Genomic DNA, 243,699 nt, shown 5'->3' on the forward strand with positions numbered 1-243,699 from the left:
CACAGCTTCTCTGGGCACCCTGTGCCAGGGCCTCCCACCCTTACAGTCAGGATTCCTTCCCAATGTCCCATCTAACCCAGATGGAGCCATTCCCTGGCTCCTGTCCCTCCATCCCTTGTCCCCAGTCCCTCTGCAGCTCTCCTGGAGCCCCTTCAGGCCCTGCCAGGGGCACTGAGCTCTCCCTGGAGCTTTCTGTTCTCCAGCTCTCACAGCCTGGCTCCAGAGCAGAGGGCCTCCAGCCCTGTGGCCTCCTCTGAACTTTCTCCAGCATCTCCACATCCTTCTCCTGTTGGGGGCCCCAGAGCTGGGGGCAGCACTGCAGGTGGGGTGTGTCACAAAAGCAGAGTAGAGGGGAATGATCCCCTCCCTCAGCCTCCTCCTGCCCACCCTGCTGGGCTGCAGCCCATGCTGTGTTTGGCTTTCTGGGCCCACTCCCACCCACTCCATGTGCACCAGCATGGGAGTGCACACTCTTGTCCTCAGCTACTGTTTGCCCACGCTCTTGATGCCAACAAGCTGCTGGAACCAACCTGACTCTGAAGCCAGAGCCCAGTGCTCTTTGGAAGACACGTGGCACAGCGCTCAAAGATCAGCTGATCAAACTGTGGAAATGTGGTGGTCACCAGAGGGACAAAATCTGTCAGGATGGGAAGGGAGCTGAGCCCCAGATTGTATCTGCAAGAGGAGATTTTGGGCGAGTGCTGATCATTTCTGCACCCTGGCCCACAGCAGCCAGGGAAAGCCAATGGCCATCCAGCTTTGTTGGATTCACAGGAGCCAGCAGGATCTGCTCTTCACTCCTGACAGCAGGAAGAACACTCAAAACCAAACCAATCTTCAGTTCCAGGCGTCTGATGGGTACCAAAGCCATGTGTGGTTGTGCTCCCATTGATATGCTGATACTTCATTCCTGAGTGCCTCCTCCAACCCTGTGTGACTGCCTCTCGTTAGCCTCTTCCCCGTGCTTACAGCATCAGAAGCAAACGTAATTTTGGCTCTCTCACGTGGCAGACAGCTGAATCCTGCCCACCCCTGCCGGGCCCTGCGACCACGAGGAGCTCCCTGGGCTTTGCAGAAGCTGCATTAGGGTTTGTAGGAATAATCCCTGAGATTGCCCCTGCCTGTTGCTGCTTCAGTGCAGCAGAGGGGAGACAGGTGTTGTCAGGAGGGATTTATCACACTGGACACTCTCAGAGGGGTTCAGATAGGTTGAAAGAGGAGATTAAAAGAAAAGCAGCTGGGAAATGGACAGGGGAGGGGGGAAAATAGAGGATGGAAAAGGAAATGTGTTAATCTGAAAGTCTAATTAAACTGAGATGGGCTCAGGTCCTATTTTCCTCATTCCTTTGAGAATTGCTGCTAAGGTCAAGCTTGTACTGCCCCATTTACTGGCATTTTCTCCTTTTCTCTTATGGTATCCATTATGGTATCCCAGTCAAGGAGAAGTAGAGAGGTTTGATCCTGTGCTGTGCTGTGGGGATTGTCTGCACGAACTCCCAAGGCCTTTTCCTGCATTATTTCCTATGATCACAAGTCATGGGGGTGATCTTTTTTCCAAAGAGTGACTCAGCATTTGTTCATTTTCATCCCCCCCTCCTCTCCACCAATTCATCTTTCCTTTATTTCCCAGTTGCAACCAGCCCTTCCTAAGAAGCATCTTTGCATTCTTGCTGCCCAAGTCGCCAGCTCACAAAGAGCTGATTTCACAGCAGATGTGCTGGATGGTCATGGACTGGAAGAATTCTTGAGCAAAAACGATGCCAAATGGAGAAAAGGCAAAAAGAGAAAACACCCCACAGCTGGAGTTCAACACCGCGAGATCCAGCGCAGAAAAGGCCCCGGAATTTGGAGAAAACCTGGATTTAAATCCATCCTGCATTCCGGTGGCAGGAGCTGTTTCATAATTTACCTTGATTTGATGTCCCACTTACTCAGGCAGCATTTCCAGTTGCTTTTCATATCCCCAGCCCTGTGCAAACAGAGCCCGGGCGTTGTGCAACGCTTATGTAAGAGGTGCCAGAGGGACGCTGCCAAGGCTCTGCTCTTGCTCAGGTGCCACCCCGGGCTCCCTGGGACCTGCTGCTGAGGAAAACGCTGCCATCCCCACCAGTCTGCCTTGGACAAGGCGGTGCCTGAGCCCCTGGGGGACAGATCTGTTCTTGCAGTGGTTAACTGAGGGTCTGGGGTGTGTTAGTTTAGTTTTTATTGTCACTTCTGCCTTCTCGGGGTTTGCTCTTTCACCGCTTCTGCTGAATTGTGTGGGAAAGTCAAAGGGATCTAGATGTCAAATGTGTCTGAAGAGCATTGCAGGGGGATGTCTCTCTGCTGGTTACACTGCCTGGCAGGGATTCCTCATCACTGCTCTCATTTCTGTACCCTTATTCTAGGGTTAGGAGGCCTCAATTCCTTGGAAATACCAAAAAAGGATAAAACTGAATCAGCTTTTCCCTGGTCCTGAAGCTAAAACCTTCCTGACATCTTTCTGTTGTTTGATTTTTCTTTTTTTTTTCTTTTCTTCCTGAAATATTTTAAGTGAAGCAGATCTTTGTTGCTTAGGAAATCCTGCTATTCCTGCAGCTTCCATTTCTCACCCCAAATTGTGCTGTGACCGCCCACATTTACATGGGCTGTACAGCCAAAGGAATTATCTTTGCTGCTTCTGTAAACACCATTGCACACCGGGGCTGCACTGAGGGATTTCACTGTGCAGGAGACAGAATTCCAGCAGTTAATTAAATGACTTGTTTAATCAATCACTGTGGAGGTTCTTCCTTCTGGAAGATGCTCCATAAACCAAAGGAGCTACTTAAGGATAAAATAAACATGGAGATAAAGAGTCATCAGCCCAGGCCTGGTTTTACCTCGGTGGCTGCCTTTGCACCATCTGATCCTTTTATTTCTCTTTATCAGTTCTTTCTGCAGAGCGTGGTGGGGCTCCCCAGGGAATGGTCATGTTCCCAAGGCTGCCAGAGCTCCAGGAAAGCTCTCAGGATTTTTGGGGTGTCTGTGCATGGCCAGGAGTTGAACTGGATGATCCTCAGGGTAATTCCATGATTCTGCAATTTAGAGGCCAGCAAGGCAGAGAGAGGATCTCTCCTAAGCCAAACTTCCTGTCCATTTCCGACCCTGTTTTCAATTTGTCCCCTGTCTCTGCTCTGACAGGCAGATGGACACTATTGAAAACATCCTTCCTCACCAGCCTCCTTTTGGTTTGCAACGTGGCTTTAGTGAGCCCAAGCCAAAATCTGTGTGTGCCAAGTTTGTTTCTAGGATTTCCCCTTGAAGACACACCTCAGCCAGAAAAAAAAGCTTCCAGCTCCTCTTGGCAGAACCAACCAAATCCACCTGCCTGGATGATTCAGCAGGACACTTGCAAAATGTTCCAGCCAGGTTGGTGCACCTGGAAGCAGGGGAAGCAGCCGGGTTTCCAGGCAGTGCTCTGATTTTCCCTTTTCAATGCTGTTTTTCATGGAAATGGCCACATTTTCCTGCATCCTTGTGCTGAGCAGTTGCTGTCTGGTGTCACCTCTGCCCTCCTGTGCGTGCTGCTGGGAGGGAAGGGCATCCAGCTGGTTTCCTTCCTTTGAATGCAAAGAGCACAATCAGCTGCAAAGTCTCCTGAGATGCATGGACGTGAACGGGGTGACACAAATATAATGTATAGCCACAGTGCCCCTCTTCCTTCCGTGAAAAACAAACCCTTGCACACAGGGCTGGGCTGTGTCTCCTTCAATTCTCCTGCTCCTGCAAGGGACAAAAGGCTTTTTTCTCTTCTCCTTCCCACAGCCTCTCAGCACAACCCCTGGAGAGATCCTCAGTCTATGGCAGACTGATGTTTCCTTGAGCAAGCGAATTCCCAAGCTGGACATAAGAAATATCCTGGATGTCTCCTCCTTCTCTTGCCCTTGGCTGTGTTCTCTCCATCCACCTTGCCAGGACTTCTGTCTTTTTCTGCTCTTTAATTTTTCTAAGCATTTTTTGTCCTTGTCATCACGTGCCTGCATCTGCTGCCATCCCAGTTGTCCCCCAAAGGGCCATTCCAGCAGCAAGAAACCATTCAGGATCCCACAAAATCCTCCCTATCCCTCTTATTTTGAATTCTGATAGCAGATTAGATGAAGCAGCATGAACAGCACTGAAAGCTGCCCAAGGGATGCCAAGAAGCTGTAGGAGGTTCAGCATCCTGAACTGGACTCAGGGGTGGAAAATTTTCCCACAGAAAGCCTGGGAATGGGTCCATTGCAGCCCCTTCACTTGTGGCCACGGGTGAAGCAAGTGTGTGTTCCACTGGGGAGGAAAACCAGCCTGAAAAACACAAACCACAATCTTAAAAAAAAAAAAAAATTCAAGTAATAGGAAAGGTGCTGCAGCAGTTATGAATGCCTTCCATGTGAGTTTGCTAGACTGTGTAAAAATTAAAGATATTTTAGTAGTCAAAAAACCCACCAGGACTGAAGTATTTTCACTGCTTTTAAAACCACCTTTATTATCTTGTTCATTTAGAAATTCCTCCAGCTCTGCAGCCACCGTTACCTGGTGCTCCTGGGTGTCTCGTGGCTGCTCTTCCTCCTCAGGCTGCAGCACAAACAGATCACATTCTCCAAAGCCACGGAATGCCTTATGTAAAACCACTTAACATTCCTTTTAGGGCTGCGACCTGTTCACATGGAAGATGCTGCATAAAAGCACATTCCTGAACACGCTTGACCAGAAAAGCAGCGTGGTCTGGGGTGGAAAATGCAGTGTGTGCTCAGGAGCAGGGGCCTGCCAGGGCACAGGGGCCATATCTTGCACTGAAAACTCTGCACAACTCATTAGAATCATTAATTAAATCATTAAGGTTGGAAAAGCCCTCTGAGACCACTGAGCCCAAGCCTTAACTCAGCACTGCATGGTTATCACTGACTCATGTCCCCAAGTGCCGCCTTCACACTGCTCTTGTCACCCTCCAGGGATGGTCTCCACCACTGCTCTGGGCAAACAATGCCTGACCACCCTTTCCCTGAAGAGATTTTCCCTAATATCCAACCTCAGCCTCTCCTGGCACAATTTCAGGCAGTTTGCTCATTTTCCTCCATTTTCCTAATCATGAAATGGTGACAATAATCCAGTCCCAGTGCTGCTTTTATCTATGGACACCTCCCAGATGTTCTTCCAGCAGGGAACTGAGCTGGGAAAGGTGAATTAAAGCTCAGAACACGAGATGGGCTCTGAGAGCTCCACTCTCCACAAGATGGGATGAGAAACTGCACCTCCAGGTGGGAAGTGAAACTTAACGCAGCAAGGACTAAGTAAAGCAGCTTTTGCAGTGAATTGCAGCCCCTCAGATCTGAGAGGTGTTATAGGAGGCCAAGCCTTAATGCACCATCTGCCACTGGAAAATGAAATGTCCTTTTTGCTGTGCTGTCATCCCATGGCTTGTCAGGAGCAGCAAGTCAGCAGAGTGAAAAGCATCAGCTGAGGAAGGGGAAAGAAAAAGGACACAAACAGCTCCCTATGGGGAGCACAGGAAGCTGATTTATGAGGGGAAAGGTAATTGCTTTGTTAAAAATCACTTGAGGAAATACAGCTCTCTAAAGGGTAAATAGGGCCTTGTTTGTTGGGGGCTCAGGAAAACTTAGGTATTTATGTTGGAAAGGACGTACAGGATGCAGAAGGCTTGGAGAGCACAAGGGGAAATGAAATGGGAATCTCTTTAAGTGAGCAGCCCTCAGCTCTCCTGGTTCTGGGAGGTGGGGCAGGTTACATTTTGCAGCCCAAACGAGCCCATAAATAAATCCCCATAAACCCAAAGGCCACTGCAATTCCCAGGAGTCTGCACACAATGCCTTTGAGTTCAACCCAAAACACCACAGATCCTAAAGAAGTCTGCCATGGAGCCTGTGGTCTGAAGGAAAAATCTTATGCAATCCACAGCACCCTGTCAGGTACTACTTGTGGGATTTCTAAATGTAAGAGCAAGTTCAAAGCCCAGGCTCCATTTTAAACCCAAGATCAGTGCTTGGCTACGTTGTCATTAGACTACATTGGGCCTGCCTGGGCTGTGTGGCTGCCAAAGCAGCAGAATCTGTTCTGAAATAAGCAATCCTGGACGCCAGACACTCCTACATCTGGCATCTATTTGAATTTTTTCTACCTAACTTCTGCAGACGTATTTCCTGCCCTGAGAATGTGGTAGTTTTTACGCCTAGAAAATCACACCTCCTTTCAGGCCCTAATGATTCTCCTTGCAGCCAGTGCTACTGCAAATTCCAGCATTCCTCTACTCCCTATCCCCACCTTTGGGCTTCTTAAATTGTTCAGCATTTGTTTCAGAGACCATGGGTGAGCTTTGTCCAGAATTTCATCTGCTTTGCTGAAAATAATTGGGAAAGGCAGCTATAAATGATTTCCACTTTGCAGGTTCACAGAAACTTTTTTTTGACTTATGGAGCCCAGGCAGACAAGTTCCAACAGGTCTGAGGTAATTCTGGTGTGACTTTCATTGCACTGGTTACCCACAAAGCTAAATGCCACCTGATTAGCCCATGAGAAGGATTACACGATGTGGCTGCAAGGCTGCAAGGCAGATCAGTCCTACATCCTCCACATGTTCCTCCTCCTTTTCCTTCTCGAGTCTCTCGGGAAGTATCCCAGCCTCTGGCGTGAACGATGGAAAGCTCAGCCTGGTGTTTGGTATAAGCAGATATATGGACTGAGATATATATAAAATATAGGTGGTGTAACCAACCTGGGGGCTTCCTTCCAGCCTCAAACCAAGGGGTACAGGCTCAAAGCCCTGTCTGTACCTGCACTTCTCCCTCCACAATGAGGAGCAGGGTCAGAAGAGGCACAAAGATGCTCCAAGGGCTGGAAATCCTCTGCTCCAGGCTGGAGAGCTGGGGGTGCTCACCTGGAGAGGAGAAGGCTCCAGGGAGAGCTCAGAGCCCCTGGCAGGGCCTGAAGGGGCTCCAGGAGAGCTGGAGAGGGACTGGGGACAAGGCATGGAGGGACAGGACACAGGGAACAGCTTTAAGCTGGGAAAGGGAAGATTTTAGTTGGATTTGGGAAGAAATTCTTGGCTGTGAGAGTGAGGGTGACACCCTGGCACAGAGCAGCTGTGGCTGCCCCTGGATCCTTGGAAGTGTCCCAGGCCAGGTTGGACATAGGGGCTTAGAGCACCCTGGGATACTGAAAGGTGTCCCTGCAATGGCAGGGGATGGAATGGGATGGCATTTCAGCTCCCTCCCAACCAAAACCACGCTGGATTCCATCAGCCGTCGGGCCGCGGGGCGGGCAGCGCCCTGTAACAGCCTCACGGCAGCGGTTCCCGGAGCGGCGCCGGGCAGCAGCGGAGCGGGGCCGAGCCTGCACCGGGGCTGGGCCGGGCTCGGAGCGGGGCCGGGCTCGGAGCGGGGCCCGCGTTGGCCGCGCCGGGGCGCTGCGGCGGCGCGGAGGCGCTGCCGGCCCGTCCCGTCCCGAGCCGAGCGAACCCAGCCCGGCTCGGCCGCGGAAGGAGAACGAGAAGGAGGAGGAAAAGGAGGAGGAGGCGGAAAAGGAGGAGGAGGCGGCGGTGGCGGTGCTCCCCCTCCGTCCGTCCCTCCCTCCCCGGCGGGACAAAGGGCTGCGGCGCGCAGGTAGGAGCCGGCCCGGCCTGGCCGCCCCGGCGGACGGGCCGCAGCGCCGGCGGCACCGGAGCTCCCTCCCCGCCCGGCCTCGCTCCCCGCCCGGCCCGGCTCTTCCTGGTTGCCCCGAGGAGCCCCGGGAGCCGCGGAGGGCGCGGCCGCCCGCCCGCCTTTGTCTGGGCCGCCCGGAGCCCCCCTGAGCCGCCGTTGCCGCCGCAGGAGCCATGGGCCGGGGGCCGCCGCGGTAGGAGCATCCCGGGGCCGGCGGGGACGCGGCGGGGCCATGGAGCCGGCGGCGCGGGCCAGCGGCGATATCCTGAGGCGGAACCCGCAGCAGGACTACGAGCTGATCCAGCGGGTGGGGAGCGGCACCTACGGCGACGTGTACAAGGTGAGCGGCGGGGGGGCGGCTCTGGCCAAGCCGGAGGATTCCCAGTTGCGAGAGAAAGGATTGAGTGTGAGGGAGGTGAGGCCCTGGCACGGGGTGCCCAGAGAGGCTGCGGCCATCCCTGCAAGTGTCCGGGGCCGGGCTGCACCGGGCATGGAACACCCTGGGATGGTGAAAGGTGTCCCTGCACATGGCTAAGGTGTTTGGCTGAATGAGATATTTAAGGTTCCTCCCAGCCCAAACCATCCTGGGATTCTGTGCTTGCAGCACCACAGAAGGTTCTCTCTCTGCTGCCCTTCTTGGAGGTTTTATTGGTGAATATCGCAGGCGATTCTTCCTTCCCACGTTACTGCCCCAGGAGGTAGAGGATATCTCTTGGCTGTACCTGCTTGCAGAACGCATCCAGTTAAAGCACCTGATTAAAAGGGTGCCACTTTATCCCCGAGGTTAATAATAGCCCGTGAAAGGCAGAAGCAGATTAAAGCTCTTCAGAAGCTGGAACGGAGCTGCAGCACAAGGTAGAGTTAGTGCAGCAGAGCAAGTAGATGCTCTTGGAATGGTGCATACAAAAAGTGATCCTGTCCATGGCAGGGAGTTGGAACTGGGTGATCTTTTAGGTCCCTTCCAAGCCAAACCATTCTGGGATTCTGTAATTCATATTATTGCTCACATCAGCAGAACCACGTGTGGGGGACAGGAGGTGCAGGCAGTGGTGTGTTCTTCTCATAGGAGCCCTGTCCTCATCCTTCAGAGATGTTCCTCACACCTCAGGGATGTTCCTCACACCTCAGGGATGTTCAGCAGCTTTTAGGGCTGGGTGAATGATAAAGAAAGCCTCAAAGTTTTCAACCTGTGCGTGTTCAGCTGCACGGGGAGGGAGGGAGCTGTGGGGTGTTTTCCTCTGTAGTGCTGTTGAGTGTGTTTAAAATAGACCTGACACAGCCAAGCGTGCAAGGGAAGGTGTGTTGCTGTGCCACATGAAAGGCAGCAGTAATTGCTCCTGCTGGGGGAGGCTCTTTGCTAATGCTCAAATTGAAGTTTTATGGATGGATCCTGTTCCCACCACCCCTTTGAAATGGTTACTTATGACCTCAGGGAGTTATTTTTAAAAGTTTTCATGGTGCATGAAAACTTTTACCTTCCTCTTTTGTTTTTTTTTAATCCTATAGTGCCGTGCACAGATCAGTCAGCTTGTTTCCTAGGGATTCTAGCGCTAAATCCTTTAAAAGAACATTTCAGCTGTCATAAATCTGGAACTCTGCCTACCTTGAGCTGCTTTGTTTGTGTGTGCCTGCCCAGTGCAGGGCAGCGTGACAAGAAATAACCAGGCAGCAGGACAAGAAATAACTAGTTGCATTGCAGGGAAGTGTTTTTTTTTTTTTTTTTTTTTGTGTCATCTCTTTATGTGGAAAAAGAAACATTCTGCTTCTCATTATCCTGGTAATTAGTGGAGAGCTGTGCTGACATGTCATCCAGCTTCCGCTTCCGGAGCCGGGCTGGATGCACAGCTCTGCTCCGTGCCGTGTAAACACATCCATCCCCTGGAAACACAGAAACCGCAGCCCTCTGCCCCCTCCTGCGCCTCTCCCTGCCTCCTGCAAAATCCTCCTGAAACGCTTTCAGATAAGGAGCAAACCCAAACTTGCTCCTCGTGCAGCCTGGCAAGCTCCAATCCAGGTTCTTGGCAGGAGTTTCTGAGTCCGGACCGAGTATAAAGTTAATGAGTTTAAAGGAGTTTGAGAGGCTCCCTTTGTTTCTAGGTCATTGGTTTGCTCTTTGTTTTGGTAAAGGCCTGCAGCAGGAGCTGTATCGAGGGAATACTGAATCAGATGGCACTGCCTCTTATGACAAATATGCACAGCAAACTTCTATTTTAGAGTCATTGATGTTATGATAATTTTAAAAGCAAGGTAAACCTTTTTTTCTTGAAGGGACTTAATGTATAAACATTGTGCTTTTATTTTTCTTATCCCCTGGTGAGTCTCAGTGCAGATGGCACATCTTGGCTGTCGGAAGTGTTTATAAAATGAATTTATTAGTGAATATCCAAGTGTTTTTATGTTGCAGAGCTCGGGAAGGGTTTGCTGGAGAGGGCTCTTAAATTAAAATGGAATTTTCCCCTCACCTCTTCAAGTGGTTTCTCTGCTCCTTCACTAATAGTGAGTCACCAGTGTCTCCAGCACAGTTGTTTTTGGGATGTCTAAGCCAGGAGCCTCTCTAATTGTGGGACATCTGCCTCTTCCTCTGATGCTTTTTGGTGCTTGTGGTTAATGCTTTAAATTCCTCTTGGGGCATTTGGTAGCTTTTAGAGTAATTGGCTCTTTTTTGGATGGTGAAGGTAGAGGTTAAACAAATATTTATCTTCACTATTAGGTTACAGAAGAATATTTAAAGGCTGTTCAAAAAATTCTCCTGCCCACTTTGCTTTTCATTACTACCATGAAAGCTTTAAACAGAGATGTGTTTTCTTAGTGTTTGTGGGGTTTATTTCACTTGTCTGTCACATGGCACACAATGGCTGATTGTAGGATTGCTCCTAAGTGCTGGATTGTTGATGTTGTTTTAATATCTTTTTTCCCCAAAATGCATTTCAGGGCTGGGGAGAAACCATCTGTAAATAAACTCTTGTCTATTCACAGCCTGTGTAAATAGATCCAAGTTTGTGTCTAGCAGTCTTGGAAGTAATTTCCATTACAATCCTGACTTGTTAGTTGTCTCAATGGTAGTGGGAAAGCTTTTTTTCCTTTTTAATAGAAGATATTAGTATTAAACCATTGGAATAATTTATCCCTCACGGCATTGCACCAAAATATCTTGAATTATTGACTCGTAGAAAAGGTTGTAATAACAAAGATGAGAACTGGAACTTAATAATTTGCTGTTTAAAAAATAATATTTTTATGTCTCCAGTGTCACTCTAATCTGGCTTTCCTGGAAAGGTCTTCCCACCGTAGTCATAAAAATTAAAATCTCAAGGCAGTGTTTAAAGATGACATCAGTTTGTTCTGTTTGCATTCAGAAATTCTGAAATGCATCTGTTTCATGCTGAAATAGTTGTTATGTATGGTTAATGAAGAAACACACATTTAACTGGCGTCTTGGAGCAGAAAATTGAAAAAAGCTGCTGGAGACTGTAAATGGAATGCAACCCTCAGCAGTGGGAAGTGGCTGCTCAGATCCCATCCCAGGTAAATTCCCAGAGTGGTCAGATGTTTCCCAGGATGGGTTCTCACACCACCATGACCTGGGGGTGAACCTGCAGCTTCTCAGCAGGGCTTTGCAGCCTCATTTGTTTAAGGCTGGCTTGGTACCAAGGTCACACCATCAGCTGCATCATCACCAGTTCCTGCACTCCGTGGTATTTTCTGGAAGTACTTGGAATAGCAGGAGACTGGGCTGTTTTGCTTAACTTGTGGAATTTGGTTGCATCACAACATTGCTTGTGTGTAATTGTGGATCTTGGTGTCCTCAGGAGACTTTGGAAAACAGGACTTGAATTCAGGGGGTAATTTCCTGCTGCTCATCCTTCCTGATGTTCCTGTATGGATTTGTTATTGGAGTGTTTATAATGGCTCTGAAGAGGTTTGCTGGAGAGATTTAGGGGAAATATTCAGGTGTCCAGGCCAGGTTGGGTGAGGCTTGGAGCAGCCTGGGATGGTGGAAGTGTCCATGGCAGGGCTGGGATGGGATTTAGGATCCCTCCCACCCCAAACCCTTCCCAGGGCTCAGCTTTTTGTATTTTTCATTTCAAGTGCCCCAAAGAGAGTTCAACTGCTCCCTGCTCTGCAGAGGGGAACAAAGGGGTGCTTGATGTGTCTGGGTGTAAATCCATCCTTGTTGGAGGCTGTTGTTTGGCACTGAGCTGGGATGAACAGGGCATGTCTGTGCTCCCCGATGATCAAACATGACCTTGTGCAGCAGTTCTAAAGCTGGCTTGTTTGGGCTTCTCCAAGCAGGATTGTGAGCAGTGCCACAGTGCCTTTCTTGAAGAGTAAGCACAAGGGACAAGGAATGCACCAAATTCATGGCAGAAACTGTAAACAAGGGGCGTGTTTTTATTGAATAGCATCATATTTTATTTCATGATACTCATCATGACAATTTCATTCTTTCTGGAGTCACCTGCTCAGTCTCTCTTCTCTTGAGATTATTGTCATTATTTTTTAATCTCCTGCACCAAATAAAAACATTAACTCAGAAGAAACCTGCAGTGTTTTCAATTTAGCAGAAACCTGCAGTGCTTTGCCACCTATTGTTGCTGGAAAATAGTGAGCAATGAAATTGGATTGTTGCGCACACAGACTTTTTGCTCGAATGCAATTTAAAACAAACAACAAAAAGGATTTGTTTTACTTTCTTGGTGTTTTCTTTTTTTCAAGGTTGCCATAAAAGTGTGACTCTGTCCAGTTTGAGTCAGGTTTCAGCTCTGCTTGTGTGGTCACTGCCTTGTTCTCAGAGCTCTGGATTCTCATTCCTGGTGCAGCCAAAGGCTGCTGAGAACCTGGATTTGATGTTTAGAAAACAATTCTCAATGTCATTCTAATCTCTCAGATAATGAAAATTTATCAGTTTTTTATCAGTGTTTTACTGCTTAAGTCAACAGGTTAAGAGCAGAGTATTAAAGCTTTTTTTGATACCAGAGAACAGTTATGGCTGTGACAGCTTTTAATCTCATATTCCCAACTTTCATACCAGCGTGTTTTGGCAGCTGCAGACCAATTGGATTTGGCCATCCCTGACTCAGCACTCTGTCCCTGGTGAATTTCTGTAGCTTCCCCGTAGAAATGGCCATAAAACATCTGTCATGTGGGGGATTCCACTCCTGCCCTGCAGATCAAAGCCCTCTGCTCAGCAGTGTTTGCTGTAGCCATGCTGAACTCCGCGTGCTCTTTTTTTCCATGGAAATGCTGTTTGGAATGACATCAAACCAGGGCTCTTGAGTCTTTCTTCTTTCTCTTTCTTCCTCTTCTGGGGAATGGCATGCTTTTCTTTTAGGAGGCAGTCAGTAGGATTTCTGCTTTGAGAACTGAGATGTTCTGTGGCTTGTTGACACCCTCTGTGAGGATGTTCAGCAGTGCAAGGTGAAACCTTTGCGTTTCCATTTGATATGTTTGTAATAGGTTTTCTAATTAAGGATTTGGTCTTTGATGTGGGATGTTCCAAGCTGTTTGGCTTTAAATATTATGTCCTGTCACTCATGTTTGTGTTTAGCAGGAGCTGTAGTGACAGGACAAGGAGTAATGGGTTCAGAGTGAAAGAAGGGAAATGAAGGTTGGATATTAGGAATAAATTCTTGGCTGTGGAGGTGGTGAGGCCCTGGGTGCCCAGAGAAGCTGTGGCTGCCCCTGTCAGTGCCCAAGGCCAGGTTGGACAGGGTTTGGAGCACCCTGGGACAGTGGAAGGTGTCCCTGTCATGGCAAGGATGGAACTGGATGATTTTTAATGCCCTTTCCAACCCAAACCATTCTGGAATTCTTGGTGTTAATGGGAAGTTACATGGTGGGAGTGGTGTTTCCCCTGTGGTTATTTCTCCCTGGCTCTTTCTTTGATATAGTAGGAGTCCTAGTAAAATCTATGTATTGTATAAGTGGCCTTGCCCCAATCCTAGTTGTTCTAGATGGGCTGCAGCTGTGATGTCCTTCACTGGGTGGCAGCTGTGGCTAATGAAGATAACTGGGATAAAAGGGGGTGGGGTGTGTTGGGAGAGCTTTGGAGGAGCCCTGATGAAGCAGGAGTAGCTCTGCTGTGAAGAGCTGTGTGTGAGAAAACCACCCAGAAGGTGTGGGACTCTAGAAATATGAAATACAACAAGATAAAAACACTTTGAGGAGCCAGGCACTCTCTAAAATATTAAGAATAGAGGACGTGGTGGAGTCCCCATCCCTGGGTGTGTTTAACAAAGCCTGGGTGTGGCACTGGGTGCCAGGGCTGAGCTGAGCTGTTGGGGCTGGGTTGGATTCCATGATCTTGAAGGTCTCTCCCAACCCAGTGATTCTGTGAATTCTGTGAATAAAATCTAATTTATTCTCCATGTGAGATGTCCATGAAGAGGAAGCAAACGGTGCAGGTCACACAGCACCCACCCCCTACAGCAGAGACCTGAGAGGGAAGAACAGATCAAAGCTGAGAGCATTTGCTGCCAGGATCTCCTGCCTTCCTCTCTGTCTCCAGGAGATGCAGTGGGTCAGGTTCGTTGCCAGCATTTGGATACCCTGGAAAGGCTCCAGGGTTTCTGGGCTGATGCTGAGCCCCAGTTCTGTCAGAGGTGTGTGCTGGGAGCTCACAGATCATCCCTGTCTGAGGGAGCAGCTCTTCCTGTCAGCGAGGCCGTGACGGAGTTTGGCAGCACGTCCTGCTGACACCAGCAGCAGTCCCTGCTCGTTGCAGCTGGAAAAACATCCTTCCCTGGCACCTTGAGCTGGGCTTGGCACCTGCTGCCTGCCTGCAGCTGGGAGGGAAGGGGAGAGCAGCAGCAGCCCAAGGTGATTGCAGTCCACAGGGACATCTCCGTGTTCATGAAGTTGTTCTGCAGCTCAAGGCAATCTCCGTGCCTGGTGGGTGAGGTTGCCAAGGCTTTTCACAAGGATGGGCAGTGATAAGGTAAAAGGGAATGGCTTCAGAGGGCAGGGTTAGATGGGATATTGGGATTAAATTCTTGGCTGGGAGGGTGGGAGGCCCTGGCCCAGGGTGCCCAGAGAAGCTCTGGCTGCCCCTGGATCCCTGGAAGGCTGGGGCTGGATGGGGCTTGGAGCAAGCTGAGACAGTGGAAGGTGTCCCTGTCGTGGCAGGGGGTGGAATTCCTTCCTAAACTCTCTCCCATCCCAAGCCATTCTGGGACTTTCTCACATTTTGCCATTTCACTGAGCATTCAGAATTTAGATTTTCCAAAGAAGCCAGAAGAGTTCTTTCCCAGTTTCTGAAGGATTTCTGTCAGTAAAACACTCAGCAAGGTTTGGTGGACACAGCCACCTTGGATTTGGGGAGTTATGCTGCTCCAGAACCCATTCTGGATTTCCAATAAAATAATCACATATGGAGGCTGGATAAACTCTTCCTTCCTAGATGCACAAAAATTCATGAGTTTGGCACAGAGAGATTTCTGTTCTGCTCCTCAGCTTTCAAATTCTTTCACCCAAGTGCTGGAGTGATTAATTTCATCCAGCACAGTGGATAGATAATGTCTGCAAGCTCCTCCTCAGCCAAAATTCACCTTTTTCCATGATGGATGGAAAACTCTGTGAGTTTCCATCTCTGCAGCTTCACCTTGTCTTTGAAGTTCTTGCGTGAAAGAGCACATGGGAGGCTGAGCCACAAAATTTCTTCCAGGATTGTCCTTTTCCAACACTTTTCCTAATCCTTTTGTGTTCCTCTATGTGTTTCCACTGACTTTATTCTCCTAAAAATAGCAAAAATATTGTACAAATATAGTCATGGATACCCTCAGAGCAAACAGTCCTGGTGTCCAAAACTGCAGCATTTATTGATCCTTCAAAATGGCATCTTTAGTGCCAGATTTAATATCTTGGCACATTGGGATTACTCCTCCCCCAAGTGTATTTTTGTGTCTCCTGCATGAATGTCTAGGAAATTCATGTTTTCATAGGGATGAGGAAGATTTGGCTGGAGAAAGCATGTCTGCAAAAAGAAAGCTGAATGAACCATATTTTCAGCTCAGTGGGAAAAAGCTGCATTTGTAGTGTGTTTGAAATGTGAATTTTGAGGTGTTCCAGAAAGCCAAGTGCTGGTTTTCTTCTGACTGAAGAGGTTATTGCAGGGGGATTCTCTTGTCTTGTTGATAAGAAATCATTCTTAAGGGTTTTTTTAAATAGCTTTGTCTTGTGCAGCATTAAAGGCATAACTTCTTATATTAGAGGGGATGATCCACCCAAAAAGCTGTATTTGTGCTTATTCACCCTAAAAAACCCAGTATTTGTGAGGATCCACCCCAAAAAGCTGCATTTGTGGTTATTCACCTCAAAAAAGCTGCATTTGTGATTATTCACCCCTAAAAAGCTGCATTTGTGATGATCCACCCCAAAAAAGCTGCATTTGTGATGATCCACCCCAAAAAGCTGCATTTGTGGTTATTCACCTCAAAAAAGCAGTATTTGTGATTATTCACCCCAAAAAGCTGTATTTGTGATTATTCACCCAAAAAAAGCTGCATTTTTACCCTGTTCTCAGCAATGTGGGTGATTTTTTGCTGATCATTGCTGTTGAAGCAATAAAGAATTAAATTTGTGTGCCTTAACTTGCTGTTTAATGTACAGACATGCAAGATCAGAGCTGAATTATAAACACCAGGCTCCCAAAAAATGTTTGGGGGATTCAGTCATGAATCCCAAGGGAAGATAAATGGTCAAGTCTCTTGTACAGGCACAGGGATGTAAAAGAATAAAGATGGGGCAATACCATCTTTTATGGATGTATTTTCTCTTGATAGAGCTAAAAGAATTAATATTTGGCAGAAAGCAGTGCCTGAGGGGTGCTCATTGCTCTCAGGGATGGAACAGCTTCAGGTATTTGTGTTTTATTTATGAGGGGATGGGAAACAACAGCAGCTGAAATTTTGAAGCATTTGGTCTGCAGTGAGTAAAGGGAGAGACTTTGATGTGTTCCTTGTAAATATTCACAGCCCTGACCCCAGCCAGTCCCCAGGATGAGCAGCTTCTGATAAAACCATTTTGTTTTCTCTGGCATGTGTGTGATTAAACTTAAAGCACTGGTTGAGCTCTGATCCTTTGCTTCTTGGTTAATTATGAAGAGGTAGGAATAACTTCTGGATTAACACAGAGCCTTCTAAACTTTGCCAGACAGTTCCTGTCCTGAGAATCTTGTTTTGAAATTTGGCTCACAGTATCAAACAGGACAGAGGGATTTCTGGAGGAGGAGGTGGAGAAGGAAGGAAGGAAGGAGGAAGAGATGGGGAAGGAAGGAAGGAGATGGAGATGGGGAAGGAAGGAGATGGAGATGGAGATGGGGAAGGAAGGAGATGGGGAAGGAAGGAAGGAGATGGAGATGGAGAAGGAAGGAGAGATGGAGATGGGGAAGGAAGGAAGGAGATGGGGAAGGAAGGAAGGAAGGATGGAGATGGAGAAGGAAGGAAGGAAGGAGATGGAGATGGGGAAGGAAGGAAGGAGATGGAGGAGGAAGGAAGGAAGGAAGGAAGGAGATGGAGATGGGGAAGGAAGGAAGGAGATGGAGAAGGAAGGAAGGAGATGAGGAAGGAAGGAAGGAAGGAAGGAAGGAAGGAAGGAAGGAAGGAAGGAAGGAAGGAAGGAAGGAAGGAAGGAAGGAAGGAAGGAAGGAAGGAAGGAAGGAAGGAAGGAAGGAAGGAAGGAAGGAAGGAAGGAAGGAAGGAGAAGGAAGGAAGGAGAAGGAAGGAAGGAGAAGGAAGGAAGGAGAAGGAAGGAAGGAGAAGGAAGGAAGGAGAAGGAAGGAAGGAGAAGGAAGGAAGGAGAAGGAAGGAAGGAGATCTCCAGTTTTGGTTCCATCATCCATCAGGCCTGCCCAGGGCACGTGAACATGGATTTTTCCTTTTTCTCATGCCGTGGGTGTTGAGGTTTGTGTAACTCTGCAGTGGGATGTCTGGAGCACAGGCTGACTGTGCTGGCTGCAGGAGGAGGAGGAGGATGAGGATGTGCCTTTGCTCCACGACAGCATCCTGTGAGATTCCCCATCCCGGGAGCGTCCAGGGCCGGGTTTGTCAGAGTTTGGAGCAGCCTTGCAGGAAGTCCCAGCTCGCAGCGCGCGGTGCTGTTTGGTGATCCAGCCCAAACCATGCCTTGGCTTTTGGAATAACTTTCCCTGAGAGCTTTGCTGTGCTCCTGCAGGGGAGCTGAGGCAGTCTGGGAGCAGGGAGGCGCCGGGCTGTGCAGAGCCCGCACCTCCATTTCCCCTGGCTCTCCCCAGCACCTTCTCCTGTCTGCTTGGGGGAGGCTGGGCCATGGAGATCGCGCACAGCTGCTGCAGGGACACTCAAAACTTTCATCTTCTTTCATATATAGTACCATAGTCTAAGACCTTACACTCAAAGTTTTCTACTATGTGATTTTTAAAATTAATTTTTATATCATTTTTATGCAATTATATTTTTTATTTTAAAATATTTTTATTTTAAAATTTAATTTATTTTATTATTTGATTGTTCTATTATTATTTTATTGTTATATTATTTTATATATTTACATATTAATTTTATATATTTCCATCTTATATTTATAAACAAACTGAATATATTTATATATTTATTTAATATATTTATATATATGTATATTAATTATTACATTATTATATTACTTTATATATTGATACATTATTTATATACAATATATTCTTATTTATAAATTTGATATCTTATATATTTTATAGATTTATATATATTGTATGTATAATTTTTTATATTTAATATATTTATATATGTATATTATTATTACATTATATTACTTTATATATTTATCTATTATTTATATACAATATATTCTTATTTATAAATTTGATATCTTATATATTTTATATATTTTATATAAAAGTTAATATATATCATTTTATATATTTAATGTATTTATTTCATATATTTTACATGTGTATATTATTACATTATTATATTACTTTATATATTTATATACAATATATTCTTACTTATAAATTTGATATCATATATTTTATATATTTATATAAAAGTTAATATATATAATTTTATATATTGAATGTATTTATTTCATATATTTTATATGTGTATATTATTAATTATTATGTTATTATATTACTTTATATAAATATATATTATTTATATACAATATATTCTTATTTATAAATTTGATATCTTATATTTTACATATTTATATACAATTTAATATATATAATTTAATATATTTAATATATTTATATATGTATATTATTAATTGTTACATTATTATATTACTTTATATATTTATCTATTATTTATATACAATATATTCTTATTTATAAATTTGATATCTCATATATTTTATATATTTATATACAATTTAATATATATAATTTAATATATTTAATATATTTATTTTGTATATATAATATATTTATATATATTATACGATTATATATCTATATATTTATTATTTATTTGATTATTTTATTATGTAGTTTTATTCAAACTCCACACCCATAATCCCAGTTCTGTCATCCCATTTTGGAACATTTTTCCACAGTCTCAGCTCCGTGCAGTGTTCTGTTGGGGGCAGTGCCTGTCGGCACAGAAATCTGAATTTCTCAGGAATTTTGGAGAGGATTCCGTTCCCTGGGGATGGCAGCAGGGGCAGAGCCTGGCGTGGAGGGGAGGCCTTGGGGGCTCCCCACCTCTTGGAATTCTCACAACTGTGGGCCTGTAAACCAAAATTTAGAATTAAACACAAGATTTGATCTTAGAAAAACTTCCAAACCAAAGTACTAAAAGCAAGAATATAGATTTATAGTTTAAAACAGAAACATGTTAAATTCAGTTTAAAGTTTTAGAGTTTAAAATAAGATAGTTAGAAAGGCAAACAAGGGGTTTAGAATACAGTTCTATAAGTTTGTGTCATAACATGATTGACTAAGAAAACTCACATAACAACATAAATCCATAAAATGAAATATTTAAAGATTAAATCAAAACATAAATATTCTTATTTACAGTGTTTTATTAATCAATAAATCCTTTTAAAATCTTATGACTAGGAATCTTATAAAGCCTTCTAAACCATACTATAAAGATGTAAACCAACCTCACCCTTCCTATGTAGAAAATAAGAAAATAAAGCATATCATCATAAACAACTCAGAAATCCCATCTTGAACTCCTTCAAAATTCCTTCCAAAATCCCCATACCCAGGGATGCAGCAAATGGGAATTTAAAACCCTACAGAAATGCAATAAAGAAAATAAAATCTGTGTAGACAAGAGAAATGAGGCAGGATGGAAAATGTTTTCCAGCGTGTTAAAATTTAAAAATTCTTTTAAAATTCCACTTAAATCATTGGGCCAAATTTACCAGAATTTTCTAATTATTTAATAACACATTTTACTTGAGCAGCACAGTTTTGGTTCATCTTTCAATGCAAAGTGAGGAAGTCTCTGGCCAAGTGCTTGAAATCAGGTGACTGAAGTGAAACTGGGGCTCCATCACTGTGCATGAAATTGCAGAAAAATATTCTGATTTTCGTGTGACATCTTGAAAGGGTCTTGCTTCCAGGTGACATCATATGCATGAGTTAATTGGTTAAAATTAACAAAAAATAATAATAATAAAAAATCAGAGCAGTTTTTTTTCTTCTGTTCTGGCTAAAAATAAAGTGAGAGGATGCGATAACTTGCACGATTTTCAGTTATCATCTGCAGTGAAATGGCAGCAGATTTCCTCTCTGCTTCATCAGCACAAGTGCAAAACATATTTTATCTGTAACCTTTCTCACGTACCAGCACATTCAGAACTTCCATTTTTCCTCACTAAAAACTACTGAAATGTCATTGCTGTTTATTCCAGCAGAATTCCAGCTTCTGATTTTTTCTCCTGCATTAGAAACATTGCTGATCGCTATTTCATCCTTATTAAATGAAGACTGGAAATAAATTCTGGGGTTTATTTTAGTGCAAACAGCTGTTCCAATATCAGAAAGAAGCATCAAATCTCACCCATCTCCCACCCCAAGAAGGTGACAGTTGATCCGCTCCAGATGCAAACCAAAGCTCAATTGTAGAACAGAAAAAGAATCTTCCAACTCCTATTTTTAGCTAATTTTCCTTTAACTTCTTCAATTACAAAAATTCTTTATTAATTCTGTTCTGGCCACTGGCTTATTTAACAATAAAGAGCAAAACACTGACCTGTTTTCTTCATCAAGGCAAATTTATGGCTTGTTAGTTGAAATTTTATTTTTTAATTAATTAAATTAAAATAATTATTTTAAATTTCATTTTAGTTTTGTAATTGTGAGTTCATCTCTGAAGAACAGAAATTTTAAGGAGGTGAATACTGAACAGCTTTGGTGGAGGTAGATTTTGTTACTTAAATCTACATTTCCCACCTGAATCTCTCTCTAGATTCTAACAGATAAGTTATGATAAAGAAAGGAGTTGATGTGGATTTTTGTTTGGTTTGGAGGATTTGAGATAACATTTGCAATCTCAAAACTCCATTTTTTCCCCTTTAAAATGCCAGTGGAGGCTCCTCGGTTTTGCCTTTCTTATGAGAAACATCTCACTGTGTGCTAGGTCATATTTACAAAGCAGTAAAAAATAACTTTTTTTAGGGTAAAGAAGTAAATGATGGTCTGAAATTCTTGAGTTTTTAATTATAAAAAAAGCAACCCATCTTTTCCTTCAGAAATTTGTTTTCTCCCTGCCTGGAAAGCCAGATTTTTATTTTTTAGTAGGTTTTTTTTGTTTGGTTTGGGTCTTTTTTGTTTGTTTAGGTTTATTTCGTTTTTTCTTTTTTTAGTTTTTTTTGTCAGTAAAAGAAGACACATAAATATTTTCTTTCAAATATTTTGGTTGTCACATCTCTTAGTTCTTTCATCTCTAAGGAATAAATAAATTCCCCTGCAGCTGATGAAATGTATAATCTTTTAATGTTTCTTGGGTTTGTACTCCATAATACTGTGAGGGGTTTTTTGCTGTCATGGTCTATGCATTCAACAGAGAAATACAATAAAATTGTTCTACATTTATTCTCCCTATCTTCTGGTGAATAAATCCTTTTAAAATCCATCTTAGTTTGTAGTTTAATGTATTTCAAGCATATTTTCTTTTTTTTTTTTCTCTTTTCTTTCCCTATTTTATACCCTGGCCTGTAAAGCTGTTGGGCATCTGTTCATTTTTGAGTCCATCAGCAGCTCCATGAGCATTCTTTGATTTTCATTATCTTATGTTCAAAAATGTTTATTATTCCCCAGGAAAGTGAGTTATTTCTAGTAGCTTTTCTAACCACTGCAATGCACACAGTTGTAACTTGAAAATGTTCTTTTCTGGTTTGTTTTCTTCTCCAGCTGAGTCAAAATTGGGGCCTTTTAAATTTTTTTTTTCCCTCATGTGGTATTTGTTTGTATCTTTTGTGCTGCATTAGTTGCTAAATAATACTTTTGTGGTCAGGGTCTGTTTCTAGCTTTAGCTTTTCAGTTTTAGAAGGATGATGCCAAATATTTTGCAAAGCAGGATCTGCCAAGAAAATTTCATAGGAGAATAACCAACCTCTGCTGGGAAGCACAGAGTGACTTCTTTTGTTGTTTTTTTTTTCCCCCTCTAAATAAATGTTAAGTTGTGCATTGATCTTTGCTTTATTATTGTTATCTTTATTATTGTTATCTTTATTGCCCCAGGTCCTTCAGTAATTATTACAGGGATGAGAATTAAATGTTTTTAGTGGCTACTGAACCCTACAAAACCTCTGTGCTTATACAAATCCTCAGCTGGTTTTCTGGGGAATAAAGGGAGTTGGCCTCACATCATTAATGAGCTGGTAATCCCTTGCTGCTTGAGTTAATTGGCCTTGGGTAAGAAAGTGTCAGAAGTCTCTCAGTGAAAGGTAGATTTCCCTGCCACAGATAAACTATCTCAATTTCACCAAAATTAACTCCATTTAAGCCTTATTTGCACTATAGGGTCAGTGGTGGGTTTGGGATTCAGGTTTTGATGTGGAATTTATTGAAATCCTGGCACTTGTGCGTGTTCTGAGTTCTGTCCTTTAGCAGGAAGTGTGGAAATGTGGAAACAGGGAGTGCCAGCTGGGAATTTTTCATCCAGCCTCGTGCTGCTGCTTGTTCTGAGGGATGAGGGCTGGCAGTGCCCATCTGGAGAGCGCCCACAAAATCAATATTTGTCCTCCTACAGTACCCAGCTCAGAGATCCAAATGATGGCTCTGTTGCAACTACAGAATAATAAACTAGTAAAATTAGCGTGGAAATCTTCGTTTTGGGTTTATCCCAAAAAGCTGTGACTGCTGGTTTTAAGGGACCAGTCTTTTTTAGTGTCTTGAGTCTATAAAGTCTCTGTGCCTTCCACTACAGAGGAGTGTGGTACTGCTCTCCACCTCCAAAAATCCAGCTGGAAGATTTCAGGGGGAACAATTTCCTCTGGATCTTTCTGCTTCCTAGAAGACAAACAGCCCTGAAAATCCAGAATGGTGTTCAGGTTTCTTTTTCCAGGAGCACAGAGCAGCCAGATGTGCCCCAGGTGTGAGCACAGCTGCAGGGAGGAGTGCAGAGTCCCCGTGGGCAGGGACAGCTCCACTCTGGCAGGAAAGGCTCAGAAATTTGGGGTTTTCAGCCTGGAGAAGAGAAGCTTTGGGGTGAATGAATTGTGACCTTTCAGGACCTGAAGGAGCCCAAAAAAAAGGATGGAGAGACTTTGAGAGAGGGCCTGGAGTGTCAGGACACAGGGAATGGCTTCCCACAGCCACAGGGCAGGGCTGGGTGGGATGTTGGGAGGGAATTGTTCCCTGGGAGGATGTGGAACAGCTCTGCCCGAGCAGCTGTGGCTGTCCCTGGATCCCTGCGAGTGTCCAAGGCCAGCTTGGAGTAACCTTGGATGGTGGAAAATGTCCTTGCAGGGATGGAACTGAACAATCCTTAATGTCCCTTCCAACTCAAACCATGCTGGGATTTTGTGGTTCTATGGCATTGGTTCTGTCTGGCACAAATCAGCCTTAACATTTGCCAGAGTTGTCCATTTTTGGGGGTTTTTAAAGCTTTCCTTCTTTGTTCCAATTACATTTTTAATCCATGCCCAGACCTTCGGAGGTGAAAGGATATGTTCAGTGTCTGTTACAGAAAACCTCTCAGCACCAAGCAGGAGGGATTTACCCAGTCTCACACTCTCCTTAGGTTTTCTTGGCATGGGGCTGTGGGGAATTGTGGCTTGATTTTGCTTATTTTCTTTTATATAAAAGAGGGGTTAAAGCCCCAAACCAAGAGCTGCAGCTGTGGGGGTGGAATGTGAGGATTGAATCCACTCCTGGGAGTGTTCTGAGGGTGCTTTGGGGTGTGCTGGTCTTGGGAGAGGAACCAGCACACTGCGCTCACTCCAAACCTGGAAACAGTGGTGGGAGCTGCTGTTTTGGGCTGGAGCCAGGGCAGGGTGATTGTTCCCCCTGACACCAAGGTTTGGATCTGCTCTGAGCAGTTCTGCCTTGCTCTGGCCTCTCTGCTTGGGTTAACACGCAGATTTTCAAGGATTATTTATTTTTTAGAGCTTTCAGAGTGTTTGGTTTCTTTTACAAAAGTTCTTTCTGAATGTACAGCGCTGTGATGTCCTCTAGTGAAGGAAGGCAACTTTAAGCTCACACAGTGCAGATAAACTCTTGTTGCTGTTAATTTGGGTTTGGGAGAGTTAATCTTAACCTGCAGATTTTTCAAGATTTTTATTTTTTAGAGCTTTCAGATAGTTTGGATTATTTTACAAAAGTTCCTTCCGAATGTACAGCACTGCAGAAAATTGCTGTGTCCTCCAGTGAAGGAAGGCAATATTAGCTCACAAAGTGCAGATTAACTCTTGGTGCTGTTAATTTGGGCTTTCTGAGTCATTTTCTGGCTTCAGCTGACATTTTAAGAATCTTCAGTTCTGCATTTGAGGTGTTAAACTGAGCTGCTAAAGAGATTGTGTTTGAGAAGAGCAAACATCTCCTTTCCAGTCATTAAGAGTATGTTGCTGATATTTGTTTTTTCCAGCTTTAGTTACAAAGCATTTTTTAAATCTGCCAGATTTATGTAAGTCACAAGTGTAAGCAGAATTGTATAATTAATTGTAATAAACACTAGGAACATTTATTTAAACTTCTTCATTAGGATATAATTAAAATTCTGTTAGAGTCCAGCAGATCACCATCCACCAAGAATTCCATTTTCATGGTTTTAGGGCAGCCCATAAAATGAGAGACATTTCTTTGTGTCACTTCAGCTCTTGGCACTGCTGGATGTGAATTCAGAGATGCAGAAAGGTGAATTCAAGGCTCTGTTTGAGGATGCTGTGAGATATGAAAAGGAAAACAGAGCATAATGGGAATTTCCTACCCACACAGAGCAGGTGAGGAATTAGAAAGTGTCAGAGGTCAGGAACTGGAAAGCAGAGGAAGCTTGAGCTTCATTCCCAGGGCATGAGGTCAGGTACAGTTAATTGTAATTGTAAGCAGAATTGTACAGTTAATTGTAATAAACACTAGGAACATTTATTTAAACTTTGCATTGGGACATAATTAAAATTCTGTTAGAGTCCAGCAGATCACCATCCACCAAAATTCCATTTTCATGGTTTTAGGGCAGCCCATAAAATGAGAGACATTTCTTTGTTCACTTCAGCTGGGTGAGAGCTCTTGACATGGTAGATGTGAATTCAGAGATACAGGAAGGCGAATTTGTCTGTTTGATGATGCTGTGAGATATGAAAAGGAAACCACAGCAAAATGGGAATTTCCAAACCCCACAGAGCAGGTTAGGAATTAGAAAGTGTCAGAGGTCAAGAACTGGGAAGGAGAGGAGCTTGAGTTTCACTCCCAGGGCACGAGGTCAGGTACAGTTAATTGTAATAAATACTAGGAACATTGTTTAAACTTTACATTGGAACATAATTAATATTCTGTTAAGAGTGCAGCAGATCACCATCCACCAAGAATTCCCTGTTTTTTAGGGCAGCCCATAAAATGAGAGACATTTCTTTGTGTCACTTCAGCTCTCGGCACTGCTGGATGTGAATTCAGAGATGCAGAAAGGTGAATTTAAGTCTGTTTGAGGATGCTGTGAGATACGAAAATGAAAACAGAGCATAATGGGAATTTCCTACCCACACAGAGCAGGTTAGGAATTAGAAAGTGTCAGAGGTCAGGAACTGGGAAGGAGAAGGTTGAGTTTCACTGTCAGGGCACGAGGTCAGGCACTCTTGAGGGGATGTTCAGTGGCTGGGACAAGCAGGCAGCACTTGAGGCAGCAGAACCTCGTGGTCAGGGGTGAGTGAAGCTTGGCAAGGGGTGAATAAGCTGGGCAGGGAGGGAAGGAGGCAGGGCTGCCACAGGAGCTCAGTCAGGATTCAATTAATGCAGGCACGCTCCAGCAAACAGCTCCTCTCTGAATGGGGCCCTTGATCCAAGGCTGGAGATGGGACAGCGACCGTGGGGAGAGGAGAGCGTTTCACCACGGACATTGAAAATACTAATTTGGAGCCTGCCAGAGGGATGTTGCTGCATGAATCTTCTCTTTCTCTGTGCTTAGGAACAGGACACTGAGCAGATCCCAATGTCCAAGATTTCCCCCATTTTTGAGCACCTCCCGTGGCTCAGCACTGGGGACCCCCTGGGCTGGAGCTGTTTGGCTTGCACTGTTGCAAACAAATAAAACACAAGTGCAGAGTGAATATCTGGTTGTGAAACCAGTTCTGTGTGTTATTTCTGGTCACTGGCTGCAGAATGCCCTCGCCAGCTGTGTTTCCTCAGGTGTGGTGGTCGGGTGTGCGGTGGGAAGCGTCGCACACTGGGATTGCCACGGGCCCCACCTCGGGTCCCACTGTCCCACAGCAGCTGTTGGGGAGGAAAGTCAAGTGTCAGTGGGAAAACCCAATTGTTTTTGTGTGTGTGATCCTACAGAACTCTCCCAGCTCCCCAAAACACTCCTACTAACAGTGCTGTCCCAGTGGGGTGGGATGTGCTCGATCACTACAGCCATGCAATAGGATATCTGCAAAAAAAAAAAAAGAGTACTTGTGTTTGTACTTTTGTTTTGTTTTATTTTTATTTTGAACACAGATTCCATGTGATGTTCTGCAGTGTTAGTATTCAGCTGCTAAAATATTCTGGAAGAGCTGTGCTCAGTGGGATGCTGTCACTCATCCCCTGTCAGGATGGGGGACAGCTGAAGAGGTGACCAAAAGGCTGCTGCCAAACTCTCCTTTCTCAGTAAATAAACTCTGTAAATGGCATTGAGCAAATGAAAATTTGGCTGTGGTTCACCTCATTCTTGTTCTGATCCCATTCTTGTGTGGCACATGTTGGAGCTTTGCAATCCTTCTGCCAAAATCCTGTAGTTTTAATTTTCATCCTATAGGGAACATGATCTTCAGCTTTGAGTCTTATGAAATAAAATTAGGATCAATACTACCGAAGGGCAAAAGCTCTGTCTTCCTCTTGGAGAAAGTCTTCCAGCAAATATCTTGGGAATTTGGGATGTGCTTCTGTCCTGGAACTGGACCACGTTGCTGATGGAGATGTGGACACCAGCCCTGAGTCTTTCAGCCTTTAGTGTCAAATAAATTCTTAGGAGATTTTCTTATATATTGAAGGGATCAAGGCCAAAAGAATTAAAGACAATAAGACATCTAACAAATCTTGTCTTCCTTAAAAGTGAAATATATCACCAAGGTTCATTTTATATATGTCATCTTTATGGGATAAATGCATAGAAATTATTATTTCCTATGTCAGTAATGGCTCATGAGATACTGAACAGGTCTGCATTGCTTGGCATGGAGTAACAGCTTCCCTGGCCTCTGGCTAATTTCAAAAATTTCAGCTGATTTTAAATTGAAATTGAAATACAGAGGAAATTTCAAAGGATGAGGAGGAGGCAGATATTAAGGAAATGTCAATAACATGAGTTGAAGAACTGTAATTTCTTAGTCTGTAGTTCCCCTCTGCAGTGCAGAATTATATCAATAAGACAGACTGATAGATCATTAATTAATTTTTCCCATTAGGGACTTACATTTTTGTCAGATATCATTTCTAGTCAGATTTCAGGTTTGAATCACAAGCCAGTGACATTGGCTTTGGCGCCTTCCTGTCTGTGGCTTCCTTGGTAACTGCACAGTTCTTTAAAAACAAAAAATAAAATGATGCAAACTGCAGTGAGTCGTGGGAAATGAAGATTTCTTTGACTAACACATCCCAGAGTGATCTGAGGAATCCTGATCTGACACTTTTCACATCTAGGTGTGTACAGGGAGAACCAGTTTTTAGGCCTGGCCTTGTTGCATTTGTAATGAGAGCAGTAATTCATTATTGATGGAGTGGCAGGTGGCACAGGGAAGGTGGAGCTGCTGCCAGCCAAGAGCGGGGAACAAAAGCCTCTGGTGACATCTGGGTGACGTCCCTTGGGGAGCATTTTGGGTGATTTGCTGTGTGCTCACAGTGCCGGTGTCTAGACTGGAGAGCTAAAACCGTTCCTTGTCTGGGAGCACCCACACAGGGATTTTAAGGATCAGGGAATATTTGGGATGTTGCCTTTGGTTCTGGCATGGACAGGAGTTAATGATCACGTGTGGTCTCGGTGTCATCAACTCAAGAATGTGTCTGGTGGAAGAGGAAAGCTGTGGGACCAGAAAACACAGACAACTTGATAGCTTTAGGTCATAAATATCAACCCAGTGGGGACTTCTGTGTTCCAGCAGGCAGAGTCTGATGGTTGCAACCCAGAATAGTCCAAGCTATAGATTAAATATGAGCTTAGTGGTGCTGTTGGAAAGCAGCAGGACAGGATTTAGTGGAGCTGTGTCGTGTGAGAGAGCTGGGAGCCAGGAGCTGCAGTGTTCCCCTGCCTGAACCTTCAGATCCCAGCCAAGCAGACTTTGGCAGGCTCCATCCATTCCTGCAGGCTTCAGCACGACAGTGGCAGTCACTGCTGGTGTGGAAAAAGAATATTTGTGAGGAATGTGATCCTTTTGGTGCTCCAGAGGTGAAGCTGATCTCTGGAAATGGTGCAGGCAACTTCACCTGAACATCTGAGCTGCTCCTGGACAAAAGGCACAGTGTGTGTCCCTGCTGGGAACGTCCCTGCTTCACACTGATCTAACAGGACCAGAGCAATCCTTTATCCTTTATCCTAACCCTTTATCCCACTGGCATCCACCTGCTCCTTCTGCATTTTGAAGGACACCGAAGATTTTGCTGTGGTCTAAAGCAAAAAACACCTCGGTGGGAAGGTGCTTTCAGAAGTGGTGAATGTTTCCTTTGTGGTTTGCAGATGACTCTGAGTGATTTGGTCTGCAAATGTTTGGGTCCTTTGTAGAATTGTTCAGATTCTCTTTGAGATCAGCTTGAGTCATATTTGTGTCCTTGGCCTGAGTTTGAAACCCATCCCGTGTCTTAGCACTGCAGGACTTAGAAAGGCCAATCATTGGGTTTGGTTTGGTTTGGTTTGGTTTGGTTTGGTTTGGTTTGGTTTGGTTTGGTTTGCTTGGTTGGGTTTTTTTCCTGACTGGAAAGCCTTTCCCTAATTTGAAGCTTGAGTAAGTATTGATAAAACTCAGGGGTTAATCCTTCAGGCTCTTGATTTTCCTGTTTTTAAGACTTCTTGTCCATGCACAGGAGAAGTGTTCTGTAATGACTCCCTTCTCAGGGTCAAATTTCCTTTACATCCTCATCTCAAGTCCAAACTGATTTAACTTAACCCAGTTTTCTCTCCATTTTCCATAACCCACCTCTTCACCAGATTTCAGCTGTTCAGAAGACCCTACATATTTGTTAGGGTAAAAATGAAACAACTGGGGTTAAACTCCTGTAACTCTTGGATGTTCAGCCTAATTAAATCAGGTTGTGTGTCCTGAATAATAGTTTAGCCTGAGTGATTTAGTTACTAGAAAGTGTTCACAAAATCCCCTCTTAAAACTTTCTGTATCTGAGGTTCCTGTGACACCTTCCAGCCCTGAATTCTCAGCTGAAATTTGGAGCACATCCAGAGAGGACAGTTCTGTAAAGGCTTAACTGGAGCTGCTGCTGCTTCTGAGGAGGAGGAGGAGGGAGCAAGGAAGGAGTGTGCAGAGTGCAGCTGTTGCAGGGAGCTGTGACTCATCCCTGGTGCCTCTGCAGTGCCTCTCCTGCCCCTCTCAGTTCCACTTTGGGGCACACCATGAGATGGGTGAGCCCCTGCTGCATCCTTGAGTGCCAGGAACTTCCCTTAAAATGGTCTTTGAGAGGGGTGAGCTCTCATTTCCACGCCCAGGTTGGACATGAGGAGGAATTCCTTCCTCAGAGGATGCTCAGGGGTTGGAAGGGGCTGCCCAGGGAGGTTTGGAGTGTCCATCCCTGGGGACAAGGTGGTGACAGTCACAGATGGGATGACCTTGGAGAGCTTTTCCAGCCTCAGTGATTCTGTGATTTGATGTTCTAAAGTCTGCAAAAGAACTGTCAGGAACACTTCACAATTCCAGACAGGCTGGTGCTGAGCTAATTCCAAACCCAAATTATCCTCACCCACGTTGGTCTCAGCTTTGCATTGTATTTGTATCAGACAACATCTTATTTTTGCACAATCTGTAAGACTGTGAGGTGCCTTGATTTCTGATTAAATATATCTTAACTATAGCTAAATATCAAAATATCCATCTTAACTATATCTAAATACATCTTAACTCTCTTGTTTCAGGCTAGAAATCTTCACACAGGAGAACTGGCTGCTGTAAAAATAATCAAGTTAGAGCCTGGTAAGTTTTACATTCTTTCCTGTATTTTTGAATCACATTTTCATTTTTTCCATGTGTTTATTTTCACCCACTGTGAAGTTCTAGACAAAAGAAGTGTTTGGGGTTGTTGTTTTTTTTTGTAGTTAGACGACAGGAAGCCCTGCAGGATGTACCACTGCTCTTGGCTGTGTCATGCTCACTATTTCCTTGTTTGTTCTTATCTGCCTGATCAATTGCTGCATGAGGAGATGTTGCAATTACAGCGTGTTGTGGGTACAAAGAGGAGATCAGGGACAGATGGTGGATTGTGAGCTCTGAGGCAGCGAGGAGCTGTGGGAGTTGTAGGGGGAAGGGATCAGGCAGGGATCCCAACTCCCACCAAAGGTGCGCTGGGAAAAGCAGAGCCCTGCTTGGGATGTGTCATCTTTGCTTTCTGTGCTGAGGGAGGGGGATGGCTCCTACTGCCCTTGGAGTTTCTGCCTCTCCTCCTAAAAGCAGGAGGCCCAAGGGATCTCCTTTGCTGCCCAGGAGATTTCCTGAGCTGGAGTTTAACCTGAGTCCTGCACAGAGGGCTGAAATCTGGAATTGTGTCCTGAGTGGAAGTCAGAGAATCACAAAATCCCAGCATGATTTGAGTTGGAAGAGAACTTAAAGACCATGTGGGGCTGAAGAGCTGAGGGGAGGGTTCATTTTAATTCTGGTTGGTTCTGTGCAGAAAAAGAAATGGGTTTGAAGGCAGAAGGTAGGAACAGCAGGGGATGCTCAGGGGAGAAGTGAAAATCTCTGCCTTTGGGTGCCTGGGATGCTCAGCCCCCTTGGCAGAGCGGGCTGGGTTTATTAATTGGCTGCAGTGCCAGGGTTAATTAGGCACTGGGGACACAGGGGGATCCCTCACACCCTGTGTGAGCTGCTGTGGCCAGTTTGGGGCAGTGGGGCTGTGGTGGGGCAGAGTGATGCTTCAGTGACAGAAAAAGGACAATAATAATGCACTGCCACCTTGGTGAGCAGCCTCCTCCAGCCCGGTGTCACTGCAGCCAATCCAAATGAAGTGGATCTGGTTTTATTCTGAATTTGAGGAACTGTTTTGGAAGCTGAGTGAAGCAGGGCCAAATCCTCTGTTGATAGAGCTGAGGGAGGAGCAGGATTCTGCCTTTCCTTGATGCTGCTTAACCATTGCAGTGATAAATGCAAGAATCTGGCCCCAGTTTTAATTAGCACTGATGACCATTTCTTGTGTTTAATTATATTGGTCTGATCACCACAGGAAGCCATTTTGTCTGGTTTGTTTTGTTTTAGTTTTTTAATCCATCTTCTTTTGAACATTGCCAACCTGATCTCCATCCACCTCATGTACACCCACAGCCTCCTGGCAGGGATCTTGTTGGGTGTTTGGTTTTTGAGGAGGATTCACGGCATTTATTTACTTACTTACTCCTTTTTCCATTCTCATGTTTGAAATATGCCAGATTTTAAAAGAAATTAATAATTGGCTGCTACACACTTCAATTTTCTGACTAATTTTAAGGGTTTTGAGTAGTTTTTGAAGACTGTAAATTACAGGGCATTTATCAATTCCTGGACCAGGTCAGGAGCTGTTGGAATTCCCTGTGGTGGTTTCCTGGGAAGGGCAGCCCCTCCAAACAGCAGCACAAGTTCCTTTCACACAGTAGGACACAGCTGGAATAAAATTAATAATAAATTTCCTAAATTAGAGAGTGGAGAAATAGGCTTGGGAGTTACATACAGCATCTTCTGGAGAGGAGGAGGAGAAGGCTCATCAATGGAAATTAATTAGCTGATGGAAAAATAAGAGCTCCAAATTCAACACTTGATTAATCAACAAGAGGGGAATTGGGAGCAAAGACAAAAGGCTCTGAAGCAGAGAGTGCTCCAGAGGAGGTGAGGAGTGTGCTGAATGAAGGCTGCAGGAACTGCACTCAGTAAAATGGCAGGATTTTAGGAGATTCAGATTGAGGAGAATGGCAGGGGTGAGTCCTGGTTTGTTCCTGTTCCTCCCTTATCTCCTGCAGGTACTGAGTGAGTACCCAGAGAGAGCTGGAAGCAGATCCCAGCATGGATCTGTATTTTATTTCATCACTCTTACCTTTGTCTCTTCTCCAGACAAAGAAAACAATCCCAGCTTGGAAGGTTGCTGTCACTAATTTATTTAAATTTGGGGCAGTTCTCTAGGTCTGCTCCCACACTCACCTGGAGTCAAAATAGTGTTTTTCCCTTTTTTTTTTTGTTTTTAAATTTTTTTGGCACAGGCTTTGGAGAGCATTAGGCAAAAGTATTATGGCACGCTAATGACATTTCCCAGCATTCCCTGAGCACAAATGCTTCAAATAATTTGGGAGCCAATTCTATTCCAGAAACGAATCCAACTGTACTCAGCAGCACAGCAGCCAAAACTGTCTGAAACACTAAAGCCTCTTCCTTCTATGGGTTTAGCAGATGAATCTAGAGGGGACTCAATACAAAGAGGGAACTATTTGCCAGTGGAGTTTGCAGCCACAGAACTTTCTCCCTGGGAGAATATCATAAAAAGTATTTTTAAATATGCTAATGTCTGTTTTAAGTGCTGCTGTCATGATAACTGATGCCCTCTGTCGTGTTCAGAGCCTTCTGCAAGGTTACAGAAGAATCTCACTGCTGGGTTTTTGGGTTTTTTTGGTCCAATGATTGCATTTTCCATTTGAGATCCCAGAAATGGCAGTTCCCTGTTTCGGGCTGGATCCTAAGCTGGACAGGGAGCAGGGTCAGGGTCACAGGGGGGTCTGGCCCCTCTGCACAGCAGAGCTGCCCTGGCAGCCCAGGACTGTGGGGACTGAGGCAAGGCAGCCTCATTTCCTATGCCATGAATTCCCCAAATGAACTGTAGAGAAGAACCAGCCTGAGGCTGATTTAAACTGAGCCTGAGGCTGGTTTAAACTGAGCCTGAGGCTGGTTTAAACTGAGCCTGAGGCTGGTTTAAACTGAGCCTGCTGGGCTTGAACTGTTGTTGGCAGCACCTGGGGTTGAGGAAATATGAAAATAACTCCTCATTAGCACACACACACCTTCCATGCCTTGTGCTGTGCAGCCTGGTTTGGTTTGGGATCGTGTCTGGGGCCAAATTCCTGAGGTTCCAGGAGTTCCAGAGCCATTAAAGGCTGGACATGGCCTGTGTGTGCTATCCCATGTCCCACATGGTGCTGCCACAGCCTCAACCCAACACAGAACAAAGCAAAGGCAGCCTGGACTTGGAATCCAGAGTGCCCAGAATTTTAATCACATCCAGCTTGTTGAAATGGGGTCAGATTTTACTTCGTGTCCTTATAATGAATTTATAATTCACTGTTCTTCTTAAGAAATGTGTGGATCCGGAGGAGGATCCAGGTACTGCAAGTTTTCACTTAAAGCAGAGTTTTTGGGATGGGGAAAGTCAACAGAAGGGGTTGTGGTGGGAGAAGGGAGTGCTACCAGTAGGGAAGAAGCTGCAAAGTCCATTTGAGTTGGAAAGGAGTGCAGAGTGTGACACTTGGGGTAAATTAGGAGAACACATCATTTGGCAAAATACATCAGGAAAAACAGCAACAGAGAAGAGGGAGAGTGAAGATCAAAGACTGAGCTGCACAAGAGTGGGTAGGTGAGGCAAGGAGAGAGGAGAAGAAACTGCTAAGAGAGAGGAATCCCAGAATCCCTGAATGGTTTGGGTTGGAAGGAACCTTAAAGATCATCCCAATCCACCCCTGCCATGGCAGGGACACCTCCCACCATCCCAGCCCTGTCCAACCTGGCCTTGGGCACTCCAGGGGACAGCCACAGCTTCTCTGAGCAATACCAATTATATCTTTTTAATTACCAATTCTGTATTTTTAATTACCAATTATATGCTGAGAGGCTGCTCATAACCAGGACCCAGGCAGGGCAGAAGAGAAAATCCACAGGGAAATTATTTTGGTGTTGGACCACTCACTCCAAACTCTGGTGTGCCCCTTGCTGTGGAGCTCGTGGCAGCACATCACCATCAGAAATATTTAGAATCAGCAGAGAGATAATGAGGAGCATCAGTGGTTAGCATCTGGCAGCTCCATGCCCAGCAGGAAAATCTGCTGCTGGAAACATCACTGTTTCCAAATAGCTGCTCCTGCTTGGAATCAAGTTACTTGAGTTTCAAGTTTGGGGAATTGAAATTCTTTCTGCCAGACTGCAGGTTTCCATGAGTCCTGTGAAAAGCAGTCCTGGATAAAACAGCATATAAAAAATTTCTATAGAAGATAGGGATAAAACAGGATGAAAGATCTGCATTTTGGGAAAGCCATCCCTTTCCTCAGCCCAGCCTGAACCTTCCTGAGCTTCAGGAGAGTGGTTTGGAGTGAGTGCCTGGGATCTGTTGGAGCACAGGGGTGTTGGGGAGTCAGCACAGAGCTCACCTGTGTGGGGAGAGCTGGGGGTGCTCCCTGGGGAGGAGAAGGCTCCAGGGAGAGCTCAGAGCCCCCAAAGGGGCTCCAGGAGAGCTGCAGAGGAGCTGTGGATGTTGCTGGGCTGTGGAGTTTGTGGGATGGGGCAGATTGTTGTCATTCCCATAGGGGTTCCTCTCCTTGTTTGGGAACTCAGGTTGTTGAAATAAGAAATGTTTGAGGAGTGGTCCCAGCAGAGGCTGCAGTGGTGTGACCCTGATCTTCATCCTTCAGTGTCCCTTACAAGTGTTCCTCCAATCCTGTTGTTAAATATAGTCTAATTTTTAAATTACAAATGGTAATTATAGTGTTGAAAATCCCAAATCTTCATTATAGTATTAAAAATCCCAGGCCAGACTGCCTGGAGAGGTTTGGGAGTGCCATCTCCATGTCCATCAGGAGAGGTCCATGATGTCCATGTCCATGGCAGGGACTGGAGGGATTGGACAGGAGTGCTGCACCTTGAAGGGCTGGTCTCTTCACACGTGCCTCTGTCCCACCCTCTGGTGACACTGGGGGGTCTCTGAGTGCCATCACTTCCCTCCTCCCTCCTCCCCATGGTGCAGCTGTGAAGTGATGAAGAATAAACCAGTTTAAAACAAACCCCAGGAGTTTCTTCCCCAAGAAGTCACCTTTAGGACACCCAAAGGATTCACAGCTCTTCCCAGGGCTGGTTGTGACAAGTGACCTGGGGTCTTCCTGCAGGATGGGACCACTCAGAGCAGTGGAGCGGGTGAAAATGGGTGCAGGAGTAAACTTGGCTAAAAGCCATGAGGATGAGGAATGCCCAGAGAGCAGCAGTGCTGGGTGTGGAGCCAGCAGGGCCTTCCTGTGCTGCAGCACCCAGGGAACAGCTGCTCTGCATCCAGGAAACCTGGCAGGGTCTCTCTACATTCCAGCTGTGCACAGAATCATGGAATCATGGAATGGTTTGGGTTTGAAGGGACCTAAAGCTCACCCTGTGCCACCCCAGCCATGGCAGGGACACCTCCCACTGTCCCAGGGTGCCCCAGTGCCCAGCCTGGCCTTGGGCACTGCCAGGGATCCAGGGGCAGCCACAGCTGCTCTGGCAATTCCAGCCCAGCCAGGAATTCCCAATTCCCAATCTCCCACCCATCCCTGCCCTCTGGCACTGGGAGCCATTCCCTGGCTCCTGTCCCTCCATCCCTTGTCCCCAGTCCCTCTGCAGCTCTCCTGGAGCCCCTTCAGGCCCTGCCAGGGACTCTGAGCTCTCCCTGGAGCCTTCTCCTCTCCAGGGGAACATTCCCAGCTCTCCCATCTCTCACACAGGTGAGCTCTGCAAGTAGAATAATTCACAGCTGTTGATGTGCCACCAGTTTCCTCCATGATCTCCCATTTAAATTCAGATTTATCATGAATTTATCAGCCCTAACCTTGCTCAGCTTCTGGGATGGGCTCAGATCCCACCCCATGGCAGGGGCTGGGTCCCTGGCACCTGGGGACAAACAGCCTCATGTGCTGTCCAGGGAGAAAATTCCACTGTGGGGCTCTCTGCTAAAACCCCTCAGCAGAGGAGGCTGCAGTGCCTCAGCCCCCGCTCAGGATCTGCAGCCTTCCCCTGATGGATGTTCCCACCCAGAAACTGCCCCACATCCAAACTGCCCCACATCCCACAATGCCCCACATCCAAACTGCCCCACATCCCAAACCCCAAACTGCCCCACATCCCACACTGCCCCACATCCCACACTGCCCCACATCCAAACTGCCCCACATCCAAAACTGCCACACCAACCAAACCTGCACCACATCCCAAACTGCCCCACATCCAAACTGCCCCACATCCCAAACTGCCCCACATCCAAACTGCCCCACATCCCAAACCTGCCCCACATCCCAAAACTGCTCCACATCCCAAACCTGCCCCACATCCCAAACTGCCCCACATCCAAACTGCCCCACATCCCAAACTGCCACACATCCCAAAACTGCTCCACATCCCAAACCTGCCCCACATCCCAAACTGCCCCACATCCAAACTGCCCCACATCCCAAACTGCCACACATACCAAACCTGCCCCACATCCCAAACTGCCCCACATCCAAAACTGCCACACATCCCAAAACTGCTCCACATCCCAAACTGCCCCACATCCAAACTGCCCCACATCCCAAACTGCCCCACATCCCACACTGCCCCACATCCCAAACTGCCCCACATCCCACATTGCCCCACATCCCACACTGCCCCACATCCAAACTGCCCCACATCCCAAACTGCCCCACATCCAAACTGCCCCACATCCCACACTGCCCCACATCCAAAACTGCCCCACATCCCAAACTGCCCCACATCCCACACTGCCCCACATCCCAAACCTGCCCCACATCCCACACTGCCCCACATCCCGAACTGCCTCACATCCCAAACTGCCCCACATCCCACACTGCCCCACATCCCAAACTGCCCCACATCCAAACTGCCCCACATCCCACACTGCCCCACATCCAAACTGCCCCACATCCAAAACTGCCCCACATCCCACACTGCCCCACATCCAAACTGCCCCACATCCCAAACCCCAAACTGCCCCACATCCCACACTGCCCCACATCCCACACTGCCCCACATCCAAACTGCCCCACATCCAAAACTGCCACACCAACCAAACCTGCACCACATCCCAAACTGCCCCACATCCAAACTGCCCCACATCCAAACTGCCCCACATCCCAAACTGCCCCACATCCAAACTGCCCCACATCCAAAACTGCCACACATCCCAAAACTGCTCCACATCCCAAACCTGCCCCACATCCCAAACTGCCCCACATCCCAAACTGCCCCACATCCAAACTGCCCCACATCCAAAACTGCCACACATCCCAAAACTGCCCCACATCCAAACTGCCCCACATCCCAAACTGCCACACATACCAAACCTGCCCCACATCCCACACTGCCCCACATCCCAAACCTGCCCCACATCCCAAACCTGCCCCACATCCCACACTGCCCCACATCCCACACTGCCCCACATCCCAAACTGCCCCACATCCCACACTGCCCCACATCCAAACTGCCCCACATCCCAAACTGCCCCACATCCCACACTGCCCCACATCCCAAACCTGCCCCACATCCCACACTGCCCCACATCCCGAACTGCCTCACATCCCAAACCTGCCCCACATCCCACACTGCCCCACATCCCAAAATTGCCCCACATCCCAAAATTGCCAACACATGAGCAGGCAAACCCCAGTATTCCCAATTCCCTGTTGTTCACCATCAAATCCCTGACTGCTAAACCAGATTATTTTGTATGGGTGTTCTGTCACCTTTGGTCTAATTCTTTTTATCTTGCTGTCTCCCTCTCAGTGAAGTATTTTCTACAAATGGTGTCTGGTTTTTTTTCCTGCTATCCAAGGATATTTAATTTTTGCCCTATTCCAGTGCCTCCTGCCAAGATTAATACTGCAGCTGCCTGGAAACTCTGAATTGGTTTGTTTTGTATTCATTCTTGTCATCTTTGAGCAGCTATACATCTTCTCCCCTATCTCTGTGTCTCATCTTGCAGAAAAATTTCCTCCATATTTTAGCCAAACTTTTCTCATGGATAACTTCTCTTCTTTCCATCTGTTTGCTACTTCTCTATCAGCTCCCTGTCTTCTTTCTTCTTTCTCTTCCAAATCCTTTATTTCCCCCCTTTCTCTATAAGTAACCCCCATTTCTTGGATGAATTCTTCATTTATAAATAGCAGATCACAAGATCATCTTTGCTGTCTCCCTCTACTACAGGCAGCATCATTCCAAGTCATTCCTGGTGGGTTTTGTTGAGTGTTTTCTTCTTTTCATTTTTTTTTCATTTGATGGAAATTTCAACCAAAAAAAAAGTTGGAAATTTTACACAAAAGTAAACATCCCTAATATTTCTCCAGTTAGGAAAACCTTTACATCTGCCCAGGCAATGCAGATGAAGGCAATTTAATCCCATTGCAAATTATCTATTATGAAACTGGACACAGATTATCCCTTCTCCCCACTTCCCTGCCATCTTTTATGTGCATGAAGGTTGTTATCTTCTCACTCTCAGTCCTTTTCTAGCCCAAAATCTGCATTTCTTTAATTTCCCCTGTTAGTCACAGTTCCTGGAACTGCCCTGGCGCTCCCTGCACAGCTCCAGCTGCTGCCTGGGAGGTTTTCCTGTTCTGGGGGTGTTCCCAACAGGATTTTCACATGGGGCAGTGTGGAGCCTTTGCTTCTTTGTGCCAGAATTGGGATTAAATGCACAAGACAGTATTTCTTGTTGGGATTCAGATGTTTATTAGTTCTTACTTATGTTTGTCTTGGTTTGAAAAGCCAGGTTTGAAAAGCAGGAGCCTTCCTTGCAATGGAAAATGCAAACCTCCTCTCTCTGAATTATTATGATTTTTAAATTAAGGGGCTCTCAGGCAAAGATAAGGGAATAGGAATAACAGTTCTTTAGTAGGAAAATTTAAAATACAAATGCAATAGTACAAAAAAACCGGAAAACAAACCCCATCCAGAGCCACAACAGGCCCTGACACCCTATGGGTCAGCAGTTCCATCCAATGGTGGCTGCAGCCCTCCTGCAGAATAGGAATATCAGTTCTTTATTGGGAAAATTTAAAATACAAATGAAATAGCATTAAAAAAGAAAACAAACCCCATCCAGAGCCAGACCATGCCCTGCCCCCTGTGTGTCAGGGGGTGTCCCAGCCCCATGCCAGGGGGGCTCAGCCCTCCTGCAGTGCCAGCTGTGGCTCTGCTGCAGCAGGGATCCTGCACAAGGGGGGAGTTTTCCTCTGCAGCTCCAGGGCTGCTGCAGATGGGCCTGGGCTCCCTCTGGCCATGCAGGGCAGCAGAAAGCTGCTCCTCTGGCAGTGCAGGGGGCAAAGGCTGCCGTGCTGTGCCAGGCTCAGATTGTGCCCAGGTAGGAATGCTTGGCTCCTCCCCTGGGCGGAGCATCTCCCCATGGGATGCTGGCATTGGATCAGCCCTGCAGGGACACTCAGTGGCCATGGACAGCAGAGATCTCCTGCAGGGAGGGTTGGCTGGGGGAGAGATAAAGAAACAACTGCCCCAGGAACAGCAGAGAGCTGCCCCAGCTCTGACAGATGGGGATGGAGCACACACATATCCTACAAACCAGGGCAATGTCACAGTCTCACAAACCCCGAGTTCTGCAGCACTTCACTCTAAAATACTAAAAATGGAGCCTCAGCTCTCTCTCCAAGGCCTTTTAAGGATAAACTGCCCAATTAAGAAATGACACCTCAATTATTTTCACTTTTATCCAATAACCAACCAATGCAATGTAGACTTTTTCTCCAATTACACAAAACCACCCAAACCCATGGAGAAGAAGGTGAAGAAGAAGGAGCAGCCTCACCCTAAAACCTCCATCTTGCTTTGTATATATTTCTATATTCTAAATCCTTAAACTCTTAAGTTTCCCACTCTGTGATATCACACACTTCTATCCAAACCCCACACCCACAATCCCAGTTCTGCCATTCCATTCTGGAAGCTTCTCCAGGGCCTCAGGTCAGTGCAGTGTTCTCCTGGGGGTCAGAGCCTGGCAGCACAGAAAGTCTGAAATTCTCAGCAATTCCCAGGGTTCCAGCAGTCAGGATTCAGCTGTGCTGAAAGCTGCAGCTGACATTTCAAGGATTCTTTGGTCTGAAGAGGCCACTGGCATTTGGCATTGGATCCTCTGAGCTCATGGACAAGGGGTTGTGGAGAAAGATGGAATTTTTTCAGTGTGGGGTGAGAGGATTTTGCTTTCAATCTTGTTTAGATCTGACTTTCTTGAAAACACTTGAGTAGTTTGAAAATTCTCCAGTTGTCATCTGTGAGAATTCAACAATTTCCTTTAGGAAGTTTGTTGGAGAAATGGGAGGAATGAATCCATGAGATTTAAGCTTGAATTAAAGAATCTTACAGAAATTAATGAGAGGGGCTTTAAACAAGGGGTGGAGGGACAGGACAGGGGGAATAGCTTTAAACTGGGTAGATTTAAGTTGGATATTGGGGTGGAATTCCTGGCTGTGAAGGTGGGCAGGCCCTGGTGTAGAATTGCCAGAGCAGCTGTGGCTGCCCCTGGGTCCCTGGCAGTGCCAAGCCCAGGCTGGACATTGGGTTTGGAGCAGCCTGGGACAGTGGAGGTGTCCCTGCCATGGCAGGGCTGGGCTGGGATTGGATTTAATTTCCCTTCCAACCCAACCCAATCCAAGATTCTCTAAACTCAGGAATCTTCACTCACGGTGATCATTTATCAGCAGGATGTGTGAATCCAAGCAAAGCTGTAGCTGCAAGGAATCCCTAAACCAAGCCCAGTGTGAAATCTGTGCTAATTTTATGAAAATTGTGTTGCCTTTTCTCTTTTTCATTGGTTAAAAAAATACTACTGATGTTTATAAAAAGCCTCTTGACATTTGAAACTTCTCTACTACTGTTTTCCTGCCCCAGTGAAGTGTTTCTTCACATGATTCAACATCAAGAAGCCCTTGAGGATTTACTTAAATCAGTCAGAGGTGGATTCCTGGAAGTTGGTTCCCTTTTTCCTTTGTATTTTGTAGTTATTTTCTGAAATGAAAGCCTGGCAGTCCCTGAGACATAAAGGTTGTGATAATTTCTTTTATAACACATCGGTTCTTCTTTTGCCAGTGACACTGTTCTTAGGGAAGCTGCCTCACAGCTCAGCAAATATAAACATCTGTTTTAAAAGAGGTTATTAAAAATATTAGCTGTGCTGCTACTTAAATAAACACATGAAGAATTCAATTTACACCAGTGCTTGAGTCCTCTTGGACTTGTCAAAATCATCTAAATTAAAGGGAGCAGGAGAAAGCTCTTCATGTTTGCTGGGTTGGACATCCCTGACTTTAATATAGGAGGGAATTTTACTGGGGAAACTTGAAACAAAAGTAAACATCCCAGAATAATTTGGGTTGCAAGGGACATTAAAGCTCATCGCATTCCATCCCTTCCACCATCCCAGGCTGCTCCCAGCCCTGTCCAGCCCGGCCTTGGGCCCTGCCAGGGATCCAGGGGCAGCCACAGCTGCTCTGGGCACCCTGTGCCAGGGCCTGCCCACCCTCACTGATGGGAATTTCTTCCTCATATCCCATCTAAATATCCCTTTCTTCAGCTTAAAGCCATCCCCCTTTGTCCTTCCATGTCACAGGATGAAAAAGTTAATAATATATAAAATAATGAAAGCAGAGCTGCAGGGTTTGAGTTCAGGATTCTGAGGAGAGCATCCTCTGCTTGGAAATTCTCTCAAGGGGATTCATCAAATACAAACAGATAAATACAAACAGAAATTGCATCCCTGAAATTATTGCTTTTTAAATTTATAAAAATTTATCCTTTTATTTTAAAGTGGCAGAACATGCCCTGCTCATAATGGATTTTTTAGTAGATCCTTTTTTTTTCCCACCAAAAAAAAATATATTCAGGATGTACCAACATGCACAACCACCCAACCCGCCCTCCTGAGCTCTGAGTCAGCTGAGTGGGTGTGCAGGCTCATATGCTCCATCCAGGTCCCTTGGGAATGAAATATTCCTCACAACCAGCCTGGGGAACGTGGGCTCCACTCCTTCCAGGCTCTGCAGTTCAGCAGTCCTCACTCCTGTTGGGAGCCTTGTGCTGGGAGCAGCTGGATGGAAACAAAGCTTGAAAAGTAAATTTTGAATTTACTCCCTGGATCCCTGTGCTGCTTTCCTGGAGCTCTCTGAACTCATGGATCACATCCTCAGGCCACCAGCTCTGGTGGCCTTCAAGAAATATCTGTGCAAGCCCTGCTCTCTTGGTCTTCAAGAAATACCTGTGCAAGCTCTGCTCTCTTGGTCTTCAAAAAGTATCTGTGCCTCACTGTTGGAGCTCTGGGTGCTGAGAATTTCAGACTTTCTGTGCTGCCAGGCTCTGACCCCCAGGAGAACACTGCACTGACCTGAGGCCCTGGAGAAGCTTCCAGAATGGAATGACAGAACTGGGATTGTGAGTGGGGAGTTTGGATAGAAGTGTGTGATATCACAGAGTTTGGGGTTTTAGAATATAGCAATATATTAAAAGCAAGATGGAGGTTTTAGGGTGGCTTCTCCTCCTTCTTCACCTTCTTCACCTTCTTCTCCATGGGTTTGGGTGGTTCTGTGTAATTGGATTAAAAAGTCCCCATTGCAGCCATGGGTGGTTGGTTATTGGGTTAAAAGTGAAAATAATTGAGGTGTCGTTTCTTAATTGGACAGTTAAGGATAAACTGTCCAATTAAGAAACGACACCTCCATTATTTTCACTTTTAACCCAATAACTCTGCTCCCCAGCTCCCATCTTCATTTACTCACCTCCAGCTTTGCCCCTTCCCTGGGCTTTCCATCATCACTTTTCCAGCTCCTGGTGCTTCCTGGGCCTCTCCAGATGGAGCAACACCCCAGGGACAGATGGAAACCTATTGGAACCCCGGATATTGAGAGTTTGGGGCTTTCTGTGCTGAAAGGCACTGACCCCCAGGAGAACACTGCGCTGACCTGAGGCTGTGGAGAAGCTTCCAGAATGGAATGACAGAACTGGGATTGTGGGTGTGGGGTTTGGATAGAAGTGTGTGATATCACAGGGTGGGAAACTTGGAGTTTAGAATATAGCAATAGATACAAAGCAAGGTGGAGGTCTGAGGGTTGAGGCTCCTTCTTCTTCACCTTCTTCTCCATGGGTTTGGGTGGTTTTGTGTAATTGGATTAAAAAAGTCTACATTGCAGCCATGGGTGGTTGGTTATTGGGTTAAAAGTGAAAATAATTGAGGTGTCATTTCTTAATTGGACAGTTTATCCTTTAAAGGCCTTATAGAGAGAGATGGGGCTCCATTTTTAGTTTGTTAGAGTGAAGTGCTGCAGAACTCAGGGTTTGTGAGACTGTGACAGAGATAAGAACTATCAAACATCTGAGCCTGAGCCTAAACCATCATCTGGAGTGCCTTCAGTCCTGACTTTGACAGAGGTGGGAAAAAGAATCCAGACCCAGCACCTGAGCAAAGCTGAGCACAGGGAATCCAGCTGGGGGGAAGGGCTGGGACCCCGACCCTGGGAATGTTTCCCCAAATTCTGTGCATCCCTCCAGAGCTCTCTGAATGTTCCTCATGTAACCCTGGCTGCTTCCTGTTTTTCAGGAGATGACTTCTCCCTGATCCAGCAGGAGATATATATGGTTAAGGAATGCAAACATTGCAACATAGTCGCCTATTTTGGGAGTTATCTCAGGTAAATCCCAGTTTTTATGTCAGTATTCCTGCTGGTTCTTTCCTAAAACAATCCCAGTCTGGTTTAGTCCTGTATCCTCATTAAATCTTCCTCCAGAAGTTGAATTCCCCTTGGGTTTTTTGTTGGTTTTTTTTTTTTTAAGCCAACCCAATAGGCTTTAAAAACCAAAAGTGACTAATATTTTGTTTTCTCTGCTGGCCAAAAGGCTGGAATATTTTTATCACTAGGAACAGAAAGAAACATTTCCCTTGGAGACTCTTGCAACATATCCAGTCCTACTCACACATTTATCAGTTCTAATATAAGAGCAGCTCATTATTTCTCTAGAGCAGAATTGCCTTTGGATATTTTATTTAATTATAGTTGTCTGGGCTATGAAACCATGGCTGGGGAGTTAAAAATCTGAGCTGCTGGAAATAACATTTCTCACTGTTCTGGTGTAACAGAGGCAGAACCAGGGTGGTGTCAGCTCCCTGCACCTTCCATTAGATACTATACAGGAAAATATTAAATATTATACAATAAATTTTATAAATTTATTTATATTTATACATTAAATATCATGCAGGAAATCAGGGAATAGTCTCCATTTCTGTGCAACTCTGCCATTTATCAATTGGCTCTGTGGGAATGTAAATCTGCACTTTGTCTGCTTGTCTTTTTTCTGTGAGACTTCATCTTTTTCTTGGAGGGCTGCATTTAAATAATCCCTGCAGCCCAAATGGACTCAGTTGGAACTAAATTTCTAATTTCTAATTCTGAATTTAGGAGAGTTTTTTATATATAATGAAGTAATTTCAATTTAAGATTGAAACACTGAGTTTAGTGTGATATTTAATGTAATTTTGCTGATAGCAGATAAGCCTCAGGTGCTTTATTGTACAGTTAAAGCACCACTTTTTATATTTAATCATGTTTAAATATTTCTCAGAGACTTTGGCATAACACTTATGTTTTGATTGGTGAAAATTATATTTTTATATTTTAATATCAATATTTTTATATTGATAACATGAGAATTTATATTCATAACAGGAGAATTTGGATTAATAACAGTGTAACTGCTGGTCATGTATCAGAATGTGTATTTTTAACAGAGAGTGGTAAAGAATAATAGAAAATAATTTAAATTATGCTGTTCTGCATCCAGATCAATCAGTTTCTGATGCCTGTGTTTGAATTTTGCTTTGCAGCCGTGAGAAGCTGTGGATATGCATGGAATACTGTGGTGGGGGATCCCTCCAGGACATCTACCACGGTACTTGGCCAATTATTTTCACTTTTTTTACTTTGGGAACCTTTCTGCAAAAAGAAAAATAAATAATAAACTTACAGGGAACAGTTGGCACTGGAAGTGGGGGTTTTTGGGGGGCAGAAAGTGTTTTTTGGCTACAGTCAGTAGATTTTGAGAGCACTTTCCAGATATGGTGAGCAGCATTGTTAATATTTACAATATTGACATAATATTTGACATTTACTAAATATTTGACATTTAATATTTGACATTTAATGGCAGAACAGTTGGATATGGACACTGTGCATGGGATGAGGAAGGAGTTATCGTTGGGAAATCTCCAAATTTGATCTTTAAAGGGGAAAAATGACTTCTATTCCTCCCCCTGTGAAATACCATATTTTCCTTCCTGAAGTTTCATCTGGAGTTGTTGATGCTGTAGAATAATTTATTTGAGTTGTTGGAAAAACAGTTGGGGACTTGCTGTGCCTTTAAATGATAACACTGAGTTTTTGGATGTCTGAGCTCTTTCTGCTTTATTTTTCAGCTGTTTAGACAAAAAAACCCAATTAAAAACAATTTTAAAAGAATTAAAACAATTTAAAACAATTCCAAGCCCCTGATATGAAACATTCTAATTTCTAATATTTAAATATTAGCAGATGTCACTTTTAGTTTCCTGCTAACAGCAGAGTGCTACAAAATCACTCATAAAATAATAATTAGATGCAGTGAAAGCAGGTTTTCTTCTCACTGTGAGTATTGTTTTCTGTTTGGGGTTTTTTTACAGAAAGCCTTTCTGTAAAACAAGCAAACAAACCCCTCTTTTCAGCTCAGGGCACAATGCAGATTATGTAAAACCAGCCTTTAGCTTTGGCATGGCCAAATCCCTCTTTGGCTGCTTCTCAGTGTTATTTATGTGCTCTGTGTGTAAAGTTAATTTTTGAATCTTTATTTCCAGTAACAGGACCTCTGTCAGAGCTGCAAATTGCTTATGTGTGCAGAGAAACTCTACAGGTACTGTACTTGTGCAGGTGCACAGTAAAGTGTTTATTCCTTGGAAATAAAGCAGGTACAGAAAATTGGTGCAGTTTCTGTTGCGAATCAAGCAGACACCAATTAACCAGGGGTAGCCTGTTCTTTTCCATAATATAAATAAATAAAGATGACCAAGAAATTCTAGTGGGATGTACTGCAAATATTTGCTTAAATTTTGAACTGCCTGCCCACCCTGTGGTGGTAAATTTAATGATGTGTGGGGGTAAAATACAGCAGCCAGATAAATAAAATTCTCTTTCATTTCTTTGCTGATAGCAAAGAAATACAAGATGAAGCATCTCTTATCTGCAAATCTCAAATGTCTCCATTTCCAAATCAAACAGATTGAGAAAATTAAATTTTTTAAACAGAATTGGCTTTGTGGGATGTTAACAAATGGCAGAATAATTCATTGTGTCTTTTATTTCCAGGGTCTTGCTTATTTACACATGAAGGGCAAAATGCACAGAGATATAAAGGTAACTTGGAACCTTGACAAATTTATCTTACAGCTCCAAATGCAGGGAAAATATTCCTGATAAAGATTCTGAATTTATTTTGTTTTAGGGTGCAAACATTCTCCTAACAGACCACGGAGATGTAAAATTGGGTGAGTTGCCTGAGTTCTGTGATCTGGATTTGAATAATGTCATTTATGGAGCCACGTGGAGGGGGCACCTGGGGACGTGGGGCAGTGCTGGGGGAGGGCTGGACTCCATCATTCAAAGGTTTTTTCCAAAATAAATGATTCCATGATTATTTGGGGCAATAGATGGTGCTGGAAGGTGATGACAAAGTGTGTATCCATGGCTAGGCTGTGGAGGAGATGAGAAATTTTGTATTTTATCAATAAATTGTAGATAATTTCATTATTCAACCACTGAGCCTTTAAGCCTCCCAGATTTTCTTGGAATTTGCCAGGCTGGCATTGCCTGGATGTCAGTTTTTATCCCTCAGAGCCTTTGAGGAATCCCCTGTTTGGGGCAGCCTCTGCAAAAGTGGGATCTGCTCCTGGCTCTGAGTGTGGTGTTGGGCAATTCCACAAAGGTGGAGGAGAGGGAAACTCCCAGGTCTGCAGGGAGAAGCTGCCATGGGGTGTCACCATCCCATGGATGTCACCATCCCATAGATGTCATCATCCCATGGATGTCACCATCCCATGGATGCTACCATCCCATAGATGTCACCATCCCATGGATGTCACCATCCCATGGATGTCACCATCCCATAGATGCCACCATCCCATGGATGTCACCATCCCATAGATGCTACCATCCCATGGATGTCATCATCCCATGGATGCCACCATCCCATGGATGTCATCATCCCATGGATGTCATCATCCCATGGATGCCACCATCCCATGGGTGTCACCATCCCTACCATGGATGCCACCATTCCATGGGTGCCACCATCCCATGGATGCCACCATCCTTGCCATGGGTGCCACTATCCCATGGATGTCACCATCCCTACCATGGTGTGTCACCATCCCTGCCATGAGATGCCCCCATCCCATGTGTGTCACCATGCCATAGATGCCACCATCCCATGGATGCCACCATCCCATAGATGTCACCATCCTGTGGATATCACCATCTCATGGATTCCACCATCCCATGGATCCCACCATCCCATAGATGCCACCATCCCATGGATGTCACCATCCCGTCGGTGTCACCATCCCGTGGATGCCACCATCCCTACCATGGATGTCAACATCCCATGGATGCCACCATCCCATGGATGTCACCATCCCATGGATGGCACCATCCCGTGGATGCCACATCCCATCAGTGTCACCATCCTATGGATGTCACCATGCCATAGATGTCACCATCCCATGGATCCCACCATCCCATGGATGCCACCATCCCATCAGTGTCACCATCCCATGGATGCCACCATCCATGCCATGAGATGTCACCATCCCATGGATGTCACCATCCCCTAGGTGTCACCATCCCATGGATGCCACCATCCCATGGATGTCACCATGCCATAGATGTCACCATCCTGTGGATGTCACCATCCCATCGGTGTCACCATCCCATGGATGTCACCATCCCATAGATGTCATCATCCCATGGATGTCATCATCCCATGGATGCCACCATCCCATGGGTGTCACCATCCCTACCATGGATGCCACCATTCCATGGGTGCCACCATCCCATGGATGTCACCATCCCATGGATGCCGCCATCCCATCGATGCCACCATGCCATAGATGTCACCATCCCCTGGATGTCACCATCCCATCGGTGTCACCATCCCATGGATGTCACCATCCCTGGATTCAGGGCAGTTGTGCCGTAATTCAACCTCCAGCCCCCTGTGGGGAAGCAGGAATGCTGTGTTGGCAAAGGAGAGCTTTGGAAGCAGGAATGTTGGGAAAGAAGAGCCTTTAAAAAGGAAAAAAATTGAGTAAAACCTGAAAAATTTGAGTACAACCCCAACACTGAGAGGAGCTTGTGCTCCCTGCTTTAACCTTGGCATGCACAGGGGCACCTCCTTTTGCCTGCTTGCATTTCCCCAAGTTATCCTCCAGCTTTCATGCCACCAATCAATCCAAATAAAATGGATTTAAATGTTTTTTGGCTCTGCAGGACCACCTGATGTTTGGGATTTCTGGGGGCAAGGGATGATTGGCCCCTAGACTGAGTGTCCAGGGCAGGGAGCAGCTGCCCCATCAGTTCCTCCATAAATAACACACCAAAAGTGCCTTTTCCAAGGCATGATGCTGTTTTTCCTCTTAAATTGAACATCCAAAAATTCTGGTGGATGTAATGTGAGGTGGAAAAAATGATCTAAGAGAGGAACTGTGTGTAGAAAGAAAACTCTTTGATTTGAAGTCCTGTCTTTGAAGACATTAATGATCCTATTATCAATCTTCAGCTGTTTCCCTAATGAATTTTTAATTTGCATGCGACACATGATTGTTCTTTCTTATCACACTGTAAGATTGGGGTCTTCAGCTGTGATTTCTGAGGCTCTGATGGTTTGATTTTATTTTCCAGCTGACTTTGGGGTAGCAGCAAAAATAACAGCCACTATTGCAAAGAGGAAATCCTTTATTGGCACCCCTTACTGGTAAGAAACCACTTTGCTTGCTGTGCTGCAAAGCTGAGCTGTATTTATGCCAAAAAATCCTCAAACACACACACACACGTCTGTAGAAATTGAGTAAATTCCCTTTCTTCCAAGTAAAATGCCCACAGGGTAAAAATCTGGGAAGCACTGATTTGTTGCTGTGACAAAAGCTGCTTGAATTTGAAGCAGAGTTGTTGTTTCTCCCACATTTATTTTTGCAGATTATTCTCCCTTTTTGAGGGATACCAATGGTTATTTAGTTTCTCAGCCTTACAGTTGTAGTGACTAAAAAACAGTGATGAAAAGTGATTTATGTGCAGAAAGAAAACCAGATTTCCAGACTATCTTTTAATTATCCCTACTGATTAATGTCTGCACGAGGCAGCATTTAATGTGCAAATAATCATATGCAAATAATCATATGCAAATAATGTGTCCAGAGGTGATCCAATTGCATCCCCCTCCTAAGATGCTTATAGAAATCCATAAGGAGCTTTTGAGTATTTGTGTCCCCACCTTGCTCTTTATTGTGACATTTTTGCTGTATTTTTGTTTGTTTTTATCATGTTCTATTCAGCACATTTTTTTTGTGCTCAGATGTTTCAAAAGATTATACCCACTGTGGAAAAGGTACATTAATTGTCCTTAGATCCAAGATATTTCCAGAGCTTTAGGAAAAAAAAAATTCAAACCCCTGAAATAGAAACTTTGTAGAATAGTATTGAAACAAATTAAATCATTATAATTGTATAGCTTAAATTGTCCTTAGATCCAAGATATTTCCAGAGCTTTAGGAAAAAAATACCCAACAAATCCAAACCTCTGAAATACGTACTTTTTAGAATAATATTGAGACAAATTGAATCATCATGAGTGTATATCTTAAATTAGTGTGTAATGATTTATGTACACATTAATAAAAGCTTAAAAAGTATTTCTGTAGTGATCAAAACCCAATGTGAACATAAAATCCTTAATTTACTCCATTAGACATAAAAATGTACAGGTGTATAGGTTATAAATAAAATATTATAGTATTATAAATAGTATATTTGTAGTATATAGTATATATATATACTATATATAAATAGTATATAAATAGTATATTTATAGTATTATAAAATACAGGTGTATAGGTATAAATTAGTGTATAATATTTTATGTATGTTAATAAAAACTTTTAAAGTATTAATTTAAATAAATATTAATATTAAGTAATATTAATATAAATTAATAGTAGATATTAATATACAATCCATTTTAGTATATATTGCATATTGTGTATTATTATATATGAATATAATTAATATTAACTTGATATTATTTTAATTAATATTTATTTAAACCCAATCCAGACATCAAATCTTTAACTTACCCCATTAGACATATTCCTTCTGTTCATTTTACCCCACCCCCCTTTTTTTTTTCTTGGTGGGGGAATATGAGATATTTTAAATTATAAATCACTGTCACAGACATCCAGTAATTACACATAAAAATGTGTGTATTTTTTTTTTAATTATTTTATTTATATATATATATGTGGAAATACAGGTTGGATAGCTGGGAAAAGCTTTTCACAGAAAGGGGGATAAAGTTCTGGAATGTTCTGCCCAGGGAGGTGGTGCAGTCCCCATCCCTGGGTGTGTTTAACAAAGCCTGGATGTGGCACTGGGTGCCAGGGGTGACTTGAGCTGTTGGGGCTGGGTTGGACTCACTGATCTTGAAGGGCTCTTCCAACCCAGTGATTATTCTGTGAATTTAATTTAATTTAATTAATATTTTATTAAATTAATTTTTATTTTATTAATATTTAATATTTAATGGGTATTTTGAATGTACATGCCCAGGGTGTAGTTCTGCTCTGAGCAGGCCCTGAGGGAGGTGTTGGTTTTGCAGGATGGCCCCCGAGGTGGCGGCGGTGGAGAAGAACGGGGGGTACAACCAGCTGTGCGACATCTGGGCCGTGGGCATCACTGCCATCGAGCTGGCAGAGCTGCAGCCGCCCATGTTCGACCTGCACCCCATGAGGTTGGTGCCCTGGGGCTGCCCTGCCCCCTGCACCTCCCTGAGTCCCAGCTGGAGCTGTGGGCATCCAGCTGGAGCTTCTCTGGAGCCCAGGAGGGGAAACTCAGACTGAGGTTCCTTCAGTGTTTCCGTGTCTGTCTTTAAGGCATCAGTCTGCTGAAATCTCTTGCATGTTTGATGTGTCTTGGTTTGGAAAGCCAGGGGTCTGCTAAGGAGGGCAGGAGCCTCCCCTGAAATGGAAAATGTAACCCCCCTCCCTCTGAAATGTTGTTATAATTTTGAAATTAAGGGGTCTCAGGCAAAGATATGGGAGTAGGAATAAGAGTTCTTTAGTAGGGAAAAGTTAAAATACAAATGAAATAGTATTAAAAAAGAAAACAAACCCCATCCAGAGCCAGACCATGCCCTGCCCCCTGTGTGTCAGGGGGTGTCCCAGCCCCATGCCAGGGGGGCTCAGCCCTCCTGCAGTGCCAGCTGTGGCTCTGCTGCAGCAGGGATCCTGCACAAGGGGGGAGTTTTCCTCTGCAGCTCCAGGGCTGCTGCAGATGGGCCTGGGCTCCCTCTGGCCATGCAGGGCAGCAGAAAGCTGCTCCTCTGGCAGTGCAGGGGGCAAAGGCTGCCGTGCTGTGCCAGGCTCAGATTGTGCCCAGGTAGGAATGCTTGGCTCCTCCCCTGGGCGGAGCATCTCCCCATGGGATGCTGGCATTGGATCAGCCCTGCAGGGACACTCAGTGGCCATGGACAGCAGAGATCTCCTGCAGGGAGGGTTGGCTGGGGGAGAGATAAAGAAACAACTGCCCCAGGAACAGCAGAGAGCTGCCCCAGCTCTGACAGATGGGGATGGAGCACACACCTGCATTTCCAGCCTGAGACAGAATGGAAATTGGAAGCAAAATCTTGAAGTTGTTACATTTTTGGTGGCACCTGCCCTAGTGGAAGGTGTCCCTGCTCAAGGCAGGGGGCTGGAATGAAATGGGATTTAAGGTCCCATCCAACCCAAACCATTCTGGGATTCCAGAATCAGGAATCTGATGAAGAACAGGGACAGATTTACTGCTGATAGGAAATCACTAGAGAAGCCATACCCTGATATTTAACAAGATTATGGCACTAATGTTTTATTTAAAGATTAAATCAACAGATTCCCTGTATCTCATCTTTATCCCCATGCAAACTCCAATCCAGTTGCACCAATATGATTCTCACCATAAAGTGTTAAAGTATTTTGATTTTAGAATGAAATGAATTATATTTTTATCACCTTATATCATTATTTTTTCTTTCCCTTTAGGGCTCTGTTTTTAATGTCAAAAAGTAATTTTCAACCACCAAAGCTAAAGGAAAAAGCAAAATGGTAGGTGGAGCTCATTCCTTTGATCCATATTTTATTGGAATTTCATGATCCTTAAGATCCAACCCAAACCATTCTAAGATAAAGGGCAAAAATATTTGTTATTTTTGAAGAAGAGACCTTTCTTTGATGTTTTGTATGTTCTAGAGGAAAAATCTTTATTGTTTCCCCTTAATTCCTGTCATGGGGACCTTCCCCCTGTTGTTGGGACAGGGAATGGTTTAATCTCTTCCTGGTTTCTTTACCCTGGGAGAAATTCCTGGTGCCATTCTTGGTTTGTTTTCTGTACCAAAATGTTTTCCATGCAAGGTTCCTTAATCAAATGGGTTTTTTCCTTATTTTGTTAAGTTGGGAATGTAATTATTCAAACCTGAGGTTAGATACCTGTACAATATTCTGCTTTATCACAGCCTTTTGTAATCTGATTAGCAACTGTCTTAAAATCAATATTACCTTGAAACATTCAACATAAACCCTCTTTTTCTTTAAGGTCAGCAACATTCCATAATTTTGTCAAAATAGCACTTACAAAAAATCCAAAGAAGAGACCAACAGCAGACAGACTTCTCTCTGTAAGTGACTTGGGACCTCAGCAAGGGATCTTCAGCTTCAAAATGAGGAACAGATCAGGAGGAAACCAAAGGGAAACCAGTTTTTTTAAACCTTATTACTCAGGTGGTGAAATCTGAAGGCAAAACACGTTAATGAACTGTTAGCAAGTGGATTTTGTGCAGTATTTTTGCACAGTTTTATACAATTTTTGGCCAATTACAGAAATTGCCTTCATGTTCTTAACCTTGGCCTTCCTGCAAGTGGCTGCCTCAGCCTTGGAGCTGTGCAGAAGTTTCCTGATTCCCAAAAATTTCAGCAGCTCTTGATGTATCTGTGCTTTCCCAAGCTCTGAACTACTGCTGTAAAAAAAGGGAAGTTCAAGTGTAATTATTTGTTTGACTCAAATTTAATTTGCAAGTGCCCCAGAGTGTGGTGCTTCCATATTGATGTTCTTAGAAAATCCAGCATTGAGGAGTCACTAAAATAACAGTGAAAGCACAAAAAAAAATCAGTAACTCTGTCACTCTGAGGATGAGGGAAGAGACGAGGATCTGACTCCATGTTTCAGGAGGTTTGATTTATTATTTTATGATATATATTATATTAAAAATATACTAAAAGAATAGAAGAAAGGATTTCATCAGAAGGCTGGCTAAGAATAGAAAAAGAAGGAATGAATAATAAAGTTTTGTGTCTCGGACAGAGTCTGAGGCAGCTGGCTGTGATTGGCCATTAATTACAAACAACCACATGAGATTGATCAGAGATCTACTTGTTGCATTTTATAGCAGCAGATAATCATTGTTTACATTTTGTTCTTGAGGTCTCTCAGCTTCTCAGGAGGAAAAATCCTAAGGAAAGGATTTTTCATAAAAGTTGTCTATGACATGACTGTACTGAATGTTTATTACTGAAAATTCTCTATTAATTGCATATTAAAACTTCTTTTTTGTGTGCTCTTTGCTGTGGTTACAGCACAGCTTTGTGGGGCAGCCTGGTCTCTCCAGGTCCTTGGCAGTTGAGCTGTTGGACAAAGTGAACAACCCCGAGAACCACACGCACTACGGCGAAGTGGACGATGACGATTTTGAGGTGAGAACATCTTATTATTCTCTGCCTTTTAGTTAAAACTGGCACTTTAAATGGTCTGCTTTGCTTTGGGAATCTAAAACTGGAGCTGAAACAGCAGCTGCTCCTGTTCCTGTTGGATTTCCCTCACCTGTGCTGCCCTCCATCCCTGCAGCCCCACTCCGTCATCCGCCACACCATCCGCTCCACCAACAGGAACGTCCGTGCAGAGAGGACAGCATCAGAGATCAACTGTGAGTTCTGCTCTGCTTTCCCTTTCTGGGGCTGCTTTGCCTCTGGGGTCACTGCCCAAAAATCTCTTTCCACTTGGGAAGCAAGCCCTGGAGAAGCAGCATGTGAATCTTCAACAATAATTATTCAAAGCTAAAATTAATATTAACAAACTACTCTGATAGTAGTTTATTTACCTAATTACTCAGTTCCTTCATTTATTTATATACTTTTGCTCTTTAGTTTATTTACTCTGATAGATCTGAGCTGAAATGCTGAGGGTAGAAATGGTTTTATCTGCAGGTTTGATTAAAAACCTTTGGTAGCACCAATAGTGGCAGCCCCATCACACTCTGGGAAATTTGCTCTTGAAGAGCTTTTTTCTCCTCTTTCACATGCATTTCACCGTGACAAGTGGTTAAATAGTTACCTTTCTGTGACTTGGTATTTGCCTTTGGCCTTTCTTGTGGGTTTCATATTTGCAAATTCAAGCACTCAGAGAATGAGGCTGATAGTGAAGTGCTGCTCCTTTGAGAGGCAAATTCAGAGTTGTGTACACAAGATTTCCATCTGTTCCTGCCTGCTTTTCACTGTAGTGAGCACTGAAAAGATCCCAGTGCAAGATTGGGTGTATTAATTGTGAAATTTTTGTATTTTTAGTTGATAAGCTGCAGTTTGAGCCCCCTCTACGGAAAGAAACAGAAGCTCGGGATGAAATGGTAAGGACAAGTTTGGTATAAATAAAATGAGTTTTATTTATTAAAATGACAATATCTTCAATATTTTGTGGTACAACCCTTAGCAGCTTGCTGGAAAAATGTTTTTAAAGTTCACTAAATGATCCTTACTGGATTTTTCACCATCAGGTTTTATTTTCCTGTTACTTTTTGCTGCTTGACCTGAACATTACACCATTTCCTGGTGCTGCTTTTAACTCTAAGAAGGATATATAAATTTATAGATTGTAAGATGTTATTTCTTTTTGGAATTCGATTTTTCTGCTTGTGGATTGTCCTGCAGGGCTGGGGAATCCCTCAGGCCTCTTTGTGTGTTGTGGATAAGGTGATTTAAGATAATTTAGTTTGACAGGGGGGAAATAAAATGACAATTTCTGCATCTTCAGGTTGTGGCAGCTGGCAGTGACTTTGCTTCACATTGGAATCCTTTTGTTGATGGAGGCAATAAGTAAGTACAGATAAAACCAGTTTTTATTTCTGTGACTTATTATGAAACTGAAAGAAAAATGAGATATGTTAAAAAAAATCAAACCATAAGCCCTGATCTGCTTTAATATTGATAAATTAAGGAGCTGTTACCCAGTGTGCAGCCCTCCTTCTGCAGGGGCTAGGTGAGCTCTCTTGCAGAGTGACTTTTAATCCCCTTTAAGCAGCACCAGTAGCTTGTTTGAAGTTTGTAGGTGGAAGTGAAGTGTAAATGCACAGCCAGGACAGTGACATAACACAGCCACAGTGAGTTTCCTGCAGCAGAGCTGCTTCAGGATCCTGCCCTGGCCTCACACTTCTCTTCTGAGCTGTGGCTGTGGTTGTGACATCCTGTGACAAGGCCTGAACTCGAGAAAGGAAAGGGGAAACCAGTTCTGAATGTTGATTTTTACCAAGCCCAGTAACACTGCCCCACTGCTCCTGCTCTGGGGGATTTCTAACCCAGCCATGGAGGGGTTTGGGGTGAAATGTTTTAGGGAGAGATTTGTTTGTAGCTGCTTGCCCTGGGATAAAGCAGGCCTGAGGTACAGGAGCACAATTCTCCAAGTTAGCACTGAATTGTTTTAGGTGTGTACCTACAAAAAAGTGAATTCTGCCTTTAAAGGATTTGCAGGCAGCAGTGTGGAGGTTCAGATGCAGGCAGAGATGATATCTGGGCTCAAACCATTGCTCAGCTCAAAGAGCCTGTTTCCCATCTTTATTTGGAGCTCAGCAGCAGACAGTGAATTTCTCTGGCTTTTTTTTGCTGCAGATAAAAGCCTTGCATAAGCTGTCAGCTGACATTACAGCCCTGGAAAGCTGGGGTACACTGCCAGCATTTCAGCCTTTCTCAGCATCCTGCTTTTCCTGCTGCCAGCCTCCTTGGAGCAGGAGGTTGGGGGCTCTGGGGCTGAACTTTGGGGGGCTCTGGCTCTGCCCCGTGCCCTGCTTTGTTTGTGTGACCCTGCTGAGCTGTGGATTGAAGCCTTGCTGGAATTTCTGCAGCCAGCTGGAGTCTGGGGGGTCCAGGAGCAGGGAGGGAAGGGAGGGGAGCTCCTCCTGGCACAGGGCCTCAGGGGTTTGATCCTGTTCCTGTGGCTGTGCTGAAGCTGCAGCGAGCATTCCCAGGGCTGTAAATCAATAAACAGGTACAGATTCATTGGGAGGGAGGGCAGGGACAGCAGGCCTGGCTGGGGGATCCGTGCTGCTCGCTTGGAAACCGCTTCCAGCTGGAAAGATAAACAGGAAATGCATAACTCCTGTGTCCAGCAGTTGTGAGTAATCCCTGGGATGTGCACAGAGGATGTGTGCTGGGGGTCCTTGCTTTTCATCCCTTTGCCTTTTGTCAGGGTCGATGCTGTGGGATATCTTTGAGGATTTATTTGGCTGGAAAGGGGAACAGCAGAATGGGTACCTGGTGACTGATCTGGTTCCTTCCATTTTAAAATTAATTTAGTAAAAATGTCCTGCATTATGGAGGTGGTTTTTTATTGATGGTTTTCATAGAATCCCAGAAAGGTTTGGGTTGGAAGGGACCTTAAAACCCATCCAATTCCACCCCTGCCATGGCAGGGACACCTTCCACTGTCCCAGGCTGCTCCAAGCCCTGTCCAGGCTTGGGGACAGGGACATTTCAGGGATCCAGGGGCAGCCACAGCTGCTCTGGGCAACAAAAACCTTTCAGAAAAAGAGACTTTTTCTCCTTTAAATTTTTTAGTAATTCCTGTTGGCAGCTGTCTGCTGCTTTCCCTCAGATTTGACTTGCAGGGATATTTCACATTAATCCAACTTTGGCTGGGTTTTCCTGGTCATTGCCCTTCAAAGACACAGCTTGAAAATTGCCATTTTGCAAAATTTTATCAGGGTTTTTTTTCTTCAAGGTTATATTTTCGGTGCTGCTTTGATCTTCTAGTCACAATTTCTCTTTTTTTGTTGTCCCTGGAGTGGCTTTAAAACAAAAATTTTCACTGTAGTGGGAAACGGTCTGGGTCTTTTGTGTGTATGTATAAATAAGGAAACTTCCCTTTAAAGGCTTTTCTCCATTTGTCTCCCAGTAACTTCCTCTGTTCCTTTTTTCTCTTTTTATGTTGAACTCTTGTTAAACATTTCAACAATATTTGAAATGCCAGGTAGGGAAGTGAAAGCTGATGGTGTGGAAGAGAATCCAGTGATTTTTAGGGGATAAGAAGAAGGGAAGGACCTTAGAGAGTGGAATTTAGTGCAGAGAGAATTATTTGTTTTGGAAAGGGCTGGGAGATGCTTGTTGTGAAACTCAGCGACATCAGGGAGGGGTTGAGCTGCACGTGTCGACCTCAGAGCTGAGCTCTTAATTCTGTAAACATTCTGCCTTAGGGGACTGCTCACAAAATTTGGAGATGGGAGTGAAGATGTTGAAGAGTGAGTGCATCTCCTTCCTTGCTCTGCTCCAAAACCTCTGCCCTCAAATGCTGCAGGAGGCTTTGCCCCTCACCAGTGAGGGCTGGCTGCTCTCTTGGCTCCTTCCCTGATCCTCAGGAAAATCCCAAAGCTCTGCTGCCTCCCCTGCTCCCCTTCCTGAGTTATCTCAGTCCCTGTGCTGTGCCTGACACCTAAAAGCAGATTTTATGGTGATGAATCCACCGTGAGCAAGGCCTGGCTGGGAGAGGATGATCCTGCACAGCTCAGGTGTCCCAGAGTTTGTCTGATCCCAAAGCAAGGCTGCAAACTGGGATTCCAGAATCCCAGAATGGTTTGGTTTGAATGGACTTTAAAATCATCTTGTTCCACCCCTGCCATGGCAGGGACACCTTCCACTGTCCCAGGCTGGCCTTGGGCACTGCCAGGGATTCTCTGGGCACCCTGTGCCAGGCCCCACCACCCTCATAGGGAAGATTTTCTTCTCCGTATCTCACCTAAATCCACCCTTTTCCAGCTTAAAACAATCCCACCTTGTCCTGGCACTCCAGGCCCTTCTCTGAATTCCCTCCAGGCTGAGATCCAGTCCCTGAATTGATTTGATTTACAGACTTCAAATCTCCTTCCCCACAGATTGCTCTGTTACACTGGTATTTATGAAAGAACAGGAGTTCATTAAAAACCAGCACTTCTAACGAGATTAATGAGCTTCTCCCCTGCTCTTGCATTTCTGGTTTAACCCTGTGTGTGCAAAGCTCTGCTCTGCCCTTTCTGTGCCTCTGGTCCATCTGATTTCCAGTCCCCAAGGAGTTCTGGCTTTGCTTTAACTCACACAGCTGCTGCTCTTGTCATTGCAGATCGACACTAAAGCGAGCTGGGCCACCCCCACTGCCCCCCAAGGTGAGAAATGTGGGATTCAAGGGGTTCAGCCAGGCTGGGATGGCCTCTGCTTCTGCATTCTGCCTCTGATACTCCATCAGAGAGGAAGCTCTGAAATGATTCTGCTGTCAGATGTTTTATTTTCATGGAACCACAGATCTCCTGAGCTGGAAGGGACCCACATGGATCATCCAGGGCAGCTCCTGCTCTGCCCAGACCCCCAAAATCCCACCCTGGGCATCCCTGGCAGCTCCTGGAGCTCTGGGGCTGTGCCCATTCCCTGGGCAGCCTGGGCAGTGCCAGCACCCTCTGGGAGCAGAACCTTTCCCTGAGATCCAACCCAAACCTGCCCTGGCACAGCTCCAGCTGTCCCTGTGTCCTGTCCCTGCTCACCAGGGAGCTTTTTTATCTCTTGTAGTGCCTAAAATCACTCTCACGTTTCAAAGGCTGATACATTTTTATGTAGCAGCAGTGTGACTGAAATTGAACTTGTCTGAGCTTTGTTCTTCCCAGGTCCATTCCCAGTTCCTCACTTTTCCCCTCTTTGGTTCCCTGCAGCCAAGGATGAACAATTACCCCGAGGAGAACCTCCCTGATGACAACAGATGCCAGACAATAAAACACTTCCCAGAGTGCCAGAGCAGAGCCCCAGCAGCCCACAGGAGACAGAGCATCCCAGCCTGTGGGCCCCAGGCAGACTCCTGCCCCATGGGGATGACCAGCAGCATCAGCAGCCCTGGACTGCTCACAGCCAGATACAGCGACCTGGGTGAGTGCCTCACCTGCCCCAGGGCTGCCTGGCACCTGGGGAAAGGAATTGCTCCAGAGCCAGCTGTTCCCTGTAGAGAACATCTTCTAACAAGCTGGTCATGAGGTGAAGTTTTCTTTTTCCATGTGTGGTTCTTGTCAGAGCCATGGTGGGAATGTTCTCCCCAAAACAGGAACACTCAGCCATCAATGCCATTACTGAGTTGCCTGCAGGAGCAGGAGAAAAACAATGGATGTGTGGGGAGGACCTTGCCACAGGAGAGAAACAGTGAATGTATGGGCAGGGCCTTGCCACAGGAGAGAAGCAGTGGATGTGTGGGGAGGACCTTGTTACAGGAGAGGAACAGTGGATGTGTGGGGAGGACCTTGCCACAGGAGAGAAACAAACAATGGATGTGTGGGGAGGACCTTGCCACAGGAGGAGAACTATGGATGTGTGGGCAGGACCTTGCCACAGCTTTATTCTCAGTGGGATTTGTCCCAGGGACTGTTTGGATAATGGGAAATGAGCAGCTCAGTGCTGGGAAGGGTTCAGCTCCCTGAGGTGTGGCTGTGCAATGTCAGAGCTCACTCCTGCACTCCAGCTCAGCACAGGGGAGGAGATTTTCTATTTCACTGTGTGAATAAGCTGCAAACCATGTCTGGGCTCCTTTTCAGGCAATGGCAATGGGATGCTGAAACACATCGAGGAGAACGCAGAAGGACCTGGACAAATCCCTCAGCTGCCACGGAAAAAGGAGAAGAGAGACTTCCCTGTAGGTGCTGGGACTCTGGGGCTGCTGGCACTGTCATGTCCTCCAGCTGATCGGTGCACAAAAGGGGTTTTATGATCTTTCCTTCTTTTCTTTCTTCCCACAGAAACCAGCAATCAATGGTTTGCCTCCGACTCCGAAGGTGCTGGTAAGAAATCCGTGTGCACTGGGAGTTATGGAAACCTCCTCTCTCTGGGGTGGGATAAGGCACCATCTCACTTAGGGGGATTTTCTGCAGCTCACAGCCTTTTCTAGTGCTGAATCCATAAAACTTGTTGCCATTTTTTAAAATCTTCCTGTCACTGTTCATTCTGGATGGGAAGGGTTGGAGGCTCCCCTGGCTCCCTGAGTTGTGATCTCCAGTGGGAGCCCCTGCTGAGGCACAGAAGTGGGAAAAGGTTCTAGTGATGACTGGGTTTTGCCTGTTCTCCCTCCATGTGCCATTCTATAAGCACTCAGTATTCATATGATTTTTATATTCAATAAACAACAGTCAATATTCAGATAATTTAGAATAATTCAGATTGGAAAAGCTCTCTAAGATCACTGAGTCCAACCATTCCCCAGCACTGCCAAGGCCACCACTGAGCCATGTCCCCAAGTGCCACATCCACATGGATTTTAAACCCCTCCAGGGTGATTGTTCTTACCCAGTAAGTACCTAAAGTCCTTGATAAAATTTTGAGCCCTCTCTGCATTTTTCAGTGTCCGTGAATTCCAGTTAAAAGGTGTGAAAGGCAATGTGTGTTGAGCTGTGTGTGAGTGACCAGGAAATCAGCTCTTCACACTCTAAATTTGTTTCAGGTTTCAGTTTTGGTGTCTTTCAGATGGGAGCCTGTTTTTCCAAAGTCTTTGATGGTTGTCCTTTGAAGATTAATTGTGCAACTTCATGGATACATCCAGATACTAAAGGTAAAGTTGTGTTAGGTTTGGTGATGAGCTGGGAAAGAAAACAATTTGTAAAGTTATTTTAGCTTTGCATTTGAAACCTCCCAAAGTGGGAAGGGAATAATCCTTTTGCACTGATTTTTCAGATCAGTACATCATCTTTGGCACAGAAGAAGGGATCTACACTCTGAATTTGAATGAACTTCATGAAGCAACCATGGAACAGGTGAGTTCTGGAGGGCTGAACACACAGCACAGATTTGGGGATGTTATGGGGTGTGAACTTTGGCACTGGAGGAGAAGGTGCATACCAGGCTCTGGGGCTTAAATGATTCCCATCAAAGCCAATAAGGAAAACCTGGGAATTATTTGTTCCGTGACCTGCCTGTATTTTTTAGTTGCTGCTTGTCAGATCTTCCATCTCCTTGGAGAACAATTCCCTGCCCCTCTCCCTCCATGCCATCCCCACTAGATGGCACATTGCAGCTCCTTGGATGCAAAGCCCTCAGTCATTTCATTCAGCTGCTGCTGTTATCCCCAAGAAGCTTTTCCTGGACTTTCTAACCCTTTCCAAAGCCATTTCCTGCAGTCGTGGTCTTAAATCTGGTGTTTCAGAGTCAGGATGTTCTTGGAATCCCATTCCTTGTGTGTTGTCCTAAATTATTTCATCTGACAGTCCTCTCTGGGCTTTTCCATGTGCTTTTTTATTCCCAGTGAAGGGTTGGCTGTGCCAGTGGTGGGTAGGGAGAACATTCAGTGCACTTCAAACAAAATTTCCTTTTCCCTGGGAGCATTCCCAGCTAGCAAAGGTCAGGTGTGACCACCGGAAACCCCACAGGCTTCTGCCACACCACTGTTCCCACATTTCCTTTTATCCATTTGCTGATTTCTCCCCTCCAAATGCACAGTCTGAGCTATTTCTCCAACTTTTAATTCTGGTTGCATCTTCCAGACACCTTCCTGTCTGTCCAAGGTTAACATCTCCCAGTGCCAGGAGGATCTTTTTTGTTCCATTTGTAGTTTTTCAGTGGAAACACTGAATTAACCCAAAGCTATTCTGTTAAACTGAAAATTCCTAGGGGGTGCTCAGGGTTTGTGTCCAGCCAGTTGGATCTTTGCTTTCCACACTTTCTCCTACACCTATTTTCTTACTTTGCATGTGGGAGTGGCACATGGGACAAAGTGTTCTGGAATCATGGAATGGTTTGGGATGAAAGGGGACTTTAATCCCATCCAGTTTCACCTGTAATTACAAAACACCTTCCACTGTCCCAGGCTGCTCCCAGCCTGTCCAGCCTGCCCTTGGACACTTATTCCAATATTCCATGGTCTGTCTGTGCAGGGCTAAGAGTGTAAAACAGGGAATAAACAGGAAAATGGGATTTTCTCCACTGTGGATCCCTGCAGGAATGGTGGTGGAGGTGGAACAAGCAGAGAAAATCCCAGCTAAAAATTCCTGCAGGTTTCTATTAATGAAATTGTTTTCTTTTTTTCCAGTTATTCCCTCGAAAGTGCACCTGGCTGTACGTTATCAACAACACCCTGATGTCCCTGTCAGGTGAGTGACAATACAGGGGAGATGATTGCAGCTCTAAATAGCCAGGAACATTTAACTCATGACTGAGTGCAGTGTGTGGGGTCAGCCTGGAGAGGAGAAGGCTCCAGGGAGAGCCCCGAGCCCCTGGCAGGGCCTGAAGGGGCTCCAGGAGAAAAAGGTGGCTCTCAGGTACTGCTGATCCAGCAGTTTCCCTGATCCCTGGGCTCTCAGCTCTCCTGCAATGGAACATTCCAGACAGGAATGAGGCACTGTGCCGTGGAGGCTGATGGTGGGACTGTGCCTTTAAACATGCAGGATTTATATAACACTTGTCTTGGTTCATAGATAAGAAAATATCTTAAATAATTTAAAATATAATTTATAATATGAACACATTATTTATAAATTTCATTCATATTATAAATGAAATATATAAATTAATATATAAATCGAATATATAAAATATTATATATTTATTTATATATTTAATTTGTATTATAAATTATAATATAATTTATAAATACATTGATTTATAATTTATAATATAAATATTTTATTTATTTATATACTATGTAATAGTATATTTATATACTCTATAATATATATACTATATAATATATAATAGTATAGAATTATATTTATTTACATACTATATTATAGTGAACATATTATTTATATACTATATAATAGTATATAATACTATATAATAGTATATAAATATAAATAATATTTATATACTGTATAATTGTGTACATATTATTTATTTATATACTGTATAACAGTATATATGATATACTGTACACTATATATTATTAATTTTCTATAATTTATTGCTGTTTTGTAATTACAGCCTTTTAAAAATGTTTGCATAAAACCAACTGTAATTAAATGAGCTCTGATCTTCTCTATATTCATTATTATTTTTATCTTGATTTATTTTTCTTCATATCTGGACTTGACCTACCTGACACCTGTTTGCAGAAGGTAATTTTTCCATATTTGCATTTTCCTGAACAGTTCTGTGGTGGAGGAGTGGCTGAGATGTCAACTGTGCTTTTCTCTCTTGCAGGGAAAACATTCCAGCTCTACTCCCACAATTTAATAGCATTGTTTGAGCAAGCCAAAAAAACAGGATTAGCTGCTCATATTCAAACCCACAGATTTCCTGACAAAATATTACCAAGGTACAAACCTTTCACTTACAGACAATTATTAATTAAGTGAAAATAGCCATAAATTGTGTTGGTTGTGAAGGGCCCCATCATCTGTTATTGATGCATTTTTTGGTGATTATTATTCCAGGAAATTTGCCTTAACAACCAAGATCCCTGACACAAAAGGATGCCACAAATGCTGTATAGGTGAGCAGACAAACCCAGCTTTGCTATTGTCCCTGGACATGGCATTGATGAAACTCATTTCTTTTTAATAAAATTAAGAGTTCTTTGTTTAGAAAAAAGGCTCAGGGAATTGGGGTGGTTCAGCCTGGAGATGTTCCAGAGTGACCTAATTGGGGCATTTCTGTGCCTGAAGGAGCTGCAGGAAAAATGGAGGGAAATTGTTGGCAAGGGAGGGAGTGCCGGGCCGAGGGGGATTCCCACTGCCAGAGGGCAGGGATGGATGGGATTTTGGGATTAAATCCTTCCCAGAGCCCTGGCACACCCACAAACAGCTTTTCTGCTTTGTCACCTGGCTCAGGGTGTGACCCAGGTCCAACCCTTAGTGAGGAAAACTTGAATATTTTCCACCAGGAAAGGATCAGTAGGAATAAAAATTCAGGCAGGGGAACGCAGATCTGTAAGTGCAGTTTGAAGGGCACAGGAAGAGTTAAAACTTGGGAAGTTGTGGATTTGTCCTTTCCTTTCCCTGGTGCTGTGTGAAATCAGAACCCTGGAATTACCAAAGCTGGAAAAGCCCTCTGAGATCATCCATCCATTCCCCCAGCCCAGCACTAACCCACATCCCCAAGTGCCACATCTGCAGATTGTGCCTTTGCACCCCTAAAATATAAATATTGTAAACATAAATATTAATTATAAATATTAAATATATAATGTATATTATACATTAAAATATAGAAATAGAAATATTATAAACATATATATATATGAATATTATATATATCAATATAAAACTGCACACTTGGAGAGCCTGTTCAGCTCATCTAAAGTGCCCCCAAGAGCCACATTTACAAATAATTCCTGAAATCAGGCTGCTCCTGTGTCTAGCTGAGTTTAAAATCCACCCCAAACCCTGGCTCTTGAATTTCATGGGCTGTCAGAGCTCCCAGGAGTTTCCCACCTTCCCTGCCTGGGGACTTATTCCAACCCCAGGGAGGGGCACTGAGCTTTTCTGCCCTCTCGTCTCTGAACAGGGACCCCAGGAATGCAACTGGTTGTTAATTAATGCTGTAATTGAGTTTATCTGGAATGTGGCACAATTTAATCACTGGGGATGTTGGAGTGGGAAGCCAGAAGGCAGCAAGTGGGAAACTGAGGGAACAAGATGAGCTTCAAGTCCCATCCAAGCCTAATCCTGCCATGAGATGATTTTATAATGCTATTTCTTAACTTTTATGTAAGGATAGCTGTAGGGTTGGGGTTTTGGTTTTCGTTCCTTTTTTTTTTTTTTTTCAAGTATGAAGTGAACTTGCAGAGCTTTAAAATTACTGTTTTCTGGGGTTTTTTTTACTTTATATAGTACGAAATCCCTACACAGGCCACAAGTACCTGTGTGGTGCATTGCAGTCTGGAATTGTCCTGCTCCAGTGGTATGAGCCAATGCAGAAATTCATGTTAATAAAGGTAAGCAGTCACTGCTGGTGGAGTTGAATTATTGTGCAGTTGGTGCAATAACCTTTGCAGAGTTTGGGGTGGAAAGTGCACCCCAGTCTGGTGCCATCTGTGGGCTGTGAGCACTTGAAAATCTGGCTGGACACGTTTTGACTCAGAAAATCTTGTGACTGAAGTAATTTAAGTAATATAAAAGTTATTTCAGTGCTGGATCAAGCCCAGCACTGGCAGTGATACACCACGATTCACCTCTGTCCAGCTTCAAAAGCAGGGAAAATTCTGTATATTTATGCAATATGGAATTTATAAATACACAGTAATACACAATAACACAGTAATGTGCAATACACAATAATGCAGTAATATACAATAATATTTCTAAATATATCTATAAATATTTATATACCGAGTATATTTTGTATGCTCTGTATATTTATAAATATACTCTGTATATTTCACTATATAATATTAATATAGTATTAATATTAATATATTTTCTATTTTAGGCATTTTAAATATAAATAAATTTATTTACAAATAAATATATAATATATAGCATGTTATATATCATATGTAATATATATCTATTATATATTATACTATAATATATAATCTATTATACTATAATATATTATATATTATACTATAATATATAATTGATTATATTTGATAATGTAATATAATGTAATATAATGTAATATAATATAATATAAAAATATACAAAATAAAATTTAATATACAAAAATTATATGTAAAATATATTTAAAAATATATTTAAGAAATTTATTCGATAGTATATATATTACATATATAATGTATATAATACATATAATATATAATAAATTTCTTAAATATATTTATGTATTTTATAAATATAAATATAGTTACTATAAATATAATATACGAATAGTATATTTTATATTTTTTATTCAATATAAAAATATTTATGAATAAATATTTTCTATATTATATATAATATAGAAATATATATAATATAGAAATATATATAAGTATTATATATAATATAATAGATCTAATATACTATATATATAATTAATGTATTAAATACCTTTTATTAAATATATTTATTTTGTATTTTATCAATATAAATATAGTTACTATAAATATAATATACGAATAGTATATTTTATATTTTTTATTAAATATAAAAATATTTATGAATAAATATTTTCTATATTATATATAATATATAAATATATATAAGTATTATATATAATATAATAGATCTAATATATTATATATATAATTAATGCATTAAATACCTTTTATTAAATATATTTATTTTGTATTTTATCAATATAAATATAGTTACTATAAATATAATATATGAATAGTATATTTTAGTTTTATTAAATATAAAAATATTTATGAATAAATATTTTCTATATTACATATAATATATAAATATATATAAGTATTATATATAATATAATAGATCTAATATATTATATATATAATTAATGCATTAAATACCTTTTATTAAATATATTTATTTTGTATTTTATCAATATAAATATAGTTACTATAAATATAATATACGAATAGTATATTTTATATTTTTATTAAATATAAAAATATTTATGAATAAATATTTTCTATATTATATATAATATATAAATATATATAAGTATTATATATAATATCGTATTTCTAATATATTATATATATAATTAATGTATTAAATACCTTTTATTAAATATATTTATTTTGTATTTTATCAATATAAATATAGTTACTGTAAATATAATATACAAATAGTATATTTTATATTTTTATTAAATATAAAAATATTTATGAATTAATATTTTCTATATTATATATAATATATAAATATATAGAAGTATTATATATAATATAATAGATCTAATATATTATATATATAATTAATGTATTAAATACCTTTTATTAAATATATTTATTTTGTATTTTATTATTATAAATTTAGTTAATATAAATGTAATAATATGAATATAAATATAACACCTATAGAATATTCTGTGTACATTTCCACTCTGTGCGTGCTGTTGCAGAGTCATTTCACAGCAAAGCAAACCCAGAGCCGCTGTTTTGTCTTGGCAGCACTTTGACTTCCCGCTGCCCAGCCCCCTGCACGTGTTCGAGATGCTGGTGATCCCGGAGCAGGAGTACCCCATGGTGTGCGTGGCCATCTCCCGCGGCAGCGAGCCCGGCCAGGTGGTGCACTTCGAGACAATCAACCTCAACTCTGCCTCCTCCTGGTTCACCGAGATCGGGGCAGGTGAGCCCTGGCTCCCTGCTCGGCTGCTGTGCTGCCTGGGGATGGTGGGAGTTCCTTCCTTGGAGGGCTTTGGTGCCTGGGCATGGTGGGAGTTCCTTCCTTGGGGGGCTTTGGTGCCTGGGGATGGTGGGAATTCCTTCCTTGGAGGGCTTTGGGAAGCCTGGGAGTGCTGGGAGTTCCTTCCTTGGAGGGCTTTGGTGCCTGGGGATGGTGGGAATTCCTTCCTTGGAGGGCTTTGGTGCCTGGGAGTGCTGGGAATTCCTTCCTTGGAGGGCTTTGGTGCCTGGGGATGGTGGGAGTTCCTTCCTTGGAGGGCTTTGGTGCCTGGGGATGGTGGGAGTTCCTTCCTTGGGGGGCTTTGGTGCCTGGGGATGGTGGGAATTCCTTCCTTGGAGTGCTTTGGGAAGCCTGGGAGTGCTGGGAATTCCTTCCTTGGAGGGCTTTGGAAAGCCAGGGAGTGCTGGGAATTCCTTCCTTGGAGGGCTTTGGTGCCTGGGGATGGTGGGAGTTCCTTCCTTGGAGGGCTTTGGTGCCTGGGGATGGTGGGAATTCCTTCCTTGGAGGGCTTTGGTGCCTGGGGATGGTGGGAGTTCCTTCCTTGGAGGGCTTTGGGAAGCCTGGGAGTGCTGGGAATTCCTTCCTTGGAGGGCTTTGGTACCTGGGAGTGCTGGGAATTCCTTCCTTGGAGGGCTTTGGAAAGCCTGGGAGTGCTGGGAATTCCTTCCTTGGAGGGCTTTGGAAAGCCTGGGAGTGCTGGGAATTCCTTCCTTGAAGGGCTTTGGAAAGCCTGGGAGTGCTGGGAATTCCTTCCTTGGAGGGCTTTGGTGCCTGGGAGTGCTGGGAATTCCTTCCTTGGAGGGCTTTGGTGCCTGGGGATGGTGGGAGTTCCTTCCTTGGAGGGCTTTGGTGCCTGGGGATGGTGGGAGTTCCTTCCTTGGAGGGCTTTGGGAAGACTGGGAGTGCTGGGAATTCCTTCCTTGGAGGGCTTTGGTACCTGGGAGTGCTGGGAATTCCTTCCTTGGAGGGCTTTGGGAAGCCTGGGAGTGCTGGGAATTCCTTCCTTGGAGGGCTTTGGAAAGCCCTGAGCATTGGCAGCTTCTCTGCCTGGGGCAGGTGGAAGCTGATCCCACATGGAGAGGGACTGGGGACAAGGGATGGAGGGACAGGAGCCAGGGAATGGCTCCCAGTGCCAGAGGGCAGGGATGGGTGGGAGATTGGGAATTGGGAATTCCTGGCTGGGCTGGCATTGCCAGAGCAGCTGTGGCTGCCCCTGGATTCCTGGCAGTGCCCAAGGCCAGGCTGGGCACTGGGGCACCCTGGGACAGTGGGAGGTGTCCCTGCCATGGCTGGGATGGGATTTAAGGTTATTTCCAATCCCAGTTATTCTGTAAATCCCCAGTTCTCCGTTGTGCTGATCTGCCCCACATCAGTACAAACCGTCCTTACAAAAAAATCTTTTATTTTCTAAATTCCCTTAAACATCAACCAGACCCTGCTGGTTGGGTTCTCCTTTGTGGTTCCAAGCTCCTTCCTGGGACTCTGCTCTTTGCCCTCCTTTCCTGCATAACAACTCCCAGAAATGGATTCTTGTCCATCCTCCAGCCCTTGGGGGAGGGTTGTTATCTTCAGCAAAGATTTGGGTTATTTTTAAGACCTGGTTGATATTTTGCAGCTGCTTTTCTCCCTTGCCTTTGTTGGATGTCCATTTTTACCTTTAAATATTGCTTTTTAGCAGCTGTAGGAACAACTTCATTAGAAAAACTAGAAAAAAAAATCTCTTAAACTAGTTTATTATCATCACAAAACTCTTTCCAGATGTGGATTTATGGGAAAAGAGTGGGGTTTTAGGAATTAAAAGTCCTTTTGATTGTTGTGGTGCCTCTCTATGGAGGAAGCTGTGCTGAACCATAGCATAAAATGTGTGTTTCCCTATTAAATACCTGCTTTGAACAGAGAGCTTTGTGCTCCTCCCAAAACATTCTGGGAGCCTCTAAAAATCAGAATAACAAAGAAAAAAACCAAATCAGACTAAGAAGAGCAGAGTGAAAAGAGCTTGTGGGGGAGCAGAGTCTCTTGATGTGATATAAAATATAAAATAGTGATATAAAATATAAAATAATCTGTTTTTTCCCCAGGCAATCAGCAGTTGGATGCCATTCATGTGACACAGCTGGAGAGAGACACTGTCCTGGTCTGCCTGGACAGTGAGTAACACAAAATTCCCTTGGCTAACTCACCACACCTCGTGCAGAACTTGGGTTGCCACAGTTGTTGATTTGAACTTCACCACGAGTTTGTTTTTTTCTTTTTCCTCCCTACATTATTAATTTGTGTTGTAATATTTCCATAAAGATAGATTGGATAAGTGGGATTTAATTCTGGATTTTGTAATTCCACTTTGTCTCTTCATGTGTGCGTCAGTCTGTCAGTGTAAAACCACCCCAAGTGTTACAGATATTTATTTTGTATTTATTTTGAGACAAAGATGCTCTTGGGTTCATTTTAGCAAACGCTGTAGATGTTAAATTTGGAAATTTTTTTGTGCCTAAAAGATTAAATTTGTATTTTACAATTAAATCCTGCAGTGGGTTTTAATGCTGATTTTTCTCTTTCTCTTGAGAATTTGTGAAAATAGTGAATTTACAAGGGAAATTGAAGTCAAGCAAGAAGTTGGCTTCTGAGCTGAGCTTTGATTTCTGCATCGAGTCAGTGGGTGAGTGATTGGCTGCTCTGGGGTCTCTCAGGGGTTTCAGAACTCACTCCTGAAAGCCTGACTGCTTTCTGGTGATTTCCATAGCAATGAAACAAAATTTGGGCAGGAGAAGCGGTTTAGTAATACATAAATCTGGGTTAGCCTTCTAAAAGTTAAGATTTTATTTCAAGTAATAGCACATCCATTTTTTTCATAGTCAAGGTAATAATATTTGAATCAAATTCTCAAGCTGCTGTCTTTAGACTGGGACAGGAGGGTTTTTTAAATTGTAGTTGTCAAACAAAAATTTCTGCTGTCATAAACTCTGAGAATCACAGAATTAAATCACTCAGAGCTGGCAGCTCTGTGCTCTCTCCATCCCTGAATGGAAAACTCCCATTTTCCATCATTCATCTGTTTGGAAATGAGTGTAATAATTCAGGTGATGTGTCATTTCCAGCAGCCCGCATGCTTTGCTTGGCACTGTTTGTTTTTACACTTCCTGAGGGGTTCCCCAGAGGCTCTGGGAAAACAGGGCTGGAGGGAATGGGGTGTGATGTGTCCCTCCTTTGCAGTGTGCCTTCAGGACAGCGTGCTGGCCTTCTGGAAACACGGCATGCAGGGCAAGAGCTTCAAGTCAGATGAGGTAAGTGATCTCCAGTTTAATTCCAGTTTAATTCCTCCTGTTCCTTATTTACTGGATTTTTTGCCTTTTCTCTCTGATGCCTTGTTCAGGCTGCCCTAGAGCAGAGGCTGGATGGAGCTCCAGAATAAAGCAGGGATTCATTCAAAGCATCTCCTCCATGGATCCACCTTGGGCAGCACCAGAGCCCAGCCAGGGCTGCACCCAAGATCAACCAAAATGGCCCCAAAATGCACGGCCGGGCACGGGCTCTGTCCCTGGGATCAGCTCTGCTCCATTTGCACCTTGCAGTTCATTGTCCCATTGCAGCTTTAGCCCTGCAGTCCCACCCTGCTTGTTTTTCTCTCTCCAGCCCACGGGGTTTGTGCTCCTGGGCTGAGATTTGGGTCATTTGTCCTTGGTGCCCAGCTGGAGCAGGAATTGTTTTGTCTCCCTGCTCTGTGCACAGAGCTCAGCATCCCTGAATGTGAACCCAGACCCTCACACTAAAGCAGCACAGAATGTGAAAAATACAAAATCTAAAACCTGAGTCATCATCTCTGCTTCCCAAATGGGAATGCTCGCATCCACAATGCTTAACATAAATTTATCCATTTCAGTCCTGTACTTTGCATTAAAATGCATTTGAATGTTTCCTTTCTTCCAACTCAGACCAATAAATGTCCTTGTGCTGCTGAAATGGATCTGAATATCTGCATTTTTCTGCAGGTGACCCAGGAGATATCTGATGAAACCAGGGTTTTCCGCCTGCTGGGCTCAGACAGGTAATCCCCCTGCAGAAACACAAACCTTTTGTTTTATTTAAAGCAGCTTTTCTAGTTCCCAGCTGGGCCTGGCTTCCAGCCCAGCCCAGCTCTGTCTGTGGGCACCAGGTGTCAGGGAGAGAGAGAGGAGAGATGCTCTGGGCTTGCAGGCTGCCTAGTGCACTTCTGGAAAAGCCTGCTCCTGGTTTTGGACTGTCCTGGTGAGCTGGGAATTACCCTGGCTGGTCTGGAAGTAACAAACTCAGGTTTTAGTCCCAGTGATCCAAATCCACACATTTTCCATAAGATCCAGCTGATCCCTTCCAGCTGCACAGGTGGGGAGAGGTGCAGCTGTCCCCAGGTTTGCACCCTGAGCTCCAGCTTGGACCTGTTCCCTTGTGGATTCTCAGCCAGCCAGGGGGATAAATGTAGGAATAGACAGGGATGAGCCCAGCAATCACTTCTGCCACAGAATGCCACACTGGTTTGGGTTGGGAGGGACCCTAAAGCTCTTCTTGTTCCACCTCCCACTAGCCCAGGTGGCTCAGAGCCTTGAACACCTCCTGCTCTCAAACCCCTGATGCTCTGCTCCCTCATCTGCCCTTGGAAGTGCCAGACCCTTTGGTTTGTATTTTCCATCTCTGTACAAATGGAGCAGGAGTTTTCCTGCCATTCCAGATCTCCTTTTTACCTTGGATCACTCCAGAACTGCTGCGGTGCGGAGGTGAGGATCAGGGACAGAGGCTGTTCAGAGACTTCATTTGGAAGCTCTTTGAGGAAAACAAAAAGCAGAGACAAGTTTTAATCCCAAAAACAACAGGAACCTGTGCAGAGAAATGTCAGCATTTGGGAGGGAGAGGGGAGCTCAAAGGCCCAACCACAGTGTGCCAAGACAGGGGGAGAATCGTTGTCCAGACAGGAACATGATCCAGCAGGACAAGGGCAGAGATGGGTTTCAGTGATCCCTGGGAACCCATGAGGTGATAAATATTTAGGAGAGAGAATTGTTGAGGTTGCTTATCAGAAGATGTAGGAGGGGTAAATATTTGGGCTGCAGATGATGGGATCATGGAATTACAGAATGGATTGGGTTGGAAGGGACCTTTAAAATCATCCAGTTCCAACCCTTCCACTGTATCTTGTCCTTGAGTGTTATTATCAGAAGTGATGCTGGAAAATGAGAGAACTGGTTAAAGAATGAAACACCCAAGATATCTGGGACAACCTCTATCTCCAACCTGTAGAAACCTCTGAGTTTCCTCCTCAGGAGTTACATCAGAACCATTTTTTGCCCCTAACTGTGGATCCCGTTTGTGTTTGGTTGCAGAGTGGTTGTGCTGGAGAGCAGACCCACAGAAAACCCCACAGCTCACAGCAACCTCTACATCCTGGCTGGACATGAGAACAGCTACTGAGCAGCCCCCAGCCCCAGAGGGAGCTGGGACCCAGGAGCAGCAGCAAACCAGGACTTGGCTGCTCCTTGTCTGGCACCCGAGCTGTGCTGGGCTTGGGGTGGGCATCAATCCATTTTTGCAGCTGGGAACAGCTGGTTCTGTCTCTTGCCACTGTGTGGTTGGTTATGTCGAGTTTGCTTAATAAAAGCTGAGATAAAGAGCCCTTTACTCGTTAGTTCTAGGGAAACAGAGCCTTGAAACGTGTTCTGCAGTAAAGGTGCCATAAACTGTTAAATATTCCCCTTCCCTTGGGTTTTCCTTCTATTCTGTAGATACAGATCTAGTGCTGGTTGTTGCCCTCTTTTATACTGAGTCTTATTCTTAATAAAACAAAGATTTGTGTAGGAAGTGAAAGTATCTGCAAAGCTTTTTGGTTTTAAATCTGCCATTGGGTATGGTTTTGTATAATAGACTATTTAATCCTTATTTATTAATCTGCTGCTAGGATGGGGTAATGTCTAACTTTTAGCAAAGGAAGGTTGCAGAGCAGCTTACTTTTTTTTTTTTTTTTTTTTTTTTTTACAATTGTATAAAGATTTGATTATTCTTTTTCCTTGTAGGGATGTAGTGCATTACTGAGGGGTGTGTTACCACGTTGGGTGATCATGTAAAAAAATGCAGTTTTGTACAACAAAGTATTTTGTACTGATTTTTCTGCCTGCAGAATTGCCATAAAAGGGATTTTCTTACTTCCTAGACGTAGGGTGTGTGTACACAAAGTAGAATATTGATATCAGACCTGTTGCTCTTGGGTGCCTGTGTACAATATCCACGTGTGTGTGCGTGTGCATGTGTGTGAAGTTGCCTGGCAGTGTGTATTTTTTATATATATATTTATACATATATATATAAAAATGTACAAAACTTACATGCTTTATTTTCATAAATTACGGATAAGCCTTGTGACATGAAGTGGAAATTGTAGCAGGTCATCATCCTTAATGAATGAAAGTATCATGTATCCAAGTGGCCACGACGTGTGGTTTATTTATGCTGCTGCAGAGGGGAGCTGGAGCCACAGCTGAGGCTGAGCAGCTTTGCAGCTGCTGTGCTTTGGGGATGGCTGCTGCCCCAGCTGGGAGTATAAATAAACATGATAAGAACCATATTCTGTATCCAAGCTTTGATCACTTTCTGGTCACCTGCATTTTTTTTTCCTTTCTCTTTTCTCCATTGAAGAGTCGCATCGGTTCCTTTTGTCTTCCTCATTAATTAAAATTCCTGAGGTACCATTCAATATGGACTGACTCCAGGAGAGATCTGGTTTTACTACCTCACATTACCTGCTGGCTTTGATGTGAACGCTCCTGGGCAGGTGCAGAATTCCAGTGCTCGGAATTGAAAGGTTTTGTAATGAAATGCCTGTTCAGCTCCTGAGATGTGCTGCCTAGGAAGGGGAGGCTGGAATTCCCAGGTCATTTGAGCAGAGCAGGAAGGGTGTGTGAGAGCTGGGAGTGCTTTGATGCTGTGTTGGCATCCAGCTCCCTGATCCATAATTTAGCAGGGAGGAATTGTCTGGGCCCACGCGATGGCTCAGGGACATCTCCTTACTCAGGACAGCTGCGAGGTGGGAAGGTGCACAGGGGAAAACAGCCCTGCACACATTCAGCATTTTAGCCACTGTCATTCACAACTAATTCTTGCTGACTTGACATCCAAATCGAGTCAAGCTTTTCAGTTCTGACACTGTGTCAAAGCTTAATAAGAACTAAGTGTACAGAGGAAATTTATAAATCACTCCACAGAGCATGAAAAATGTGCTTTAGGGGTGGTCAGCTGGAATTGGAAATGTGCTTTAGGAGTGGTTAATTGGATCAGCAGTATTAAAAGCAGGACGTGATTTTTGTCTTCTAAAAGAGTTCTCTAGTATTGAAATTACTTCTCCACAGGTAACAGTGACTGGTGATTAACCTCAAATGGTGCCTCTCCTGGTCTTTAAAATAAAAATTAAGGTGAAGTGAAGCACCAGGTGTAGATATTGTAGAGCAAACACTTTTTAATTTACCTCATTCACTACAGAAGGAAATTTCAGCTTCGTCTTTGAAAACACTTAAAGGAGATCTCTAAAAGACTAGAGAAACCTGTAAATAAAATCTGAATATTTATGGGGAATAACTGGAGTAAATAACTCTTAGGTCATGACACTGTCATGCAGGAATAACAAGCAGAAAGTATTTTTCTTTGACACGAATTGCTGATGTTTTGCTGGATCCTAAAGAATAAACTTAGGAAATTCCTTGTTTAATCAAACCTTTTTTAGCTGTTGAAGCATTTCTAATGGCATGTTGTGAAATGCTTAGTGCTGGTTTCATAGACAGTGGCATTTTTTGGCATGATGCTGTTTCCTAGTGTAAAACCTCACTTTTGTTCCGTACCACAGAGCAGATTTGTGTGTTCCAGCCAGCCTCAGTGACTCTGATCAGTTTAATTTGTGTTTGACTGTTTAATTTGGTCTGGTATTGTTTGTACCTTTGTTTTTGTGGAATTTAAACCAGGTTTGAGAAAGCCTGACAGGGGGAGCTCGGGGGTGATGATCAAAACCTTGCTCAGCCCCTCCTTCCTTGCTCTACATTTATCAAAATTTTAATTATTGGATGCACGAGGTCATGTACCCAACTTGAAAGCCTTAAAACAGGCTCCCAGAGCTCTTGGAAGTACAAACAGCATAGGAAGAGCAGTCTGTGGATTCATCTCTTTGGATTTCCTCACCAAATTCCTTGCAAGTGAAAACACAGCTGGAATTGTGCTGACATCTCTGTAAAGAAGACAGGTACAACGCATCAGGGGAGCCACGGTGTCTCTGGATGGAAAGGACCAGACTGGGAGACTCTGAAATGTGCTTTTTTTTACCTTGTTTAGTCCTTAGGTGTAACTGAGACTCGTAACTGCACTCGTTCAGTTTGTGTAACCAGGCTTTGTTCCACGGGAATTTCTGTTGCAGTTCAGTCTATGCCAAATAAACTGCTTTATTTGATCTGTGCCCTGGTGACTCTCTGGTGACAATGCCTTGCTCAGAGGGCTCTGGGCAGGATCCAGCCAGCCCCAGGTTTGTGGCTGCTGTGGGAAGGGCCTGGTGCCACTGATCCCTGTCCTGCAGACTGCAGGAGCCAGCAGCAGCTCCGGGGACAGCACAGGAGGGGAAATCACAGAGCGGGGACAAATAATTCCCACAGGGACACATTATCCCAGCCCAGTCACCTGGGAGCACCGAGGAACCACTCGGGAGCTGTTTGGCTGGAAAAGCAGAGGCTCCTGCCTTGTACCTGGGGAGAGAGCAGGGGCTGGTGGGCTCCAAAGGGCTGCTCAGAGTAGGAAAACACGCAGCTCAGGACCTAGAGCAGTTTACTCCTTGTGTAAACACACAATTGGGGTTTGCTGCAGGTGCTTCAGGTGCTGTGCCTGTATCCCACACCTTCAGGGATCTGCTGAGGTAGAGAGAAAAGGAGGCTGAAAAAATAATGTAATGGCTTTGGACAACACAAGTGCCAGTTACTGGGAGTTATATTTATAAATAAATACTTATAAATAAAATAAATTATAAATAATTTATATCAATTATAAATATTTATGTCTATATATTTCCCACCATATATATAAATATATAAATATAAATTAATATTCCTCCTCTGCAGGAGATGGTTAACTCTGGGAGGGGGTCAGTCTTAGCAGCTGGAATGTGAGGACTGCACATCCCTGGTGAATGTGACTTGGGAGGAAAAATAATTGGTGAATCTTAATTCTGAGTTGGGAAGCACCTCAGGAAAGGATTGGGGAGGGAGGGAGGAGGCATGAGATGGAGTGGGGTGCCCACACTCATATTCAGATCTAATATTGAAAGCAATTATCACCACAAAAGGTCGCCTTGGTGGGGGGATGAGGAGAGGGATGAGGATCCAGGGACCCAGCTGCGTGCTCCAGGAGAGAGAACAGGATGGTCAGGGATGGAAAGCTCGTCCGAAGGAAGGCTCTGGCAGCTCGCAGAAGCCCGTTCAGTGGCAGAGAGCTGAGATAATGGAACCGTGCCGAGGGAAGTTGTTCCAGGGGAACCTCCAGGAGCCAGAGGGAAGTGCGGGCGCTGCCCGAGGCTGGCAGAGCCTGTGTGAGGATGTTCCCTCTTCCAACCCTGCAGGAAAACGGAGTCCAACCTAGCGATGCTCTGGGAAGGCAGAGAGGGGCAAAGACAACATGATCATAACAGGATGGCTGGAGCTGGGAGGTCTTTAAGGTCCCTTCCCACCCAGTCCATGAGTGGTTCTGTACCGCCACGAACACAGGGCAAGAAGCCCGGGGGATCGTGAGGCGCGGAGCCAGCGCGCGGCCCCGGCAGCGGCCATGGGGGTTCCCGCTGTCCCTCCCTTCCCCCGGGACCGCCCCGGCCCCGGCCCCGGCGGTGTCCCCGGGGCGGTTCCTGGGGCCGTGCCCGCCGGGGAGGCTCCCCCGCCCGGGGCCCGCCCCGGCTCCAGCTCCGCTCTGAGGCGGCGGCGGCGGAGCGCGGCGGGGCCGCCCGGCTATGGAGCGCTACGAGAAGCTGGGCAAGGTCGGCGAGGGTTCCTACGGCGTCGTGTTCAAGTGCCGCAACAAGGACACGGGGCAGATTGTGGCCATCAAGAAGTTCCTGGAGTCCGAGGAGGACCCGGTGATCCGGAAGATCGCCCTGAGGGAGATCCGCATGCTCAAGGTGGGCGGGCGCGGCGGGACGGACCCCTCTGGGCTGTGCCCGCCGTGGCGAGCCCCGGCGGGGAGCGGCCAGCCCTGAGGGAGCTGCCGGGGACGGTCTGAGGGGTCAGGGTGTGAGGACATCCATGAAGGGACACTGTGAGGCTACAAGGTGTGAGGACAGCGAGGAGGGGACAGAACGTCACGAGGGGACGGGGCGTCGTGAGGGGACGGGGTGTGAGGGCAGCCATGAAGAGCCGGGGCATGAGGGCATGTGTGAGGTGATGGGGGAAGCAAAGAGACGGGTGTGAAGGAGCGCCATGAAGTGCCCAGGTCAGTCAGTTCCTCTGAAAGAAAGCCATTGCCAGGGAATGTCAGACCCTCATGTCCGGGGATGGCGGTGCCGGGTGATCCTGGCCAGCCCAGCAGGAGCAGGTGGGAGCCGAGGCGCGGCCATGAGCAGCCGCCGGGCTTTGCAGGAGCAGCGTCAGCGCAGTCACGGTGTGCCCTGCGCAGAGGGAGCGAGCCAGGCTCTGTCCCCGTGGAGCCAGCGGTGTCCTGGCCCGTGTGGGCACAGCTCTGCCCTTGGTGTGTGCCACAGACCCCTCTGCGTCCGCGAGATTCCCCAGAACTATTGGAGCCAATATAAAACACATGGGCAAAAAGCGAGGTTAGGCTGAATGAGCAGGGGGCAGCCAGGGGACACAGCTCTGCCTGCTCCTCCTTCAAACGCCCTTTCTGAGCCCCTGGATGTGCAGGATCCAGCTGTGGATTGAATGCCAGGGGCTGTGCAGGGTTGGATATTCCACATGGAAATGACAGCAGAACCGGCACCAGTGAGCCTTGTCCTTGCTGATCCTTTCCTGACCTCTCTGTGAGCACTCATCCTCACACAGAAAGGGGTTACTCCTTCAGAAATGGGTTATTCCTTCAGAAAGGGGTTACTCCTTCAGAAATGGGTTATTCCTTCAGAAAGGGGTTACTCCTTCAGCCTCTGCCTTCATTTTCCCCATTAAATATAAGCACGGGAGCATCTGCAGTGAGTCACAGCCCAGGTCTCTCCAGCATGGAGAGACCCAGGAGAAAGGGGGAGAGGATTGGGTAAAAGTTTCCTTTCACACTCCCAGTTTCTGGGCCAGGATTCTGCAGCAAGGGCTGTGCCTGTTGCTGCATCCATCTGCAGACTTTTGGGACTCTGTCCCATCTCTTTGGAACTTGTGTGTTCATTTGGTCTCCATAGTGTCCTGAGGCTTTAGGAATGTGTTGTGTGAAAAAAAATATTTCCTTTTCTTTCTCAAGTTACAAACTTGCTGCTGGGTGATGGCACACAGTACCCTCAGCTTTGTGTTCCAAGAAATGGGAAGTGTCCCCTTTGCACTTTTTCCTGGGTGCTTATGATTTGTACACCTGCTATCCTAGGAAAGCAATAATCTAGGAAAAAGCATAATTATTTTTCCATTACATTTTGGAAGAAGCAACCAAAGTTTTTCTCCTATCCAAAGTAAACACAGGACATGTAGCTATATTATTTCAGTGAATAATGCTAGATTTACATTAAGGTTTAAATGATATTAAACATCAGAAAAGGAAAATAATCATGGCAGAAGTCCCTTGTAAAGCAGCTGGGAGCTGCATCATCCTTGACGATCCAGAGCCACCACAGCCAGGTGCAGCAGGATCTGTGTTGATCACTGTTGACTTTAACAAGTGCAGACCTGCTTGACTCTTTTCAGCTTTTTCTCTGCAAATAGTGACTGTTTGTTCCTTGCTTGGGCAACTCCCGTTTGTCAGAGATGGACTGAGATTGTGTTTCATCAGTAGAAAATTACAGGCCTGATAAATCATTTTTCTGCCCAGCAAACACCTTGCAGACCAAGGGATTTTTGTGGCCAGGAGCCAAGGGACGTGGAGTGGGAGTTTGCAGACTCCTGAAACCATGGAATCCCAGGATGGTTTGGGTTGGAAGGGATTGTAAAAATAATCTCATTCTACCCCCTGCCATGGCAGGGCCACCTTCCACCATCCCAGGCTGCTCCAAGCCCCATCCAGCCTGGCCTTGGGCACTGCCAGGGATCCAGGGGCAGCCACAGCTGCTCTGGGCACCCTGTGCCAGGGCCTGCCCACCCTCCCAGACAGGAATCCCATCCCATCCCAGTATCCAAGGACAAGGGGAACATTGGGGCTTCCCAGTGCCAGAGGGCAAGGATAGATGGAGCACTGGGCAGAGCTTGCTGCCCACCCATTGAGGTCAGCTCCCAAAATAAAAATACACAGAGACTGAGCTGTGGGTGAGCTGTGCCTGTAGAAAGGGTTCAGCTGAAGGAACTGTGACCCTGCAGGACAGATCCGCCCCCCAGCCCTTGGCCCTGTGCAGTCCTGACCAGCCCCCCCTCCGTGTGTTGCAGCAACTCAAACACCCGAACCTGGTGAGGCTGCTCGAGGTGTTCCGGAGGAAGCGGCGGCTGCACCTGGTGCTGGAGTACTGCGAGCACACCGTGCTGCAGGAGCTGGAGCGGCACCCCCGCGGGTGAGTGAGTGAGGGCACAGGGGCTGCCCCGCTGCTGCCCCGGGCTGGCAGAGCCATTGCATTAATGCATTAATTACTGCGAGCACACCGTGCTGCAGGAGCTGGAGCGGCACCCCCGCGGGTGAGTGAGTGAGGGCACGGGGGCTGCCCCGCTGCTGCCCCGGGGCTGGCAGAGCCAGTGCATTAATTACAGAACACGTTCCTTCTCGGGAAGTTGAAGTTTGTTGTGGCCCCGAGACACGTGAACAGTCTCTGTTTCGGCCTGCACATTTAAAGAATGGGTTGGAGTTCTTCATTTCTCAGTCTCAGAGTTGTTTATTGTTTCTTATCTATAAAAATTTTTCTCCTGCCCTGCCAAGGTCTGTGCAGCAGGACAGTTCCAGGCACTCTGCCTGCCCCCAGAGTTTATACTACAAACTGCATATAACATGTTTACAATTACTTTCCAATGCCCATCACCTATGTTAGACAGTGAGCTTCTACTCTAAACCAATCTGTGAGTGCCAACATCACAGCGACCCAGGGCTGGGACAGATTGTGTCGTTGTGTCATTGTGTCATTGTGTCATTGTGTCCTGCTCCTTCGGGGGGCTGCGGCTGCCAGGGGAGCAGCAAACCAGGGCTGGGGAGCACATTGTGTCCTGCTCCTGCCACTGCTGCCATCGCTGCGGGCACTGGGCACCCAGACACAGAACCAGGGACTTGAAGAATCCTTTGGGTGGGAAAAACCTTCTGAGAGCATCGAGTCCACCTGTTAGTGCAGCACTGCCGTGTTCACCACTAAACCACTGTCCCCAGGTGCCACATGTACACTTTTGAACACTTTGAGTGAGGAGTAATTCCAAAGAGCTGAGCCTGCACCTCTCAGCAAAACTTGCAGATTTTTGGGGTTTTTTTTTTGCTCTCTGCAAAACTCCTCTTCAAGCAGGTGTTTGACCAAGTGTGAGCTCCACACAGGGTTTGTTCTGTCCACACCTTGTAAGTGCCACTCCCTCTGTCCCTGATTATCCAGATGCCTTGGTGCTGGGGAAATGCTAAAGCAGAGTCCATAAATCCTTTCACAGGCCTGGGGCTGTGAGTTTGCTGCAGCACGGGGGGTTGAGTAAACAAGAGTTTTGTTATTTACTCCCTTTCTCGGGAGAAAGGAGCCTGCTGACAGCCTGTGACAAAGTGAGAGCTTTGTGAGCTGCCCAGCAGCTGCCACCCCCCTTTGAACCTGTTCCAACGTGAACAGGGAATGGAAAACTCTCCTGAGAGAAATGCTTCCCATTTGCTGACTGTTGATCAGAACAACTCCAGTGTGGAGGAACATGTCACAGCTGGCTGCATGCTTTGTTTTCAGCTTTGCTGGGGCAGATGGTCAAGTCTTTCGTGGTGAGGTTAGGATGGGTGGGCATGGACTGATTCCAGCTCATTTGACCAATTCCATCCCCTTTTTAGCTGTCACAGCAGCACTCCCATCATTCTGGGATGTTTGTGGAAGGAATCTCTGCTCACAGTGTCAGCAGAGTGTCACTGACCCACTGACAGCCAAGGGTGAAAGAAAAACTCAGGCTTGCACTGTTTTGGTTCACTTTTGGGTAGTGTTTTTATTTATTATGAATCAGAAGCTTTTCAGCACTAAACATGTGAAATAAAATTGTGTTTGAGTTGGGAAATGCCAAGATTGTCGCTCCTGCCTTTGCTGGGGTTGCTGAAGATCCTTGCACACAGCCAGGGAAGTTCAAGAGCTGTTGCCCAGTAACTGGAAGAAAGGAGAGGGGGCTGGGAAGAGTTTGCTGGCTGTGGGAGGGAAGGAGGGGGATCCAGACCAAGCAGAGCTTTGTGCTCTGCTCTCAGCACCCTTCCCTGGCCCATTTTTCACCTCTCCATGTGGACAAGCAGTGCCATGGCAGCATTCCATGTGTCTGTACCACGGAAACTGCAGCAGCTCCAGCCCTGAGAGGTGCTGAGGCAGAAACTCCTGTGGCATTGCAGGACTGGCAGGAATTGCAGGACGGGCTCTGAGATGGACTCACATACTTTGCTGTGGGGTCACAGTGGAGCCCTTGCTGGCTGTGACACTGGACCAGACACAAATCCTCTTCTCTTGTTGCCCTGGCTGCCTTTGGAAGGGTTTCCTGACTTCCCTGATGGTTTTGCTCAGAGATTCCTGCACAATGTCAGCACTCATTTCCCCTGAAATATAAATTCATTATTAATGGCCAAAATACAACTGTGGTTTTCCCAACAGGGTGCCAGAGTACCTGGTGAAGAGCATAACCTGGCAGACCCTACAGGCTGTGAACTTCTGCCACAAACACAATGTGAGTCCCCTGAGCTGCACCAGAGATTGCTGGAACAGGGCCTTGGAGGAGAGAGGGGAGTTCTGGTGGCATTTTCCTGATTCCAGAGCTCCATGGGATGGAGCCAGGTGGAATCTCCTGTTTTGAACAGGAAACACGTCTGAAATATTGGTGTGCACCCACATCTGACAGCCTTCACTGTCACACAGCCCCTTGGCTTGGCTGTCGGGGGGTGATTTGCTCCAAGGACCTCAGACAAGGCTCCAGCAGGAGTGGGAATGATCCTTGTGTGATTCCCTGGGCCCTGCACTACTGCTGCCCTCAGGAACCTGCCCTCCCTGCTCATCAGCTGGAACCTGAGCAAACTGCAGCTGATTTCACAGAAAGTGCCCCACTTGACTGACATGGGGTAGAATCATGGCACCAGTGGAATGAAAAGATTTCAAAACTCAGACACAGTAAATCCTTTTTACTCCCTCCTCTGCTCTCTGTGCGTGTCAGATACGTCAGTGGGAACATTTTAAGAAGCAGGGAAAGAGAAGGAGCCTTTTGGAGAAGCTCTTTAACCAAACTTAGCTCTAATTGTCTTTATTTTTGTTCATCTGCCAACATCTGAGATTTAAGAGTGGGCAGGAGATGGCTCTGGAATGGGTGTTTTGTCTTTGCTGGGAGAATCACGTCCAGCTGAGCCACAGGAACTTGGCCACAGGTCTCTCCTGCTTCCAAGATTTGTTGGTTTGTGTCTTTTTTCTGTTCCCCTGCTCAGTCTGGAAGATTTGGTGGAGTTTGAGAGCAGAGGGAACAATGAGATGCTGCAGCCTGAGCTGTTGTAGATCACAGGTAGTGAGGTTTTGTGCAGCTGCCCTTTTTGGAGCTCCATGACAGTGGTTAATAAGCAGCATTTCAGTCCTCAGCAGGAGACACCATAATTTACCACAGCTTGGCAAGGAAAGTCCAAGGGGTTTGCTCTGAGGTGATGATGGGACAGGGACAACGTGAGTGAGACCCCAGTGAGCTGAGTAGAACAAAAGAAATAAAGGTTTTGTTAGTTTGACCAGCAGAAATTCTTTGCCAAGCCCAAATTTGGTGGTTGTGAAGGACAAGGTCACCTCCAAAGAATGACAGAATTGCTGATCTTCTCATCCAACCCTTCCATCAGTCTGGCCCAGCTAGAACAGGCTGTTCAGAAACTTTTCCAGTCAGGATTTCAGTATCTCCAATTCTGGAGGCTCCACAGACTCTGGACAATCTGTTTGGGTGTCTGGCCATGCCCTCAGTAGAAAAGATAAAATGAACTGGTTAGGTTTAAATGGGATTTCCTGAGTGCTCAGTCTGTGCCCATGGTCTGTCCTTTCAGTGCACCACCAAGAGCAGCCTGGCTCAGTCTCCTTTCCTCCTTCCCACCAGGTATTCCATGCACATCCTGAGTTCCACCTGGAGCCCTTTCTTGGTGGTCCCAGCTCCCTCATCCTCTCCCTGGATGTGACACCCCAGTCCCATAAATTTCAGTGGCCCTTCAGTGGGGTGACATCCTCCCTCTCTGGGGTGTCCCACCTGTGCTGAGCAGAGCTCCTGCTGAGCTCTGTCAGGAAAACCTTTCAGCAGGAGCTTCCCAGGGGATGCAGAGCTGGGCCCTGCACAGAGCCTCTGCCCAAGGGTGGGCTGTGGCCAGGTCACTGTCCTGCTGCTCAGAAACCCTTCAGCAGGCAGAACTGCCTGCCACAGGGTGCTGCAAGGGGGTCTGGCTGAATTTATCTAAGGGTTAAATACTTCTAACCTTGCTGCTTTGTCTCCTTCCAGTGCATCCACCGGGATGTGAAGCCAGAGAACATCCTGATAACGAAGCACTCTGTCATCAAACTCTGTGACTTCGGATTTGCTCGAATACTGAGTGAGTGCTGCATTTATCTACCTGCTATCTATCTACCTGCTGAATTTATCTATCTATTTATCTTTATGTGCTGGGAGTGTGGGATGAGCCATCCCAGCCTCACCTGTGTCTGGCACACTGCAAATCTTGCTGTGTGGTAGCTGTGTGCTTCCCAGGGAAGCTCTGCTCAGGGCTGGGTAGAGATTCCTGAACCGTGCGGGGAGGGAGCCGGGACACGGCGGTGACATCTGCAAACAAAGGCGGTGACATCTGCAAACAAAGGCGGTGACAGCTGTAAACAAAGGCGGTGACATCTGCAAACAAAGGCGGTGACAGCTGTAAACAAAGGTGGTGACAGCTGTAAACAAAGGTGGTGACATCTGCAAACAAAGGCGGTGACATCTGCAAACAAAGGTGGTGACAGCTGTAAACAAAGGTGGTGACAGCTGTAAACAAAGGCGGTGACAGCTGTAAACAAATGGAGCTCCCTGCTGGGCCGCTGGGGGTGCTGGCATGGGGATGGATGGATGGATGGATGGATGGATGGATGGATGGATGATGGATGGATGGATGGATGGATGGATGGATGGATGGATGGATGATGGATGGATGGATGGATGATGGATGGATGGATGGATGGATGATGGATGGATGGATGGATGGATGGATGGATGGATGATGGATGGATGGATGGATGGATGGATGATGGATGGATGGATGATGGATGGATGGATGGATGGATGGATGGATGGATGATGGATGGATGGATGGATAGATGGATGATGGATGGATGGATGGATGATGGATGGATGGATGGATGATGGATGGATGGATGGATGGATGGATGGATGGATGGATGATGGATGGATGGATGGATGGATGGATGGATGGATGGATGATGGATGGATGGATGGATGGATGGATGATGGATGGATGATGGATGGATGGATGGACGGATGGATGGATGATGGATGGATGGATGGATGGATGATGGATGGATGGATGGATGATGGATGGATGGATGGATGGATGGATGGATGGATGATGGATGGATGGATGGATGATGGATGGATGGATGGATGGATGATGGATGGATGGATGGATGGATGGATGGATGGATGATGGATGGATGGATGGATGATGGATGGATGGATGGATGATGGATGGATGGATGGATGGATGGATGGATGATGGATGGATGGATGGATGATGGATGGATGGATGGATGGATGGATGGATGGATGGATGATGGATGGATGATGGATGGATGGATGGATGGATGGATGGATGGATGGATGATGGATGGATGATGGATGGATGGATGATGGATGGATGGATGATGGATGGATGGATGGATGGATGGATGGATGGATGATGGATGGATGGATGATGGATGGATGATGGATGGATGGATGATGGATGATGGATGGATGATGGATGGATGGATGATGGATGATGGATGGATGATGGATGGATGGATGGATGATGGATGGATGGATGGATGATGGATGGATGGATGGATGGATGGATGATGGATGGATGGATGGATGGATGATGGATGGATGGATGGATGGATGGATGGATGATGGATGGATGGATGGATGGATGGATGGATGGATGGATGGATGATGGATGATGGATGGATGATGGATGGATGGATGGATGATGGATGGATGGATGGATGGATGGATGGATGGATGGATGGATGATGGATGGATGGATGATGGATGGATGGATGGATGATGGATGGATGGATGATGGATGGATGGATGGATGGATGGATGGATGATGGATGGATGATGGATGGATGATGGATGGATGGATGGATGGATGGATGGATGGATGGATGGATGGATGATGGATGGATGGATGGATGGATGGATGGATGGATGGATGGAAGTCAGTCTTGGGAGCTGCCCAGCGTTGTTTGTGCAGGGCTGCAGACACCGCTGGACACCCTGGCAGGAAAAGCCCCTCTGGCTGCCTCTGCAAACAATGGTTCACATTTTCCGTTGTAAATAAACCCCCTGCTCTGGGTTTTTTTAGCTCCTCTTCAGACAAATCACATGGGTTCTGAGAAGTGCCCACTGGCTGTGCAGGGCCCTGCTGTGGAGCCGGGCAGATTTTCATCTGGAGGAAAACACGGTCTTGATTTTTACCAGATCCCGAGTGTGAAAAACGCCAATCACTTGTTTTTAAAAGTTTAAAAGTTTAATAGTAATAAAATGGTGATAAAAATTGTAATACAATTAGCGTAATAATAATTTGGACAATTTGAATTAGGACAATATGAGACAATAGAGACAAAGAGTTACAGACAGTCCGGGTACCTTTTCCGGGCAGCTCGAGCCTGAAAAAGGCCCCACGTTAACAGAGGATTAACCCTAAAAGCAGCAGCCTGTTGCATATTCATACAGCTCATCCATGATGCATAAATTCCATTCAAACCCAGGGTTCTGGCTGGGCAGTGTCAGCTTCTTCCTCTGAATCCTGACAGCGCCTTTGAGGGAGGAAGAAGTTCATTTCTCCTGAGAATGGAGCAATAAATTCTCTTTCTCTGAAAGATTCAGGTGTCCTGTGGCTGCTATCTCAGTGCCAGTCCTTTCTTTAGAAAAAAACCTATCTTACATAGCACAGTTTCTATTTTAACATTTTTTATAACCTAAAACTATATTTAACACAGCACTTAAGAGAATTAACACAGCATCACTTTCTAACACAACACATATAACATTCATTTGAATATTTGCAAAAAGCCAATCATAAAATACACATTTTTCACACCGACATTTCCAAAGTTGTGTTCTGCTGGTGGCCAGCGACTCCCGCTGCTCCTGCAGCTCTGGCCTGCCCAGGGGTGCTCCAGAATGTCCCAAGTGATGCTGCTGGCTCCTGTGCATGGCTCTGACGCCGTTGCTGTGTTCGTGTCTCCCTGCCCCACCCCGGAGGCAGCAGGTCCCAGCGATTACTACACGGACTACGTGGCCACGCGGTGGTACCGCAGCCCGGAGCTGCTGGTGGGGGACACCCAGTACGGGCCCCCCGTGGACGTGTGGGCCATCGGCTGCGTGTTCGCCGAGCTGCTCTCGGGGCTGCCCCTGTGGCCCGGCAAGTCGGACGTGGATCAGCTGTACCTGATCCGCAGAACCCTCGGTGAGCGTCCCGGCACACACGGCCCTGGGGGCTGGTCTGAGGGAGGGAGGGAGGGAGGGATGGATGGATGGATGGATGGATGGATGGATGAGTGGATGGATGGATGGATGGATGGATGGATGGATGGATGGATGATGGATGGATGGATGATGGATGGATGGATGGATGGATGGATGGATGGATGGATGGATGATGGATGGATGGATGGATGGATGGATGGATGGATGATGGATGGATGATGGATGGATGGATGGATGGATGGATGGATGATGGATGGATGGATGGATGGATGGATGGATGGATGGATGATGGATGGATGATGGATGGATGGATGATGGATGGATGGATGATGGATGGATGGATGGATGGATGGATGGATGATGGATGGATGGATGGATGGATGGATGGATGGATGGATGATGGATGGATGATGGATGGATGGATGGATGATGGATGGATGGATGATGGATGGATGGATGGATGGATGATGGATGGATGGATAGATGATGGATGGATGGATGATGGATGGATGGATGGATAGATGATGGATGGATGGATGGATGGATGGATGGATGGATGGATGGATGGATAGATGATGGATGATGGATGGATGGATGGATGGATGATGGATGGATGATGGATGGATGGATGGATGGATGGATGGATGGATGGATGGATGATGGATGATGGATGGATGGATGATGGATGGATGGATGATGGATGGATGGATGATGGATGGATGGATGGATGGATGATGGATGGATGGATGGATGGATGGATGGATGGATGGATGATGGATGGATGATGGATGATGGATGGATGGATGGATGGATGGATGATGGATGATGGATGGATGATGGATGATGGATGGATGGATGATGGATGGATGATGGATGATGGATGGATGGATGGATGATGGATGGATGATGGATGATGGATGGATGGATGGATGGATGGATGATGGATGATGGAGGATGGATGGATGGATGATGGATGGATTCCCTCTGCGGTGGGAATGGGGAGGACTCAGGTGGGGTGCTGTTCACAGGGGTCTCAGGATGAGGGAAGAGATGAGGATCTGACTCCATCTTTCAGAAGGCTGATTTATTATTTTATATAAATAATGAATATTATTTAATATAAAATAAATACTAATATATTAATATATATACATATTATCTAAATATATTAATAAATATAATTATATGTGACGGTGTTCACATGGTCCCAGATTGAGGGAAGAGACGAGGATCTGACTCCATGTTTCAGAAGTCTGATTTATTATTTTATTATATATATTAGATTAAACTATACTAAAAGAATAGAAGAAAGGATTTCATCAGAAGGCTGGCTAAGCTAAGAATAGAAAAAGAAAGAATGATGACAAAGGTTTGTGGCTCGGCTCTCTGTCCGAGCCAGCTGACTGTGATTGGCCATTAATTACAAACATCCCCATGAGACCAATCCCAGATGCACCTGTTGCATTCCACAGCAGCAGATAACCATTGTTTGCATCTCATTTCTGAGGCCTCTCAGCTTCTCAGGAGAAAAGATCCTAGCAAAAGGATTTTTCATAAAATGTGTCTGTGGCAGCCAGGGGGGATTTAGCCAGCAGATCTCTCCCTGTAGAAGGTGCTGGTTGATTTGAGGGGTTCGTGGCATTGTGTGCATGTGCTGACAGCTCACAGTGAACCAGTGAATTGGGGTCACTGCCTGGAACCATCCCTCACTGTCCTCACCCTCTGGGAAGCTGGGGCTGCTGCAGGGCAGGTTAGCAGGGATGTGGGATGTGTTTGGTACCACTGGGTCCCTGCTGGGGTGGGGGAGCACAGCAACTTCAGCTGTCTCCACGCAGACAAAAACATGAGGTGCCTGTGCCAGAAAGGACCAGGAATGTTTGCATAAAGGTTCACAAGATCCAGGTGTTTGTTCAGGGTTTGGTACCAAACACAGGGGTCCATGAACAGCTGGATTGAATTGATCCCAGCTTGGGAGGTCTCAGAAGTGTTGTCAGTGCCTGTTGATGGCTGTGTCCTGAGGAGTGTGAACACCACAGCTTGTCTGTTCCACGTGTTTCTTGTTCATCAATGAATTCAGGAGCCTCTCTGTTAAATAAAAGAGCCATTGTCCCCCATAACACTTAAACTAACCCAGCCCCATTGATTCTTTTCAGTTTTGGTGTGTAACATCTGATTTCTTGGGTGACAACAAACAGTCCCCCACTTTTCACTGAGATTTATTGGAACAAACAGAGAGTTGTAATTTTAACTGAGCAGTTCATAAAACTGCAAAGGTGACTAATGGCTTTAAACAGATAAACTCCTCAGCTAGAAAAACAGTTCATCACTGATTCCTTCATCCCCCAGAGTTCATTAATGCCTGCGTTAGGCAGATATAATTTATAACTTTTGTTCCCAGAGCAAAGTTCCTTGACTGAAGCTGAGCCATGGTGGGGTTGGTATTGTACTGGCTCCTTCGCTATGGATTGGATTTAAGCATTTTCTGAGCTTCAGAGCACCTGCCCTGGGGAGAAGCTGCAGCAGGTTCAGGCGGGGCTGTGCTCCAGCTCTGTCCTGCACAGCACCCTCAGGAGTGTCCAAAGAGAATTTCACCCAAAAGGAGTTAAATTCTCCTGAACACTTGTGTGCCTGCCTTTCCTTCAGCACAGTCACACGGGTGTGGGATCACTGGTGGCCCAAATGGACATTAATTGTCACAAGGCACATTGCCATGCTCCACCTCTTTATATGCTGCCTTGGGTGGCATCAGCCTTGTCAGAGGATACATGTTCAATGCAGGCACTATAAAATTAAACAAATTACTCCAATTTTTTTTTCTCTTTTAAATTCTTGGTTGAAGGGGATCTCATTCCCAGGCACCAGCAAGTGTTCAGCACCAACCAGTTCTTCAGTGGGGTAAGAATTCCAGACCCAGAGATCATGGTAAGAGCTGCCTCTCTGCACTTCCCTCCTTCCCCACCCTGCCCTGTCCTTTGCTGTGCAGTGTTTTTTCCTTGTCCAAAAACTTTGTCCCCTACTTTGCCAGTGTGCACCAGAGTATTATTTGGAGGTGGCTGAACCTCTCAGGACATTTTAACTTACAATCTGTGTAAAAGGAGTCAGAAAATGTTTAATTTCTGCTGCTTTCCCCCATTTCTGGTGGCACATCCTCAGAGCTGCCAGGCCTGTGAGCACATGGAGTGATGGAGGCATTTTGTGAGGAATGGGTCATGTTCCTATGGAAAGCTGGGTCTTGGTACCTGATGAATGAAAAGTTTGCTAATATGAGTCCATCCACTATTTTTTTTTCCCTGCAGGAACCATTGGAAGTGAAATTCCCCAATATTTCATACTCTGCACTGGCTCTCATGAAGGTGAGGACACTCCAGCTTGTGGAGGAGCCCAGCACTGGGATAAACAAATCATCTGGTGTGAGAGTCTGGGACTGAGTCTGGGATTCACACCCGGTTTGCTGCCCCGTGTGATTGCAGCTGTTCCTTGAGCCACAATTCCTGCTGCAGTTGTGGATTGTCCATCCCTGGCAGTGTCCAGGGCCGGGCTGGACAGGCTCAGAGCAGCCTGGGACAGGGAAGGGGTCCCTCCCAGGGCAGGGGGTTGGAACAAGATGGTCTTTAAGGTCCCGTCCATCCCAAACCATCCCATAATTAATTCTTGTAATTGTTGGATAATTAGCTGCTCCTCAAGCTTCGTGCTGGCTCTGAGCAGCCACTCCTAGAATCCATTAAAGTTACAAACACGTGTACCTGTGGGGATGCTCCTGCGCTGTGTGTGGGGAGCACAGGAATTGTGCAGGGCTGGGCAAGCAGTGCTTTGTGTCATCCTCCATCTTTTGAAGGGCTGCCTTCGGATGGACCCTGCGGAGAGGCAGAGCTGTGAGCAGCTGCTGCAGCACCCCTACTTTGACAGCCTGAGGGAGGCAGCAGAGCTGGGCAGGGAGCACCGGAGGGGCTCGCAGAAAGCAGCCAGGCTGCCTCGGAAGCACGTGCCGGGGGTAAGGCCTGCACTGTGTTTGATATCCCCCGAGGTGTAAGTTTTTCGGTGCTGTCTAGGTGGCCTGGAAAGGCCCAGGGATGGCCTTGAAGAGCCGGCGCTTCAAAGGACGAGGAGAGACTTCTGATCTTGTCTCGGTCTCGGTGTTTATTAATTGTTTATCTAAAAGATTTTCTTTCAGCCCGACAGAGGTCTGCACAGCAAGTCAGCCATGGGCACACTGCGAGCCCCCGGGGCGGTCACTTATCTTTATACCCGAAGTTACGTGTACAATATTTATCATTTTTCCCCAATACCTTCTACCCTTATTAACCGGTGCACTTTTAGTAATGACCAATCCCAAAGTGCCACCATCACCACAGAAGATGGAGGCCAAGAAGAAGAAGAAGAAGGACAGGACACGCCCCAGTTCCTCCATCTTACTTCTTTAGACCCCCCTGTACCAAAATCCTAAACCCTGTGTTTTACACTTTAACTAACTTATCCCTTCACCATTCACCCAGTGAATTCCTCCCAGTCCTCATACAGGCGTCGTCTCCTGTGTCGGATCAAAGTCCAGCCACCAGACACTTCTGACAACATTCCAGGACTCCTGAGCCCCCCAGGGGTGTTCTCGGCCTCTCTGCACCTCCGTCCTGAGGTGCTGAGATCCCACACCGAGGAGGGGCTGCTCTCCTGTGGGCTGTGCTGGCACTGACGGGGTTGGGCTGCTCTGGGTTCTGTCCCAAGGAGAAAACAGCCCCTGGCTAAAGAGTAACTCTGAACAAAGTGCATTTTGCACTGCGGCTCAGTGGGGCCCTGGGGATAAACAGCTCGGCCCCGGCACAGTAATGTTCATCCAGGAATGTGCATTCCCGACAGAGAGCAGCAGGAGGGCTGCACAAACTGCACACTGGGTTAATTTGAGTGCTCAGGTGCTTTTTGATCCTGAATTATGGAGATGGAATAAACACCACTTGTGTTTGTAGCAGTTCCACACCTTACCCCACAGCCTGGGTGTTTCTGGAGCTGCCAAGCCAATGTCTCCCTGCTGCTCTGGCTATTCCAGCCTCCATCCCAAGTCCCCAAATGCAGCCTCACAATGCACCTCACTCCACAGTGCTTTATTCTGGGAGCCACATTCCCCATGGCAGCTCTGAGGCTGAGCTCTGTGGCAGGGAGGTTGGAGGTGAGGGATGGAGAATTGCTGCAGGGTGTCAGTTCTGGCTCACACTGATTGGCCTCTTCCATTTCTATCACCTGGGATATTTTTCTTGCCTAATGGCATTCTTTAATGAGTCCAGTGATAAAACCCCAGAATCTTAGCCTGGAAAGTACAGGATTACAGTAGGAATAGTTTCATAGCTCATATTCTGTGTGAAAATTGATTCCATGTGTGCTTTATTCCCATTCCAAACAAATAGACACGGTGTAACTTTTCCTTTAGTTACAGCACCTGCCTCAGCTGACCTGCAGCAAAGTTCTCCCAGCTTTGGACAGCAAGAAGAACTGCTGCAAGACAAGGAAACCAAAGTACCACTTCCCAAACATCTGACCAGGTGGCACAGCAAAACTAAGATGTTCAAAGCCACCCAGGATTTATAAATGGAGGATACACAGTGGAAAACTCAATTACAAAAACTTCTGGCGTGTACAGAGTGATCTGTCTGTACTCTGGGTCACTGATGGAGAGGAAGTGATGCAGAAACAACTCCAAGCTCCTCTTAGTGCTCTGTGTACAAAGGCAAATGCTTTCTGCTTTCATTCCTGATTGCCTCCTGGTGCAGGATTACCCAGCCCAGTGCTCACAGTATGAAATTTAAAACTCTGTCCTTGCATTTTAGACTTGGCAGGAGAATTCCGCCTTGCCAAATCCACCGGTCCCTCCTGCTTTGGGCTGGGCTCAGTTCACTCCTGCTTTGGGCTGGGCTCAGTTCACTCCTGCTTTGGGCTGGGCTCAGTTCACTCCTGCTTTGGGCTGGGCTCAGTTCACTCCTGCTTTGGGCTGGGCTCAGTTCACTCCTGCTTTAGGCTGGGCCCGTGTCCCTCCTGCTTTGGGCTGGGCCCAGGTCCCTGCTGTGTGAGGAGCTGTGCCTGTGCTGCTGAAGGGCTGCAGCTGTGTGGGTGCAGCCCAGGCTGGGAGGGGTCTCAGCTCCAGAGGTGCACTGGGCTCACTGCTGCCCTTCCAGAGCTCAAAGGTCTCCGAGTGCTGCTGGGGCTTCAGAGGCCCCACAGGCACCAGGAACAGAGCACCAACATCCCTGCTGTTTCTTTAGTCTTCCCAGAGCTCCTCCTGCAAGTTTCATCCTTAAATTCTCCTTCTGACAAGAGTGAGGGCACTTGCTTGTAGTTATAGAAATGATTTTATCAAAACTAATCATGAATGTAATTTATAACATCGGCCAGACACAGGCAGGAGTTCTACCTAAGTGTTTGTATTAGAACGAATGGGGTTTGTGGAATCTCAGAATTTAATGTTGTGATGATTTTGAATAAAAGAAATGTAGCTTCTTTTTCCAATTTACTGGAGGTATTTTGCTATATATGGTCAAGAACATCCTCTTTTTACTGACACTTAGAGCAAAAATGTTTTGCCAGTATGTTTTGTGTTCCACAGCAGTAAAAGCCCTTTCAGTGGGACAGATGCCATGTCCTGTGTGTGCCTGTTGGCTTTCTGTTTCTTTCCATATGGAAACCATCTCTGATCCAGCACTGTGCATTGACTGCTTGGAGTCACTGCCTGCTGCCCTTCCCTAGCCCCAAACCAGGGATCTGAGTGAAAATGCTGTGCTCTCCCTGAGGATGAGCCATTCCCACTGTGCTGGCACCTGTGAGGCCCCACCTCCAATCCTGGGGCAGTGCTGAGTCCCTCACAAGAAAGGATTGAGGGGCTGCAGAATCCCTGAGGAGCTGAGCAGGGGCTGCAGAATCCCCGAGGAGCTGGGCAGGGGCTGCAGAATCCCTGAGGAGCTGGGCAGGGGCTGCAGAATCCCTGAGGAGCCGGGCAGGGGCTGCAGAATCCCTGAGGAGCCGGGCAGGGGCTGCAGAATCCCTGAGGAGCCGGGCAGGGGCTGCAGAATCCCTGAGGAGCCGGGCAGGGGCTGCAGAATCCCTGAGGAGCCGGGCAGGGGCTGCAGAATCCCTGAGGGAGCTGGGCAGGGGCTGCAGAATCCCTGAGGAGCTGGAAGGGGCTGCAGAATCCCTGAGGAGCCGGGCAGGGGCTGCAGAATCCCTGAGGAGCCGGGCAGGGGCTGCAGAATCCCTGAGGAGCTGGGCAGGGGCTGCAGAATCCCTGAGGAGCTGGGCAGGGGCTGCAGAATCCCTGAGGAGCTGGGCAGGGCTCACCTGGAGCAAAGGAGGCTCAGGGGCCCTTGTGGCTCTGCACAGCTCCTGCCAGGAGGGCACAGCCGGGGGGTCGGGCTCTGCTCCAGGGAACAGGGACAGGAGCAGAGGGAACGGCCTCAGGTTGAACCACAAAGCTTTAGGTTTGATACTGGGGAAATTCCTTCCTGGAAAGGTTTGTCCAGCCCTGGCACAGCTGCCCAGGGCAGTGCTGGACTCACCACCATCCCTGGAGGGATTTAAAAGCCACATGGATGTGGCACTTGGGGACAGGGGGCAGTGGTGCCCTTGGCAGTGCTGGGGGAACATTTGGACTCCCATGGTCTCAGAGGACTTTTCCAACCTCAGCAATTCTCAATGGCTTTTCTGTATCAGGAGGGTGAGGATGCACCTCCAGAGCTCACAGAGCTGCTGCAGGCCATCAGCACTCACCAAAGGGTGTTCAGGGCTGCGTCCCAGAGCTGCTGCTCCTGCACAAACAGCCTGGTTCCCTCAGCAGCTCAGTGCTCTGAGGGGTGACCCTGCCTGCCTGCAGATCGTGGAACCAGACAAACCCCAAGTGTGAAGAACACAAAAAAGACCCAGAACCTCTTTATTAATCAGCACCCACCTACTGGGTGAGATCTGCCAGAGGAACAGCACCAGCACCAGGCACTGACCACACACACCCCGACATTCCCCCAGGGCCACTCTGCTTCTGTGCAATGAAACTCTGAGAACTTCTCACTGAGGTATCCAGAGCTTCCTACAAAAACAGCAAACAGATGCCTACGTGCAGAGGCCTGCCCTGTCTGCTGTTGATCCACCACTGAGTTTAAGCTCAATAAAAATTAATTGCATGATTTCTTAAAAGGTCACATCCACCTGTGAGGCTGGACTGGGAGAGCTGGGCTTACTGGAAGCACAGTGGTGTCAACAACTTCATTGATGCAAAATGACACAAATCCTAGGGAACACATCTCAGTTATGTGCTGCTGTGTTTATTCCAAATCCAGCTCCAGCTCCAGCTTGGGCAGTGCCTGCTGAAGGACACGGAAGGTTCTTTCCTTCTCTCTGATCCCAGGAAGGTCACTCAGATACAAATATTTCAGGTTCCTGTAAATATTCAAAAAGAAAACAGACAACTATTATTGAATTGCTGACAGAGAAATTGGAGAAATTATTCTACTGCAGTTGTTTTGAGTATTTTAAATGGTGACTGGGATTTTTGGTATTTTAACTGGTTCTACTGGAAGTTTGTTTCTGAAGTGGGGGGTTGGGGTTTTTAACTGCGGTACCCAATTGCATCCAGGTGTGTCCCAGACCCTGAGGAAGCTGTGAGGTGGAGAAGCACTGAAAGCTACAGGACACAAACTGTGTCAAACAGAGCTGCTGAGGAGAGGGCTCAGAACAGCAGCCAAGCTGATCACTCGTTACTGATCCTTGAGCCCACCCAGCCACCCCACAGCCCCCGCAGGCAGCACAGTCCCAACCCCAGTCCCAACCCCAATCCCAACTCCAATCCCAGTCCCAACCCCAATCCCAGTCCCAGTCCCAACCCAGTCCCAATCCCAACCCCAATCCCAGTCCCAACCCAATCCCAATCCCAATCCCAGTCCCAACCCAATCCCAGTCCCAACCCAATCCCAGTCCCAGTCCCAGTCCCAATCCCAACCCCAGTCCAAACCCCACTCCCAGTCCCAATCCCAATCCCAACCCCAGTCCAAACCCCAATCCCAATCCCAGTCCCAGTCCCAACCCCAATCCCAGTCCCAGTCCCAATCCCAATCCCAACCCCAGTCCCAATCCCAATCCCAGTCCCAATCCCAATCCCAGTCCCAATCCCAATCCCAATCCCAACCCCAGTCCCAATCCCAATCCCAGTCCCAATCCCAGTCCCAATCCCAATCCCAGTCCCAATCCCAATCCCAATCCCAGTCCCAATCCCAATCCCAACCCCAACCCCAGTCCCAGTCCCAATCCCAATCCCAGTCCCAGTCCCAATCCCAGTCCAAACCCCAGCCCCAGTCCCAGTCCCAGCCCCAGCCCCTGACGCACGCCAGCCTGTGCAGTGCCAGGATGCCTCTGTCGGTGACGTTGCCGCAGGAGATGATCTCCAGCCGCTGCAGACTCTTCTGGAGGTTGCTGGTCTCGCCCAGCCTCTGCAGACACTGGTCCTGGATGTACATGCACTTCTCCAGCTTGATGTCCCTGACGTGCTCCAGGCCATCTGCAGGGCACAAGGCAGGTTTGCTCCACAATCCCGGCCTGATACTACAGGGATCAAATGTTTCTAAAAGCATGGAAGATTCAGGGCAGTTAGAAAGGAAGGACAGGCCTGTAGGCCCTGGGAAATGTTAGGCTGCACCTGTATAATCATTGAATGACCACGATAAATGACAGGATTGTTAGGTGCAATGACTGTTTGGTAATTGGATATAATTATTGTTTAATGCTAACAAGAATAATGAGAAACGATGTTGGGGTTTGACAGAAATCACAAAATCCATGCTTTGAAATCAATGTATACAAAGAACAATAGAAGTTTCATAATGAATATGTAGTTATATAACAATAAGGGTATAAAAACATCCTGAAGCCATGTCAGAGTCAGCTTTGGGCCTGTGCCACCCAGAGCTCTCCAGTAAAAGCACAGAATCATTCCCTGGTTTTGTGCCCCTGAACACGAACAAGCCTGTGCTGGTTGTTCAATTCTCAATTTAATAACTGCCCCCCAAACCACCCAGCAACACATCCCTTTATACAGGGGGCTGTAACACACAATCAATCTCCAAAGCCCTTCTGTGCCACTTCAGATTTAGGAAAACCTCAGGGTTTGAATTGTTTCAGTAAGATTTCAAGAGCTTTGAAATGGGCAAGTAACACAAACCTACACAATTCTGGGTAATAAACAATGACTGACATAAGAAAGTGTAAGTGCCAGAAATTCAGGGTCCCTTGCTATGAAAAAATAAAACAGCCTGTTCCCTTTTTGGTTTCTGTTACTTAAAGACCACCTGAAACACTTGTTTAATCTCTTATTTTTAAGGGAATCTCTTTTTTATTTGTCTTTGAAGACATCAAAAATGCCTGGAGAATGAGCAGAATTACAACTTCAGAGATACCAAAATCATCCCTTGGTGCAGAAGAAAAATAATATTTTTAGTGCTTTTTGCTATGAACTCCTCAAAATTTGTGGCACTTCCTTAGTGCTACGGCCACTTCAGGTAAAAGCTGAAATTCCCAAAGTTTTTCCACTTCATACCACACCTCCAGCAAAACCTTGGGGACTGATAAATATTTATAAAGGGGGAAAAAACCCACAAATTATTTATCAGTATCTAGCTAAGGAACGAGAAAATGACACCATTGTTCATATTTTGATGCAATTCAAATGAAATCTATTAAGAACAATCACCACAATGTGAAAATGTGTATTTTATGATTGGATTTTGGCAAATGTTCAAATTAATATTATATGTGTTGTGTTAGAAAGTTATGCTGTGTTAATTTTCTTAAGCAGTGTGTTAAATATAGTTTTAGGTTATAACAAAATGTTAAAATAGAAACTGTGCTATGTAGGATACTTTTTTAAAGAAAGGACTGGCACTGAGATGGCAGGCACAGGACACCTGAATCTTTCAGAGAAAGAGAATTTATTGCTCCATTCTCAGGAGAAATGAACTTCTTCCTGCCTCGCTCAGCTATGAGGATGCTGTCAGGATTCAGAGGAAGAAGCTGACACTGCCCAGCCAGAATCCTGTGTTTGAATGGAATTTATGCACCATGGATGAGCTGTATGAACATGCAACAGGCTGCTGCTTTTAAGGGTTAATCCTCTGTTAACGTGGGGCCTTTTTCGCCTTATTTTGCCCAGAAAAGGTACCCAGACCCCCATAACTCTTTCTATTGTCTCATATTGTCCTAATCCAAACTGTCCAAATCCTTACTACCCTACTTACATTACTATTTTTATAACCTATTAAACTTTTTTTAAAATTCTAAAACCGAGCGACCGCCGTTTCCCCACGCGCACATTACCCAGGTAGTCAAATCCTCTGTACATGATGCAGGAGTCGGTGGCGCTGATGGCCTCGATCCTGTAGCTGCCCAGGGGCCCGGTGGGCAGCGCGTTGTAGTCCTGCTGCCACTTGGGCGAGCCGCGGTAGCGCACCCGGGCCCCGCAGCGCAGCAGCCACTCCGAGGCCGCCCGGTCCGGGCCCACCGCGCGGATGCGCTCGTGATCCACCCTGCGGGGCACGCGGAGCGCCGCAATTACCGCGCGGGTAATTAAAAACCTCCACAGCGCGTCTCTGGTTACGTGCACGGTCAGAGAATGTGAGGGTGCGATTTGCCACAAATGGTTCACGGGTGATTTTTGGATTGGGCAAAAAATGTGTATTTGGTGATTGGCGTTTGGCAAATGTTCAAGTGAATGTTGTATGTGTTGTGTTAGGAAGTGATGCTGTGTTAATTCTCTTAAGGAGTGTGTTAAATATAGTTTTAGTTATAACAAAATGTTAAAATAGAAACTGTGCTATATAAGATACTTTTTTAAAGAAAGGACTCGCACTGAGATAGCAGCCACAGGACACCTGAATCTCTCAGAGAAAGAGAATTCATTGCTCCATTCTCAGGAGAAATGAACTTCTTCCTGCCTCAAAGGTGCTGTCAGGATTCAGAGGAAGAAGCTGACACTGCCCAGCCAGAATCCTGTGTTTGAATGGAATTTATGCATCATGGATGAGCTGTATGAATATGCAACAGGCTGCTGCTTTTAAGGGTTAATCCTCTGTTAACGTGGGGCCTTTTTCAGGCTCGAGCTGCCCAGAAAAGGTACCCGGAGTGTCCATAACTCTTTGTTTCTATTGTCTCATATTATCCTAATTCAAATTGTCCAAATTATTATTATTCTAATTGTATTACTATTTTTATAACCATTTTATTACTATTAAGCTTTTAAAATTTTAAAAACAAGTGATTGACGTTTTTCACATTAATCTGGTGTGAGGTTTTTTAACTTAAGTGGCGGATGCTCTTCAAAAAAAGAAGAATACAAATACACCTGGACTTAACTGTTTCCTTCCACGTCTGTAAGGAAAGAAAACTGTGCTACTGGTTAAGGTGAGTTTTGGAGTCAAAGAAGAGCCGGATTTAGGGATGGGATCCATGTGGCCAGCTTGTCCTGGCCCCTGAGGGCAGGGGCAGAGCCCGCACCTTGCTCTGGAAGGTCACGGCTTTGGAAGGGGAAGCAGACATGGAATGACCCCTTGCCAACAACCAGCATGCAATCTGGAGAGAAAGAGCAGCATTAATGACAGAAAACGTTTTCTGCAGCGCAGGGACTTGATTGTTCCGCTTCATAAACCGCGCACAGAATTTGAGGGATCTGAAAGTTAATTATTAACCAGCGACTCACTCTTACTTGTTGAATACGGCATTCAGCCATCCCCAGAAGGATCTACAACTGCCCGGCGGCAGCGGTGGCTTCCTCAGGAGCGTCCCCAAGGCCATCATCACCTTCTTGCAGACGGGAAAGGGGAAAGGGAGGTGTTAGTCGGTGTTAGTTGGTGTTATTTGCGGCAGCGGCAGGGGAGGCCGTGCGGCCCTCACGGCCTGAGCGGGGCTGGGAGCCCGGCGGGGCCCACGGCTGCAGGGGGGCCGGCACCGCCCCCGGGCTGCCCCCGGCGCCCAGCGGCCGAACCTTGCCCGGCCGAGCGGAGCGGAGCAGGAGGGGCAGGGGCAGCAGCAGGAGGGGCAGGGGCAGCAGCAGGAGAAGGAGGAGAGGGCAGGAGGAGGAGGAGGAGGAGGAGAGAAGGACGGGCGGCCCCGGCTGTCCCTCCGCCCCCAAGATGGCGGCGGCGCTGAGGGGCCGCGCGGGCCCGGGCGGGGCCCCGGCGCTGTGGCGGCTCCAGAGCCGGCGGCAAAGGTGAGGCCGGGGGGCAGCGGGGCGGGCCCGGCACACACCGGCACCTTCCCCTAACCCCGTATCTTCCCCTGTCCTAGTCCCTTACCTTCACTTTATCTGTGTCCCCTATCCCTATAATTTTCCCTTTCCCCTCACCCCTTCCCCTCTCTTCTTACTTTATCCACTTCCCCTGTTCCTTTCTGTGAAAAATGTGTAATTTTTATTGCCTTTTTGCAAATATTTAAATGAATATTGTATGTATTATATTAGAAAGTGATGCTGTATTAATTATCTTAAGTACTGTGTTAAATATAGTGTTAGGTTATAACAAAATGTTAAGATAGAAACTATGTATGTAGGGTACTTTTTCTTAAAGAAAGGACCCTCACTGAGATAGCAGCCACAGGACACCTGAATCTCTCAGAGAAAGAGAATTTATTGCTCCATTATCAGGAGAAATGAACTTCTTCCTGCCTCGCTCGGGCCTGAAGATCCTGTCAGGACTCAGAGGAAGAAGCTGACACTGCCCAGCCAGAATCCTGTGTTTGAATGGAATTTATGCATCATGGATGAGCTGTATGAATATGCAACAGGCTGTTGTTTTTAAGGGTTAATCCTCTGTTAACGTGGGGCCTTTTTCAGGCTTATTTTGCCCAGAAAAGGTATCTGGACTGTCTGGAACTCTTTGTTTCTATTGCCTCATATTGTCCCAATTTGGACATCCAAATTGCCTAAATTATTATTAATCTAATTGTATTCCTATTTTTATAACATTTTATTACTATTAAACTTTTAAAATTTTAAAAACAAGTGATTGGCGTTTTTCACACTTTCCATATCATTTTCCCCTATCCTTTCCCCCATTCCCTGTCCCTCTCTCCTGTATCCTCTATGTTTGCTATGTCACCTTTCCTTATCCCCTTCTCCTCTCTCCTTTATCCCCTATATTCTCTATAGCCACTTCCCCTATATCCTTTATCTGCCATCTCTATCCTTTCCCCCTTTACATTAATAATCACCCCCACCCCCTTTTCTCTATCTCGTTTTCCTCTCCCCTATATCCTCTTTATTCCTTGTATCTCCTTCTTTTATATCCCTTTTCCCTATCCTTTCCCCGTCCCCTTTCCACTCTATTCCTGACATGCCCTTCCCCTATCCCCACCCTTTTCCCCTATCCCTGTTTGTGAAAAAACGCCAATCACTTGTTTTTAAAATTTTAAAAGTTTAATAGTAATAAAATGGTTATTAAAAAGTAATACGATTAGAGTAATAATAATTTGGGCAGTTTGGCTTAAGACAATAGAGACAAAGAGTTACAGACAGTCCAGGTACCTTTTCTGGGCAGCACTGAAAGCCCGAACAAGGCCCCACGTTAACAGAGGATTAACCCTTAAAAGCAGCAGCCTGTTGCATATTCATACAGCTCATCCATGATGCATAAATTCCATTCAAACACAGGATTCTGGCTGGGCAGTGTCAGCTTCTTCCTCTGAGTCCTGACAGGATCTTCAGGCCCGAGCGAGGCAGGAAGAAGTTCATTTCTCCTGATAATGGAGCAATAAATTCTCTTTCTCTGAGAGATTCAGGTGTCCTGTGGCTGCTATCTCAGTGCCAGTCCTTTCTTTAAAAAAAGTATCCTACATAGCACAGTTTCTATTTTAACATTATGTTATCACCTAAAACTATATTTAACACAGCATCACTTTCTAACACAACACATATAACATTCATCTGAATATTTCTGAAAAGCCAATCACAAAATACCCATTTTTCACCCCATCCCTTGTCGCTGTCCCCGCAGCTCGTTCGACGTGGCCGTGGTTGGTGCGGGGATCGTGGGCCTGGCCACGGCGCGGGAGCTGCTGCAGCGCCACCCCTCGCTGGCCTTGGCCGTGCTGGAGAAGGAGCAGGAGCCAGGTAGGGAGCAGGACAGGGCACAGGGACCCAGGGGAGGCTGTGCCCGAGGACACTCTGCCACAACCTCAGCGCCCCATGGATATCTGTGTGCAGGGAGCGGTGGCTGTGGGAGGGCAGCTGCCCTCGTTGTTGAAGTGGGTGATGGATTTCCCATTTCCAGGCCAGGCTGGACACGGCTTGGAGCAGCCTGGGATAGTGGAAGGTGTCCCTGAGCATGGCAGGGCTGGGACGAGGTGATCTCTAAAGTCCCTTCCATCCCAAACCATCCTGGAATTCTGTGCTGGCTCTCACAGAATTCACAGAATGCCCAGGTTGGGAGAGACCTTCGAGATCATCGAGTCCAACCCAGCCCCAGCAGCTCAGCTCACCCCTGGCACCCAGTGCCACATCCAGGCTTTGTTAAACACACCCAGGCATGGGGACTGCACCACCTCCCTGGGCAGCCATTCCAGAACTTTATCACTCTTTCAATGAAAAACTTTTTCCTAATATCCAGCCTGTAGCTCCCTTGGTGCAGCTTGAGACTGCATGTCAGTGCCAAGGCTCTCCCCTAACAGGGATTTCTTTCACCCTTCTCCCAAGGATGTGTCCCTCAGCAGAGTTTCATCAGTCTGTGCTTTTCTGCTGGGACTGCAGATTGGGAATTTGGGGTTAAAATCTCCTGTGCAAGCTGCAGTGGGACTGCTGGGGCTGCAGATTGGGAATTTGGGGTTCAAATCTCCTGTGCAAGCTGCAGTGGGACTGCTGGGGCTGCAGATTGGGAATTTGGGGTTCAAATCTCCTGTGCAAGCTGCAGTGGGACTGCTGGGGCTGCAGATTGGGAATTTGGGGTTCAAATCTCCTGTGCAAGCTGCAGTGGGACTGCTGGGGCTGCAGCAGCTCAGGAATGGCAGGAGAGAGGATGAGGGGGAATAACCAGGATAAGGAATAGTGCAGCTTGTGGGAGGGCACAGGCAGGTCCTGCATGGAGCTGGGAGAATCCCAAGGGATAGACAGCAGTGATTAACTCCAAACAGGACCTGAGGCCAAAATCTTTTCTGAAATAGCTCCATCAGCCTATGGAGATATGGGGATAAAAATGATTTTTTTATCCCCAAGACACACAACTGTGGAGTGCCAAGCAGGAGTGACCTTTGGGCATCCACACCTTAAGGAGGGAGAGGAACCTGACCAAATTACTTCAGTAAAAATGTTTTTGGTGTTTTTCACCTCTATTTTATCTATTTGCAAAGAGGAAATAGCAACCTAATCCAGTTCACAAATACTCAAAAATCCTCCCAGGCCTGCCAGCACATCCAAAGGAATTGTGGATTGGACAGATATTATGTTGGATGAGGCCCTAAGAGATGCATTTCGTTGTAAAAATTGGATTTTAAAATTTGATTTAAGCCTGTTTTGATTGATTGGCTTGTTCTTGAAGGAAAAATTTGTTGTTTTAGGGTTTTTTTCCCTGTTGGTCCAACACAGTGCAGGCTGTGATGGATTGTCATTAACCAGGGCTGGCTGTGTCAGTGTTTCTCTGACCTTTCGAGGCCAGGGGAGGAATTAACTGTGCAGTTCTCTCACCTCATCATGTCTTATAATGCTGATTTAAGGCAGGACCTCAGTTAACTCGTGTTTCTGACAGCAGGAGTGGTTAACTGGGAACAATGAGTTCTAACAATGTGTTTTCCTTTCTCCTCAGCCCATCACCAGAGTGGCCACAACAGTGGTGTGATCCACAGTGGGATTTACTACACTCCTGGCTCCCTGAAGGCCAGGCTGTGCGTGCAGGGGGCAGCCCTGTGCTACAGATACTGTGACCAGAAGGGCATTCCCTACAAGCAGTGTGGGAAGGTACAGGAGCTCTGGGATTCCCTGCTTCACCCTGCAAACTGAGGCTCTGTGATGTGTGCTACCAGGCCTGCTTGTGGGTTTTCTCCTCACTCTTCCAGCTGCAGATGATTTTGTACATAAATGTGTGTAATGTCCATAATCCCCTCCTGCCCCCAGAGCATCCCTTTCAGTTTGACAGAAGGTTTTTCATGATCTCCCCACGCTGTCTTCATGCTCTGAGCCATTTTTAATTCAGTGTCTTTGGTGCAAGGTGAGGACCAGGGCTGGGCAGAGCATGCCAGGTGTGGTCAGGCTCAGTGAAACAGAGTTCTGTCTCCATTTTCCAGTGTTTGTAACACTCTATTCAGGTTTTCCACCTCTCACTGGGCATTGAGCTGCTGTTGCCACAGGACTCTCTGTCCTGACCCCAAGGCCCTGAGGGATAAATTTGAATTCCAGGGTTTTTCTGGGAGCTGTCCGTGCTGCCTGTGCTGCCAGGCTGGGCACAGGGTGGCACTGTGGCTCTGTGCAGCGGCACCCCTGAGGGGACAGCCTGCTCAGAGCTGTCCTCAAGGGCTCAGCTGCAGCCTGGGGCGGCTGAATTTGTGTATTTTGTACCAAGGTGTCCAGGGCATCTCCACTGGAGCACAGATACCTGCATGTATATACCTAGCAAAAACCAATAGGAAGGTTAGGACTCAGTCTTTTGTCCTTGGGTGTGTGTGGCAACCATCTTGACACCTTCAGTGTCATGCTTTTTATAAGCTACAAGAACCTAAAATAATTTGGTGGATGATTGGTTGATGATTTATGATCATGGTTTATATTTTTGCAGGGTGGCAGCAGGAGCAGGGCAGGGCTTGTCCCCTGTGCTGGCACTGCTGGGCCACCTCCAGTGCTGGGGACAGCTCTGGGCTCCTCACAGCAAAGCCGCAGCAGGGGATGGAGCTGTCCAGGGAAGGGAATGGAGCCCCAGGAGAGGCTGAGGAGCTGGGCAGGGGCTGCAGAATCCCTGAGGGAGCTGGGCAGGGGCTGCAGAATCCCTGAGGAGCCGGGCAGGGGCTGCAGAATCCCTGAGGAGCTGGGCAGGGGCTGCAGAATCCCTGAGGAGCTGGGCAGGGGCTGCAGAATCCCTGAGGAGCTGGGCAGGGGCTGCAGAATCCCTGAGGGAGCTGGGCAGGGGCTGCAGAATCCCTGAGGGAGCTGGGCAGGGGCTGCAGAATCCCTGAGGAGCTGGGCAGGGGCTGCAGAATCCCTGAGGAGCTGGGCAGGGGCTGCAGAATCCCTGAGGGAGCTGGGCAGGGGCTGCAGAATCCCTGAGGGAGCTGGGCAGGGGCTGCAGAATCCCTGAGGAGCTGGGCAGGGGCTGCAGAATCCCTGAGGAGCTGGGCAGGGGCTGCAGAATCCCTGAGGAGCTGGGCAGGGCTCAGCTGGAGCAAAGGAGGCTCAGGGGCCCCTGTGGCTCTGCACAGCTCCTGCCAGGAGGGGACGCAGGGACAGGAGCAGAGGGAACGGCCTCAGGTTGCACCATGGAGCTTTAGGTTTGCTATTTATTGGGGAAATTCCTTCCTGGAAAGGTTTGTCCAGCCCTGGCAGTGCTGGGCTCCCCATCCCTGGAGGGATTGAAAGTCCCTGTGGATGTGGCACTTGGGGACACGGAGCAGGGGTGGCCCTGGCAGTGCTGAGGGATCAGTTGGGCTCTCAGAGAGCTTTTCCAGCCTGAACAATTCCACAATTCCATGGCACTCCCTGGCAGCTCATTCCAGGGGAGGTCATGGTGGAGCTTCCCCAGCTTTCCCTGGAGCAGCCCCAGGCTTGGAGAGCTTCACACCTGGGAGGTGCCAGAGCTGAGCAGGATCATGGGCTGTGCAAAGCTGGCACAGGGGATTCTGTCTGCATTTATCTCCTCAGATAGCTGTGGACAGACTCCTTGGTTAAATGAAACTGGTACAATTCCACTCAGGCCATGTCAGAACATGTCCCCACTCTCTTATCAAAGCTCTTGGAGGTTTGTACATCTTGGGTTCAGTTCATTTTGCTTCTGAAAGCATCCCAGTGGTTCTTCAAATTCAAATTCTGTTCCCTCACATGAAGACTTGTAGTCTCAGTCTGCTTCTGGCAAATATTGTCAATTGACTGTAACTCACACTACAGTTTAGCATTTATTTTTTAATTCTCTGTGCTATATTTATTAGTGCTTCCTCAGCCACAGAATTCTGTGCAATTCTGTGCGCCAACCATTCTTCACCCCTGGATTCATTGTTCACTCATTCCCTGCTGCTTGTGCTCGATGCCAGAGCTGCCCTGCTCTGTTCTGCTCACTGCTGTGCCTTTGTTCCTTCCCCAAGCTGATTGTGGCTGTGGAACAGGATGAGATCCCAAGGCTCAAAGCTCTGTACGAGAGGGGGCTGCAGAACAATGTCCCAGGGCTGAAACTCATTGGAGCCAAGGAAATCCAGGAGAAGGAGCCCTTCTGCAGGGTAAGGGCTTGCCATCCTTCTATTGACCTTGTAGGAGCTGTTTCTCAGGTGAAAACATCTTCTAATTCAACACAAATACATTTCTGGCCTTGAGCTCCAAGTTCAGAAGAGCCTGGAAGTTCTTTCCCATCCATAAAAGTGTTTTTGGATCAAGCCCATTTCAGTGAGGTTGTTGTGTAGCACTTCTCAGCCTGTTTATTTTCCCAGCAGGAGGAATGTGTGGAGTTTGTGGAACACAGATTTGTTATTGATTACTCTGCCTTTGTTTGGAAGGAGAAGCTGGATGTGAATTCCCTGTGCTGTTTCAGCTGGCAGCTGTGACACTCAGGAGTGGTTGTAGATAATACAGAGAGAAATTTTCTGGAAAAGAATATTTTTCAATATTTTCATTTTCCCTGTAAACATTTTGGATCTGCTCCCTAAAACATCCTTGGAGTGTTCCAGATCCAGCTGAGCACAAGGGGGGGACAGCAGCACTCCCTTCCCATGGCCCTGCAGATATTCCCAATGAAATATTCCAATTTTCACTTTTCCTCTGTGTCTCAAACCCTGCCAGGGACTGATGGCCCTGGACTCTCCCTACACTGGCATTGTGGATTACAAACAAGTGGCCCAGTCCTATGCCAGAGACTTCCAGGAAGCAGGGGGCACAATCCTGACTGGTTTTGAGGTCACAGACATGGAGATGGCCAAAGAAAGTCCTGCACAAAGTGAAGATGGTAAGGCTGCAATTTTTATTTTTTCCCCTCTCCGTTTACTACAAAGATTTTGTTCAAAACACAATTGTTTTAACTGAAATGACATTTCTAATTTTTTCTGTCCACTAGGGATGAGAAAAATACTCCTGGCCCAAGAGTATTTTGCTGAATACTCTTAGTGAGAGCATTCAGCAAACTCACTTGGGGTTTTTTGCAGGCAGGTCACCCTTCAGCTGAAAGAAATGAGAGTAAAATGGAGAAATAAAGTTGTTCTCTCTTAAAATCAGATTTATCTGAATCTTGCATGTTTATTCTTGTGATAGTGATTTTCCTTATCCTGAAATCTGTGCTGGCACACAGAGGGAAGAATAAAACTCCTATTAATTAATAAATCCAGACATGTCCAACAACATTAATTATGACCAGAGCTGTTCTTACATAGCTTGGAGATATTCCAGAGGGAAATTCCTTCCTGTTCTGTCAGGTCTCTGGTGCCTGTTGCAGTAATTCCTTCTCTTGTCTAATTCCATTTCAGGGCTGAAATACCCAGTCATTGTTAGGAGCAAAAAGGTAAGGCTGGAAAAGAAGTTCTCATTCCTTCCAGGAAGCTGCTTCTCCTTTTCTTCAGATTTTTTTTTTTTTTCTGGTGAATTAATAATTTCCAAAAAAAAAAAAGATTAAAAATCTGCTGTTCAGCAACATGACCAGTTTGATAAAACAACTGCAGTCAGTTCTTAATGAGGGTGTCAAATAAATAAATAATAATAATGATGATGTAAAATATTAAACTATAACTGACATTTAGCATCCCTTATCTGCTTATTTGCACAATCTGATGCTGATACTTCCAAGAACTCCTTTATGACTTGTTCATCTGGTGACAAACACCAATTTTCATGTTTGCTTTTGGGCTCTGGCATCCATAAAGTGATAAGGAGGCTTTTGGCACCATTTTATATCATTTTATTATCATTTTATTATCATTTTCTCATCAGAGCAGTGGCAGCTGCTGTCCTGCAGTCAGGACTGTGCTTGTACCCCTTCACCTTCAGGAGGGAATGTCTGCCACAAAAACAACTCCACAACCCCTCTGGTCATTTTTAATTTAGTTCTGCTGCTTTTTTCTCCTATTTTCTGCTCTTTCATTAAAAAGCAGCTTCCAAAATCTGTTAACATTTTTTCCTCCAAATACTGGGGTTTTTTTCCACCAAATACTGGGGTTTTTTTCCACCAAATACTGGATTTTTTCCACCAAATACTGGGTTTTTTTCATGCAAATATTTTTCAGTTGAAAAAAAAAACATTTTTAAAAGCAGGTACTAAGCTAAATAAATAGATAATAATTTTTGATTTTTATTTATTTCTTTATTTAGATGCTAAAGGTGTTTAATATTTAGCAACTCTCCACGCATTTATAGCTGTTCCCGCCCTATGGGGTCAAATCATTGAACATCCTTATTTAACGTATTTAAATAAGTTTAATTTTTTAAAAAATAAGTTAAACAAATTTTATTTATTTAAATAAATTTATTTATTTAAATAAATGAAAGCCTTTGGGGTTTTTCTGGGTGCAGGGAGCAGCTTTTGGGCAGTGGCTGTGGGACAGCAGCTGCCCCTGTTGAAGTGAGTGATGGATTTCCCATTTTAAATAAGTTAATTGATTTTTATGTATGGAATAATTGATTTATTTATCAGTTTTATACTAAAATATGAATTGATTTATGGGTAAGTTTTTATTTTTATGTATTTATTTAGATGGTAAAGTTGTTTAATATTAAGCAGCTCTCCACACCTGTGTGCTGTCAATTTACAGCTGTTCCCACCCTGTGGGGACAAATCAGTGAACATCCTTATTTAACTTATTTAAATATGTTAATTTTTTAAAAAAATAAGTTAAATAAATTTTATTCATTTAAATCAAAGCCTTTGGGGTTTTTCTGGGTGCAGGGAGCAGCTTTTGGGCAGTGGCTGTGGGACAGCAGCTGCCCCTGTTGGAGTGAGTGATGGATTTCCCATTTTAATAAGTTAATTGATTTTTATGTATGGAATAATTGATTTATTTATAAGTTTTATACTAAAATATGAATTGATTTATGGGTAAGTTTTTATTTTTATGTATTTATTTAGATGGTAAAGTTGTTTAATATTAAGCAGCTCTCCACACCTGTGTGCTGTCAATTTACAGCTGTTCCCACCCTGTGGGGACAAATCAGTGAACACCCTTATTTAACTTATTTAAATAAATTAATTTTTTAAAAAATAAGTTAACCAAATTTTATTTATTTAAATAAATTTATTTATTTAAATAAATGAAAGCCTTTGGGGTTTTTCTGGGTGCAGGGAGCAGCTTTTGGGCAGTGGCTGTGGGACAGCAGCTGCCCTTGTTGGAGTGAGTGATGGATTTCCCATTTTAAATAAGTTAATTGATTTTTATGTATTGAATAATTGATTTATTTATAATTTTTTACTTAAATATGAATTGATTTATGGGTAAGTTTTTATTTTTATGTATTTATTTAGATGGTAAAGTTGTTTAATATTAAGCAGCTCTCCACACCTGTGTGCTGTCAATTTACAGCTGTTCCCACCCTGTGGGGACAAATCAGTGAACATCCTTATTTAACTTATTTAAATATGTTAATTAAAAAAAAATAAGTTAAATAAATTTTATTCATTTAAATAAAAGCCTTTGGGGTTTTTCTGGGTGCAGGGAGCAGCTTTTGGGCAGTGGCTGTGGGACAGCAGCTGCCCTTGTTGGAGTGAGTGATGGATTTCCCATTTTAAATAAGTTAATTGATTTTTATGTATTGAATAATTGATTTATTTATAAGTTTTATACTTAAATATGAATTGATTTATGGATAAGTTTTTGATTTTTCTGTATTTATTTATTTAGATGGTAAAGGTGTTTAATATTTAGCAGCTGTCAGTTTATAGCTGTTCCCACCCTGTGGGGACAAATCATTGAACATCCTTATTTAACTTATTTAAATAAGTTCATTTTCTTAAAAAATAAGTTAAATAAATTTTATTCTTTTAAATAAATGCCTGTGGGGTTTTTTGGGTGTTATTTTAGCAATAAATAGATTTTTTGATGTGTTTTCGGGTTTTTTTAATAAGCTAAGTAAATATTTTTTTAATAAGTTAAATAAATTTTATTTATTTGAATAAGTGCCTGTGGGTTTTCCTGGGCATTTTTTAGCAGTTATATAGAATTTTATGTGTTTTTTTTTTTAATAAGTTAAATAAATTTTATTTATTTGAATAAGTGCCTGTGGGTTTCCTGGGCATTTTTTAGCAGTTATATAGAATTTTATGTGTTTTTTTTTTTAATAATTTAAATAAATTTTATTTATTTAAATAAATGCCTGTGGGGGTTTTCTGGGTGGTTTTTATAGATAAATAGTATTTTGATGTTTTGGTTTTTTTTTTAATAAGCTTTTTTGTTGTTGTATTTTTTAATAAGTTAAATAAATATTTTTAATAATAAATTAAAAAGTTAAAGTTAAATTAATCTTATTTATTTAAATAAATACCTGTTGTTTTCCTGGGTGTTTCTCTTAGCCGATAAATAGAATTTTGATGTGTTTTGGGTTTTTTTTTCAGTAAGTAAAATAATTTTTTTAAAATAAGTAAAATAATTTATGTATAAGTTAAATAAATTTTATTTATTTAAATAAATGCCTGTGGTTTTTCCTGGGTGGTTTTTTTAGCCGATAAATAGAATTTTGATGTGTTTTTTTTTAATAAGTTAAATAAGTTTTATTTACGTAAATAAATGTCTGTGGGGTTTTTCTGGGTGTTTTTTAGCAGATAAATAGAATTTTGATTTTTTTAAATAAGTTCAATTTGTTTAATAAGTTAAATAAAATTTATTTCGATAAATGCCAGTGGGGTTTTTTTAAATAAGTTAAATATTTTTTTAATAAGTGAAATAAATTTTATTTATTTAAATAAATGACTGTGGTGTTTTCCTGGGTGCTTTTATAGCAGATAAATAGAATTTTGATGTGTTTTTTTAATATAAGTCCCATAAGTGTTATTGATTGAATTCTATTTATTTATTTAGTTGATTAATTGAATTTTCTCGGTGTTTTTTGTTCCCCAGGGGCAGGAGGTGTCCTGTCCCTAAATTTATTTATTTATTAAATTTTATTTAATATTAAATTTATTTAATAATTAAGTATATTAATATATTAATTTATTTATTTAACATATTTATTTGTTTAATAAAATATTTAAATAAATATTAAATGTATTTAAAATTTTATTTTTTAAATAAATTTTATTTATTTAGATAAACGCCTGGGGGGTTTTCCTGGGTGTTTTTCTTAGCCGATAAATAGAATTTTTTAATATAAGTCCCATAAGTGTTATTGATTGAATTCTATTTATTTATTTTATTGATTAATTGAATTTTCTCGGTGTTTTTTGTTCCCAGGGACAGGAGGTGACCTGTCCCTAAATTTATTTATTAAATAAATTTTATTTAATATTAAATTTATTTAATATTTAAGTATATTAAGATATTTATTTATATATTTATTTGTTTAATAAAATATTTAAATAAATATTAAATGTATTTAAAATTTTATTTTTTAAATAAATTTTATTTATTTAGATAAACGCCTGGGGGGTTTTCCTGGGTGTTTTTCTTAGCCGATAAATAGAATTTTGATGTGTTTTTTTTTAATATAAGTCCCATAAGTGTTATTGATTGAATTCTATTTATTTATTTTATTGATTAATTGAATTTTCTTGGTGTTTTTTGTTGCCCAGGGGCAGGAGGTGTCCTGTCCCTAAATTTATTTATTAAATAGATAAATTTTATTTAATATTAAATTTATTTAATATTTAAGTATATTAAGATATTTATTTATATATTTATTTGTTTAATAAAATATTTAAATAAATATTAAATGTATTTAAAATTTTATTTTTTAAATAAATTTTATTTATTTAGATAAACGCCTGGGGGGTTTTCCTGGGTGTTTTTCTTAGCCGATAAATAGAATTTTCTAATGTAAGTCCCATAAATGTTATTGATTTAGTTGTATTTATTTATTTTATTGATTAATTGAATTTTCTCGGTGTTTTTTGTCCCCAGGGGCAGGAGGTGACCTGTCCCTAAATTTATTTATTAAATAAATAAATCTTATTTAATATTAAATTTATTTAATATTTAAGTATATTAATATATTTATTTATATATTTATTTAACATGTTTATTTGTTTAATAAAATACTTAAATAAATATTAAATGTATTTAAAATTTTATTTTTTAAATAAATTTTATTTATTTAGATAAACGCCTGGGGGGTTTTCCTGGGTGTTTTTCTTAGCCGATAAATAGAATTTTTATGTGGTTTTTTTAATGTAAATCCAATAAGTGTTATTGATTTAGTTGTATTTATTTATTTTATTGATTAATTGAATTTTCTTGGTGTTTTTTGTTGCCCAGGGGCAGGAGGTGTCCTGTCCCTAAATTTATTTATTAAATAGATAAATTTTATTTAATATTAAATTTATTTAATATTTAAGTATATTAATATATTTATTTATTTTATATATTTATTTGTTTAATAAAATATTTAAATAAATATTAAATGTATTTAAAATTTTATTTTTAAATAAATTTTATTTATTTAGATAAACGCCTGGGGGGTTTTCCTGGGTGTTTTTCTTAGCCGATAAATAGAATTTTGATGTGTTTTTTTAATGTAAGTCCCATAAATGTTATTGATTTAGTTGTATTTATTTATTTTATTGATTAATTGAATTTTCTCGGTGTTTTTTGTCCCCAGGGGCAGGAGGTGTCGTGTGGGCACGTCCTGACCTGTGCTGGGCTCCACTCCGACCGCCTGGCGCGGATCAGCGGCTGCAGCCCCCAGCCCAGGATTGTCCCTTTCCGGGGGGATTATCTGCTGCTCAAACCAGAAAAGTCTTATTTGGTCAAAGGAAATATTTATCCCGTGAGTGCCCCTGCTCCGTGTGCCCTGAGAGCTGCTAAAATGCAGGAAAAAGGGAAAATTCCGTGGTTGTTTTTGTCAGGCAGTGACGCGTGCACGTGGCTGGAGATTGGGCTGGTTTGGGACAGGACAGTTGGGTTTTGTTCATTTTTTGTTAATTTTTTTTTGTTAATTGAACAAAGCATGGAAGTACCACATAGGGAGTTATTGCCAGTTGTTTTGTTTATGGGTTTATTTTTGGGGTTTTTTTACTTAATAGAGAAAAGATGGAATTTCACATTGCCACGTATCCAGAAAACTCTAAATTATTTCTATGTGTCCTAAAATGAATCTGTAGTGAGGGAGAGGTGACATTAAATTATTATTTAATATATTATTTAATATTATTTAATTATATATTATATATAATATAATATATTATTTATAATAATAATAATATTATAATATATTTAATATTATTTAATATATAATTATAATAATATATTATTTAATATTATTTAATATTATTTAATATTATTTAATATTATTTAATAATTATAACAGTCCTGTTTAATCTCTTTATTGATAATCTGTAAAAGGTGTTGAAGGTACCCTCAGGAAATTCACAGGTGGCACTGGAGGTTTTCCCAACCCCAGTGATTCTGGGATAAATTATTGATAAAGGGTTTCATCTTTTGTGCCAATACCCAGCACTCAGATTTAGATATTCTCCTCTCAACCTTATTTTTGAATTAGCTGATTTTGTCATTAAAAATAGATGTGGGAGAAAAGAAAACAACCTTTCTACACCTAAAATAGACAAATAATGGGATGAAGAGCAGCAATCCCAGACAGAAAATGAATCACAGAGCAAGTGGAGAGAATTGCTAGGGCAGCATTTTAGCCAATTCTGTCCATTTAAATACTGATTTTCTGAATATGAGATTGGCTTTGCCTGCTAAACACTGGATCTTTGGGAAAACTGGAATGCTGGGCATTGCTGTTTGTCTGATCTCACCTGGGAATGATTCAGGACCCTGTCTTGGGATGGGAGGGAGGAAGTGGAACAGAAAAAGAACGTGCAGATTTATTATTATTAGCATTATTAGCATTATTATTAGCATTAACCTGCTAAGTTCAGGCTGCTTTGTACACACAGCAAGGGTTTCTAATATTTTGTATTTTTTATTGCTGCTGGTGAATCACATCAGGGTGTTGTTGATTTATATCCTGAGAAATCATGTGGACTTTTTTCCCCTGTTACTTGTTTTCCTTTTCCCTAAAATTCAGCTTTACCTGGCCCTGCTCTGTTCTCCAGTGCTTTAATTAATGCCATGCCACAACTGCACAATTAACCAGCAACAAAAGCAGCTCAGAGCCAGTGCTGAGGTTCTGTGACTCAGAGTTTTGTTGCTGTGGTGGGAAATAAAATGGGAAATTTGCTGTTTGTGGGAGCTCTGCTCACTGCTGTCCCATTGCAGGTGCCCAACCCTCGTTTCCCATTCCTGGGGTTCCATTTCACGCCCAGGATGGATGGCAGTGTCTGGCTTGGCCCTAATGCAGTGCTGGCCTTTAAGAGAGAGGGCTACAAACTCCTGGACTTCAGCCCTGGGGACTTCTTGGATGCTGTCACCTACAGGTGAGGATGCCTTGTGTTTGTGTTTGTGTCTGTGTCTGCTCTCGGTGAGCTGTGAGCCCTGGGAGCCCCTTCCTGCCCAAATCCTGCTCTCCCCACCTTTTTGGGGTGTTTGTGCTGATGAGGGTGAACTTCCCCAAGACATTTGGCTTTGCATGGTCTCATATTTGGGTTTTGTGGCAGGACACGTCTCAGCCAGTCTGGGAATGTGGCTGCTCCCTGGAACAGGACAGTTATAGCACTGTGATAACAGCACTGTATAACCTAATCAACTCAGACAGCATCATGGAATACCTGCACAGGGTGCTGGGGGGAGAGAAGGGCTGGGAGAGAGAGCTGGGAATGTTCCCTGCAGAGGAGAAGGCTCCAGGGAGAGCTCAGAGCCCAAAGGGGCTCCAGGAGAGCTGAGAGGGACTGGGGACAAGGGATGGAGGGACAGGAGCCAGGGAATGGCTCCCAGTGCCAGAGGGCAGGGATGGGTGGGAGATTGGGAATTGGGAATTCCTGGCTGGGCTGGGATTGCCAGAGCAGCTGTGGCTGCCCCTGGATCCCTGGCAGTGCCCAAGGCCAGGCTGGGCACTGGGGCACCCTGGGACAGTGGGAGGTGTCCCTGCCCAGGTTGCTCCAAGCCCATCAAGCCCTGGAACACCTCCAGGACTGGAATTCAGAATTCATTCAGCACCACAGCTCTGTGAGCAAGGTTTGTGGGAGCAGAGAAAGACAAACATGCATTTCTCAAACACAAAGCATGATGTGTTCCTGATTTTGGCAATGGGAATTGTGCCCTGCAGTTGCATTTGCTGCCTCCTGCAGCTGCAGCTGGTGCATTTGAGGCAGGTTTTCCCCCTCTGCAGCTGTTTCTCCCTTTTGTCCACAGTGGGCTGTGGAAGCTGGTGCTGAGGAACGTGTCCTACGGCCTGGGGGAGCTGTACAGAGCCTTCTCCCTCAGTGCCCAGGTCAGGCAGCTGCAGAGGTTCATCCCTGAGGTCACCACCAATGATGTTCTCAGGTAAAGGAAGCTGCTTCTGTTGGGAAAACTCCTGTTTGAAAAGCAGAAAACATGGCAGGGGTTTAATGCCTTCCTCAACCAAAATGTGATACAGAAGCTTGGGGGTCCCAGCACAGGGAGGTCCTGGAGCTCCTCAGTCCAGAGGAGGCACCAGGATGATCTGGAGCAGCTCTGCTGGGAGGAAAGGCTGAGAATTTTGGGATTGTTCAGCCTGGAGAAGAGAAGCTCTGGGGTGGCCTCACTGTGGCCTTGCAGTACTTGGGGAGAACCCACAGAGAGATGGAGAGGGAGGGGCAGGACAAGGGGAATGGCCTCAAACTGAGAGGGCAGGGTTGGATGGGACATTGGGAAGGAATTCCTGGCTGGGAGGGTGGGCAGGGGCTGGGCTGGAATTGCCAGAGCAGCTGTGGCTGCCCCTGGATCCCTGGCAGTGCCCAAGGCCAGGTTGGACACTGGGGCTTGGGGCAGCCTGGGACAGTGGAGGTGTCCCTGCCATGGCAGGGGTGGCACTGGATGGGCTTTAAGGTCACAGTTTGGCCACCTCAATGATCCCATGACTGTCAGATACCCCCACTCTGCCTCTTGAGTGTTAAAATTCCCCCAAAATACTCTGCTTTCCCCTGCCCTCATCGCTGTCTCCCACCTCCTCACAGGAATTCCTTCCCTGACTCAGAACGTTTTCCTCCTGCTCCTCCTTGCTTTCACAGGGGTCCCTCAGGTGTGAGAGCCCAGGCCCTGGACAGTGAGGGCAATCTGGTGGATGACTTTGTGTTTGATGGGGGCTCGGGGCCCGTGGGCAGCAGGATCCTGCACGTCAGGAACGCTCCCTCGCCCGCGGCCACCTCCTCCCTGGCCATCGCCGCCGCCATCGCCGCCGAGGCGCAGCGCCGCTTCCAGCTCTGAGGCAGCAGGAATCCCGGCAGGAATCCCGGCAGGAACCCTGCCTGCTGCCCTCTGCAGCCTGGCACTGCCCCTGAGGGACACACAGCCACCTGGCAGTGTTCTGTGCCCACTCTGCGGTGAGAAAGGTTTGGCCGTGGAGCAGCCATGGCAGGCTGTGCAGCACAGGCACGGCAGGCTGGGATCCCTCCCTGTGCTGGGATCCCTCCCTGTGCTGGGATTTTCCTCCTGGATTTGCCATGGCTGTGCTCACAGTGCTGCCTCCTCAGAGGGGGCTGACAAGCCACAGGCATGGTGGCTCTGATGCCACTGAGATTGGGTGTGCAGCCCTCAGGATGGCACGGAGGTAATGGAACAGGAGGATAAACCCTGCTGATGTGGAATTAAAGGCTTTGGCAGAGATTGAGAACAACATTCAGAGCCTTCAACCTGAATGTAGAGTATTTCACAGAAAAATAAGCTTCAAGGGGATTACCAAAGCCAAGTCAATTCAGATCTGCAATTCAGATACTCTGTCTGATCACTGGCTGTGTTTTTTATAAAGCAGAAATCAGAACATGGATACAAACAATCACTTTTCGTTTCATTTCCAGCTGAGAAATCAGTGCTGATCACAAACCTCATCAGTGCCTGTGGGTTTCTTCCTTTGAGTGCTGATGATGCAAAAGGAGCTGATCTTTGTGCAGCCCCTTGAGCAACCCAGGGAAAAAAGTCTTTGGAGCAGGAAATGTGAAATGGGAAGGGAGGGAAGCTCCAGAAAAACCTGCCCTGAGTCGTGGTTGGGGTTGCTTCCCCGGGATGAGTCAGGGACATTTCCCATTTTCCCTGAGCACAGGGAATTTTCATTTTCCATTTTCACAGCACCTCAGGCAGGGCTGGTGACCCCTCTGAGCTCCACTGATGCCCAGATTTTATCAGAGATGCTCCTGGAGGAGTCTGTGTGCAGGGAGAGGTGGGGCAAACTCAGGGCTGGGCTCAGCATCTGGGAGTGTCCCTCAGAATTGCTGTGCAGCAGAACTCTGTGGCCTCAGGGACAAAGGATGGAGCATTTAATAACAGCTGCTGGGTAGCACAGATAATTGTGGGCAGTTTGCACCAGAAAATTGGACGTTAATTTTTTTTATTTTAATAATAATTTAAATGTAAAATTATTATAATTATTATAATTATTTTATGTAAATTAAATTATTATAATTATTTTTAATCCATTAAAATTAATTTTTTATTTTTAATAACAATTAAATTGGACATTAATTAATTTAATTAATTGAGAAAAAAACTTAAAAAGTTCTTTTCTGAGCTCCTCTGATGGGAGTGGATTAGCACAGGAGGGCAGCTGTGAGGCTGATTTTACTCTACAGATTGGAGACACTTTTGAGGGGAAAAAGGGCTTAATCTGCCATTATTATTATTGTTATTATTATTGATAATAATTAAAATGTTAATAAAATATAATAATAATAATAATAATAATAATAATAATAATAATAATAATAATAATAATAATAATAATAATTTCTCTTTTTTTCCCTCTTTTTTAAAATCTACTTTACCAGCAAATTGCCTGCTGGAAATTCAAACACCAACCCTTCAGAGCAGAGTTTTGGTCACTTCAGGCAGAGATTCAGCTGCTCCAAGTGTTCCAGTGCCACAGGGCTGGGTAAAGCTTCCCACAGTGGCACAATCCTGTTTTCCCTCCCTGCCACAAGTGTTGCCCATCAACAGCAAATCCCACAGAAGGATTGCAAAAGCCACTTCCTCCCACATGGGGTGTGCCCTGACCTGTGTGAACAGAATAAAGAACGTGAAAATGCAAAGCAGAGAGCAGGGGGAGTCCTGAGTCAGCATTTCCCTGTGCTCTGCTTTCTCCTCTCAGGTGATGATTGTTTGGGATAAAGTTTGTTTGAAATTTAAATTATGAACCTTGAGGCAGCGTTCTGTGAAATGGAAATCTTTTCAGAGATAAAGGTTGTACACTTTTGTTATAAAAATAAGTTCAGAGATTATGATGTCAGGCTTTCAGGCATCACTCTTGTTGCTCACAATGTGTGAAAATGTATTCATTTATTTTCCAAATGAGCCTCACTTTGATGATTTCATAAATGTGCCTTTTGTGATTAAAATGGTGTGGTGGGGTTATTTAAATGCTGTAAAATCTGTGTATTTCTCCTGGCTCAGAGAAAAGTTCCACTGGAATTTGTTAATTCCCAGCTGAACTGGGCAGGATCTCTCTCTGGGTAACAGGAATCACTTCAGGAGGGGAGCACATGACCAAACTTGTCTCCCTCAATCACCTTATTTGTGCTCCTCACACCTCCCTCGACAGGACTGCTCTGCTCTGGGCCTGTTGGGACAGGTGCCATGAGAATTCCTCAGACTCTGAAGAAATATTTGCACAAACAGCAAATATTGTGGTCTGTTCCCCAGAAGTGCCACAGAACCAGAACCCCAGGCTGGATTGGGTTGGACGGGACCTTAAATCCCATCCCAGGGAATTCCTTCCCAATATCCCACCCAAACAGTGCCCAGCAAGGTCAGCCCTGAACTCTGGGAAGAGGAGGAATTGTGACTTGTGCCACCATTATCCCATCCTTATTTTCCTTTTTGCTCAGTTTGGGTTTGAGGAACAAGTGTAAACTAGAAATAAATAGAAATAAATAAATACAGAAATAGGTATTTTATATATATAGATAGAATATAAACAAATATTTTGTTGGGAACCTCCCAGGCTGCTCTGGGAGGTTCCCAACAAAATATTTATTTATATTCTATCTATATATCTAAAATATAGATATTTTAGATATCTAGGTGGAGCAGTTTCTGCCTCTGGATGCATCAGGCTCCTCCAGGAAATCTTACAAAGAAGGATCACCATTTTACTATCAAGAAGGTACATTTGAAATTAAACCCCTTTGGTTTAATTTATTCAGGAACGTACATTTTTCCCCCTTTGGTTTAATTTATCCATTCCCTCTGTGGACAAATCTTAAAAATGGGGAGTGAAGGGAATATAAATTCTAAGATTTGAATATTATACTGTCAGGAGGAAAATGAGGGAAAATTTAGCTGGGTTTGGGTGATGAGTGGGTGAAGGGAATGGTGTTCTCTGGAGCAGGGAGGGAACTGCATCAAAAAAGGGGGAGAAACTCCTTCAGGTGTGGGGAGGAACTGCTGGCAGGTGGGAAAACATCCTCCAAAGAGGGAGGAAACTGCCTCCAGGTTGGAATGGGAATTGCCTCCAGGCTGGGATAAGAACATTCTCCATCTGGGGAGGAAAACAGCCCCAGGGTGTGAGAAAAACTGCCTCGAGGCAGGGAGAAGAGTTTACAGAAAACAGGGTCCAAGAATGGAGAGCAATTCCTTCCAGGTAATAAACCAGTCTCTAAATAGGGAGGGCAATGCCTCCAAACAGGGAGCAGAAGAGAGTTCAGGGAAGGATGGGAACGGCCCCAGGGAGGGGAAGAGCCTTCAGAAAAACTGCTTCCAGGCAGGGAAATGATCATCTGGGAGGGAAATATCCCCTAGGCAGGGAAATCTCCTCTAGGTGGAGAATTATCATTGGGGCAGGGAAATAGCTTCTAGGTAGGGAAATATCCTCCAGGTAGGGAAAAATCATTGGGGCAAGGAAATATCCCCCAGGTAAGGCAATATCATCTGGGAGGGAAATCTCCCCTGGGCAGGGAAATATCCTCCAGGCAGAGAAATATCCTCTGGGCAGGGAAATCTCCACTAGGAAGAGAAATATCTTCCGGGTAGGGAAATATCCTCCAGGAAAGAAAACATCACTTAGGTAAGGAATTATCCCCTCGGTAAGGAAATATCCTCTAAGTAAGGAAACATCTCCTCCGTAAGGAAACATCCCCGGGACAGGGAAACATCCCCTAGTTAAGGAACTGTCCCCCCACTTCAGGAATTATCCCCTCCGTCAGGAAACATCCCCTAGTGAAGGAATTATCCCCCAGTTCAGGAGCTCTCCCCCGGTTCAGGAAACATCCCTTCGGTAAGGAAATGTCCCCCATTTAAGGAGCTCTCCCCCGGTTCAGGAATTATCCCCCAGTTGAGGAACTCTCGCCTCAGTAAGGAATTACACCCCAGTGCAGGAGCTCTCGCTAGGTTCAGGAGCTCTCCCCTCGGTAAGGAATTATCCCCTAGCTCAGGAATTATCCCCCAGTTTCGGAGCTCTCCCCCAGTTCAGGAGCTGTCCCCGTTCAGAGCTCTCCTCAGGCCGGGCAGTCCCCGCTCGGTGCCCGCAGTTCCGGGCGCGGCCCGCAGGGGGCGCGCGGGGCGGGCGGCGCAGGCGCGCAGGGCGGCGGCCGCGGGCGGCGGCGGCAGCGGGGCCGCAGCGAGCGGGGCCCGGCCCGGCCCGTCCCGACCCCCGCCCGGCGCCTCCCCGCGCCCCGAGCGGCCCCGCCGAGCCCCGAGCGGCCCCGCCGAGCCATGGCGGCGCGGCCGGGCGGGTGAGCAGCGACACCGCGGCGGCCCGGCCGGCCCCGATGCGGAGCGGCCGCCATGCAGCCGCCGCCGCAGCCCTACGAGTTCCTGGGCGAGGAGAACGGCCCGAAATGGCGCGGCCTCTTCGTGCCCGCCCTGCGCAAGGTCAGTCCCGGCGCCGAGCGGCGGCACCTGCTCCGAGCCGGCCCCGCGGCCCCGCCCTGCCCCGGGGCAGCGCCCCGAGCCCCCCGCGGCTCCCTCAGCGCCGCCGGCGCCGCTCCGGGCCGGGGATGCTGCGGGCTGAGGGAGCGGCGGGAGCCGCGGCTGCTGCTCGGGCACCTGCGCTCGCTGGAGTTCGCTCTGCGCTTTCACTGGGGCTCTCGCTTCCAGAGGCTGGTGTCCCGGCTTGGCTTGGCTTGGCTTGGCTTGGCTTGGAGGGGATCTTAAATCTCATCTCGTTCTAACTGCCTGAAATGGCAGGGACACCTTGCACTGACACCAAGCCCTGTCCAGCCTGGCCTTGGGCACTGCCAGGGATCCAGAGGCGGCCACAGCTGCTCTGGGCACCCTGATAGCGTTGCTGATGTGCAGGGGAATGGCATCCCTCATCCCTTCCTTCAACCCTTCCTTCATGCTTTCCTTCACCCCTTCCTTTATCCCATCATTTAACCCTTCCTTCATCCTTTCATCTCCTCTTCTTCCCTTCCTTCATCTTGCCTTCACCCCTTCCTTCATCCCTTCCTTCGTCCCCTCCTTCACCACTTCCTTCATGCTTTCCTTCATCCCCTCCTTCATCTCCATCCCTTCCTTCATCCCTTTTTTTATCCCTTTCTTCATCCCATCCTTCACCCCCTTCCTTCATCCCTTCTTCCATGCTTTCCTTCATCCCCTCCTTCACCCCTTCCTTCATCCCTTCATCTCCTCTTCTTCCCTTCCTTCATCTCTCCTTCATCCCCTCCTTCACCCCTTTATTTTCCCCTTCCTTTATCCCTCCATCCCTCCTCCATCCCCTCCCAGGTGTTTCTCCTGACCCTTCCCAGGTTCCCTCCCCGCGCTGTCGCTGCCCCTCGGGTGACACCTGTGACAGGGCCACCTGTGCTGCAGGAGCAGCCACCCTGTGGCACATCCACCAGTGCACGCTGAGAGGGGGAACCACGCAGGAGGTGAATCTGGGATTTTGGGATGTGTTTGCACAGCAGGGAATCTCCAGCCCACTCCCCTTTTACCCCCAGTATTGTAAAGAAGTGTTAAATGAGGCTGGAGGGAGCAGTGCCCTGCTGTGGTTTCCAAAAGTTGAGGGTTATTCCATAGTTCTGACCATCATTATCTGCTGATTTGGTGCTGCCACACAAACACTTTAGGCAATGGTGAGTTGTTTGTCTCTCTTTCCCCCAGAACAGATGTAGTGATGCTGTTGGATAATGATTCTGTGTTATTTTTTCAATAGAATAAAAGATTTGCATTTGTTTTGGGTGCCTGTCTAAGTAGTCTTGTGGCTGGCATAGAAACCACTAATTGCCTGTCTGAAGAATCCTGGATTTTCTGCTCTTCACCCTAAAATCTCCTCCTGATGGAAGCTGCTTTCCAGTGCCCTAGAGAATGCCAGGCTGCTCTTTTGCTGCTCTCTCTGGAGCCTGACCTGAAGCAGCCCCTGAGCCCCAGCCAGCGCCTGCCCAAACGTGAGCCACAGCTGCAGAAATGTTCCCTTAAAATTGAGAGGTGCTTTCATCACCCTCAGGCACAAATGCAGCAAAAGTTGTTGGGTCCGTGCTGCTTTACCAGTTCTGTTTGTGCGTTTGGTTTTGGTGAAACAAGCAGAGGGAGCAGGGTTGCGATGCCAGTGAGTGCCTGTAAAAATGTGTATTTGCTTTCAGCCGGGTTTTTGCTACCTGGGAAAGTTCCTTGTGTGCAGGACCCACCCTGGAGCATGAGGCAATCTGGCTGTAATGTGAATTTCTGCTGTGAGCACGCTGGATCAGTGAGTCAACCCAAAATTGTATCGTTGTCAGCCTGCTGGGGAAGCACATCGGTGTTAGTTAGCACTTTTAAAAGATACTCTTTAATAAGAACAAGCACTGCAGATCTTAAAATGGGCAGGAATTATCGAAAATAACTATTCCATCATTCCTAGGGGAGCTGAAGAACTGGCACTGAATCCAGAGTGTGAAATCCTCACATTTTCTGTTAATTTCCTAATTCATTAAACATCCTCACTGCCTTTTTTACAGGTAGTTAAAAATCCACTTGCTGGCCAGCTGAGATGGGATTTCTCCAAGCAGGTTGCTTTGTGATGAAAACTTTAAATAAACTTTAGTATTTTTAAAGTTAAAAACAACTGGAATAAAGGAGTCTTTTTAACTCCTACCTTGTGTTTTTAATACACTGTGCATTATTTCCCATTCCTGAAAAAATTCCCATTATTTTCCTTTAAATGATCACTGCTTGAAGAAGAGAAACAGAAAGCACAAAAAGAAGATAAATTCTGGTTTGCTTTGTGCATGTTAAAGTGGAAAAAAGATTTAATTCTAAAATGCCCAAAGATGTGGAGCTGGATAAGGAGCCCATGCAGTTCGCTAACAATAAAGAATATTTCTTTGTAATTTGGATTTTAAGTCCAGAACATGCTTTGAAGAGCTCCAATCTCTTTGTTATGCACTCAGCAAGTTTAAGGTAACTTCTTTGTATCAAACCACTTTCAAACTCTTGCTTTGCTTCAATTCTCTGCAGTGGACACTTAAAAATGGTCCAACACATCAGTTCTTACTTTAATACATGAAAAGAAATAGGATAATCTGTTTTTTGAACAATATTTTATATGCATTTATACTCTTTAAGATGAGTAGAGAGTGCCAAATTTTACCTTTTTAGGAAAAACCCAAAGCTAAATGGTGAAACATCTTTAAACCAGGTTTTATATATTTTTATGCCCACATTCCTTAGCACTGGCACCTGTGGATCCTGTAAGTTGGGAAATTATCAGCAGTTTGATGTATTTGCCTCTGTTCCAGCTGGAGATGGATGAGCACATCCTTGCTCTAAACCACTTTATTTCTGTATTTTCTGCTGCTGCTTTGCTGGAAATGCAGCAGGGAGTGATATAAAACTTGATATAAAATCCTTTCAAAGTGAATGAATCAGAAGAAAACATTATTTTGGTGTGATCACTGAGGTTTGGTGACCTGAGCTGCTGTTTGGAGCAGGTAAATCACCCCAAAAAGATCCTGATAAAGGTTTTAACCTGGCAGCTGGTTTTGGTTTTGGTTTGATTTTGGTTTTGGTTTTTGTTTGTTTTTCGGTGTTTGGGTTGGTTTTGCTTTCTTTGGCCTTTGCTGGGGGAGATGTCAAAGGGTGAAACCCTTTTCTAAAGCTGAGTTTTGGGTTTGAGATCACCTTTCCTTTAGCTCCAGTGCCACAGCTGGTTCTTGCTGAATTCCAGATGGAACTGAGTTATTCAGAGCTATTTTACAGGTGGAGACTGGGATTCCAGTCCTCTGTGAATTATTGAATGGGATTCCATTCAATAATGGGAATTATTTTGGGAATTATGTTGCAGGTTGGTACTGGGATCCCAATCCTGTGGGAATTATTGAATGGGATCCCAGTCCTGTGTGAATTATTAAAAGGGATTCTAGTTCTGTGTGAATTATTTTGCAGGTTGATACTGGGATTCCAGTCCTGCATTAATTATTTTAGGGGTTGATACTGGGATTTCAGTACTGTGGGAATTATTGAATGAGATTCCAATCCTGTATTAATTATCTTGCAGATTGATACTGGGATTTCAGTCCTGTGGGAATTATTTTGGAGGTTGAGACTGGGATTCCAGTCCTTTATGAGTTATTGACTGGGATTCCAGTCCTGAATTTATTATTTTACAGGTTAATATTGGGATTCCTGTACGAGTTATTTTACAGTTTGAGACTGGGATTCCAGTCCTCTGTGAATTATTGAATGGGATTCCAGTTCTGTGTGAATTATTTTGCAAATTGATACTGGGATTTCAGTCCTGTGGGAATTATTTTGCAGGTTAATACTGGGATTCCAGTCCTGTATGAGTTATTTTACTGGTTGAGACTGGGATTCCAGTCCTCTGTGCATTACTGACTGGGATTCCAGTCCTGTGGGAATTATTTTGCAAATTGATACTGGGATTCCAGTCCTGCATTAATTATTTTAGAGGTTGATGCTGGGATTTCAGTTCTGTGGGAATTATTGAATGAGATTTCAGTCCTGTGTGAGTTATTTTACAGGTTAATAATGGGATTTCAGTCCTGTATTAATTATTTTGAAGGTTGATACTGGGATTCCGATACTGTATGAGTTATTTTACAGGTTGATACTGGGATTCCAGTTCTGTATGAGTTATTTTACAGGTTGATACTGGGATTTCAGACCTCTGTGAATTACTGAATTGGATTCCAGTCCTGTGGGAATTATTGAGTGGGATTCCAGTCCTGTGGGAGTTATTTCACAGTTTGAGACTGGGATTTCAGTCCTGTATGAATTATTTTACAGGTGATACTGGGATTCCAGTCCTGTGGCAATTATTTTAAAGGTTGAGACTGGGATTTCAATTCTGTATGAATTATTGAATGGGATTCCAGTCCTGTGTGAGTTATTTTGCAGGTTAATACTGGGATTTCAGCCCTGTATGAATTATTCTGCAGTTTATACTGGGATTTCAATCCTGTGTGAATTATTAAATGGTATTCCAGTTGTATGGGAATTATTTTACAGGTTGATACTGGGATCCCAGTCCTGTAGGAATTATTTTACAGTTTGAGACTGGGATTTCAGTCCTGTATGAATTATTAAATGGGATTCCAGTTCTGTGTGAATTATTTTACAGTTTGTTGCTGGGATTTCACTCCTGTATGAATTATTGACTGGAATTCTAATCCTGAATAAATTTTTTTGCAAGTTGATACTGGGATTTCAGTCCTGTAGGAATTATTGAATGGGATTCCAGTCCTGTGTGAATTATTTTTCATGTTGATACTGGGATCCCAGTCCTGTAGGAATTATTGAAGGGATTCCAGTCCTGTATGAATTATTTTTCATGTTCAGACTGAGATTTCAATGCTGTGGGAATTACTGAAGGGATTCCAGTCCTGTGTGAGCTGTTTTGCAGGCTGATACTGGGATCCCAGTTCTGTAGGAATTATTGAATGGGATCCCAGTCCTGTGGCAATTCCAGAGGCAGCAGCTGAGTGTGTCACTCCCTCCAGCCCACTGGAGGTCCCAGTTTAACATCCTGGATCTGAGTTGCATAAAAGGATTTTGGGAATTGTAGTTGAAAAATTCACTTGTACCAAATACCTGCCATTGGTACCTGGAATAAATTTCTGTTCCTTTTATTTTCTTTTCCTGTTCTTTCTGGAATGTGACCTAAAGCAGCCCCTAAACACCAACCAGCATCTGCCCAAATGTGAGGCACAGCTGCTAAAGGATTCCCTTGGAACAGATTTATAAGGCCAGAAAAAAAAAAACAGAAAAAAACCCAAGAAAGGCCAGAAAAAAACCCCAGAGAATTAGAGTGTAAATTTGAAAACAGTGAGGAGTGTGAGGAATTTATAGATAGGGATTTTTTCACCTTACAATATTCCTGTGTGTCCTGAGCTTACGTTTAACAAGGGCTGGAGGGACAGGAGCCAGGGAGTTGCTGCCAGTGCCAGAGGGCAGGGATGGGTGGGACATTGGGAACTGGGAATTCCTGGATCCCTGGCAGTGCCCGAGGCCAGGCTGGGCACTGGGACACCCTGGGACAGTGGAAGTGTCCCTGCCATGGCAGGGGTGGCACTGGGTGGGGTTAAATCCAACCCAAAGCAAATTAGGATTTGTGTCCACTGGCCAATTCAAAATGTATTTCTGTCAACAAGGGCTCTGTGTTCAGCTGCTTTGCTCTTTGATTTTTCTGAACAAATTTCAGGAGCATCTCCCAGGGATTCTTGTTGTGGGTTTTCTCCCTGCCCCACACACAGTCAAACCCCACAGGCACCACATGTTGGGATAATCCTGGCTCTGGGCACTATTTGCATTTTCTAAAACAATTCCACCATTGCTCTGGACCACTCATCAAATTTCTAGAGCATGACTAAAGGGTTTATTCTTAGCAAGTGTTGCATAGACAGATATAAAGAACCATTTTGAGGACTTTTTTTGAGTTTACATTAGTTCAGTGCTTCTGTATTTTTAAACGTGTGGGAGTGTCTCTGTTGTGATGTGTGAGGTTGGGGTTGAGGTCAGGAGGTGCAGGGTGTCCAGCTTTATTCCATGCATGTTTTCATGGCAGGACCAGGCTCCCCTTGGGAATTATTTAATGTATTTTAGCCTCATTATAATTCATTGTTATTTAAAGCATTTTAATATCATTAGCGTCTATTATTATTTAATGCATTATAATTCCAACAGGAATGTTGCTTGTTAAAAGAAATAGTTACATTTAGGTTTGAAATCTTTTGTTAAAAGAAATAGTTACATTTAGGTTTGAAATCTCTCAGGTCATTTAGCTTCTAATAAATACATTTATTTGAGCTCAGAAGCCTGGACCTTTGCAGACTGCAGTTGCTCCAAACATGAATTTGAGTGACCTGGGCTAGTGGGAGGTGTCCCTGCCCATGGCAAGGATTTGGAATGTGATGGGTTTAATGATCCCTTCCAACCCAAACCAGTCTGGGATTTTATGGATGCATCAGCCTGGTCCTTTTATTTAAATTTATTATTTTCATGCTGTTTTTCATTGTAGCAAAGTTCCTGACACAGGAATCTGTGGCTGGCAAACAGTAGCAGGAGAGTTGTGAGCTGAAGGTGGATTTTAGCTCCCAGGTGCTCACTGGGGTTTCATTGGCAGCTCCAGCAGAAGGAACATTTCCCACCTGCGTTGTTCACATGGGAATTGGTGTTTGCCTTGGCTTGGGGAGCAGCACAGGAGTTAAAAACCCCCAGAGCCCTTGGCTGCTGGGATTCACCTCCCTGTGGTGCTTTGTGCCCCAGCCCCAAGGGTGTGTGCTGTTCCCACCGTCTCATCTCTCACCTCCTGCAGTGTCCCCTGCCCACCTCCCCCTGCTCTCCTGCTTCCAGCCCTGTCCTTGCCCACTGCACCCTTATCTAATCAGCTCCAGAGGAGCTGTGCAGTCTGGGATTTGCTTTTCTAATGACCTCACTGACTGCCTCTGTGCCAGCCTTTCCCATCAGTGCTTCCTGAGGTTACTCATGTGCAAAACCTGATTTTCCTGCACCCAGGGCTGTGACCGTGCTCACAGGGGTCCCAGGAAGAGATGAGGATCTGACTCCGTGTTTCAGAAGGCTGATTTATTACTTTATGATACTATATTATATTAAAAGTATATGATATATTAAAACTATACTAAATAGTTTTAATAGAAGAAATAATAATAATAGAATAGAATAAAGTTACTAGGATAGAAAAAAGGATTTCATCAGAAGGCTTGAGAGGAAGGGAAGGAATGATAATAAAATCTTGTGACTGACCAAGAGTCTGATCCTGCTGACTGTGATTGGCCATTAATTAAAAACAACCACAGAGACCAATCACAGACCCACCTGTTGCATTCCACAGCAGCAAATAAATATTTTGTTATTTGTTAACATTTTGTTCCTGAGGTCTCTCAGCTTCTCAGGAGAAAAAAATCCTGAGGAAAGGATTTTCCATAAAATGTGTCTGTGACACACAGCCCTGCTCTCCTGACTTTTAATGTCACCTCAGTGACCACGTGGGGCATGGGGAAATCACTCTGAGGGCCTTCAGTGTCTCCAGATTATTGGAATTGTTCCCTGGCACGGGTGCCCAGAGCAGCTGGGGCTGCCCCTGGATCCCTGCAGTGTCCGAGGGATGGTTTTTGGAGCAGCCTGGGATGTGTCAGGTGTCCCTCCATGGCAGGGCTGGGACGAGATGGGATTTGAGCTCCTTTCCAACCCAAACCACCCTGGGATTCAGGCTGCAGGTTGGAATAATTCACTGTGCCTCTCTGAACCGCGCTCCTTGGGAAGGGTGGGTGTGAAAAGTGGGGCCGGGGAGCCCCTGAGTGCTGAATTCAGAGCCCAGAGCAGCTCCCGGCTCCCTGTGAGGAGTCCTGGGAGGGCTGGGAGTGTCAGGGTTTGCTGGAACCTGAAGTGCAGGGAGCTCTCAGAGCTTTGGGCCTGTGAGCAAAGATCAGAATTAAACCCAGGGTTTGGTCTGAGACCTTGGGAAAGGCTCCCAAACTGAGCAGCCACGAGTGAGAATGTGGATTTGTAGTTTAAAGCAGAGACACATTAAGTTCAGTGGAAGAAAGTTTCAAGTTTAGAGTTTAAGATATAGAAATAAAAGCAGTTCCAGAGGTAAACAAGGAGTTTAGAATGCAGCACTGTGGGTTTGTGTGCCACAACAGGAGTGGCTAAGAAAGCTCACACTGTAGCATGGGTCCATAGGATGAAATGTTTAAGGATTGGGTGAAAAACATAAATATCCTTGTTGGTGGTGTTTTATTATCAATAAATCATTAAAATCTTGTAACTGAGGGTCTTGTGACCTTCTGAGCCATGCAGTGAAGATGTGAGCCCAACTCACCCTTCCTGTACAAGATAAGAAAATAAATCACAAAATGTAAAATCTCAGAGGTTCCATCTCTAGCTCACTCCAAACCCCTTCAGAAATGCCCCAAGTGTTCATTCAGATGAGGGCACGGCCACCTCGAGGTGTTTCCCTCCCCTGTCACTGCCAGAGGCCGTGCTGGGCTCCGTCAGCCTTTATCTCCATTTCAGCAAAGCATTCTGTGCATGGATCAATTCCAAACACTTCATTTTCCATCAGGTTTGAAGATTAAAATGTGTGTATATATATATATATGTAGTTTGTGGACATGTAAACAAACCCCCATTTTAGCTTCTCCTTGACTCTGTATAAAAGAAAACAATAATTAATTGGAGAAAGAAGAATTTGTGTGTATTTGTGTCATTTTAAATGTTTGGGGTTTTTTTCTGTAGGCACCAAGCAGCTTTCCCAGGAGATTTTAGGACAGCCTTGGATGCTGTTTCAGAGTCAGATCCTGTCTGTACCACCCATCATTCCTGCTTTAATTCACCCTCCCCTCAACTAGAATATACTGTAGGAGAAGATTATTTAAATAGCTAAAGATGGAAAAAAAATCACATTTCCACCAAAGTGGTGGAGCAAGATAATTTTTAATACCCCTGTACAGTTGAGGAATAATTTTATTTTGCTAACCATGTTTCAGTAAAAAAGCCAAATGCTGTATGTAGATAAAAATTCTCTTTTACTTAAGGGACTGCTTTATGCTGTTCCTCTCTCAGCATGTTTAAGTCTGATTTAAGAAAGACAGGCCAGCCAGAAATTGCTGTGCTGGAAATAAAATAAGAAATCAGTGTTTTTATTTTTAAAAAGTTGACAGTTCATTTTTATTGGGGATTTCTCTTCAAGTATTTAAATCTTTGCGGTTCTTTCTAAAGAATAATGCTTGAAAATTGGGAATATCAGTGCTGTCCCCTTTCAATGAATAATGGAGCTTTTAAGTTGCTTCACTTGGTTCCCTTCTTCCTCTGGAACATCATCCAGATGAGGGGTTAAAAATGCCTTTGGAGCAGATGTTTTGTGTTTCTTGTGGTCAGGGTTATCTTTAGGAGAGAAAATATAAGAAGGAATTAAAACACTGATTTAAAAAAAAATTAAATTAAAAAAATCAATTTAAATTAGAAACTTCCTGTTCTGAAATCTCAGGTAACTCTGGAATTCCATTTTCTGAAAATGTAGTTTTGAATATGAGTAGAAAACCGGGATATTTTTAGCAAATATTTCAGGAAGATGAATCCATGTTTTTGTGGTGGAATGTGCTGCTGCAGACTCAATGTGCACATCATGGATTTGGGAATTTTCTGTTCTTGGGGGTTTTTAAATGAAAAATCTCTTGTTTTGCTCAAGTGCTCTCTGTGGAACAGCTGGAGCTTTCTGGATGTGTTTTCACTATCCAAATAATCTATTAAGTAAAAATATATTTAGGTGTTGCAGCCCAGCTGTTGGTTTGTCTCAGAAAAGGCTAAAAAGAACTTCCTTGCCAATCTCTATTTTTCTCTATTTTTCCCTCAGTTTTTTGTCATTTCAAATGAAACCCTTTGATAATTTATTTTCTACTCTGAACTTCTGCATTTCCTGAAGTCTGAGATCCAGAATTCCTGTGAATTCAAAATCCTGAATTCAATCCTGAATTCAAAATTAACCCATTATATTGGTTAAACAATTAAATAAATAAATAAGATCAGGTTGTTTCTAGTTTTAATACCATTTATCTCCATGAAAAGTTTTCATCCTCATCCTTTCTGAACAGACTCCTTGCTCTGAGGATTAATCATATCTCACTGAGAAGGAATTTTGAGGAGAAGCTTTTGAGGATTTTCATCAAATGCACTTTGGAAGGGTGGGAGAATGGAGAAAAGCTGAGAAGCAAGAGAAGGAGCAGTTTAGGAATTTCAATGTAAAATAAAATTATGTCCCCCAGAAAGGCCTTAAGGCCTTAAGTTTAAATGCCACCCTTGTTTAATTTCTTCTTATTGGAACAACTTAGACTAAACCTGTGTAAGTTACTCTAAAAATTAGTTATTTCTGCTAATTCTAATCTCTCTTTAATGACTCCAGACACTGCTGTTTCAGAGATTAAATAGGTTAAAAATCTGTTTTCTGTGCTCCCTTCTGCTCAGACCTTGCAGCAGAGCTGTGGCTCATCAGTGCAGCACCTTGTGGGTTTTAAAGGGTATTTTGACCCTTAAAAGAAACAATTCCCAGCCAGAATTCAGCCTGTGTTTATTTTGTTCCATGCCAGTTGATGTAGCTGTGCTCACATACTGCAGTGTGAAGCAGGGATCAGTGCACGTCCCTTCTGTGAGTTCCATCCCCAGGAGCTCCTCCTGCTTTTTTCCATGCTCTGAGGGTTCATCAGCCTCTCCTTGCTTTTCCAGTCCCCTCAGTCAAGATTTGGAGAGTTCTCTGAAGAATAAATGTTCTCTCCTTGATCCAGTGGCATCTCATTGGATCAGCTGGTGCCCAGCTTTTATTGCAGCATTTTTGTATTGCTCTAAGAAACATTGTCTTGAGATGAAATTGTTTTTTTCTCCTCAGCATTTATGTCAAAATGACTTCTCTGGAAGGCAGGGAGTGCAGAAGCACCTCTGGGAGCTTTCAGGATGCTGCAGACTCATTTCAAGAGGCAGCTGAGCTTCCAAATCCCCTGGGGAGAGTTGTCTGAAGCAGGAGATGTTGGGCTTTGCTGTTGGCTTTGCTCCTTTTGAAGGAAAATTGACTCCAGGACTTAGAGAGGGTCATAGAGGTGATTTGGGGGATGGAGCAGAAATGAGGGAAGGCTGGGAGAGCTGGGAATGTTCATCCTGGAGAGGAGAAGGCTCCAGGGAGAGCTCAGAGCCCCTGGCAGGGCCTGAAGGGACAGAAGTTGTTGCTGTTGGTGCCATCCAGGTTCAGGAATTGATCAAATCCTCACATTTTAGAGAGGAAAAAACAGCTAGGGTTTAATTAAACCCACAGAATTTAGGAGCTGTTCCACAAGATAGAACTGAAAACCAGGAAGGATGGGCACTGGGAGAGCTGGAAAGAAGGGAATTGGATCCAAGGGTGAGGCAATTCCAGGAATTCTGGGCAGGAGTTACCACCCAGGAGCCAAAATTGTTCAAAAATGCACCTCTGCTAGGGAACAGGATAACTGGGAATGTTCCCCTGGAGAAGGGAGGGATTCAGGGGGATCTGAGTGCCCCTGGCAGGGCCTGAAGGGCTCCAGGAGAGCTGCAGAGGGACTGGGGACAAGGCATGGAGGGACAGGAGCCAGGGAATGGCTGCCAGTGCCAGAGGGCAGGGATGGGTGGGAGATTGGGAATTGGGAATTCCTGGCTGGGCTGGGATTGCCAGAGCAGCTGTGGCTGCCCCTGGATCCCTGGCAGTGCCCAAGGCCAGGCTGGGCACTGGGGCACCCTGGGACAGTGGGAGGTGTCCCTGCCATGGCAGGGGTGGAATAGGACAATGTTTAAGGTCCCTCCTAATCCAGGATTCCATGGTTTTGTTCCTAAAGTGAAGCTGAGATTCCTGGCACTGTTTGAGGAGGGCTCTGTGCTCCTCTGCTGCTCCTCAGCCTCATGCACACCCGTGTGCTCCCAAGGAGGTTCAGGGGATGTGCTGCTGGTGAAAGTTTGTGCCATGAGCTGGTCACATCTGGGAACTGCACTAAGGTACAAATAAAATCGTTTTTGTGCAGTGAAGTCTGAAATGAGTGACTGGAGGGAGGAGAACAGCTCTGGTCAGGGAATGGGAGCTCCCATCTTCTCCTGATCCTCCTCCTCCTCCTCTCCTGTTGCTGTTCGTGTCAGTTCTGTGCAGCACCATTGAGGGTTCACTGTGGGACAGAATTTCCTTGGGTTTCCCTGCTGGGCCCTGCTCCTGCTGCAGTGCTGCTCTGGGACACGTGGCAGGGCCTGAGCCAGCGCTTCCTGCTTTGCCATTGTTGTGGGAATTAAACTCTCGTGTTCAGGAAGAGCACAAAATGCCCTGGCTATTGTTGGAAACCTGCTGTCTTAAGGAGGAGCTTTCAAGGAGTGGGTTTGGTTTTCTTGAAGGTTTTTTTCCTTACTTTCTTTCTTTCAGGTTCTTGTGGCAGCTGGGAATCAGTTGTGTAAAGCAGAGATTTGTGTGTGAGGCACAGAAGGCAAAATTGGGTTTACAGGGCTATAAAATAACTTTATAACAAAAAAAAATAACTTAATAACTGGGCAGCTGGATCCAAGGTCACAGAGGGCAGGGGTAGGTGGGAATTGGGAATTCTTGGCTGGGGAGCCCTGGAATAGAATTCCCAGAGCAGCTGTGGCTGCCCCTGGATCCCTGGCAGTGCCCAGGGCCAGGCTGGACAGGGCTGGGAGCGCCCTGGGACAGTGGGAGGTGTCTCTGTCGTGGCAGGAGAGGAACAGGATGATCTTGAAGGTCCTTTCAAACCCAAACCATTCTGGGATTCTCCTTGATTTGGAGGAAGCCCTCAGAGCCCCCCAGTTTTTGGGAGCTGCTCCCTGGGCTTTGGAAGGGGCTGTGCCTTTATTTCAGAGCACCAGAATTCAACCCAGAGGTGTTTCTGTCTTGTCCCAAGGAGCTGCCACCCCACTTGTCCTGTGAATACCAATGTGAGTGTGCCAATGTGAGTGTGCCACATGAGTTTTTGGAGGTGATTTACATGGGATTTGTATGGGGAGAGGAGGGAATTTCCCTGGATTGTCTTCCTCACAAATCTGTTGGATCAGTTTGAGATCTGGTGAGCACTTTCCTGACTCAGAGGCTGCCAGGGAAAACTGAGCATGGGGACCAACTCCTGAGTGCTTTATTTGCTTTTTAAGGTGGGATGGTTTGTCTGGGGGGATTTTTAGTAGCACAAGAGCCCTGCTGACCCAGGATGAGTTCATTGTGGCCCTTCCTGTATGGGCACACGCTGACTTTGCCTGGTTTGGGTGTTCTGGTCTAGTTTAGCCTGGGGAACCAAAGCTGGGATTTATCCCCATGAAGTGAGATGAGAGGAATTATCCTGCCTTGCCTTGGAGAGAGGTGGGAAGCAGCTTTCCCTTGCCCTTCCCTGGTGGGTCTGGGCTGTTCTCTGCTCAGTGCCCCAGGCAGGGTGAGCTGCTGCAGGCAGTGACTCCATCACTCATTTATTCATCACATTTTTAGGGTTGGTAACGTCAGAGCAGTTACTCACCCAGGCCATGAGTAACTCACAGGTGCCCACAGGGAAGGTTTCACTCCAGTGCTGGCAGAAATTGCCCTGCCTTGGCACTCCTCCCTCCATCATGGCAAACACAGAGTCTGGGATTCCACAGAGCTGCCAGCTTGGCAGGAATAGCAATTACCTCCTTAACTCCAGAGGAAAACTTGTGAGAAATATGAAAAATGTGTGAATTTGCAGCACTGCAATCCAGAGCTATCCTGCTTTTGCTGGGATTCATTTTTAGGCCCAACTTTCCATGAAAAAAATCTAATTTGTGATATTTGCTGGGTCCCCAGGATGAAGGAGGAAATGATGAATCTGACTCCGTGTTCTTAGAAGGCTAAGTTATTATGATATGATAAGTTATATGAGATACGATATTATATATGAAATTATATATGGTATATTGTACTATATTACATATTGTATTATATTATATTATATTATATTATATTATATTATATTATATTATATTATATTATATTATATTATATTATATTACTAAAGAATAGAGACAGATACAGACAGAAGGCTACAAAGAATGATAATGAAAACTCCTGACTCCTTCCAGAGTCCCAGCACAGCCTGACCCTGATTGGTCATTAAGTTAAAACAATTCACATAAAACCAATGGAACAATCACCTGTTGGTAAACAATCTCCACCCTCATTCCAAAGCAGCAAAACACAGGAGAAGCAATGAGATAATGTTGTTTTGATTTTTCTCTGAGGCTTCTCAGTTTCCCAGGAGAAGAACCCTGTGCAGAGAGGATTTTTCAGACACTATGATGGTGACACCGATTCTCTGAATTGCTCTGGCCAGGTGCAGCAGCAGGTTCACCCCAACCTGTCAGCCAAGGAGGATTCCCTGTACTACATTGAGGAGCTGATCCTGCAGCTGCTGAACAAGCTGTGCATCGCCCAGCCACGCACCGTGCAGGACGTGGAGGTAGGAGTGGGGCTCAGGAGCCAGGCTGGGCTCTGCAGTCCCTGACATTGCTGGGGATGGTTTGGGCTGCAAGCACACAGGGCTGAATTTGCAGGGGGCCCAGCATGGAGGAGGAAATGATGAATCACACTCCATGTTCTTAGAAGGCTAATTTATTATATTATGTGATATTATGTGATATTATATTATATTATGTGATATTATGTGATATTATGTGATATGATATGATATGATATATTATATTATATTATAGTATAGTATATTATAGTATATTATAGTATATTATAGTATATTACAGTATAGTATGTTATAGTATATTATAGTATATTATAGTATATTATAGTATATTACAGTATAGTACATTACAGTATAGTATATTACAGTATAGTATATTATAGTATATTATAGTGTATTATATTATAGTATATTATAGTGTATTATATTATGGTATATATTAAACTAAATAATACGGAAAGGATACAGACAGAAGGCTTAACAAGAATGATAAGGAAATCTCCTGTCACTCTCGTCCAGAGTCTGACACGGCTGGCTGCTATTGGTCATTAAGTTAAAATAATTCACTTGAAACCAATCAAACAATGACCACAATCTCCAGACCACATTCCAAAGCAGCAAAACACAGGAGAAGCAATCAGATAATTCTTGTTGTTATTTTTCTCTGAGGCTTCTCAGCTTCCCAGGAGAAAAACCCTGGCAAGGGGATTCATCAGACAATGTGACAGTGACACTCAGAGCTTCCTGCCATGGCTTTGTGGCTGCCCCCGGATCCCTGGCAGTGCCCAAGGCCAGGCTGGATGGGTTTGGAGCAGCCTGGCATGGTGGAGGGTGTCCCATGGCAGGGATTGGAACTGGATGAGCTTCAATGTCCCTTCCAACCCAAACTATTCTGGGATTCTCTGATTCTATTTAGATTTTTAAAGCAAATTTAACTGGAAAATCATTTTTTTACCCAGTGCTTTGGGATGGAAATTGTGGGAATTTTTCCTCGTGGAATGTGGGGAATTGAAAATCTACAATTAGGATTTGGGAGGGAAGCTGCCCAGTCCTGCTCCATTCCCAGCCCAGGAGCTGCTTTATCTACACCTGTAGTTTAGAGAATCTGAGCTTGGAGCTGCTGTAAATTCCTCCTGTAAATACAAAATGCTTCCAAGAATTTTCTGCTGTTGAATCCACAATGAAGCTAAGATTTTTTCCCACTTTTTTGACATCAATATGCAAGAAACAAATTTAAATATTTCAATGAAAGATTATTGTTGTCAGCCCTGGGTTGTGCAGCTGAGGGAATAGAGTTGGATGTTCCTGGGACTTTACTGAGCTCACTGAGGCTCTTGTATTATTGCAGCTGTCAGCTTTTGTGTCATCATTCCAAAATGAGGGTTTCATGGAGTCTGGAGAGACAAAATGCTTCCATGTGGCTGTGCCCCAATGGAGCTTTGTAGAGCTTTAATTTTACATCAATCTGCAGGTCCAGGATTTTCAGCCTCATCCAGAATGATGTCTTTGTATGGGATTCTCTATGTGGAATTTTAAAAAATTACATATATATATATATAAGAATATAAATTATATGAGTGTGACAATTATTATATGTGTGTATTAATATAAATTATTTATGTGTGTCTTGGAATGAAAGAAAATTTTATATATAGGTAAATGTACATAATTATATATTTTAATATATGTATGTATTTTTTAACATTATATATATGTATGACATGTATATATTTATTTTAATCATATATATTTATAAATAATTATTTATATGTGTATATGTATGTATATGTAATTGCCCAAAGGGTTTTAGATTTTTATTAGATGCCCTTTATTCAACATTAATTATTAATTTATGGGAATTTTTAATACTGATGCATGAAGATTATTATATCACTAAATTAAAAGCAAAATGTAGTAGTTCCTTAAGAGCTCTTGGGATTGGATCTGCTCCTCAGCTGTTTTTAGCTGTAAAGGGAAACCATGAGAGCTGTGATCTCTGAAGTTTATCCTCAGATATTTACACAACAGCCTGCAGCTAATGGAACTGTTTGTCCAAGATGTTGTCCTTAAGTATTTGCCAGATCGAGGTTTAAAAATCTCCAATTAAAAATGTTTTATAAATAGAAGCAGCCCTTCAAATGGTTCCTGAAGGAACAGAGGGAAGCAGTGTTGGAGCACAGCAGGTTTGTGTTGGGTTGGATATTGGGGAGGAACTCCTGGCTGGGATGGAATTCCCAGAGCCTGGCACAGTGGGAGGTGGCACTGGATGGGATTTAACTCCCTTCCAACCCAAACCAGTCTGGAACTCCATGATTTTAAGCTGGAGAATGGCTGAATGCCACCTGAGCTGCATTTTTGGGAGGACCCGAAGGAAGGGTCATTTGTGACTCCAGGAGGGAATGTCACCCTGTGTCACCCTGTGTCACCCTGGGGGCTGATCAGAAAGCTGGGCATTAAATGGACCCTGCAAAGGTTTAAAGCTGCCTCTAAGAAAATCTGCTTCTCTGTTAGGTTATGGAATATGTGCAAAAGTCTTTCAATCAAAGGGACACAAATATTTCACCATTTTTTCCCAGCTCTTCCTTCAGCTTTTCGTTCCTGCCATAAACTTGATCTGATGTAGGGCAAATTACACTATTTTCTGAAACAGCAACAATATCAGTTTGGGGTTTTTTGTAGGCTGTAAACTGTTCAGGACTTCCTGATGGTGTTTGTATTTTGGGATCCTGGTCTCACCCAATAGTCTGGGTTGGAAGGGATCTTGAAAACCATCCATATCCAACTCCTACCATGGCAGGAACATCTCCCACTGGAAGTGGAGACTGAAACCTCCCTGCTGCTCTTGAAAAGATCACAGATTTTAGGAGATTGGAAGGATTCTTGGTGCTCGGGAAGGGAGCTTGTTCAGCATTGCTGAAAGAGAGAAGCCAGGTTGGGTAAGGAGAGAACAATTAGGAGAAGGTGTTGCAAGCACTGAGGAGGAGGATAATTGCCTGTCCTGGAGGGGAAGTAATTTGCTGTGCTGTTGTGTTTAAACCTCCCTGGTGGCTGTGGCTGGGCTCAGGGCTGTGTGTGTTTCAGGAGCGGGTTCAGAAGACGTTTCCCCACCCCATAGACAAGTGGGCCATCGCTGACGCTCAGTCGGCCATCGAGAAACGGAAAAGGAGGAACCCCCTCCTGCTCCCTGTGGACAAAATCCATCCCTTACTGAAGGTACCTCTCACCTTTCCTGCCCCCCAGCATCACCTTTCATGTATTTCTTTAATTTGTATGAAATTAAAAAGTTTTTCTCCTTGGCAGAGGTAGTAAAGAATCACCATAAATCTGAATTTATTGCAGTGTGTAGTGAAAGTAAACCCTTAAATTCATCATCAAGACATCAGTGTGTTAATCCATTACTCTACTTTGAAATAGGATTAGTTAGTTTTTAACATAAACAAAACTCAAATATATCCCTACTTCAGCAGGGCTGCTTTGATGCCTTTATTTGTTTCAAAATGCTGCAGAAGCCAAAATAGAAGAAGAGGGAACAGCAGATCCTGTTCCTTGTGTACTGTCAAACCAAGATGTGGCAGTGTCCTTTCAGTCCCTGCTGAATGTCACTGCTGCCTCAGGTTTAAAAATCAAGCGACCTGCAGAGGTGTTTCCAGCTGTTGAGAAAACTTTATTGGAGCATTGGCAGAAATTAAAGCACTTTTCAGGTCTCCTTGCTGTGCTCACTTACACAACATCTCAGTTCCTGAGGGTTAATGAGAGGGGGAGGGATGTCAAGAGAGGAAACAGCATTAAATAAGATCTTCCTAAACACCACTGGTGAAATCTGGTGCAGAAGTGTGAAATCAGGCCCAGAATCTGATTTTTAGAGGATGCACCAACACACAATGAGAATGAGTCTGCCTTGTTCAAATGCACAGAGTCAGCTGCATTCACTGGCAGGTGAAAAGCTGCAGGGTGCAAGCTGTGCAGGACATGGAACACATTCCCAAGGATATGTCCTACATTCATCCTGGGTTTTGTCTCTTCAGACTTCCATTATTAAAGTTCCATTATTTTATGGAGTGCTGAGTGATCAGTTGCTGTGGCAGTGGAGGAGATGATCTTTAAGGTCCCTTCCCACCTAAACCATTCCATGATTCCTTGAAAGTGAAACCTACTCTGTTCTCAAGAGTCCACACTGGGGTCAGAGTCCTGCAATAAGCACAGACAGAGATGGAAATTTAAATACAGAATAATTCCACTGGAGTCCCTTCCTTAAATGAATTCTATTTTTAGAGGAGGGATTATTTCAAGTTCTGTAGCTTTTCCTCTCTTAACTGCAAAATAACACAAGTATTTACAAGCATCTCCTTCCAGGCAGATATTCCAATTTCCATTTGATGTCTCAGCCCTGGGTGTTCCATTACTGTAAATTATCACCACAGCCAAAATCCATTTCAGTAGAAAATTCAATGTGTTTACTGTCATTCTAGATGAATTTCTGGAATAAATTCCATTTGTTTTCTCTTGTTTTCACTTTGCAGGAGGTCCTGGGCTACAAGGTGGATTACCATGTCTCTCTCTATATCGTGGCTGTCTTGGAATACATCTCAGCTGACATTTTAAAGCTGGCTGGAAATTATGTGTTCAATATCCGACACTTTGAGATCTCCCAGCAGGACATTAAAGTATCCATGTGTGCTGATAAGGTAAGGGCTTGGGATTCAAACAGTATTTAGAGGTGATTTGTTCCATTTGATTTGGTCTGGAAGGTGTGTTCAGAGGAGGATCAGAGGGAGAGCCTGCTTTTACTCAAAGGCAGAGCTTCTCTCCATGTTCATGGCAGATCTCTCATGGCAAAAATTCAAGTCAAAGGCAGAGCTTCTCTCCGTGTTCATGCCAGATCTGTCACAGCAGAAATTTAAGTTGAGCCTGCATAAATTTTGGAGCAGCAGGAGCCTTTACAAGCTTAAGGCCAGAAATTGATGTTGTCCTTCATTTCTCTGCTGTCACACCCTCCTGATGTCACTTTGTCATGGCAGCTCTCCTTCCTAACACAGAAAAGACCTTTAGTTTTCATGCCCATTAAAATGAGAAACATTTTTGTTCGGTTTTATCTTCAGCAGGAGGTTTTGTCCAAGGCTTATGCAAGATTCCTTGTTTTCCACGTTGATTCTGCATGAATTGTAACTTGTTTTCTAGGTCGTGCTCACTTCCAAGGGGGAAAATGGCTTTGGCAAGTGCTGCAGCCTCCTGCTGCCAAAGTTGAAATATTACTCCCTTGTGAAAGTGAACACAGCAAGGATTGTATTAAAAACTCCAAGGATTTCTCTGAACACATTGAAATAGCTGAGCTGGGGCCACGTGTGAAGGCCTGGCTGGGTGTAATTTCTGCATTTCTTTGGCAGGTTTTGATGGACATGTTTGATCAGGATGAGATTGGCTTGGTTTCTCTGTGTGAGGATGAGCCCTCTTCTTCTGGGGAGCTCAACTACTACGACCTGGTGAGAAATGAGATTGCGGAGGAGAGGCAGTACCTGAGGGAGCTCAACCTGATCATCAAAGTATTTCGGGAGGCTTTTCTGTCCAACAGGAGACTCTTCACACCTCATGTGAGTCCTTCATTGATCAGCAGTGCTAATTGCTCCATTAGCAGCCAGAACTTACCCGTTTTGCATTTACTGTGTGGGAGGTGAAGTCAAATTTGATTTATTGGCTGTCAGTGAATAATGAGAGTTGGCTGTGTGTGAAATCCAGTGGGGGAATTGCCATTAATGGGAATGGAGCTTAATGGGCACAATTCCCTGTCAGATCCAGCAGCAGCTGGATTATTTTGGTCATTTAGGTAATAATTTCACTTCTGCTTAAGACATAAATTAAGTCATCTACCTGCGTGTGCAGTGAATGCTTGAACTGACATTTACAGGCTGCCCCTTATCTGGAGAAATTCCAATTAAAGCAGCCTTGGCTGTGGATTCTCTACCTGTGAAGGGAACCTCTGTTTGAGAAATGATTGAAATATTTGATTGAAATTGTCCTTGTGGCAAGTTCTGTTCTCAGGAGGAGTAAGGAGGGATTGATTCTCCCTTCCTGTGGGCAGGGAGAAGGGGACAGAAGCTGAACTGGGATTTGTAGGTGGTACCAGCAGGTTCAAAAGAGGAAGCAGGAGCCATTCCCATCCCAGCTGGGTGTGGAAGTCCTTAGGAGCTGATGGAATTGTGCAGATGTGGGGGTAGAATTCCAGTGAAGATGATGGGAGCAGAAGGGAGCCTTGTTTGGAGCTGAGGAATATTCTTTTGGGAATGGGAATGGGAAATTTCAGGATTTGATGTTCCCACAAGAGGGTTCCCATGCTCTGGGCACTGCCTGGAGGTCAGTGGGAGGCTGGGGCAGAGAAATTCCAGAGCAGGGAATTCAGAGGGGGAATCCAAGACACTGAACTGGGGAAGGGGCTCCTCATGGAGTGTGGGGAATGGAAAATCCACAATTAGGATTTGGGAAGGAAGCTGCCAAGTCCTGCTCCATTCCCAGCCCTGGAGCTGCTTTAGCTGCACCTGTGGTTTGGAGCTGCTGTAAATCACCTCTGGAATAAATCAGCTCCTTCCTGCTGTGTTGGAGGGGACAGGGAGGAGCAGGGAGGACCAGGAATGCTTTTCCAGCAGCTCCTGGGAAGGATGCTCTGAAATTGGGCAGGGTTGGATGTGCTCAGGGAAGCCTGGAGGGCTGGGAACACCACAGAGCTTCACTTTTCCTGCTTTCTGTTGGTTCCTCTCTGTTGGAACCCTGGGCACTGAGAATTTCAGACTTTCTCTGCTGCCAGGCTCTGACCCCCAGGAGAACACTGCACTGACCTGAGGCCCTGGAGAAGCTTCCAGAATGGAATGACAGAACTGGGATTGTGGTTGGGGAGTTTGGATAGAAGTGTGTGATATCACAGGGTGGGAAACTTAGAGTTTGGGGGTTTAGAATACAGTAATATACATAAAACAAGATGGAGGTTTGAGGGTGGAGGCTGCTCCTTCTTCTTCACCTTCTTCCCTATGGGTTTGGGTGGTTTTGTATAATTGGATAAAAAAGTCCCCATTGCAGCCATGGGTGGTTGGTTATTGGATAAAAGTGAAAATAATTGAGGTGTCATTTCTTAATTGGGCAGTTTATCCTTAAAAGGCCTTGTAGAGAGAGATGGGGCTCCATTTTTAGTTTGTTGGAGTGAAGTGCTGCAGAACTCAGGGTTTGTGAGACTGTAACAGAGATAGGAACTAACAAACATCTGAGTCCAAACACAAAATTCCATCTAGCACATTTAATCCCAACCTTGGCAAAAAAGAAGTTAAGACTCAACACCTCTCCATTTACCTCCTGGTTCAGAAAAAACCCACTCCAATGTTTTCATGCTCCAAATAAATGATCCCAGGCAGGACTCAGCCCTGTTTTGTGCTTGCAGGACATTGATGTGATATTCAGCAACATCTCAGACATCCACGAGCTGACAGTGAAGCTTTTGGGCCTGATTGAGGACACTGTGGAAATGACAGATGAAAGCAGCCCTCACCCCCTGGCTGGCAGCTGCTTTGAGGACCTGGCAGAGGTTTGGTGTTTCATTTGGTTGGTTTAGGGGGTTTTTATGTTTGTTTTTATTAAATCACTCAAATTGGGTGTAGTGGTTTTGTGACGGTGTTCACAGGGGTTCTTGGATGAGGGAAGAGACGAGGATCTGACTCCATGTTTCAGAAGGCTGATTTATTATTTTATGATATATATTATATTAAAACTATACTCAAAGAATAGAAGAAAGGATTTCATCAGAAGGCTAGCTAGGAATAGGAAAAGAAACAATGATAACAAAGGCTTGGGGCTTGGACAGAGTCCGAGCCAGCTGACTGTGACTGGCCATTAATTACAAACATCCACATGAGACCAATCCCAGATGCACCTGTTGCATCCCACAGCAGCAGATAATCAATGTTTACATTTTGTTCCTGAGGTTTCTCAGCTTCTCAGGAGAAAAATATCTTAAGGATTCTTCAGAAAATATTGTGGCTCCATGGTTTTGGTTCACCAGTTTGAGATTTGGCCAGCTTTGAGATTTCCTGACCAATGCACCCAGGAGTGTGGAGGGTTCAGTGCTGCCCAATCCCAGCACCCATTTCCTGCTGGGAGGGAAGATCGGGAGAAAGGCAAAGCTCAAAACCTTAAAAGGGTCTAAAGAAAACTTTTTTAACAGTAACTAAAAGAAAGAGTGATAATAATCACAACAAAACCTTCAGAGCACTTCTCCTCCCCCACAAGCTTTTCTTTCCCACTGACAATGTGAAGAAACAAAATGAGTGAATGGCAAATTTTTGGTTTTATCTGAAAATTATGATGTTTATCTTAAAAATTAAAGTTTTTATTTATGTTTTATTTTTTTTTTCTATTTATAACAATTAAACTTTTATATTAAGTTTGAATTTTGCTTTTATATATCTTCCATTTTTAAGATCTGAGGCTTGCATGGACACCCCAGCACCACCTGGAGAATAGTTACATTTTTGTGGCTATAGAAAATAGTGATTTTTGGGCACAGGTGCCACTCATTTAGGAATAGACCATAAAGATAAAGTTTTCTTGGCATTGCTTCAATAACCACTCACATAGGAAAGTCCAGCTGACCAAGTCTTAGCAGTTATTGAAGCATAATTGCTTTGTAATGATAAGGAGAAGTGTTTGATCAATGGATTAAAGCAGTTATGATATTAAAACTATTTTAAAAAAACCTTAAATTTGAAATAGTGCAGCATTATCCTGGAAAAAAATCTGATTTTATTGCAAAAGCTGCTCTGAGTCATCCAGTGCCTTAATGGAAACAAATCCTTTTCAGTGAGTGAAAATCTCATCTGATTTTTCATTCACTGAAAAACTTGAAGAGGAAATGAAGTCCAGATTATTTTTCCAAGCTTTTTATGAAGGTAATATATTTGAATTTATGAATTCAGTTAGTATGGGGCAAGACCTGCTCAGTAAGTGAGCTGTTGGTGTGATCATCTCACGGGGTGAGATCATCTTTGTGTCGGTGTTTGCAGAAGGAATCATTAAAGGGAGATAGCAGAGTGAAGTGTTTATTTGCTCTGCTTATCTCCCTGCCAGCATTGTTCATTTAGTGTTGCCATTAAAAAGGTCCTTCAACTTCTTGGGAAGGATAATTAAAACCAAACAAGCCTTGCAAGCTGGAATCTTCCTGCTTTGTCTGTTTTTTTCTGCATCAGCTCCCTGGAAGGTTTCAAAACATAAATATTGTCGTGGTTTTGAGATAAGGAAGTGTGGGGGAAATAAAACATTGGTTTTGCGTATGGGAAAAATAAAATATTTTTTGCTGGTGTGGAGGAAACTCAGAAACACCCAGAAGTGGGAGATGGATGGTTGAGGACAGGGCAGAAAGTTTCTGAAGGGGTCTTCTCAGGGCAGCTGATGGAACAAGGGGTTGTCAGTAGGTTGTAAATTTATTTTCTGCTGTTTGTGTTTCCATAAGAGGAGTTTTAAGTATCCAGAAGGGAATAAAGGTGGGAGCAGTGCACACAGCCAGGGGTGAAATGGGCAAACCCCAATCCAGGGCCACATCCTGCACTGGGATCCTTACAGGGACATCAGGGTGATGCTTCCACAGAATCCCAAAAGGGTTTGGGTGGGAAGGGACCTCAAATCCCAGCCAGTGCCACCCCTGCCATGGCAGGGACACCTCCACTGTCCCAGGGTGTCCAAACCCCAGTGCCCAGCCTGGCCTTGGGCACTGCCAGGGATCCTGGGGCAGCCACAGCTGCTCTGGCAATTCCAGCCCAGCCTCTCCCCACCCTCACAGGGAAGAATTCCCAATATCCCACCTAACCCTGCCCTCCTTCAGCCAAAAGCCATCCCTTTCAATATTCCAGAATTCCGTATTTCAGTCACTTTTGCAGCATTGCAAGCAGAAAACCCTTTTTAAATAATTCATCTCTTTAGGAAGATCCCTAATGCAGTTCATTTTAATCTCATAAAACAAACCCAAACATAAAACAAACCCAAAACATAAAAACACTGATTGAAGTCTGAGTGGAAGAAACTGAAAGCAATTGTAAATGCAGTAAAAATATAAAATTATTCCAGAAGAGAGCCCAGAGTCAGGGAATGCTGGCCTGGCTCCTTCAGTGGGTTTGCACTGTGGATTCCACTGTGACTGGAGCCTTCAGCAATGTTCAAACAAGCTTTTGTGGGGTTGGCATTCCCAAATCCAGAGCCTGGCAAGCACTGGGGTGAAGAGAGGGATGTGCTGAGGCCAGCAGTGACTCAGGAGTGAATCAGTCCCTGCAGGGCCTGGGATCAGCCTGACAGGCCCTGGCACAGCCCAGCTGGGGGCCAGGAATGATCCTGCAGCCAGGAATGATTCCTGCAGGGATTCCTGCAGCCAGGAATGATCCCTGTGCAGCCAGGAATGATTCCTGCAGCCAGGAATGATTCCTGTAGGGATTCCTGCAGCCAGGAATGATCCCTGTGCAGCCAGGAATGATCCCTGTAGGGATTCCTGCAGCCAGGAATGATCCTGCAACCAGGAATGATCCCTGTAGGGATTCCTGCAACCAGGAATGATCCCTGTGCAGCCAGGAATGATTCCTGTAGGGATTCCTGCAGCCAGGAATGATCCCTGTAGGGATCCCTGCAGCCAGGAATGATCCCTGTGCAGCCAGGAATGATTCCTGTAGGGATTCCTGCAGCCAGGAATGATCCCTGTGCAGCCAGGAATGATCCCTGTAGGGATTCCTGCAGCCAGGAATGATCCCTGTGCAGCCAGGAATGATTCCTGTAGGGATTCCTGCAGCCAGGAATGATCCCTGTGCAGCCAGGAATGATTCCTGTAGGGATTCCTGCAACCAGGAATGATCCCTGTGCAGCCAGGAATGATTCCTGTAGGGATCCCTGCAGCCAGGAATGATCCCTGTGCAACCAGGAGTGATTCCTGTAGGGATCCCTGCAGCCAGGAATGATCCCTGCAACCAGAAATTGTTCCTGTGCAGCCAGATATGATCCCTGCAACCAGAAATTATTCCTGCAGGGATCCCTGCAACCAGAAATGATTCCTGAAACCAGAAATTATTCCTGTACAGCCAGAAACGATTCCTGTGGGATCCCTGTGCAGCCAGAGTGATTCCTGTGGGATTTCTGCAATCAGAAATTATTCCTGCAGGGATTTCTGTACAGTCAGAAATTATTCCTGTGGGATCCCTATACAGGCAGAAATTATCCCTACAACCAGAAATTATTCCTGCAGGGATTCCTGTACAACCAGGAATGATTCCTGTGCGATTCCTGCAATCAGAAATTATTTCTTTGGGATCCCTGTACAGCCAGGAATGATCCCTGCAATCAGAAATGATCCTTGCAACCAGAAATTATTCCTGTAGGATTCCTACAACCAGAAATTATTCCTGCAATCAGAAATTATCCCTGTGGGATCCCTGTGCCTCCAGGTTTCCCTCCCATCCTGCTGTAGCTGATCCTGTGCAGTCACAGCTCCATACTCCCAACAAAACAATAATTTTTGCATCCAAACCCGTGATGGCACTTGAGGATTTTCCCCTGGGACTGGTTACTCTGTCCCATATGAGATATTTTCACTAGAAAAGTGTCCCAAGTTTGCACATTGTCCATCCTTATGGACAGAGGGGAGGTAAAATTGCCATTCCATGTGAAATGGGGAGAAAAGCAAAAACTTCTCTTGGTCCCCACTGCTTCAGTACAACAAACTTTGTGTTGGCCATAAAGATGGGGAGGTTGAGGAATTCCAAGAAAATTTTGAGCATTTAAAAGCTGGAAGTGAAATAAGATTGTGGTTTATTCAATATTTATTTTGCAAAATCAATATTTTCTTGAAAAGTTCCATCAGCTTATTCAAGGAAATTGTTGTAGCAGCTGGGACAGAAATAGTTTGGATCCTTCACTCCTGTTTATAATTCTGTTTTTATTTAGGAGCAAGCCTTTGATCCATATGAAACCTTGTCCCAGGATATTCTCTCTCCACAATTTCATGAGCATTTTAACAACTTAATGGCCAAACCTGCTGTGGCTCTGCACTTCCAGGTGAGTGCAAATGAGAAATCCTGAATGGTTTAATTCTCGTATTTCAAAGGTTGGAATTCTGTCAGTAATTCTTTGCTTCAACCAAGGAAGAAATCCTCAAGGTCCTTCCCCTCCTTCAGTGTGGGATATTTTGACTTTGCCTCTTGTACAAACAGGGCACAGCTCTGACCCTTCCATGGGTGGTTTGCAGGTTTTTTTCTCCTCACACCCTGTATGAGAACAGAGGGTGAATTCTCACACTGCCACTTTGATTTTACCTTTTAGAGGCACACAAACACCATATTTTCATTTTCTTCTCTGCACATCCAGCCCTGAGGCTGTGACTGGTTCTTTTTCTGGAATAATTCCTCAGTAATTCCTTAGTCACTGCTGGCCAGCAGGATAATCTGTGATTCTTTTATTGGTTTATTGCTTCTTTCTGCCTGTGTAGCAGATTTATTAATTAAAATTATAAAAAATATTTTAATAAATATTAAAATTATTTAAAATGCTGCTCGGGCTGGCTTGGTGTTCAGAAATGCCCTTAGAGAAGCTGCTGAGCAAGTGAGGGGGCACTGGTGCTCCCAGTTAAACCCAGTTAAACTCAGTTTAGGGGTACTGGGACATCTCTGCAGGATGAGATCCCTCTGAGCCTTTCCTTCAGGGAATGTTTCCTCTGCAGCTCCTTGCTGAGCTGGATCATCTCTTCAATATTCCTCAATATTAAATTGAGTATTTCGTCAATATTAAGGAAATTCCTATTGAGTATTCCTTCAATATTAAGCAAGGCTCTTTGCCTCCTGCCCCCCCTAAAAATTTAAAGCTCAAAGCTGGAATTTGATTCTTTTATTCCAGATTAAATTGATATTTTAGTCAGGTGGTGAATCTGGCCTCCTTCCTGTCCCTGAGGTAATTCAGTCTCTCCGCAGATGGAAGGTGCAGGAATTTCACCACTGGCTGGAAAAATCTCTCCTCATCTTACAGCCTGAATTACTGCCTCAGTAACTGCTGGGAATGGAAAATATTTCTCATTTTTTAAGTGATAAACCTGTGATTCTCAGTTTCTGAGGGTGATACTGATTTCTGCAGTACCCAGTGAGGCCTCCATATATCTGTGAGATATTAGACATAATTGAGAGCACAGTGAATATTCTGAATATTTCAGTGTAAATAATCCTGGTTTTTCTTCTTTCCAGTCCACAGCTGAAGGATTTAAGGAGGCTGTCCAGTATGTCCTGCCTCGCCTCATGCTGATCCCAGTCTATCACTGCTTGCACTACTTTGAGTTGCTGCAGGTAAATGGAGACACACTCTCCTTTCTGATTGAAAATAATTATTCATGTAAAAAATCTGAGCTTTTAAATAGCTGGTTATATTTTGTTTAATCCCTCAGAAAATTAAAATTATTTAACACTGTTACTTGGTTTCTGAAAATTAAAAGCTTATTTTAAAAATCTTAAAAAGCACCTGTTGCTCCCATATAAACATTTAAACTACATTTTATTAAGCAAATCTTTATTGAACTTGAGTTCTAATATAGTTGAAAAAAATTAAATTTTAATTTAATTAAAGTTGAATTAAATTTAAATTTAAATTTAAAGAATTTTAAAAACCTGAAAATTGAATACACAAATCTAGTTTCTTCCTTCTATGAGTTCTGAATTTTTTGTCCATTCAGAAGCTAAGCAGGATTCAGTCAGAATTCTCAGTCTCAGGTCGCACTCCAGTGCAGCTCTGTTTATTTTTATTATTTCAGAATAATCCATTCTTAATATTCAGCCACTTCCCCTGGGTCCTAGTTGGAATTAGCTGAGGATAATGTAAAAAAGGTTCTGTTTGCCCCATTGTGGGGAGAAAGTTTGTAATGCTTTGAGGGTAAATGAATTATTAACTAACAGGGATGAATTAAATTAAATGGGTAGAACAGCCCGTGGCTGTAGCTGACATTTGGAAATAGCAGCAGGAATTACTCTGGGAGGTTCTCAGTGTGAAATCTGATGCTGCACAGGTGAGTTACAGGGATTTCCTTGGTGTTTTAAAGGATTTACTTGTGTGAAGGAAGAAAACAGAATTTTTCTATAATCCAACCTGAATATTTCAAGGAGTTGGGTTAATACCAGGTCTGACAGCAATATTTAGCACAAGCTCCTTTTTTTTTTTTTTTATTTCTACTTCATTTCACTCTTGTTTTCCTCGTGTCTGCTGTGATTTTTTGCATATCCTGATTTAAATACGTAAAAACAAGGGATGATTTATTTTGACCTATCCCCAGTGAATGGATTGCCAGTATTTTGCAGAAAAGTTGAAATCCCAGAATGGTATGGGTTGGAAGGGACTTTAAAAATCATCTGGTTCCAACCCCTGCCATGGGCTGGGACAGCTTCCAATGCACTAAATATTTGTGATTTCAGTACATTTTTAACTATTAAGCATTTCTAGTGATAGTCAGTTTAGAAAACAGTTTAAAAAAACTTTTAAAAACCCCAAACAATCTTAATTTTCTACAACTTCCTGACAGGAGGGTGGGGGACAGGAGAGTCAAGCTCTGCCAAGGGAGGTTTAAATTGAATATCAGGGAAAATTTCTTCATCAGAAGAGTCTCTTTCAAAATAATGAACTTCCCTTTCCATGATCATCTCCTGTGTGGGACAATTCTCTGGAAATTGTGAAAATCTTGCAGGCTGAAAAGCCAGACATGGGGCAGGGACCTGACTGGTACTGAGGTCAGGCTGATTAATGCCCCATTGTGTCTCAGAGCTGGGAAAGTGCATCAGAAGGAAATTTAAGGATGAAATTTAAGGATGAAATCACCTGCTGCCACAGCTCTGGGGGATTCTGAACCTGGAGCTGCTTTTACAAGTGTAAAATATATTGTGTTTTTTCCCTTTTTAAGAAAACATTACCACAGGTGCCCTGTAGAGCAGATTTTTTCTCCTATTTTTGATAAATGAAGCCTGGCAAAATAATTTTGTCGTGTTTTTATTTATTTTAAAGGATCATACAGCATGAAAGATGATCATTTAGCAGTGAAAACATTTAAATTTGACCTTTATCCACAGAGTATGAGATTTCTGAGTGGAATCTGACACTTGGCTGTCTCACAACCTTGTGAGCACAGAACAGAAATCTGAAATACCACCCTGGAGAAATGGTCAATCCAGAGTATTTTGTTGTGTTCCCATTAGTTACAGGTTTCAAATCTGCATTTTATGTTGTTCTTTGAAAAAATCCTGAATTTACAGCAGGGATTTTTAGAAATCAGAGTGGTTTCAGGGATAAAAAAAGTATTTATTCAAAAATTCTAATACATTATTGTAATAATTATAAAATTATTATAAATATTGTATAAATATATAATTGTTATAAATAATGTAATAAACATTATTACAATAATGTGTATTCTATTATTATCTGTTATATTAATTACATTTTATTATATGTTATATTACTACAATATATAACATTAAAAACTGGTGGTATTGCTTCTCTGTTGCCATTGCATTTGCCTCTAGGAATTATAGCTGAAAACCAAAATGAAAGCAAAAAAGCAACAAAACATTCATATTTTCACAGTTTCAGTAGGGAGAGAAGCTCAGATTGAGACTTTTAGTCCTTGAGAAAGTTACCAAAAACCTCCTCTGGATTGGCATGTGAATAAAATAATGATTTACACAAACATAGGCCTCAGTATTTGCTTTTTTTTGCAAAACAGCTAAACTGAAATGAATAAAATTAAAGTGTGAAAAGCCTGAAAATTCTTTCAAGCTGTAGAACTTTTCCTCCTTGTTGGGAAAACCTTCAGGATCTGCATCAGAGCCTGCTCCTTGCCTGAGCAAAGGGCTCAAGGTCCTGGGTGAATCCCTCCTTCCCTAATTCCTGCTCCTGACTCACCCAGCAACATCTGAAATTATCCCTCAAATGCTTCTCCCACCCTCAGGATTCTGCATTTCACACCTTTTCCATGTTCTTTGCATTTCCATGGCTGGCAGCAAGGAAAAATAGAATTTCCAGAGGTAGACATCTTAATTTTCCCTTCCCTGTGCTGTTCCTCAGCTTACCAGAAATTTTGAGCCACAAAACTCTTCCTTTCTTGAATATGGAGGTTGTTTGAGCATGGAAAACTAAAAATTTGGTAATTTAAACAACGTGGGAGTGTTTCTCAATTAGTTTTAGAATAAACTGAGGGATCCCAGCCGAGGGAATGTAGTGGGGAAAGGAAAAGAAGGATTCTGCCATGCCAGTGAGTGTAAGGAAGATTTCCCTTCAAGTCTGGAGGTAAAACAGAGTTTATCCCAAACTGCATGGCAAGTTGACATAATTTTGCCCACCAATTTATTAGCTTGAATTTTCCTTTTAAAAATTCAGAGTCCCAGCTGGAAGGGACCTTAAAACCCATCTCATTCCAGCCCCTGCCATGGGCAGTTCAGATGCTGTTGGATGTGAAAAGGGTTAAAAAGAAAAATCTCTTTTATTTTTTCAATAGTTTTTTAGGTACCACTTTAAAGAACCAAAAAGAGGAACTTTCAGGTTTTGCTCAAAGCATGTTGCTACCAGGTGGATGGAGATTATATGAAAATCTGTGGAATTCCCTAATTCAGGAAGTTTCTGTTGAGTGGAGGAGATGAATTTAGCCTTTATACCAAGGCAATACATTTGTTCTCACTGTCTTTACATTTTTCTGCAGTAGCAAATCTTGAATTTCAGACTTTATTTTGCTGTTTGCTCTGTGCAAAATCCTTGAGTTTGCTGAAGGTGCCAGAATTCAGGATGATAAGAAGCAAAGAAAATCTTGCTCCTTCTTGTCTTAAATTTGGATTGTTGAGATGAACTCATGGAAGGAAGATAGACAGAGTTCCATAAACCAGCTCTGAATCTTTGGCTATTTCAAACCTTCAAATTCTTGAATTTATCCAGTTTGAAACAGGATGTTTTGATGAGATAACTGACAATTAGCATTAAAGGATAAAGGGTGGGTAAATTAAAGGGTAAATGTTTCTAAACTCGATAACTACCCTCTGATTTTCCTGAAGCTCTGACAAATATTTGTAATTTCATGCACATCTACTTTTGGCTGGGGCTCTGTAAAAAGTCACTGACTTGAAATCACCGAAATTTCACCGAGTGCTTCTTTCAGTCTTCTTACCCGGCTGGAAATGAGGCAGATGTGAAAGAAAACCAATGTTTGTTGTGTGTCAGCAATTGCAGGAGTGCAGTGAGGATGAAGAGGACAGGGAGTGCCTGAAGCAGGCCATCACAGCCCTGCTGAACCTGCAGTGCAGCATGGAGCGCATTTACAGCAAGCACTCGCCGCGCCGCCGGCCCGGGTAAGCACCGCAGAGCCTCCTGCCTGCCCACATGCCAGGGAGGGACATAAATCCCCTTTTCCTGCTGGAAAATCTCTGTGTTTCCTTTTCAAGGCATGTGTTGTTGCCAGTTTTCTTTGTAGATGGAGCAGCAAGCAAAACTCATCCACTTGTAAGAATAATGTGAATATTCGTCTTGGTTTAAAAGGATAGATGTCTGTTAAGGAAGGCAGGAGTCTCTCCTGAAATGGAAAATGTAAATGCCTTCTCTATGAATTATAATTTTGAAAATAAGGGGTTTTCAGGTAAAGACATGAGAGTAAGAATAATCGCTTTTATTAGAGAAGAAAATAAAAATAAAATTTAAAAATGCAATAGTACAAAACAACAGAATCAGAAATGGACCTGGCACCCTGTGGGTCAGCCCCATGCCATGGGGGCTCAGCCCTCCTGCAGTGCCAGCTGTGGCTCTGCTGCAGCAGGGATCCTGCACAAGGGGGGAGTTTTCCTCTGCAGCTCCAGGGCTGCTGCAGATGGGCCTGGGCTCCCTCTGGCCATGCAGGGCAGCAGAAAGCTGCTCCTCTGGCAGTGCAGGGGGCAAAGGCTGCCGTGCTGTGCCAGGCTCAGATTGTGCCCAGGTAGGAATGCTTGGCTCCTCCCCTGGGCGGAGCAGCTCCCCATGGGATGCTGGCATTGGATCAGCCCTGCAGGGACACTCAGTGGCCATGGACAGCAGAGATCTCCTGCAGGGAGGGTTGGCTGGGGGAGAGATAAAGAAACAACTGCCCCAGGAACAGCAGAGAGCTGCCCCAGCTCTGACAGATGGGGATAGAACACACACCCCTAAACCACATCTTACTCCCCAGGACAATATTCTACTCCTGCCCACCCAAAGCAGTGCATGTGGCTTATTTAGAACTTGATTAGGGCAATTTGAGGGAAAAAAGTCCCGATTTCAGCAATTAATTGCGTTGATTATTTTAGTCTTTTGGGATGGTAAATCTGGAGCATGCCCACCGTGACACTTGCTGTTCCTCCTGGCAGGGAGCCGGTCTGTCGCTTCTACCACCGGCAGATCAGGAGCAAACACTTGGCCATCAAAAAAATGAACGAAATCCAGAAAAACATCGACGGCTGGGAAGGCAAAGACATCGGGCAGTGCTGCAACGAGTTCATCATGGAAGGAGGGCTGACCAAGATCGGGGCCAAACACGAGCGCCACATCTTCCTCTTCGACGGGCTGCTGATCAGCTGCAAGGCCAACCACGGGCAGTCGCGGCTGCCCGGCTACAGCAGCGCCGAGTACAGGCTCAAGGAGAAGATCGTCATGAGGAAGATGCAGGTGGTGGACAAGGAGGACACCGCAGAGTACAAGCACGCCTTCGAGCTGGTGTCCAAGGACGACAGCAGCGTGCTGTTCGCGGCCAGGTCGGCCGAGGAGAAGAGCACGTGGATGGCGGCGCTGGTGTCGCTGCAGTACCGCAGCACCCTGGACAGGATGCTGGACTCGGTGCTGCTGCAGGAGGAGAACGAGCAGCCCCTGAGGCTGCCCAGCCCCAGCGTCTATCGCTTCGTGGTGGAGGACTCCGAGGAGAACATCGTGTTTGAGGACAACCTGCAGAGCAGGAATGGCATCCCCATCATCAAAGGGGGCACGGTGGTGAAGCTCATCGAGAGGCTGACCTACCATATGTATGCAGGTATCCTCAGCTGTGGGTTTTCATCCTTTCATCCTTAGGGTTTTTTCTGCTTGTAATGAAATGTAAAATAAGATCTGCGGGGAGTAAAAATATGTTATTAAATCACCTGGCTTTGTAGGCAAAGCTGAAAGAAATTCTGAGTATGCAAACCTTTCATCCCCTAAAAAAACCACAAAAATGTTTCCATGTTTCATCCTGGCCAAAGCAATGGAGTTGTTACAGGCTGAGGCTCTGTGAAGGAAGAAAAGGGTTAAAGGTTATATTTATTATAATTTTTATTTTTAGCTGTATTTTTTATATTTATTGCATTCAGCCTGCCACTCTGTGAAGTATCTGGGTTGGAGGTTATATTTATTATATTTTTTCGTTATTATTATTTAATTTTTAATTTTTTTCTGTATTTTTTATATTTATTATGTTCAGTCTGCCACTCTGTGAAGTATGTGAGTTGAAGGTTATTTTTTTTTTCTTACTTTATTTGTTATTTTGCTGTATTTTTTATACTTATTACATTCAGCCTGCCACTCTGTGAAATATCTGGGTTGAAAGTTATATTTATTATATTTACTGTATTTTTATTAATATTGTTTACATTTTTATTTTGTTATTTATGTTATTTTTTATTTTGCTGTATTTTTTATATTTATTATATTCAGCCCACCACTCTGTGAAGTATCTGAGTTGAAGGGGTTTTTTTTAATTTTATTTGATTATTTATATTTAATTTTTTATTTTGCTGAACTTTTTATATTTATTATATTCAGCCTGCCACTCTGTGAAGTATCTGGGTTGAAGGTTATATTTATTATATATTTTTTTAATTTTTATTTTATTACATATTTTTTATTTTGCTGTATTTTTTATATTTATTATATTCAGCCTGCCACTCTGTGAAGTATCTGGGTTGGAGGTTATACTTATTATATTCACTGTATTTTTTATATATTTATTACATTCAGCCTGCCACTCTGTGAAGTGTCTGGGTTGAAGTTTATATTTATTATATTCACTGTATTTTTTATATATTTATTACATTCAGCCTGCCACTCTGTGAAGTGTCTGGGTTGAAGTTTATATTTATTATATTCACTGTATTTTTTATATATTTATTACATTCAGCCTGCCACTCTGTGAAGTGTCTGGGTTGAAGTTTATATTTATTATATTCACTGTATTTTTTATATATTTATTACATTCAGCCTGCCACTCTGTGAAGTGTCTGGGTTGAAGTTTATATTTATTATATTCACTGTATTTTTTATATATTTATTACATTCAGCCTGCCACTCTGTGAAGTATCTGGGTTGGAGGTTGTATTTATTATATTCAGTGTATTTTTTATATTTATTACATTCAGCCCACCACTCTGTGAAGTATCTGAGTTGAAGGGTTTTTTAAAATTTTATTTTATTATTTATATTTAATTTTTTGTTTTGCTGTATTTTTTATATTTATTATATTCAGCCTGCCACTCTGTGAAGTATCTGGGTTGGAGGTTGTATTTATTATATTCACTGTATTTTTTATATATTTATTACATTCAGCCTGCACTCTGTGAAGTGTCTGGGTTGAAGTCACCATCAGCGTTTCTCAGCCTGTCAGTGTCAGAAAGGCCCAGAAGTGAGAGCTGTAGGAGTTCCATGAAGTGCTGATGCTGAGGAAAACGCTGGGTCTCAGTTTTGGGGTGCAAGGGGAAGCTGGTGCTGTTGGGACTGATGTGCAATTTTTGTTACATTTCCCCAATAGCTCAGCTGGTCAGGGAGAGTCATTTCTCAGGGAAGGCTGAGACAGAGGTTTTAAGAGAATCTTGGATGTGCAGTTCAGTATTTTTCAGGGAAATGCACCAAGGAACTGAGTGAAAATTTCCCAAGCCCCGTCATTTCTGGTGTTTTTCAAATACAGTGCTTGACATACAACCTCAGTGTCTTCTCTGCACATTAAACTTTTTCTTTGTATTTTATTTCTCATCTTTTACAACTGGATATAAACCCCCTGCTGTCATTTCCTTGCTCAATCCTTACAGATCCTAATTTTGTCCGGACTTTCCTGACCACCTACCGCTCCTTTTGCAAGCCCCAGGAGCTGCTGAGTCTGCTGATAGAAAGGTGAGCAGTGATCCTCCTTGCTGAAGGGTGGAAAAGGGTTGGAATCACAGAATAAAATCCCAGAATGGTTTGAGAAAGGACCTTAAAATCCATCCAGTGCCACCCCCTGCCATGGCAGGGACACTTCCACTATCCCAGGCTGCTCCAAGCCCTGTCCAACCTGGCCTTGGATGCTTCCAGGGTTGGAGCAATCACAGTTTCTCTGGTAATTCTATTCCAGGGCCTCCCCACCCTCACAGCCAGGAATTTATTCCTCAAATCCCATCTAAGCCTCCTCTCTGACAGTTTGAAGCCTTTCCCCTTGTCCTGTCCCTCCAGTTCCTGATGAGTTTTGTATATTTGGAATCACAGAACATCCCGAGTTGGAAGGGACCCACAAAAATCAGAGATTCCAAGTGCTCCTTTCCTGCTCAGGATCCCAGTGTCAAATTTCAGTGTTCTGTGAAGTTTATAAACCAGGTTTTCAGTGCTTCCTTTTCCCAGTTTAAATGAGTTACCTGAATGAGGTAAGAGCTGGAGCACCTGGTGTGCCTGGGCTGTGGGTGGTGATGTTGTGAACTGCTGAATTGGCTCATGAGAGACTTGAGTGCACGATGGAAATGAGGACAGAAACGTTCCAGGCAGTTTGTTTGAAGGCACAGGATGAAGGTAAACAGCATTTTAATGCAGTGTGGTAAAGCTGCTCTTAAGCTTTCATCTAATCTTCCCTTAATCATGCCAGCAGGTCCTTAAAAACCTTCTATCCCAGTCTAGACATGGTGTGATGAGCAGAGCAGCAGAGAATTAGCAGGGTGTGGAGCTGGGCTGAGGGAATTCCGGGCAAACCGGACGGCAGAGCAGCACCTGCCGAGTTTATATAAATAACATTTCTCTAAACTGCAGCTTGTGCACAGAGGGGCTGTGCTCTGTCCTGCCTGCCATCCCTGTGTGGTGTTCCCCCAGGTTTGAGATCCCTGAGCCCGAGCCCACGGAGGCAGACAGGCTGGCCATCGAGAAGGGGGAGCAGCCCATCAGCGCCGACCTGAAACGCTTCCGCAAGGAGTACGTGCAGCCCGTGCAGCTCAGGTGTGTGTGCGCCCCTGCCTGCCCTGGCACTGCCAGCCTGGCCTGCCCTGAGCTCCTGCAGCCTCCAGTCTCTGCTGGAGGCTTCAGCCGTGTCTGCCAGCATCACATCCCAAATGCTGTCCCGATTATCCCAGCGGCTGCTGGGGCTGAGCTGGCCCAGCTGGGATCCCCACCCACAGCGCCTGCGCCTGAGGGATGTGGAGCTCCGAGCAGGGCTGAGCTCTCAAAGCATTCCTTGTTCCCAACCCTGGGAAGATAATTCCTCTGTTCCCAGTTTCCAGCCCTGCTGGTGTTCCACTCCCTTTCCCAGCCCCGTGCATGTGTTTGCTCACAGACAGGCAGACTCTTGTCTGTGCTGCACAGTGCAGTGGGCTGCAGGGAATCTTCAAGGTCCTGCTGACCAAGCTAATTTGGGGAACAATTAAGCATTTCTAGCATGAATGAGAGTAATTGTTGCCCTGATTTGGGATCGAGACAGGAGCAGACAGATCACAAGCAGTGTTTGCTTGAGCAACTTTTAGTCATTACACTGATGAGTAACATCAAGATGTTCCTATTAATGGCACATTAATTTTACTAATATTAATTATTAATTACACACACAGAGAACCCTCAGTTACTCTGCTACAACACATTCCTGTTAGAGCAACAGCAGTTGACTCAAAGGGTCACACTGACATGCCAGTACCTCCAAGGTGTTCAGAAAGTCACTCAGGGCTCCCATTTTTATCAGAAACCCATGTGCATATATATATAAAATATTTAAAAGACAAATCTGTGGGTAACCCTGCAGTTTTCCTCCACACAGAGCTGCCACCACCTTCTTGAATGTGATTTAAGTAACACAACCTCACCATAACCTTGCTCCTCCTGCATGCTGCTGGCCTTGGGCAGCTTATCAGGCCCTTGGTGTTCCCACTTTATCAGCTGCTGGGGGTTCAGCAGCACCACAAGTCTCCACAGTTATCAGTTCCTGGCAGAGCTGCCTCTCAGCTCGTGCTCTCCCTGCTTTTGCTGTTTTCTGGGAGCTGTTTCTGATCCTTACTCTGTATTTCCAGCAGTTTGAAGCTGTCTTCAGCTGCAAATGAGTGACTTTGGGCTGCTGGTGGATAAACTCAGCACTTTGTGCATTCCAGTGTTGTTAAAAACATTGATCTCTACTTCAGAGACTGCAATTTGGGAAAAAGGGGGAGAATTGAAAGTGTTTATTCCTTCCCTGCTTCCCTGCACTCTCCATCTTGTAGAAAATGCAGTGCCCAGGCATGAAAGGACACAAATGAGAGGGGATGGGAAGGAGGAGGAGCTGAGCTGGAAGTGCAGTCAGCAGATCCAGCCACTCTCTGCCTTTCCCAGAGTTTTCACCACGGAATCTCAAGGGCAGAGATGGATTAGATAAGGTCCTGTTACATGAAACTTGGATTAAAACTTTGCCTCTTGGAATGTGGCATTGATTTCCAGCCTGAGTGATCTGTTTGGGCAGCAATTCTTTTATGGGATAAACCTTCTTTTTTACCTTGCACCCTGGGAAGAGGAGAGTTAAGGAATTTTCCATGTGCCCTTCATTTGTCCTCAGTGTAGGACTGATTTTTGCTCAGGTGATGAATTGCACCTGGATAAATCAAAGTGTTGAAGGTGTGAGCTCAGCTTGTTTACCTGAAGAGACAAACCAGTTTTTTATTCTGATTTATCCTGAGTGCAGAAGGCTGAAAAGCTGCTGGAGTTCACTTTTAGAGACTGATTTATTAATGATTTCTGTAAGAAAGAGTAGAGAAAAATCAAGAGGAAATTCAGTGTTATCCTTAAAGGATGTACTGGATCTAACAGGCCTTTTGTGTCATTAAAAATTGTATAAGCAGGACAGTAACAGCAACTTTGAAGCTGAAATTGGTGTGTAGGAAAGAAAGAAAGAATGACAAATTTGCTTCTTAACAAGTGGGAGATCCTAATTAGCTTTTCATTAAAAAAAAAAAAAAAAACACACAAAGAAAAAAAGGAAATTACAAGGCAAATTAGAAATCCCAATTTTATCTGATTTTGCTACGTCTCTTCCTCTTCTGACACCATCTCAACACTGGCGTTTTTTATATTAGATTTTTAAATAGCACCAAGCTATATTTATGCTAAAACTATTCTTTAAAACCTATAAAATACATTTTCAGGAACAGTTTTAGCATAAATAGTTTTTGGGTTTTAAACCCCTGCCAAGCTCAGTCTTTGCTCTGCTCCTTTGTCCATGTGTATTTTGAGAGTCACCAACTACATGAATGTGGAACTTGACTTTTGTAGGACTGTGGTTCATTTTTATGGGATCAGCCATGGAAGTCCTTTAAAAGAAAGTTAATATTTTTTCCTCTTTCCTCAGAATATTGAATGTTTTCCGGCACTGGGTCGAGCACCATTTTTATGATTTTGAGAGGGATCTGGAGCTGCTGGAGAGGCTGGAGACCTTCATTTCCAGTGTCAGAGGTGCAGTAAGGGGGCTCCTGTTCCTTCCCACGTTTTGGTACAACTTCCCAGGCTGCTCCTGGTGCATTTTGGGCCTGAGAATACCTTTACACACATGAGTAATTTTAATGCCTTTAATTGAGCTGTTTATGAGGCTTCCCTTTACATGAGGAAGCTTTGGCCTGGAGCCTGAACAGCTCCTAAAAATGATTTCAAGCATAAGGATAATAATACTTTAAATATATTTCCTTCTGGACAGCGTGGTCATCCTTGCCTGACTCTGTAATTCAGGCTGTCACCTTCCCCTTTTCCATAGAGAATTCCTTCCCTTTTGCTTACTGAGCTTTTTCCATCCTAATTTTTCCCATTTATACAAAGTTCCAATTGAAAATCATTAATCTTTCAGAAGAGGATATTGGGCCCATTTGGTATTTCTTCTTTTTGAACTAGATTTTTTTGGCAGCCTCTGTGGAGGGCAGCAGTGTTGGCTTGTTTAATCCTCATCCTGACAGTTCCAGGTTTTCATTTTCAGACTGCCAGGTCTTACATTGGGCAACACAATTCTGAGACAATTTAAAGACCCTGGACACAGGGTCACTTTTTCCCACACCAAAACTGTCAGAGGATGTGGTTAAATAGAACAAGTTTCACATGTATTTATTTGTCAGCTGATACAGGTGCAAAAACCCATAAGGAAGAAATAGAGAAATACAAAGCTGGTTAATTTACGTGCAGAAATGCAGAATTCTGAGTCTACATTCAAATTTCTGAGGAGCTGGTTTGACTAAATTACCAAAAGTCCTTTAAAATCAGAGTTTCCAAAATGGTTTGGGTTGATGGGAGCTTAAAGCTCATCCAGTGCCACCCCTGCCATGGCAGGGACACCTCCCACTGTCCCAGGGTGCCCCAGTGCCCAGCCTGGCCTTGGGCACTGCCAGGGATCCAGGGGCAGCCACAGCTGCTCTGGGCACCTGTGCCAGGGCCTGCCCACCCTCCCAGCCAGGAATCCCAGTTCCCAATATCCCATCTATCCCTGCCCTCTGACAGTTTGGATCCATTTCCCCCTGTCCTGTCCATCCATCCTTTATCCAAAGTCCCTCCAACCTGAGCTCCAGTTCCCAAATAGATTTATGTACAAACTCAAAATATTCCCTCCCCAGAGATTGCTCTATAATATTGACATTTATGAAAGAACATGAATTTCTTAAAAAGCAATTTATTGTAGCAAGATTGATGCACTTTTCCCCTCTTGGACTTGTAGTTTAACCCTCCCCTGTGTCAGTTTAAAACTGAACTTACAAGAGCATTAAAAAACCCGTGTATGGGGGATTTTTTTAAAATGATTTCTCTTGTACAGGAAAGTCCATGAAGAAGTGGGTGGAGTCCATTGCCAAGATCATCAAGAGGAAGAAGGCGCAGGCAGACGGGGTGAGCCACAACATCACGTTCGAGAGCCCGCCGCCGCCGCTGGAGTGGCACCTGTGGCGCGTGGGGCACGGCGAGGCGCTGGAGCTGATGACGCTGCACCCCATCGAGATCGCCCGGCAGCTCACCCTGCTCGAGTCAGACCTCTACAGGCACGGCCCCTCTCACGCTCTGCTTTGCTTCTCTTGGGGTTTGGGAACACAGGGGAGGGCAGGAGCCTGAAATGGAAAATGTAAAATCTTTCCTATTGCATTTATGGGGTGCCCCGATGAAGGCAGGAATGATGAATCTGACTCCATGTTCTCAGAAGGCTCATTTATTACTTTATAATACTATATTATATTAAAGAATACTATACTAAACTATACTAAAGAATACAGAAAGGATACTTACACAATGCAAAAAAGATAATAATGAAAACTCGTGACTCTTTCCAGAGCCCTGACACAGCTTGGCCCCAATTGGCCATTGAGTGAAAACAGCTCACAGTAGAATCCAATGGAACAATCACCTGTGGGTAAACAATATCCAGACTCATTCCACATGAGCACAACACAGGAGAAGCAAATGAAATAAGAATTGTTTTCCTTTTCTCTGAGGCTTCTCAGCTTCCCAGGAGAAAAACCCTGGGTGAAGGGATTTTTCAGAGAATGTGAATGCCACATCCTCCCTCCAAATTGTCTAATTTTGAAATTAAGGGGCTCTCAGACAAAGATATGGGAGTAGGAATATCAGTTCTTTACTAGGAAAATTAAAAATACAAATGCAGTAGTACAAAAAAGAAAACAAACCCCATCCAGAGCCAGACCATGCCCTGCCCCCTGTGTGTCAGGGGGTGTCCCAGCCCCATGCCATGGGGGCTCAGCCCTCCTGCAGTGCCAGCTGTGGCTCTGCTGCAGCAGGGATCCTGCACAAGGGGGGAGTTTTCCTCTGCAGCTCCAGGGCTGCTGCAGATGGGCCTGGGCTCCCTCTGGCCATGCAGGGCAGCAGAAAGCTGCTCCTCTGGCAGTGCAGGGGGCAAAGGCTGCCGTGCTGTGCCAGGCTCAGATTGTGCCCAGGTAGGAATGCTTGGCTCCTCCCCTGGGCGGAGCAGCTCCCCATGGGATGCTGGCATTGGATCAGCCCTGCAGGGACACTCAGTGGCCATGGACAGCAGAGATCTCCTGCAGGGAGGGTTGGCTGGGGGAGAGACAAAGAAACAACTGCCCCAGGAACAGCAGAGAGCTGCCCCAGCTCTGACAGATGGGAAATAGAATATACAACCCCATTTCCAACTAAGACCTGTTTCTTTTTTTGTGTGTGTGTTAGGGTTGGGATTAAAAATGCTTAAGATGGTATTTTTTGTGTTTGGACTTAAATGTTTATTATTTTTTAGTTCTATTATAGTTCTATTATAGTTTTACTTATAGTTAGAAGTTGGGAGTTTTGTCGTAGTTCACTAATAGTTTACAAAATGGCTTTGTTTAGCTCTTTCTACAAGGTTTTTTAAGGATAAACTGTTTAATTAAGAAATGACACAAATTATTTTTACTTTTAACTTAATAACTAATTATTTGTGGTTTGCAACGTGGATTTTTCTATCTAATTATACAATACTACTTAAAGTCATGAAGAAGATGAAGAAGAACTAGCTACTGCTTTTATACTTCTGTTTTGTTTTAGATATATTATTCTGTTTTAAAACTTTAAACTCTAAGTTTTCTACTATGTGATATTACACATTTCTATTTAAACTCTACACTCATAATCTTTATGCTATTTTATCATTTTGGAAGCTTTCTCTGCAGCTTCAGGTTAAATGTAGTGTTTGTTTGGGGGTCACTGTCTTTCAAGACAGAAAGTCTAAAGTTCTCAGCATCAGGGTTCCAACACTCTCACACCTTTTTGTCATTATTTCACCTAAAAAATGCTCCTCATTCACACTATTGGTCAAAAATACCCTGAGACTTCCAGAGTTTACAGGAAGAGGTTTCTTTGCTGTGTGCTCTATGTTAAAATATGCAAAGGAGTGGAAGAAAAGAGTTTTTATCTCCATGTCAGGCTTTTGACAGCAGAAGTGCTGGGGGGATAATTCAGGAGTCTTACAAAATTCAAATTATAAAATCCCGTTCCTGCTTCAGTGATGGGAGGTTTTGTGTTGAAACCAACCTTTTGCTGCAAGTGCTTCACCTTCTTGTTTTCAGCTTTTAACTTTTTTGAAGTTGTTTTCTTGCCCTTTCAGAAGATTAAACTCACTCCTTTGTAATCTCCTTATCTGAAAATGCTTCTTCAAAATTATCCAATTTCAATTAAGATACAAATGTATTTCTTTCTGTACTTGAGCACTCAAAAAGTTGAGTTTTGTAGTAGATGAAGTGGGATTGGATTTGTGAAATAGCAGGTCGTGATTAAGGGGAGAAATAATATTTTAATGAAAACACAGAAATGACAGTTTTTATTGGTACTGAGCATTTTGCCTCCTGTTTTGTCATTGCCAGGGCTGTGCAGCCTTCTGAGCTCGTTGGCAGCGTGTGGACGAAGGAAGATAAGGAAATGAACTCCCCAAACCTCCTGAAAATGATTCGCCACACTACAAACCTCACTCTGTGGTTTGAGAAGTGAGTGCAGGGCAGTGCCATTGAGCACTTCTCCCCTGGGTGTGCTTTGGGCTTTGCTGGTTCATTTCTGCCAAATCCTCCCCTGACTTTCCAACTGGAACATGTGTAAGATGTGATTACAGAAATTCATACTTGAGATTCTGGAGAGAGAGCCAAAATCTGCATGCTGGATGGGTTTTCATGGAAAAATTTGATTTAATAAGTCAGAAAGTGTCAGGTTGTATTTCTGAGTGTTTCTCAAATGCCATCTTTTGATCAGGTGCATCGTGGAAACGGAGAACTTTGAGGAGCGAGTGGCTGTGCTGAGCAGGATCATAGAAATCCTGCAGGTCTTCCAGGACCTCAATAATTTCAATGGAGTTCTGGAGATTGTCAGTGCTGTGAACTCTGTCTCTGTCTACAGGCTGGATCACACATTTGAGGTGAGTTTAGGGCATGGAAGAGGAAATTAAATCAGAATCCAGAGCTGGGTCCCACATGGTTCTGGAGTGAAATCCATTGTTGGCAGCAAAGCCTCCCTGGAGTAAAACCGGAAAAGAAGAATGTGAATAAAATGGTTTGAGTTTTGCATGACTCTGAAAAGCAGCACAAGGCCTTGAACTTACAATCAAATGTTTAATTTTTATTAAAGACCAAATTTTTTAACTTTAAAGTTAAAATAACAATGTGTTTTCAGTAGTCTGGAATGTTTTCTTTGGGATCCACATGACTGAATTGTTGGGGGCTGCAATCCAGAGCAAACCATTGCCACAAGAGGTTCTTTGAAACCTTCATTCCAATTCCTAAATTTTGCTCATAGAGCCAGGGATTTACCTTGTACTTACTAACGGTGCAAATGGTTCTTTGAAACTTTCATTCCAATTCCCAAATTTTGCTCAGAGACCCAGGGATTTCCTTTGTATTTGCTAACCATGCTGTTGAGAACATTTCCATCCCTACGTTTTTTTTAATTTTGACAACTCAGGCACTCCAAGAAAGGAAGAAAAGAGTTCTGGATGAAGCAGTAGAATTAAGCCAAGATCATTTTAAGAAGTATTTAGCTAAGCTCAAGTCAATCAACCCTCCCTGTGTGCCTTTTTTTGGTAAGTGACAAAATTTTTGGTGTGGTGTCACTCTGAAATTGAGTTTGCTGCAGAAATATGGTTAAAAACTTCCTTTTTTTTGAATCAGGAATATACCTAACAAATATCTTGAAGACAGAAGAAGGGAATCCTGACTTCCTTAAAAGACAAGGGAAAGAATTAATTAACTTCAGTAAGAGGAGAAAAGTGGCTGAAATCACAGGAGAGATTCAGCAGTATCAAAACCAGCCCTACTGCTTACGGGTTGAGCCAGAAATCCGGGTAAGCAGCCATGAAAAATCCCTTTGGGGACTGGAGAGGGGGAAAATGCCAAATAATCTTCTAACACTGGACTAATTTTGCATGAATAGTGATTATCAAAAGAGGGGGGAGCAGTGGGTGGTAGACAACAAAGGACCACACAAAGGAGCAGCCAAAAGTGGTGAAAAATGACATTTTGAATCTTATGAGTATTTCATTAAAAATTTCTCTGTGTGCTTATTTTTTAAATATTCTTGCTACTTGTTTCATTCAGAAATTCTTTGAAAATCTCAATCCCATGGGGAAGATACCAGAAAAGGAGTTTACAGATTATCTGTTCAACAAGTCCTTGGAGATTGAACCTCGCAACTGCAAGCAGCCCCCTCGATTTGTGAGTTTTTTATTGAAATTTCATGAGAACACCCTGAGTTGGAAGGGAACCACAGGGATCATCAGGTCCAATTCCTGCAATATTTAATTAAAATTAAATTGCTAAAATTCACTGACCACTATGGAAATAACACATGGTTATCTCAATAAGCCAGGTGTATTTTCTTCAAAATTCCTTATCCTGAGTTGATTTTCCCACTTGATTTAAAAATACTTCTGCTCCTGATGTTTGTCACTACTAAAATATATAATCTTTGTTTGATTTTAAAACTCACTTTTTCCCCCAAAACTTAAAATATTGCTGTCAAATTTGTATTTCTTATCATACAGTCATATGATAAAATATGGAGTAATAGTTTTCATTTCACAATACCAAGAAATCTTACATTAATACTAACTAAAATATTACTTTTATACATATGTTAAGTTTTCTTTAAGAAAATTTATATTTTTGTTTTGTCTGAATATTTGATATTATTGCAAAAACTGCAGACTTTACCAGGTGCAACCCTTTTTGCTGAAGAAAATACAGTTCCATTTAAAGGAGTAGCAATTTTGGGTTTAAAAGCCCAGCTCCTGGAGCTCAGAGTTCTTTTTTAAGCAGGAAAATCACAATTTAGAGCACTTGGTTTTTATATGTTGTAATTGCCTGAGGAACTGGAGCCATGTCTAATTTTTTGGGAGAGCTATAAATCATTTTTGCCATCTCTTGTTAGAGGAATGAGTAACATGATGTTACAAATGTGGCAAGAAAACACCAGAAATTGCTATTGCAAAAATGCTTCTGACAGTAATGTTATTAAAATCTTTTCTAAAAATTGGGGTCTAGTCAGCTGGGCAGGGATTCTTGACATCTCATGGTTTCCAAAGAGAGAGAATCTTACTGGAATTTCAGGAAAATCCAGCTGTGGGTGCTGCAATGTGCTGGACACCACTGAAAGATGGGGACATAATTCACTTGGCAAGGCTCAGCTTTGATCTGTGCTGGATTACCCAAGCCTGACCAGACTGAGTTTGTCCAGGCTGGTGTAGGAATTTTTCCTGGATAAACTGGAGGACAAGGACATGTTTCCAAGTGTGTCCTTGGTCCTGGATGTGTGCAGGGCCTGGTGACCCTCTGGTTTTGCTATTTCTGTGGGGCTCTGCTGCAGCTCTGAGAGGCACCTGAAGCAAATTTTTATTTCCCAAGGCTGTTTTCCCAGTGTTTTGTCCAGGTTGGCAGCAGAACCTGGACTCTTCATTCCTCATACTTGAGGGGAAATAAAAGATTTTTTCAGCTGCATCCACAGCTTCCCAGCAAACCCCTGCTGTGTAAATAACACTGCAGCTCCCATCAGCTGTACCCCCGTGCTGCTCTTGGAGAAATACCTCAAAAATACCTCACAGGGCCTTGGGATTTCTGCAGTGGGGAATGGCAGCAGTGCTTGGGAATGCTGCAGTGGGGAATGGCAGCAGTGTTGGGAATGCTGCAGTAGGGAATGGCAGCAGTGCTTGGGATTTCTGCAGTGGGGAATGGCAGCAGTGTGGGAATGCTGCAGTGGGGAATGGCAGCAGTGCTTGGGATTTCTGCAGTGGGGAAATGCAGCAGTGTTGGGAATGCTGCAGTGGGGAATGGCAGCAGTGTTTGGGATTTCTGCAGTGGGGAATGGCAGCAGTGTTTGGGATTTCTGCAGTGGGGAATGGCAGCAGTGTGGGAATGCTGCAGTGGGGAATGGCAGCAGTGTTTGGGATTTCTGCAGTGGGGAATGGCAGCAGTGTTTGGGATTTCTGCAGTGGGGAATGGCAGCAGTGTTTGGGAATGCTGCAGTGAGGAATGGCAGCAGTGTGGGAATGCTGCAGTGGGGAATGGCAGCAGTGTTTGGGATTTCTGCAGTGGGGAATGGCAGCAGTGCTTGGGAATGCTGCAGTGGGGAATGGCAGCAGTGTTTGGGAATGCTGCAGTGGGGAATGGCAGCAGTGTTTGGGATTTCTGCAGTGGGGAATGGCAGTGTTTTTTGGGAATGCTGCAGTGTGGAACATTGCAGTGTTGGGAATGCTGCAATGTTTGGAACGTTGCAGTGTTGGGAATGTTGCAATATGGAACATTGCAGTATTGGGGACAGTGTTGGAAATGTTGCAGTGTGGAATGTTGCAATATTTGGAACGTTGCAGTGTTGGGAACGTTGCAGTGTTGGGAATCTTGCAGTGTTGGGAACAGTTTTGATAATGTTGCAGTGTGGAACGTTGTGGTATTGGGAACAGCGTTGGGAATGTTCCAGTGTGGAATGTTGCAGTGTTAGGAATGCTGTGGGATTGGGAACAGTTTTGATAACGTTGCAGTGTTGGGAGCATTGCAGTATTGGGAACATTGCAGCTTGGAACATTGCAGTGTAGAATGTTGCAGTATGGAATGTTGCAGTTTGGAACGTTGCAGTGTGGAACATTGCAGTGTTGGGACCATGTTGCAGTATGGAATGTGGCAGTGTGGAACATTGCAGTATTGGGAACAGTGTTGGGAACATTGCAGTGTTAGGAATGCAATGCTGCGGGATTGGGAACAGTTTTGATAACGTTGCAGTGTTGGGAACGTTGCGGTATTGGGAACATTGCAGTGTGGAACATTGCATGTTGGGAACAGTTTTGATAATGTTGCAGTGTGGAGTGTTGCAGTGTTGGGAACAGTGTTGGGAACGTTGCAGTGTTGGGAACAGTGTTGGGAATGTTGCAGTGTGGAACATTGCAGTATGGAATGCTGCAGTGTTGGGAACATTGCAGTATTGGGAACAGTATTGGGAACATTGCAGTGTTGGAACCGTGTTGCAGTGTAGAATGTTGCAGTGTTGGGAACATTGCAGTGTTGGGAACAGTTTTGATAATGTTGCAGTGTTGGGAACATTGCAGTGTTGGGACCGTGTTGCAGTGTAGGGACCGTGTTGCAGTGTAGAGCGGTGCAGTGTTGGGAACGTTGCAGTGTAGAGCGGTGCAGTGTGGAACCTTGCAGTGCTAACAGCCCCCCTGTCTCCAGCCCAGGAAAACAACGTATCCGCTGAAATCCCCGGGGATCAGGCCCAACACGGGCAGGCACGGCTCCACCTCGGGCACGCTGAGGAGCCACCCCCTGCCCCTGGAGAAGGAGCCCAGCAAGATCAGCTTCAGCAGGATCACCGAGGCCGAGCAGGAGACGGCGGCGTCGGCGCCCACCTCCCCCAACACGCCCTCGACGCCGCCCGTGTCGGCCTCCTCCGAGTTCAGCGTCTTCCTGGACATTGACCTCAACAGTTCTTATGGTAAATGACAACTGGGCATGGCTTCATAATCGTGGCTGCTGTCCCCCAGGCTTCCCAAATGTACTGGGGAGGGGGGTGTATGCACCAAGATTTAAAAAAATTAATAGGAAAATGTGAAGTAATTAAATTAATTCTCAGCATGCATTAAATTCTCCAGTTCAGGAGTGTTTTACACAGGAAATTCTCATTCGGGTTTGCAGCAGATAAACTTGGGGGTTTTTTTCTGATCTCTCAGGTTATTCAGGCATTTGTTCTGTGCTGCAGTGCAGTGGTTGTGTCTGGAAATGGTTTAATGGATTTTTTTATTTCCCAGGTAACAACAGCATCTTTGCTCCTGTGAACTTGCCTCAGTCGAGTGAGTGTTGGAACTCTGTTAAATTTTAACTCTGCCTGCCCTCCTGCTCAGGAGAGCTCGGTGGGGATTGAAATCTGAAATCTGGGATGGGAATGTGGGCTGCATTCAGAAGGGCTCCTTTTAGATCAGACGTCCAGTAAAGAATGTAAAGTCTAAAACTTAAACTGCTGGTTTAGTTTGGGTTGGGGTTTTATCTCCAGGCTCTCACATGATTTTCCTTCTGTTTTCAAATGTCCTTGATGATTGTTTTGTTTGACTAAAGCTACAAATAAAGAAACTTGATAATTTCCTAATCCCACATGGTGAAAACAACTGCTCTGTTGCTGGGAAGGAAGAGACACATTTTGTACCACATCTGTGAGGAATATCCTGCATTCACCTGGGTTTTCAGCTGTTCTTTTTATTTATTCCACACACATTTTTTAAAATATGATTAATTTATTTTCCAGCTGGAGAGCACGGGCCTGATGTAGACACAGAGCTCAGTGCACTCCTAAGAGGAAAAGCAAAGGTGTGACAGAAGTCACCAATACAAGTCAGAGGTTGTGTTGTGTTTTAATTTGAGGATTTTTTCTCCCTCTGTAAGAACTCACTTGGAGTTCCCTGGATTTATATTCCTGTCTCTCAGCATTGCCTGCAGGCTGCTGATGCCTTTTTTTGATACTGGACATAGGAGAACGCTTTGTGAGGCCTAGATCAGATAAAGCAGTGAATTAAAGAAATTCCTGCTGCTGAAGTTACTGGTTCACATTGCTGTGGAGCACAAAGATCTTACTTGACTTGCTTTGAGTTTGGTTTGATATTCCAGATATGTTCCTCAGATATTGCACAAGGAGTAAAAGATCTGCTCTTCCCTCTCCAGAGACTTTCTTCAGCTCCTGGGGGAGCTTCCCTAAACTGAGTGATGAGCCTCAGAACCCTCCTCCACTTCCTCCACGAAAAAAGATGGATCAGGATGCTTCCAATGCTAAGGTATTGCTGTCCTGGATCGAATAGCTTTGGTGATGAACTGGGGAATATCTAAAGTAATTTCTCTTGGAAAAGACCTTGAAGATTGTCAAGTTCAGCCATTGATCCAAACAGGGCTCTGTCAGTCTAAAAGACTTTGAGATGCAGAGCTCCAGTTTCCTCTAAGTTTTGGATTCCCAGTGTCCAAACCCTGCTAGGAATTTCAGGAACAGAGTGTTCACATTCCCATCAAGGGCACAGCTGCTGTGCTTCTGACAGCACCACTAGCAGAGGTCAGGAGAACTCCTCATCTGAATGAAGACTTCTCTTTGTCCAAACATCTGGACAAGGGAAATGGCTTCAAACTGAAGGAGAGCAGGTTTAGATGGTGTGACCATGTTCACAGGGGTCTCAGGATGAGGGAAGAGATGAGGGTCAGACTCCATGTTTCAGAGGGCTGATTTACTATTTTATGATACATATTACATTAAAATTATACTAAAAGAATAGAAGAAAAGGTTTCATCAGAAGGCTGGCTAAGAATAGAATCAGAAAGAATGATAACAAAGGTTTGTGGCTCGGGCTGTGTGTCTAAGCTAGCTGACTGTGATTGGCCATTAATTACAAACAACCACATGAGACCAATCACAGATGCACCTGTTGCATTTCACAGCAGCAGATAATCAATGTTTACATTTTGTTTCTGAGGCCTCTAAGCTTCTCAGGAGGAGAAATCCTAAGGAAAGGATTTTCCATGAAAGATGTCCATGACAAGATGGAATGTTGGGAATTGGGAATTCCTGGCTGGGAGGGTGGGGAGGCCGTGGCACAGGATGCCCAGAGCAGCTGTGGCTGCCCCTGGAGGTGTCCAAGGCCAGGTTGGACAAGGCTTGGAGCAGCCTGGGACAGTGGGAGGTGGGGCAGGAATGGGACGGAAGGGGCAGGAATGGGATGGGATTTAATTCCCTTCCAACCCAAACCATTCTGGCATTCCGTGCTCTCCGTTTCTTACACCTCCCTATCCTCCACCGCAGGGAAATTCCAAGTCGGATGACGATCCTCCGGCCATCCCACCTCGGCAGCCGCCGCCTCCAAAGATCCAGCCCCGCGTTCCCGCTTACAGCGCCCCGCTGGAGCAGCCCCTGCCGAGCCCTCCTCCTCCTCCTCCTCCTCCGCCGCGGGACCCCGTTCCCGACACGCCGCCGCCGGTGCCGCTGCGGCCGCCCGAGCACTTCATCAACTGCCCGGCCATGAGCCTGCAGCCGCCGCCGCTGGGCCGCTTTCCGCGGGAGCCCGAGTGGCTGCGGGAGGCGGGCTCCGGCCCCAGCTCCCCGGGCACCCCTCCCAGCACCCCGTCCCCGCGGGTGCTGCGCCGCTGCTGCGTCCTCAGCGCCAGCCACAACAGCCTGGCGCAGCCGCCCGTGCCCCCCGTGCCGCCCCGGCACAACTCCAGCCCCCAGCTGCCCAAACTGCCGCCAAAGACTTACAAAAGGGAGCTCTCCCACCCTCCTTTGCACAGACTGTCTTTGCTAGAAAATGCAGAAACTCCTCAATGACCTTAGCCATAGTAGTCATTGACACTGGAATACTGTTTGTAAAGTTCCTCTTTTCTTTTTTTTTTTAATTTATTCAGAAAAAAAAAAAAAAGGCAGTGTATTTTAGTATTTTCACAAATTATGCTCTTAAAGTGCTGCTGATCAAAAAAAAAAAAAAAAAAAAAAAAAGGTTTAAATTGGAAAAAATTCAGCCTACACACATTCCAGCCTGTGTGGTTGGACAGCATTACCCTCAGGTGAGCAGCAGCATTGCCTTGGTTCACATCCTCAGTGCCGACCGTTCTGCCAGGACACAAAATAGACCTTTTGCACTGTAAACTACACTAAGTGAATTTAAACTGACATCATTTAATTGCACTGAGCCAAAAAAAGGTGCGTCTGTGAAATTTTTTTTCAAATTTGAGCACTAGTGGCCTTTTTTTTAATTAAGGACACCCAGCAATGGGATGATCAAACAACACAAGGATCCAGAGCGTCACAGATTTGAAACCTCTGACCACTTGCCTTGAGGTTCCTGAGTGACAGCTCCTGTTCTGGAATATTCTCATGCCATGTCTTAATTGCCATTGATTTGCTGCTGAAGACAAAGAAAAAAAAAATAGGTTGAAATCTAAATACCAAAATATTCCTTTGGTGTTGGTTCTTTGGAGAAAGGATGAAGGAGGAGTACCCGTCTCGGATATCGGGGAGGATCCCGGGTACTTCACATGCATCCTGTTCAGATGTGCCTTTTTTGTTTTGATAGGCAAAGGTGTCTTAAGCTAAAGAGTTTGTCTGCTGTTGTGGAGAACAAAGCTATGCGCCTGTACAATTGTTTATATTGTATATTTACAGATATGCTAATGACGTGTATAAATTGAAGTTGACTTGGAGGCCTATAACACAGTCTGCTACTGCTGGGACTGGATCCGGCCAGCAGCGTTCCCTCTGGCCTGGGGCAGTCCTGCCTTCCAGACCTACTAACTCCCTCTAGATCCACACCTAACTCCTGAATCCACTTTGGAAATTGGTAGCATTTAAACCAGCAAACACTTAAAGCTTTATTAAACTTTTTAAACTGATAAGTGAATGGAACTTTTCTTTGCCAGTCGAACGGCCGTGTTTGAACTGGTGTGAGAGTGAGTCTGTTTTACTGGTAGTTCTGTAGCAGCATTTATAAAGTGGCCTTCACAAGCCACATTTTATTTACTGGTTTGTGGCCTTCTACTGTGCTTTGTATCAGAGTTCTTAACAAGATTAATAAATCACCCCAGTCTTAATTTTTAAGAGCTTGAGCAGTGCGTGTTCCTTGCAAGGACAAGGTTGGGAATTGCATTTTTGACAATACAAAATGCCCCAATTTTCCATGCTGCTGGTCTCACTTTGGCTCATCCCAGGCTTCCAAATCACACTCCAGCTTCTCATCATTCTGCCTAAGCTGCTCCCGTTGTCTTGGGCATTCCATTTGGAAAATACTCCTTTTTGGAAAGGAGATAGCACTGAAGAGGGATGTTAATTAGAAACCCCCTGAGTTGGAAGGGATCCATCAGGAATCCAACTCCTGGCCCTGTACAGGATCATACCAAGAACCCCCAGTTTTCTCTTCCTCCCAATTTCAGATGTATTTTTCTATCTTTCTATCCTTTTTTTACTGCCTGTCTCCTCTGTGCTCCTTCCCTGAGGAAGAAGAGGGTTGGAATCCATTCATACTTTTTACAGGAGAGCTGCTTCATTTTGCTAAAATAAGGTTCAAAAAGTCCCAAATTTGTGATGCACAGACTGGAGTGCAGGTAGGAAATGGAGGATGACTTGGAAAAGTGGAATTCTTTCTTAGACTATTTACATTAACTCTTTTGAAGTCCCCACCAGCAGCTATTGCTAAACAAGGAATAATATTGTTTTAGACTTTCGTGTGTTGTTGAAAAGGAAAAAATTCTCTACCACATTTTAGAATATACAGATGTCAGCTTTATGCCTTCCTGTAAAAGTGCTTATGCCAGAACCATTTTGAATATTCCACAGTAAAATATATCATAGTATGGCCATGGAAAGTGGTCAAAGGCAGTGAGATTCCCACCAGAATGGTTCAAGAGAGCAATAAATAACATTTCAGTTACTTCATAATTAGAGGGGTAGGTAAAAAGAACGACAACAAAAAAAAAACTGCTAGAAGGGGAAAATGTGAAGTTTGGGTTTGAAATTGGCTCTTGTGGGAAAAGGCAATTCCCTCAGAAAACAACTTCCCAGGAGAATCTGCTGACCACCAAGAGGCCTCACATTGCTCTAAAAGAAATGAAGAAATAAAGTAATAAAAAAACCCTTTTTTCCACATATCCAAGGGGTGGAAAAAAATCTAAAACCTTTGCATTTCAAGATGTCGACGCAGAATCAACTCATATTCAGTCGCTTGGTTAAAACCTTTTTTGTGAGTTTATTAAAACCTTTTTGTAGGTTTGCTGAGACCTTTTTGTAGGCTAAGTCCTTTTCTACAGGTTTATTAAAACCTTCTTCATAGGTTTATGAAGACCTTTTTCATAGGTTTATTAACCTTTTTGTAGGTTTACTAAGACCTTTTTGTACATTTATTAAGACCTTTTTAAGTCTATTAAAGCCTTTTTGTACATTTATTAGGACCTTTTTTGTAGATTTACTAAGACTTTTGTAGATTTATTAAAACTTTATTGTAAGTTTATTAAGACCTTTTTTGTAGACTTACTAAGACTTTTGTAGGGTTATTGAAACTTTTTTGTAAGTTTATTAAGCCCTTTCTTGTAGGTTTGTAAGACCTTTTTTAAGTTGTGTGAGGGCGGTTTGTAACAAAACCTTCAGGAGGGCTCAGGCTGGAGCGGCTCAGGAGGGATGAGGGAGCGGCTGCTGAGGGCTCCGCGCTCCCTCAGGGCCGCGGCTGCCGGGATCCTGGAATAATTCCGGCTGGACACGGCTGCCAGGATCCTGGAATAATTCCGGCTGGACAAGCCTCCATGCCCCCAGCTCAAGTCTCTCCCGCCGTGAGGAGCGGGCGGGCAGCGCCGTCCCCTCAGGGCCCGCCCGCCATTTCCTGCCGGGGCGGGGCCGCGCCGCCTCAGAGCCGCGGCCATGGCGGGCTTCGTGCGGGAGCTGGAGCGGCGGGCCGGGCCGGCGCTGCGGCTGGAGCAGCGGGCGGCGGGCGGTGTGGGCTGTGTGGTGTGGGACGCCGCACTGGTGCTCGCCAAGTTCCTGGAGACCGGCGCCTGCCCCCTCGCCCGGCGCCACGTCCTGGAGCTGGGCGCGGGCACCGGCGCCGTAGGCATCATGGCAGCCACGCTGGGGTGAGCGGATTCCCCGCCCGGCGCTGTGTGCTCCCTCAGACCCTTTTGATTCCTTTAACTCGTTTTTTCTGCTGTGCTGAGTGTCCCCTGCCATGGCGTTATTCCCTAACCACATTTGTGTGTTACAGGGCGAACGTGACGGTCACAGACCTGGAGGAGCTGCAGGAGCTGTTGATGGTCAATATTGAGAATAACAAGCACCTGGTCACAGGGTCCGTCCGAGCCAAGGTACTGAAATGGTTTGTATGAGCCTTTATTTAATGTCTCTGTTCAGCTTTAACGGGGATTCTGGGTTCGGGTTGAAAAAGAGTCGGTTTAGATGGGATATAGGGAATTGGGAATTCCTGGCTGGGAGGGTGGGGAGGTCCTGGCACAAGTGCCCAGAGAAGCTGTGGCTGCCCCTGACAGTGTCCAAGGCCCGGCTGGACAGGGCTTGGAGCAGCCTGGGACAGTGGGAGGAGTCCCTGCCCATGGCAGGGGGAGGAATGGGATGGGATTCAAGTTCCCTTCCCACCCAAACCATTCTGGGATTCTGTGATTCTGCATTACCTTCATTAAATTACTAAATAACTTCAAATACCTCTGTGAGAGGGAAACTTAATACGAGAACACAGTAGTTAACTTTTTGCTGAGTCCTTTACTATGTGTTTCAGTAAAACTTCTTTTCACTTCTTGTTGGTTTTTTCTTCTTTATTTTTTTAGGGGTGAAGATGTAACAGAATTTCAGCCTCCCCCCGATTATATACTCATGGCTGATTGCATTTACTATGAGGAGGTAAATGAGGACTTTGCTAAACCCCTGCAGAAAGGTTTCTGGGGAAGGGGGTGGGCTAAGTGTGTTTAGTATGAGAAGTGTTCAGGTAAATATTGTACTCACTTCATGGTCCCTGTGGTTTATAGGAATAGGTAGAACAAAACTGGAAAATGCATTTTTAATAGATGTAAGGCCGTTTGACATAGAACCAGACACTATTTTTATGTTAAAAATCCCAAACTGAATGTTTATGCCTCTCCCCCTTTTATTTTTTGTTTGGTTTTGGTTTTTGTTTTTTTTAACATTGGGAATGGTGAAGCAAAGTGTGAACTGTTAAAATCATTGGTAAATGAAATTTTAAAGTGTTACATCTGCTGTTTGGGTTCTCCTCATGCTTTCCTTGGGAAGGCAGGAGGATAAAGCCTGCCACAGCTGAGGGGTTGTTGCAGTCTGCCTCGTGTCCTCAGCTGGAGCTTGCAGGATGTGCACAGAGAGCTGAGGGAAGCTGCAGGAAAAGGGAAATAACCTGACAAACCCCATGTCCCAGTGCCCTTCCAATGGCTTTACCAGCCCCTGGCATTGAGTCCCTGCCTGTTGCTCCCATTTCCCTCCTCTGTGGTCTGGATCTGAGCCATCCTCCAGGAATAATTGAGAAAACTCCGACTTTTGGAGCACACTGAGGAGTACTCATTGTTGTGTGCCTCCAGGAAGTGCCCACTCAGCACTGTGGGATGTTTCTGGCTTGGATTCCAGTTCAGTTTTCTTGGTCAGTCTGGGAAATTCTTCTCCTGTGAGTCCCCTTTCCTCCTCTCCTTCCCAGCTTTTCCCCATATTCTTCTTGTCCCAGTTCAAGCACTAAAAATAACCAGCAGAAAAGTGAAACTGGGAGGTTCCCTCTTGGGTGAAGACTTTAGCTAGAGGGTGTTGCAACCAGTGAAATGAACTTGAAATCCACGTGGGAAATGTTTCACCTTTCTGGGCAGTCCTTGGAGCCCTTGCTGAAGACCCTGAGGGAGCTGACAGGCCCCGACACTTGTGTGCTGTGCTGCTATGAACAGAGGACTGTGGGGAAGAACCCTGAAATTGAGAGGAAATACTTTGAAGTAAGTGAGTTTTAAGCATATTTTCTTTTAGGCTGCTCTGTTGAAAGCAGAGGGAAAATACAAAGTTTTGCTCAGGAGCTCAAAACTCTCTCCTGAGTGATAGACGTGCTTCTGAAAAAAAATCCTTCTCTCTAATGAGAGCCCATTAATTGCTTTAAGTGAATATTCCAGCTGTGTCTTGTGTGCAGGTGAGGAAAAGCAACACAGGGAGCACCTGTGGGGGGTGATGGTCAGTGCAGGTTTACCGCTCTTGTACAGGATATAATAATAATAGTAATAATAATAATAATAATAATAATAATAATAATAATAATAATAATAATAATAATAATAATAATAAAAAGGGTGAGAATTCCAGGGGGTTGGTGTTAATCACAGCACCTGTTTGATAAGTAGTGCCTCACACTTGTGAGGCCCTGGCAGTGAGGAGAGCTGTGCTCAGCTCTGAGGTGCTGCTCCCACAACAAACTCAACAGGTCTTGGTGTTTCTGGCTGATTTCTGTATTTTTTTTGTGATTTATTTCCTTCCTTGCCAGGTTCAGCCCAGGCAATCTGAGCACAGCCCAGAGCTGACGCTGGGGGATTTTAGACTGGATTTTTCGCTCCTCTCCCTTTCAGTTGAGGGGATTGGCAGGCAGGTGCTGTGGTTTGGCTTAGCATTTTAGGGATTGAAGCAAAATCATGGATTCACAGAATCATTTAGGTTGGAAAAGCCCTCTGAGATCAAGTTCAACCATCTCCCAAGCACTGCCAAGGCCACCACTAAGCCATGTCCCCAAGTGCCACATCCACACATCTCTTAAATCCCTCCAGGAGTGTTTTACCACAAGCATAAACAGATTTTTGGGGAGTATTGGAGGTGTCTGTAGCTTCACGTTAGTGCTGGAGCAGTTTAAATGAGGGTGAGGTGCTGCATGGTGGGGAATGTCTGGAATGGTTGTGGAACTGTTCTTTGTGGAACAGCTGCTCCAGAGGGACTTTGAACTAGAGAAGATTCCCCTGGAGAGGCACGACGAGGAGTACCGGAGCGAGGACATCCACATCGTGAGCATCCACAGGAAGCACAGGGTGGGTGCACAGCATCCAGGGTGCTTTGGGTTGTTGGGAAGGGACCTAAAGCTCCTCTCATTGCACCCCTGCCATGGGCAGGGACACCTTGCACTGGCATGGGTCATGGCACCAGCACAGCAACTGCTGCCCGGAATTCCCAGAGCTGCTGTTTGCTTGGCACAGCGTGAGCATTCCAGGGGTGGAGCTCCAGACTGACTGTGAAATTTGGGATCCCGTGGAGCCACAGCCCTGCTTTGTTCCCAAACCTGGTGCTCCAGGTGCCAGCCTTCCTCTTCCTGGTCAGCACTACCTTTGAGCTTCACATTTCTCCTGCTTCTGTGCGCTGGTGGGGTGGGATCTCCAAACTGGAGTTTAGAGGCCCCAAAGTAATAAAAATAAAATGCCTGGTGCTGCTTTTGGCACTGTGGGCTCTGCTGTGCCACCCTCTCCCCAAAACCAGGCTCTAGATGTGATACCCAGCAGCTGCCAGGATTGCTTTGATCGTTTTGGGGTTAACTGATGAAGCGTGAAGAAAATATTTTGCATATTGTGCTGACACAACATGCAGCCTCAGCTCTTGAACAAAACCAGGCCGCTTGCAAATCTGTCATCTCTGTGAAAATCTCTTGACAGAATTCCCCGCCGTGAGATCTTTGAGCGCAGGATGTGTCCCCTGGCGGAGCTGTGGAGCAGCGGGGATGGGATCACAGCGCGGAGGGACTGTCTGCGGTGTGCTTGTGACTCATCTGCGCCGAGCAGCTTCTGGCTGGCCCGCTCGGGGTCTGACAGCGCCTTCCGGCCGGACAGCTGCGGGCTGCCCGTGTCTGCGGCCCGGGGAGGCGGGGAATGGGGCCGGGGGAGCGGCCCGGGCAGTGCCGGTGCCTCTGCTGCGGGAGCGGCCCGGGCAGCGCGGGGGCTGTGCCGGTGCTTCTGCCGGTGCCTCTGCTGCGGGAGCGGCGCTACCGAGCCCCTCCGAGGGCACCGCGCCGGAACCGCCCAGAGGGGAAAAACGGGAGCGGCTCGAACGGCCGGTCAATAAAACTTTGGCACCGGAGTTGGGTTTCACATGTGGGTTGTTCATTCATGTGACCGTGTTCACTGGGGTTTTGGGATTGGGGAAGAGACGAGGATCTGACTCCATGTTTCAGAAGGTTTGATTTATTATTTTGTGATATATATTACATTAAAACTATACTAAAAGAATACAAGAAAGGATTTCATCAGAAGGCTGGCTAGGAATAGAATAGCTAAGAATGATAACAAAGGCTTGTGGCTCGGCTCTCTGTCTGAGCCAGCTGACTGTGATTGGCCATTAATTACAAACATCCAACATGGGCCAATCCCAGATGCACCTGTTGCATTTCACAGCAGCAGATAATCAACGTTTATATTTTGTTCCTGAGGCCTCTCAGCTTCTGAGGAGGAAAAATGCTAAGGAAAGGATTTTTCACAGAAGATGTCTGTGACACATTCATCCTGTGCTTCCTGTGTCGTTCCCTCCTGGGAGGTTCATTCCAGGAGCTGGGGCTGTCCTGGTGGTGGTTCCTGCACAGATAAAACACCTGTGCAAAATTGTTCTGCCTTCTGTTTTCACCTGTGCTTTTCTAGTGCAAAGATCCACAGTGTTCAAGTTTGACACCTTCAGGTCATTCTGGTGAGCAGGTTCCTTGTGGCTCTCAGTGTTTCTGCCTCTTGAGCTCAGTGGTGGCTTAGAGGAGGAATTTTGCAGCAATTCTCACTTTTCTGTGGTGGAAGCAGCTGTGGAAGTTGGGTCTGTGACAGAGGCACGAGTTACTGTGGCTGTTTTCTCTGAGAAGCTGGTGGGTTGGGAAGGGCTTTGTTTGCAGGCTCCCAGGAGTTTCCTGCACCTGCCCTGAGTTCAGGCTCCCTTTATCTCCAGTAAGAGAATTCCTTGCAAACTTCCCACATCCTAAACCGCCGTCCTGGCTTGCCGAGCGATGATTAGCGAACACGAGAAGTTAATTTGTCAAACCACACGTGTTATTTGCTACCTCGTTATGAAAGGAGCTCCTTAATTACCCAGTGGCCTGCAGGAAGGGATTTACTGGGATGTTTACACCAACGTGGCTTCCCAAGTGGAAGCTCTTATTGCAGAAAAATGAGGAGAAGATCCCCAAATCCCAGCAGTGGTGGGGATGGTGTCCCAAAGCACGAAGGGCTGGTGTCACACTGGGACATTCTGGCACCCTGCTCGGTGCTGGGGGTGCTGCAGAGGGGAGCAGCCTTTCCCAAGGGTTTGGAGCTGATGGAATAATTGTTTTATCTGCAGGATGTGTGCTATCAGCACTTCCTTTTGCACAGGGCTAGGATCCCTTCTTCAGAAGAAAAAGGGAAGAGGTTGTGCTTTTTCTTCCCTGCTGGCTGCTGCTCTGCTGTGCCCTCAGCTTTGGGCCTGTGTCACTCAGGTTGTGACTGTCCCTGAGTGACAGGGACCCCGTGGGGGGGGCTGGGTGGTGTCACCCCCTGCGTCACCGGCTGCACCAGCGAGGGGATGTAAAACCCAGCTGCTGCTGCTGCTGCTCTGCAGCTGGGAGAGGAAACTGCCGCTAAGCAGGGCAGCCGGGCGGGGCCACCAGAGGCACCACGAGAAACTGCTGCTTCTGGGGAGGAAAAAGGGCTTTGGGACAGGGGATAGATCCTGCTGGGGCTCAGCTCCACCGTGCCTGAGAGGCTGCCTGCTCTGAGCTAGGGGAGGGTGTGCAGCTCTCATGGAAATGGGATGTGAGGGAGGTGGTGATCCTGTCTCTTGCCAACCTCTCTGTTCTCACCTGTCCTGTTTGTCCCAGTTGGACTTGTCCTGGTTCCTTGGAGAGTTTTGGTGCCACTTCCATGGAACTCAGGGGCTCTGTGGAGAAGTCTGGTTGTGACAGACAGGCTCTGCCCAGCCTCTGGGGCACAGCAGGTGCTCAGGACAATTCCTGGCCCTGGCACTCCCTCCTGCCATGCCAGCCCAAATCTGTCCCAGCTCTCCCTGTAAGAGAGCTCACCCCTGGGCTCTGCCCCCAGGCTGGCTGTGGTGAGAGCCAGCAGCACCAAATCCACCCCATCCCAGCTGGGTTCCCACCCTGTGCCTCACCTTGCTGAGATCTGTCCTCACAAGAGAGAGCAGGAAACCTCCCTGTGCTGCTGCTGTGGGAGCTGCTTTAGTGTCACAGTGTCAACATTTGGGAGTTTGAGGCGTTTGCCTGAAGTCATGCTTAAATTATTGTGGATAATTTCCTGGCATGGCCCCAACACCAGCCCCAGCCATGGGAAACTGTGTGGGCTGTGGTGCAGAGGTCACACGGGATTTTCCTGGGAGAGCTCCTGTGCTGGCTCAGCCCCCAGCCCTGGAGGGTGCCCTGCCCTGTCCCTGTGGTGCCAGCAGTGGCAGTGCCACCATCCCGTGGTGCCTCTGGGGCTCTGAGGGCTGCTCACTGCTGCCTGTGGCAGCCAGGGGAGCTGTTCCAGCTCCACTTGGATCGAGGGCACCCGGTCTGGGAGGAGCACAGTGTGCAGTGCCAGCTCAGCACCAGCCACATCACTCACTGGTGGCTTCTTGTCATGCTATCAGGCACAGACTGCAGGACCCTCAGTGCCCCTGGGTATTTTTGCCTTTTCTAGGACAAGTAGGAGATGCAAGGTGGCTGCCAGGAGCAGGGCTCGTGTTCAGCTCTGGCCATCCATGGGTGATTCCTGGTGCTGCTGCAGAGCCCCTGGGACTGTGTGAGGCCAGGACTGCTCCCACTCATCCCTCAGGGCTGGTTTTGCTTGGGAAAGTGTTCTCCCCAGCTGTGTAATCGTTTTCCATGGCCTGTAGTCCTGGACAAATGGATTCTCCTCTTAGAAAATGCCTCCTCTTGCCTGCAGCATTAAGGAAAAGGGTTTCTATTGCTGTAGCTCTGCTCCCCCCAGCTGCAGTGGGCTCCCGGCCCGTTAAACAGTGCCTTGGGTGGATTGTGTGGCTGCTGCTGCTGTTGTGCCACTTCCTGAGCCCCAGCCAAGGAGCAAACAGCACGGTGACAACGGCAGGGTGACAGTCACTCAGCAGCTCAGTGACAGGAGGTCACATCTGGGGGCTCTCCCATCCCACCTCATGGGGCCCTGGGGGTGGGCAGGGCAGGCAGGGCCTGGAGCAGGGGAATGGCTTCCCACTGCCAGAGGCCAGGGTTAGTCTGGATATTGGACATTTGGCTGGGAGGGTGGGCAGGCCCTGGCACAGGGTGCCCAGAGCAGCTGTGGCTGCCCCTGGATCCCTGGCAGTGCCCAAGGTCAGGTTGGACAGGGCTTGGAGCACCCTGGCGTAGTGGAAGGTGTCCCTGCCATGGCAGGGAGTGGAACAAGATGAGTTTTGAGGTCCCTTCCACCCCAAACCGTTCAGGAATTTCATGATTTCAAAGCCCAGGTGTTCTGGCAGCCCAGCCTGGGGGTGGGGACACTCCTTGGTGACAGTGGTGGTGTGCATGTGGCTCCTTGCCCAGCACAGCCTATAGGGCATGTGGGATGCCAGGAGAGGGATCCCAGCCTTCCCCTCCTGCATTGGTGTCGGTTTGATCTGCTTGCTGCTGGTGCAGTGTCCTGTCATCCAGAGGTGGGGAAGCTGTGGGACCACAGTCTTGTGGTCTCCTTTCACATCCTGAAAGAAAAAAAAGAAAGTTTCTTTTTTGAGGCCATGCAAACCATGAGGTTTGTGCAGCACAGGGGCCCTGGAGCTCCTGTTCCTGCACCCCTGGGCAGCCAGGGCTGTGGTTCCAGCCCCCAGGGAGTGACCAGGACCTCCAGGGTGATGGTGGCCCACGTTTGTGTCCAAGTTTAGTGTCTTCTTCTGAGGATCAGCTTCCCCCAGCCACCATCCCGTGTGAAGTGGAAGAAAGGTGACAAGGAGCAGAGAAAGTGGTGGCTGGAACTCTGTCAAACTATTTTGGCCTGTGGATATATTTTTGGAGAATGTTTCCCAAATTCCCCCATGGGATGGTTGTCTGGGTCCAGCCCAGGTTTGCCATGGGAGGTTTCTCCCATCCCTCAGAGCTTTGGGACCTTGTGCCCAGGCAGCACCACCATCTTCAGCCCTGTAATTATCCTGTGCCAGCTATTGCTGCCCTCACCATTCCCCTGAGGAATGTGGGAGCAGCCGAGGGCTTATGGGGTGACTGGGATCAGGAGGTGAAACAGGGCTCCTGTTTCTTAATCCTCTCGTGCTCCTGAGTTAGTTTTCTTGGGGGTTTATAAAACAAGGAAATGTATAAACCAGGAAAGGCTGTGGAAGTAAGAAGGCAGCAGTGGGCAGAGGGAAGTGGGGGTGCCTGGGGAAGCAGCCGGGCTGGACTGTGGTCGCTGGGACCCTGCCAGCGCCAGGGGAAGTGCAGGACAGCCCCGTGTCCGTGTCCCCATGTCCCCGTGTCCAGCAGGGCGGGCAGGAGCGTGGCAGAGCCCTCTCCGTGCGCGCTGCCATGAGTTCACCCGTTTCCTTCCTCTCCCTGTGACCAGGCGGAAAAAAGCTGCAAAAAGTCACGTTTTTCCCTCTGGAGGAGGCTTTGCTGAGGGTGATGCAGCGCTGGCAGCCTTGAGGACCCATCCCGGCACGTCCCCATCCCGGCATGTCCCTGTCCTGTCCCTGCGTGTCCCCCCCGGCCGTGCTGAGCCCGCGCTTCCCATTGTGCCCGAATCCTCTGACTCATCCGTCTCTGCTCCGCTCCGGTGCCATCCCTGGCGCGTGGCAGCCCCCGCCTCGCGGCCTTTCTGTCCCCATGGGGGCAGCGATCGGTGTTTCTGTCCCCCTGAGGGCAGCGATCGGTGTTTCTGTCCCCCTGGGTGCAGCGATCGGTGTTTCTGTCCCCCTGAGGGCAGAGATCCGTGTTTCTGTCCCCATGGGTGCAGCGATCGGTGTTTCTGTCCCCCTGAGGGCAGCGATCGGTGTTTCTGTCCCCCTGGGTGCAGCGATCGGTGTTTCTGTCCCCCTGGGTGCAGCGATCGGTGTTTCTGTCCCCCTGAGGGCACCGATCGGTGTTTCTGTCCCCCTGAGGGCAGAGATCCGTGTTTCTGTCCCTCTGAAGGGCAGCGATCGGTGTTTCTGTCCCCCCGGGGGCACCGATCGGTGTTTCTGTCCCCCTGGGGCAGCGATCGGTGTTTCTGTCCCTCTGGAGGGCAGCTCACGGTGTTTCTGTCCCCCTGGGCCGCTTCTCTCCCGCTCTGCCCGTCCCGCCTGCAGCTCCGCACCAGCGCAATCCTGGCCCGACACCCTCGGAGCAGACGCTCAATCCCCTCGGTTTGGGTCCCTGCATCCCCCGAGGGCGCACAGTGCCGCTGTGCCCGTGCCAGGCTGGGTGTCTCCCTGGCTGCTCCCTGCCTCTCCACACATCCGTGCCCTCATGCCAGCACCGGCTGCCATGCCCGGAGTGCAGCACGGAGCCATTCCCAGCACGGGAATGGGAACCTGCTCTGAAGCTCTGGATGAAGTTGGTGATGGTTTCTGTGGGTTTTGCTGATACCTGGTGGGCTCTGAGGGCTGGCAGGGCTGTGTGCAGGAATATTATCCACACTTCTGTGTGGATTCCTAAGCTCCAGCCACCCTTGCTAAGTTGAGGATCCCACAGGGTGCCTTAAATAATAATAAAAAAAAAAAAAAAAAAACAGAAATAACTTGGAGCAACTGCCCCCAGGCTGCTGCTTCACCCTGCCGAGCATGTTCAGGTGCTAAATCCAGCATGGCTGGTTTGGGGGCAGGGCATCACTTTTTGGGGAGTGCACCATTTTTGGGTGAGTACATCAATTTTGGAGTACTCATTTTAGGGAGAGCAGCATGGATTCAGATGTTGCTTCCCACAGCATTTTCTGGCACATGAGACATCTGAGAGCCCTGGCAGGAGAGGAAGTGAGGTGGGATGGGACAGGTGGGCTCTGTGCATCCCACTGGAGCCAGGAGGTCCCCAGAGAAGCCGAGAGGATCCCACCACCCACACCACGGCTGAGTCACTCCTGCAGGTGTGTTCTGCACCCACCACCCCATGTTCTCCATCCCATCCAGGTGCCCAATTTCCTTTGGATTTGAATGCAAGGAAGGAGTTAAGCAGCCACAGGCTTGTGTGGATTTGGGCCAGATATTTAAAGATCCAGAGCTGGCAAGGGAAAGGGAGGTGTGATACTCTCCAAACGCTCCCTGCAAACACCTCAGAGGCTCCCCTGCACCCCCACGGTGGCTGCTGGGGGAGAGGCACAAAATGCCTTGCTGCTATTTTTAGCTCTTCCACGGTGTCATTAGAATAAACTGGGATTGGAGAATGCTGCTGTGCAAAATTGCCTGCAAGGTAGAACTCAAATGTGAAGGTTTGGGATGCTGCAGGTTGAGGTGGTGGGGATGGAGGGGACACACATGGCAGTGATCGAGTGGGAGCTGCCCAGGGAGCACCGGTGGTGACAGGGACAATCCGTGCTGCTGTGACACAGCAATTAATAGGCACGTCCTTAATTACATCCCAGGAGAGGGGGTTTAAATAGAGACGAGGCACCAGCCAGGGTGGGTTATCCAGGCCAATGGGAGGTGCTCAGCCCTGGGCCAGTGCTGGGGACACCTTTGCAGCCTTGTGGTGGTGCCACCAGGCTCCTCACCCTGTCCACCACAGTGTCCCCTCAGGGCAGCCCTTGCAATGCTGTCTGGAGCCTGATGTGTAGGGAATAAAATACACCAGGAAGAGCTGAGCTGAATGGAGGAGCTCAGCAAGGCCCTGTCAGGGAATGTCCTGCTGAGCCAGGACCAAACCAGCAGAAACTACACCCAGAAGTGGCTCCTTCTGACCCAGAGCTCGTGCAGGAATCACAGCCCTGGGCACTGGCCCAGCTCACAGCCACCCTCAGGTCACCTGCCCTCCTCCTCCTCCTCCTCTGCCCCTTGGACAACTTGGCAAAGTCCAAAGCTAAACATTAGCTCAGGTGTGGGAGCAGCTGCCAGTGGTCAGTGTGCTGCCCTCAGCCTTCCCTGGCTGCTTGGACCTCGTCCCCTGTGACTCAGCCTCCACGTGTTTCTCCACTCATTGAAGGCACAGCCTGGTCCTTCTGCAGCCCCTGGGGCCAACCATCATTTATTCACCTTCTACCCAGTCTGTGCCTGGAAAAGCAGCGTCTCCTGGCACATCCTCCATACCCCCACCAAAGCCCTTCCTCATTGTTCTGTTGCCTTGCCCCCCTCCTCCTTTCTATCCCAGGAGCTTCACCATCCCAGAATTATCTGATTTCACATCCCAACTGCAGCTTGAGTTCAGCCTGGCAAAAGCAGCAAATCCAAACTGTTGGGGTTTTCTTTGGTTTTTCTTTTTCTTCACTCTGGTTCTGGTTGGGAGTTCACTGGGACCATCCTGAATTTGTGCTACCTCCATGCTGAGTCTTTTCTTCCTCTTGGCAAACAAGATCATGGGGAAAAAAACTTGGGACCTTTGGGAGTGTGGCCAGGTTCCAATCCCCAGCCATCCTCCTTGCCATGTTGGAGGTGGACCAGAGCATCTTCCTCTGCAACCAGACATGAAACAGAGCTCAGAGGCTCATGGCAAACCCTGAGCAAGTGGAAATTAAATCTTGGAGGCTGAGTGGGACCCACGGGAGTGTTTGGAGTGGGGCCTTGGAAGCTGGTACCACAACCAAGCCAACTGGGAAAAGAGAAAAATTTATCAGGAATTGGGAAAGTGGGAAAAGAGTCACCCCCAGCAGAGCGATGGCCACGAGCCCCAGATGGACACGTCCCCTCCCTCACTCCTTGGTCAGACACAGCTCCCTGCTCTCAGGTCTGGTTATTGGGAATAAACCCCACTGAAGGCAGGGATGGCTCCTCCACCGCACCCAGCCGTGCCGCGGCTTCTTTGAGCGCGGTCCTGGCGCGGTTAATGGGATTTGGCCGCTGCGACAGAAGGGCCTGCGGGGGATTAGGGCGAACGGGAGGAATTACAGCGGGGGCGGGAGCTGCCCTCGGGGTCTTTTGTCCCCGAGGATTATTGGCAGGGGCTGGGGACAGGGGTGGATGTTCAGGAATCGCAGTCGGTGTGATGGTGCTTGGTGTGGTGGCTTTGTCGCAGCGCCGTGGGTGGCTCTGGGGAGGGTGGGGGGACACGGGATTGACCCCGTCCATGGCCAATCCTGCAGCTCTCCTCAGGCTGGAAATGAAGGATGCTTCAGGTGCCTTTGTGGGAAGGAGGCTGCTCTGTCCTCATCCAAACCCAGGGCTTGCCTAATGCACTGGACATAAACACCTAAAAAGTGTTAAACTAGCAGGGGGAAAAAAAAAAAAAAAAAAAAAAAAAAGCTTGATGGTGGTGCCAGCACTTGGGATTTTTGGCAATTCCTGTGGTGGAGAGGACACTGGATCTGTTCCAGATCATCTGGAGCTGATAAACCAGCCAGAGCATGGTTTATCCAACCAACCCAAAATTCAGAAGCCAGTGTGGGTGAGAAAGTGACATAGGACAGTAGCTGGAAGTCACCATGTCACCTCCCTGCCCAGAGACATCCCCCGGATGAGGGGAATTCATGTTGTGGCAGTGTGGGAATTCCTGAGGGCAAATCCTGGGGGCAAATCCCAAGGACTTGGTGAGCAGGAGCCAGCTCAGACCGTGTCACCCTTTATCTATCCCCTCCCTCCTCCCGTATTTATTTTGGGACACTGGAGAGAGCCGGGCTCGTCCTGTCAGCCACGCTGCTCTGCAGGACACGAACCCATCGGGGAGGGCCGGGAGCTGCTCGGGGCAGGTTGGAGCAGTCCGGGAACAGGAAATACCTGCTGCACCTCATGGCAGGGAGCACGGGCGTGGCCAGGGGCGGGGATCCACGCACCGAGAGACTCTGGTCCCAGATCCTGCTCCCAAACTGCTCCCAAACCCTGCTCCCAGACCGCTCCCAGACTCATGGCTTCAGCCACAAAAAAAGGAGGATGAGTGGCCAAGGGATCAGGAGAAGTGCCCTTTGTACCATCACAGCCCATGTGTTGTGGGAAGAGGCACCAGCCTGCCTGAGGATGGCCAGAAATCTCCATTTCCACCCAAATCTCCATTTCCACCCAAATCTCCTTTTCCAGCTCGCAGCCAATATCAACAGGTCTGGCAAAGCCAGGAATGTGATTTCACTCAGGGAGAACCATGGGGCTGGGATGGCTCCGGTGTGGGCTCTGTGGTCAGCCTGGCAATCTCTGCATGTTTCCTGCAGGAGAGCAGGGAGGTTTCACACTGCCCGAGGCGGTGCTCAGCGTCCACCGCGCAGGAGTTAATTGGGTTTTCTTTATGTTAATTGCGAGGGGAAGTGAAGAATGCCCTTAATTAATTGGAGGGCGAATCAGCCGTGCAGAACGGGCCGGATTTACCGAGCCATGCACAAAAATCCCGGCTCTCCCCCTTGCCATAGCAACGGGAAAACACGGGGGATTCTGCTCATTCAGCCAAAAATCCAGCTGGGATACCCTCCTGTGTTACCCTCACTGGTAACAGGGAAAATTAAGACTCAAAATAATTTTTTTGGGGATTAGGAGACTCCTGGGGAGGTCTGGGTGCATGGAATGGTTGGATTTGCCTTGTGCTGAGGGGCCTTGGTGGGGTTTGATGGGACCTGTCTTGACTGGAAGCATCTTGTGAGATCCAGTGCTGAGCCCTGGGAAGGTTGTTTGTTCCAGGAGGGATGTGCTTCACTCCAGGTTCTCCCACCCCTCTTCCCAGCGTGACCTAAATCCATCTGCATGGGAAGAGAGGTGGGACTAACATGTTCTTCCCCTCTGCATAAATAATAATAAAACAATCTGCCTTAAAAAAAAAAAAAAAAAACCCAATTCACTCTTGTGAATCCAACTTTGGGAGCAGGGAAAGGCTTTGGAGAGACCCCAGAGCTCGCCTCCGCAGCTGCTCCCAGTGGGAAATTAGATGTTTTCTGCACTTCCATTCCAAGCCTGAAACGTCCCTGCCGAGACAGCTGGTTCCACAGGTCCAAAAAAACCCTGTGTGAGTATGAAAATCATATTGAAAAGAGCTGAAATTTAATTAGGTCACATCCTTGTGATCTGGGGATGCAAATCAGCACCTGGCACACCGAGGCTCTGCCTGGAAAATGTGACAGCGGTTAATGAGGAAAGCACGCCGCTGGGATTTCCCTCCCAGGCCCAACAGCTGGGGAAAACATCAGGAAAACTTTGTATCCCTCTGGAATGCTGTCAGCTGAACCCTTCCTGTGGGGCTGCTGCTGGCCTGGAGCAGAGCAGGGGCTCCCACACTGCAGTGAGGGTGATGCAGTGGGCATTGGGATGAAGTCAGTCCCTGGACTGGCACTGCCATTCCCACTGGAGCTTGCCCAGGGAGGCCAGTGGGCACTGCCAGCCCCAGCTGTGGGATGTGGGTCAGCACTGACCCTCTGATTCATGCACACCCACTGTGGAATTGAGGAGTGGGTGCTGAAGTTCGTGCTCCGGTTTGTGGTGCTGAGATTGACCCCCCAACATCTCCATGCTGGGGCTGCTCCCACCTTCCTTTTGGGGAGAAAACTCAATGGTTTTTATACATGCTGTCCAGGACACGTCCTGAGTGTAAACCCATGGGGACATCCCCACAGGACCCTTGGGGGATTTCTTATGGTCCCCCATATCTCTTGTTGCCTCTGGGATCAAGCAACTCTCCACTTCCCATTCTGGAAAATGAAAGGAAAACCTTCTCCCAACCCCACAGCAGCTTTCCCACCACATTCCCGTGATCCAGCCTCCTGCAACCCCACTTGAGATGTCTCAGATATTTTACACACACTTCTAAGTCTCACTTTGGGAGGAGACAGCCAGGCCACAGCTCCATTGCTTGGCAACAGATTTCCTTCCCAAAAATCCCACCCCAAACCCAAGTGTTAAATATAATTCAGTGGGAAGGCCCGCAGGCAACGCCCTAAGAACGCTGCTGGGGCAGCCTGAGCTGTGCGAGCTCTGTGCAGGGGATATTCTGGGAAGAGGGAAGTTGGTGCCGGGAAGACACGGCTGGGAGATGGGGAGGTGTTCCCAAGGGTTCACATTGTGTAAAGAAAGGGCAGAAATGCCCAGATCCAATTCCTGAGTCTCCCACAAACCAAGAGAGGATGATGTGTCTGCCCAAAAATCACATGGCAGCACTTGGAGCCGCATCACAGCTTTCTTTTCCTTGCCATGAGCCCCCAGCAGCCCAGAGAAGCTGTGGCTTGGATCCCTGGAAGGGTCCAGGACCACTTTGGACAGGCTTTGGAGCAACCTGAGGTGGTGGAAGGTGTCCCTGCCCAAGGCAGGGAGTTGGAACTGATGAGTTTGAAGCGCCTTCTAAACCAAACCATTCTGGGATTCTGTAACGTGTTGTGTCGTTGGGTTTATCTGATCCATAAAATCTGGGATTCATTCAACACAAATAGATACAAACCTTTCCATTTATTTATATTTATATAAATACATATGAATCTTTGCAATTAGAGTAGCAGTCTTTGGGGTTTTTCCCCCTTTCCCTGAGCTCACCCCCAGCACAGGAATAGATTCAGATCCAATTTAGATCCACATTTAAAGGCATTTCCATGCAGCTCCAGGCCTGAGCATGGCCCCACGCATGGACTGCAGCCAAGCTGAGCATGGTGGATGTTGGCTGTGCTGCAGAAACATCATCCCATTCTTCTTTCCAAGAGCTCCAAGCTGACAAAGCAGCTGGCCTGGAGAGATGCTCAGGGAGCTCCAGCCCTGGATCACCCAGCCCTGGCAGCTGGGAAGAGCTGCTGGTCCTCCTGCTCCTGTTGGCCTTTTCCAGTTTTATTTTGAGGGAGCAGCACAGATCCCACCAAAGCTCAAGGAGAGGTTTGGGACCTGCTGGAGGATGCGAATCCCCAACCTGCTGCTTCTCCTGGGTAATGGATCCTGCAAACCAACCAGCCCAGACAAGGCCTTTGCCAGCACAAGCAGTGCCAGCACAGCTGGAGTCTGGGTTTCCTTGTGTGTTTGGGAAGCAGCTTCTTATCTTGCATTAATTGCTTTGTTAATTACCCTCATCCCCCTCACGGCGTCTCTGGGGGAGTGCCGATGATGCGCTCGTTGGCCACGCCGGATCACCGCGGTTTTTTTCCCAACCCCGTTTATTTATTAGCTGGAATTACCTCCCAAACTAACAGGATTGAATATTTTTGTTCCACTTGGCCAAGACTTTATAGACCGTGGAGAGGCAGAAATCGCTGCCACACACCCACAGCACGGGCAGAGGCACCGAGGTCGGGCACGGGGCAGCCGGATCGGCATCCCAATCCCAAAGGGAGCTGGGCAAGCAGCAGCTCGGGCATCGTTTTCCCCCGTGCTGCTCCCAAAATCCCGGCTGCTGGCACTGAGCTGACTCCAGCCTCGCTGTGTGTGCACGTACATTCCTTGGCCATGCGATCAGCCCGGAAAGCGTTGCCTTCAGCCCGGGAACCGCAGCGGGAAGGAGGCTGGCAAGAGCTGTGCAGGCAGCGGGGCGGGAGCGCTGCAGCCTCCAGAAAAGCTGCAGTCAACACTTTTTTTTTTTTTTAGGAGACGCGGTGCTAAAAGAGGAACCGCTGCGGGACGCGGATGGAAAGGCTGAGATGGGTGTGGGGGGGAAGTGCTGTTAGTTTGGCAAAATCCCTTTTTCCTCACGGGAGGGCTTTGTGCAGCACCAGCCCTGTGTGTGAGGCCGGGATCCGCTCCAGAAGTGCGTCCGGGACGGCTCCCACCGGCACGGCCGAGCCACAGAGGGCCGAGAGCCGCTCTCCCTGCCCAGCCGGCTCCCAGGCCCAAAGCACCTTCCAGGTGGGAACCACGGCCCGATCCAGGCACCATCCCCACGCTCCACCACGGATCTGGGGGCAGCAGAGTCCCAACCCTCACAGGGAGTCTTCTCCAGTCCCTCAAGCCTTGTGTTCCAGATCCCGCTCTGCTCCCACCAAACAGCCCCCCCAGCTGCCATCGGGAAGTTCAACATCCCCAAAACACCTCCAGCCCCACCATCGGGAATTTTGGCAATACCGGCATGGCCGAGTGATGGTGTCACAGCTCCGAGCATGGGGTGTTTGGGCAGAAATGAGCTCTGTGCTTTGCTGAGCAGCCCCGGAGCGGGCTGGGATGCTCGGGATGTGCAGCAGGAGCAGGCTGAGCAGGCTGGGATGCTCGGGAGCTGCAGCAGGAGTAGGACTGAGCGAGTTGGGATGCTCAGGATGTATGACAGGAGCGGGCTGGGATGCTCGGGATGTGCAGCAGCAGAAGGACTGAGCGGGCTGGGATGCTCAGGATCTATGGAAGGAGCAGGGCTGAGCAGGCTGGGATGCTTGGGAGCTGCAGGAGGGCTGAGATGTTCAGGATCTGCAGCGGGAGCCGGGCTGAGCCCCCGGTCGGTTCCCCCGGGACGGACCCGGCCTTCCCTGCTCCAGCAGCCCCACTGCGGGCGAGGAGCGCGTCAGTCACTCACCGGTGCCGCACCGGGATTTACATAATTCCAATTATGTTTCCAAAACGGGGAACAGGCTCTGACAACAACTCTGCAGTGCCTGGAACAGTCAGGGAAGATGGAAATTCGGTGTCTCGGACCCGATGGCCCCGCAAGCGCCTGGCGCTGGCACCGAGTCAGCGGCGGGATTGCGGCGTGGGAAAGGATGCGGCGATCCGGGCTGTGCCATCCAAACCAATGGATGTAAACGTGCTTGAGGAAGAACGGCACTGCTCTGCCTCTCTGTCCTCTTGTCCCTTCATCCTCCACCCCCAGCCTCCCCCAGGGCCATCCCAGCTACCACAGCTCCTGCCTTTCCCAGGTTTCCCCTCTACCTGGAGGCAAAAGCAAAGCAGGAATGACGGAGCCCGCAGTGAGTGCTGTGGGTGTGTGGAGCCGTCGCTGCCCACGGGGATATTTAATCTCCGTGAGCCACCTCTCCCTCCCGATCTGCCACCTGCAAGTGCTCCGGCCTGAACCGCAGCTTTGGGAACGGGGCTGCTCCCGAGCTGTCCCGAGCCTCCCCCGCTGCCGAGGTGAACATTGGCAATGCCGGGGAGTTGGCAGATGTTAAACGAGTCCACCGGTGCCGTGCCTCAAACAGCACCTGGATTCCCGGGGGGGTGCTGGGAGGTGGGATGGAGCCCAGGGGGAAGCCCCGAGCCTCCTGTGCAGACACTCCGGCTCTGGGCTTTAATTGCCCGCGGTTAATTGGCAATCCAAGGGAGGAGGAAGCTGCGAGGAGAGACGTCAATTCATAAACCCTCAAGTGTTGGGAAGCTCCAGATTTTCCGAAGGCCCGAAAGCAGCCGGCTGCTGAATAATGCATCAGGCTGCCGAGAAATTGGCCAACACCGGAACCAGTTAATCCACAGATCCCCCTCGGATGCCAGCACTCCTCCAGTGACAACGTGATGAACCAGTTTCACTACTGGGAGCGTTTCCGGGAGCTGCAGAGCCTGGAGAAGGAAGGAGGAGCTGGGGAGCCCCTTCTCCCTCATGGCAGAGCGGGGCTGGGGGACACTGGAATGGGGAGGGGTGAAAAAGTGAGTGTGGCATTAGAGCAGGAGGGTCCTGGCTTTGACCTGGGGGCCTTGGGTCAGGAAAACACACAGGTAACTCCAAACAAAGTGTAAAAGCTGCAGCTCATCCTGGTGAGGAGATGTATCCCCTGCCAAAAATCATCATAATGGCCACGATGAAATGCAAAGCTGGGAAGTTCTGGTGCTGTGGTTAAAAGTGTAAGCTCAGATGCAGGGGAAAACGCAGAGCAGGATTTCTCAGTGAGGCATCAGCCTAACAGGCAGGGCAGGAGCAGATCCTGAGGCTGCAGGCAGTGTTCCTTACAGGAGAACAGACCTCTGCCCTAGTCCCTGCCACATCGCCAGCCCTCCCCAAAGAGGCCAGAGCACTGCAGCCAGCGTGGCCAGGAGCACATCCAAACAGGAGCAGCCCAGGAGCATCAGCAGAGCCTGGATGGTGACCCTGGCTCTCAAATGCCACACACTCAGAATGTTTGGAGGCAAGGGCTGGAGGATTTTGGATTCATTAACGGGTCCAGGGCTGTAAGATGAGCCAGAGATCCAGGGCCAGCTCTTTGGCAGCCATTCAGCTCCTTCCACAGCACCAGGGGCCAGTGGCTTCCACAGCAGCCCTTGCTGAGCTTGGCTCTTCTTCCAGCCAGCAGAGCCAGGGGAGATCATCCCAAACCTTCGTGTCAGGCACCAAGGAGCCACTGAACACACCAACAGTGTCTGTCCTGCTGCTGGCCCTCGCCTCCCTACCCAAATGCTTCAATTTCAGTGCTGATCAGTCATCACAGCCCAAAAAACTCATTCTATTGAAAATACGAGCAGCTCCAGGATATCCAGGATGGAATTTGAACACTCCACAGGCATTCTTTGGAGGCAAAGGTAAAGCCAACTCCCTGCTGGCCTGCCAGAGCTCCCTCTCAGCGGTGTGAGGCGGTGCTGGGGTTGGTTCCAGCCAGGGCAGCAGCCTGAAAGGTGCAAAAACAAGATAGGAAAAGGTTCCTGGAGAGCTGGGTCAGCTCCAGCCTAATCCAGCCCCTGTGGGGAAAGGCATCCTGGCAGATGTTGAGCTAATGGGATAACTGTGGGCACATCCCACTCCAGGCCCTGGGAATGCCCAGCCTCGGGGTCCTGCTGCTCCACAGGAGCCCCTTCCTTCCCAGGGGAAATGCACAGATCTCCTCAGGGCAAAAAGAGCAAATCTCAGCAGCACAGGGACTTTGCAATCCCACGTTCCACTCCCAAAGTGCAAAGTCTCCCTTGGAGCAGGCACACAGAGCTGCCCAGTTAGGAGCTGTCAGCACCAGGCATGGAACTCCCAGCCTCCATGGAATGAGCTCCTTCCCCAGGAGCAGCTTTGCAGGAATGGCAGAGGCATTTTGGGGCTGGATTGGTGCTGGGTGCTTCCCTGTGCTCCTCTCTGTCCCCTGCAGTGATGATCCAGGCAGGTGCTTTCCATGGCATGGGAATTGCTGGAGCTCAGCCACACAAAAAGCAATGTGGTCTTGTCAAAAATCCAGAATAATCCTGGGAAATTGCTTCCCTTTTTTCTGAGGTCTCACAGCCCACCCATGTCCTGCTAACTACAGAGGCTGCTTGAGGTTTTCACCTTTTGCCCCCAAAATGTGAAATAAAAGTGTATTCTCACAGGATGGCTCAAGAATCACTGGATTCTTGCAGAATCATTGATTCTTGCAGTGTTTGCTGCAGCTTTCCTCAGGTTTTCATGCCTGGCATTGATGAGAGAGGAAACCTCTCCTCCTGCTCCATCAGAAACTTCAGATGAAGCCAGTGCCTGGGCCATGCATGGAAAATCAGACACGGAATCCATTCTAGGCACAACATGGGGATGATTTTAGGAGCTCACAACACTGTAAAATCCCAGAATGGCTCGAGCAGGGACCTTAAAACTCATCCAGTGCCACACCAGCCATGGGCAGGGACACCTTCCACTGTCCCAGGTGCTCCAAGCCCTGTCCAATCTGGCCTTGGGCACTGCCAGGGATCCAGGGGCAGCCACAGCTGCTCTGGGCACCCTGTGCCAGGGCCTGCCCACCCTCCCAGCCAGGAATTCAGGCTCTTTTCTACACCTTGGCTCCCTCCTCTTCTCTGTTTAACCACCAAGGGAGTTTTCACCGCTGAAAGGCAGCTGGAGCACTGGGATCCTGTACAGATCCAGGAGCTCTGGGTGGCACCCCTGGGGTTTGCTCTCACCTGAAAACTCCCAAGGAAAACAAAGTGTTCTAAGTGCTACCAATTTCCAAGCATCACCAATTTCCATCTCACAGGACACCCATTAAACCCTGCTGAAGCATTTTTCCTAACTAAAGCTGTCTTGGAAGATGCAACTAAAAAACCAGGAACAGAGGAGCGAAGTGCAGCCTCTGGAAGGGAAAACCTGAGGCAGAGCAGGGCCCAGAGCCTGTTCAACCACTGTGAGACTCAGCAGTGAGTCACATCTTGCCTTTTTTCCCCCTCCTTTCTTAAGGAGGCCAGAGATACCTGTTCTTAGGCAAGAGCAGAGCCACTTCCTGGACACCCCATTTCCCGCCTTACAAACCACCCTGCTCAGAGCTGCTGGGCTCTGACTCACCCTGCACCTCCAGAGCTCACACAGCTGCACGTTTGTGCTCTTGGGGGGCTCCCACATTGAAAGGGAGATGGAGTGTGGGGCTCAGCTGGGCCTGAAGCCCTCAGAGCCTTTGCTCAGCCGTAATTCTGACACATGAGCACACACAGGACCTCAAAGAGGAACCGAGCACTCAGCAGGGCTGACACTCACTCACCAACAGCCCCTGGGAGCTGATGCTTCCCCACGAGGCCGGGGGAAACTTTTTACTTGAACTTCCAGAAAGCACCAAAGCTGAGGGGATTTTGGGCTGCCCACAGCGAGCTGTCAGGTTGGACAGATATTAGAGGCAAATCCAAGATAAAAGCACAGCCCTGTGCTAGAGGGAAGTCTGAGTCACAGAGCTCACACCGAGGCTGCTTCCCCATCCACAGCAAGTCCTCTGCTCCTGGCAGTCCCTTCTGTCCCATTCCCAGGGCCCAGTGGGAAGGGACAGCAGTGGGAAGGGACAGCAGTGGGAAGGGACAGCAGTGGGAAGGGACATCACCTCAGCTCCCCAGGCTCTCCCAGCCCTCCCGCCAGCTGCTCCGACAACATTTTTAAAGCGAGACACATTCCTTTGGGAGGACTTGCATTAACAGGGATCATTTCCAATTAGGAATGGTGGGCAGAGCTTTTCCAAGGGCTGTCCATGGGGCCAGGGCCCTGCTGGGGCTGAGTCACGGCGTGCCCCGGGCTCAGCGCGCTGCGATGGGGCGCGATAAGCGCCGGCATTTTGAAATGTGACTCACGGCAGCAGCCACAGAGACACCGGTTCCCCTGCTCCGAGGAGTTTAATTAACTCAGAGAAACTTCATTTACACAGCCACACCCTGCTCTGACAGCCAGGCAGAGCCTGAGCACCCTGCAAGGGGGAGGCTCCTGCACCCCCCGGCTGGATAACCATGGAATCACGGAAGGCTTTGGGCGGGAAGGGAGCTCAAGGCTCGGCTCGTTCCACAGGCAGGGATGCTGCTCGCCGGAGCGGGTAATGGGGCTGCTGAGCGCTCCCAAAGCTCTGCAGCAAGGAGGCAGCTCCAGGGCTGGCCCCTGGCCTGGCACCTGCAGCTGTGCGAGCAGAGCTCTGGCTGTGACCCCAGCCTGTCCCAGGGGATGGCAGCTGTCACAGGATCCGTGTCCCGCTGCTCCCCGGCCCCAGCACCTGCCCAAGTCCTTTTATCAGCTCACTCGAGTCCTACCCAGGCACCAGCGAGTCCCAATGTCACATCTGTCACTGCACAAGCACCCCCAGTCACTCATCAGCCCCTTTGTCCATCCCGTGCTCCACAGCGGCCCGGTGCTGCCCTTCCAGGGAATTTCCTGCTGGAACACGGCTGGACAGCCCCTCCCTGCCCTCACCTTCGAGGCAGGTGGGGCTGGCACCGAGGCTGCAGGGCCCTGACAGTAAAGTTTGCTCAAGTGGGAATATTAAAGCGGCATCTTCCTTTTCCACTTTCTCATCTAATTCTCAAAGGAATTCCAGCCAGGCTTCCAATCTGGGAGATCCAGAACAGAGCCCTCTTTATGCCAGACTCCAGCACCAGATTGCCCCTTTCTGCTTCTCTCATAATTCAATACAAGTAACATACCAGGAGAGCTCCGCTGTATAATTGCTTTATTTTCTGCTTATTAGTTCTTTACCAACACTACAGCCATATTGAGAACACAAAATTCCTGGCAACTTCAGTCAGGGAGATCACAGGCCACAAACTCAGTCACTTGGTCGGACACGATTCAAAACTTACTCCATAAATTCACACGAACACAAATCGATGCACTTGGAATTCCAGACTGGTTTGTTTGGTACAGAATTCCCACTTTTCATCTTACTGACAGCCACTCCCTTGTGCTGAGGTCCAGCTACAGCCTGGAAAGGACGTGTTGGAAGTGAAACCTGTGGGGTTGTGTTGGGTGGCCACGGCCGTTTATTTCGGACGGCTCTGCCACGCCTTCCAGTAACTTTTTCTCCCCCATCTCTTCCTCCCCACTCCCCCCCCACCCAAAAAAAATTTTTTTAAAAAATCCAGAAGCAAAAGCAATTTCCTTTCACCTACAAAAAACAGAATTACAAAGTTACTTCTAAGGGGATACAAAATTGCAAAATCAACTTAATGCAAAGGCTGCCCCAGCGCTTGGAAACACAGGAAACCAACTCAGACAAAAAATGAAGGTATTGAAGTTTTCATGTTGATTGAGAATAGGTTTAAGAAAGTTCAAGAACCATTACTAGAGCTTCAAGTTTTCCAGTTTAGGCATTTACTTTGTGCTTGGCTATTTTATTGATGCTCCAGAAGAAAACAGTAACCATATTGTTGTAATTTGAAGTTTTTATACCACCACACTGTTCATTAAGTTACAGCAACAGGAAAAGAAAAAGAAAAGCTAGAAAATAGAGCAATGATATTCCAATGGCAAAAAGCCTTGGATTAAAATAAACTAATCTCACTTCCTCTTCTTTAGGGCTGAGATGGAAGAGTTTTTCTACATTAAGCTTCTGCAGACTCTCTACAATTCACAAAGTCCATCAATGCTCTATCTTCTAGCACCAAGAACCCATCCAGTCCCATTTGCAACCCACATCCAGAAAAGTCTTTTTTTTTGGAACCACACTCTAAAAGGACTTTGAAGTGCTCCAAAGCATTGGATTTCAGAAGTGAATTCAGGATTTTTATCTTCCCATACATCTTTGGTAAGAGCTCCATGTACAAGGTACTCAGCATGCAGAGTCACCACTGCAGCAATGTAGTGTAATGCCCCCAATTCCATGTAAAACTTAGATTCTTGAAAAGAAAACACAATTAAGGAAAAAATGGAAAATAAAAGCCATTTTCTTCTGGTTTTGTAGCATACATTCCTAGAATTCCCCAACGGAGTTTTAACTCCTTGAGGAAATCTGAAGTTAATCCTTAAGGCTGAATAAGAACCAGCTGCTTTAACAGTTTGTGCACCCAGCGTTAATTAATACTTGATTGAGTTTTTATGCAAATACTCGCTCTGGGTGGGGTTTTTGATTGGCCAGCCCCAGCTGCAGGCTGTGACATGGCTAACGAGCTGCTCTGCCCTTTAAGAACTAATTATGGAAGTTTACATTCAGCGTCGATTCTCCCTGTCTCTCCCCTCCCCGCTCTCAGGAGCAGTTCCTCAGCGGGCCTCGGACACCCGACACAGCTCCCTGTGCTCCAGCAGCCCCGGACACGGCAGCAGCTCAGGCCGGCCTTGGAAAACCAAAGCCAGCCGCGATTTCCTCAAAATGGCCCTTCCCGATGTCAGAAACGCCGGGCTCGAGCAGAGCTCGGCTCGGAACGCGCCCCTCCGCAAGGCTCCAGCATGGAAAAAGAACAATAATAACAGCAACAACAATTTCCTTCTGGCTGTTGGAAACAAACAGGAATCCTTTCAAGGTTTAGGTGTCTCCAGCTGCCTTGAGATGGAAGCGAGAGGCAAGTCAGAGCTGGACTTTTGCCAAAACATCTGATTTAAAGTCAAACTCATTGCAACATTTTATTGCTGCATCTGCTGGAAAGAGCCCCGGCCCGAGGAGCGACACCAAGGAGTACAAAACTGCAACTAAACCTCATTAAAGACAAAAAACCTGCCCGGTGCCTGCCCTGGAACTACAGCACCGCTCATGCCTGGTTTGCTGTGTGGTGTGGGGAGCTGGTTTTGCATCCCTCCTCATGCATGATGTATGGGTCAGAACTTCCCAGCTGGCATTCCAAAGCAGTTCTTACATTTCCCAGCGCCCGACACGCACTTTGAACACGTTACAGTGGAATTCCCACTCTGTGCCACTGCAGGCAAGAGTCCCCCTCGTTAGCCTGAGCCGTGGAGCCAGACTGAGTCACTGTTTAGTTACAGATTAACAGAACTTTTTTTTTCTTAGAAAAAAAAAAAAAAAGTCCTTAATATAAAAAGACAGACTGCAGTTTGATTTTAAGCAACAATTTTCAGTTTACTAGATGAAGTCGACCTAGCAACATATCCTGCAAGAATGCAAAAAAGTAGCAATCTACAGCAAAGTGAGAGAAGAGAGAGAAAAAAAAATATATATAATCAAAAAAGTAGACCCAGAAAGCATACACTGAAAATGGACCCCCTCCCCCAACACCCCCCAAAATAATCAAACCAGCAAAGGGCTAACGAGAGGAAAAAGGAAAAAAAAAAAAAAAACCAAAAAAAAGTTACTTAGCAAGTCTATAATGTGTCCTTCCCCTGTTTGCTGGAAGTCTGCCATAGCATCTAGTGCCTGTGTTCGTGTCACATTCGGAGGTTAGAGCATCCTAACGCCAAGCAGGAGGAGTTAGAACAGGAATCCAGCCAAGGGTGCAGGAGGAAAGGGTGGCAACTGGAGAAAGGTGATCATAATCCTATGGATGCGGTTTTGTTTTTACTTTTCAGTAGAGAATCATTCTTCTGGAAAGCCACGTGGGTTATTTTAATTTTTTTTGTTTCTTTTTTTTTTTTTTTGTTTAATTTTTTTTTTTTTTGTTTCTTTAATTCTTTGTAGACTAAATAGTTCCTCTCCCATTAGGATTTATAATTGGACGTTAACCACGTCAGCCCTTCGTAGAGTCCATCCCCCGTCGTGGCACAGGAGGGCTGCACATACCAATTCCTATCCCTGATCCGGGTCAGGCCCAGTTTCTCCTGGATCTCGTGGGGTTTCATGGCGTCGGGCAGGTCCTGCTTGTTGGCGAAGATGAGGATGATGGCGTCCCGCATCTCCCGGTCGTTGATGATGCGGTGCAGCTCCTGCCGCGCCTCGTCGATGCGGTCGCGGTCGGCGCAGTCCACCACGAAGATGAGCCCCTGCGTGCCCGTGTAGTAGTGCCGCCACAGGGGCCGGATCTTGTCCTGGCCGCCCACGTCCCACACGTTGAACTTGACGTTCTTGTAGGTGACGGTCTCCACGTTGAAGCCCACGGTGGGGATGGTGGTCACCGACTGGCCCAGCTTCAGCTTGTACAGGATCGTGGTCTTGCCGGCCGCGTCCAGCCCCAGCATCAGGATCCGCATCTCCTTGTTCCCGAAGATCTTGGACAGCACCTTGCCCATCTCGGCGGCATCCAAGGGAGGGCGAGAGGGCGAGCGCCGGCCCGGCGGGGAAGGGCGGGCGGGGCTCAGCGCGGGCCGCGCATGGGGCGGCGGGGAGGCGGCTCCGCTGCTCCGCCGGGCCCGCGGCGGCGGCTCCGCCCGCTCCTGCCTGGGCTCCCGCCGCGGCGCCTCAGCTCATGGGTGCCGGCGCGGCGGCGGCGGGAGGGTCCCGAGGCCCGGGGAGCGCCGTGCAGCGCCGGCAGCGGCCGCGATGGCCCGGGAGCGTCCCGGCCGTACCTGAGGGCCCCGCGCGCCGCTCCCTCCGCCCGCGCCGCCGGAAAGGGGCCGCGCGCGCCCGCGCCCGCTTCCGCCCCGCCGCCGCCCCGCGCATGCGCCCGCGCGCGCCCCGCCACGCCCCGCCGCGGCCCCGCCCCCCTTCCGCCCGCTCCTTCCCGCCCGCCCCGCGCGCCTGCGCCGCCGCCGCCGCCCCGCTCCCGGGGGCTCCGAGGGGGGGGCGGGGCCTCGGCGCTGATTGGACGGGGCGGGGCGGCGCGCGCGCCGCGCGCGGAGGGGGCGGGGCCGCGGTGGGGAGAGGCGCCACGCGATCGCGCGTCAGCGCGGGGCGCGCGCGGGGCGCGTCTTAAAGGGGCAGCACCGGAGGGGGACCGGGTGGGAGCGGCCCCGGGACCGAGCGATAAACCTGCCCCGGGACGGGCGGTGTGCGCGGCGGGCACGGGGAGCCCCCGGCACGGGTGCCCGGCGAGGCTGTCCCCGGGTCCCCGGCAGGGTCCGAGGGTGCGCTGGGAGCGGCCGGGGCAGAGGGAGGTGTCCCTGCCGTGGGCCGGGCCGTGAGGGCCCTTCCACCCCGCCGGCCGTGATTCAGCGCTGCCTCAGCGGGGCCGTGACTCCTCCTTGTCCCGGGTCCCTCCCCGCGATCCCGGCGGGTGAAACTCCGTGGATCAGCGCCCGGGACAGCCCGCGGCGGCCGGGCCCGGCCCTGCCCTGTGCCCGGAGCTGTGCCCCGGCACGCCCGGCCCGGATCGAGGCTCTGCACGCACACGCCGGGCCGGTCCCGCCGCCCGGCCCTGCCCGCACCCCGCCCCGGGGCCGTGCCGGGGACCGGGACACGGGGGCGCTGCCAGGGCCACGGGAACGGTGCCAGGGCCACGGGAACGGTGCCAGCCGCTCCTCCGGGCCGGGCTCGGGTGCCCACCCGGGTCCTGTGGGTGCCCCCCTGTGTCCGTGGCTGCTCCTGAGTTCGGGCAGTGAATGGCGGAAACGGCACCTGGAGCGCAAACCCCACAAAACCAGAGAATCCCAGACCGGTCCGGGTTGGAAGGGACCTTACAGCCCATCCCCTTCCCCCCCTGCCATGGGCAGGGACACCCAGGGACACCTCCCATGGGGATGCCCTTGGTCACTTTGGGGTCTCCTCCGGGGGAGCACGGTGTGCATTCATCCCCTTGAGGCTGTGTAGGATTGACTTCACTCTATCTTCCCATTCCCTTCAAAACCACCAAACTGAATTGATTCCTGTGGCTGATGTCCTGGTACATGGAAAGCAATCCCTCTTGGAGCTGCCAAGGGAATGCTTTGGTGTCTTTAGGAGAACAGGAGGTTTCCTAAACTGCAGAATTATTAAGGGATCAATTAATAAGGGATCTTCTCTCTGGTGAGCAGGGACAGGAAGGGCTGGAGCTGTGCAGGGAGAAAGGGAAAGGTTTTTCCCCTGTAGGGCCAGAGGTTGGATCCATGATCCTTGGGGTCCCTTCCAGCTCAGGATTTTCCATGGTTCTGTGGTGTCAGGAGGAGTTTTTGAGGAAGGCTTTGCCCTTTCCTGCAGCCGGCCAAGAGGGAGGATGCCAAGGCAAACATTTAATCCCTGACCCCTCCTGTGAGAGGCTGTGCCAGGGCATGGCCTGCTGACCCCAGGGCTCAGGAGTGTCCCTGCCTGGCCCGGCACTGCCAGAGTTCACCTCTGCTGATTAAACCAGCAGATAATGCTGCTAATTATCACCCTGGGTTGGGATTTCCAGCCAGCCCTGATCCCGCTGGATGGAGCTGGCTCAGTCTCCTCTCTCACTAGCACGGCATATTTATCTAAACAGAGAGCTGAATACTTGCAGGGCTAAAATTACCACCAGGCTGTGGACGCTGGTGGGTTTCCACTCAGCTTTGCTCAGCGTGAGCATTTCTGTGCTGCTGGGTTCATTCAGTCAGGCAGCACAAGGCCAAAGGGTTGCAACAGCAGAGAAAGGTGATGGCAGGAGCTCTGAGGTCCTTCCTTGGCCCTGAGCTGGAATCTGAGTTCTTCCCTCAGCCTCGGAGCAGCTTTTTGTGCTGCCAGGAAATGACTTTTGGTGCTTTTGTTCTGACAGTGCAGGGCGTTGAGGGGAGGGTGTGACAGTGCTGAGGTTGTTCTGCTTTCTCTGTAAGATCTGAGAGGCTCCTTTGGGGCTCTCTCCAGGACCAGCAGGTGAGGAGCGTGGATCTCAGGGATGAGGTGAGAATAAAGCACAGGTGCTGGAGCACAGGGTGGGCTCTGGGGGCTGTGTCACCCCCTCAGGGTACCACGAAACCCCATGGAAGGAGCGGCTGCAGGGTGGGGAAGTTCCCTTTCCATCATCTGCTCCCACTTTGCACCCAGCCCTGCTGTTCTTCAGGTCTCTCCTCTTGAATCTTGGCTTTGTTTGCTTTGTTGGAAACTGCATTGTCCATCATCCCTGGGGATTGGGTGCAAACAGGGCTTGGCCTGCTTTGGCTTTGCCCATTTCACCTGGCAAACAGCTTTTCTGAGCTCCTTCTGTCCTTTCCCTCCTGGAGAAGGATGGGACCTGTGCAGCACCTGCCAGAGCTGCTCCTGCCCTGGAGCCCTGTGGAGATTGGGCCCTCCCAGTGCCCCTGCCCCACTCCCTGTTATCCCTCTGCCTGCTAACAATGCCTCAGGTTCAGCTTTTCTATTTTTCACATTCTGTGCTGCTTTAGTGTGAGGGTCTGGGCTCCATGTCAGGGGATGGTTCTGATGAGGTGCAGTTCTGAGCTCTGTGCACAGAGCAGGGAGACAAAACAATTCCTGCTCCAGCTGGGCACCAAGGACAAATGATCCAAATCTCAGCCCAGGAGCACAAACCCCGTGGGCTGGAGAGAGAAAAACAAGCAGGGTGGGACTGCAGGGGCTAAAGCTGGAATGGGACAATGAACTGCAAGGTGCAAATGGAGCAGAACTGATCCCAGGGACAGAGCCCGTGCCCGGCCGTGCATTTTGGGGCCATTTTGGTTGATCTTGGGTGCAGCCCTGGCTGGGCTCTGGTGCTGCCCAAGGTGGATCCATGGAGGAGATGCTTTGAATGAATCCCTGCTTTATTCTGGAGCTCCATCCAGCCTCTGCTCTGGGGCAGCCTGCACAGGGCATCTCAATCCTTTCCCAGGTTCCCTGGCAGGGCCTGTGGCTCAGTTGAGCTGCTCTGGGCTCTGGTTGCAGCTTCTGCCTCTGGGTGACACTGGGAGCACCCAAACCTGATCTTCCATGATCATCCACAGCTCCAGACCTGCCAGAGGGGAATGATGAGCTGCCCTGCTTCCCCAGAAACCCCACACTGATGGGGGGATGTGGTTCTGTGCCCTGTCAGCTCGGGTTGAAGGGACCACAGTGGGGTCACCTGGTGCCACCTCCCTGCTCCAGGATCGTGCCCAGCTGGTTCTGGAATGTCTCCAGCACTGGTGACTCCTCTCTGGGCAGTCTGTTCCAGTGCCTGCTCACTGCACAGGACCAAGCTCTTCCTCAGAAGAGGAATGGGATTCACTCCAATGCTTTCCCACCTGTGCTGGGATTCATTCCCAAGGATCCTCCCTGCCCTTCAGGAAAACTTCCCAAGCTCACCGGGGGAAGATTTGCCCTGGCCTGGGTGTGCTTTTAAAGGAAATATCCCTGCTCTTGAGGAGCACAGATAGCAAGGAGACATTTGAGCACTCAGCACTTTGGGGAGTTAAGATCTGGAATCAGTCACTGATGAACTCAGTGCAGTCAGCCCTCAGCTCAGTTCCCAGTCCCACAGGGAATGGGAGAAGCTGGGGACAGAGCACCACCGACTTGTGGAACCTTTCAGTGGAGTCCTGGTGCTTTCCGTGAGTGCACAGGAAGGAGAGTAAACAGGAAGCAAATGGAAATAACTTCAGAAAAGTAAAAAAAGGCTTTGCTGTCTGAGGGATCCCACTGCTGTGTCCCTGCTGAGCCTCTGGGAGAGCACAGCCTTTAAAATGGGAATTTGTTTGGAAAACAGGCCCTTATGTTTAAGATGAGGTGGAAATTTGTCAGCACAGATGAAGTGTGATGGTCTGAGCAAAGCAGGTTCTTCCCCTCAGGATGGATATAAATCTGAATTTATTTACAGATGGGCTGTGACACCCTCAGGGAAAGGAATGCACCTCTGGGCACTGTCTGCTCCTCATAGCTCAGCCTGACCCTGCTGGCTGATTTTCAAGGTAAAATACACCAAAAACCACACTCAAAGTACCCAAATATGTTCTAAATTACCTGGAAAACGTGAGCTCTTAGGACAGGTTCAGTTTCACACCCCTGCTCGAGAATTAAAACCCTTCTCAGGTCCTTGGCAACTCCCAGTGAGTTACTGGGTAGCCTGCAGGAGTTAAATATTTTAAAAGTGAGTTAAATATTTTAAAAGTGAGTTAAATGTTTCAAAAGCAAGCTGAATGTTTTAAAAGTGGGTTAAATGTTTCAAAACTAAGTTGAATGTTTTAAAAGCCAGATGAGTGTTTTAACAGCCAGCACTGGCTGATGCTGTGGCAGTGGATGGGGTGTCCCTGTACCTGCTGAGGATTTACAGCCCAGAGGGTAAAAAGCAATCATGGTTATAAAGTGATTAAGGGTTACAGCCTGGGAGAAGGGCAGCAGATACCTGTGGGACCTTGTGGTGCCTCAGCTGGGCCTGGCTGCTCCTTATCTTTCCTTATCTTTCCTGATCCAGAAGGAACCCATGAACAGAATTCCTGGGCAGTGCAGGTACCAAGGTTTGCATTTATTGTTTTCCATGGATTTGCACGCTGTGGTTCCGTGTTCTGCCCTCCAGCAGGGGTCCAGGTGCTGTCACAGCAATGTGAAACACCAGATTAACCAAGCCTTGAGGAAACTGATGCTCATCAATCGGAGAATTTTTATCTCTTTGAATATAAATCAAATTCCAGTCAGGTCAAACCTGTTTTGATGGGGTGCAGCCCATCTTTCCCTGCTTCCCTCTTGACAGAGATGGGAAAAGCCTTTGTTCACTGATCCTTCAAAGACCTTTGTGGCTTTCCAAGGAAGGAAAAGGGAATATAATAACAGCTCTGGCTTTAGTATCTGTGTAAGATAATTCTCCTGTTGTGAAAACAAATGACATCCTCGATACAACAATGGCATTCCAGGGGCAGATTTGTCATGGAGATATGTGACACAATGGGCCGAGTGTCCTGTGCCGGGGTGAGTCAGGGAGAGAAGCCTTTCCCAGAGCACTTGGCCCTGCTCCTGCCTCCCTGTGGGCAGAGAGGGGTGGGGATGGTTCCCATGGGTGGCTCGGCCCTGTTTCCTGTGATTTGGGTGCAGCAGCAGCTGGGATTGGCAGGGAGCTGAACTGAAACCTCCAAAGGTGTGTGAGCTACAGGCAGTGGTGTCAGAAACACCCCTGGACCTTCCCATCCTGTCAGGGAGTGAAGATAGGAAGGGGTGTTGGGGAAAATGGGAATTTGTTTGGAAAGACAGGCCGTTATTTTTAAGAGAGCAACTTAAGCCTCTGTGAGGTGGGAATTTGTCACCACAGATGAAATTTGAGTGAGCAAAAAACACCCTGACTGCAGCAGGTCTCTGTGAGCCCCTGTGTGCTGAAATGATGCCTTGAGGATCCTGAGGAACCAATAAAATCCCACAGGTATCATCAGGAAAATCTCTGTCCTGGTCTCCAGCCCCCTGTGGAAGTGGGGAAGAAATCCTCAGAGCCCCTGGCAGGGCCTGAAGGGCTCCAGGAGAGCTGCAGAGGGACTGGGGACAAGGGATGGAGGGACAGGAGCCAGGGAATGGCTCCCAGTGCCAGAGGGCAGGGATGGGTGGGATGTTAGGAACTGGGAATTCTTTATTCAGAGGGTGGTGAGATATTGCAAACAGGTTTTTAATATATAAATCTACTCCCTGTAACCACCCTCAGGGAAAGAAATGCACCTATGGGCACTGTCTACTCCATATAGCCCAGTCTTACACTGCTGATTGATTTTCAAGGTAAAATATCTCATAAAAAGCACTGAAAAAAAAGCACAGTGTGATGCCCCAGGGTCCCTGGCAGTGCCCAAGGCCAGGCTGGACACTGGAGCCTGGGACAATGGGAGGTGTCCCTGCCCATGGAAAGGGGGTGGAATGGGATGGGATTTAAGCTCTCTTTCCATACAAATCATTCAGAGATCCTGTGATTCCAGAATATTTAGGGTTTGTAATATATCTTAAGTACATCCAAATGTCCTACAGGTGCTATTGTCCAAGCTGGCTCCTCCTTCCCCAGGGTGTTCTCAGGAGCAGAGGGAGGAAATGAAGAAGGGGGGGTGGATAATGCCTGACCAAACCTTCACATGCCAGAATCCTGGATCACCACCGTGGCAGCACCAGCCTGACAAATCCTGAAACCTTAACAAGAGGAATAATTTGAGGCCCATGGTGGGATTTTGGGGTGTCCTGTGCAGGGCCAGGAGCTGGAAATCACAGTCAGGGGTGCCTGGATGTGTCCAGTGTTATTTCTGTGGGGATGCTTTGCCTTTCTCCCCTGTTTGTGCATGCCAGGCCCCCCTCTCCTCATGCCTTGACCCCTAAATCATCCTAATGCCTTTAGCCCAAACTCCAGCTGTCACCAACAGCTCTTCCTTAAGGAGATAAAAAGAGCCCAGAACAAGGTCTGGGATCTCTCCCTGCAGCCCTGACACCCTTAATGCTTCAGGCTTGTGCAGCACTGGGGAAAATCTGATTTTCCTTCTGGGAGATGGGATTGCCCTGTGGACTTTAGCCCTGGACTTTGCCCCAGTAGCTCGGGAGGGGCTGGAGGAAGTGCTCAGACACCTCGGAGAGGATCTGGCAGGGCGGGAGGTGTGGCCCTGCCTGGGCAGGACACCCTTGCCTTGACCTCTGCGCTGGAGAAACACAATTCCATGAGGAATCCATGGGAATCCATGAGAAACACAAATCCATGGAGGAGAGGGAGCAGCCAGTTATTCCCATGGGATATCTGGGACAGGACACTTTGACAGAGGCAAAACACAGAGTTCAGATAAAAACCCTCAGTGAACGAGTTCCTAAGCAGCAGGGAATGGATAACAGGGAATGAGTTCCCTGTCGTGGCAGGGAATGGATAAACGCAGGGAGCTCCTGAATTTTATTCCCTGCCTTAAGTTTTTGTTATTTTTTTAGCCTTTGCTGGGAATCCTTCAGCTCATTACACCTGCAGGGAGCAGGCTGCCCCTCAGACATTCTGCAAATCCTCCTGAGCTCTCTCTGAGTGCATCCCAGAGCAGGACCACCAACTTCAATTTTCAGCCTACACCAGCACAACCTGCCCTGTCTAAACCCAAGCATTGTGCTGGCTGCTCACTTGAAGAGCTAAATTCTGCTCCCCGTGCCTGCTGCAGCCCCGAGGAGCCGCTCCAGGGCTGACGGGGAGCGCGGGCAGCGCCGGGAGCAGCCGGGCACGGTGGCTTGTGCCTGTAATCCAAGCTCCGGGGAGGCTGAGGCTGGCGGACCGCTGAGCCCGGGGGTTCTGGGCTGCCGTGCGCTGTGCCGAGCGGGCGTCCAAGCTAAGGCCGGCATCGATATGGTGGCCCTGGGGGAGCCGCGGGCCACCAGGTCGCCTAAGGAGGGGTGAACCGGCCCAGGTCGGAGACGGAGCAGGTCAAAGCTCCCGTGGCGGTCAGTAGCGGGACCGCGCCTGTGAACAGAGCCTGCAGCGCAGCCCGGGTGACACGACGGGACCCAGCCTCTTTTGGCACCTCATCCCCTGGCCCCAGCCCATTTTGGCACCTCATCCCCTGGCCCCAGCCCATTTTGGCACCTCATCCCCTGGCCCCAGCCCATTTTGGCATCTCCCCTCGGCCCCAGCCCCTTTGTCAGCTCTCCGCGCCGCGGAGCAGCCACATAGGAGGGAAAAGTAAGGGTGCTACCAGGGATGCTCCTCCTCCTCCTCCTGCTCCTCCTCCTCCTGCTGAAGATGCCGCGCCTGCCTCGCCCACCCAGGCGTGCTCAGGTTTTGGTGGGATGTGTTGGGATCCCAGCAGATGTGATGGAAACCTGGGGAATGCCGGGTTCCTGTGCCGGCCAGCAGGAATTCCCGTCGTGTTTCTGGCTGCGAGTCAGTTCCACCCGTCCCTCACGGGCTGGGGAAGCTCGCAGGAGCCTCTCATCACTCTGCTCCAGCGGTATGCCCTGTCACAGCCCATCGGTGTCCTCCTCTGAGCTCTACACTCTCAGGAAAACACTGGCAAATCGGGAAGTTTTGCTCCAGGAGTTGTTTTTCAAAGCAGGACATCCCCGGTGTGCTCTGTCCGGAGCTGGGTCAGAGACAGCTCCAGGTTGTCCCTGACTCGGCTCAGAATGAGAACAGCACCAGGGTGTGCCTGCTCTGGCTGCCAGTGGGGGACTGGGCTTCCTCAGCAGCTCAAACCTCCTCCAAAACCATTCCAGGCGCTTTGGAACACAAAGCAGAGGGAGCTCAAGGACGTTCCCTCGGTTCCCCACTGCCACTGTGTGGCCAGGCAGAGCTCGCACAGCGCGGGTGGCAGCAATCTGAAGAAAGGATGGATCTGGTGGTTGTGGGATCCGAGTGCTGAGGTTGGGATTTTGGGCTGCAGTTGTTGTGCTGGTGGAAGTTCAGTGTGGATTTGGTGCTCCTGAGGATATGGTGATCCTAAATCCCACCGTGAGTCTCTGGGAACCATGCCCAAAACGTGTGAGAAATGAAGTTTGTGCTAAGGATGGGGAGGGGGAGCTCTGTCCTTGGCCTGGATGCTTCCTCAGCAGGGAAAACTGAGGTGTGTGCTGGGGATGGAGGGAGAGGGGGAAAGGGGAAAGAGGATGGGGAAGGAGAAGGGGTAAGGATGGGAAGAAGGGGAAAGGGTAAGGAAAGATGGGGAAGAAGGTGATAGCGGGAAAGGGGAAGGAGAAAGGAGAGGAGGGAGAATGGGAAAGGATAAGAAGAAGGGGGAAGAAAGGGAATGGGAAGGGAAATTGAGAAAGAAAAGGAGGAAGAGAAAGGGAGAAAGGAGGAGAAAGGAAGGAGGAATGGGAAGGGGGAAAGAAAAAGGGGAAAGGGGAAGGGAGAAGGGGGAAAAGGATAAAGGGAAGGAAGGAGAAGAATGAGGGGGAAGAAGAGAAGGAGGATAAGGAAATTAAGGAGAATAAAAAGGAAACAGAGGAAGACGAGAAGGCGGAGAAGAAGAAGGTGGAAGAGGAGGAGAAGGAGACGAGGACGAGAAGGAGGAGGAGCAGGACAAACATGAGGGAGGAGCGGGATAGCAGAGGCAGCAGGAGGAGGATCGGGAGGCGGAGCAGCAGCAGGAGGAGGAGCAGGAGGAGGAGCAGGAGGAGGATCGGGAGCACCAGGAGGCGGGCCGGGGCGGAGCGGGGCGGCTCCACACAAACCGTACCGCTGTCGGAGCGGGCTGCGAGCGCCGGGCGCGGTGGCGCGTGCCTGTAATCCCAGCTGCCGGGGAGGCTGAGCCCGACGGATCGCTTGAGCCCAGGAGTTCTGGGCTGCCGTGCGCTGTGCCGAGCGGGCGTCCAAGCTAAGGCCGCCATCAATATGGTGACCCGCGGGGAGCTGCGGGACACCAGGTTGACTAAGGAGGGGTGAACCGGCCCAGGTCGGAGACGGAGCAGGTCAAAGCTCCCGTGGCGGTCAGTAGCGGGATCGCGCCTGTGAATAGCCACGCCAGCGTAGCCTGGGCAATACAGAGACACGCGGGCTCCCCTTTTGCCCCTCAGCACTAACACCAAACCCCCAAACCCCCTATAAACCCCCTTTTTGCCCCAAACATACCCTCATAAACACCGCCTCCTACTGGCGAACCTACTGGCGAAGCATCGCAACAACGCCGCGCCGCTCAATCACTAAATTCACACCTCCAACAAAATTTTGAAGCGAAATCAGCTCTGAGATAATAAATGTCGACAGACACTCATGAGAAGGGTATCGCTGATCCCTTTGCTGCCGCACCCAGACACACGTGCGCTCATTTGCACCGACAGACGCGGAACTATTTTCTGCCCCCGTCACGGATCCTTTTCCCACACGCGGGACCGTCTCGCGCCCCTTTCTGTCCCCCTTTCGCCGCCCTCTCCCAGAGCCCCTTGGTCAAACGCGGACCCTTTTTTGTCACCGCCGGAGTCTTTTTTGTCACTCGTGGAGTCTTTTTTGTCACTCTTGGACGTTTTTCTATAATTTCTTGACGCTTTTCTGTCACCTCCGAGCCCCGCTCGCCGCCCGCCCCCTCAGCGCCCCCTCGCTCACGGCGCCTCCTGCTGGTCGCGCGCGGCACCGCCCTGCTCGGCTCAGCCCATGCGCGGCCGCGGAGCGCCGGGGATTGGCACCGCGCGCGACCCGTAGCGCCTGTGGGCGCAGGCGCGGGGCGGCCGCGGAGCGCCGGAGCCGTGAGGGAGCGGGAGCCGTGAGGGGCCGGAGCCGGGATCCGTGTGGGTCTCGGCGGGCGGCGCCGGCGCCATGAAGTCCCGCTTCAGCACCGTCGACATCCGCGCGGTGCTCGCCGAGCTGCGGCAGAGGTACCGGCACTCCCCGCCCGGCTCCGATGCGGCTCCGGGAGCGGGGCCCGGCCCGGTGGGACGTGATCCTCCTGCCCCGGGTCCCTGTCCCGGTCCTGTCCTGGTTCTGGTTTTGGTTCTGTCCTCGCTCCTCTTTCTGGCCGTGGTCCTGGTCCCGGCCGTAGTTTCAGGGCTGTGGGGGCTGTGCTGCTCCATCGTGTCCCGCTGTCACCGCTCTGCCCCTCAGCACAAACCCCCCTCAGCCCCGCCGCCATCCCCTTCCACCCCTGCCATGGCAGGGACACCTCCCGCTGTCCCAGGGTGCCCCAGTGCCCAGCCTGGCCTTGGGCACTGCCAGGGATCCAGGGGCAGCCACAGCTGCTCTGGCAATTCCAGCCCAGCCAGGAATTCCCAGTTCCCAATCTCCCACCCATCCCTGCCCTCTGGCACTGGGAGCCATTCCCTGGCTCCTGTCCCTCCATCCCTTGTCCCCAGTCCCTCTGCAGCTCTCCTGGGGCCCCTTCAGGCCCTGCCAGGGGCTCTGAGCTCTGCCTGGAGCCTTCTCCTCTCCAGGGAACATTCCCAGTTTTCCCAGTTGGGAAACTCCTGACACATTCCTGGTATCCATCCCCACTCTGAAGGGCGTCACTGACACCCCAGGCCAGTTCAGTGCCCATACTGGCATTACTGGTGCCCTGTGCTGGCCAGGAGCTCCACTCTCACCAGTTCATTTTACATCCCTGCCACAAAGAGGAGCACGGGCAGGACCTGGCACCTTTCTCCACTTTATCCATTAATATAAATTTCTCAGTCTAATTTTCTCCCTCTCTTAATTGCCGTGTTTTAAGAGCAGTTTCTCCATCTCTCCATGGTTGTTGCTTCCAACTCATTTCATTAATCTTCCTTTGCTGCCCTTTTGGTTTCTCCTGGGTAATTTATCATAACTTGGTAATTTATCATAACTTGGTAATTTACATAACTTGGTAATTTACATAACTTGGTAATTTATCATAACTTGCCCTTCTGTATACATTAATTCCCACTGGGATTTTTCCCACCCAGCTGTGTTTTGGGTTCTCCAGAGCATTCCTTGTTTTCCTTTTGGCAGCTTGTTGGGCATGAGAGTGAACAACGTTTATGATGTGGATAACAAGACCTATCTCATCCGCCTGCAAAAGTAAGAGCTTTAAATGGCTTTATTTACAAATTCTTTAGGAATGCTGTGTGAAATCAGATTTTTTAAATTGTCTGCTGTAATTTCTGACCTGTTTCCAGTGAAATTCTGCTGGGTTTTGGTAAAATGCAGGAATTTTTAGCCAGAAAGTTTTTAGGGAATGGGAAAACCTTTTGTGGGTGGGTGGGTGGGGTGGCTGCTCCTGAGCCACGTGGGATCCCAGAGTGTTCTCATTTGGAGGGGGTGCTGTGGGATTTGGGGTGCAGCTGAGGGATTTGGGGTGCAGCTGAGGATTTTGGGGTGCAGCTGTGGGTTTTGGGGTGCAGCTGTGGGATTTGGGGTGCAGCTGAGGATTTTGGGGTGCAGCTGTGGGTTTTGGGGTGCAGCTGACCATTTTTGGGTACAGCTGAGGGATTTGGGGTGCAGCTGTGGGTTTTGGGGTGCAGCTGTGGGATTTGGGGTGCAGCTGAGGGATTTGGGGTGCAGCTGAGGATTTTGGGGTGCAGCTGATCATTTTTTGGGTGCAGCTGTGGGATTTGGGGTGCAGCTGTGGGTTTTGGGTTGCAGCTGAGGGATTTGGGGTGCAGCTGAGGGATTTGGGGTGCAGCTGTGGGATTTGGGGTGCAGCTGAGGGATTTGGGGTGCAGCTGAGGGTTTTGGGGTGCAGCTGAGGGATTTGGGGTGCAGCTGTGGGATTTGGGATGCAGCTGTGGGTTTTGGGATGCAGCTGAGGGATTTGGGGTGCAGCTGAGGGATTTGGGGTGCAGCTGAGGGTTTACAGGGTGCAGCTGTGGGATTTGGGGTGCAGCTGAGGGTTTTGGGTGCAGCTGTGGGATTTGGGGTGCAGCTGAGGGTTTTGGGGTGCAGCTGAGGGATTTGGGGTGCAGCTGTGGGATTTGGGGTGCAGCTGAGGGATTTGGGGTGCAGCTGTGGGATTTGGGGTGCAGCTGAGGGTTTTGGGGTGCAGCTGAGGGATTTGGGGTGCAGCTGCCCTGTTTTCCCCCAGGCCAGAGTGCAAGGCCACGCTGCTGCTGGAGTCGGGGATCCGCATCCACCTGACGGAGTTTGAGTGGCCCAAGAACGTGATGCCGTCCAGCTTTGCCATGAAGGTGAGCTCTGCAGGGTTTTATAAAGTGTCTGCACATCAGGAAGGAGAGGGCACCTTCTGTCCTTGGGGCAGGAAATTAGGGAAGGGTTTTCCCAGTGAATCCTGGTCCTGCAGGTGGCTGAGGACAAGGAGAGAGCAAACGTGGGCTTGGGGTCACATCACCGTGTTCAGTGCCTGGAGGAGTGAATATTTAAATTTATCAAAACTTTTCATAAACTTTATTTATCTTTTTTTATAAACTTTATTTATAAATTCCTTCTGGAATGTTGCTCCAATAAAGTCCTTGTTGTTCCAGTTGGATTGTGGGAATTTTTAGTTGCTGGATGCAGCTCTGGGGTTCAGAGGGTAGATCCGTGGGGATGCAGCCTGGGATGCTGCCATGGATCTGTTTTACCTCTGGGTGCAGCCAGAAGTGACTCAGCAGAGATTTCCAGGGTGGCTTTCCACAGCAGAGATGGATGCAGGGATAATCCCAATTCTCTTTACAAATAAACTCTTAGAATTTGAACCAGCTGCTCCCTTGAGCTAAACAAACAACATGGAAAAAAGGTCTTAATGTTAAGAATTAGGCTCAATTATATTTATAATTATGAAAATGAAGGTGTTACTTTGGTGAGCACCAACATTTTCACTCTTGTGATATTTGAGTTCAATGGGAAGTGGTTGGTGTCACGGGAGGGCTCTACAGGCAAGCCATTCCCAGGTGTTTTCAGATATTTCCCAGACATTTTCCCCACCCCTCTGATGCCTGGAGAGGCTGCCTGGAGCAGAGGCTGGGCAGAGCTCAAGGATGAAGGTGGGTATTTATTGAAAGGCCTTCAAAGGGCACACCCTGGCCGTGCAGAGGCCACACCCAGGTGAGACAGCAATCAGAGTTTTTCAGACAGGTGGAAGTTTGGTCCATTTGCATATCAGAAGTTAATTGTTCAATTATAACTTCAGATAATGAAGTCACTCACTCCAGGTTTGCCCCCTGTCCTGGTGTAGGGCAAATTTGGGAGAGAACCTCCCAATAGGTTTCTATAGAAAACAGATTCAATTGCAGATTCAAAAAGCAGGTTCAATTCAACCCTGAGTGGTTCAGGAAAAATCTTCCTTGGAGGAAAGTGGAAAAAGCTGTTTATTTCACAGGCAAAGCATTCACCAGCACAAAAACAACAAAAAAGAACAATATTAAACAACAAAACCCCCCTGATTAATTCACTGTTGGTTAATTCCATTCACATTACATTTTTCGGGCCCTGAGCCAGCGAGGCATCCTCGAGTTCCAGGCCTAGAGAGGGACTATTTTACCTGCATAAACCAGGAGGGAGCAGCAGCTGGCGGAGTTTCGGGTCCCCCTGGGGCAGCCCTGGTGTGAAATCCATGGCAGCTCCATGCTGAGCCTCCCTCCCTCCCCGCAGTGCCGGAAGCACCTGAGGACGCGGCGCTTGGTGAGCGTGCGGCAGCTGGGCGTGGATCGCATCGTGGACCTGCAGTTCGGCAGCGAGCAGGCTGCCTACCACCTCATCCTGGAGCTCTATGACAGGGTGAGCAGCCTGCTCTGGGCTCTGTGTGTGTGCTCAGGACTCTTCTGGTCTGCTTGCCAAGGTTATTTGCTGTTGTCTGTAATGTTCTTTCCCTGGCCTGATGAGGTCTGTCCAGCACGTCAGTCAGTGGCACACTCCCCGCCTTCAGGGTGGTGTTGTCTTTTTATACAAAAACTACTGAAAACTACTACTTATTATACTAAAACTGCTACCTTTTATACTAAAACTACTACATTTTATTCTAAAAACTACGTTACTTTATTTACAATAATTTTCCAATACCCATCACCTATGTTAGACAGTCCGTCTCTACCCTAAACCAATCCAAAAGTGCCACCATCACCCAAAAGATGGAAGAAGGAGAAAGAAGGACAAGGCATGCCCAGATTTCTTCATCTTAAGATCCTGAGCCCCCATTCTAAAAACCCCAGAATTCTACTTTTCACCCTGTGACTAACTATCATTCTACTTAAGCTTTGGTGGCTTGTAAATCCTCATATGAGATTGGTCATTTTTTCCATGGGTCAAAATCCAAGGCACAGGAGTCTGGGTCTCGAGAGCAGCCAGAGGAATGTCCTGGGTTCTGACAGGCTGCCAGTGTCCCCTGGGGCAGGGACGCCGTGCTGGCCTCACTCAGGGTCCCTGTGCTCCTTGTGCAGGGCAATGTTGTCCTCACTGACCACGAGTACCTGATCCTCAACATCCTGAGGTTCCGCACCGACGGCGCCGACGACGTGCGGTTTGCGGTGAGGGAGCGGTACCCGGTGGAGAGCGCCAAGGCTGCCGTGCCCCTGCCCACCTTGGACAGGTAATTCCCATTTCACAGCTCATATTTGGTGTATTTATTGTGGCCAGTGCCAAGGCTGCCGTGCCCCTGCCCACCTTGGACAGGTAATTCCCATTTCACAGCTCATATTTGGTGTATTTATTGTGGCCAGTGCCAAGGCTGCCGTGCCCCTGCCCACCTTGGACAGGTAATTCCCATTTCACAGCTCATATTTGGTGTATTTATTGTGGCCAGTGCCAAAGCTGCCGTGCCCCTGCCCACCTTGGACAGGTAATTCCAGCTTTAAAGCTCATAAATGATGTGTTTATTGTGGCCAGTGCAAAAAGCTGCTGTGCCCCTGCCCACCTTGGAGAGACAATTCCAATTTCTGTTGGAATCTGAAATGCAGGGAACTCTCAGAACTTTGGGCCTGTGAGCAAAGATCAGAATTAAACACAGGATTTGATCTGAGACCTTGGGAAAGGCTCCCAAACTGAGCAGCCACAAGTGAGAATGTGGATTTGTAGTTTAAAGCAGAGACACATTAAGTTCAGTGGAAGAAAGTTTCAAGTTTAGAGTTTAAGATATAGAAATAAAATAGTTCCAGAGGTAAACAAGGAGTTTAGAATGCAGCACTGTGGGTTTGTGTGCCACAACAGGAGTGGCTAAGAAAGCTCACACTGTAGCATGGGTCCATAAGATGAAATATTTAAAGATTGGGTGAAAAACATAAATATCCTTGTTGGTGGTGTTTTATTGGTCAATAAATCCTTAAAAAAATCTTGTAACTGAGGGTCTTGTGACCTTCTGAGCCATGCAGTGAAGATGTGAGCTGAACTCACCCTTCCTGTACAAGATAAGAAAATAAATCACACGAAATCTAAAATCTCAGAGGTCCCATCTCTAACTTATTCAAAACTCCTTCAGAAATCCCCGTGAATTTCAGAGCTCATAAATGATGTATTTATTGGGACAACCCCAGATTTGTCAGAGCTGTGAAAATCTTTGGGTATTTTATTCCAGGCCATTTTTAGTTTCATTGTTTTGAGGCTGGAAATGTTTTGTAGCTTCTAAGCAATGCAATGTTGTTTTAAACCACGTTATTCTTTGGGATTGCAACTTTTTCTTTTCTCCTTGCTGCAGGTTAACTGAAATCATATCCAGTGCACCCAAAGGGGAGCAGCTGAAGAGGGTTCTCAACCCCCTCCTCCGTGAGTGGCCTTTGGCAGGAGGTGGAGTGAGGTCACTCAGGGTGTGCTCTGTCATGGTGGGAAACTGGAATAACTGATCACAGAGCCCTGGAGGGGTTTGGGTTGGAAGGAACCTTAAATCCATCTCATTCCTTGGGCAGGGACACCTCCCACCCCCCAGGGAAACAGGGATCTGGTGATTCCCAGGCATTTGCCCCTGGTGCAGCAGTGATGGGCCCTGGCAGTGGCTCTGCTGGAGCTCTGCCTTGGGCCATTTTGCACCATCCTGCTACCAGATAGGAGCTGCAAGTGCAAAATCAGGTTTTCCTGAGCACAGAACCAAATTTGTCTTGTTTGAGATCATCAGAACAAAATTGGTTTTCCTCCTGACCTGCCAATGCTGCTGAAGCAGAGAATTTCCTGAGCTCAAGCTGAGAATTTCCAGCTCAAATCACACCTGAGCATGACTTTCTTCATCTCTTGATTCTCTTTTTCACCACCCTTTTCTCTCTCCTTCTCTACCCTGCTCTCTTAAATAATTTCTATATAATAATAGTAATATTACTGTATAATTGCTAATTGCTGTCCCCCACTGATCCCAGCTGTGCTGTACCATGCTGCAGTTTGGTGTTTCTGATCCTGCCCTGTAGGAAACCTTGGCCTCACTGGTGTTACTGATGCAGTCACCAGGCACAGCTGCTCCTCTCTAAAATCCCCATCATTTTCCCTTTGTGGCAATTTTGGCTTTTTCTCACCCCCTTTTCCTCACCCACCCATCCCTCCTGCCCCTTCCCTGAGTTTTGGCACTTCTTACTCTTCTCACACTCTTTTGTCCAGTTTTGTTGTGGTTTTTATTTTTTTAATGCAAATTGTGAATATTTTCTACAGATGATCCTTCACTATTTCTTTTTTTTTTTTTTTTTTTACAGCTTATGGGGCCACTCTCATTGAGCATTGCCTTATAGAAGCTGGATTTTCTGGAGCTGTCAAAATAGATCAACAGCTGGAAAATAAAGGTGTAATATTTTAAAGGCTGGGCCACAAACATGGGGATTTTTATGTCTCTGTAGTGGTTTTTTCCCAAAGAGATGAGTGAACCTGTGGTTTTATTTTTTAATGTTTTTAGGGGACTATCCTTGTTTGCATTAAAACTCTTGATTTGTGCATAAATTGGAGATAAAATGTCAGATTGTTCCTGTAGTCTAAATAATTTTATACTGACACCACCTCACCATGAGGTGAGTTCTGGGTGTTTGACAAGAAGAATTAACATCCAAGTCTTTATTTGTAAAAAACATTGGGGATTTGATAAAGCAGCAGCTTTACATTTATTGGGAAATTAAAGATTTGGGTAATAAAATCAGAAAATATTTTCCTGCAGTCTTATTTTCCTCATGTGTTTTATATTTCCCATAAATCCAGAGGGTTTTTTCTTCCTACTGCATTATGGTGCAGTAAAAAAATAACTTCTCACAGCTTCTGGTTTATGCTTTACCTCTGCAGCTTTAATTTCATAAAGTGCTGATATTTGTGGGGTCTTTTTTCTCCTCCTGAAACTTGAATAATTATGTGCTAAAACCATCTAAATACAGTTTTATATTAAAAATTTCCCAGATGTAAACTTAGACTCCTGATGAAAATAAGCAATAATTGCAGGGATGAAATATTTCTGCTGTTTTCTCTTCAGAAAACCTTGAAAAGGTTCTTTCAGCTCTAGAGAAAGCAGAAGAATACATGGCCCTCACTGAGAACTTCAGTGGAAAGGTGGGTCTGGGTGGGCTCTCAGGGATTTGGAATTGCAGAGTTCAACTGGCAAGCAGGGATTCCTCAGGAATTCCCAATTCCTGCTCTTCCCAGCTCTGGGTTTTATTCCTGGGTCTCAGGTGCTGATATGGAATAAAAATTGCTTCTTTCCACAGGCTGGGCAGCAATTAAATACTGCACAGGCAGATTGTGTGAATCCTGGGAGATTTGCAGTTGGGATTTAATAGGTTCTGTAATAAATCCTGCACAGGAACTCTGCATTTATGGGATAGTCCTGAGGGCTGGGAGAAGTTCACTTCTTTTTCCAGAAGGAATTGGAGCCAAGCCAGTGGGTCAGGCACAATGTTCCCTGCTGGAATTATTTATTGATACCTAAACCTTTCCACAGACAAATGATATTTTTGTTTTCTTTCAGGGTTATGTTATCCAGAAAAAGGAGAAAAAGCCAAGCCTGGAACCAGACAAACCAGCAGAAGATATCTACACGTAAATATTTGAAGTATTTCTACTAGTGTGCATAACAGAAATTGGTTTTCAGGTGATAATATCAAATGTGTATTTTACAGATATGAGGAATTTCATCCTTTCTTGTTTTCTCAACATTCAAAATGTCCCTACTTGGAATTTGACTCATTCAATAAGGTACAGTGCTTTTGCTGATGCTGTACTTGAGTGCTTGAATTGACTGCTGCTAAAAGGAGTAATTAAAACATGGTGCAGGGGTTGTTAATGAAAGCAGAGACCTTGGAAGGGATGAATCGTTTTATGGAGGAATGTTTGGTGAGAAAAAGCCACCCCAGCAGGGCTGGGGCTGCAGCTGGGCAGTGCTGGCTGCTGAGCTCAGTCCTGCAGTGAGGGAGGTGAAGCTCCATCAGAGAATCCCAAATGTTTGTTGTGCAGAGCTGGAGTCTGGGTTGTGTGTGAAGTCACAGTTCTGGCAGACATCACATTTACACTTCTGCTCCTGCTCTGAAAGCCTCAGAGCTCTTGTTTGGTGTTTCCTTGGGCATTGTCCTTTCTGCTCCTCAGCTCATCAACATCTGGAGTTGTTAATTGGCCTCTTGTTCTTGATCTTGAGCTCCAGATTTCCCACTCCACGCTCCTGCCCTGTTCCTGCCTCAGTTTCTGTCATTTCCTTCAGTGATCACAGAGCCCCAGAGTGGTTTGGGCTGGAGGGGACTCAGAGCCCACCCAGTGCCACCCCAGCCATGGCAGGGACACCTCCCTCTGTCCCAGGTGCTCCAAGCCCAGTGTCCAACCTGGGATCCAGGGGCAGCCACAGCTGCTCTGGCAATTCCCAATGTCCCACCCATCCCTGCCCTCTGGCACTGGGAGCCATTCCCTGCTCCTGTCCCTCTGTCCTTGTCCTTGTCCCTCTGATGATCTGAACAGCCCCAAACCTTCCTCACCTTGTGCTTTGGACCACCAGGAGCAGTTTTTGGGCACTCTGGGTTTTTGTGTTTGTTTAAGTGACCCAGTGAAGCAGCAGGGATCCAGGACAGGTAGATCTGGCTTTGCAATCATTTAATCTGAACTAAATCAGCTTCTTTTCCATCATTTCTTAGCAAAGCAGGTGAGCCATTGCTTGGGCACTTTTTCCTTCTGTGTTTGCAGTGACACTCAGCCCTGAGTGTCCTGCTGGACTCCTCCCATGGGAAGGGAAATGGAGAAAGCTCCTGGAGGTTGTCTCAGCCTCTGTCAGCTCTTTTAGTGCTTTGCAGCCCCTCCTCTGCAGGGCCCCTCCTGTCCTGCCCTGAGTCAGGCCAGCCTGGGCATTCTCCAACCTGAGTCTCTCTCCTGCAGGCCACAGATGAGTTCTACTCCAAGCTGGAGGGGCAGAAGATTGATCTGAAGGCCTTGCAGCAGGTGAGTCCTGATCCACGTGGATGGCTCCCACATCTCCAGAGGCTTCTCTTGCTTCTTCAGTGATTACCCGATGTCTTTTGGTAAAGGCATCAGATAATCACTGCCATATATATATATATACCTATATATAATATATAATATACCTATGTAATATACCTATATAATATACCTATAAATATTTATAGGTATAAATATACCTATAAATATAAACATATTTTTAATATAAAATGTTTTTATTTATATTTTTGATATCTTGTACTTAAAAGGAAAAACAAGCATTGAAGAAACTTGAAAATGTCCGTAGGGACCACGAGCACAGACTGGAAGCTCTCCAGCAGGCTCAGGTAAGGCAGATTTTGGGTTTTAATTAAAAAGTGCATAATCACACCACCATGGGATGGTTTGGCTGGGAGGGAGCTTCAATCCCACCCAGCTCCAGGGGCAGGGACACCTTCCACTGGGGTCGGATCTTCTCCCGTGCCACCACTCCAATCCATCCTTGCGTTTCTCCACCACTGCTTCCATTTTCTAACACCTGCTGCTGAGCTGTGCTCGGCTGCACTGCTGCAAGCTGCTCCTTTCCCAAGGAAGCTGATAAGCTGAAGGGGGAGCTGATAGAGGTGAACCTGGAGGTGGTGGACAGGGCCATCCAGGTGGTGCGCAGCGCCCTGGCCAACCAGATCGACTGGAGCGAGATCGGCGCCATCGTCAAGGAGGCCCAGGCGCAGGGCGACCCCGTGGCCTCGGCAATCAAAGAGTTAAAGCTGCAGACAAACCACATCACCATGCTGCTGAGGTGAGTGCCCTGCAGCAGGGGCGCAGAGATTTAAAAATACCCCAAAATAGGTTTTTTATACCCAGAAGTTTTGGTGTAAAAGCTGGGACGTGGCAGAGTTAATCTGTGAATTTTTGGTTACCTCGCTTTCAGAAGTGACAGTCTATTCTATAAACTTGTTTTCAGTCAGTTCCTTGGACTGGGAAAATTTGACTCTTTATCTTCTGCTTTTGTTTTCTTTTTCCCCCCAAATTTGGCTGACTCCAGGACAAAAAAGGGTTGGCACACAAAGCTTCCTGTGTCTCTAATTGTGAATGGTTTAGAGGCTCCTTGGGCCATTTCTAAACCTTTGAGAGAGTTAAATTAAGAGCACATTGCACCAAGGATTAAAAATTAACCAGCTATCTTATCTCAATCTTATGATCTCACATGTTTTTAGGAACCCCTATGTGTTATCTGAAGAGGAAGAGGAGGAGGATGATGCTGATGTAGAGAAGGAAGAAACAGAAGAACCAAAAGGAAAAAAGAAAAAGAATAAAACCAAACAGTTGAAGAAACCTCAGAAAAACAAACCCTTATTGATTGATGTTGATCTCAATTTGTCTGCCTATGCCAATGCCAAAAAGTAAGATTTTTCAGTAAAAAAAATCTTTGTTTTTTGAAGCAGAAATTTCTCTGGGTGTGCAGTTGTTGGTGATAATATTGCAGGAGGAAGGATTTGAGATATCTTGTTAAAAATAAGAGTTAAAAATTGAAACAGCAGCTTGTCCTGAGCTCTGGGATGGGAATTCCCTGGTGCAGAGCAGCTGCTCTGTGGCTCACACTGAATTTTCCAGCTCTGCCCATGGAACAAAAGGCAGAGGCCTGGGATGAGGGGGATGAGGGGGATGGGGATGAAGGAGGGGCTCTGCTGGGATTTCAGGACACACACTTGTGTTTCACAGGTACTATGATCACAAAAGACATGCAGCCAAGAAAACTCAGAAGACAGTGGAAGCTGCAGAAAAGGTATTTTTTTGTTCTCTTGGATTTTAGAAGATATTTAAAAGGAAAATCCCTCCCACTGCTCAGGGGGAAATCCTGAGCTGATCTGAGCAGCCCTAACAAAACATAAAAGGGAAAACCATCACCCAGAGTTGTTTTATTCTTGACATTGGGAGCTCATGGAGAATTGCAGATCCCTGATGGATCCTCCTTTTCCAGTAGCACTGGGAATGCTCAGAGCAGGTGGAGGCACTGACAGACCAGGACTTAGGGGGGAAGATCAGTGGAATCCTTCCCATCCCAGAGCTGATCATTTCAGGGAGCAGCTCTCCAGGGTGCAGGTTTAAGAGCCTGCACTGTGATCAAGTCCAGGCCATTTCCTTCCAACTTTCCCAGTGTTCAGTGGGGAATTCTGGGATTCCTGCTGGGTGCTGATGGTGCTTTCTGTCCAAACAGGCTTTTAAATCAGCTGAGAAGAAGACAAAGCAAACCCTGAGGGAAGTTCAGACTGTCACCACCATCCAGAAGGCCAGAAAGGTCTATTGGCAAGTACAGCTCCGTTGTCCTTCTGCCATGTGTCAGGATGGATCTTCCCTGGTTAGGAGTGCAGCTGTTTGGGATTTCTGAGCTCTGCACTTTGCATGGAGTCTCCCTAAAGAGTCAGAGGATCCCAGAGTGGTTCCAGGGACAGCAGCACAGAGCAGCTGTGGCTGCCACCTCCCTGGCAGTGTCCCAGGCCAGGCTGGGTGGGGCTGGGAGCAGCCTGGGGCAGTGGAAGGGGTGCTCCAGGGGGGCTGGATCATCTTCAGGGTCCCTTCCAACCCAAACCCAAACCATTCTGGGCTTCTGTGCTTTAAAATGCAACAAACAAATGAAACAAAACCTCAAAGCTTTTAATTATTAAAATAAAAATAAACAGGAGAACTGTGCTTCTTGTTCCATCTCCAAATCTCCCTGCCAGGGATGCTGTAGTTGTCCCATGCCTTGTTTTTATGTCCCAGGCCTGTGGATGGGAGTAAAAATATTTCCAGTCTCATAAATTGCAGGTGCTGAGGTGGATATTCTGAGTTTGATATCAAAGCCCACCTGTGCAATGTCCTGTTAGTTCCAGCTGTCACTGACACTGTGGATTTGCTGCAATTTGGCAGGTTTGAGAAGTTCCTGTGGTTCATCAGCTCTGAGAATTACCTGGTGATTGCTGGCAGGGATCAGCAGCAGAACGAGCTGATCGTGAAGCGCTACCTCAAACCAGGTGAGCCAGGGAGCCCACGTGGGGCTTCCTCCTCTTCCCCACCTCTGTGGTGTCCAGGAGTGACAGGGGAGGGTCCCTCTGCTTTGTCCTTCAGCTGGGCCTTGGATCCAAGGGAGCTGTGGTGGTGGGAGTTCCTCTGGTGCCAGGGAGTGGGAGCAGCTTGGGTGGGCTCCCCTCAGGAGCAGAGGAGCTGATTCTCCCTGGACAGGGATGGGCTGAAAGGCTTCTGTGGGGTGGTGTTCACACAACTGGGAAATACAAAATTTACCATTTTTACATTCCTAAAACCATAAAGGAAAGGAGCTTTCAGATCTTCTGTGTGGGGGTGTTCACAGGGGTCCCAGCATGAGGGATGAGATGAGAATCTTGACTCCGTGTTTCAGAAGGCTGATTTATTATTTTATGATCTATATTATATTAAAAGAAAATGATATACTAAAACTATACTAAAAGATAAAAGAAAGGATTCATCATAAGGCTTGAAAGGAATAGGAAAGGAATGATAATAATATCTTGTGACTGACCAGAGAGTCTGAGCCAGCTGACTGTGATTGGCCATTAATTAGAAACAACCCCATGAGACCAATCCCAGATGCACCTGTTGCATCCCACAGCAGCAGATAATCATTGTTTTTCTTTTCCTCTGAGGCCTCTCAGCTTCTCAGGAGAAAAATCCTGGCAAAAGGATTTTTCAGAAATTATCATGGCTACACTTCTGTGTGCCCAGCCTGCCCCTTGCAGCCAGACCAGGCATTTCCATGTGACATGAGGGGTTCCCTGGCTGAGGGGTGTGTGATCTGAGGGGACTCTCTGTTCCCAGGGGACATCTACGTGCACGCAGATCTGCACGGAGCCACCAGCTGCGTCATCAAGAACCCCTCAGGTACCTGTGGAGCCCTGGGGACAGGAGCTGGCTGATCCCTTGGATGGGATCAGTCCTTGCTGGGAGGCTGCAGGGCCGGCTCAGGGCAGCTCTGGCTGTTGCAGGGGAGCCCATCCCGCCGCGGACGCTGACGGAGGCGGGGACCATGGCCCTGTGCTACAGCGCCGCCTGGGACGCCCGCGTGGTCACCAGCGCCTGGTGGGTGTCCCACAGCCAGGTGAGCACTCAGGCACACAGCCCAGGGGCTGCCAGGGACCCCAGGCACGGCTCATGGCTGGGGTCACACTTGTGTGTGAGTGAGGGTGGGGAGATCACACCAAAGGGGTGGTGGTTTCGTTCATGCCTCAGGTTCAGCTTTTCTATTTTCACATTCTGTGCTGCTTTAGTGGGAGGGTCTGGGCTGCATATCAGGGGATGGTTCTGATGAGGTGCAGTTCTGAGCTCTGTGCACAGAGCAGGGAGACAAAACAATTCCTGCTCCAGCTGGGCACCAAGGACAAATGACCCAAATCTCAGCCCCAGAGCACAAACCCCGTGGGCTGGAGAGAGAAAAACAAGCAGGGTGGGACTGCAGGGCTAAAGCTGGAATGGGACAATGAACTGCAAGGTGCAAATGGAGCAGAACTGATCCCAGGGACAGAGCCCGTGCCCGGCCGTGCATTTTGGGGCCATTTTGGTTGATCTTGGGTGCAGCCCTGGCTGGGCTCTGGTGCTGCCCAAGGTGGATCCATGGAGGAGATGCTTTGAATGAATCCCTGCTTTATTCTGGAACTCCATCCAGCCTCTGCTCTAGGGCTGCCTTCACAACCCTTCACATAATTTCTCCCTGAATGCTCCTGAGTAGATCCTGGGTTATTTCTGGAGTTACTCACCCACGACTCCTAAAACTCAGTGCTGGTGGATTGAAACATCCCTTAGGAAAACTCCCTGCTAAGGAAAGGAAGAGCCCCTTGGATATGGAGTCCTGCAGAGCTGTTCCAGGAGTTTATCCCCTTTGAGCCAGTGTTTCTCTTGGTGCTGTTGTCACCTCATGTTGGCTTTCTGTCACAGAGATTTTTACAGTTTCTTGTGGTTTTCTTTTAGGTTTCTAAAACTGCCCCCACAGGAGAATATCTCACTACTGGCAGCTTCATGATCCGAGGTGAGGCCCAGGGCAGCAGTGGGATGTTGTTTTGTTTTCCCAAAGGTGCTGGGCTGTCCTGCAGGGGCAGCACATCCCACTCTTCTCCCAGAGCTCTGTTGGGAATGGCTCATTCTGAGTATCAGGCAGCTGCAGCAGCAGTTTGAGCTGAGCCCTGGGCAGGAGTTCATTAACTCAGCTGCTTTTGAGCTCTCCTGTTCTCTTCCCAGAGATAAAAAACCCTCAGTGTAGTTTTTGGTAGCCTAAAGCCTCTAATAAAAATGAATTTTGGAAGTACATCCTGCAGCATGGCTGCTAAAGCTCCTCATGAGACTCTCCCTTTGTTTTTCAGGGAAAAAGAATTTCCTTCCACCTTCCTATCTGATGATGGGCTTCAGCTTCTTGTTTAAGGTACAGCTTTTCCCAAGCAGCTCCTGCTGGCTTTTGTAATTTGCTTTGAGCTGCAGGAGGTTCATTTTCTGCATCTTGCTTATCAGTGTATTCCCAATTACTTCTTTTCCCACTGGGAAAGATCCCATAAAGAGCTTCTTGCTGATAATGACTCTGGGCTGAGATGGAAATGGCAGCAGTGTCTGCATTCCAGACAGACTCTGATTCCTGTCTCTGCCAGGGCTGCTCTGGACTGGCAATCTGAACATGCCCGTGTGCCACCCTGACTTGTAGGCTTGGCACACTTGGGTCTGCTTTCATTTTGCTGCCTTTTGATGGCAAGAAGTGTTAAAGGGGGAAGGAAGAGCTGAGGGAGGTGTTGTGTGAGCATTGCCAGGCTGACCCAGAGCTCCTCATTTCCAGGTGGATGAGAGCTGTGTGTGGAGGCACCGCGAGGAGAGGAAGGTCAAGGCCCAGGATGAGGAGCTGGACACGGTTTCCAGCAGTGCCAGTGAGCTGGTGGCTGAGGACGTGGAGCTCTTAGGTACTGGGGGGCTGTGGGGGCTGCTGCTCAGATCCCTCAGGCTGAGGACGTGGAGCTCTTGGGTAGAGGGGGACACTGGGGGGTCCCTCAGGCTCGGGGGGATCCCAGTTTGGACAAAGGGGAATGGTCTCACACTGACACAGGGCAGGGATGGGTGGGATATTGGGAAGGAGTTCTGGCTGGGAGGGTGGGCAGGCCCTGGCACAGGGTGCCCAGAGCAGCTGTGGCTGCCCCTGATCCCTGGCAGTGCCCAAGGCCAGGCTGGATGGGGATTGGAGCACCCTGGGACAGTGGGAGGTGGGGGTGGCACTGGAAGGGCTTTAATGTCCCTTCCAACCCAAGCCATCCTGGGATGATGGATCAGTTTGGTGTTCTGTGTTTTCCTGCCCTGGGGGCCCCAGATGGAGGAGACAGCAGCAGTGAGGAGGAAAAAGCTGAGGCTGAGACAGCTCCTGAGGGTGAGGAAGCTCCAGAAGGTGAGGAAGCTCCGGAGGATGTGGAAGCCACAGCTGAGAGCAGCCAGGGTGAGCAGGGAGGAGGGAACACTCCTGCTCCAGAGGCTGACTCCGAGGAGGAGGATGGAGACTCTGAGGAGGAACATCCAGAGCCCCAGAGGGAGGTGAAGGAGGAAGAGGTGAATTATCCAGACACCACCATTGACCTGTCACACCTTCAGCCCCAGAGGTGAGAGAAGCAGCAGCTGGGGCACCTGGGGGTCTCCTAAACGCTGCCAGGACAAGGCTGGGATGTGTTGCCATCCCTGCCTTCCATGCTCAGCAGTGGCAATGCTGGGAAGCTGAGCCCTGAGCTGCCTGTGCTCTGCTCAGCCTGTGGGATGGGCTCAGCTCCCTGCAGCCCCTGGGACTCCTTGGAGGGTGCAGGGAGCAGGGATTGGGTGGGTGCTCGTGGGAAGCTGCACCTTGGGGCTCCCGTGGTGCCCAGGCTGTGTTTGGTGCTTGTGTGTGTGAGCGAGGAGCTGGCAGAGAGTTCAGATTGTTTTCTAAAGTGAATCCCAGTGTTCCTGCCTTTCCCAGCCAGCAAAGCTGGGAATGCCAAGCTCTGAAAGCTGAAAGAGCCAGGCTGCTGAAGTCAGGGCTGTGTCCATGGTGAGCTGCCCTGCACCTGCTGATGAGCTCCCTTTGCATCTCCCCACAGATCCCTGCAGAAAATCATCCCCAGAGAGGAGGAGCCCAGCTTGGTAAGGTCCCAGCTCCTGTGGGTGGCCCAGAGCAGTGGGAGCTGCTGGGCAGGATCTGCCCTGAACTGCCTTTGCCTCCTCAGGGTGACAGCAGGGCCCAGGGCCGCAGGCATCTCTCTGCCAAGGAGAGGAGGTGAGAGCCAGGGGCTGTTCCAGGGAATCCCAGCATGGTTGGCTTGGAAGGGACCTTAAATCCCACCCAGTGCCACCCCTGCCATGGACAGGGACACTTCCACCATCCCAGGCTGCCCCAAGCCCTGTCCAGCCTGGCCTTGGGCACTGCCAGGGATGCAGGGGCAGCCCCAGCTGCTCTGGGTCGATGCCTCTTCCCCATTCCCTCCCCATGTCCTGGGCACATCTGCACCCACTCCAGTCCCGTTGCCCATCCTGCATTTGCAGGGGAGCTGCTGCTCTGGCCTTTGGCAGTGCTGCCTGGGAACAGTTTTACTGCTGGGCTGGAGAGGGTTTTCTGAGGAGGGGCTGTGTCCAGTTCCTGTGGGTCCCTGAGGCAGGGAAGGGCTGGGAATGCTCAGGAGAGCAGCAGCCTCTCCTCTCTCCTCACAACACATGAGGGTGTTGGGATTGTTCTCCTTAGGGAAATGAAGAAAAAGAGGCAGCAGAACAACTCTGAGAACCTGGAGCTGTCTGAGGAGAAGCAGAAGGAGGCAGAGACAGAGACCCAGCCTGTGGCTGCTCCCAACTGCCCCAAGGCAGCTCCAGCCCCCCAGCCCATCAAGAGGGGCCAGAAGGTGGGCATGGAAACAGGGACAGCAATGCCAGCTGTCCCAGACACCCATGGCTGCCTGGTGGTGCTTTGAGGGGTCTCAGATGGTGCCTTGGTTACTGGTGACCTGCTCTGAAAGTTTGGGATACTGGGAAGGAAAGAGCATCCGTGCTTGCAGTACTCTGCTAAGATTTGTCATTTCTGAAGGTGTTGGTGTTTCCTTCTGCAGAGTAAAATGAAGAAGATGAAGGAGAAGTACAGGGACCAGGACGAGGAGGACAGGGAGCTCATCATGAAGCTGCTGGGGGTGAGGGGGGAGCTCTGCCCTCCCCGGGGTGTGGGGGCTCTGTCACCAGCCCTGACCACCTGTGTCACCACAGTCTGCAGGCTCCAACAGGGAGGACAAAGGGAAAAAAGGGAAGAAGGGCAAGACAAAAGAAGAGGCAGCAAAGAAGCAACAGCAGAAACCCAAAGCCCAGCGTCGTGCAGCAGGAGGGGGCAAGGAGAGCCTGCCTGCAGGAGTTGTGCTGCACGAGGCACAGGAGGCAGGCCTGGATGAGCTGCAGGAAGACAAGGTGAGGACTGGGATGGGAAATGGGATGGTGGAGCAGGAGGGAAGGTGAGGAACAGGGTGAGAAGGTGAGCAGCAGGAGGGAAGGTGAGCAGAGTGAGAAGGTGAGCAGCTCCTCTCCTCTCCTCTCCTCTCCTCTCCTCTCCTCTCCTCTCCTCTCCTCTCCTCTCCTCTCCTCTCCTCTCCTCTCCTCTCCTCTCCTCTCCTCTCCTCTCCTCTCCTCTCCTCTCCTCTCCTCTCCTCTCCTCTCCTCTCCTCTCCTCTCCTCTCCTCTCCTCTCCTCTCCTCTCCTCTCCTCTCCTCTCCTCTCCTCTCCTCTCCTCTCCTCTCCTCTCCTCTCCTCTCCTCTCCTCTCCTCTCCTCTCCTCTCCTCTCCTCTCCTCTCCTCTCCTCTCCTCTCCTCTCCTCTCCTCTCCTCTCCTCTCCTCTCCTCTCCTCTCCTCTCCTCTCCTCTCTCCTCTCCTCTCCTCTCCTCTCCCTGTGTAGCTCTGACCAGGAGGCTGAGCAGCTCCCTCTGGATTCTGGGCACCGTGGGGAGCTCTGTGTCTGCGCCACTGATCCCACTGAGTTCCCAGAGCAGCCCAGAGCCCTGCAGCAATCCCTGTGCTCATCCTGTTGCCAGCACAGGCACATCTGGGGCTCGGAGCAGGCCCGAGGCTCGGGTTCTCCCCGCAGCTCCCCCTGAGCGGGGTGTGCCCCAGCTCCCAGCCCTGCTGCTGCTGGGATTTGCTATCTCTGAGCAAATCTCCTCCTCCCAGCCCTGCTGCTGCTGGGATTTGCTATCTCTGAGCAAATCTCCTCCTCCCAGCCCTGCTGCTGCTGGGATTTGCTATCTCTGAGCAAATCTCCTCCTCCCAGCCCTGCCGCTGCTGGGATTTGCTATCTCTGAGCAAATCTCCTCCTCCCAGCCCTGCTGCTGCTGGGATTTGCTATCTCTGAGCAAATCTCCTCCTCCCAGCTCGGCGTGTGCCAGGCAAATGAGAGGTTGGAAAGAAACTCCACCCTCCCTCCCACCCACGGCAGTGCTGCTCTCACCTTGGTTGTGAAACCAGCTCAGTTGTTTGCAGGGACAGTGGGGCTTTCTGGGGCTGCTGATTAAAGAATTTCTTGGGGACAGGGGAGGCAGGAGCTGCTCTGTGGTTTCTGCAGGCCTGATGTGTTCTCTGTTTGTGTGTGCAGGAGGAGCAGGACCAGGAGCAGCCAGGACTGGAGGTAAAGGCTCAGTTCTGTAAGGGCTGAGGTGGGGCTGTGCTCCTGCTGGGACTGGGGCATGGGGAGCCCTCCAGGACTGTTTGAACTCACCTTCATTGTGTTTTAAAAATTAATCTCATTAAAATGAACCTCCATGCCTGCCCTGCTCATCTCCACATCCCCCATAAACCCAGAGCTGGCTCCAAGGATGTTTGCCCTTGGTTTGTGCCTTGGTGGCTCTGGGCTGGAGAATCACACAGTGAACAGTGCAGGTCCTTCTTTAGTTTGAAGTTTATTTACATATCAAATTGCTTCAAACTTTTCTGTAATTACTTTTGTGTAATTACAGGCTGTGGGTGTTGCCCAGGGCTGGGAATAAGTGAATTCCTTTAAATTCCTCCATGGAGGAGGGTAACAGTGTCTGCTGGGGGAGCTTTGGGTGACCCTTGGCCCAAAACCAAGATCCAGGCAAGGATGTGATTTTAGTGATGGAACAGATCAGTCACAAATCCTGGCTGGGGCATCCCCTGGCAGTTCCGTGCTCATGGAGCCGTGGGATGGCTTGGTTTGGAAGGGCCCTCCAGGAGGGCTGAGCACAGGGCCCAGTGCAGCTCTCTGTGTCCCAGGAGAGCGAGGCCCTGCTGGACTCCCTGACGGGGCAGCCCCACCCCGAGGACATCCTGCTCTTTGCTGTCCCCATCTGTGCTCCCTACACAGCCATGACCAACTACAAGTGAGTGGGGCCCCTTCCCGGGAGGGCACGTGCTGGGTTCGTGTCGCTGACGGAACCTTTCCCTCGGGCAGGTACAAAGTCAAGCTCACGCCGGGCACGCAGAAGAAGGGCAAAGGTACAGTGTGAGAGCCCCGAGTCCCCCTGTGCTCTGCCTGCTCAGGCTGGGTGCTTTCCAGGCTCTTTCACTCTTCCCTGGCTTTTTGCAGCTGCCAAGATTGCCTTGCACAATTTCATGCAGTCCAGAGAGGCCAGTGCCCGAGAGAAGGATCTGTTCCGCAGCGTCAAGGTGAGCCCGGCCTGCAGGGGCTCCAGGGGCCACAGGAGCCATTTGGGAGGAAATGCTGCCAAACTGGGGGGGCTGCGGGGGTTTAGCGGGGGAGTTTGTGCTCCTGGGGAATGTCAGAGAGCCCTGCAGTGGTTTGGGGTGGAAAGGATCTTAAAAATCCATGGGCAGGGACATTTCCCATTATCCCAGGCTGCTGCAGGCCCCATCCAGCCTGGCCTTGGGCACTGCCCAGCTCCTGTGGGAAAGCTCTGCTGCCCATGAGAGGCCGAGCCTCAGTGGGAGCCCTGGGCCTTGTTTCTGCTCTGTGTCACTGTGTGACGACAGCAGCGTCTCCCAGGGAACCCTCTGGGTCTGGGAGTGGGAATTCTGCAGCAGGGCAGGAGCTGGCACTGGGAGTTGAGGTTGGAGATGTCCTGGTGCTCACCAGGGCCAAGGACAGGATCAGCCCAGAGCTCCACAAAGGTTTTCCTGCTGTGGTCACCTTCTCCTCTCCCCTGTTCCCCAGGACACAGATCTGTCAAGAAATATTCCTGGGAAGGTGAAAGTGTCTGCGCCTCACCTCCAGAACATGAAGAGGAAGTGATTCCATGCTGGGGGCTGGGACAGACGGACACAGACCCAGCACCAGGACTGAATCCCTGCACCCAGGGCCTGCATTCCTGCTGCTTTAGCTGGACTCTGGTACAAATTGCAGATAAATGTGGAATTAAATTGCGGGCATTTGGTCAGGAACGTCCTTCCCTGCTGCTGCTTCTCTGTTCAAGTGCTCATTCCCCTCTGCTGGGCAAAGGCTCTGGAATTCCAGGGTGTTCAATTCCGGAGCCTCCAGGAGGGCAGTGCCAGGGGAGAAAGCTTCCTTGGGGAAGGTGGAATTGTGTTTCCCCCCAAACATTCCCTGGCTGTGGAGAGAGGAAGGTGCAGGCCCAGCTTCCCCCAGCCCAGCTGTGCCAGAACCCTGAGGAGGGGAGGAAGAGCAGAGCTGGGAGTCGGGAAAAACCCCGGGGATCTCTCAGGAATTACAGCACAGAAATTGTTCTACAAGTCAACGTTTTTAATTAGTTTTTGAAGACAGCTTAAAACTTGATTCCCCCCTTCCCCACAGCAGCACAGCCTGGCCCTGTCCCCCATGTCCCCTCTCCATGTCCCTGCAGCCAGGGGACATCCAGGGGAGCTCCACAGGGCTGGGAACAGGCACAAACACTCCCAGTTACACTCGCAGGGCAGAATATCTGCTACCTAAAGTTCACAACTCAAGTTCCACAACATAAAAATTCAAAAAAAAAAAAAAAAAAACAACCAAAACCAAACTACAGCCAAGCAGAAAGTAGTGGTGCTTTAACATCTCAAGGTTTACGACAGTTTATCGACCGACAACGGGACAACTTCCCGATCCTGCTCCTGACTTCCACATCCTGCTTCTCTGACCTTAAGCATCCGTGAAGCCGTGGGTGAACACCACCACAGCCTCACTCCAGAGCCGTGCTGAGCGTTCCCAGCTCTGCCCCCAAGGACATCCCCCCCGCCCTCGGGGTCGGCCTCACCCCCTCGGGGTGCACAACCCCACACCTGGTCACAGCTGAGGCTCAGGCTCGTCTCCTCTGGCATCAAATACATTTATTGGAACATCTCACACAAAAATAGGTTCTCTCTAGGCCATTCACATGCACGGGAGGGCGAGAAGCAACTACCTACACACAGAGGGTGGGGCACGGGCCGTGCCCGGGCTCAGGAGCCCGAGGTGTTGTTGCTGCCGAAGCGCTGGTTCACGCTGTGCAGCAGGTGCTTGGGCAGGCAGTGCCACGAGCTGGCCAACAGCTCCTTGAAGCAAATCACGGCCTCCAGGCACAGCCTGCAACACAGGGACAGGCTGCACTGGGAGCTCCTCAACAGGGCTCTGCAGCAGGGACAGGCTGCACTGGAGCCCCAGCACAGGCTCTGGCAGCAGGGACAGGCTGCACTGGAGCCCCAGCACAGGCTCTGCAGCAGGGACAGGCTGCACTGGAGCCCCAGCACAGGCTCTGCAGCAGGGACAGGCTGCACTGGAGCCCCAGCACAGGCTCTGGCAGCAGGGACAGGCTGCACTGGAGCCCCAGCACAGGCTCTGCAGCAGGGACAGGCTGCACTGGAGCCCCAGCACAGGCCATGGCAGCAGGGACAGGCTGCACTGGAGCCCCAGCACAGGCTCTGCAGCAGGGACAGGCTGCACTGGAGCCCCAGCACAGGCTCTGCAGCAGGGACAGGCTGCACTGGAGCCCCAGCACAGGCTCTGCAGCAGGGACAGGCTGCACTGGAGCCCCAGCACAGGCTCTGCAGCAGGGACAGGCTGCACTGGGAGCTCGAGCCACAGGTGCTGGGTGAGGAGAATGCTCCATGCTCAGCCCTGGCTGCTGCTCTGGCAGTGTTTGGTAGAGGCACAAATGGTTTCCAGTATTTTAGGAACACAAATAGGTCAAATGGTAACCCTGCCCCACCTGTCTTAGAATCCCAAAATGGTTTGGGTTGGAAGGACCTTAGATCCCATCCCATTCCCCCCTTTTTCTATGGGCAGGGCAGGGACACCTTTCACCATCCCAGAGTGCTCCAACCCCTATCCAACCTGGCCTTGGGCACATCCAGGGATCCAGAGGCAGCCACAGCCAGTCCCCACCCTCCCAGGAATTTCCCCCTGCCAGTTCCACGCTGAACTCCTGCTCTCTTACCTTACAAGAGATCTTGGCTGGAGGGAGAACACCAGGATTTCATTACTGTGAGCCTGGAGCAGGGCAGAGACAGAGAATTGGTTCTGTGGGATCTCAGCAGGAGCCAGAACAGGGAACACAACCAGGGAATCCCTGGGTTGGAAGGAGCTTAAAGCTCATCCCATTCCAGCCTGCCCTGGGCAGGGACACTGGGGGAAACCTTCAGGCCTCCCAGCCCTGAGGGACTTTGGGCATTTCCCATTTCCCCCTCAGGCTTTGTGTGTGCACCTCTGTGATCCCCACGAGATCAGCACTGCACATGCCACGGGAAGGGGAAGCTCAAAAGCAACTCACAGCTTTGGAATGGGCCAGCAGGTTGTTGGCACAGCCCCCAAAGATGATCACCTCGCCCTCCTCGCTGGCACAGGCCGTGTGCCACAGCCTGGAACAGAGAGCAGCACTCATCAACCCAAACCCAGCTCTGGGGACATCCCCCCTCATCCCAGCCTGGCCACAGGGACAAAACCAGGGAGCAGCAGAGCTGGAACTGCTTCACCTGGCTCAGGGCACTGCCCTGAGCAGAGGGAGGAAGACTCCTGTGTTTCCCATGCCACACTGCTGCACCACAGGGCTTTAAACTGCAGCTCACCAACTCCTGATTCCTCAGGATGAGCCTCTGGCAGGACCTTGGTGACACCAGCCCCAGCCTGGGTGGTGGCACAGCACGGACACTGGTTCCAGTTATCTCTGCTGCTGGCACTCACAGCTCAGAGCCCTCTGCAGCCAGATCAAACCCTAAATCCCGAGATCAAACCCCAAATCCCAGAACCAAACCCTAAATCCCGAGATCAAACCCCAAATCCCAGAACCAAACCCTAAATCCCGAGATCAAACCCCAAATCCCAGAACCAAACCCTAAATCCTGAGATCAAACCCCAAATCCCAGAACCAAACCCTAAATCCTGAGATCAAACCCTAAATCCCGAGATCAAACCCCAAATCCTGAGATCAAACCCCAAATTCTGTGCTTCCTGCTGTTTCACAGGCTGCCTGCCCTGGAATTCTGGGAGCACCCAACCACTGCCCCTCTGGGACACGTGAAAGGAGAGCTCTGGGGAGGAAGCAGGCTCCTCTCTCTGGCAGCCCCCACCAGGTGCTTCCACACCCCTTCTGTCCCCATTTCCAGGGAATTGGCTGCCATACCTTGGTTTTTCAGAGTAGTTGTGCTCAAACTGTACCCACTCGTTCTTGCTGATACAATAAATCCAGGCATCACCTGGAAACAAGCAAAATCCCAGACAAAATCAGGATCCTGTCAGTTCTGGAAGCTGCTGCAATGTACAAATACTCAGGTGTAGCACATCCCATTTCTGTTCTTAGATAAATCAAATATTTTAGGAAAAACATTATAAAACACCGGCTCCCATTTAACAACAGGTGTTTAATGTAAGAGAGATTTATGGGGGTGAAGGGGGAGAATTGTAAAGCTGTCACCAATTGCAATTTGCACTTTTAGACACATTTTTAGAGCAGATCAGTTGCTGAAGTTGTGGTGTCTCCACACCCTCAGCAGCTCCTGCTGTGTGGAACGAGGAGTTGGAAGGATTTAGAAGGAATTCAAGGCAATCATTCCAGCTCCTGTGCAGAGCTGTTCCACCACCAAATCCCTCTGGAATGACTTACTCAGGGGCTGCTTGTTGGTGGTGAAGCCTCCAAAGAGGAAGAGGTGATCCGAGGAGATCGGCGTTAAGGAATGCCACGACCGGCCCACGGGGCAGATGCCTTGGGTGAGTCTGGATTGCAAGAAAAACACCCAAATCACATCAGGGACAGCAAAACCCCTCTCTCCCCTGCCCTGATTATTTCTCAGCCGTCTGCAGGACACTGCAGTGACCCAAGGACAATGTGAATTCCTTTAGACACGGGAATTTTAAGCAGATCACGTTGGGCACCCACATTTCGTTCCACTCCCACGTGTCCAGGTTCAGGCAGTAGAAGTCGTTCATCCTGGACTCCTGCAAGAGAGCAGAGCGTGGCTCAGCCCCAGCCCTGCTCACTCTGGCTCCAGCACCCTGAGCAGGGCTGCCCTTACCCTGTATCTGCCTCCGAACACGAAGCCCCTGTTCCCCAGCGTGGCGCAGGCGTGGGCGGCGCGGGGGGACGGCGTCTTCCCCTGGGGGACAGGGACAGGGACAGGGACAGGGACAGCACAGTCAGCATCAGGGCACAACAGAGCCCCAGCCCAACTCACATTCACAGCCAGCAAGGATCACAGTGCAAAGCACAGCCAGTAAATCACCCTGTGTGCAGTTTGCTGATGGATGGAAGGTCAGGGAACTCATTAAAAATGGGGTTTATTTCTTCCCTCTTCAAGTGTATAAATTCTGCTTTTAGCACAGGGTTCAGCCACAGAAGACAGGCTGTAAATGAGGCAGTGACATAATAAATCCTTCAATTCATAAATAATGAAAGTGTCCAAGGCCAGGTTGGACAGTCTGGAGCGAGCTGGGATAGAGGAAGGTGTCCCTGCCATGGCAGGGCTGGGACTGGATGAGATTTAAGGTCCCTTCCCACCCAAACCACTCTGGGATCCCATTAAACACCATTTCCATTTTCCTTGAGTTTCTGAACCACTTGAGACCTGCATGAAGCAACCAGAGCAATTCTTTGGCAATCTGGAGCTCCTTGTCTCACATTTCACTTCCTCCAACCCCAGCCCATTCCCCTGTTCCTGCACACTCCACATGTGAGTATTTGCAATTAGCAGGGTTTAATTGTCTCCTGAGCACAACTCAGCCCCCAGGGACAGGAACCAAGCATGCCCTGGCACTGAGGGTGACAGCAAACCCCACTGCCCTGCAGCTGCAGCATCAACCAAAGCACGAGACAGGAAAAAATGGATGCAGACAAATCTAAAGAAAAAGCAAATTTCCTCTTTTTGCAGAGCGGATCTGTCTAAATGAATGGTTTAAATTCACTGAGACAGATCCACTGTCTAAATGAACACTCCTAAATACCAAGAACACTCCTAAATACCATTACTGAGCTGTGACTTAATTAAATGACAGCAAACCATTAATAATTACCGTGGTTATGGGCTGGCTCCAAGTGAAAGTCTCAAGGTCCAGAACGTGCACGTGGTCATTCCACCCTCTAGGAAGGCCTGAATTCTTAAAAAAAAAAAAAAAAACATAAAGAAGCAACAAGTTTTTACAAGCAGTGCTGAAATATTAAAAGTTGAACATTAAATTATGTTATATAAATTAGAAGTTGAATATTAAATTATTGAAGAAATGGCTTCCAGGGTTACTTACCCAAAAAGAAGTTTCATCAAATTCAAATGTTCCACGTTGCTTCCCTTCGGGAAAATAGCCATAGCCTCCAAAAAATATCAGCCTAGAGGAAAATATGGAGCAAGAGCTGTGAGAAATCTTGTTATTGTAAATGTAACTATAAATATAAATGCTGTGCTCAGAAAACCAGGGCAGCTCCTTTGTTTGCTGCCCCAGTGACCCTCCCAGCACACTGGATCCCTCTGGAGCAGTTCCCAGCTCAGGCTCCCAAGCTCTGCTCCACCTGCAGCTCTCTGAGGCTGTCAGGATGTGCAGCCTGGGCACTGCACTGTGGCCTCTGCTCTCCTGGAGCTGAGGTGGGAATTACCCCCAGGTTTTACCTCTGGGGTTTAGGCTGTGTTAGGAACGGGCAGGGCTTTGCCAGAAATTCCTGCAGGATTATGGAGTGCCAGAGAACCTGCAGCACCTCATTAACCACCCACAGCTGCAGCCTGCCCAGATTCACATCTACCCTGATGCTATCAGTGTGCTAATGAGGAGCTCACTCCCCACATCAAGGAACTGAAAAAGCAGCACTGAGGGCAATGCCACAGAACCACGGAGCGTCCCCAGCTGGGGGACACACAAGGGGCTCCCACATTTCCTGAGTCTCTGCAGCAAATCCCACAGCAAATCTCCTGAGTGGGAGCTCTCTAATGGAGCGGCCAAGGCAGCACAAGGGTTAAACTCCAAAATCCCAGAATGGTTTGGGTGGAAGGGACCCTGAATCCCACCCAGTGCCACCCCTGCCATGGCAGGGACACCTCCCACTGTCCCAGGGTGCCCCAGTGCCCAGCCTGGCCTTGGGCACTGCCAGGGATCCAGGGGCAGCCACAGCTGCTCTGGCAATCCCAGCCCAGCCAGGAATTCCCAATTCCCAATCTCCCACCCATCCCTGCCCTCTGGCACTGGGAGCCATTCCCTGGCTCCTGTCCCTCCATGCCTTGTCCCCAGTCCCTCTGCAGCTCTCCTGGAGCCTCTTCAGGCCCTGCCAGGGGCTCTGAGCTCTGCCTGGAGCCTTCTCCTCTCCAGGGAACATTCCCAGCCAGCCCCAGGGTGAGGAGGAGGAGGAGGAGGAAGAAGCCAAGAAGGAGCCTCTCCTCTCTGGGGTCTCACCTGTTCTTGTGCACCCACACCCCCAGCTTGTCCTTGGACGAGGGGGGCACCCCCTGGCACTCCACTCTCACCCACTGCAGCACTTTGTCCGTGGATCTGGCATTTAACATGTAGAACTGGGAAAAGAAAGAGATTTTTTAAACTCACTTCATCAGCTTAAAACTTGAGTCCGCTATTAAAATAGCAACTTTAAATCAACATGGGTTGGTATAAAAATAGTAATAAATGAAAAGTTCTCTTCCTAGCTGAAATGTAGAGCACTGAAAACATTTGCAACAAAAGATGGACTCACAAATCACAAAGTCCTGACCTTTTTCAGACTCAAACACCTTTTACAGCACTAACAGGGTTCTGGGCACTGAGCTTCAGCATCCAAAAGCTGCTGTGGGATGAAGTGAAGGTGTGTACAGAGCACAATTGTCTTACAGCTAAAAAATGGTTCAGAAGTTTTCCAAGTGGCATTTTTTACAGTTTCACCCCTTCTCTGCACCTATATAATTGTACAGGAAGAGAACCAGCTGCTACACTTACATACAAAACTGAAATGAAAGAATGCCATGGCATGAAGGGAAGAAATCAACCTTACAAATGAGGTTTGTTTCAAACTGTCTGCACAAACTCCTTCCAACTCCTTCTAGTTTATATTTACATAGGAAATTCACAATCTTATATTTAAATATATAAACTACATATTTACATAGACCAAAACTATTTAATTTAAGCCACATTGCCACACTATCAGAAAATATCATTAATTCATTCTGGTTGAAGGGGTGGTGATGGGTCAGTGATCTTGGAGGACTTTTCCAACCTCAATGATTTTGGGATTCTGGGATTACCACAGACTGCAGGGAACAGAAACACTTCAAGCCACCCCAGATCAGTTCCAGATCAGTTCCTGATATTATTCAGGCAACTCTGGCACCTCCCATCTTTTAAAATGAGCAAACTCAGAGGCAGGGACACCATCCAACTGCTGAGGGAATTGCACAAGGACAGAAGTGGTGCCAGCTCGGGGTGCTCCTGCAGTGCTGTGAAGCTTCCAGGGCACAAGCCCATGGGAAAGGATTAATTTTATTACATTATTGTTTATTATTCTATAATTGAGGCAGTGCTGACCTTGTTGGTGTTGCCCCGGGCGTGGTGCCCCCCGAAGAGGTAAAGCACTCTGTCCACACACACGGCACAGCTGCCAGACATGGAGGGGGGAACATCTCCCTCAGTCCTGCTCTTCTTCCTGCAAAAGCAGCCTGGGATCTTTCCCTGCTCCCAGCCAGCAGGGATGGGTGGGCTCATCTGCAGGGTTTGATCCCCACAGTTCCCTGTGGATATTCAAGCCTGTTCTTCCCACCTTTCCAGATGTAACAATGCACAAAATGACTCTGCTATGATGGAGGGGTGGGGAAGAGGCACTTTAGTTAATCCATGGGTTTTTGGGGGGGAGGAATCCCATCTACCCAGCTCAGGAGTTTGGAATGCTCAGAATCCTCAGGCAGAGAGGATTCACCCGTGTAAACTGCAGCTTTCCACTCTGCTCCTGCATTTTTCCTGTTTGTAAACACCATCACCACAGAGAGGAGACTGCAGCCCGTGCCCCAGGCTGGGCCTGACCCAGGGAGGGCTGGAGCACACCCGGAATCCCAATTCCTGCACAGCCAGCACTGAGCAGCTCCTTTGGCTGCATCAGCCTTGAAAAACAACTCCTGGCAAGGACAAGAGCTCAGCAGGGATTCCCTGACCACCCCTGGCATCAGGAGTGGCACAAACACAAATTCCAGCTGCTCTGTCCTGTCCCAGGAACCCCAAAATTCCTCACACTGGTGGGCACACACTCTCATCCAGGCTGCCTGCCCCAGCTGCCTCTCCTGCTTCATCCTGGAAAAACATTTTGGATCCTTTCATAGGAAGAAAAATCCCAAACCTGAAATATTTGACCCACTTTTGCAACAGTTTGATAGGTGGGAACAAAGAGATCAGGGAATTCTCTCCCTGCTCAGTCCCTTTCCACACCAATTCAAGGATTTATCAGATTTTTCCCCAAATGAATGATTTACTGTACCATCTTCCAGTTTCCATGTTGTAGATCCATATTTCATCCCTCGGCAGGTAGAAGTCATAAAACCCCCGGACCTGGGCATTCTGCAGAAGGAGAAGCAGGGATAGAAGGGTTTGACAGGAATTTCAGACTCCTGGGAATGTCTGCACCCCCTCTGGGACCTGATCCCAGCACAGATCCCAGCAGGAGCAGCGCTGTGCTTCCCACACTCCTGTGCCTCCCACCTGCACAATCAGCCCAATTTAGCACCTGCTGGGGACAATCAGCTCCCAGCAGAGCCAGACAGGGCTACGTGGAAGTTAAACTTTTGTTTTAGAGCCTGAGCCAGGGAGCAGAAATGAGCCAAGAGCTCCTTTTTCCTTCCCCACCCCCTCCCTGACAGGAGTTTATTTACTGAGTTCACTTTGTCACTGAAATGATTCTGTGGTGCTGCAGCACATGCACCCCCAGTGTGACAACAACAAACCTGGCATCCTTACCACCCCAACAAAATTATTACCACCCAAAATTACAAATTACAAAACCTAATTACAAATTGCCACCCAAAAATACAGTTGTGCAAATAAATCACCACTCCCAGGGTGCACAACTCCAATCAGACAACGCTCCCTTCGTCACCTTTTGCCAAAGGCAAACGACACCCCAAAAATCCGTGTTACCTGCCAAGCTTTTCACCTGTGATTTATCCCAGCATTGCAAAACACCCCTGAGGGCTGAGTTACAAATCTGCTCACTGGAGCTGCTGTGCTCTGGGGGAGGAGTAATTCCCCAGAGTCCTGGATGGATGATGGATGGATGATGGATGGATGGATGGATGGATGGATGGATGGATGGATGGATGGATGGATGATGGATGGATGGATGATGGATGGATGGATGGATGATGGATGGATGGATGGATGATGGATG

At 47.0% G+C, this 243,699-nt stretch overlaps 9 protein-coding genes across 12 annotated transcripts in view; 6 read left to right on the forward strand and 3 right to left on the reverse strand.

The window, feature by feature from the left end:
* Positions 1 to 7,686: 7,686 nt before the first annotated feature.
* Positions 7,687 to 74,140, forward strand: MAP4K5 (mitogen-activated protein kinase kinase kinase kinase 5). Its single transcript, XM_058806267.1, has 32 exons — positions 7,687 to 7,995; positions 30,353 to 30,410; positions 43,987 to 44,077; positions 45,271 to 45,335; positions 46,273 to 46,328; positions 46,781 to 46,828; positions 46,917 to 46,959; positions 49,370 to 49,442; positions 51,342 to 51,473; positions 52,762 to 52,824; positions 53,312 to 53,393; positions 54,349 to 54,465; positions 54,617 to 54,695; positions 55,333 to 55,391; positions 55,796 to 55,857; positions 59,126 to 59,168; positions 59,706 to 59,916; positions 60,573 to 60,670; positions 60,774 to 60,815; positions 61,495 to 61,579; positions 61,702 to 61,781; positions 63,053 to 63,113; positions 64,074 to 64,076; positions 64,162 to 64,276; positions 64,395 to 64,453; positions 65,793 to 65,896; positions 67,985 to 68,162; positions 70,298 to 70,366; positions 70,783 to 70,875; positions 71,430 to 71,500; positions 72,206 to 72,261; positions 73,568 to 74,140. The coding sequence occupies exons 1-32, from the start codon at positions 7,888 to 7,890 to the stop codon at positions 73,653 to 73,655; spliced, it is 2,592 nt and encodes an 863-aa protein (XP_058662250.1). The 5' UTR covers positions 7,687 to 7,887; the 3' UTR covers positions 73,656 to 74,140.
* Positions 74,141 to 78,191: 4,051 nt separating this feature from the next.
* CDKL1 (cyclin dependent kinase like 1) lies at positions 78,192 to 94,697 on the forward strand. 3 transcript variants are annotated; one of them, XM_058806968.1, is made up of 9 exons: positions 78,192 to 78,372; positions 80,756 to 80,877; positions 83,110 to 83,182; positions 84,962 to 85,052; positions 87,984 to 88,184; positions 91,044 to 91,126; positions 91,501 to 91,557; positions 92,040 to 92,195; positions 93,621 to 94,697. In XM_058806968.1, the coding sequence occupies exons 1-9, from the start codon at positions 78,205 to 78,207 to the stop codon at positions 93,726 to 93,728; spliced, it is 1,059 nt and encodes a 352-aa protein (XP_058662951.1). In that variant the 5' UTR covers positions 78,192 to 78,204; the 3' UTR covers positions 93,729 to 94,697. The 3 variants fall into 3 exon arrangements, with proteins under 3 accessions (XP_058662951.1, XP_058662952.1, XP_058662953.1); XM_058806969.1 differs by lacking the exon at positions 92,040 to 92,195; XM_058806970.1 differs by lacking the exon at positions 87,984 to 88,184.
* Positions 94,698 to 96,101: 1,404 nt separating this feature from the next.
* DMAC2L (distal membrane arm assembly component 2 like) lies at positions 96,102 to 101,348 on the reverse strand. Its single transcript, XM_058806882.1, has 4 exons — positions 100,920 to 101,348; positions 99,536 to 99,744; positions 97,553 to 97,724; positions 96,102 to 96,610 (listed from the first exon to the last, which is right to left on the reverse strand). Exons 1-4 carry the CDS (start codon positions 101,009 to 101,011, stop codon positions 96,496 to 96,498), a joined length of 588 nt encoding a protein of 195 aa, XP_058662865.1. The 5' UTR covers positions 101,012 to 101,348; the 3' UTR covers positions 96,102 to 96,495.
* Positions 101,303 to 119,178, forward strand: L2HGDH (L-2-hydroxyglutarate dehydrogenase). Its single transcript, XM_058806880.1, has 10 exons — positions 101,303 to 101,423; positions 103,204 to 103,319; positions 105,004 to 105,155; positions 107,483 to 107,614; positions 108,171 to 108,333; positions 108,848 to 108,882; positions 114,117 to 114,284; positions 115,742 to 115,899; positions 116,774 to 116,905; positions 117,613 to 119,178. Exons 1-10 carry the CDS (start codon positions 101,347 to 101,349, stop codon positions 117,806 to 117,808), a joined length of 1,329 nt encoding a protein of 442 aa, XP_058662863.1. The 5' UTR covers positions 101,303 to 101,346; the 3' UTR covers positions 117,809 to 119,178.
* A 3,015-nt stretch (positions 119,179 to 122,193) lies between these two features.
* On the forward strand, positions 122,194 to 174,741 carry SOS2 (SOS Ras/Rho guanine nucleotide exchange factor 2). Its single transcript, XM_058806333.1, has 23 exons — positions 122,194 to 122,401; positions 136,816 to 136,941; positions 140,038 to 140,169; positions 141,477 to 141,641; positions 142,341 to 142,544; positions 144,377 to 144,520; positions 148,909 to 149,019; positions 150,195 to 150,293; positions 154,195 to 154,322; positions 155,346 to 156,001; positions 158,025 to 158,106; positions 159,049 to 159,171; positions 161,534 to 161,637; positions 162,974 to 163,193; positions 165,519 to 165,638; positions 165,898 to 166,060; positions 166,603 to 166,720; positions 166,809 to 166,981; positions 167,235 to 167,351; positions 170,355 to 170,616; positions 170,930 to 170,971; positions 171,834 to 171,943; positions 172,954 to 174,741. Exons 1-23 carry the CDS (start codon positions 122,315 to 122,317, stop codon positions 173,473 to 173,475), a joined length of 4,008 nt encoding a protein of 1,335 aa, XP_058662316.1. The 5' UTR covers positions 122,194 to 122,314; the 3' UTR covers positions 173,476 to 174,741.
* A 1,809-nt stretch (positions 174,742 to 176,550) lies between these two features.
* On the forward strand, positions 176,551 to 180,506 carry VCPKMT (valosin containing protein lysine methyltransferase). Its single transcript, XM_058807628.1, has 6 exons — positions 176,551 to 176,762; positions 176,891 to 177,001; positions 177,465 to 177,537; positions 178,500 to 178,619; positions 179,583 to 179,687; positions 180,303 to 180,506. The coding sequence occupies exons 1-6, from the start codon at positions 176,551 to 176,553 to the stop codon at positions 180,315 to 180,317; spliced, it is 636 nt and encodes a 211-aa protein (XP_058663611.1). The 3' UTR covers positions 180,318 to 180,506.
* Positions 180,507 to 202,177: 21,671 nt separating this feature from the next.
* On the reverse strand, positions 202,178 to 203,086 carry ARF6 (ADP ribosylation factor 6). Its single transcript, XM_058806775.1, has one exon. The coding sequence runs from the start codon at positions 202,802 to 202,804 to the stop codon at positions 202,277 to 202,279; it is 528 nt and encodes a 175-aa protein (XP_058662758.1). The 5' UTR covers positions 202,805 to 203,086; the 3' UTR covers positions 202,178 to 202,276.
* Positions 203,087 to 213,423: 10,337 nt separating this feature from the next.
* NEMF (nuclear export mediator factor) lies at positions 213,424 to 234,337 on the forward strand. The gene is made up of 33 exons (XM_058806657.1): positions 213,424 to 213,581; positions 214,669 to 214,737; positions 215,741 to 215,843; positions 217,246 to 217,371; positions 218,031 to 218,179; positions 219,281 to 219,348; positions 220,257 to 220,343; positions 221,015 to 221,091; positions 221,507 to 221,577; positions 221,658 to 221,733; positions 222,895 to 222,957; positions 223,224 to 223,301; positions 223,545 to 223,753; positions 224,172 to 224,357; positions 224,677 to 224,740; positions 225,173 to 225,261; positions 225,865 to 225,968; positions 226,789 to 226,851; positions 226,956 to 227,068; positions 227,935 to 227,992; positions 228,324 to 228,382; positions 228,785 to 228,905; positions 229,307 to 229,589; positions 230,061 to 230,103; positions 230,187 to 230,236; positions 230,699 to 230,852; positions 231,057 to 231,134; positions 231,208 to 231,402; positions 232,578 to 232,610; positions 233,216 to 233,322; positions 233,394 to 233,437; positions 233,529 to 233,608; positions 234,114 to 234,337. The coding sequence occupies exons 1-33, from the start codon at positions 213,523 to 213,525 to the stop codon at positions 234,189 to 234,191; spliced, it is 3,237 nt and encodes a 1,078-aa protein (XP_058662640.1). The 5' UTR covers positions 213,424 to 213,522; the 3' UTR covers positions 234,192 to 234,337.
* A 488-nt stretch (positions 234,338 to 234,825) lies between these two features.
* Positions 234,826 to 243,699, reverse strand: part of KLHDC2 (kelch domain containing 2) — a 12,577-nt gene continuing 3,703 nt past the window's right edge. Inside the window, exons 3-14 of one of the 2 annotated variants that reach the window (XM_058807052.1) lie at positions 242,794 to 242,873; positions 241,854 to 241,971; positions 240,735 to 240,850; positions 239,601 to 239,682; positions 239,373 to 239,456; positions 238,379 to 238,459; positions 238,243 to 238,301; positions 237,970 to 238,079; positions 237,490 to 237,562; positions 236,641 to 236,728; positions 236,308 to 236,360; positions 234,833 to 235,457 (exon numbers count right to left, since the gene is read on the reverse strand). In XM_058807052.1, the coding sequence (XP_058663035.1) occupies positions 235,334 to 235,457; positions 236,308 to 236,360; positions 236,641 to 236,728; positions 237,490 to 237,562; positions 237,970 to 238,079; positions 238,243 to 238,301; positions 238,379 to 238,459; positions 239,373 to 239,456; positions 239,601 to 239,682; positions 240,735 to 240,850; positions 241,854 to 241,971; positions 242,794 to 242,873 (1,068 nt within the window). In that variant the 3' untranslated portion in view covers positions 234,833 to 235,333. Of the gene's footprint in view, positions 235,458 to 236,307; positions 236,361 to 236,640; positions 236,729 to 237,489; positions 237,563 to 237,969; positions 238,080 to 238,242; positions 238,302 to 238,378; positions 238,460 to 239,372; positions 239,457 to 239,600; positions 239,683 to 240,734; positions 240,851 to 241,853; positions 241,972 to 242,793; positions 242,874 to 243,699 lie in introns of both variants that reach the window. The other variant, XM_058807053.1, reaches the window with a different exon arrangement.

Source organism: Ammospiza caudacuta, chromosome 6, assembly GCF_027887145.1.
Source record: "Ammospiza caudacuta isolate bAmmCau1 chromosome 6, bAmmCau1.pri, whole genome shotgun sequence".
Lineage (NCBI taxonomy): Eukaryota > Metazoa > Chordata > Aves > Passeriformes > Passerellidae > Ammospiza > Ammospiza caudacuta.

Bases quoted from the DNA above. Each gene is read 5' to 3' on its own strand.
- ARF6 (XM_058806775.1), bottom strand. From the start codon at position 202,804: ATGGGCAAGGTGCTGTCCAAGATCTTCGGGAACAAGGAGATGCGGATC.
- MAP4K5 (XM_058806267.1), top strand. From the start codon at position 7,888: ATGGAGCCGGCGGCGCGGGCCAGCGGCGATATCCTGAGGCGGAACCCG. The intron at 53,394-54,348 runs GTAAGTGACTTG...CTGTGGTTACAG, and splicing joins CAGCAGACAGACTTCTCTCT to CACAGCTTTGTGGGGCAGCC. The intron at 60,816-61,494 runs GTAAGAAATCCG...GGTGTCTTTCAG, and splicing joins CTCCGACTCCGAAGGTGCTG to ATGGGAGCCTGTTTTTCCAA.
- VCPKMT (XM_058807628.1), top strand. From the start codon at position 176,551: ATGGCGGGCTTCGTGCGGGAGCTGGAGCGGCGGGCCGGGCCGGCGCTG. The intron at 177,002-177,464 runs GTTTGTATGAGC...TTATTTTTTTAG, and splicing joins CGAGCCAAGGTACTGAAATG to GGGTGAAGATGTAACAGAAT. The intron at 178,620-179,582 runs GTAAGTGAGTTT...TTTGTGGAACAG, and splicing joins TTGAGAGGAAATACTTTGAA to CTGCTCCAGAGGGACTTTGA.
- CDKL1 (XM_058806968.1), top strand. From the start codon at position 78,205: ATGGAGCGCTACGAGAAGCTGGGCAAGGTCGGCGAGGGTTCCTACGGC. The intron at 78,373-80,755 runs GTGGGCGGGCGC...CGTGTGTTGCAG, and splicing joins GGGAGATCCGCATGCTCAAG to CAACTCAAACACCCGAACCT. The intron at 91,127-91,500 runs GTAAGAGCTGCC...TTTTCCCTGCAG, and splicing joins TTCCAGACCCAGAGATCATG to GAACCATTGGAAGTGAAATT.
- SOS2 (XM_058806333.1), top strand. From the start codon at position 122,315: ATGCAGCCGCCGCCGCAGCCCTACGAGTTCCTGGGCGAGGAGAACGGC. The intron at 140,170-141,476 runs GTACCTCTCACC...TTCACTTTGCAG, and splicing joins AAATCCATCCCTTACTGAAG to GAGGTCCTGGGCTACAAGGT. The intron at 170,972-171,833 runs GTGAGTGTTGGA...TTCCCTCTCCAG, and splicing joins TGTGAACTTGCCTCAGTCGA to AGACTTTCTTCAGCTCCTGG.
- L2HGDH (XM_058806880.1), top strand. From the start codon at position 101,347: ATGGCGGCGGCGCTGAGGGGCCGCGCGGGCCCGGGCGGGGCCCCGGCG. The intron at 107,615-108,170 runs GTAAGGGCTTGC...AAACCCTGCCAG, and splicing joins AGAAGGAGCCCTTCTGCAGG to GGACTGATGGCCCTGGACTC. The intron at 116,906-117,612 runs GTAAAGGAAGCT...TTGCTTTCACAG, and splicing joins ACCACCAATGATGTTCTCAG to GGGTCCCTCAGGTGTGAGAG.
- DMAC2L (XM_058806882.1), bottom strand. From the start codon at position 101,011: ATGATGGCCTTGGGGACGCTCCTGAGGAAGCCACCGCTGCCGCCGGGC. The intron at 99,745-100,919 runs GTAAGAGTGAGT...CGTGCCCCGCAG, and splicing joins CTGAATGCCGTATTCAACAA to GGTGGATCACGAGCGCATCC. The intron at 96,611-97,552 runs GTGCGTCAGGGG...GAATATTTACAG, and splicing joins CTGGCACTGCACAGGCTGGC to GAACCTGAAATATTTGTATC.
- NEMF (XM_058806657.1), top strand. From the start codon at position 213,523: ATGAAGTCCCGCTTCAGCACCGTCGACATCCGCGCGGTGCTCGCCGAG. The intron at 218,180-219,280 runs GTAATTCCCATT...TCCTTGCTGCAG, and splicing joins CCCCTGCCCACCTTGGACAG to GTTAACTGAAATCATATCCA. The intron at 232,611-233,215 runs GTAAAGGCTCAG...TCTGTGTCCCAG, and splicing joins AGGAGCAGCCAGGACTGGAG to GAGAGCGAGGCCCTGCTGGA.